The sequence below is a fragment of the Nuphar pumila genome, chromosome 6 (assembly GCF_984573655.1).
Source record: "Nuphar pumila chromosome 6, dmNupPumi1.hap1.1, whole genome shotgun sequence".
Lineage (NCBI taxonomy): Eukaryota > Viridiplantae > Streptophyta > Magnoliopsida > Nymphaeales > Nymphaeaceae > Nuphar > Nuphar pumila.
Window position 1 is genome coordinate 11,606,119 of NC_143254.1, and position 288,358 is coordinate 11,894,476.

At 39.7% G+C, this 288,358-nt stretch overlaps 3 protein-coding genes, 1 non-coding gene and 2 pseudogenes across 7 annotated transcripts; 3 read left to right on the top strand and 3 right to left on the bottom strand.

Annotated features, from left to right (window-relative positions):
- Window positions 1-7,161: 7,161 nt before the first annotated feature.
- On the bottom strand, window positions 7,162-11,997 carry LOC149833963 (protein BIIDXI-like). The gene is made up of 5 exons (XM_090009245.1): window positions 11,640-11,997; window positions 9,669-10,246; window positions 9,402-9,452; window positions 9,175-9,243; window positions 7,162-7,374 (listed from the first exon to the last, which is right to left on the bottom strand). Exons 1-5 carry the CDS (start codon window positions 11,995-11,997, stop codon window positions 7,162-7,164), a joined length of 1,269 nt encoding a protein of 422 aa, XP_089865371.1.
- Window positions 11,998-25,106: 13,109 nt separating this feature from the next.
- LOC149833964 (protein TEEBE pseudogene) lies at window positions 25,107-28,117 on the top strand (annotated as a pseudogene).
- A 13,933-nt stretch (window positions 28,118-42,050) lies between these two features.
- LOC149833965 (uncharacterized) lies at window positions 42,051-226,186 on the top strand. Of its 4 annotated transcripts, XM_090011142.1 has the most exons (19): window positions 42,051-42,664; window positions 45,011-45,092; window positions 91,158-91,252; window positions 91,349-91,420; window positions 91,640-91,711; window positions 91,810-91,889; window positions 91,973-92,060; window positions 92,668-92,715; window positions 92,822-92,890; window positions 92,975-93,109; window positions 93,625-93,715; window positions 93,969-94,072; window positions 101,272-101,365; window positions 102,811-102,908; window positions 214,100-214,196; window positions 215,237-215,368; window positions 220,265-220,375; window positions 225,723-225,770; window positions 225,958-226,186. In XM_090011142.1, exons 1-19 carry the CDS (start codon window positions 42,158-42,160, stop codon window positions 226,002-226,004), a joined length of 2,070 nt encoding a protein of 689 aa, XP_089867268.1. In that variant the 5' UTR covers window positions 42,051-42,157; the 3' UTR covers window positions 226,005-226,186. The 4 variants fall into 4 exon arrangements, with proteins under 4 accessions (XP_089867268.1, XP_089867269.1, XP_089867270.1 ...); XM_090011143.1 differs by lacking the exons at window positions 220,265-220,375; window positions 225,723-225,770; window positions 225,958-226,186 and adding an exon at window positions 216,442-217,496 and having other exon boundaries at window positions 42,053-42,664; XM_090011144.1 differs by lacking the exons at window positions 220,265-220,375; window positions 225,723-225,770; window positions 225,958-226,186 and adding an exon at window positions 216,454-217,496 and having other exon boundaries at window positions 42,054-42,664.
- Window positions 78,086-78,158, bottom strand: TRNAF-GAA (transfer RNA phenylalanine (anticodon GAA)). The gene has a single exon. It is a non-coding gene; the product is annotated as a tRNA-Phe (tRNA).
- A 15,643-nt stretch (window positions 226,187-241,829) lies between the features above and the next one.
- LOC149833967 (phospho-N-acetylmuramoyl-pentapeptide-transferase homolog) lies at window positions 241,830-252,506 on the top strand. The gene is made up of 8 exons (XM_090009912.1): window positions 241,830-241,989; window positions 242,191-242,289; window positions 243,465-243,697; window positions 243,953-244,403; window positions 244,544-244,608; window positions 247,373-247,566; window positions 249,694-249,902; window positions 252,122-252,506. The coding sequence occupies exons 1-8, from the start codon at window positions 241,864-241,866 to the stop codon at window positions 252,302-252,304; spliced, it is 1,560 nt and encodes a 519-aa protein (XP_089866038.1). The 5' UTR covers window positions 241,830-241,863; the 3' UTR covers window positions 252,305-252,506.
- An 8,661-nt stretch (window positions 252,507-261,167) lies between these two features.
- LOC149833968 (cytochrome P450 710A1 pseudogene) lies at window positions 261,168-262,853 on the bottom strand (annotated as a pseudogene).
- Between the last annotated feature and the right edge of the window lie 25,505 nt (window positions 262,854-288,358).

The window sequence follows — 288,358 nt, forward strand, 5'->3', positions numbered from 1 at the left end:
ATCATTGACATAATGATGTTCTTTGGAAAAGTTTTGATTTTTTTTTATTTTCCCTAGTTATAGTCAACCTGCTATCAGTAAACAACTAAACATAATGATGTTCTCAGGGAAAGTTTCATCTCACCATAATCCCACTGCTGCAGCGCTCCCATTATTTCTAAGTGGTGCTAAGCAGCAAACGCACAAAGAATACTGTTGACTTTCAAGTGCTTTTGCTGTGTCTCCATGGATCCTCTACTTGGTCATTTACAATTTGAAAAGCACCTAGTAGGAAAATCCCATCCAGCGTTATCAGAATCAGTTTCTTAACCGAATAGTTTTTCAAAAATATTCAGAAAATCAGTCTAAATGGGATTAAATCAAAACAGAATGAATCGGTTTATTTAAATCATTGGGGTCCTGTGTCAAGCTGAAGCGCCCAGGATCGAATCCCGCTGTCTCATGGGAGCTGCTGTTACTTTATCACAGTTGTGGCATGTAAGGCTAGGTGGTTGTGGCCTCAACCTGGAGTTTTACCTTGCAGGTATGTGGGCGCATTAAGTGACCCAGTTCTTAGTGAGGGTTTCCCTTCATCATAAAAAAAACTGAGTTTTGAAAAAACAAAAACTTAAAAACTAGAAAAAATTATCTAAAACAAAGGAAAATACAGAATGAAGTAAATGATGACTTTTAAGGTCCAATCAAATTCTAAAATGTGCAATTAATGCCTAAACAATGTAAGAGCAAACAAATATCATACTTGTCACAGAAAAAAAAGTTCAAGCCAATTTGCAATTAAATCGGCAAGGAACCGGAGCATGATTCTGATAACAATGATCCCATCATTGGTATCATATAATATATCCTGTATCTTGCACGCAATGGCTTCTATTAATATGAATCTGATGTTAAACTAATGTTGAGGTGGCTCCAGGTTACCAATCTAAAAGTGACAAAGCGCATTCATCCAAAGTGATAAGGAACACATCCACTCAATGACTTGAGACTATCAAACACTTGACGTTGGTGATTGAGAGGGTTCAATCTTGCCAAATAGGAAAGCTTGGGCTGCCACAACTTTTCAAGAAAGGCTAGATGAGAATCACCTTTCTGAAAAACTTTTGAGATCCATTCAGATCTTGAACTAAGAAAGGCCGAAAAGTAGTGCAGAGAACCTCTGCAAGGCTGCATATGGGTGTGACTTTTTTTTTCGACAGAGAAAGCTGGGGTTAGGCAGACCCCTACCAGTTATACGACCTTATCATTAGGGGTTCGAACTTGAAACGTTCCAACCCAAGGTGACGTGCACTAACTGCTCCTGCCAGACAAGCTGAGCCCCTGTTGGTAGATGTGACTTTTCTCTCTCAATAATTCAGCAAGTCAATATGACCCCCCTTTGGTAGGGTCCCATTAAAGTTCATAAAATGAGGGAGCATGGCTCCACAGCTTTCTAGTTTACTCAACGTTTTTTATTGTGGTCTTGATTGCGTTGAGGCTAGTAAACGAGATGAACGAACCAAACATAAGGTGTTCGGGCTCAGCTTGTTTACACTAGCTAGAAGGTGTTCGGGCTTGGGCTTTAGCTTGTGACTAGGTAAGCCAAGTTTGAGCTCGGCTTGGCCCTGAGCCGAATGAGCTCAACATGATCTGGCTCATGTAAAAAAAAAACATTTATTGCAAAAGTGAAACCAGTGAGATTTGAACCCTGAACTTCCATTTTAAAAGTCATCTAATCCAGCCATATCATCCACTACACAAGAACATTATGTTTCTTAGAAAAAACCAAGCTCGAGAGACCTGCTTAAGGCCATATAGTGCCTTTTTAAGCTTACAAACGTGTTTAGAGAATTTAGTATCTGGGGGCTGTTGCATGAAAACTGCCTCATTCAAGCTTTCATGTACGAAGGTGTCTTTAATGTCCAACTGCCTTATCTCTCATCTATTGGTAAGGATGGTTTGAATGTTTGCTGGTTGTATAACAGGTGAGAACAACAACAACAACAACTACTACTACAACTACAACTACGCCTTCATCCCAAAATAATTGGGGTCGGCGATATGAACCAAAAAAGAAAATCATTATGGGTCTTCCACATGAATCCTTCTCCTCCCATCATTTTTATCCAATGCCATGTTCTCGGTGAGGTTCAAAGCATTCATATCCTTTCCTATCACCTCCATCCATGTCTTCCTAGGCCTACCCCAACCTCTTTTAACTAATATATTTTTTCATTTCTCCATCCTTCTAACTGGAGCATCATTAGGCCTTCGCCGAATATGTCCAAACCACCGTAAACGATTCTCTCTCATCTTATTTTCAATGGGTGCAACGCCTACCTTCTTACGTATCTCCTCGTTCTGAATTTTATCTTTTATTGTATTTCCACACATCCATCTCAGCATACGCATCTCAGCTATACTCATTTTTTGAATATGATGTCTCTTGGCAGCCCAACATTCCTTACCATATAGTAAAGCAGGCCTAATAGTCGTCCTATAAAACTTTCCCTTCAACCGCAATGGCATTCTACAATCGCACAACACTCCAGTTGCACTTTTTCATTTCATCCACCCAACCTTTATCTTATGATTTACATCTCCATCAATTTCTCCATACTTTTGAATGATAGATCCCAAATATTTGAAACAATCATTCACTGGTATTTCTTGCTCACCAAGCTTCACTACACTCCCATCACTACTTTTTTGCTTACTAAACTGACATTCCATGTATTCTGTCTTACTCTTACTCAACTTAAAACCTCTTGCTTCAAATGTCTGTCTCCATAATTCTAACTTAGCATTAACGTCAGCTCTAGACTCATCAATCAAAACAATATCATCAGCAAACAACATACACCACGACATATTTTCTTGAATTGATCTCGTAAGCTCATCCATCACTATAGCAAATAGGAAAGGGCTTAAAGCAGATCTTTGATGTAACCCAACCGTTATAGGAAAATTGGTTGTCACCCCTCTACAAGTGCGGACATTGGTTACTACTCCTTCATACATATCTTTAATTATTCTAATGTACTTTAGAGAAACACCTTTCTTCATCATTGTCCACCAGAGAACGTCCCTAGGTACTCTATCGTATGCCTTCTCCAAATCAATAAAAACCATATGCAAATCTTTATTCTTCTCTCTATTTCTCTCAATAAGTTGTCTAAGAAGATATATAGCCTCCATAGTTGATCTTCCAGGCATAAAACCAAATTGATTCTCCGATATCATGACAACCTTCCTCAACCTAGACTCAATCACCCTCTCCCAAAGTTTCATAGTATGACTCATGAGTTTTATACCACGATAGTTTATGCAATCTTGTATATCACCCTTATTCTTATATAGAGGCACCAAAGTACTCTTCCTCCACTCATTAGGAATCTTATTTGTCTGCCAAATCTTGTTAAAAAGATTTGTCAACCATTCTAAACATTTTTCTCCCAAGCATTTCCAAGCCTCGATAGGTATACCAACTGCCCTTCTTGATTTCATTTTCTTCAAAGCCTCTGCAATTTCTTTCTTTTGAATCTTACGCATGAAGTCACGATTCATCTCATGAAAAGGAATGGAGAAGTCTACAAGATCCTGAGCATGACTTTCATTAAATAGCTTATCAAAATAATCTTTTCATCTCTCCTTAATCTTCTCATCTTTGACTAAAACCCTTTGCATTAATGTTTCATCTTTGATACATCTAACCATACCCAGATCCCTCGATTTCCGATCTCTTATCTTTGCAAGCTTATAAATATCCTTCTCGCCCTCTTTGGTATCCAACTTGTCATAAACCTCCTTATATACCTTATCTCTAGCGTTCTGAACTACTTTTTTAGCTTCCTTCTTTGCTATCATATACTTCTTCAAATTCTCATTATCACGACTCTTAGATTTCTATAACACTCTCTTTTAACCTTAATAGCTAATTTGACATCATCGTTCCACCACGATGTATCTTTACCTAACGATGCACCTCCTTTAGACTCACCCAATACCTCCTTAGCCACCTTTTTCATGTCACCCGCTATCTTATTCCACATTGATTCTGAATCCTCCTCGAGACACCAATCAACTTCCTTAACTACCTGCTCTATAAACATTCCTTGTTTAGCTCATTTCAGTGCCCACCACTTAATTCTAGGATCTATCATATGTCTATCCTTTTTGCGGCATTGTCTAATTCTAAGATCTAAAATTAAGACTCTATGTTGTGTAGCTACACTTTCTCCCAGTATAACCTTACAATCGATGCAACAACCCCTATCTCTCTTTCTAAGTAGGAAAAAATCTATCTGACTCGTATTAACCCCACTTTTAAATGTTACTAGGTGAGACTCCCTCTTTCTAAACCAAGTATTTGCTAAGATCATATCATAGTACAAACCAAAATCTAAAATCCTTTCTCCACTTTCATTTTTTTCTCCTATACCATAGCCTCTATGGATACTCTCAAATCCATCCCTATCAATGCCTACATGCCCATTAAGGTCACCGCCGATGAAAAGCCTTTCTCCATAAGATATCCCTTGTACTACTCCATCTAAATCTTCCCAAAATTGACGCTTAATTGAATCATCTAAACCTACTTGAGGTGCATAAACACTAATAATATAATAATATTCGTACCTAATACTAATTTAATAAGTAAAATCCTATCACCCTTCCTACGAACCTCAACTACATTATCTATAAACTCATGACTCATAACAATCCATACTCCATTCCTATTCCTATTTATTCCTGTATACTAAATCTTATATCCCCAAGGTTCTATTACTTTTGCTTTCTCACCTACCCATTTGGTCTCTTGTAGACATAAAATATCAATATTTCTCCTACACATAACATCTACTAACTCTACCAACTTACCAGTTAAAGACCCTATGTTCCAAGAGGCTAACCTAATTTTATGGTCTTGGACTAACTTCTTTACCTTCACCCATCCAACAAAGTGAGGGAACCCTTGCCTATTTGACACCACACCCGGGCGCCGGTGTGACACGTCGCTTCCGGGCGACGACCTAGCAACCCTTGCTCATTTATCACTGCCTATGAGCCTATAGAGTACAACGCATCGCTCAGTAGGGAACGCCCCAACGAAATTCTCATATTGGTTCATATTCATAGGGTATGACTAAGTTTTTATGTTGGCTGTCACAGGCCTACCGCAACCCTCCTCTTTTATCCGGGCTTGGGACCGGCAGTGTATAACTAAACAATTATAGACAGGAGGAGTTTATAACAGGTGAGAAGGAATTAGAAAAATTGATTCCCTTTATTTTATTAAAACCTTGGGCAACAATTCGAGCCGGTATAAGTTTTGTCTTAAAAAACCCATTTCGATCCTACAATATTCATTTCAAGCTTTCAAAAAATGAGATGCCAAGTTTTATTTTCAATGAGGCCGATCATTTCTTCATCCATAGCCATTTTCTAAAATGGATGGTTTAGAGTTTGCTTTATGGACTTGGGTTCCCTTGGAACGATCTAATATAACACATGCAGATTAGCATATTTTTGGTTAGGTTTGAATATACCTGCGATCCCTCGAGTGATCATGGAACACTGCAGTTGGATATTTTCAGTTTCAAGTCTGCCAACAGTCTCTTCAACAAGCTGATTTCGCATCTGGATCGTTGCCCTGCATAGACACCAAAAATCTCTAAAATTAGAGTACTTGGGATGTTCAAAAATCTTATGGCAGGAGAATTGGCATTAGGTGGTAAAAGCATCAAACCAAAAACCCTTTGGAAGTTCGGCGTGAAAAATCATAGTCGAACCTAACTTGGTAACGTTTTGATGCTTTCACTCTGCAACGCCATTCTGCTATGGCTAGTACACGAAAAATTGGATCTTCATAGCATTAGGAGAGTGTGAACCGGTGCTGAATTTAAATGTTTTAAGCTATATTTTGCAAATTAGATCTCACAGATATGACCAGCATGATCCATTGCCAAGACTGATTCCTAAATCGTATTATCTCAATAGAAAGTATGATTTTTTTAGACTAAATGATTTAAAGTTGTGTACCGTTTATTTTTGAAGTCCTTCAAATGCATACTTATGTGTCGTAATTAGATTATCCAAGAGCTGATTCTTACTAAACAAACTACATAAATCATATTTGTAGGGTCAGATTTCCCAAAAAATAACAAAAATGCAAAATTAATACCATTAGCATCTTGAGGAATCAATCACCTAAAATAGGATGTCATAAAATGTAAAAAAAAAAAAAGAGAAAGAATGAAAACTCAAAAGCCTGAAGGAGGGACAGTCATGGTTAGAAAAGTGATGCATTTTAGTCAAGGTGCCATTTCTTCAAAATTTATTATGAAAAACGTGTAGAAGTTTTAGATCATTGAATGGAAATAAACAATCAATCAATTTTTTTCCTTTTTTTTTTAATAGGAAAGCTGGGGTTCGGCAGACCCTTACCAGATATCCCATAAGCCCTATGTGGCAGAGGGATTCGAACCTAGGCCTCAGCATGGCACATGACACCGCTAAGTCGCTAACCACATGGGATACCACCTCGATGGTAAAATTCAATCAATTCTTAATAAGAGAAGAACGTGAAAGTGACCAACGGGGCCTCTGCGTGGATGGTAGGAGCTGTCATTGCATGTCTCCTTGTGGGACGTCGCAGGTTCAACCACTGAGGTGGTATTCCATGTGGTAAGCGGGGTCCTGTGTCAAGCTAAATGCCCAGCTTTGAATCCCTCTGCCACATGGGGCTTAAGAGATATCTGGTAGGGGTCTGCCACGGTGACAAACGTTTTTATCGGCAATTTCTCGTTTTCCAAAAACTCGCGAGAAATTAAAAAAATTTCATAAATCTCGCACTTTTTCGGCAAAATCTTGAAAATAAAAAATAAATTTAAAAAAATAAAAAATTCATAAATCTCGCATTTTAATGCTAATGTTGGCAGTGAGTGGTCACCCTCATCTTTTGGTCCTCTGACGCATGGCAGCTAGCATGCTGCCCTTCCAGCTACGCCTTCTTCGTTCTTTCCTTTCATTTACTTTTTCGAAAGTTGCCATTTTTGGTTCAGATTCATCGTGTCCCTCCTCCCTCGGACATGACCGTCGGCCTTCTCCACTGGGGCTTCCTCCTCTCTGGTGGTCAGCGAGAGCAATGACCGATCCTCTCTTTCGGTCGTTTGTTGAAGGTTGTTATCTTCTGCTCCAGCCTGCTCCAGCCTGCATCAGCTCTAGCGAGTCCAAGGTCATCTCTTCCACTGCGGCCTGCTCCTCCCCAATGTCCCCATGCACAGATGACCTCCCATGGCTAGACTGCTCTTCATCCTTCCTCGTGACTAAAGGTTGGTTGAACTTCGAAAGCGCCTGGAAGCGGTTCGCCAGTTTCTTCCTCTGCTGGTCTTGTCGCTGTTTTGGGGGTTTGTGGGTCACCGTGACCTTATCACCATCGCATTTGGGGTTTTCTTTGGGCACCACCAAGCGCAACCAGCATCGATCCGATGCATGAGAAATGGCTCTGCAGAGGCTGTTGTATCTATTACTCGTCTCGTATAGAACATCTGGGCACCACCAGGCGCAACCAGCGTTTAAATCACGATAAATTTCATAAATATCGTGTTGAAATTGCGGTATTTATGTTTTTTCATAAATCTCACGAGAAATTGCCGTTTTAAACTTTCAGGCAATTTTTTGCGATATTATCGCGAGATTTTCATAAATCTCGTGATATTTGTCACACTGGGGTCTGCCAAACCCCAGCTTGCCTTTCAAAAAAAAAAGAAAAGGAAAAGACGAGGACGTTACCATTATACATGGAGACAATAACTCAGTTTTTTATCTGCAAAAATATCAAGAAAACGGGCTCGCTTTCTACTAAAGAGTTGAGGCTTCGTTTGACTCACTGGACACACCAGGTGGCGTTTGTCCACGGATTGCCTCCTCTGTTTGTATTATAAAGCAGCGGGAAGCAACTGGTCCCCGCCCAGACCAGCGTATCAAACGTGTGACTGCACCCGTGCAGGGACCGGTCAGTCCGGGCTCCGGTGCGTCCCATGATTCAAACACCCTCTAAATGTACCATAGAAGGTAGCGAATGTTTTCTACTTGGAATATGTCAATATTGGCATGCAACAAGCTTCCAAGTCACTATAACTTGGATTGTAGAAATGACTAAAAGAACAGAGGAAACTTGCAAGGACTTTGCACAGCTGGCTAGGTAGCTCAGCTTAAAGCATTCAAATTGAAAGACATTGTGAGTTCAACCAAACGTTGAAGTTGATGTCAAAGGGGCAAGATCATAACCATATGCCCACAAGGGCTCCACACACTTAGCTGGGCGGGTTGGTTTTAGGCATTCATGCTGAAGGACATCATGGTGGGTTCAACACTAGGGGTATATGTCCCTGGACTTAATGCCAAAGCTATGAGGAGACTTTCTTGATGGGCAAGGCATAGGTTTCTTGGAGGTAGCCATCGGGTCGGGTCGGGCCAGGCCAACCCGACAAAGAGCCCACAAGAGCCCGATTGCCCAATTGGTTGTTTTAGTTTTCACTTTTCAGGTCGAGTGTTATTCAAACACCAAGGTAACGTGGTTTTTGATAAACCAGGTTTGCCAAAAATTAAGCTTATAGGAAACCTGGTCTTGCCTCTTTGTCATCCAAGCAGGGCCTAAGAATGTGTATAACCTTTTTGTACTTTTTCAAATTCTCTCAACTTTAGGGGCCTTGACTGGAAGCAATAGCAAGTATTTTATTGGTTGATGTGAAAGACTGTTCAGTCTTAGTCTTGACAAACGATAGAAAGCTAGTTCCCGAGGAAGGAAGAGAGTTGAACATCAGAAATATTTTCCTTTTCATCCTCTTGGTAAAAGGAGACGGCTTATTTTTTCAGCTTTGGCCAGTCGATATGAAGAATGCGGTGTGTAAAGCAACTTCCAATGTCCCTTCATTGGGATTCAAACTCGTGAACCTTTGTCTCAGTAATAGACCAAGGGAAAGAGAAAACCTAGGTTACTCAAAACGCAAATCCTAAGCTGGTGCATTGTCCAAATCATAGACCACATTCTAGATAAAAATTAAGGGTGTTTGACTGATCTGAACTCAAACTTGTATTTGAGAACAGAGTTTAAAAAAACATGTATTTATTGTCCTAACTCCACACACACCACACAGGACCCTCTCTCTCTCTCTCTCACACACACACACTCACTTTTCTCACGAGGCCGAAGCCACCAGAAAAATAACCCTGGAGAGCAGCAAGTACTCGTGGAGTTTTACACTGTAGACATCGAAACACAGCCAGAGAGCATGACACCTCTTGGCCTACAACAGGACATCCGAACAAAAACGATGGTTTCTCTCCGTTATGAAAAAACCAAAACCAAGAGTTTGATATTATATGGAAAGGCATCCATAATTTCATGTAGAACTCGTTACCAGATATACATATAGATGTCCATAAGAACCTTGCTCCTCACTTAACCTAACCTGGTTTCTTAAACCAAAAATGGAAAATACTACTACAAAACTTTTCACCATTCTAATCCACCACCCACAGTTGTTGGGCCAAACCTCCCCAGGCAAACACACACACACACATGCACGCCTGCCGGAAATACTCCAACCAACTGCATCTAGCTTACCAGTAATGCTGCAAATCACTCCAGAAATCCAAGTCTACATCCCAAAACACGAGTTCAAAACCATATACACCACCATGCCAACCAGCAACAATCCACCACCTAGCTGGCCAGGGGCAGCTCCTGTTGCTGCCCACACTCGGACATTGTCCACCACAGGACCGCAGAGTGAGCTATGATCATCTGTACGTGTGTTGTAATACACACTATAGAATGCAATCCGTGTTCTCTCAGCCCTGGCAGTGAACGACAGGTTGGCTGACTGGTAGGTCAGGTTCGCCGTAGGCGCATAATGTATGTTCATTGCTTGGTTGCCAGCAAATGCTGTGATTGCCAATGGCAGCTGGCATAAATCCCCAGCAGCTCCGACCAAGAATGTGAGGGTGTAATGCTTCTCCGGTGAGGTCTCAACCATCTGAGAGATGATGCCTTCCTTGCCGGAGAGTAACTCAACGGCACGTTTTCCTTCAGGCACGGAGTAATGGTATGAGTCGACATATCGGACAGCCCTGTTGGATTCCACAGTCCATCCTGGCAGGGCCGATGTTTCGGCATCAAGGTTGTTGGGGAGCAACACTCCTAATGAGACATTATGGAGCATCCATGGGCCTTCTTCAAAATCACCATTGATAACAGCATTGTCTGCAACAAGAAGCAAAGAGCAGAGGGTGATGAGAATCCCAAAAACCAGAGGAAAAAAGATCCAGGGCCAGTGCAAGAGCTTGAGTTAGGCAGATTCATGATTCCAGAGGATACTCTGTAATACATCTAGTGCAGGGCTCAAGTAGCAGAGACTCTAACTGGTTGAGCTGCCCATATGTACAATAAACTACAATAATGAGCCTCTAAAATTAGCATGGCCCAATAGCCGGAGAGCGGCAACCTCAATGTTAGGCACACATCTGTCCATGATCAGAACAACAATGCTTAGGGGACATTGATCCAGTTGATGGAAATAGACCTAGCTGCGGTTTATAGCTAAAAACCAATAACAAGCCCCAGCCGTTATACAGTAAACAGGCCAAAAGGGTTTTAGAGCCAAATGGGCCAAAAAGATCACTACAAGTAACTACTTAATCAGTTGCACTATAATACTAAGAACCTGGACCTAATGCTAGTGATTTGCAGAAAGCTGTCACATGGATATGCCTGAAGATACGGAGATACAGCCATTTTTATGAAATATCAAATATGACTTGTATACAAGGGGACATGGAACGTGAGTTGAAATGGAGTATCCATGTGACAGGCAGAAAGAATTCCATACTGTAACCTTAAGCCTATAGTCCAGATTATCGCCGAGTCCATGAGAATCTTGGACACAGTTAACTTGAATAAATCTTTCAAAAGTTGATTAGTCATACTTAACCCATCCAATCCAACCTGGCACTAACTGAATCTGATTTCTCTATCACCAGAATCTAAAGTAGCTTTGTTTCTATTCTGAAAATGCCAGTTAAGTATCTTAGTTCCACCAGGCAATGTCTCAGCAGTGTTAACTAGGACTGAATCTTCTTTCTTATCATGCTCACAAGGAGACAAGTCCAGTTCTTGATACATCTTTAACAAATCAAATATCCCTACACTGTTCTTCAGTCCAGACAGGTTCACAAGCTCTAATATTCCTACACATATTGGGAGGTCCAAGAAGTCCAACACTCCTATAAGGAGAATAATGTGGCTCTGTATTAAATGCAAACCAAGTTCATGCACTCCAACATTAGTAGATGATTGAACTCATCAAAACTCCAATATCGACCAAGGGTAAGATTGATTGTTTAATATGAAACATAACCAAGATAATGAATTCAATTCAATGCAAACCAAGTTCATGCATTCAGGAAGTATCACCAACTCAGCAGCAACATTTCTAACATTTGCAATGACATGTTCATGAACCCCGCCTTTGAAACTCAACATTTCTCTCAATGGAGTGTGTGAAACTTTGACACATCACCTAAAGACTCGAGTTCATGAACTTGGCATGTCTCACATTATGCCCAAACATACACCAAGAAAGTGAAAAAATCAATACCTTTGAGTTTCTCTGGAGTGGTGATCTGTTTTATGGCAATGTTGTCAAGAATAGGCCCACACGTGGGGTCATCCTCCATCCCGGGGTTGCGGAACGCTACATAAGTATTAGCTGAATTGGCAAGGAAACCCCAGGCATATGAATCCCAACCATGCACACTATAGAGAGTCTGAAGATCGATGGTCTGCGATGAGACTGGTGGGATGGATGCATTAAGGGACTCCAGCTGCGCACAAGTCCTAGCTGCACTAAATGTAACAGCATAAGCGGAACCCTTCTCAAGAGTTAATGGCTGCCCGATCTCGGCATCATTGCCGAGTCTAACAGCATGAGACCCTTCAGGCACAATCAAGATCATGCCACCCTGCCTCTGCCCTGACTGGATCAGCTCCACTGTTCCATTGGTCCGCCACCCGGGGATCAATACATCAGTTGCCTCCAGACCACCGTTGGAAAAGCCATTAGGAGGGGATGTCTCAAAATTTCCATTGGAGAGCAGGCCTGCAGTAACGGAGAAAGTTGATTAATTAGGTATATAATTGAAGCCCAGATCCAATTTGGGGTAAGCTGGGCTGCTCTATTTTTTTTCTCCACAATGCAGTAGAACAGCTGCGTCAACTTTTATCCCAGTTTCCTCAAGAGGGTCGGTTATTGGTTACATCTCTAAAAAGTCCATTCTTTATTCCACTTTTCCTGGATAATGGTATCTCCTGTTGGGGTCATATATGAAAACTCCTTATCCCATTTTTTCTGGATAATGGGTATCTCTTTTCGGGGTCATTTCTGAAAACCCATCATCTTCTTTTACCCTAACTGCCTTGTGTATGAGTGTGCGGTTGTTACATAACGTTAAAAGCGACTGTTTATTCATTTCCTTTTTATTTATCACCCAAAGAATCTGCATCAGACGTTGAAGACCTGACAGTGGATGCTCAGCCGGACATACCCACTACGGTCGTCGGCCCAGAGGTGTAAAACTCTGGGGCTAGGACACTCACCCCCAGGGCCTATGCTGGTTGGCTTGCGCAAGGGCTAGCTCTGGCTAGGTGGCTCGAGCTCGTTTGGAATGCATCTGCCTAAACAAGGCACCATGGCTCAGTCCTCGTCCACATATATAACCATACAGCTGAGATTTATATGGGCTCGGTTATAGTTACGATACGAGCCCATATTGGAATCTTTTTATGGGCCATCTCTGTGTCTGGTGCAGAGATATGGATCAGTTATTAGAAATTATGTTCATTTTGAAAATACATGGAATATGGACTACCGCACTAACATCCAGAAAAAGCGAACTTGAAAAGGAAAGAGAGAAGACATATGAAAACAGAATTAACATTGTTGTGCACTCAATAAAGAACAAAACATGAGTTATGGAAAATCAATAGATATGACATACGAGTTTAATTTTGTCTTAGTTTTATAAAATAAAGGAAAATTGCATATACGAGATATTTCATTCACGGCGAAGATTTAGTGGAATTGAATCCATCCTACAACCCTTATCAACATTCACTGTGAAGATCCATAAAGGGGTGGACATCCCGTCGGGTATCCGGAACCCAACCCAAGATGCGCCTTATTTGAGCTGCATGTGCAGTAGGGACTAGGGATGTCAATGAATCGGATCCCAATTGGGTGGGTCTCGGACTCAGATCTGACTAAAAGGTAAAACTACCGGGTCCAGTCGTGGGTCTGACAGGATCTTTCATGAAAAAACCATACCCTGCTCCGATAACGATTACATAAACTGGACCCTGTTCAAACCGACAATGACAGGTTTTCGGTGGTTCAGGGTCGGACTAAAAGACCCCGCCCCTAATGGGAAACTGTCGAGTAGGGGACATGTCAGCCCAATCTGCACAGCCTAATTTCCGATGCATCATTCCGTGCCTTTCAGAAAATGGACATGGTTCTTCCATCAGATGCTCGAATGGTCGTGGGTCCGAACTGTGTAGGTCAAAACCAGTCTCCAGATGGATGCAAACGCAAACAAACAAAAACGAGGAAGAAAAGGTCAAGAGAGCGTCGGTTAAAGAAAAGCGCGCGACGCTGGAAAGCACTACTGCTATTACCTCAAGGTAATAGTCAAACAGTAACAATAAAACAAAATAAGAATAGTAAGAAGTGACACAATTAGCAAAAAAACATAACCAACAAAAAAAAGGCAAAATATATATATATATATAGTGCGTGGTGGGTGAGCAAACTGTAAGCGCCGACCATCATCACGCCTGTAATGGATGGCTAAAAAAAGCAGAAAAATGCGCAAAAAACTAAGGCTTTTAGTGACAGATTTTTTACCATCGCTGAAGATCTCAGTTTTCATTGAAACCTTTAGCGGCAGTCAAAACAATGGCTAAAGCCAAAAAATGCGCAAAAACAGTATTTTTTGCATGTTTTTTAATTATTTTTGCAAAGGCCATTCGTCAAGGCCGCGATAATGGCCCATCTAGCTGTGCACCTGAAGGTTGCGGAGCTATATATATATATATATATATATATATATATATGAGAGACCATCTAACCTTCTCTAACGAACATGTTTTTCATGAATATAGAACTTTATGTATTGATCTTTTATCATTTAATTTTAACCAAAAGGTCTAAAACCCACAATTGATGTCCTTTTTCTAAAGATCTTATTTTTTATCAATTCATTTATCGAACTTTATATATTGAATTTTTACCATTCATTTCTAAACAAAGGAAGATCTAAAATCTACAAACAATATCCCTTCTCTAATGATCATATTTTCATCGATCAAAATTTACATATTGCATTTTTAGCATTCATTCAGTGAGCAATGTGTTTCATATTATGAATTTTTTATATTTAATGTACTTTTGAAAATGCTAAAATTTAATGGCCCACAATATTTTGTATTGTAAAGTGTAAAGTATTAAAGGAACTCTGAGCCGTCCATTTTTCACAGTTTATATATATATAGAGAGAGAGAAAGAGAGAGATCAACCTTACCACTCATGAATATCAACAAAATGTTGAACCCATGAACCGAACAATATAGATAACAAAACAAAAAACAGCTAAAGAAAAAGAAACTACAGACAGATAACAACCGATAACAAAGTCAAGCTCAACCTGGATCCGTTGGATTAGAAGAAACCACCGATGAGTGAACGTTGTTAAGAGGGAATGAGAGGTCTCTAAGATGCATATGTAGAATTGCATATACATCAACCAAGATTTCATGGACAAGATTATTAAGGACGACCAGAATTTGACGAAAAGTAGCATCATTGCGTGCCATCCAAACAAACCACCAACTGTCACAGGGATTCGGCAACAGGGTGCCACACCCGCGTCGACGCAACTCGACGCGGGTGCGGGTGCGGCACTGGGTGCAGTCAATCCGATCCTGGGTGCGTTGACCGCACTCAGGATCATTTAGGTCCATTTTTTTTTTAAAAAAAAAATTTTGCCCTATGAAATGGGCTGCAAAATTTAAAAAAAAAATTTATGCTGATGGGCTGCGAAATTTAAAAAAAAAATTCTGCTGTCAGCTACTGATGGGCTGCGAAATTTTTTTAAAAAAAAATCTGCTGACAGCTCCTGCCTTTTCAAATCCTTTTTTTCGTAAAGGATTTTCTCTCTCCCCTTTATATTTATATATATATATATATATATATTACATTTTTGCCCCTGCCGCACCCCCGCACCCGGGTTTTTTGGAAGTGCCGAATCCCCGCACCCGCACCCATGTGACATAGACCACCAAGTAGTAAGCAACCACGTCTTCCATATTAGTCTCCACCGCTTGCAACGTCTAATTCCAATAGGGCCCAGAAGCAGATCGAGCACAAAGACTTCTATTTGACAATTACGTCTGAAGATCTCCACGTCTTATTAAATAGGTCCACAAAGATTGGGCAGGACCAGAATAAATGAAAAGTAGTTTTTTCAGCAGCTTGACAAAGCACACACCAGCTAGAAAACTGAAAGCCCAACTTCTTTAAATAATTGTGAGTCTGCATCTTATCATGCAAAATTAACCAACCCAAGACCCGAGATATTAGGGAAGGGCCCTTAGCCCATAACACACACTCAGGGAACCAATCTGCCCCCGGGGGGAGCAACGATCTATACACTTTATGGGTGAGGAACGCACCATTTGGTGCAATTGCCCATTGCAACCACTGATCGTAATTTCTCGCATCTCTAATTTGATCTCTGAAGAACGATAAGGCTCTCAGCCACATGCTTCACAAGTGCGAGATCGCCAACTCTAGGGTTCTATGACGAAAAAGAGATAAATTAGGAGCACCATATTTAGTATGAAGCAAGCTAGCGCATGAAGAATCTGGATGATGGGTCATCCAACATTGCTTGGCCACAAGAGCAATACTCCTCTCTCTTGGAGCAAAAACACCTAAGCCAGCCATACACCTAGGTAACACCATCGTTCGCCAACCAACCAAATGGCGCTTACTTTGAAGTCGACACCAGACCAAAGAAAATTAGCCATTAAACGACAAATCTATTTCTCTAGACCCACAGGCATCACGAACATTGACATGAAGAATTCAGGAATAGAAGAAAGAACATGTCTGATTAAAGACAGACGACCAGCGATAGAGAGATAAGACGCCTGCCACGCAAAAAGCTTATTTTTTACTTTTTGAATAGTTGGATCCCAAGCAGCGGAAAAGAGGCGCTTCACTTGTAACGACATACCCAAATACATCATCGACAACTCAATAATGGCGCAATTAAAAATCCGTTGACCTGCAGCAAGCATAGAAGACTCAACATTGAACATAGTAAGAGAGCATTTACTATCATTTAGGGAAAGCCCGGAATGGAACAGAAAGAACTGAAGAATAAGTTTGAATCTAAGCATTTGCTGCATGTTTGCTTGTCCAAAAATAATTATATCATCAGCATAAATAAGAATATGGTCCGAAAAACCTGGAACATCTAAAGGATCTATCAGGCGTTTCTCCGCAGTACGCTTGAGCAACACCACGAGACCCTCAGCAATGGCATTAAACAGCAAAGGCGAGAGAGGGCAGCATTGTCGTAGTCCACGCCCCAACTTGATCTGGCCACCTCTAATGTTGTTAATCTTAATCATGGCTTGAGCATTAGAGATCGATTCCCTCACCCACCCAAAAAACAACGACCAATGCCAAAATTGGATAACATTTGAAATAAGAAGGGCCAATGCACAGAATCAAAGGCTTTATGAAAATCCAATTTAAGAGAAAAGTAGGGTTGACCACTAAGATGTAAGGAGTGAATTACTTTAGAGGCCAAGATCAATGAATGGTGAATCCTCTTATTGTGGATAAAAGCGAACTGAGAGTTCAAAAATATTTGGTTAGCCACGACCTTCAACCTATTAGCCAACACCTTGGCAATCATCCGATAAAGGACACTCATAACAAAAATTGGGCGAAATCTAGAGATATCAGTGGCAGCAGCATCTTTTGAAATTAAAGAAATAATTGTCAAGTGGGTTTGAATAGGCAATCTAAAGTTGCGATAGAACTCATCAAACATGTTAATAACATCAGGCTTCACACAAGACCAAAAACTTCTGAAGAAATCCACATGAAACCCATCAAAAATTGGAGCTTTTCACCCCGACAAGCCTTTGATGGACCTAAAAATCTCATTTTCAGAGAACTTCATTTGCATAATTCTGGCTTGATCTTGCTGAATCGAACCAACAGAAACAGGACCAATGACACCCTCCGCAGTAAGTGAAACAAAATATAAATCTTTAAAATACTGAGTGACAGTTGAAATAACATGTTGATTACAGTACGGACGATATTCCTCCTATGACGATGAAAAGCATATGAGTGAAAAAATTTAGTGTTAACATCTCCAGGCGCAAGCCATTTCACCCTTGCCTGCTGCTTTCATCTAATTTCCTCCTTGAGCCTCCAGTTCTTCAAAAGTGTTGATAACTCAATAGATCTGGCCTGCAAACTTTGTAGGTGCAAATCAGAGAGACTCCGGGGAAGACATAGTTTGATACAACGCTGAAATCTCTTGCTCCCAAGCAGTCATTTGCTGAAATTTAACCACATCTCGATTATGGAGCCAAGCTTTGGTATCTTTAGTGAGACAAGACAACTTCTCATGACACCAGATAGCTGCCCACTACTCATTTGAGGGCTTGTTCCAAGAGTCTGAAATAATCGTGTAAAAGTTTAGCTCCTGGAGCCACCACTGTTCAAACACAAAACTCCTGGTGGATTTAAAATCATCTCCCCAAAGAGTGATTAATTGACCATGTTCCGAGATAGAAGAAGCTAACAAAAAACACTTGATATCAAGAATGAAGTCTAGCAGATTTGGAGTGACAAAAACCCTGTCAAGAACTCTACAGCATGGGCGAATCCGCCTATTCGACCAAGAGAAACGCTCCCCGATAAAAGGAATAGGATAAAGGTGATATTGATGAACAAAGTCTTGAAAACCTCACATAGATGAATTGGGAAGAACGAGGTTACTAGAATCCTGAATAGACAAAAGTCAATTAAAGTCTCTCATAAGAAAATGATACTCCAAGTTTAAGACAATGATCCTATTTAAGTCATTCTATAAAGCAGACCTCATGACGGCGTAATTAGAGTCATACACAACAGTGACCACGACTCTCTTGCAACTGTCTTGCAAAGTGAAGGCAACATACAATGAAAAAAGACCCATGTCCAGCTGAGAAATATTTAAAGACTGCTTTCTCAAAATAAGGATACCACCGACATGGCTGACCGCAGGCTTAAAAAAATAGTCAGCACCCCTCCATATACCAGAGGCAACAGAACGAGAAACATCATCTATCTTAGTTTCACAAATAATAATTAGGTCGAGCTTCTCCTGTCTAACCCAATTAGCAAGAAACAAACGCTTAGCAAGACAATTCAAGCCCCTGATATTCTAACAAAGAGACTTCATGACACAATCAGGAAAAATCTGAGGAGTGTGTGGCCTAGACGACCTTCGTGAAGACCTGCCATCGAAAGCCATAACATTGAGTGGGTTGCTCATCCTACTTCTACTACAACTGCTAACGTGCCGGTGTCGAACAACCTCTGCACACTCAGTAGCCCTCGAAGAATCGGGAGAATCATCCCTCAGACCGGAGACAACACCAAGTGAAGAACCTAGGAAGCCACATAAGATAGTAGAGACTGCCGAAATGGTAGAAACCATATCGACAGTTATATGAGGCAGCTGCGATGATGAGAGAAAAATATCAAGCATCAGGGTTGCCTCTCTCTCTCTAAGGGAGAATCATCCCTCAGAGCGAGAAAGAAGCGAGAGAGAGAGATAGAAACATGCTTTGCACGTGTTTTTCAAAGCATGAAAAATTGATGGCTTAAAATGCATTTAAAACTTTACAATACAAAGCATTATTGGCGGTTGATAGCTCTGTGACAAATATCGTGAGATTTATAAAAAAATTGTCAATATATTAGGAGAAATTACCTGAAAGTTTAAAACGGCAATTTCTCGCAAGATTTTCAAACCTTAACACATATCGTGATATTTATATTTTTAAATATGTCTCATTTATTTTTTCTTATAAAAATTATTTTTTATTCCCAAGATTTTACCAAAAATGCTAGATTTACGAAAAATCTCCCAAGTTTTTTTCCTGCTTGTATTATAGCTGAAAAGAATAGGATGACAAAAAACCATGTAAAACCAAATACCTATTTGCTCATATTCAGCTTGTGAACATATTTTAATGAGTTTGAATAAGCTCCTTACGAGCCAAACATGAACCAAATCACTCGTTGCAATTGGCTTGGCTGTTGTTTTGCATTACTGATAGGGTTGCGCGGCTTGGCCCAGGCAGGTGGCCAAGGTTCAATTCCCATGAACGCCTTTGCATTAATGAGAACAAAAAGAAATAGTCCTTACTTAGTCAAAGCTTGGCGCCTCTCTTGGGGCAAGCAAGAGGTGCGTTATGGGTATATAAAAATTATTCAAAAAAGTAAAAATATTTTCACGAAAACCGTGTAGAAAAAGTTGGAGGGTACTCTGGTCATTTCTCAAAAAAATTTACCAGGAAAGAAAAGGAGAAAACGAGTCTCAGTTGCGTTCCTGTCTCCTCGAAAAAATACAAGACTGCATTTAAGTGGCGACAAAAAGCATAAATATTAAAAGAAATTGAAGACGAGAATGAGAAGTTTTTCTTCTCGAGAAGTTAATGGGAATGATATATAAGTAATAAAATACAATAAGTCTATGAAATGGGGATAAAGGTAGTGTTTTTTTTTTGTGACGAATAACCAGAATAATGAAAAGGGATAAAGATAAGTCGAACAATCTAAAGATAAGCTTGTCAAAAAAAACATGTAACATCGTCACCGTGTAATCCGTTTATCTCAATCGATCTCATTTCGCAGAAAAAATACATTAAAAAATCGAATAATCTGCTCCAAATTATCGATATTTTGTAGTTCTTTCAGAAAAAGCGAACGTTTTAGAAAAAGCTAAGCATTCAAAACTTGATGCTCTAAAGCAAACGTTTTAGAAAAAAACGATCGATTTGACGTAATTAGCAGCATTATATCATCTGAATAAAAAGGGAAACTTTCATTATATTATCAAGAAAATACCAGCATTATATCATCAAAACTGCTTAGAGATCGAAATTTGAAACACTAAACCAAAACGATTGCTCTAACGAAGGGGGAATCAACAAAATCCATCGTTTTAGAGTCTTAGGCACCCAAAAAAAAAAAAGCAAAACAGAGAAAATATCGCATTTCAAATCAACGAAAAAGAAAATCAACACACTTTTTTGAAAAAAAAAAACTCACCGTCGTCTGCCGATACTAGAATACACCGGACGACGAGCATAAACGCCACCAGAAACCGAGCCATTCCCGCAGACGACAGCGCCGAGACGGTTCCTCCGAACGTATTTCCGGCGCCTTTAAGGAAATCTCCGGCCGGTGCCTCGCCAGAAAACTTGCCTCTCTCCCTCTCTAGTGTGAGTGAGTGATTGAGAGGGAAGAGGGTTTCGCTTTTTTACTTTGTAGCTCACTGTCTTCTTTTTGCCTTTTCTGTGTTTTTTAATAATAGATTGAAATATTAAATTAAAAATGAATAAATTAAGATGTATTTTGCAGGAATTCGTCCGTGTCTACCGAATCATGGCGTGTCGTTGTCTGACGCCGACAGATACGACTTTCAGGAATTTACGGTGACGATTGTACCCCTATTCTTTTTAGTTAAACTCCTTTTTCACATAGAGATTCCATTCTAAGTCACCGGTCGAAACTCGTACCCGGCTGGGTCCGGCTCGCAAACTAAGCTTGAGCTCGTTGTGTTTTGGAAGTAAACCAATGAAGCTGGCCCGAAGTGGTTGAATCATCACATTATGAAGAATCAAAGGCAACTTGTGTTTTTTTTTTACCGGGTGAGTTCACAAATTTAGGGCTGTGTCATGGTTTACCCGCAGTCGACCCGAACCAAACTCTATAGAGTCAAGGTATGGCGATAAAATAAAAAGACCCGAGTTTGACGCGCCGGTCTGATTAATACATGGACTTGGGTATAGTTTGTGAAATTTTATACCAGACCCGGACCGGACAGAAGTTTCGATTAGGACTCAAAAAAAATTAATATAAAAATAATAAAAAATATGGTTTTACCAGGTATGATCCCGGTTTGGTTTATAGAGTTTTTATCTGGTCCGGGTATGACTTTTTGTAATGGATCTGATTAGACCCCGATCTACACCCGATACCATATCCGAAAATCTGATCTAAGTCTGGTTCCACCTGAGTCCGAACCAAACCCGACCCGTTAACATCCCTACACAAATTATTTTGGGTAATTTGCTGATATAGACCTATCTTTTACCTGAAATTTCACGTCTGCACCACTTTTTCTGAAATTCCTGACAAGGTCATCGACCTCACTTTTTCTGACAATGGTCAAAACAAAGAGCTATTGTAACCTACTTTTACCCTCATTTTCTTGTTTGGTTAACCTGAGTTAGATTTTCTAAAATGTCAAAAGTACCCTTTTACTCTTTTCTTTTCTCATCTCCATCACTCCCATTTAGCGTGTCAATGGGTCGGGCATGATCCGATCTCGACCCATACAGGATCCTTTACGGTCGAGGTTTGGTTATAAAAAAAGTCCGATCAGCTATTTGTGTCAGACCCATGTGGTCCAATTATTAAATGGATCGAGTATGGTTTATGAAATTTTATACCAAACCCAGGTCCAACCCAAGTTCCGATTAAAATCTGCAATTTTTTAATGTAAAAAGACTTTAAAAATATTATTTTACTGGTTATGGACTGAGTCTGGTTTATGTAATTCTTATTGTATCCATGTAAGATTTTTCTTATAAAAAATCCAGTTGAACACGCATCTGGATCTGATACCCGCATCACTTAATCGAATCTGGTTTTGAACTTACCCATTTTAGCAGGGGGCCGACCCATTGACACCCCTACTCCTTCCCAGGTCCTCTCTTTATTGTTGGTTAGTGTTTCATATCCAGATCCAACAATAAAGTTCCTAATCTTGTTCCATGAGACCTTATGATATTGGATCAGCTGAAAACGGGCTAAACCTATTGGTTTTCAAGGATAAAAAAAAATGGGTCAAGTTAGACCCAATTCTGACCCCTCACCCTAATACAGTGATTGCACCGTTCCAACCTTCATCCGAATAAACTCGTATACATATTTTATGTATCTTAGTTTTTAGATTTGGATCCAACTCAGATCTCACAATAAGGTTCTGAATCTGGTTAGCAAATGAGCCCATTGTAATATTAGGTGCATCGAAAATGAGTTAAACCAGATTCGGATATCCGTTGGGAAAAAGCTAACACTGAAACTGAAAAAATACGTGTAATCAGATTCCTATTCAGATTCAGTTTTCTTAACCGAATCCAACTAATGGGATTCAGCATCAGGTCAAATATCGGGTATATCCGACCCACCTAGAAATTTTGATTCCTGAGTTCAGATTTTATCTCCACCATGGTGTTTGGCTTTCTATGAGGGGTGTTTATGTAACTGTGATGGTTCTAGGCCAGAGTTATAGCTCACCGTAGATCATAAATATCTTAAAAAACAGACGGTGATCGATGGACGGTGTGATGTAATTTTAATGGCTATTTATAGAGAGTTATTGACTGGTTATTCTGTCATTCAATGCAAGCAATAAAGGATGGCAGTGGACCAGGGCCCCGTTTAGACAGGGGATGAACGATATGAAATGGAGATAGAGGCGGGGATGGACGACTTACGCTTCCCCTGCCCCGTCCCGATCCCCGCCTTGTGGACCGAGGAAGCGACAGAATCATTGCCTCCAACTCGACCAGAAACAATGTTAAATTACATAACTACACTCCAAAAACACGATGCCTATACTTAGGGATGTCAAGGGGTTGGGTACCCGACCCATTAGGGTATACCGGATCCCACACAAACAACAAATCGGGGTTTAGGTTTGTGTTTTGTAAGGTCGCGGAAATCGGGCTACCATAATTTTAAAATTTTATTTTTATTAAAAATACATATAAATTATTAGGGTCGAGTACACAACAAAAATCATGACCCAAATTCCACCTGCATATTGTTCGAGTTGGGTTGAGTCAACCCAAATATTACCCGGGTCCGTATTTTTTCATGCTCATGCTCACGAATTATGGTTCCGATTGGGTCAACTACCCAATATAAACCTGTCACTTTGACAGCCATACCCAAATTGTGCATCATATTTCATAAGAATTGGTTCCTTTTACCATTCACATGATGTGGACGGTATTCATTTTCAATGTTTGAAGTTTTGTTTTGCAGATTAAACCACATAGAAGCTTTCAACATGCTCTCATTGCTATCGATCGACTGTTAGATCGTAGTTTTTAATGAAAAAATAATGAGCATAAAAAGTTATAAAAATTTCAGCCACACCCTCGCATGGACGAGAGTACAAGGTCTCCACCGCTGCCCCCATCTTAAAATCCTGCCCTCGATTCCTGCCTCCATCCCCACCTCCATTCCCATTTCATGTTCTCTATCTCTGGTTCAAATGGGTCAAGGCGGTAAGGGCCTGGTTTCCTCCCGATCGACTGCTAATGGGAGGAACCAAACCAATGACTCTCATTTTTCATTCTATATATTTTTAAAATGCACTTAAAAGGAAGCACCTGATATGGCATTCCTGTGACTTGTCTACAGAGATTGGGCATCGAAATTCCTAGGTCACTTTTTTTTTAACATGTAACTAATATAATATGTGCGTTCTTGATTTTGTTAAATTGTGCCTTGTTGGATTAAAAATAGAAGAAACAGGCACACTTTGTACGGACCACCAGGGATTGCTTGCCCACATGGCCTCAAGCTTGGGGATAAGGAGTTTTTCCCTGGTCCCAAGTTCAATTCCCAATGTGAGCAAGCTGTTGGCTCGTCCTGGTTGTTGAAGGAACTACGTTGCAAACCCAACGCCATTGGGGTGGAGACCGTAAGTATGGCAAGCTAAGACCAACACGATCAGGTCTTCGTTTTCCGAGGCAGTTTTTTTCTGCCTCTATAAAATAAAATAAATTTATGCCCTAATTTTCATTGAATATATATGGAACTTGAACCAATAACTCTTTTTACCTAGTCGGGATCGAGTGCAATCACATGGCACAAATTTTGTGCATTAATCCCTTGATTGCCCACCATCCCCTTTGGCCCCGCAACTGACAAGCCCTGTCCTCAAGATGGAGGGTGATCAGGTTTTATTGCACAAATATTTGTGCAATCATATTGCAACTAATCTTTTCACCTTGTTACCAGGCTCGGTTTTTATTAAACTCATTTTTTATGTCAAGAGAAAACTTGCTGCATTTTGTGCATAGACGAGAGACCTTTTTTGTATTTACGCGAAGAAATCATCCCCTGGATCAAAGGCCTAACCGCGCTGGCTTAGGGTCACCATCCTAACTGCGTAAAACTCCGTATGTTCATCTTGTGTAAGAGGTGATGATCATGAGATTTGAACATAGACCCTGCCTGCCTAGCGGCCTAGGTCCCATACCACTTTGGGGCTCCTAGATACGAGACTTCAGACTTACCTGGTTCATTCTAGCCAAGGATGCATTTGAATGAACTTTAACGATGCAGGGGCAAGATGGTTATTTCCAAATCTGCTTTACCAAAGCAAGGGCCAAAACAGTCAACTTCAAATAATTCAAAGGAATTCGGAGGGAGACCTAGAGGTGGGCCCCCAAAGACTAAACTTGGGACTCTGATCCATCATATGGCAAAGAAACAAAGAAAGAGTAAATAAAAATGCAGCAAACCGACAACACCACACTCCATTACTGTCACAGAGGCCCGTATTTATCGACATCCCAACGTGATTTCTGCTACTTTTTCTCCCTCCATTTTTTGCTATAAATACTAAGCCTCTTCCTCTCTCTCCCTCTCCCTCTCCCTCTCCCTCTCTCTTAGTATTGCACGATGGGTCCTCTTCTCAGAGCAGCAGCTTTCCCCACTGCCATTTTCTTCTTCACTCATCTCATTGTGCTTGGTGCTGCATTGAATGATCTTGATGGTAATGCCCATTTTCACAATATGTTTTCTTCTCTCTTCTTGCTATTTTTTATCCCTTTCTTAACCCATCATTTTTTTCTTGCTTCTCCTTATTTTATTTGGGTGTGTATTTGAGGTGGTTTTGAGGGTTACTCATTATGCTTTTATGTGTTTTGAATCTTTTTTACAATGGTGCTATTCAATGGTACTCCTTTAAAATGTTAAGGTTCAAGGTTATGGTGGTTATGGAGTTTATAAGTTTTGGATCCTTTTGCAGTCAAAATATTTCTATGGTACTCCATTACAATGTTGAAGTCCTTGAAGATGAGGGGTACTATCGATAAGTTTTAGATCCTTTTTGCAGTCCTCTTATCTGGTCCTTTTCTTTGTTTCTCTCTCTTTAGAGTCGCTATTTTACTTGCTCTGTATGAAGATACTGCATCATTTTTATTCCTTCGAAAAATAGACATTTTGCTTTTATATTGCAGCATGGTTTCTCCTTTTCCGTTTTCTACGTTCTATTATTGATGGATTTCTTGTTGTCTTAGTGGGTCTTATTGGTGAAAGATAATGCAGTTATTCATCCTTCCATTTTTCTACATTCTGCTGTTGATAGATTTCTTGTTGTTTTCAGTGGGTTTTATTGGTACAAAGCAATGCAGTTATCCACCCTTGTTCTCTTTGATAAACAACAATGCATGTCTGCTAGTCATGTTTTTCTTCATCTGAAGAAAAAAAAGCCGTCTTTCTCTTTGCTAATAGGCTTTTCTTCCATTGAAGATAGGAAAATAACTACATTTCCAACTTCTAAATGGAAACTAGATATTATGTTCCCTTATAAGCTCTCTTCAACTCACTACATCTATCCATGATAAATGTGATCCTCACGAAACGCTGTATTCTCTGTTCTTAATGCTCTGTTTTTCTTTGGTTCTCTCTTTTTTCGCTTGTTCAGCATAGATGTTTGAAGCATATTCGATGTGGACTTTTCCTCTTTGTTCCGGCCGTTGTATTATCTGTTCTTAATGCTCTGTTTTTATTTGGTTCTCTCTTCCTTGTTCAACATGGATGTTTGAAGCATATTCGATGTGGACTTTTTCTCTTTGTGCAGGACTTCTTCCTAATGGTAACTTTGAGGAAGCACCAAGTCCTTCCAGTCTGAACAAGACTGTGATCATAGGAAAGCATTCACTGCCCAAATGGGTGATTCATGGCCTGGTCGAGTACATCTCGGCTGGGCCACAGCCTGGTGGCATGGTCTTTGCCGTGCCGCATGGATCACGGGCGGTCAGGCTCGGTAATGAGGCCTCAATCTCCCAGTTGATCCCACTGAAACCAGGGGCTCTGTATTCTCTGACATTCAGTTCCTCAAGAACATGTGCACAAGATGAGGTGTTGAGGGTCTCTGTCCCACCTCTAACTGGTGAACTTCCACTTCAGACACTCTACAGCAGCAATGGTGGTGATACTTATGCATGGGGATTCAGGCCGAACTCTACGATTGCTCGGCTGACTTTTCACAACCCAGGGATCCAAGAAGATCCTGCTTGTGGACCTCTTCTGGATGCTGTTGCAATTAAGGAGTTAGCCCCTCCACTTCCAACAAGAGGTAATGAAGTATTCAATATGAGAGATGGGATATATGTATCAAATATTTGCAGTTTTGATGTTTTATGGGTCTTGGCTCATTGGGATGCTTGTGCTTGTTGTTTGTGTCGTCTGGTTAGTTATGATGGTTTCACAGTGGTTCTGCACATTATCGTTCAACACTAGCTCCACTTGTTTTTATGCATTTGTTGGAGTGATTTTGAAGATGCAATATAGAGTCAGCCTGAGCATTAACCAGGCCAACTTGATCCATCTGAATCTCAAGTTGGAACTGCAAACCCAACTTGGGGAATTCCACAGGGTTATTTCTGTAGCCCATTTCATTCATGGACCTAAGTCCAATCCAATATAAAAAATTTGTTTTTTGACTTGTGAAATTAAGAAATGTCATTCTTTGATATTAGCTAAGAATGCCTTTCTTGTCTTCTGTGGAAGTAGGTGCCATGAATCAGAGATCCAAACCCAAAAGTCGGTCCTCAGAAAGACTATTGAAAATCTCATCGGATTTCTGATTAAGATGATTTTAGTTGAACTTCACTGCTGTTTTTCCTCTTCCATATTCATTCATTGTGATATTCATATCTCATTTGCTCAAAGTCTTTTACGTGAGAATCTAAGTGACTACCCTTTTAAATTACTATGGATGATTTTGTTTTACTCTATACAAGATTTCTGTTATCATATTGCAGTGTTGTCTTTCAATTTTAAAGTATTTGAGATTTTTTTTCTTTTTTTATCAATATTTTTCTTCTTGAAACTTTAAAGTTATTTAGATTCTGAATCCTCTGCCTTCCGCCTTTGTTTACTCAGATAATCTAGTGAAAAATGGTGGCTTTGAAGAAGGTCCTATTGTATTCAAGAACTCTTCCTCTGGTGTCCTTCTCCCTCCAAAACAACAAGACCTGATGTCTCCTCTCCCTGGTTGGATTGTGGAATCCCTGAAAGCAGTGAGATACATCGATTCCCGCCATTTCTCAGTCCCATCTGGACTCTTCGCAGTTGAGCTTGTTGCTGGAAGAGAAAGCGCGATCGCTCAGGTGATAAAAACAATCCCCAACAAGGTCTACAACCTAACTTTCACAGTTGGTGATGCAAATAACCATTGCCTTGGCTCCATGCTGGTTGAAGCATTTGCTGGGAACCAGACACTGAAGGTTCTTTTGGTATCCAAAGGAAAAGGTGGGTTTAAGACAGCAAGCCTCAAGTTCACTTCTATTGGCGAGAGGACAAGGATCACCTTCTTCAGCTCTTTCTACCACACAAAGGTTACTGATCTTGTTTCCCTTTGTGGCCCTGTCCTAGATGATGTTAGGGTTTTCCCTACCAATTAATGGATTTTGGATTACCATAGTCAGCAGTAGTTACTAGTTAGAAACAGTAGTTGCTCTGCAACTTTTGACTATAGACTATTTTCAAGTATTGCCTGTTATCATCAATGAAGGTGGAAATATATAATGAATTTCTGTTTCTCGTAACACTTGAGATAGGACTGAGTGTTGGTGTAAATGAAGCCTTTTGTTCCATGACCAAAGGCCGGCTGCTTTTGATGTTAAAAATGCCAAATTGCTACAGTTGGTCCATTATGATGAACTATTATGAGTCCCATTTGATGATTGTAGCCCAATGACCAAAGCTTAGGCAGCTCTGTTTTTTCTCGGTCCATTGTCATCCCTAAAGAAGGATTGGGGATGGGGTGGGGCAGGTCGGGGCAAGGTGGAGATCAGGGCGGGGAGGGGGAAAGCGTAAGTTCATCTTCGCCTCCATCTTGCACAGGTTTTGATTTTAACCTCCATCCCCGGTATAATTGAGGCCGGGGCCAGTTTCCCTCCCCCTCGATCCACTGCCATCCCATGAGATAACTGGATGGTTAGGTCACACTATTGTAACCAAAGGGCATGTACACGGGTCAGATCATGCTGGGTATCTCAAAATGACATGTAATGTAGATACCCATACCCTGTACCGCAATCAATAACAGCATACACTAACCCTTCAACCCGACATGGACAACGGTTCCAGGAATATATGTTCCTTCCTCATGTTAAGGCTGCCAATTTGGAAGAGGGCATTTGATTTGCATCCCATGCAGGGACGCTGCAGCCCTCCGTGAGAATTTTGTCCTGCGTTTGATACATATCCTGCGAGCATATGCATTGTGTCCCATTCAGTTAAAATTGAGGGGAGCGACTCATGCATTCAAAACTTTTGCCGCTCCGCATTCTTTCATTGTGAAAAATGGACTTCTCTCTTGTCATAAAAGAAAAGCTGCACACCAAAATTTTAACCTGGTTCAGTGAACTATCACTTACATCCACGATACTCTAAACTATTTATCGTGTGGAGTTTTCTATTATTTAAAGATATTACATGGTTATCAACTAATCTTAATCAATCTTCTAGATTCTTTTGATAACATCATTACATTAGATAATATTATCTTACTCTTCTTCACGTCTAACCGAATTAGCTATTCCTCTGATATTATCGAGATTATCAATAATCTCCAAATTATCGATAGTCTTGATCTCCACAATATTGGTCTCACACGTGTCTTCATCTTTTGTGTGATTGAGATTAATTATCGATAATCTTGGACTTCATCTTCACATTTTGCTTTATCATAATTGTCTCTTAGAGTTAGAGTTTCAATCTTATTGTGATCTTCATGGTAACTGCTTACTAGAGTCTGAGTTTCAATCTTATCATGATCTTCATGATAATTGCTTGGTAGAGTCTGAGTTCCATTAGCACGCTCAAGCTTATCGTGATCTTCATAATCTCTACTGTTAATAGTCCCCCTCAAACTGGTTGCGGATGGAGCGAAGAGACCCAGTTTGACTCAAAGATCAAGGAAATGAGTGTGGTAAGGGCTTAGTAAAATTGTCTGCAAGTTGTTTAGATGATGGCACATAACGAGTGATGAGAGTTCCCAGGGAAACTTTTTTTTGAATAAAATGATAGTCAATTTCAACATGTTTCATGCAGGAATGGAATGCAGGATTTATGGTAGTCTAAAGAGACAAAATATTATCACAAAAAAAGAAAGGGGGGTAATGAAGGAAGGCTCCCAAGTCACGTAGCAGAAACGTGAGCTACATAAGTTCAACAGTAGTGGATGCCATCGAGCGGTATTCGGCTTCTCAACTGGATCTGGCAATAGTAGGTTGATTTTTGGCTCTCCAGAAAATGCAATTGTTCCTAAGGAACGTGCAAAAGTTGGAGGTAGAGCGTCGGGTAATGGGATTTCCAGCCCAATCGACATCTGAAAAGGCATACAAGGACAAAGAGGTATCGAAAAGCAGTCGGATCCCGTGATCAATAGTGTTGTAAACAAAATGAAGAATGTGTTTCACCATCTAAAAATGAGTATTGGTTGGATTCTACATGAACTGACTATCAAAGTTAACACTGAAGGAGAGATCAAGTCAAGTCATAGTAAGGTATTGGAGACCACCAACCTGACTGTGATAAAATGTAGCATCCTGAAAAGGCAAATCACTATCTATAGTGCCAATAGCATAGGTCACCATGAGTATAGAGACAGGCTTGGCGCCAGCTATTTGAGCCTTATCAAGAATTTCATAGGCATAGACCTTCTGATTCGAGAATAAGCCCTAAAGAGGACCTGTGAACTTCAATGCCCAAAAAATAATGTAAGAATCTGAGATCTTTTATAGCAAACTCTTTACTGACAGTGTGGATAAACTGTCTAAGAAACTGAGGATCATTGCCAGTCAGAATAATATCATCAACATAGAGTAGAACAATAATTATCATATATCCATTTTTAAAGATAAATAAAGATGGATGATCATGCATATATTTTACATTTTATTGATACTATTTTATGCATGATCCGTTGAAAATTTGCATTAGAAACTGAGTCTTATCTTTATTTCTGAAAAACTACTTTGAAATTAAAAATATCAGAAAATCGCATATTTCAAAACTTCCCTGCGTTTTTCAGTGTTTAGATTAGTTTACAACTTTTTAATTGTAGTTTAATTAGAGTAAGTGTCAATTAACTAATTGTAATTAGTTTAGAAAAGCTTTTTTTGAAAAACACATTTTTGAGGATGACCTTTTTTAGAAATTATAAAAAAAAATGGACTTCCATAGAAAAATGTGCTTTGACCTAATGCTTAGTATAAATAATATTTTTCAGCAAGAACCTATGTTTTTGCCTTCAGAGAAAACGCAAGCCTCTGACTCCCTCTTCTCTTCTTCCTCTGTTTCAATCTTGGTTGGTTCCTCCCTCGATTCTTCCTTTCCCTCTTGTTTCAGCTTTCTTCTAATCCCTATTATCGTCGGCTTCTCCTTGTTCTCATCATCAGAGGTACATGCAGCTCAAAGGTAAGATCACTTTCTTTTTCTCAACTCCTCCATCGAAAATAGATTGGAAGGTACGCTTCTTCTCCCTCATTTCTCCATAGTTTCATAGTTTTAGTTTCGGCATAGCATACATCATATCACTGCATGTAGTTTTGTTTATTCATGACATATTCATTGCACATAGATTAGATTAGTTTTAGTTTTATCATTTGAAAAATAAAAATAAATAAATAAAATAGCTTCATTTGTTTTCTTGATTTACGCATAGAATAATAATATTTTATTCAAATCGGTAGATTTAGCATAGCATTTTCTGATATTTGAATGATTTTTAATTCAGTTTATGTTAGATCTAGGTTAGATTTAGTCCAGTTCATGTTTTTAATATTTGGTATTTTCTAGATTAATTATTTAGTTTTTTTTATTATTAGCTGATTTAGTTTTTTTATAATTTTTTTTAATCTTTTTAGATTGTGTCAAGTAGATCGTATTTTTTTAGTTATCTAAACTCAGTCCTAGGTTAGTTAGTTATTGTTCAATGCATGCCATTAAGCTTTCATTAATATTAAATTAGTTTTTAGTTAGATTATTTAGTAGATTAGGAAAAATCGATAAAAACATAGATTAGCATTTTTTTATTTTACTCAGCCACATAATATAGATTTAATGTTTGTCATCTTTTATCAGTTAGATAACTATTTTGTTTAGTTTCAGAAGTTTTAATTAATTGCTTAGATTAGTTTAAAATATATTTTTTTATGTTTAGCCAAGTTATGTGTTCTTTTAATTATCGTGTTTTATTTAATTAATGTAGTTGACGTTAATGTTCTGTTGTAGATAATCCTTTTATTCAGTTAGTTTAATTGATTTTATTAGTTAGTTTAGTTTTAAAATTGATCCATGTCATTGTAGTTTGTTTCACTTTTTCAATCTTAGAAATAGAAATAGATAATTTGATTACTTCTTAGCCGATTTTCTATTTTCTTTTATCAACTATCATTTAGCATGATTAATAATATTATTTTGTTTTTTTATCACATTGTGCTACAACATAATAATAGTTTATTTCAGTTAGTCACATCTAGTTTAGTCATGTCAATTGTATCTTAGTTAGATTTTAATTTTTATCTTGAGCATTGAATAGATGGATAGTTGGTTGATATACAGTAGCCAGTTTCTTATTGTCTTTGTAATTCATAGCTTTAACTTGATTTAATTAATTAAGTAGTTTAATTTTTATGTTAGTTCTAGATTTTGTTAGCGTATATTCATGATCCGTACAGCATATAGTTTATTAGATTCATTTAGTTGTTTTTTATTTTTTTGTCTTTTAGTTTGTTACATAAATTAGTTCTTGATTGTTAGTTATTTTGTCATTTAGTGCTTTAGTTTGTTCCAAGTTAGTTCATCGTTGCTACATGTAGTTAGTTTATTATTAGTAGTTAGATTCTTGTTTTTATTGTTTTTCTTTGAACTAACATTGGATTTTTGTTTAGCTTTTTTATGTTTTATTTGTTAATCATGCAATGAACCCTCAAACGAGCCCTTGAAGAACCCTCTGAGGTCCCTAAAAGGTTCCCTCAAAAGGCCCCTTTGAGCTCTTCAGGGTCCCCTTTCATTTTAGTATATAGCCCTTATCACCTGAGGGAAGCAGTGAAGAATATCAGAAGACTAGAAGCTCAAGCATTGAAGAACCCTTCTTCTTTTATTTTTAGCTTAGGGTTTATTTTATTTAATTCATTGGGTTTGTAATAAGACCACTTTATTATTTTTATTTGTTTAAGCCTTCTATGGAGGGTCACACTCTTAGTTAATTAATTCTTTTATTTTTCAAGGCAATAAGGAGTAGCTTAGTTTTCTGTAGAATACAAAGTGTTTCTCCTGTTCCCTGATATCGACCTGAACTCCACCACTCGTGCGAGCCATTTTTTAGCATTTGGTGTCTGTCTTTCACACTGTTTTTATTAAAAATATTATTTTAAAAATCTATTTCATAAAACTTACACCAATGAATCAACAATGCTGGAGAAGAAACTAAGAGAGAAAAAATGTTCCAAACTGATCAAACCATGCTCGAGTAGCCTGCTTGAGTCAATACAAGACTTTCTTTAGTTTGCAAACAAAATTTGGCCTTTGAGGGTCTTAAAACCCTAGAGGTTGTTCAAGGAACACAGTTTCATTCAAACGACCATGTAAGAATGCATTATTGACATCCAATTGGCGAATATCCCAATTGTAGGCCAAGGTAAGGGAGAGAACAATATGTATGGTGGTAGGCTTGATTATGGGAGAGAAGGTTTTCAGGAACTTAATACGAGTTTTTAGTCATTCGACAAAGCCGTCACTTTTGAGTTTGGTTTTGTAAAGTCATTTACACCGAATGATATGCATGCCAGGCTCCTTGGACATAAGTTCCCATGTGTCTTGATATGAAGAGCACACATCTCTTCGTGCATAGCATCATGCCACCCTTTGTGGGCAAGAGCAACCTTGAGACTCTTTGGTTCAAGCGACACAGAGAGAGCAATAAAATATTTTGGATTAAGCTTTACTATGTCATCACATATAAAAGTGACCATATGATGGATTCGAGAAGAAGAACTGGCAGTGGTGCTTTCAACATTAACCCTAATGACAGCAGGCTGGCTAACACTGGCAGGAAAAGGATCACGAGACTGTAAACCTTCAGAAGCAGCACTGACCAAGTCATTGTGATTGGGTTCACGTTGCATAGCCGTGTCATAAGATGACTCACATGTGACATTTCTTGGATCATGTGGGTCATTAGACTCAGTCAAGTTGAGTTAGTCTGAGTGGACCATTCTTTCATACTTATGAGCTCACTTCTGTATTGGTTGGTAGAGAAGAGGAGGCCAGGTTTATGGTAAGGGAAAATATTTTTATCAAAAACATGTCTTGATGTATAAACACGCCCAGTGGGGGGTAAAGACATCGGTAGCTTTTGTGATAATCACTATAGCCCAGAAAAACATATGGTAGCATTTTTTGATCAAATTTATTTGTAGCATAGTCCTGAAGATATGGAAAACAACGGCACTTAAAGACTTTCAAGCTGGCATAATCCGGTTTCTTCCTAAACACCTTCTCATAAGGGGTTTTCATAGATAAGTTGGGCATAGGTAACCGATTTATGATTCATACTGTTGTTAAGAAGGCTTCCACTCATAAATGAGTCAGAATCTAAGCATGAAAGAACATGGTTAACCCCAGTTCGGTGATGGCCCAATGCTTTCATTTAGCCATTCCATTTTGTTTTGGAGTTTTTGGACAACTTTTATAGTGAACAATCTCATTCATCTTTAAATAAGTCTCAAGTGCAACACTCCCAAACTCGACCCCTTCATCGGTTTGAAAAATCTTTATTTATTTTTCAAACTAAATTTGAACATAATATGAAATTCAATAAATTTGTTGCACAACTCATGAAGTTATTGAAATAGATTTATTTCTTTCAAGAAAGTCAACAATCTGAGCCTGCACATGCTTAAGTCGTTGATGCCAAATGTCCCAACTAGAGTTTTTGAAATGTGAAGAAAATAAAACTTACTTTTTGTCATCAACCTCATTCCTTGAGTTATTGAATCCATATAGGTCTCCTACTCTATTCCTTGTCGCGACTTGCCTGCCCGTTCTCTTGTCCTTAACCACAAAACCATCATATGAGAATTCAAATAGACAAGGCATATCGAAAGTTAATTGGCTTACAGGCACCAGACTCTTTTTAATATCCAGAACGACCAAGATGTTGTTCAAAGTGAAGCGAATGGTCACCATTTCTAATTTTCGTCGACCCAACATGAGTGATATTTAATTTGGCATCATTTCCTACCATAATTTTTTTTAACCATAATACTTGGAACAAGTTTAAAGGTTCCTGTGTCAGGGAACCAATCTTGATCTTAGCTATCAACAAGTTTCATTGCCACAAGAGCCTGCAAGATGTCTTTAGCTTGATAGGTATGATTAAAACGATGCCAATAGTTGATGGCACTGTGATTTATCTTGCCACATATTTGACACAAGACCCCTTTATCTTTTCCTTGTTTGCTTTTGACATTCAGTTGATTAACACCTGATTTAGTTTTATTTTGATTGAATCGACTGTCGCCTGTCCAGCTTGGATAAAGCCACGTCCTTTTGAGTTGAACAGTGGCTTTGTATTAGCATGATTTTTTTATTGGTAAATTTTTGCCCAAAGAAGACAAAGTGTTCGCTTACACCTTTTTCATGTACAATGCACATGGTTTCATGCACTTGGAGTAGGCCAATCACATCATCGTATGGTGGAATGAGCGGCTTTAGCATAGTTGTAATGAATGCATCATGCTCATGGCCAAGCACATTAAGAAGCCAAAATACCATAGTTTCATCTTCCACAGGCTTGCCAATGGTCGTGAGTTCATCACAATTTTTTTAACCCATTAACATATTCATTCACTGAGAGGTTTCTTTTTCGATATGACTGTAATTTTTGCGTCAATAGGAATTCATGTTCCTTGGAGACGTGAGCAAAGGCCTTGATAAAGGTATTCCATACCTCACTTGATGTTTGGCGGCCAATAACGAGACCCATCACTTCTTCGGATACAGTGCCCATGATCCATTCTCGCAGCAGCATGTCAGATTTTTTTAGGCAATAAACTCTAGATTTGAAACACCATCTATGGTTTGAGCCGGGATAGGAGTTTCGCCATCATCAAAGCCAATCATGTTTTGGCTTTCAATCAGACCAAGTAGTTGTGTTTTCCACAATAGAAAATTTGAATGGTTGAGTTTGATTGTGATGAAATTTGTCACATTCAGGTTGAAGGGGTATGAGAATTTGACGGAGCATTCGGTGGATGTTGATGCCATTGAGAAGAATACTATAATAGTAGCTCTAATACCATAAAAGAAAAGATGCACACCCAAATTTTAACGTGGTAATTCGGTAAACTATCACCTACATCCACGATACTCTACTTAACTATTCACGTGAGGAGTTCTCCACTATTTAAAGATATTAAATGGTTATAGACTAATCTTAGCTGATCCTCTAGATTCTTCTCTTTGTTACATTTGATAACATCATTACATTTGATAATATTATCTTGATCTTCTTCACGTCTAACAGAATTAGCCCTTCCTATGATATTATTGAGATTATCGATAATCTCTAGATTATCGATAGTCTTGGTCTCCATAATATTGGCCTCACACGCCTCTCTTTCTTTTGTGTGATTGAGATTATCGATAATCTTGGTATTATTGATAATCTTGGACTTCATATTATTGGGGTCACATTTGGCGCTCTATTATAACCGTCTGTTAGAGTTAGAGTTTCAATCTTATCGTGATTTTCATGGTAACCGCCTGGTAGAGTCTGAGTTCCAATCTTATCGTGATCTTTATGGTAACCGTCTGGTAGAGTCCAAGTTCCATTAGCACACTCAAACTTATCATGATCTTCGAGATCTCTACTGTTAACAGCCCAATAATTCAAAGCTTAAAAATGCTGGATCAGGTTAGAAGTTACATGGACCTAGATGGGCTTATCAGTTGGCAACTTCCTGTGAAATCTAGGTCCGACTTCACTCAATCTCAGGTAAGCTGACAAGCTCATACAAGTAACTCTAAGTTTCACTTGTTTGATTTGCTCAACAATTTGGAACTTGATTCATTCACTAAGTTGAATAGGGAGTGAGAACGTTGTTAAACACATACGACGTCTGGAAGTTGGAATAAATGTGAAAATTCTGCATAAAGCAGGAAAACAGAATCTTCACATGCATTTACAAATGAGAGAGTTTTTAGTAAGAAAATTTTGTACTGATTTTACCAGCTACACAAATGAAAAATCTCTCAATCTACGGTAGAGAAATATAATGATTTTTTCCCAGCCGCACCTCCCATGCTTTTCATATGATATGAACATTCAAATTTTCTCAAATGCATATTCACAAGGGTGTCAACCGGTCGGGTTTACCCAGACCCGGTCCAAATTAATACATGGACCTGGGTATAGTTTGTGAAAATTTATACCAGACCTGGACCCGACCCGAGTTCCGATTAAGACCCACAAATTTTCAATGTAAAAATGATAAAAAAATATGGTTTTAGCGGGCTGGTTCATGTAGTTCTTATCGGGTCTGGGTATGGTTTTTCTTATAGTGGACCCAATTAGACCTAGGTCCGGACCCAATACCATACCCAAAAATGGTTTCAAGTCTTGTTCCACCTGGGTCCGAACCAAACCCGACCCGTTGACACCCCTATGCTTTCGTTCAGTTGCTTTCAATGTTACAATTGAAAGCATAGAAACACCAAGTTGATTATCATACCTCCACGACTAGAATTTCTTTTCCTGAAGGGGAATAAATCAAGCTTTATAAGCCAATTTTTCATTCTTTCATATTCTAGGGAATGGATTCAAGACCATAACCATGGTTCCAATGCAGAAAATCTTGCACCGTTTACCAATGAGGTCCGATCAATTAGTAGAAAACAGTTCACGATAATACAATTAGATCAGCTCTTTTATAGACGAACTTGGGGTTTGTGATCCCAGTTAATATTTGACAATATTTTAATTGACAGGCTCCCAAATCCTAAAAGTTTAGAAGCAGGTGAATTCTTCAGTATTATTGAAAGGAAATTGACAGCTAGAAAAGATGGTGAAAATCACAGCACAGTAACATAAAAGATGAGTTCATCTTAAGAGAAAGGTCCAAAGACATAAATGATCAAAGAGCTGATTGTTTTGTTGAAAATTTATGGGAGAAGAATGTGATGCCATAAGCAGCCATGGTCCTCCAATATATTAAAAGGATATTTGCCTGTCATCACCTCTAATGGCACGATTGGAAGCGAGAAAAACTCTCACAGACAAAGAAAAGAAGGTTTTGCCTGTGAGAAGTTTTTATATGTGAGATTTTAGCTTGTTTGTATAGGATGATAAAAACAAAGTGGGAAAATGTGAAAAACAAAGGGGGGGGAGGGCGAAGGTGGTGAAAACTCTCCTCTTTCATCCACTTTTCCGTGTCCACATTCTTATCAAACCAACATATCTCTTGTTGTCATGATCATCACCTCCACTACACCTCTCTCCATCTCTTTGCTCCTCTTTCACCATCATCTTTAGCCATTTTTAGAACAGCATTATCATAGAAATCCTCTCTCTCGTGTTGTTTCTTCTCATCATCTTTACCAATTTTTAGAACACCACCATCATCTTGGGCTCACATAGAGGGATGTCCCACTCTATGGCTTCAAACCTCAAATCAAATCCGAATTTGATTCAAATTCAATCTTAATAAAATCATAAATTTAATCCATATTGAAATTCAATTTTCTATATCTAAATTCACATTTAATTAAATTCAAATTAAATTAATTTTAATTTTAATTTTATATTCAATTAAACTCAAACTCAAATTCACAATAAGACTCGAATTAACGTGAGATTCAAATTCAAATTGATGCTCAATTTAAATTCTATTTCAACCCAAATTAATACATAAAATTCATAATTTAATTATTTAAAAATTACAAAAAATTACAGCTACACTGTAGAAAGTTCGCAACCCTTCAATAAAAAAAGATTATATAAACATTCTTAAAAACAGTATGGCATTTTTTAATACAACACAACCTTCAGAAATATAACCTATGAAAGTCACTTAAGTAATTACTCTTCGTGGAGCTTTGCAAATATGTGTGGCATTCATAAATACATGTTGTATATGTCCTCGACTTTTGCACAATGATGAGACCTTCGCAAATACAATACAACATTCATAAATATAGTATGACATTTACAAATATAATATGTGAACCTCATTTAAATAAATACTACTCGAGGAAATTCATAAATGTCTTTCAACATTCGCAAATACCAGTTATAAATGTCTTTAACTTTCTCAAAGTTTGTAAATACAGTACGAACTTCGCAATTACATACGAACTTTGTAAATATAACCAATAAACTTTTGTTAAGTAAAAACTCTTTGAGGAGATCCGCAAATGTATGTTTACGTTCACAAATATCTGTATATGCAGATTTTGTGACTTATTTGTGAACTTTTTTAACATTACACATTGGACATGAGATTTGCAAATTTTTGAAGACTTAAATGTGAATCTCTTTATTTTTTTTTACGAACGTCATATTAGCATTAAATGTGACACTTTGATATTTAAAAAATGATAGTTTGTATTTTAGGGTTTTGTTTGTAGTCTCCAACCCCATTTGCCTTATCGTGTTTTCCCTACCAATTTTTTTTGGTGTTTTTTGGTGATTATTTTTTAACAGCACTTCATTAGTATTTTTTTAGCATTCGGGACATCATCGACTGAAACAAATATTTTTTATTTTTTTTGCATGAATTTGTTATTTTAATTGAATATTTGCATGAATAAGTTATTTTGGCATTCTTTTTTCCTAATAAATGAATAAATAAATGTACAACTCTAAAAATTACTTCATATTTTATTTGCTTATGTTATTTTGACATTCTCTTTTTCGCTAAACACATATTTTTTGTATTTTTTTCTAAATATTTTTTAACTTTTAGGCATGGTTTTATCATATGTATTGCATTTTATTTCCTTTCACTCTTGATTATAAATCTAATACATATTGTGGATCTTGATTTGGGCTTCATGATAAAAAAAAATCATGGTTTTATTTACTCTAACATTATGTTATTTTAGTCTATGTTAAAAATACAAGGAAAAACTAAAGTTTTTATTAGACAAAAGATCTTTCAATGAAGAAAAAGTTTTTTCAGTTCTCATATACCTCTTAATTTATATTATAATTTGATCATGTTGCACAAAGTTCTTTCTTATTTATATCTATTTGTATGTGACATTGATTCAAGTGAAGCATAGAAAAAAACTTGATCGACATATTGGTGCTATTAATTGTACACATGCAATATAAGATTGTTTAAGAATGAAACTTGATTCTATAGGTAGCGTAATGCCTCTATGAATAAGACGTAGTGGAGGAAGATGTGGTTGTCTAAGCCATACACCTCGTGAGAAATGCTATTTGGTTACAAAACATGAATAAAATAGAATCCCAAATGATCAATCGAGTTGTTCAATAATTTAGATATGCTTAACAACAACCTTGTCACCTTCTTTTCGTTAGTTGAAGCATGTCAACTTATTTAAAGGATATGTTAAATGATTATCTTACGTTCTTCTTTGGTCTGGAAAAACTGACATGACAAAAACAATGACATCAACTTGTATTCTATGAGACTCTATCACCATGAGAACATATCTACTCACACACAACAATTGAGATGTTATTTCATGATGACATAAAGAGATCCTTATATTTGAAAATAAAATTTTTGTAGTTGTTGGTATTTAACAGTGATAGTTATTCATTCTATTTACTTGCAAAGGATTGATTGATTGAACTACAAACAATAAACAACAAACAACAACAATAACAACTACACCTTCATCCTAAAACAATAAAAAAAGAAAATCATTATGGGTCTTCCACATGAATCTTCTCCTCTAATCATTTCTATCCAATGCCATGTCCTCGGTGAGGTTCAAAGCATTCATATCTTTTCCTATCATCTCCATCCAAGTCTTCTTAGGCCTACCCTGACCTCTTTTAACTAATATATTTTTCTATTTCTTCATCCTTCTAACCGGAGCATCATTAGGCCTTCGCCGAATATGTCCAAACCACCGTAAACGATTCTCTCTCAACTTATTTTCAATGGGTGCAACACTTACCTTCTTACGTATCTTCTCGTTTCGAATCTTATCTTTTATTGTATTTTCACACATCCATCTAAGCATACGCATCTCAGCTACACTCATTTTTTGAATATGATGTCTCTTGGCAACCCAACATTCCGTACCATATAGTAAAGCGAGCCTAATAGTCATCTTATAAAACTTTTTCTTCAACCGCAATGGTATTCTATGACCGCACAACACTTCAGTTGCACTTTTCTATTTCATCCACCCAACCTTTATCCTATGATTTACATCTCCATCAATTTCTCTATACTTTTGAATGATAGATCTCAAATATTTGAAACAATCATGCTTTTGAACTAGTTGTAATTAATTTAAATTTTAGTCCATCATTTTGTTAGATATATATTAAATAGCAATAATTTTCTTACAGCCAAAAAATTCATCAGCATCACCAAGGGAAGTTCTGCGTGTCTGGTAGGAGCAGCTAGTTCACTTCACCTTGTGTAGGGAGGTTGCAAGTTCAAATCCCAATGCTATCTATATATAATTGGTGGGAGTCGGACTAACCCCGGCTTGCCTTAAAAAAAACATCAGCATCAGGCATATAAGCAAAACTAACAACAGTATTGAAGCTAACCAAATAATCGAAAAGAAAATCAGTGACAAGCTCACGAGCTGAGTTCCACCGTTTGCATGTCACAGAAGAAGGTGCCGCGATACATTCTTCCGCAGAATACAAATCGGACCGCCCGCACAAGAATTGAATCCTTGAAAAGGGTCTGTGTCCAACGTGTAAAATGGGAGCTGCTTTCCCATGTTTGTGTTGCATTGTGGGGCCTGCAGAAATGGCACGGGCGCATATGCATTTCTGTGTCAGAAAAAATTTCCTTTTTCGTGTACATGCAAACGGGAGTAGCTCGATTCGGCTCGTTCCCTATCTTCTGCCAAATACAGGTGGCAGCAGATACCATGCTTGACTTATCTTTCAAACTCAATAATTTTCAAGAAACCTTCCACCCACAGAGGCTATTCAACAAAACATATTCTTAACGGGTTCTTATGACCTACTTTCGTTAAAAAACAAGCTGGTATTTAATTGCGTTAAACCGTCGTTCACGTTACGTTAAGTATGACGTTATTTTTGGTAAAAAAAAACGTGCTACGGCGTCAATTATCGCACAGCGAGGATGAACGCTGTCCGGGGAGTATAAATAGAGCGCGTTCTCCGCCAGGGCGAGCGCAGGCGAAGGCGAGAGAGCGGGGACTTCGCCTGGGCGGGCGCCAAATTCTCCTCATTTTAAAACATGGAAGGAAGCCCGCAGGCGTCTCCCCCGCACGTGCGAGACCCGATTTCGCACGATAGGGAGAGCTCGCCGGAGTCGCCCGACGATCTAGGGCATCTGACCGACGATGATCACCACGGAGACGCCGGTGATCATCCGCCGGAGCCTGCTCCGCCGTCGTCCAGCTCGCTGGAGTCTCCTGACGATCTAGGACATCAGATCGACGATGATCACCATGGAGACGCCGGTGATCATCCGCCGGAGCCCGCTCCGCCGTCGTCCAGCTCGCTGGAGTGTCCCGACGATCTAGGACGTCAGATCGACGATGATCACCACGGAGACGCCGGTGATCATCCGCCGGAGCCCGCTCCGCCGTCGTCCAGCTCGCTGGAGTCGCCCGACGATCTAGGGCATCAGATCGACGATGATCACCACGGAGACGCCGGTGATCATCCGCCGGAGCCCACTCCGCCGTCGTCCTCCGACCCTGTCCTCTCCGACGAGCTCAAAGCCAGGATCGTCAAGCAGGTCCGTCGATCTCTCCAGAAACCCTAGAACCGATCGGTCTCAGTTCCTCCTTCATTCGATCATTTGTTCTGTTGTTGTTGTTAAAAATCTTCTAGGTAACATCGATGCCGGAATTTGTGTTTTTCTCGTTTTTCAGTGAACCACTTTCCGTTATTGTGTTAATGTTGTTTTCAGAGAGGAACTTGGACTATAGTTTTGTTGATTATGTGACGGTCTTGTTCTTTTATAGCTTTTCCATTTTGGTTGCCGGTAATTGCATGCCAATTTTGAGGAATTATGCCGGTTAAGTAGTCTGGCCTAGCTTTTCTTGTGAAAGATACGACTTTTAGGGGCAGATTTTTTTCAGTATAAGTCTCAAAGAGTATGCTAGTTTAATTGCATAATGTGTTCTTTCCTTAGAACTCGAGTCTCTAGAAGTTATGGAGGAATTCGTGCTAGTTTAGCTGCTCGAAGTAATCCTGCTCACTATTTGACTTGAACTGATTTATCTGCTTGACACACTTTTTTCTTTTATATTTCTTTGGTTGTTAGGCTTTGGCTGGAACATGGTTCCGATGTCCAAGTATCTTACTGGAACTCATTTTGGGCTATGATTTTGAGGAACTTCTGCTAGTTTTCTTTGCTTGTCCTTTGCCCGACCCAAAACGGTCATCCGTGGACCATGAATATCTTAATGATCCTATTTTTATTAAATCCATACCCATGACTGTAGGACACATTGTGATTGTTTCATAATTAAACACACTATTCCTCTAGACGCTTAACATTTCTCGCCTTTTTTAATACACCTTGTTTTTAAGGTATTAAGCTCCATTTAGCTCCACCATTTGTTTATCTTTGAAGCGATGGCCCTTTTGCCACTTTCTAAGAATTCACCAATTGAAAGATCTTTCACATCTATGATCAAAAGGCCCTCTTGACAGTATGTGTTAGTGAGCGTTTGTCCTTGGGATGCCAATATGATAAGACTATTTAAAGAAATTTTGAAAAAAATTTGAGCAGAATGTTGTTTTGCTCCTGGAGTAGTTGGAACTGTATGTAGAGAAACCTCGGCATAAGCTGTGAGCAAAAATAAAAGGATTATGAAGTAAATGTTGTTATGAATGTTCAGATGCTTTTCAAGCCAGAAATAATCTGTGCAGATAACATTGTTTTGGAGCGCATGGAAAAGATATTTGACCAACTAAATTATATCAGACCCAGGGAATTTGGCATAGTGGGATGGGCCCTATGCCTCTTGAAGGGCAGTCTAGGTTCAAATCCCATGGGCATCACCCCCTGCGTAAGCTGAAGCTTGGCGACTCCCTGGGGTCGAGGTGTAAGCCCTCAGAGTTTTATGCTGGCAGGACAGCGAGAGTAAGTACGACAGGCTGAGCCTGAACGACGAAGTCTCTGCGCCTGGGGCGGTTTCTCCGAGTAAAATATCAAAAAATAAACTTATGTCGCATAGACATGGACATGGATTTTTTAATTATTCTATTAATTACAAATTAGTTTTTAATAATTCAATATATATATACTTAAAAATATTATTAGACTTAAAAATTACTAAAGAAATAATAAAATGTTGTCTGAATGTGTTGGGGGTGTGTTATGTGCTGTGCCCCTAGGCATGTAGCTAAAAGAGTCATGTCCTTGTGACAGAGTTAAACCTCAAACCATTCTTAGAATCCTCATTATTGATTCCACACTACTTTTTCTCGATAAGCGAATCTTTGTCCAGGCTTCAAGTCCATTGGTTATTCAAGGTTGAATCATCAGAGGTTACTACTAGCAGGCTTGCAGTTGATTAGCAAGATGACTGGAATCTGGATGTTTGGAAAGGGATACTCTGTAAATTCGACAGCTACTGCCTATTTGGCTATGTGCACAGGCAGATTAATGCAGTTTAAAGTGAAACTTGCAACTGGTTACTGTATGCTATTATCTTGAAGTCCAATTTTCAATTCTTGACAAATCGCTATTTGACTTTTGCTCCCGTCTTTGCCATTATAATGTTTTTGACATGCTCCACAATCACCATTATGCCCTTTTTCTTGATGATCCCTTTAAAAATTTAAAATAAGGCTTCACATGGTATTTGGAACCCTTGTTATTGTTTCCATGTAAATCTAATGAAGTGTATGCCAGTAGCAAAGTTCATTCAGATTAAATCTACTGATGCTAATGTTTTGGACTTTTGGTGTTAAGGGTAAAAAATTCTCCTGTTACATCTGGTTTCTCAATCAATTATGCTTGATATGATGATTTCCTATAAATCAAGCTCCCCAGATTCTTTCTCAAAAGTCATCTTTCACTAGAAACCCAAATTAGTTTCAGTTGATATGTTTTTTCAAATTTTTGCAGGTGGAATACTATTTCAGTGATGAAAATCTGTTTAATGATAAGTTTTTGACGAAGTTTATGAAGAAGGACAAAGAAGGGTTTGGTAAGCACTTAGAATTCTGTTACTCTTGTGAAATGTCTTATGTATTTTCTTTCTTTTATATAATATGAACACACCTGCTAGTTTTTTCCTTTTAAAACTTTTAAGGAAATTGTTTCTGTAGAAGTTCTAAACACTAACACTAGCACAGAAGCCGAGAGAGAGAGAGAGAGAGAGAGAGAGAGCAGTAAGAATAAGAGAACTGGTTAAGTTGGATTAGGGCTAATATCTATATTAAATAGAGAGAGGCCAAAAAAAGAAATTACACACAAGTCCCTCATTAAACATTAAATATCAAATAACCTCTCGTCTAGGAAAACTTAAACTAAAAACCTCTTAATCTCAACACTCCCCCTCAAGCTGGAACATAGATATCAATCATGCTCAGCTTGTCACAACATTTTGAGAAATTTGGTCTAGCAAGAGGTTTTGTAAACATATCTGCAACTTGGTCCTCCGACTTTAGATATTTGGTAGTGATATGACCAGCTTGAACCATATCTCTTACATAGTGGCAATCAACCTCAATGTGCTTTGTTCTCTCATGAAAAACATGATTGTTCTCTATATATGTGGCAGCCTTGTTATCACACATCATGGTCATAGGAGAGGAAACCTTCACCTGAAGATCATGAAGAACAGTACGAACCCACATCAATTCAGCAACTATGTCACATGGGTGCGGGTGCGGGTGCGACACGGGTGCAGCACAATTTTAAAATTTTTGGACATGGGGACTCGGCTATATATATATATTTTTAAATATATATATATATATTTAAATATATATATATATATATATAATAATATATCCTGTGTGCATATATATGGATATTGTCCTCTAAAGTTTGGCCCCAGCATGAGTGTTTTTATAAACTTTGCAAATTGTACTTTTGCCCTTGCAGAAAGGGGGGTTCGGGGGCTCCCCTCGGCGCGGGTCTCGGGGGTCCAGGGGGGCCAGCGCCCCCCGGATTTTTTTTTCTGGGGCTTATGTTTGAGACTCATGCTATATATATATATATATATTTTTAAATATATAAAAAGATTAATTTTTTTTGTTTTTTACCCTAACAATGGATAATTTTTGGACTCAGTCAATGTTGACCGAGTCCAAAAAAGGACGGACTCGGCCTGGACTCGTTGACCGAGTCCGACTCGACGTTGACCGAGTCCGGGCCGAGTCCGAAGTCGCACCCATGTCGGGGCGTGTCGACTCGGGTGCGATACCTCCTTAGCCGAGTCCGTGTGACATAGTTCAACAGTTGTTTGGGCCATAACCCTGTATTCTGATTCTGCACTTGATTTAGAAACCACATTTTGCTTCTTACTTCTCCATGAAATCAAGTTGTTTCCCAGAAACACACAGAATCCTGTGGTAGATTTTCTATCTACTACAAATCCTGCATAGTCAGCATCAGAATGGGCCACTATCTCCAGAGTTCCACCTTTCTTGAACAATAACCCTTTTTCAGGAGAAGATTTTAAATACCTGAGAATCATTATAGTTGCATTCCAGTGTACCTCAGTTGGTTTGTCCATAAACTGGCTAACTTTGCTTACTGCTAAAGCAATATCCGGCCTGGTCACAGTTACATACAGTAGCTTCCCTACTAGTGAGCGATAGCTTTTGCTATCAACCGATTTTGACCCTTCTTCAAACAACTGAACTTTATGGTCCATGGGAATATTTGCTGGTTTAGATCCCAACATTCCCGTTTTCTTTAATAAGTCAAGAACATACTTTCGTTGAGACAAAACCATCCTTTCACGGCTCCTGGCAACTTCTATACCCAGAAAATATCTAAGTGAACCAAGGTCTTTTGTAACAAAGTGTTTTTGAAGATGAGCCTTTGTGGCTTCAATATCTTTCACATAGTCTCCTGTAAGAATGATGCCATCCACATATACCACCATAACAACTATGCCTGAGTTAGTTTTCTTGATAAATAGTGTATGATCTGCCGCTAACCTGTTAAAGCCAAAGTGTGACATCACTTCAAACAACTTTTGAAACCATGCACGCGGACTTTGTTTCAAGCCATAAATCTCCTTTCTCAATCTACACACCTTCTGACACTCCCCCTCAACCTCGAATCCTGGAGGTTGTTGCATGTAAACTGTCTCAGATAGATCCCTATATAGAAATGCATTTTTCACATCTAATTGACATAAGCTCCAACCATGATCAACAACTACTGAGAGAACAAGACAAATGGTGCCCATCCGTGCAACAGGAGAAAAGGTTTCAAAGAAATCAATACCATATGTCTGAGTATACCCTTTTGCTATTAATCTGGCCTTGTACCTTTCAATAGAACCATCTGATTTGTACTTTATTGTATATACCCATTTGCATCCAACAATGTCAGTATCTACTGGGGAATCAACTAGATCCCATGTATGCTGAGACACTAAAGCATCCATTTCTTCTTGCATAGCCAGCTTTCAGCGGTTATTTAGCTCTGCCTGTTGATAGTTCAGAGGAATCGTTTTAGCTGATAAGGCTGAAATAAAAGTTTTCATCTGATTTCCAATTCTGACATCAGAGACAAAATGAGATATGAGTTATAAGGTACATTGTCGTGTCCCCTAGCGTAGAGCGATAGGCCTGTTATCATCACCATGAAGATCACTATTGTCAGTAGTACTTACCTCAGGAGAAGAAGATGATGGAGGCACTTGCGGAGGTGGAGCTCTACGCATATATACCAATGAAGGATTATTAAATCGTGAAGAGGATGAAGTTTGGTTCGGAAATGAGGGCACAGATTCCAAAGGAAAAGGAGGTATAGGTAATGAAAAGAAGTCAACTGGATCAACCTGCAGCGGGGAACCGATACTAGAGTAATATGGAGTGGATTCCAAGAAAGATACATCCGCACTGACATACTCTCGGCGAGAAATAGGATCATAACATCGATATCCCTTTTGATTTTTTGGATAACCTATAAATATGCATTTTGTAGCTTGAGCAGCTAATTAATCATGGTCAGGGCCAAGTTTGTGTACAAAACAAACACATGCAATTATTTTTGGTGAGAAAGAGAAGAGTGGGGCATTAGGTTTTAGGATATGTAATGGAATTTGATCACCCACAAAAGACGAAGGCATGCGGTTGATCAGATAACAAGCAGTGGTAATCACATCACCCCAATATAATGCAGGAACATTGGATTGAATCATAATGGACCGGGCAACATCAAGCAGGTGCCGGTGTTTTCGCTCTGCCACCCCATTTTGTTGAGATGAATAGGCACAGGTAGTTTGGTGTTGAATGCCATGATCTTGGTAAAATTGTAATAGAACTTTTGATTTAAACTCTAGAGCATTATCAGTGCGAACAATCTTGACAATAGATTCAAACTGAGTTTTTATTTCAAGAATTAAGAATTTGATAATACTTGAAACTTCAGATCGTTCTTTTATTAAAAACACCCATGACAACTTAGAGAAACCATCAACAATAACAAGATAATATCGACACTGAGTCCTACTAGGAATCTTACTAGGACCCCATACATCTGCACGAAGAAGTTCAAAAACTTTATGACTAGACTGACTCTGACTCGAAGGGAACGAACTTCGATGATGCTTGCCCAACTGACATGCTTCACACTGAAATGATGTAGTAGAAGGAATTTGAGGAAAGACAAAACGAAGCTTTGACAATGAAGGATGACCAAGACGACGATGCCACTGAACAAGACTGGATGAGTGTTCCACTGCAACATGAACATTACCCACTAGATGATGTAGGTAGTAAACTCCATTTTCTTCATAGCCTCCACCAATCTTCTTCCCGTCAGCAAATTCTGAAAATGACAACCAATCAGATCAAATATTACTCTACAGTGTAGTTCTTTTGTAAGGCAACTAACAGAGAGTAAACTTTGAGGAAAGTTGGGAGCATGAAGAATTTTTTTCAACTGTAAGGAGGAGGATATAGAAATATTTCCCTGACCAACAACCGGTGAGGAACTCCCATCGGCTAATGAGACTCCTCGATGAGCAATAATATCCTTTAGATCTGAAAAAACAAGCGAATTTCCACACAAGTGTCTGGATGCACCAGAGTCAATAATTCACTTACTGTCATTCGGATGAAGATGATTCCCTGTTGAGTAGGCAACACCGGCTACATGAGGGGTGAAACTCAAAGGGCAAAGAGCTATCAACTCATCATATTCAGCTCGACTGAGGGTGATACTGTCACTTGCAGAGATATTATCATGTACATTTGTTGCCTCTAGTGTAGTAACATTTGCTTTTGGAGCATATGACTTTGATGAAGAAGAGGTTGGCCGACCATGCTTATCCCAGCAATGATCTTCTAAATGTCCAGATTTTCCACAGAATGTACATTGAAGTTTTCCTTTGCCTCCCATACCTCACCCACGACCTCGTCCTCTGATATTCTGAATATTTTTACGCCCATAACCAGATGAGACAACTAGAGCAGATAATTGGGTCACATGCTGAGATTGTGGAAGAGAGATTGCAAGTCTACTCAGACGATTGTATGCATCAGCAAGAGTAGGTACATCTGATCCAGTCAACATTTGGACTTTTGCAACAGAGAATTCTGAAGATAAATCTGTAAGAAACCGAGCAACCATAGTCTGTTCTTGATGATCCTTTTGCTTCGAACAACAAAGAGGCCTGTGAGCATTGAGTCTTTCAAACACAACTTTGACGGAGGCATAGTACTGAGCCAAGGTCTGATCTCCCTGCTGTAAATTATATATCTCCTGTTCGACTTGCAGGATACGACTCACATTAGTCTCTTGTGAGTACGTATCTCGAAGATTGTCCCACATCTGTTTGGTTGAATTATAGTAAATTAAACGATCTGCGATATGGGGTTCGACACTATTTATGATCCATGACATAACTATGTCATTATCTTCATCCCAAATAACGTATTTTCTTACCTTTTCATTGGGTTCGTCTTCCAACAAAATATATTTTCTACAATGTCCAGATACCGACATCATAAAAGTTCTAGACCACCTGACATAGTTAGTTTCATTCAACCTTACAGAAGAGCCATACGAGAAGGGATTTGCAAAAGCCTTATACTCCCTAATATGTTCAATTTTGGAATCACATTTCGAAGTTTCACCCATACTGAATGTTTAATTCTATTTCAGTTGCCAAAAAAAATCAGGTTCACTCACTTGAACGTGTTTTATAATCACACGTCAGGCAAGTCCACGACTACACAGTTTGCCACACCAGAAATAAAATCTTGACAGGCTACAAGTGACACAAAAATAGCGTGTTTTACAATAACGCATCAGCCAATACTACGACCAGCAGCTGTACTCAATACAGAAATCCCACGACAGTAGGTAAAATCTTCCCACAAACAGAATATTTTTCCACACAGCTCTTCCAACAAACAGAATATTTTTCCACAGAGCAGGGAATCACGCCTGCTGCTTCCACGACAGAAAAACAATTGATACTAACATGCTGCTTTCACAGCACACATGCTACGAAAAAAAAATTCACAACACAGCAGAGAATCACGACTGCTGATATTCATATTCTGAAATCGAGCAACCAAATAAGATCTGAGAAGAACTCGGCACCCAGATTCACGACCAACGATAATATGCACACGCAGAAAATAAAAATCACGACAGCTGCTGTTCCCAGACATATAAATCAGGACAGCCAATTTTTTTTTCGTTTCTTCAGGGCACCATTAAAAAAACTGTCATATCCCGATCTTGATGACACACAAACATCGTGTCCTTTAGATCTGATGACAGATCTGTGTCGTGACCTTAGTCAGACACCAGATTTGTTATCAGATCTATATAAAAAAAATTGAGCACACCTGTTTTCTGGATCGATCACACTCCCGAGAGCTTTGATACCATGTAGAAGTGCTGAACACTAACACAGAAGCCGAGAGAGAGAGAGAGAGAGAGAGAGAGAGAGAGAGAGAGAGAGAGAGAGAGAGAGAACTCGTTAAGTTGGATTAGGGCTAATATCTATATTAAATAGAGAGAGGCCAAAAAAAGAAATTACACACAAGTCCCTCATTAAACATTAAATATCAAATAACCTCTCGTCTAGGAAAACTTAAACTAAAAACCTCTTAATCTCAACAGTTTCCTTTTTAAATCTCAAGGAATATTCAATTTTCTTTTATGATTGCAATGTCTGACCTGATGCATGAGACCAAGGATCTCTAGGAAACTTGTATTTGTCCATGCATCATGGAAGATAAAAGGATAACTGCACAAAAAATTGAGGTAAGGTAGATCTATATTTAAGGGAGTGCTTGAATGACACATAAACTTTGTTCTTGTAAACCTGGGAATGGGGATTTTTTGGAGTAAAATCCTAAAAACCCATAAATGGTTTTTTGAATGAGAAATTGTTATAACAAGCAACCCAATTTTTAACTATTCTTTGTTTAGATGATAGGTTAACTGTTTTTTTAATTAAAATGGTTTATAACAAACTAACAATTACTTTTTGAGTGAGGTCAGTCATGCTTTACACACGCACACACTCTCTCTTGATATATATATATATATATATATATATATATATATAACATTCATATTTGTTAGTTGTTTGTAGCAAGGTTGTAAGTATTGTATCATAACACGTATCGGTGGGGCCCAAAATAAGCTATGTCTAACAAATCATAAATTTCTAAAAAAAAATTAAAAATTCTAAAGAAAATCAGAAAAATAGCAAAATTTCAAAAAAATTATAATACACAAACCATTGTTGAAATGCACAAAATGCAACCATAAAATCATATATGAAGCATTTATGTCTCTGCAAGATGCATAAGATATCATCAAACATCAACTATCTTACAAGAACAATGCAAAATATTAAATATCTTGCAATCAAGAACATGCCACAAGACTCATAATTTCATATTACATAAACAAAAATATGATGGCAATAGTTACACTTGATTTTCAATCGGTTTTCACTTATTACTTGAGTACTCTATTGCCATGTCAAATCATCTGATGCCATATTTGTTGGAGTGTGGAGCCTGATTTCTACCTTGATATAAATATCTAATTTTTGCGAATCCAACTTCACAGTAAATTGACGAAGTGTTGCAACAAAAAAGAGCCCCTCGAGGCAGAATTTTTTGAATGGTAGTTTTATAATTTTACTCATAATAAAGATTTTTTACCTTAACCCACTTTCTTGAGTGAAAAAATGGTGAAAATGCACTTTTACTTTAGCAAACAACAAAAACCCTCTCTCTTGTGCACATATTGTAAACAATCAAAGCACCTTCAATCACGAACACTAAGTCCACAAAAAAGTGAACAAGTATACAAGTGTTCTCTAAGGAACACACTCACAAATCCCACAAAGGGAATACACACAAGAAGGCACAATATAAAAAATAATATTTCATTCAATGTCACAAGTGTGCTGAACCATATTTTTACAAAGGGGAGAATACTTATTTATATACACAAGGGGGAGAGAAAAAGAGGTAAAAAAAAAAGAGAGAGGGCAAAGAAAAAAGAGAGAGGACCCTCACAATAGCTAGAATTCTAGCCGTTGGGTCAAGTCAACAAAGGTTGACTTGGTCTAAAAAATATAAAATTATATTTATATATACAATATATATAATATGTATATATAAATTAGAGGTGGCAATCGGGTCGGGTCGGCTGGTTGGTGGGTTGGGTTAACGGATTGGCGGGTCAGAATACCTCAACACGAACACGACCTGTTTATTAAACGGGTCGGATGTGGCAAACACGAACACAACCCATTTATTAAACGGGTAAGCCGACACGACACGGTTAACCCGTTTAATAAATGGGTCGGGTCGACACGACATGATTACACGACACTGTGGCCCGTTTATTAAACGGGTCGACCCGATAACATAGACACAATAACTGACCCGAGTAACCCGAATAACCTGTCTAATCTGAATAACACAATTAGAAACACACAAAAAAAATACATATTATACTTTTTTTTTCTGGAAATCTCAATATGTTATTGTACTACCAACATTAACATAAAACATCAACATAAAACTTCAATATAAAGTCATAAACATAAAGACAACATCAACATAATTGTCTTACAAGTTACAACCATACTGCAAACATATCCACCAAGTTGTCTTACAATCATTAAAATAAACATAAATAATTAAACAGGTTGACGCGCCTGCCTAACCCGTTTATTAAACGGGTTGGCGTGTGGGCATACCCCTAACACGAACACGACCCGTTTGATAAACGGGTTAGGCGGGTCGACCCGTTTACGACACGAACTCGTTTAAGCCAAACCCTAACCCGACTAAGAAGCGGGTTGGCGGGTCGGGTCAGATTTTGCCACCCTTAATATAAATACATACATATATATATATATGTACAATTTAGCACTTCTCAAACTTACAGTATGATGACCAAAAGTTTGCCTAAGAGAAGTGAAACCTAGGAACAGAGAGAGGTTTGGTAAAAAAGTCTGCCAGCTGGTAATCAGATGTGACATAGGGCAAATCAATGATTCTTTGAAGATATTTCTCTCGAATATAGTGGCAGGTCATCTCAATGTGCTTTGTTCTTTCATGAAAAGTGTTGCTGGCAATGTAGATAACAGTTTTATTGTTGCAGTACATCCTTAAAGCTCCTAGAATCTTGATTCTCATATCAGCCAACAATCTTCTCAGCTACATCACCTCCATTGTGGCGGTAGCTATGGCTCGATACTCGGCTTTAGTTGATGAGAGACTTTTTCAAGTGCACATGATGGTTTTTGATATCTTTGTCTAGAATATTGTATACAAGTTTGATCATCATAAGGTTCTTCATCAAGAGGCTTACTATCCCTTGATTCAATAACATTTTCAAAATTATATTCACAATCACAATCATCAACATCTTGGTTGGAACTAAGATCAAATAAGAACGAGTACTCGGTTACTTCTTTAGCTTGCTTTTTATCAATTTTTTTTCTAAAAAGGTTACATTTCTAGAAATATACAATTTTCTATTCTTAGGATCATAACACCAATATCACCTTTGATTATTGACATAACAAAAAACGACACAAAGAATAGCTCTAGGAGAAATTTTTTCATTTTTGTTGGTTAATATCAAACATTTGCAACCAAAGACTCGTAAATAGTTAGGGGAGAGTCTAGAAAGTTTTTCAAGTGGTGAAATATTTTGTAAAGAATAGGATGACATTCTGCTTATAAGATAAACAAAGGTTAAGACAACTTCTGCCCAAAAAATCTTAGGCACATGACTAACAATAAGTAAGGTCCTTGAAGTTTTAATGATGTGCCTATGTTTTCTTTCAACTAAGTCATTTTGTTATGGTATGTCATGTGTGATGACAAGATCTTTGATGTGGTGCCATGTAAATTAAGATAGTTTTTATATCCATTTGAAACAAATTCTCCCTTTGAATAAGTTTGAAATATAGAGATTTCATTTTTACCCCTATTTTTAGCCAACTTATGAAAGTTTTGAAAATGAAAAGACTTCAAATTTATGCTTAAGGAATTATATCCAAGTATGTAAAATCATCCACAAATATGACATAATGCATATCCACCTTTAGATAAAACAAGTGTTGGCCTCCAAACATTCGAATGAACTAGCTCAAGTGATCTGGATGAAACAAAAGTTTTATTATTGAATGGTAATCTCTTCATTTTTTCAAGAACACAGTCTTCACAAGAGAAGTCATCAAGATTACAAAATTTTTCAAATTTAAAAAATATTGGATTTTAGATAGATTTGGATGTCCTCATATTGTATGCCATATATTTAAATTTAATTTTTTGTCATTACGACAAAAACATCTTTGGGTATTTCCAAAAAATCCATATAGTAGAGACCTCCTCTATGGCCTTGCCCAATTAGCTTCTCGCGATCCTGTACTAAACATTTATTTAAAGAGAAGAAAATGTTGCAACCATAATCGGATATTTGAGAGACAAATAAAAGATTTAAGTTTAATTTAAGGATGTGACGATCTTTGGAATAAAAAAACTTTTTGAGTTTGAAAGATCATTTTCAAAATTCCCTATTCCTTCAATTTGAAGAGATGTAGCATCGGTCGTAAAAACATTGACACACTTGAGTTATGATATTCATATACAATATCATTGTTTGAGATTATGTGAAAAGATGCAACAAAATCAAGAAGCCAAGAAAATTTACAAGGGTTGGAATAAGATGAAACAACGATTCTAATTGAAGAAGACGCTCCCTTACAAAGAGGTTGGAGAGCTTCAACTAGTTGAGCCAGGGACATGCTTCCCATGGTTGAATCTTGAGATGCGTGAGGAGAGTCGACAGAAGCAACCTTCTTCTTATATGTCTCTCTTAGTTTGGACGTTGGGGTTTGATGTGTCTCATTTCATGGCAATAATGGCAAATAGTTTTATTTTTATCGTAGTCATTGCTTTGTCTTCTATAATAAGGTGGTTTGTAGGCACATTTGTAATTTCTCGGTCTAGCGATGACCAAGACCGAGTTATCCTTACTTTTTGTCACACATTTTTTAATTTGTTTTCCTTAATACTCAACTCTTCTATAGTGTCTTCAATATTTGAACTTTTCCTCTATGGAGAAGAATTGATTTTGTAGATTCAAATTTCGGTCTTAAGCTGTTGACAAATTGATAAAGATGCTCTACATCCATTCGTTTTTTGGGGAGCTCTATATCTCGAGGGCAATGCCATTTTGGCTCTAAAAGAAACAATTCTTCACATAATTCAGATAAATCATTATAGCATTCTCTAATACTTTTATCCCCTTGGGTTATGGTTCAAACTCTATCTTGTACATTGCACACATGTGCAATATCCTTAGGAGAACACATTCTCTTGATATACTCCCAAGCCTTATTAGCATGTTCAAATTTCCTGGAGCATTTTTAACATCCACACTACTAATAATCCAATACATGATCTTGACATGTCCCATCCTCCGTTCATTCCACTTCTTCTCATAAGTGGTTATAGCTTTGGTCTTTTCATTTTTCGTTAGTGGTACCTCATTCTTACCTTCTACCTTGGTGAGAACTAGCTTAGGTTCCAGATTGAATCCATCTACTAGTCCTCACAACTCTTTTCCCCAAATAAGGCTTCTTCATAATAGAAGCCCATGTTACATAGTTGAAATCATTGAGTTTCACTGTGCTTAACGGTGATATTTTCATTTTCATCAATTTTACAAAAATTACAGAGGTAGAGAGAAAGATAGAGAGAAGAGGAGAAAAAATGAGGCAAAAAAGAAGACTAGCACTTGCACAATCACAATCTCACAAACACTCCACCAATGACTCACGCAAGAGCACTTTAATGAGAATCACAAAAGGTGCCAAGTTATGATACCATGTACACAATCAAAGCACCTTCAATCACGAACACTAAGTGATGCAATTTTTTCTTAAAAGTATTTTGCAAAAGGTATTTTCAATAAAAATGGTTAGTGTAAACCATGCATCAAATTATAAATAACTTAGTTTACATTAGTGGTGAAGTTCGGGTCGAACTCAGGGAACATGTTAAAACCTCATACTCCAAACAAAACAATCTTTATTGCCTTAAAAGTAAACAAAGCACAATTAAACCTATTCCAAGTGTCCGTGCGAAAATAAAATTATTACAACCCAGATTAATTAAATGGCCTAATGCCCTAAAAAACTAAAACTAAAAATAAAAATTGTAGATCTTTGTTTGCTCGCGATCTAACTCCTGTTATCCGCGCGGCCCTGGTATGCTTATCGCTATCGCCTCCCACTAGAAATCAAGAAAGTCATGCCCACCTACTAAACTCAAAACCACACAAGAACAAAAGCAACTAGACTATCTATTCTAGTTACGGTTAGCTGCAATAAACTAACACTGAATTGAATCTAAAAATAAAAACCTAGGAAAAGTCTAAACTAAAGAATTTATTTAGCACACGGTTTGCCCAATCATGATTTCCAAAACCAGATTTTTTATTTGGAACTCAATATGCAGTAAAACCGTGAGCTACTATACTAATCTAATACCGGAAAAGTAATAAACTACTAATCTGTCACTAACTAACAAAATGAATAATAAATTTTTTTTTGATGCACGCAATCCAATTCGGCCGTTGCCCTGCTAGAATCCGATCAGCAGATCGGTCGACAAATCATGATTGGCGATCGGGCTGCAGATCGGATTGACTGATCAGGCTGCAGATCGGGCAACTGATCTGATTAGCCTGATCTGGTCAACAGGTTTGGTCGATAAGACGTTCGGCTGGCCTGATCAGGTTGGCCTTGTCGGCTGACTTGATTGGGCTAGCAGATTGACTGGCATACCTGCTTACCGATCGGCTGGCCTGGTCTGGTATGTTGACCGATCTGATCAACAGATCTGGTCGGCAGATCTGATAAAAAAAGAACAAATTTTTTTCTATTTAAAAGGTAAAAAAAAATTAAACTATAATGTGGAAATAAACTAATAAAAAAAACTAATTTATGCAGCAAACTAAGAATACAAACTAATCTATATGCGTGCAGAAATTAGGAAAATCTATTCTATATGCAGCAGAATAAAGCAAGTAAAAATATAAAGAAAAGGGGGAGAAGAGGCTCACCTTGTAGTTTGCCTCCGACGGACTGGGGAGAGAAAGAGCGGCCTTTCCTCTTCGTTACGGCTTGTCACGCGCCTCCGGAGGTGAGTTTCGATCCAAGAGAAGAGAAGGAAGAAGAAAAAAAAGAAGAAAGAGGAGAGAGAGAGAGGAGGAAAAGACTTCCCCCTCTTCCCTAAAAATTCTTTTTATAATATGGGTTAGGGTTAAGACGGTTTTTTTTTTAGAAATTTTCTAAAAAAAAGATTCTAATTTCAAAGATTTTCAAAATGCCTCACTTTAAAATATTATTTTTGAAAACATGTTAAAAACTAGGATATTTCTAAAACACAAGTGGGTCAAATCTGGAGTTTTTAAAAATTTACCTGATCCATTTATCAGGCTCGATCCAAAGGCCTTCCATTTGCTCTAAATTGCTTCTTTTCACTCTTATTTCGATGAAAAGTGACACAAAGCTCTCCTGTACGACAACACATCAAAATTGACTAAACACGGGCTTTTAACATTGAATATGTGCAATATCATGCATAAAAATTATATAAAAATATGAATAAAATATGCATGATCACTAAGTCCAGCAAAAAGTGGATAAGTACATATTGCACCATACGACACGTATCGTACGATACAACAAGGTTGTATCGTATCATAAATTTTCAAAAAATTAAAAAAATTAGCAAAAATTCTAAAAAAGCATAACAAATGAAACAATGATGAATTGCACAATATACAACCATAAAATCACATACGAAGCATTTATGTCTCTACGAGCTACATAAGACTCTTGCAATTAATAACATGCCACAAGACTCATACATTCATATTACAAAAACAAAAGCAAAATATTATATAAAACCTCAATAATCATAATCATAATCATCATTATCATCATCTTCTTCTCTTGTTAAAATTAATAACAAACCATGCAATTGATAATTGACAATGTAAATAAAAGGCAACTACATAATTTAAATTTTAAACATAATTAAGGCCTTAACTAACAATACTAAATTCACGTCCAAGTCATACTAAAATATCATAAGTCATAACTAAACTACTAAGAATTTATGATAACTAAAAACATTACATTTAACCAACGTCTTGCATGCCAATCTTCATCTCTAAAGTTCTAAACTATAAATATCCTAAAACTAAACTATCTTCTAGAGCCTGTTTGCCAAACATTAGGACAATAATTTCTCAGTGTTGCATCCAACTGTTGTGCGATGATCTCTTTATCTTCGACCATTTTTTTGGCAAGTGGGTCATCATCATCATCTTTAGAATCTGGAACAATAGTTGAAAGTCTTTATTCTTTGCATTTTTGCAAAATTCTTCTTCTTTGAATTTCTTTTAGTTTAACAATAACATCAACACGAAAAGTGGCAGGACCAGGAATAGATGGATAATCACATGACGTACATTTTGACGAAAACTTGTAATATGTTGCTTAAATCTATGCAGTCTTCCTCTAATAATAACACCACATAATAAACATCTCAATGATAACCCTGGTCGTGGTACATCATCAATGCTTTTGCAATATTGCCATGCAAGATCATCTCTATAAGATGAACGCGAAGACGACATCGAAAGATCTAAAATAAAGCATAACCAATTAACCACTAAATAAAAATATAAACATACTGTAACGAGCCCAACTCGTACCCATTAGGGGTGGCAATTGGGTCGGGTTGGCGGGTTGGCGTGTCAGCATACCTCAACCCGAACCCGACCCGTTTATTAAACAGGTCGGCTGTGGCAAACACGAACCCGACCCGTTTAATAAACGGGTAACCCGACACGACCCGCCAACCCATTTAATAAATGGATTGGGTCGGGTAAACGAGTTTTCAGGTTCGCGGGTTGACGGATCGGGTTGGCAGGTAGGCAGGTTGGCGGGTTGACCCACCCGCCTAACCCGTTTATTAAACGGGTCAGCCGGGTTGGCAGGTTGGCATACCCCCAACCCGAACCCGACCTGTTTAATAAACGGGTTACGCGGGTCGACCCGTTTATTAAACGGGTTGGCTTAAGCCCAACCCGAACCCGCCTAAGAGGCGGGTCGGGTTGGCGGGTCGTGTCAGAAATTGCCACCCCTAGTACCCATGAAAAAGTGATATTTTTTTTAAACAAGTGCGAAAACAATCCCAAAGACCTGGGGCCTTTACAGTTAAACACAACCACCACCACAAGAGATCTTATACTCATCTTTCGTACCAAACCAATCCAAACTTTATTTATTCAAATGCATATAGTTTGAGACATAAGTAAATAAAAGTAAAGAAAACAAAAGGAAAGAGCCACACTATCCCAAGAATCTGCCATGCAGTCGGGTAGTCTCCTCGTGACTCTTCTGAAATGCAAGTCCTCCCCACTAGGCATCTGAGGCAGCGAAAAACACAAAAAGTAGGGTGTCAGAATCTAAAGAATTGTGCGTATGAATCTCTCTAGTGAAATAAACAAGTAAAAAAACATAAATAAGATTCATACAATATTTTAGAGGGATGCAGTTATGACAACTTCATAATTTAAATAATCATTTAAGCAGTAGAGATTAATTGTTAAACAAGAAGGAACAATTATCATCAATAGAGAACATCAATTATGCAATAAAGACAAGTATCATGCAATAAGAAACAATTATTAAGCATGAGAGAACATTTAATAAATAACATAGATTACAATTTAAGCATTAAAGACATTTAACATGCATTAAGGAGCAACATTATGCATTCACTAATATATCATCATTTAGGGAACGAGTAAATATGCATGATCTAATGCATACCAGGAATATACATGATTTTAGTGTAATGCATGAATAAATTATTATTATTTTTTATCATAGTTTTCTTTTCATATGCATGTTCCTATTAAATGCACACAATTTAAGTTCCTCTTTTTAATTACCGTTGCTTGCGGATACTCCAAACATATAAAAGTTTTCGAGGTTAAGTAGGGTTTCCATAGTAACTTAGCACACAAGTTATATTTTATTACGGGGTTCCAAAATTAGCCCTCGACTGATATCAGGAATAAACACCATCTATCAGAACATTGAAAATCTGTTAGAATTCGTCCACCAGTGTTCGGTTGATGCAGAAGAATGAGAGGATTGTGAGAGAGAGAGGCGGCTACAACAGATGGTACGATTCTTCATGCTAGGATCGTGCCCTATATATATATTGTGAACTGGATTGGGTCTGGATATTACACTATATTACATCAGTTCCAAGCCCAATATAAATAATACAAAGGATCAGGTCCAGATCCAAATCGATCGGGTCCAGATCCAAACTCGTAAACAAACAAAATAAAAGACATGGGTAAAACAACCTAGTCTCAATACCCTCCCTCAAGTTGTGCATGGTCGTGCACCATGGACAACTTGCTCTTAAAGAACCAAAATCATATGCTGGTAAGACCTTTAGTGAACAAATCCGCCACCTGATCAACCATCCGAATATAGGCTTGTTCAACTTCTATGTCTTCTACCTTTTGCCGAATAAAATGCTGATCAATCTCTATGTGTTTTGTATGACTGTGATGAATGGGGTTGAAAGTAATCTGAATGGCACTCTGATTATCACATAAAAGAGTACTGGGTAGAATATTTTCTCCTAATTCTATCAAAAGATGCCTCAGTCATGTAACCTCTGCCGTAGCTGCTGGCATAGACCGATACTCGGCCTCAGTACTAGATCGTGCAACTACACGTTGTTTCTTGCTACTCCATGCTATTAAGTTCCCATCAATAAAAACACAATACCCAAAAACCGACCTTATGTCATCTGGATCTCCAGCCCAATCAACATCTGCATATACAACTAGTCAATGTTGTTCCCCTTTAGTCTTAGATTGATGATAGACTAAGCCATCCCCAAGAGTTCCCTTTAAGTATCGAAGGATTCACTTGACAGCATTCATATGCTTTGTGCACAGATCATGCATGAATTGCGAGACTTGATTCACTGCATACACAATGTATGGTCTAGTGAAAGTGAGATATTGAAGCATACCCATAAGGCTGTGATATTGTCTGGGATCTCCATATGCCTCTCCATCCTGAGCACTGAGAGTGGATAGAGGTTTACAATCCTTCATACCTGCCTTATCTAATAAATCCAAGGTATATTTGTGTTGAGTTAATGAAAGATATTTATTCCGCCGGTCTACCTCAACCCCCAAGAAATAACGTAGAACCCCCAAATCTTTCATCTTAAACATTCAACTCCTGAGAGCTTTTGTAGCTTCTATATGTTCATCAGAATTCTCAGTAATGATAATATCATCCACATATATGAGAAGTAAAATACTGACCCGACGATCTCGAATGATAAATAGAGAATGGTCGAGGTGAGATCGAATGAACCCATGTCGTTGAACTTCGACAAAGAAGCTATCAAACCAAGAACGAGAGGCTTGCTTTAGCCCATAGATGACTCTTCGTAATTTACAGACATGGGTGTTGGGACTGTGTATTGCATAACCAGGGGGCTGCTCCATATACACTTTTTCTTTCAGAATGCCATGCAAAAATGCATTTTTGACATTAAGCTGACTGAGAGTCCATTCATACTGAACAGACAAAGATAAAATTAATCGAATGGTTTCTATTTTGACCATAGGGCTAAATGTCTCATCATAGTCTTGCCCATATTCTTGAGTAAAGTCTTTGGCTACAAGTCTCGCCTTGTAGCGTGCAATGGATCCATCAGGTTTATACTTGATCTCATAGACCTATTTATATCCTACAACATTTTTGTCTGAGGGTCTAGGAACAATCTCTCAAATTCCACATTCATGCAAAGCTTCCATCTCCTCATTCATAGCCTCAACCCACTTGACTGACATGTATGCCTGCACGAAACTGATGGGTTCATCTTGTTTTTCAATCTGAGAAACGAATAATTGTAGGACTGTAGAGAAGTTGTTATAACTGACCTATCTCTCAATAGGGTGGCGAATTCTTCCGATCCGCCTGAGCTGCACATCGATTTGCCGAGCATTATTCTTGTTTTGTCGTACATAGATGACTCATTGAAATTTTGCAGCATCCGAAGTAAGCATGATAGGAGCCTGCGTATTTCTCAACCCTTCCATCTGAGGCTCTACATCGGTCTCACTCCGTTCAACGGGTGGTGTATGGCATGGGGAAACATCATGCGTCTCTATCTGGTTAAGTAACTCAGTAGCAAGCCATGGCTGATACCACTCAACATCCCTATTGTGCTTATCTATACTCTCTGACTCCTCAACAATGGTTTCATCAAACACAACATTTCGTGAGACTCTGATGCGATGAGTGGTGGGGTCATATCCTCAATACCCTTTGTATTGATTAACATATCCAATAAACTTGCACCTGCATGCTTTGTCCTGAAACTTGTCACGTTGAGAGCTATCAATATGAACATAACATATGCAACCAAACGCTCGTAATTCATTATAATCAGGTTGAATTATGAAAAGTGCGAATTAAGGGGATTGGTTCTCTAGCAATCTCATAGGTAGGCGATTTATGATATACACAGCAGAGTGGAAGGCTTCCGTCCACAAACTCGCGGGAATGCGAGTGTCATGCAACATACTCAAGGCACTTTCCACAATGTGTCGATGTTTTCCTTCCGCCACACCATTTTGTTGTGGTGTATGTGGGCAAGATATACGACGACTTATTCCATTATCTTGGAGAAATTCAGTAAATTCCTTTGATAAATACTTGCCCCCCCATCACATTGGAAATGTTGAATTTTAGACGAGAATTGATTACAGACTAAAGCGTAAAATGAGTGAAAGAGTCTGAACACCTCAGATTTATGTTTCATAAAATAAATCCAAGTATATCTGGAATAACTATCAATAAAAGTAACGTAATAGCGACTACCGGATAAAGAAGATTGTGGGGCAGGTCCCAGACATCAGAATAGGCAATTTCAAATGGCACAAAAACTCTTTGATTTATCGAATTAAAAGGAAGAACATGACTCTTACATATTTGACAACTGGAACAAAGTGAAGTATCAAACTCAACACTCAGACTAGACTCTGGAACAAGTCCACTCAACACAAGTTTCTTAATGAATGAACCATTACAATGACCCAAACGACGATGCCAAATCTCTGGCTTATTACACTAAGATAAACTAAAACAATCTTTGGACGACACTAGCTGGACTGGCTGAATGACCGACGAATTTGATGAAGCACCACGAACAAAAGAAAATTCCTTGAGGACATACATGTTTCTCTGTCGTTCTTCTTCAACTAGCGTCTTCTTCGTAAGAAGATCCTTTACATATACAGGAGTAAATTCGACGGAAGAATTAGTATCATCAACAAGTTTAAAGACAAACAATATTCTTGACGATACTAGGAGAATGATAGACATTGGACAAATTTAAGGAAGAATTAGGAAGTGAAAGATTAATATTTCTAGTATGCAACATAGAGTGAAGGGTACCATCTCCAGTTTTAATACGACATCACCTGTCACATGTGCTGCAGCCCCAGAATCAATGTACCAGGTTCCTTGCTCATTCTGCTTGAAGCTTAAACCTGAAAGAGCAGATATCAAAAGATTCTTCACATTATCCTTTTTATCATCCTTCGAGTCTTCTCTTATTCTTCCTTTGTGAGAGGATCCTGCACCATTAAAATTTTGTTTGTTCTGTGAGTTGTACCAACAATTAGCTTTGATGTGCTCTCTTTTATTGCATTGAAAACATGTCGGTATATTTCTAGAGCTCTGGTTCTTTGGGAAGGAGTTGGGTGACATGTTGGGTGTGGGCAACAATCCTAATCCTCCTTGACCGTTCCTTCCCTATCCACGTCCACCTCGAAAGCCTCCATATCCTCTTCCTGACATCATCCCTGTAACCAATACATCATGGTTGTTGGAGTTCGAGCCATCTTCTCTCCTCTAATGGTAACTTCATACTGCAATAATTTTGTGCGAAGATCTTCAAAACTTGGCAATGATGGGAGACATAGGAGGGAGGTGACCAACATGTGATAATTGGATCCAAGACCATTCATTGCCTGTTGAACCTTTTCTTTGTCAGGAATTTCACAACCCACCATGGCCAGTTGATCAGTGATGGTCTTGACTTTGTTCATGTACTCTGTAACTGACAAGTTTTCTTTCTTCAAGAGTTGAAATTCTCTTTTTAAATATAGGATTCTGGCCTCTGAAATCTGTGAATAAGCCTGCGCCAACCTCTGCCATAACTTCATAGCCGAACATTCGTCGGGAATGCCCACTAAGACCTCTTGAGAAATAGTATAGGTGATGTAAGCAACGTCTGCTTGATTTTTTCTCTTCAATGTCCCAAATTCTGGATTGCGAATCAATTTGTTGGAAACCTCCCCTTTATCATCTCGCTCCTCCTGCATCACAAACTCTGGCGGTGCATGAACTGTCCCATTGAGGTGTCCAGAGAGATCCAAGCTCCTGATAAAAGGCAAAATCTGCCTCTTCCAGGTCAAGTAATTCGAATGGTTTAGTTTTTGATAGATGAGTTGACTAAGAAAACTTGATAGTAGAGAAGGAGAATCCATGACGAAAAGAAAACGAAGGAAGATTAATATAAAACGACAAGTGCGGTAAGTGTAGCAATACTAGCAAACAATCAGTGCATCAGTATTAGAAATTTCAGCAAGCTCGTCTCCTTTTTTTTTAAATGAGGACAAGCTAGCTACAGACAATCAAATATTCCCAACTATGTTGATGCTGCCTAGTATTCTGGAAAGGCCAAACAGGACAACAATCTGATTTAATTAAAACCAAACCAGGTGTGCTGCTGACGTCAAAATTGGTCAGGCATCCAGGAATAGAAGTAATGTCAAGAATAGGGTAAAAAAAAATTCAGATCAAGCAAAGTGCAGAACAGAAGACTCAGATCTGATAATCAAAACAGATCTGTCGTTAATACAGGGGCTGATGCAGCGTGAATAGGTTTCAATCTGTTTCATGTGTGTTCATTCGATAATGAAAACATGCAGCGTGGACAGATTTCAATATGTTTCACGAGTGCACAGGTGTTGTAAAGAGTTGACGTTCAGATATGGAGAAGAACGACTTCAAGAAATAAAAGTCTGGTATGATAACACTAGATCTGATGCAGCGTGGACAAATTTCAATCTGGTATGATAGAACGACTTCAAGAAATAAAATCTGCTCTTTTTTTTGAGTTTGGGTCTGAAGAGAAAAGAACGTCAACAGAGAAGAATCGACGTTGAGAGAGGAAAGAATCACAGTGACCTGTTAAAGCGTTGGATCTCGCAGGACACACCTTCTGGAACTAGTTTTATGCAACATCGAGCGGTGATCAAAATTGAGCCTAATCAAAATCGAGCTTGCTCTGATACCATGTTAGAATTTGTCCACCAGTGTTTGGTTGATATAGGAGAGGATTGCGAGAGAGAGAGAGAGGCGGCTACAACAGATGGTACGATCCTTCATGCTAGGATCGTGCCCTATATGTCATATATATATTGACTTGATTGGGTCTGGATATTATACTATATTACATCAGTTTCAGACCTAATATAAAAAGTACAAAGGATATGGTCCAGATCCAAACCGGCCGGGTCCAGATCCAAACCCGTAAACAACAACAACAACTACGCCTTCATCCCAAAACAACAACTGTGTCTACACACCACTCACAGACAAAGTGACAAACTCTCTCTAAAACCGTGGATATGAGAAGAACCTCAATATCGGGTTTAGGGGCAACAACAACGTATATAAAGTTTTAGTATCCTCACGGTTTTCTCAAAACCGCAATGTCCAAGATTCTCACACTAAAGAAGGGACATCAAGGAAACATAAATTACACTGTTCTTTAATTTTTTTTATCTTGTTATTAATTCAGCTTTTTTTACATTTTGCAATTCAACATGTAGAATTAATAACATAAGCTTTCAAATCAATATGCGAAGCTTTTCACGAGACCACAACCCGCGGCAATATAGAACAATGCAATAAAACAATAATATCACATTTGATTTTTGCAATGTATAGAACAACTAAAACAAAGAGCAACACATGCTCAAAGCTCGCACAACCCATGATGATCCATTTTGATCATCTATGCATTCATATGCAAAAATCATAAATATCATGCCACTATGTATTCTTTTAAATGCTTTTCAATACACATTCATTATGTCAATTTAAAGATGTGTATGAAATAATCATATTCGTATGTATGTGCATGGGTTCATGCCTTCATATTAAATGCATGCTTTTATTCAAACCATATATTTATGACATATGCATGCTTTCATTCATGAACACCCAATGCATTTATTACATGTAAGAATGTATTATTTCAAGTGTACACATGTACATGAGACAACTATGCAATAACACTTTAATTATGCATACATAACGAACTTTAAACATGTGCAAACTATTACTTATGTGCATGCGAAGTCTAATTCCAATAGAGAAAGATTCTGGAATTTATTCATGCCAATTTAACAATGTGCATGAAACAACAATATTCATATGCATGTGTTCACATGATCATATCAAATACATAATCCTTTTCATGAGTCATGCTCACATGCAAACTACCATGCAAAGGTACCTTGTGCAAATTAATCAAAAATTTAGGATTTGCGCATGCCCATATGATGCACATATAAGTAACATTGCATTAGAAACCTTGAGCATGTATAATTAATCAACCATAAACATGCAAAGCTAAATTTTAGCATGAGTATAGCCTAATCATTCATAATGGGCAAAATCTGGAAAATTAATGCACTAGACTGAATTTTTATCATCATAAGACAACACATCCAATATGCACAAATCTGAATACCAAGTCCACATAATCCGTATCGGCATTTTAAATACATAACAATCATGAATTTACATGCAATACTTGTGAGAAAATTTCCAGATTGTCTAATTCAGCAAACACCAAGTTTTTCTTTACTTTGCCAATATTGTTTTTTTTTTTTCAATCACTTAGCCTCTGTGTTTTGTGTCAACACATCATGACATTGACATGAATAGCAGACATGCTGCAATACTTGGTGGGTATAATTAAACAAGTTAAATGTTAGACATGACTGTGAGCTTCCATGTTATGATTTTTTTCTAATAATCATGAGGTTTGAGCTGGTGGCTGTTTTGTGCATTGAGAAATTTGAAGTTAAACACTATGTATAAACTTTAGTCATGAAACCATGTCCTTATTTTCAGATTTTTGTGCTGTTGTTATACATCTATACCATATCCACGGTCCCTTGCAGTTATCTTGTTATCTTTTCTGGATGAATTCTCATGCTGTTGCAGTTATTATTATTATTATTATTTTATAAGCTCAACTTCTATTTAAAGCATGGTAACATCAAAAGCTTGCTGTCTGAAACATAGCTTCCGAAATCATCAGGAACTCGCTTCCTGATGCTGTTTTGCAACCTAACCATGCTATGTTAAGCATCCACCATGTTGCCTAAAGGACATGTATTCCCAAATGGAGGCAATAGTTACATGAATTTAAGATGCCTGCAAATCCAGTCTACTCCAATCCTTAAGGTCGTTATTGAAAATTCTCATGTTCTTTGTGGAATTTCTCAACCACATAGTAACATGCCATTTTTCCATACAATATGCTTCCAAAAGACAAACAGCAGCATGCCTAGGGTCAGGTTAATTGAGAATTAAAAGCCATATGGAGATCCAATCACAGGTACACTGAGACAAAGAAGGACGGAAGAGGGGCTTTTCAATTTTTCAAAACATTAACAGGGTCTCAGATGGCCATAGGATTGAACCATAGAGTGGTAGGAACAACTTGCTAATTTTATCTGAAAGCACGTTAACATTTTAGGCTATTGGAGACAACTATTAAGAGTTTATCAGTCCTTGATCAACGAGATATGGTGTGTTTCTGGGGAGTCTAGAAGGAAGAAACACAGCAATTATGAAAGATTTTGTGGAATAGGAAGTGGGAACAACATTTTTTTTTGAATACCCTGCCCAGCCAGACAAGTGTCTGGGCCTGTGCAGGGTCACTGGGGCCTGGCAGGCCAGCCAAAACTGAGTTTGGCTGGGCTGCCAGCCGGCCGAAACACGTATGCCCAGCCGACTGACAGTCGACTGGGTTTAAAAACCTTTTTAATAAATTATTTATCTCTTTTTTTTTCTGTTGAAGGTACCCGGCCCAGCCAACCCAGTCGGCTGGGTCTGGGCCTGCTGAATCCACTCAGCCATCTCAGTTGGCTGGGTCAGTCTCCCTGCCCAGCCCACTCAGTGGACTGGGCCTGTTAGGGCCAGTTGCCCAACCAACAGTAGGTTGGCTGGGGCTTTAGCAAACCCAAGATTTTATAAATTTTTTTTTTTTACATGTATATACGTTTTTTTTTTCTTTCGTTATGAGAGTGTGCCAGCCCCAGCCGACCAGTCCGCTTCCTGGGTCGCTTCCGAGACGCTTCCTAGGTCGCTTCCGAGACGCTTCCTGGGTCGCTTCCGAGACGCTTCCTAGGTCGCTTCCGAGACGCTTCCCGAATCGCTCCTAAGTGGTCCCACGCTTCCCCGCTTCCTAAAATTTTGAAAGTGCCTCGCTTCCCGCTCCCGCTTCCCGTATCGCTTCCCGCTCCCGCTTCCTCAACTGGCAACCATGGTTTTAACTGAGTATGCACATAATTTATTTCCATAGATCTGGTTCAGTTTTAAGAACTATAGCCCCATGTCCAGCTGTCAATAAATATACACCTGACAGATCTGTACAGAACGGACAAAACAGATAGAATGGACATGAGCTCTGGTCTGTCCAGATCTGCCCATCATCACTGTGGCCAGATCTGGTCTGTCCAGATCTGCCTGCTAAAAGCATGAAACAAAACTGTTCAGACCTGTCCAAAGTGTCCATACAAGGCAAAAACATATATATGCATATATATATACATGCTTCTATATATATATATATATATATATATATATATATATATATATATATATATATATATATATATATTGGGAAAAACATAAAAACATGCAGAAAAATCATAAGAGAACAAATACTACATGCCTTAAGCCTTCCTACATCGATTCTCATGGATTAAACCATGAAAAATCATGATAGAATCCATGGTTCCCTATAAAAACATTGCCTAAAGCTTTTTAGGCTCTTTTTCTCATCCGAGAGAAAAGAAAGATCCGTACCTTACGCAAAGATCGAAAGGAAATGTGGATTTGATGGTGGGAACGATGCATGATTGAAGAAGGAAGCCTTCTTCTTCTTCCTCTTCCTCTCTTTTCTTCTCCTTTTCTCTCTTCCTCTCTTTTTCCTTTTTTTTCTCTTTCTTTCTTTCAGTGTTATTAAAAGCGCGCCTCGCCTCAAGGCGAGGACCTTTGTGCCTTGAGGCGCAGGCATAAAGCGCAAATGCCCCAAGGCGTGTGCCTCATACGCCTTGAGGCGCACACCTCGGGGCGAGGCTGGCCTCAAGGTGAGGCGTATACGCCTCGGATTTTTGGTCAAATGAGGGTCAAAATCCTCATTTGACCAAAAATTAAGTTTTAATAGCAGGGCCCCCGACCCTAATGTTATATTTTCTGAGAAACACGCAGTTGGGGGCCCTGTTATTTTTTGAAAAACGGAGAGCCAAGGAGACGAGCTAGGAGGAGACGAGTTCGAGGGCCAAAAATTCATTTGGGTGTATTAGGGTTTGTTGCCGGAGAGAAAGGAGGAGACGAGTTCGTTCATTTGAAACATGTAGTTAGTACATTTTGGGTAAGTTTCACTTTTTCCCCATTCTTGTTCTCTTTGACTATAAATCACTGGCTGGTCATCATCCTAAATGAATTCCTAATGGTTTTTCTCTTTTAGTAGTCAGTTGAGCACGTTATTGTGATGACAATTTTTTTTTTAAAAGTTGCCCGTCATTGAATTGATTTGGCAAGCCGTGCACAACTTCTACATTCGGTTGAGAAAGAAAAAAAAATCAGAAGATATGTTGAATCCATTAATGGCGCTCTACGTCAAACACCAAACATCACAGGATTAAACACATGTACAATTTGGCAAGCATTCCAAAGCCTGATTTAAGTAGCACCAAAAACGAATACATGTCATCCAATCAACCAAAATAATTAATCATAACTGGATTAATGTTACTTTTGTATGTTAATCTCATATTTTTTCAGTATTTATTTGAGATTTTTTTATTTCTTGTTGGTTGCTTTATCAATAAAGCAAATTTTATTTATTTATAATTTTAGATATTTTTTATAGTCTTTTTTAATTAAATATTTTTTTTGAGGCTTACGCCTCGCCTCATATTTTGGTGGAGCGCCTCGCTATGCCTCAACGCTTTTCACAACATTGCTTTCTTTCTTTTTTTTGGATCTATTACAGAGCTCTAGATGGGCTGGAGATGAGAGTGCAGCCCCAGTTGGAACTCTTTTCTCTCTTGAGTTTTTCAAAAATTTCGGAACTAAGTTTGACTTTTTCAAACTTTTGTTTTATTTGAAACTCCATGCTTCTCAAACCTTCTTAGATGTTTCTAGGTGTGTTTAAGGGCTCTATTAAGAGTCCTAAACAAACCTTAAAATAAATTTTCGGAATTACATTAAATTAATTAATTAATTAATTAATATTAAATATTAAATATTAAATGTTAAATATTAAATATTAAATATTAAATATTAAATATTAAATATTAAATATTAAATATTAAATATTAAATATTAAATATTAAATATTAAATATTAAATAGATTTTCAGAAGCTTTCAAAAATTACCAAATTTACTTAGGAGGCTTCATATCATTAATAAACCCCAATTTAAAGGTTTTTGATGAATTTAAAGTTGAAAAAATTATTGGGCATGGATTTGGATATGGATCCAGATCCAAGATTCCAATCCATCTCAAAAATCCAAATGGGTCTTGGGCTGTAATATCGCGTATTTTCGTACTTAATCATTTTATGAGATTTTTGAAAATTTGGATAAGTTTGAGAGAAAAATCATTTGAGTTAGATTGATGCTTTTAAGTCTGGGCTTGGCCCGGGTGTCATCGATAAGGTCGAGACGAGCCAATCGAAACGTGAGAAAAAGTTTTATTTTTGACCTTTAAATTCAAGCGAAATTTGGGTTATTTTTGGGTGAAATTCGAAATTTGATATTTGTGTAATATGTCGTTGGATGCGTCTCGGAATTCTGAGCGCAACGATATTTTCTTTTTCTCGATTTGGGCTACGGTTCGGTCGAAAATCACATTTTTTAAAAAAATGAGCACTTTGTCGGTTCAGATCCAGACTTGGATTGGACTGGATCTGAGGGATTTGATCCAAATTAATATGGATTTGAACCCTATCCTAGACCCATATTAATATAGATTTGATCCAGTTTAAAATCCTCCATTTTGGATTTGGATTTTGGATCTGGACCTGGATCCAGATCCAAATCCATGCTCAACGATTTTTCTAACTTTAAATTCATCAAAAACCTTTTAATTGGGGTTTATTTATGTTAAGATGCCTCCCACATTAATTTGGTAATTTTTGAAAATTTTTGGAAATTTATTTGTAATTTAATATTAAATAAATAAATAAATAAATAATTTATTTAATGCAATTCCGAAAATTTATTTTAAGGTTTGTTTAGGACTCTTGAAAGAGTCCTTAAACATCTATGGAAGAGTTCAAGACGATTTGAGAGACAGTTTTTTTTTTTTACAAATTTTGAAAAAAGTTAAGATTTGGAAGAGTTTCAAAAAAATTAGGAAACAAAGGGAGAGAGAGGGTTCCTTCTTTTGGAAACTCTCTTATAGAGGGCTGGAGAAATAATGAGGGCCGACCTCTTTTATGGGGCCTATGAAAAGACCCCCAAAAAGAGAGAGAAAAGAGAAAGAGAAGGAAAAAAAGAAGAGGAGAGATAAAGTGAGGAAAAGAGAGGAAAAAGGAGGAAGAAGATGAGGAGTTTGAGCCATCTTCAACCATTTACCCACGTTTTTCAACATCCACCATCATTTTTCTTCAAGTTTTTATTCATGGTATGGGTTTTCTCTTTTGAATCAAGTGAGAAATTGATATAGATTGGATGTCAATTAAATATTTTGATGAAAATCCATGGAAAAAGTGTTTATATGGATGTTTTCTCAAAAACACATGGAGGATGATTCATGAATCTTCCTCCATGGTTGTATTGTTGATTCTTTTCATCTGATCGGAAATAAATTTTCTGTACATGCTTGTTATTTGTTAAAACAAAAATATATTTCATGATAACTATAGATTTTGGTTTTTTTTTGGAAGAAAGAAACTTAGAGACACATAGACTAGAGGGAGAATATCTTAACCTAGATATCAAGACTAGAATGAGATAGCTGGATGATTAGGTCGTACTATCATTACCCCAAGGGTCTTGGGTTGAATCCCACAGGGATACCATTGGTGAGCCAAAAAAAAATATTTGAAGGTGCTTATAATGTTTCAGGAGCTATAAGGAGAATTGAATATCACAAGATGTCAGTAGGTACTGCACAGTTTCATGTGTGCAAGCTCTAACTGTGAGAAGTAAGAAATTAACTACTTTAAAATAACCTTGGCAGGATAGGAGTCCGTGGTGTTATGTATGAGGTAAGTGCCATCATACAGAACTGTCAATGAGCACATAGTGGATTTGTTAAACTTTTTATTGTATACACCTTATTTTGAGAATAATCTGCAATATAGGAATGTGCTGTACAACCATTCCAACAAAGTGGTCAACTTGTGTGTGTATAACAAAAGAGCAATAAATGGTCTGAAACTGCATGGACGGCAACAAAATATTATCAGGAATTAGTCAAAATGCCACCATTAACGATCTTGTTTTACCTTTAGCACTCATTTGAATGACTTCATCCATCAAACCAAGCTTATGATCTACAGCTCCAGTCCTTTGCATATCATTCTATCAGGAAGTAGTCAAAATGCCACCATTAACGATCTTGTTTTACCTTTAACACTCATTTGAATGACTTCATCCATCAAACCAAGCTTATGATCTACAGCTCGAGTCCTTTGCATATCATTCCAGAACGAGTGTATCATTGATCTTACACCTCTGTCTTAACTACTAGAATTTTTTTTCACTCCTAATGACTAGTGTCCGTGGGGCCCAGCCGAGTGGGGCTTGGCTGGGGCTCCACGCTGTCATCAAAAAAGGAAAAAAAGGGTTTTAAACAAAGAAGTATTATTTTGAAAAGTAAAGCTTTGTGCTGCCATACCTTGGCAGCATGGCAAGGGGGTGCACATGCCTAGCAAGGCCGTGTGGCACCCATGTCAGGCCTAGCCGACTGGTGGGTTGGGCATTGGCTTTTGCATATATTCAAAAGAAAAGAGAGGGGTGAATGTATGTTCTGCTGGCCTGTTTTTACAAAAGAACGAAATTTTATATTTAAAGATGGAACACTTGTGTTTTCGTAAATCTAGAATTCGAGGTTTTTATAAGCATATAAATTTTCAGATTTATGTTATGATACATGCTATGAATGAGGAACAAACTTGTGTTTGAATTTATCTGATATGCTTAAGTATTATGTGATTTGAATGTTGTTTCAAATACATACATATATATATATATATATATATATATATATATATATATATATATATATACACGTGAATCATGTGATAGAGAGGTTTTGCATGTACATAATTGCATGCATACTTACATATTCAACGAGAGTGATTCATGGAGGAAAGAATGCATGTGACATAAATACGTGTATTGAATAGAAGCGTACACTTGACATGAATGTATAAAGTCATGCACATGCACATGACTAATATTGTTTCATGCATATTATTAGATTGACATATACGTATGTGCATTGGAAAACATGATGACATCATTGCATATTTGGCATGTTGTTACGATTTTTGCATATGCTGTATCAACGATCAATGAATCATCGTGGTCCTGGTGAGCCCCGAGCTGTATTGCTCCTTTACTTGTTTTTATGCATCACAAAAATCACGGTTTGACATTTTTTTCTCTATATTACATTGTTCTGTATTTTTTCACGGTCTGGAGTACCGTGATGAGCCTCGCATTTGGAAATGCGAATTTGTGGTATTAATTTGGCATACATGGTTATGGATAGAAAAGCATGTGATATGTAATAAATGCATTGACATGTTTCTAATGATTTTTGCATATGAATGCATGGGTGATCAAAGTGGATCATTATGGGCTGTGGGATGCCTTGAGCCAGTGTGCTCCTTGCTTTACTTGTTTATTCATTGCAAAAACCATATTTGATATTGTGGTTTTAATTGCACTGTTTTATTGTTGCCACGGGTGGTAGACCGTGAAGAGCGGTGCATGTTGACTTGCGAGCTTAGGATTGCATATTGATTTGCAAATTTATGGAATTGATTTTAATAACAAGATAAGAAAGAGAACAGTGTAATTAACGATCCTTTGATGTTCCTTCTAAAGAAAGATAATCTTGGGCTTAGCGGTTTGGGGACCGTGAGGATAAGAAAACTCCGTGTGCGTTGTTGTTGTCCCTGAACCAGATATTGAGCTTTTTTCTTTTGGCTACGGTTTTAGGGAGAATCCACCATTTTGCCTGGGGGTGGTGTGTAGACACTGTTGTTGTTTTTGGTATACCATGAAAAGTGACACTTGTGGGTGGGTGGTCCTTGGTGTCCCTGACATTAGATGGGTGGTCTAATGTTCCGAAGGTTGTTTCGGTCGAGGGCTAAGTTTGAAACCCAGTAATCAAATACAACTTGTGTGTTAAACTACCCTGTGAACCTAACTTGACCTTGGAGATTTTACCCGTTTGGTGTATCCGCGGGCAACGATAATTAAAAAGAGAAACTTAAATTGTGTGCATTTAATAGGAACATGCATATGGAAAAGAAAACTTGACTAAAGATAATGCGTTCATACATGGGCATTGAAATCATGCGTATTCTTGTTATGCATTAGACCATGCATATTTACTTGTTCTCTTAATTGTGATATATTGATGAATGCGTAATGTTTCTTTCTTACTCCATGCTAAATGTATATATTACTTAACTTGTGGTCCCTATTGATTATTAAATTGTCCCTCATGCTGAACAATTGTTCTCTATTGTATAAATGATTAATTGAATTACGAATTTGTCATAAATGCATCATTCTAAATTATTGCATGAATGTTATCTGTGTTATTTATGCTTATTTGTTTCATTAGAGAGATTTATACGTAGAATTCTTTGGATTCTGACACCCTACTTTTTGTGTTTTTCGCAACCTCAGATGCCTAGTAGGGAGGACTTGCTTTTGAGAAGAGTCGTGAGGGGACTACACGACTGCAGGGCAGATTCTTGGAATGACGTGACTTTTTCATTTTGCTTTATTTACTTATGTCTCAAACTATATGCATTTTAACAAATAAAGTTTTGGTTGGTTTGGTATGAAAGATGAGTATAAGATCCCTTGTGGTGGTGGTTGTATGTTAATTGTAAGGCCCCGGGTCTCTGGGATTGTTTCTGCATTTGTAAAAAAAAAAATTCTGCATTTTTAACGGGTATGAGTTGGGGTCGTTATTTGGGCTGGATCAAACCAGATTAATATAGGTCTTAGATAGAGTCCAAATCCATATCAGTTTGGATCAAATCCATCAGACCCAATCCGATCTAAATCTTGATCCGAATTTACAAACTGCTCAATTTTTGAAAAAATGCGATTTTCGGGCCAACCGTAGCCCGAATCAAGGAAAATAAAATATTGGTACACTCTGATTTTTGAGACACATCCATCGATATATAACTTGAATTGCACTTTCGAATTTCTCTCGAAAATAATCTGAATTTTGCTTGAATTTAAAGGTCGAAAACAAAACTCTTTCTCAAGCTTCGATTGGTTCGTCTCGACCTTGTCGATGAGACCTGGGCCAAGCCCAGATTCAAAAACATCAGCCTAAAATCGAGTTTCAAACGATTTTTCTCCCAGACTTAGCTAAGTTTTCGAAAATCTCAAATTTAACTGTGTGAAAATACACGATATTAACATACAAATATTCGACAACAATTTTACACACACACAACAAATTTAAGTCTTAACAATACGAATGTCGTCAATTGCTACAGCCGCGACATTCGCCTGCTTGATAAAATGTACCCTTGAGAAAATTCCAAAAGCCCTCTTTCTTGTGCATGAATCGTCCCCCAAATTGCTCTCACGACAACTAGGGTGTGTGGATTCTCCTCTAATAGCTTCTACACAAATGAGGGAGTCAACCCTCAAGAGGTATTTAAAACCCAAAAAGTAAAGAAGTAACTTTTGGTTTTTTTAAAGTGCACCGAAGGTGTATCGTATGATACGTCCGGTATCGTATGATACGGGTCGATAAAGGTGTATATTGTATGATACACTCGATACATATGCAATATGCACTCGTATCACGATACAAGTGTGTATCATATTAGTTTGCTATGTCACATGGGTGCGGGCGCGGGTGTGGGGATTTGGCACTTCCAAAAAAACCGGGTGCGGCAGAGGCAAAAATGTAAATATATATATATATATATATCATGTATAGTGTATATGTATGAATGTATGGTAGTTGTTAAGGTCCATAACATTTATGCCCAACTTACTTTTTACCATTTTTTTATCTTATATGGTTGTCCCCAAAGATGAAAGTGATGAGTTGTGGAGCCTGGTTCATTGTTTTTGCCCTTGCAGGAAGGGGGTCTGGGGGCTCCCCCCGGCACTTGGCGGGGGGTTATAGGGGGGCAGCGCCCCCCCCCCCCCCCCGAAAGATTTTTTTTTTAAAATTCCGCAGCCCATTTCATAGGGCAAAAAAATTTAAAAAAAAATCCAAAAAAATGGACAAAAATGACCCTGGGTGTGGTCAACGCACCCAGGGTCGGGTTGACTGCACCCGGTGCCGCACCCGCGTCGAGTCGCGTCGACGTGGGTGCGGCACCCTGCTAGTCAGTTTGTCTCAAAGTTACGATATCTATCATACAATATTGTACGATACAATACTTACAACACTGCGATATGGTACAATACTTACAACATTGGTTTGTGGGTACAAATGGCTCTTTTTTTTGTTTTTCATGAAACTAACCTTACTGTTTGATGTGATCTACATGTTTTTCTTAGTGGGGATCAGTTCTTAGACCATATGGTTACGATAGGTAGACAAGTTTTTATAAGACTTCAAAAATCAACAGCCTACAATGTCCAATACTTTCTTGGGTCACAAAATCACATTTTTTTTGTATAAAAAAACACAATTCAAAAGTCAATCCTTACTATTTTGAACATGCTGAATCCATCTATGAGGTTTGATTGGATCAAAAGAACTGAACCATGGTGATCCAGAGGCACTTATACCCCAAGTTTACTGCATCATGTAACCATATGCCAGGAACCAGATTCGAACTGGTGACCCAAGGATTTTCAGTCCTCTGCTCTACCAGCTGAGCTATCCCGACCGTCCACTATACATTATCATACTGGAGGGCATGGATCTGTGTCAATTCATTTAAACTAAAGAAACATTACAAGTCCTGAGATTTCTTTTTCTTTGGATTTTCAAAAGAGCCTTTCTTTGTAAGGGATATGAACCATGAATGGTTCAATCATGAGATTCCTTGTATATCCTTGTATATAAATAATATATATATGTTATGTTCGTTTGGACATATACTGCATTTAGTTGTTGGAGTAAGAGCGAAACTGCTAGGGTCCATTTGTCAAAGAGTTGAGCGAATGATAAACATATCATATCTAATTTGTAACCGCTCGCGAAAAAAAAGTAGATAAATGCTTAGGTCGTAAACTAGGCATTTATTGGGGATAGGACTCAAACCCGCACGATTTATAAAGTCGATGGATTTTCCTCCTGCTAAAAACAAATTGCATATTGATTGATATTTTATGTCTTCTAGAGACCAAATGGGTAGGTGAGAAAGCTAAAATGATAGAACCTTGGGGATATAAGATTTGGTATACAGGAATAAATAGGAATAGGAATGGAGTAGGGATTGTTATGAGTCGTCAGTTTATAGATAATGTAGCTGAGGTCCGTAGGAAGGGTGATAGAATTTTACTTATTAAATTAGTATTAGGTACGGATATTATTAATATTATTAGTGTTTATGCACCTCAAGTAGGTTTAGATGATTCCATTAAGCATCAATTTTGGGAAGATTTAGATGGAGTAGTACAAGAGACATCTTATGGAGAAAAGCTTTTCATCGGCGGTGACCTTAATGGACATGTAGGCATTAGTAGGGAGGGATTTGAGAATATCCATGGAGGCTATGGTATAGGAGAAAGAAATGAAAGTGGAGAAAGGATTTTAGATTTTTGTTTGTCCTATGATATGATCTTAGCAAACACTTGGTTTAGGAAGAGGGAGTCTCACCTAGTAACATTTAAAAGTGGGGTTAATACGAGTCAAATAGATTTTTTCCTACTTAGAAAGAGAGATAGGGGTTGTTGCATCGATTGTAAGGTTATACCAGGAGAAAGTGTAGCTACACAACATAGAGTCTTAATTTTAGATCTTAGAATTAGACAATGCCGCAAAAGGGATAGACATAGGATAGATCCTAGAATTAAGTGGTGGGCACTGAAAGGAGCTAAACAAGGAATGTTTGTAGAGCAGGTAGTTAAGGAAGTTGATTGGTGTCTCGAGGAGGATTCAGAATCAATGTGGAATAAAATAGCGGGTGGTATGAGAAAAGTAGCTAAGGAGGTATTGGGTGAGTCTAAAGGCGGTGCACCACTAGGTAAGGATACATCATGGTGGAACGAGGATGTCAAATTAGCTATTAAGGTTAAAAGAGAGTGTTATAGAAATCTAAGTAAGAGTCGTGATAATGAGAATTTGGAGAAGTATATGATAGCAAAGAAGGAAGCTAAAAAAGTTGTTCGAAACGCGAGGGCTAAGGTATATAAGGAGGTTTATGACAAGTTGGATACCAAAGAAGGCGAGAAGGATATTTATAGGCTTGCAAAGATGAGAGATAGGAAATCGAAGGATTTGGGTATGGTTAGATGTATCAAAGATGAAACGCAAAGGGTTTTAGTCAAAGATGAGGAGATTAAGGAGAGATGGAAAGATTATTTTGATAAGCTATTTAATGATAGTCATGCTCAAGATCTTGGAGACTTCTCCATTCCTTTTCATGAGATAAATCGTGACTTCATGCGCAAGATTCAAAAGAAAGAAATTGCAGAGGCTTTGAAGAAAATGAAATCAAGAAGGGCAGTTGGCCCAGATGGTATACCTATCGAGGCTTGGAAATGCTTGGGAGAGAAAGGTTTAGAATGGTTGACAAATCTTTTTAACTTGATTTGACGAACAAATAAGATGCCTAATGAGTGGAGGAAGAGTACTTTGGTGCCTTTATATAAGAATAAGGGTGATATACAAGATTGCACAAACTATCGTGGTATAAAACTCATGAGTCATACTATGAAACTTTGGGAGAGGGTGATTGAGTCTAGGTTGAGGAAGGTTGTCATGATATCGGAGAATCAATTTGGTTTTATGCCTGGAAGATCAACTATGTAAGCTATACATCTTCTTAGACAACTTATTGAAAGATATAGAGAGAGGAACAAAGATTTGCATATGGTTTTTATTGATTTAGAGAAGGCATATGATAGAGTACCTAGGGACGTTCTCTGGTGGACAATGATGAAGAAAGGTGTTTCTCTCAAGTACATTAGTATAATTAAAGATATGTATGAAGGAGTAGTAACCAATGTCCGCACTTGTGGAGGGGTGACAACCAATTTTTCGATAACGGTTGGGTTACATCAAGGATCTGCTTTAAGCCCTTTTCTATTTGCGATAGTGATGGATGAGCTTACGAGATCAATTCAAGAAAATGTACCGTGGTGTATGTTGTTTGCTGATGATATTGTTTTGATTGATGAGTCTAGAGCTGGGGTTAATGCTAAGTTAGAATTATGGAGACAGACATTGGAAGCTAGAGGTTTTAAGTTGAGTAAGAGTAAGACTGAATATATGGAATGCCGGTTTAGTAAGCAACGAAGTAGTGATGGGAGTGTAGTGAAGCTTGGTGAGCAAGATATACCGGTGAATGATTATTTCAAATATTTGGGATCCATCATTCAAAAGTATGGAGAAATTGATGGAGATGTAAATCATAGGATAAAGGTTGGGTGGATGAAATGGAAAAGTGCTACTGGAGTGCTGTGCGATCGTAGAATGCCATTGCGGTTGAAGGGAAAGTTTTATAGGACGACTATTAGACCCGCTTTACTATATGGTACGGAATGTTGGGCTGCCAAGAGACATCATATTCAAAAAATGAGTGTAGCTGAGATGCGGATGCTTAGATGGATGTGTGGAAATACAATAAAAGATAAGATTCGGAACGAAGAGATACGTAAGAAGGTAGGTGTTGCACCCATTGAAAATAAGATGCGAGAGAATCGTTTACGGTGGTTTGGACATATTCGGCGAAGGCCTAATGATGCTCCAGTTAGAAGGTTGGAGAAATGGGAAAATATATTAGTTAAAAGAGGTCGGGGTAGGCCTAGGAAGACTTGGATGGAGATGATAGGAAAGGATATGAATGCTTTGAACCTCACCGAGGACATGGCGTTGGATAGAAATGATTGGAGGAAAAGGATTCATGTGGAAGACCCAAAATGAATTTCTGTTTTGGTTCATATCGCTGACCCCAATTGTTTTGGGATGAAGGCGTAGTTGTTGTTGTTGTTTGTTGTTGTAAAAACAAATTGCATTGTTGTCGGCATTGACTGGTAGAATGGGACTCTATCTTTATTCTCATTCGATCAATCATTTCTCTCCTAGCCTCATACTCTGGAATGAATGATTTCATCACTGCATATTTAATTCTTTAACTTGGGATCGATTCACAACACGAGTTATGAACATTATTATAATATAATTTATTATAGTATTGTAATAATTTATTATAAAATAAAAGCTGGTGCAAATCTATGAATAGGAGATGTGCGATTATCTATAGGACCTAAATTATCAAGGTTCTCCAAGAACATTGAAAATTCATCCTAGAGTGGCTCCACCGACTAGAACACCTAGAGGAGCTCTCGCGTCAATCACTTCCATTCCTCTTATCAGCCCATCTGTAGCACTCATTGCTACAACTCTAACTCGATTATTTCCTAATAATTGTTGTACCTCACAAGTCACATTAATTTCATGACTTGCGGTATCTCTACCCTTAACTACCAAGGAGTTGTAAATATTAAGCATCTTCCCCGGGGGATAAGCTACATCTAGTACCGGACCAATGATTTGAGAGATACATCCCAGATTTTTTGTTGAAACACTGAGACCACAAGTTGTAGGATTGACTATCATAAAAAACTGAACTATGTCTAAAGTTTTTGCGAATATTACCGAACCGAAAATGTCCGATATCAAATGTTTTTGGAACGTCATAAATTTTCGGTCTGGTAGCTTTAGTAAATGATTCACATATTTGGATACCAGACAAATCGGTGATTAGACCATAAATTTTTGTGATCAATCTATTTTATTTCTGATTTGTTCATGAGATAGGCCCAAGATACTTTGATCTCTTATGTTTCATCAAAATCAGTCAATACACTTTTTGCTAATCTATAAATGAATTATAATTATATATAATAAAGAAAGAAAAGAAGTAAAAGTGTAAATAAAATTGTATTGCACTCCTGTTCCTAATCCATGCTTATGATCCATTGATCCATAACATAAGCGGGTGTCTATCTACTTTTACATAGTGACATAACATATATGTCTTTATATATCTGGGTAAAGGTTACAACTATTTATTCAACAAATTTGATTGATTGATACAAGTTGATTTTCTGTTACAATAGATTGAAGAAATAATTGCTGGCCCAATAGCTGCTTCGGCGGCTGCAATAGCGATAACGAAGATCGAGAAAATGTCTCCCTTTAATTGGCGACTATCTAATAAATCAGAAAATGCTAGGAGATTCATATTAACAACATTCAATATAAGTTCAAGACACATAAGTGCTCTAACCATGTTTTGACTTGTGATCAATCCATAGATACCAATAGAAAATAAATGGGCACTCAAAACAAGTACATGATCAAGCATCATTGACCAACTCCTCGTCAATCTCGATTCATTTCAATATAAACAATAATTCAACCTATTTGATTAATTAGAAGATTCTACTGAATAGAATTCAATTATCAATCTATATATAATATAAGAAATAAAGTACCAAAAAAGACACTGGAATGGGTCGTCGAACTAAAAAGTTGGTACAAGAAGTTGTAGATACACTTCTTGATAATGGGATCCGTGAATAACCAATGAGGGATGGATACAATAAAGTTTACAAGTCGTTTTCAAATGTAACTGAAGGCAAAGAGGGAAGAATTTGCGAGACTCTACTTGGTAAACGGGTCAATTATTCAGGTCATTTCGTCATTGTGGTAGGCCTTCGCTTTCATTGTATTGATGTGGATTACCTCGAGAAATAACAATAGAGCTTTTTTAGACATTTGTAATTCGTGGTCTAATCAGACAAAATCTTGCTTCCAACATAGGGCTTGCTAAAAGTAAAATTTGGGAAAAAGAACCCATTGTATGGGAAATACTTCAAGAAGTTATGCAGGGGCTTCCTTCATTGCTAAATAGAGCACCTATTTTGCATAGATTAAACATACAAGCGTTCCAACCTATTTTAGTGGAGGGGCGAGCTATTTGTTTACATCCATTAATTTGTAAGGGATTCAATGTAGACTTCGATGGAGATCAAATGACTGTTCATGTACCTTTATCTTTGGAAGCTCAAGCAGAAGCTCATTTACTTATGTTTTCTTATACGAATCTCTTGTCTTCCGCCATTGGGGATCCCATTTCTGTACCAACTCAAGATATGCTTATGGGGCTCTATGTATTAACGGTGACATCTGAGATCACAAAATGCTCGGGAGTTCCTCTATTCAATCCTTTTCCTTCTTGTTGCTGGGTATCTTGTTCGTACGCATTTCTCTTTATTTCCTAAGTCTCTAGTGAGTTACAAACAAAGTTAGAAAAGATCAAATCTTTGATGATTCAATCATGCATGATTGAGTTGCGAAAACTTCTGGATAGGTATCCTCCACCTGAACTGAATTCTTTCTGGTTAAAGAATCTCTTTCTAGTTCTAGTTGCTCTGGAACAATTAGGAGATTCTCTGGAAGAAATACGAAGTTATGCTTCTGATGGCAACATGCTATTGGGTGGTGGTCCCACTTATGGGGGTACGTTCTAAGAAGAAAGATTTGAATATCAATCCATCGATATCATCTATCTCATAAGTATCATACCAAATCCCATCAAACCAATCACTAAGGTGACACTGTCTCTCTCTCTCTCTCTATATATATATATATTGAAATAAAGTGTTTTATATTAGCATAAAATATTTTGTATTGAATATTAATTTTTTAAAAACTTTTTTTTTATTTGTAATAAGTAAATACTTATGAAAACATTTTATATTAATAAACTGCATTTAATATAAATTATATAATATATTTAATATAAAATATTTTACATTACCCATGTACAAGGGTATTTTTTCAATATTTATTAAGTGAGATGAGATGGCCCTTTCTCTCTCCAGTTGACCTCTCTCTAATGATGTGATTCATTAAGAAAAAAAAGGATGTCAAGGCATGTGGTTTTGACAATATGTAATCTCTCTCTTTAATCCCATAAAGACCCTTCAAGGGCAGGAAAGGGTTCTTTTTTTCTTTTGTAAAGGGTTTTTTTTGTTAAAATTGACATGAGACACAGCTAAAATGAGTCTGACATGTTTTAGACCATGTTATGCATGTGTCACTTGCTAAAATGTGTCGGACTTCGTGTTTGCACGTGTCATCAGTGACACGAGCATTTGGGCATGTCAATGTGACATAGATTTACAAAGCAGGACTATATTATTATTTTTTCATGTGCACTTTCTGTGGTTTGTGTTAAAATGTAAAACTGTACATATATGTATATATAATAATATTATATTATTATATATATATATATATAAATACATTTTTAATTTCTTTCTTTTCTGTATTTTTTTTCCTTTATTTTTATTTTTTGTCTTTATGTCATCTAGTTCAGTTTGAACTAGAATGACTGTTGCTAGTCAAGTCCTGTCCAGACTTGACTAGCAATAGAGCTGTTGGACACAGTCCAACAACTCTTAATAGAGCTGTTGGACTGACACATTCCAACAGCTCTAAATAGAGCTGTTGGACTGTGCCCAACAGCTCTATTGAGTCCTCTTTCAGCTGTGTATATAAAGGGGTGCAGCCCCTCCTGTATTTCACTCCAATGCTTCTTAAGCAATTGGTTTTTCATATCAATAAAGAATACATTTTTATTTTTATTTTGTTTCCAGTTATACCCTTTTTAAGGGTTATGCTTTAGTGTCATTCTTGACACTTGCTCTTGTTAATCAAAGCTCGTGTTTCGAAGATCCCCATTTCATTTCATGGTATCAAAGCCGCGGAAGTACTAAATCTTGAGGAAAAGCTGCCTCGGTTTCCGTGCCCGTTTGCAAAAGTGTTCGCCACTTGAAGAGAAGTGTTTTATCACTTCATTGGAGAAGATTTCACATCTTGTTGTATTGTTTTTTTTTTTCTTTCTTTCTCATTTTCCTTCTTGTTTCTCTTCTATCCCTATTCTTTCTCTCCTTGTAATCGATGGATGACAATGATAAAGTCACCATCATGCCTATGAAACTAAGCGATACGAACTATGTAACATGGGCTTCAATCATGAAGCACCATATATGGGGAAAAGGCTTATGGGGGATTGTGGATGGTTCCGATTCGGAACCTAAGCTATCTCTTACTAAAAAGGAGGGAGATAAAGACGTCACTCTATCGGAAGAAGAGAAAATCAAGGCTATTGCCTCATACGAGAAGAAATGGAAAGAATGGAGAATATCTCATGCGAAGATAATGTCATGGCTTATCAATAGCGTTGACATTAAAAAATGCTCAAGTCTTGCCAAATTTGATCATGCCGATAAGGCATGGGAATACCTTAAGAATATGTATTCCCTTAAAGATATTGCACACGTGTGCAACCTCCAAGAAAAAGTTCGAATGATGACACAAGGAGACAAAACTATTCGTGAATATTACAATGGGTTGTCCGAACTTTGGGAAGAACTTTCCCTTTTAGAACCAAAGTGGCATTGTGCCGAAGACATCGAGCTTCGTCAGAAACAACTCGATGTTGAACATTTTTACCAGTTTATCACTGGATTAAGGCCGGAATTTGAAACCACTAAATCGGCCCTACTTCACCGGGGAAAAATTCCTTCTATTGTTGAAACTATTGAAGAGTTAACAATGGAAGAAAATCGTCTCCGGAAAGGTTCTTTAAAAATTGAAGATGATTCCGTTTTAGCCGTGTCTAGACCAGGGAATCATGTTCGATCATATAGGCCTCCTCACTTTAACCGACAAAATGGTGACTATGATAAGAAGAAAGTTATTTGTCATCACTGTCATGAACCGGGACACTACAGGCCACAATGTCCTAAACTTAAGGAGCTGAGAGAAAAAAGAGCTGCAATTGCTGGATCGGAGCCTAAAGATCAGGATGCACCAGTTTCCCTGGCCCAACTAATGGAGATCCTTCAGCCTCTCATCAAAGGTGCCTCTTCCTCATCTGAAGCTTCAACCGGCGCAGCAGCCTCATCTTTTTCTAATTTAGGTAAAATTTCTTTGCTTCTTGACTCTGGTGCATCTTTTCATATGACCCCAAATAATCAAAGTCTATCCAAATGTGTTAAAAATAAAACAAGTGTGTCAAAGGTCTTTACTGCTGATGGGACTTCTCTTGAAATAGAAGGAATATGAGATTTTGAAAAAATTTATAAAACAAAAAATTTTTTTATTCCAGAAATTAGACATGTTCCCAAATTAAATTTAAATCTTTTATCTGTATCTCAAATTTCTGATTATGGGTGTAATATTTCTTTTTCTTCTCATGGTTGTTGGGTACAGGATCGCCAGTCAGGCAAGCTGATTGGGGAAGGCCATAGAGAAGGAGGACTCTATTACATGGATTTTTTGGAAATGCCGAAGAAAGCTTTTTGTTATAATATTCAAAAAATAGAGTTGGAATTGTGGCATAAGAGACTTGGTCACCCACATATAGCCAAAATCCAACATTTTCCAAATCTAGGGAAATTTTGTAACTCTGAATCATTTGATTGTAAAGATTGTATTCTCGGCAAAATGAAAAGATTACCATTTCAGAACAGAACCTTTTTCTCTTCAAGACCACTTGAATTAATACACTCGGATGTTTGGGGTCCTGCACCAGTAATTTCTAAAGGAGGATTTGTTTACTATGTTATTTTTGTCGATGATTTCTCCCGACATACGTGGATTTACTTTCTCAAACATAAGTCTGAAGTATTTTCATACTTTCAAACTTTTCATAATATGGTTAAAAACAAATTTCAATATGATATTACTATTTTTCGCACAGATTCAGGGGGAGAGTTTTTATCCACAGATTTTCAAAATTATCTTAAATTGCATGGCATCACACATCAAAGATCTTGTCCTTATACACCTCAACAAAATGGACTGGCAGAACGAAAACATCGCCATATTATAGAAACCACTAGAACTTTATTAATAGCAAATCAAGTCCCTAAAGACTTTTGGGCAGAAGCTGCCTTAACTGCCACCTATCTCATTAATAGGATGCCATCTTCTTCGTTACAAAATATCACTCCCATTGAAAAACTTATGAACATTTATCCAGACTACTCTAGATTAAGAATATTTGGGTGCAAATGTTTCATATTTACTGACAAAAATGATAAACTTTCCCCTCGTGCGATTCCCTGTGCCTTTTTAGGATATGCTGAAAACCAGAAAGGTTATAGATGTTTTGACTTCAAAAATAATAAACTATATGTGTCTAGAAATGTTTCCTTTCTTGAAAAGGAGAGCTTCTTTGATTTTAGAAAATTAAAAGACGTCACTGAGTACTCCTTTTTGCTAGATCTAACATCAACATCTGATGAATATGACCTTGATTGTAACTTTGATGATGATCCAAGAATTATTGATCTTAATGTTGAAAATGAAGAAGTTCATAGAGATACTAGTATTCAATATTCCAGGCGACAAGAGTCTAATACTCCATGTGCACTTGAGAAATATTCTAACATTCCAACTAGACAATCATCCCGAATCTCGAGGCCTCCAGAAAAGTTTGTATCATACGAGTCTTTCTCACCCACATATAGGGCAGTTATTGCATTAATTCACTCATATGAAGAACCATCCACATATTTTCAAGCAAAAAATGATATCAAATGGATAGAAGCCATGAAAGTTGAATTAGATGCACTTGAAAAGGCTTCTACATGGAATATTCAAGATCTTCCTCCAGGGAAGAAAACTATAGGATGTCGATGGGTTTCTAAAATTAAAACCAAGAGTGATGGTACTCTTGAAAGATATAAAGCCCGTTTAGTAGTCAAAGGTTATGCCCAAGAATATGGGATTGATTATGAAGAAACCTTTGCTCCGGTGGCTCGTATGACTACTGTCCGAACCTTAATTGCCTTAGCTTCTATCAAAAAATGGTCTATTTTTCAAATGGATGTCAAAAATGCTTTTTTAAATGGAAAGCTAGTTGAAGAAGTATATATGGAACCCCCTCCTGGTCTAAGTATTCCTAAGGGTAAAGTCCTTCGCTTAGAAAAAGCTCTTTATGGACTTAAACAAGCACCAAAAGCTTGGTATGATAGGTTTAGTCGTGTTATGATTGATATTGGTTTTCAATTCTGTTTAACTGACACTGCTTTGTTTATTAAGAATTCTGATGCAGGGATCATTGTGCTTCTTCTTTATGTGGATGATATGATCATCACCGGAAGCGATAAACAGGGAGTTGAAACAATCAAAACACTTCTTAAATCTCATTTTGAAATGACTGATTTGGGCTTGTTGAGATATTTTTTAGGCATTGAAGTTGCTTATTCTCCTAGAGGATATTTATTATCTTAGACTAAATTTGCTTTTGATATTGTTTTCAGGTCTGGTATTACTGATGATAAGAAAGTTGACACTCCAGAAGTTGTTAATGTTAAAATGAAGATTGGTGATGGAGAACTTCTTGCAGACCCTACTCCTTACAGACAGCTTGTCGGGGCACTTTCCTATCTATCCATTACCAGACCAGATATAGCACATGCTGTTCATACAGCAAGTCAATTTCAACATGCTCCTACTTCTGTTCATATGGGAGCAGTCATGCGTATTATCAGATACATCAAGTCCTCTCTTTCACGAGGACTTTTCTTATCTTCCTCTTCTTCTCTTGATTTAATTGCATATACTGATGCTGATTGGGGAGGTGATCCCAATAACAGACACTCAACCACTGGCTTTTGTGTCTTTTTAGGGGAATCATTAATCTCGTGGAGGTGTAAAAAACAGCAGAAGGTATCTCTCTCATCCACCGAAGCTGAATACAGAGCCATGGCAACCACGACCATGGAAGTAGTTTGGCTCCGACGACTGCTTGCTGACATGGGAGTTGAAGCAACAAAGGCTTCACAAATGTGTTGTGACAACAAAAGTGCGATCTACATTGCCAGTAACAGAACATTCCACGAACGCACCAAACACATCGAAATGGATTGTCACTACGTCAGAGAGGAATATCTACACGGGATAATTGATCTGCCATATGTCACTTCAGAATATCAGTTAGCAAACCTCTTTACAAAGCCTCTCGCTGCTCCCCGATTTCACTTTCTCTTAGACAAACTTTCGCTCATTGTACCGTAAGTTTGAGGGGGAGTGTTAAAATGTAAAACTGTACATATATGTATATATAATAATATTATATTATTATATATATATAAATACATTTTTAATTTCTTTCTTTTCTGTATTTTTTGTCCTTTATTTTTATTTTTTGTCTTTATGTCATCTAGTTCAGTTTGAACTAGAATGACTGTTGCTAGTCAAGTCCTGTCCAGACTTGACTAGCAATAGAGCTGTTGGACACAGTCCAACAGCTCTATTCCAACAGCTCTAAATAGAGCTGTTGGACTGTGCCCAACAGCTCTATTGAGTCCTCTTTCAGCTGTGTATATAAAGGGGTGCAGCCCCTCCTGTATTTCACTCCAATGCTTCTTAAGCAATTGGTTTTTCATATCAATAAAGAATACATTTTTATTTTTATTTTGTTTCCAGTTATACCCTTTTTAAGGGTTATGCTTTAGTGTCATTCTTGACACTTGCTCTTGTTAATCAAAGCTCATGTTTCGAAGATCCCCATTTCATTTCAGTTTGGAGTTAGAAACACTTATTCGGACTTATTTGATATCATATGTTTGATTGGATGGCTGAAATACAGCCGTTTATGCAACCTAACATGGAGCCTTGTGGAATTATATCCATCCCTTTGGTGTGATGCGAGCGGAAGAAATGATTTCAAGGTGTGGGTCTGGTGTATCAGTGAAATGCTCTTTGGGTACATTTGTCTTGGGCATACTAGATATCTCAAGGATGAAATGAACGCATTGCTTCTTATCCATTCTTTGGTTTTAATCAATGTGTGCTCTTGTGCTTCCATGTGTTTACCTCAAGAGAACATTTTGTAGATTGGATACCATGGATGGTAGCTCTTGAAGGTTTTAATCAATCGATCGTTGTCATCATCGATTGATTTGGCTTCATCATTGAGGGTCCTTTTCTCATATATTTGCCTATATGTAATGATGTTTCTCTTGTCTTTTTGATAACAAGAAAAAAGAGGAAAAATGTAAAAGAAAGCGTTAGAAGAGAAAATGTGGGAGTGATGGTTACATGAATTGCGAAAAGGTGAATCTGGGTTATGAGATTATCGAAGAAAAGTTGTACTTTGGAAGAAGTATAGAATAAACATTTAATGTAATGTTGTAATATGCTTCTTAGCTAGAGATTAACACTCATTTCATGGACAGAATGCAGAGGAAAAAAGAAGAGAAAGATAGTGATGTGGTGCCGAATGCACGACTTCAGATTGTATGCATGGTTGTCAAAGGTCAAATGCTTCTCAGTTGTACCCTCTGAAAATAGTAATGTCATGTCATCATAAATAGCAAAAAGCTATGCATCATTTTATAGTACAAAAGTGATTTGACCAGGATATTGCACATAGGTTAATCATTGCTATATTTTATAGCTAATCAGTTAATTACTAAGTGGCCTCTTGCCCCCACAAGTCATATCCTTACATTCTTTGTCATTATGTGAACCATGTGCTTCTTCTTTTCCTCTCTTATTCACCATCATATCATGATGCTTGAGTTTTACTGTGAATTCGTGTTAGATTTCATGGATGAGCACTGAGTTGGGTTTTTATGAGAAAGTGGCCATCTTTGTTCTTGATTGTTAAATTTTCTTCTTTCTGTAGTTCCTATTACAGTTATTGCTTCATTTAGGAGAATGAAGAAGCTTGTTCAAGATGTTGCATTCATCGCAACTGCACTTAGTACATCATCTCAGCTTGTAAGTATGTCATGCTTCTGTTGAAAAGGGAAAAGTAGGCTTATGAGTTCTTTCCTTTCTACTATCATTTAATGAACTTCTTTCATTCTTCGGCAGGTTATAAGTTCAGACGGTAAGAAAGTGAAAAGGATGAACCCATATCACAGCACTAATACTGATGATGCATTGGTAACTATCTGATGGCCTCTTGAACTTGTTCTGTGCCTTTTCCATCTTTTCTGGTCTGTTTTGGGCAAATTCTGTACTAAATGCATTCATTGCAACTGCACTTAGTACATCATCTCAGCTTGCAAGTATGTCATGCTTCTGTTGAAAAGGGAAAAGTAGGTTTACGAGTTCTTTTTTTTTTCTAATATCATTTAATGAACTTCTTTCATTCTTTGGCAGGTTGTAAGTTCAGACGGTAAGAAAGTGAAAAGGATGAACCCATATCACAGCACTAATACTGATGATGCATTGGTAACTATCTGATGGCCTCTTGAACTTGTTATATGCATTTTTCATCTTTTCTGATCTATTTTGGGCAAATTTTGCTTATCTAATTGGTGAAACCTTAGTTGTGCACTGTTCTAGTGGATAATTTGCCAGAGGACCATTCAGTAGAAAATATTCAGAGGATTTTTGGCAGTGTCGGAAAGTATGTCTCTTCATATATTTACTTTATATGAGCATCAGGTATGTGACAATAGAAAAGGTAATTCATGCATTCTGAAATTACAGTGTGAAGAATATATCTATTCGCCAGCCTAATTCTATTTCACGGGCACCTGCAAAGAATACTAGGCAGATGTTTGCTGTTCGCGGCAAGGTACTTCAATCTTCCATTGCTTAAAAACTAAATTGATGTATTATCTCCTGTTTTATGAATTGATCACTTTTCGAGTAACACATATATGGAGGTTCTCCTTTTTATTCTCTTTCTTTCTTCCTTTTCTCTTGAGAAATTTTAAAAGCCAGTTCTGCTTGCTTCCAATCAATCAATAAGAAAGATCATTTATGGATGGCACTAGACCGTTATTGGGCATCTTCTTGCATTAACAAAAAGGTTGGACTGTTTGGTTAGTAAGAATGGATACTGTAAGTTCTGCCATGAAATCCATGGACTTAAACAGAGAACATGGTCTCTTTCCAGGTTTTACTGGAATTATTTTTTGTATTCTACTCGAATTGTCTAAGTTTTAAATGCTTTGTAACTGATGCATACATTGCAAAATGTGGTATGGTATAGTTCAATATTTACCGACTGACCAAAAGGAAATATATTAGTGTGGGCTGTGTAGCATAGAGGTGTCAGCTGTCTGCGCATGTGGTTGTTGAGTTTGCATACTTTTGCTAGCATGCAAGTCTCCAGTTTCTCATTTATGGATGCTTGCCCCTACTCATGCTAACGGGAGGTGGTGGGTTTTATCATCCAGTGGCATGCATTTGTTGAGTATGAAACAGTTGAGGCGGCAAAGAAAGCTGTGAGTACCAATTTAGTATTAGGTATCAGTTTATTTTTGAGGAAATTTTGTAATTACCCTGGTTAAATAGCAGTAGTTATTTGATAGTTCTGCTGGTGATTATCAGGTATTGACTTTAAATGATGGAGGAAATTGGAGAACTGGAATGCATGTTCAACTGCTTGTCCAGCGGACAGTAATGCTTTTTCTCCTTTTCCACATCCTTTGCTTCATCTTTTTCTTGAGGATTTTGCATCATCACACAGTTCCTTTCTTTTAGGAGAAACATGGGCTTGCTTCAGGAGGCTCTCAAGCAACTTCCGTGGATAATGATAGCACTGTGACCATATTTAATGCTGGAGATGATCATAACTTGGGGGTTGATGACCACCATGATAACAAGCGTGAGGTGGAGGCAAGTTTCCATGCTCTTTCCCAACAATTGTTCTTTTTCCTGTTCAGGGAACTTGTTATTAAAGTTCAGGGTCAGAAAAGTGCAATTTCACTGATCTGGTAGGAGTGTGTAGTGCTTGTGTCGGATTCCTTCATAGTTCCAAATTCAAAATCCAAGATCTTTTAGACTAATGAATGATAATCTAGGATCCTATCTTTCATTGCTTTTTTGTTTCCCAAATAAATATGTTAAAATGTCAAAATCCAATGATTATGGTGTGTTACCAATCACGATTGGGCATAAATAAAATAAACTTATTTTTTTTCATGAAATTATGTGCAATAAAATATAGGACTCAGGATCTCCAGTATCATCATTCTTAAGAAAAATAAGTGTGCTCCATACCCACTTTCTAAGAGAATAAGGTACTCTGTTCTAATTGTGATCCTCTGTCACCTGTTCTTATTTTGTTATCTGGAAAGTATATAAATCTGCACTTGGAATAAGAAACTTGTTAACGTTTGCCTGGAAATTAGAGTCCGGAACATTCAGCCAGTGAAAAAGATGGAGGAAGAGGCCATCAGGGAGGCCGAGGAAGAGGTCGGGGTCAACATTATGTCCATCATGGTATTGCCTAGTTTTTGTTATTATTGTTATTATTTTTTAGTCTTTGTGAAATTTGATCTTTTTCTTTAGGAGTTCTTATCTGTTATCTACTGCATGTATTATCAAGTAGTTGATACTTTTATCATTTCAAGTTTCATTGTTTCAACAATATCTGGAATTTCTTCAAACACTGGGCCTCTAATCTGTCATTTTCTTTGTTTTTTCACTTTCAGACTTCTTTTTGAGATTACTAAATTTCTGGTTTTTCCTTTAGCTAGTGGCTCAAAAGGAGTTTATGTCAAGAAACATGACGTTTCAGTATCTGTTGTGGAAGTTCAGAACTCTCTTGACACCCATGATGAGAAGCTTGAAGTGGTGGTACTCTCCTCTTAGCCCATCTCTCACTTTTTCTTTCTTTATTGTCCTTTTATTTTTAATACTTTTTCCATTTTAGAACAAACAAATATGTGGTCTTTCTGGCAATGTGAACATTTGCATTCTCTCTCTCTCTCTCTCACACACACACACACACAAATACTCGTGCACATGCATGTTCACATTTACGTGCTGTGTGCATTTGAAGTTGGTGAAGCAACCCAAATGCTAGGACTTCATGGTCAAGCACTTGGGAGAATGCATTTGACATGTTCACATGTACATGCCATGTGCATTTAAAGTTGGTGAAGCGACCCAAATGCTAGGACTTCATGGTCAAGCACTTAGGAGAATGCATTTGATGCCAAAGAAGTCAAAAATTGTTTAATCTGGTTTAAATTATTTTTTTGTTGAGTACTAAAAATCAAAGCTTGTTAGCAGGCAACAGATTTAGATGGCTATTGTTTAATTATCATTTTAGAAGAAATGAACGATAATCTTTGACACAAAATTTAAACATTTGAATTCGCAGTTGCCAAAGAGTATATATATAGTGCTGCTACCGCGGTATTGTATATGGTGGTGTTTTCGTCGCAAAATTTTTCCCTTCCCTGTGGGAGAGAAGGGAAACCTTCCTGCGAGTCAAACTTGACCAGAATTTGAAAATTGTTTTGAAATACTCGCCTCCGTTTTTGAAAATTGCGGAAAAATTCTGAAGAATGGGACTCGACCTGTCGGTACGAGGTTTGACCGTTCCTGCCGCCTTTAACAGGGGTAATCGAACCAATGACCAAATGTGTGCTTGACTTAGCTAAATCATCAAAATCGTGTTCTATCCTTAATGCACAGAGAATTCAGGCATGTGTTATGTAATTTTGTAAAATGCAAGTTGAAAAATATGATGTATGCTTGGAAAATGCTTTGAAGTTGGGAAATGCTTCTAAGGCAAAAGATGAAAATCAATTTCTCAGGAAAACTCCGATAAAAGGATTTGAAATCTCAAGAAAGTGTGTAAAGATTTGGGAAAATCATGAAGGAATGCGAATCTTGAGAAAATAGAGATAATTCTTGAGAAAAGGGCAAACACTTGAAGGGAAAATGCTTGTCAGGGAAAATTTCAACTTTGAAAACTTTCTTTGGAAAATGATTGAAAATTTATAGAAAAACTCTTTGGAAAAGGAAAATCAAAACTCAGGAAATTGAAATTCTGAAAATCTTAGCCTTGAAATATTTGAAAATCGATTTTGATTCTTGAGAATGATGAAAACTCCTTTTGAAAATGAATCTTAAGAAAAGAACATTTTCCAGGGAAAATCGTGGAAAAACGTGACTTGGGAAATCCAACTTTGAAAATTTTTAGAATTTCTTGAGGAATCGATTTCTAGGGAATGAAATTTTTCTTGAGAAAAAGTTTGAGAAATGCAGGTGATTGCATGATGCAAGTGATTCGAATGGATGAATGTCTTTTTGTGAAAACATTTTCTCAGGAAAATGTGCAATTTTAGAATTAAACTAAGGTAATATTACCACATATTCCGACTATGGCCGAAATATGCTTGTAATCTACTTAGTTAATTCTAAAATATTTGTAAAATTTGAAGACATGCAGTGAATTTTGGAAGATAGCCTAAGAGTGTAGGCTCGGTGTGACTAGTAGAAAGATGCTGAATATGGGTTTCATCCATATTCTGACTAGGGCCGTAAATATGGATTCCACCGAGTTCATCAACTTTCTAAGAGTTGGTGCACGTGCCATTCGTGTACATCCACAGTGATTTTGAAATAAAATGCATGAATCACATAATCAGGATATTGTAGAAACTCAAACTATATGATATGCATCCTAATCTAAGCAGAAAAATAAATATTATTCCAAATTTTACAATTGAGTGTTACATTGTTGACAAAATAAATAAATAAATAAATGATAGTGCCAAAAGAAGCCACATCTTCTAGATTTTCCTGCAAAATGAATTAATACAAGCAATACGGCATACGAAAAGAGAGATGAAAAATTTCATGTTGATGACAATGCACAAATGACTATACATGAACTACGATGGAAATGTACCATTTAATGAAAATATGATGTCATAGGTACTACTAGGATGCTTATAGAAATGCCTAGATGCAATACTTGAATTAAATGAAAATTTGCATTATCTCTAAATGCATGAGAATATGACTATTTAAATGTATATACATTTATCTAAGGCAATATAGATATTCCATAAGGAAGTGCTCTATCTATTTTTAATGAGAAGATGCATGTGGATATGCATATGCAAAACTAAAAAAAAAGGAAAATGGGTATGAAATTAGCTAAATATACATGAGTAAATGCTTAAACTTTATGAGTGAATGCCTAATAGGTTATACATGAGTTCATCTAAATATATGTATATCCTATTGAAGTGGAGAATGCATATGTAGCTTGAACACATGTATTGCTACAGTTAGTATATACATGATTACAACCCGGTATATATGCAAAGATAACCTAAATGAATCTGAGGAATCATATGAACGATAATGAATGATGCTCAGATATGAATTACTTGACTGATTTACAGTTACCAGTCATAATAAATCAAACGATCAGAAAATGACCTCTATGTCCGCAAGTTAGAACCTCACATCTAACACCATTTCAATTGGATTCCAAATGACAGACATTCAAATACTGTTAGCATTGGGTAGGTAAGTTACAGGAAAGATGTACAAAGGAAAGGAGATGCTGTGGTTAATCATCAGTATAAATGACATTATGAATACAAAGGGACGATGGGAAGCCTTAAGGTAGACTACCAATGTACAAAGGTGCAGAAACAAAGATGTAGCTGTTACGGGGTCACAATGATATGTGGGGATTACTTATAATGAATAAAATCGATACCTGTGATAAGATATAACAAACTTATGCTGAAAAGGATTTACATACAAACCAGCTAAAAGCTGATACACAGTAGAAATCAGCAACCATGAAATCTGAATACCAAAAGTCGATATTACTGCTCATATGCGGCAACAATATGACTATATCATTTTACCATTCACTCACCAAACAGAACTTTTCACACAGACGATGATTGTCATCATCAGCCGTATGGTTTCATCAGCTGCAAGTATAATATCATCCTAAATAACGAAACTTACCAAGGAGATTATGCTATGTAAATTTGCAGATCAAAAGATACCGAAGTAGAAAAGATACAACAAACTCATTAAGAAATGCCTCCGAAAAGCATAAACTACAGATACAGACATTTAAGTATCGTGAATTTGACAGCAATACACATTTTTTTTTGTTGTAACTTAGTGAAATCACTGTAATAAAACACCCTGTATCCGGCCAGGTATTAGATGGGCATCCCTGATTCAACAACTGGAATGAGTTATTCAGAAAGCACACAGGAGGTTAGCTTACGATGGAATATGCGTCATAAAAGAAATGGGGAATTTCATGACTAGGCATTGATTTTGCAGGATTATCAGATGTACCATCACCTACCAGTTCAAGATCAACTACTTTCAGCACTAATGAACTCTAAGAAAACAATATCAGGGGAATCTATAACTGAAAATGGTCTTCAGAGGGTACATGAATGCAAAGAGAAGAAAATTTAGGGAAATTCTGCAAAACAGAGATGGATTCTACACCCGTAACATGCAATCCTAATCACTAGAGAGAGCAACCAAAGTATGGAATAACGCCCTATATGTGTGAATGTGGCCAATATATAAGTGAAACAAACTGTGTGTGATATGAACTGCTAAAACCAAATAAGATATGTATATACGCAGAATGACATATGCTACAGAGCATTCAACATAAGAATGATGCAGAACGAAATATGGAAACCCATCTACAACTAATATATGATGGAATGAAAACATATAGAGTGCAGAAAATAAAAAAATTTAGGTAAAGTGATTTCTCAATGTAACCCTTCAAAAGGGGTCAAATCGTTGTTGCAAGATGCTAATCAGTGCTGCTATATGCAGACTGATGCTGCATATGGTGCGTTAATGGATAGGGATCGACAATCCAAGGAAAAGGAAGAAAGGAGATATGAATCGGGGGAAAAACCATGATCCTTACCTTGGCTTGACAGAGGCTGAGAGAAGGGAAGTGTTCCTTCTGGAATGCTACCGTAGCCGTGGTTGTCTTTAGCCGATCAATGAGGGGGGGAAATCAGGGGAAAGACGAGAGGGAAGAAGAAGGTGATAGAGGAGGGGAGAAGAGAGATTGAGAGGGAACAGGCGTCCGATTGGGGGTTTTGTCAAGAGAGTCTCCAAAGAACTAGAGGAAACCATGGGTGTTCAAGAGATCGCCCGAAAAGAAATCGGAGATTCGCCTTTTAAAGATCTTCAGGAGGTTTTACAGAAAAATTGGTTGTTTTTGAAATTTTCCAAACTGAATTTTGAAAGCATTTGAAAAATTTTGAAACTCGCCAATCTTTGTAAAGGGGACGGTTGGCTTGTTCTGAAATTTTGGTTCATTTACCTCCAGATTAGGTAAAATAAACCCTTTCTTGTGGCTTCACGATGGCTCCATTTGGGGGAAAAGTAAAAAAATGAGTAAAAACAGGTCTTTTTTTTTAAGGTGGTGCCACCTCAGCCGGGTTAAGAAAGCTTTTCGAAATAAACATAATTTTTTTTTCTTTATAGGAAATTCTAGTGTGGCGCCACCTATACGTGGGCCCACTTTCTTATTTTATTAAAATAAGGAAACAAGTTTTGTAAATTTGTGCCACCCCAGGGTGGGCTCTGCTTGAAAATGAGAGAAATACCTGAGACCTTGAGCGTGATGCCAGTTCGAGGCGGGTCCCACACCATTTATTTGAAAATAAAAAGAAAAAATAACTTCTTTTTGGGATTTTTATAATACGAAATAGAATTTGGTCTGATTTTAAGAATTTGGAAGGAAAATGGTCCTAACAGGGTAAAATATATATAAAGAAAATGCAGAGATTTTGTAAAGAAACTCAGTGTCTTTTTGCAAAAGTTTTGAAATAAAATCTTCTAAATTTAAAATTGTGTCCCCTTCTTTCCAACTGACGAAATTTAAAATCAATATAAAAAACCATCCAGATTGTTTTCCTGAGAAAACTTTTTATAATTCGGAGTCCTGGGGGTTAAGACGAGGGAAACTGACTATTTTAAAAAACCCAGGGGTTTGAAATCAATTTTGAAACATTTAAAACTCGAATCTGGATGGATAATTTTGAAAATCAGGAATTCTGGATCTCAAAATGACATGCTGTGCAGTAAAGTGATATGAAATGCTCATGCGATGATATGCAACGACATGTCTCATGAAATGCCACTCTGAATCAGGAATTGAAAATTCTAGCTTCTTGTCAAGAATATGATTTTGAAAATTTGCAGTTTGAAGATATTTCTGAGCCTAAATAGCGAAATTTTGAGACTCGGGAATGAATTTTTGGACTTTTCTGCCAGGTCCAATATTAGAAAATGACCATTTTGCCCTCTAGTGATCTCAGAGAACTGAAATGTGATGATTGGTGGAAATGTCAGGAAGGTGAGTGAAAATTTGAGGTGTTTACAGGTGGTACACTTGATTTTCATATATCTAAGCTCCAAACACAAAATCTAACCTTTGGATCATGCTTAGCATGTCCTTTTTACTATATTCATGTATTAAAGTCGACAAAAATATGATGTTTTATGCCATTTTTCAATCACCCTTATTTTGATGACTTGTGAGCCGTTGATTTTTCACCATCTTGAAAATATGATTTTATGGTGTGTCAATCATGATAAAACCTTCTAACATTGTAAACAAACCATGCTAAACTCATGTGTAAGGTTAGATCTACCATTTGATGGCTAGATATGCACAAACAAAAGTGTATACCACTGTATGGTGTCATGGTACATAAACACCGTGTGTGTATATACATATATGTATATATATATAATCACTGTCACCAATATCGGCGATATTTTGAAAATATCATGAGAAATACCGATATTTTAATGTATCCTATATTAAAGGTAATATCTCGTGATATTTTCAAAATATCGCCGGAAGACAAATTATCGCGATATTATTTGGAAAAACTCTTTATTTTTTAAAGTTTGCATTTCCTATTTTTTTGTTTCTTTTTTATATTTTAAAACATGATTCTTTATATTTTTGGAAGAAAAATAATGAAAAACTTATTATTTTCTTAGCTTTTTTGTTGTTGTTTATATTTTTTCAATTTTTTAAACACCTGATATTTTTCCGAGATTTTTCAACTTTTGAAAATCTCTCCAAGAAATATCCTCGCCGAGATAATACCTTGAACAATATAGGTGACTATGATATATATATATATATAAGTTGCTCCTAAGCAGTTTCATCTCCCTACAATCCTAAGTTCCTAACCACTTCAGGAAAAAATGTTGCAGGCATTTTTGTTGGAGCTAAACTATATGTTTATTATTTCTTATCTTTGTAAAAATCATAGTTTGGATCAAATTATTTTTACTGAAAATTTTACCTCAGCAAATGCATGCTTTCTGCTAAGCTATAAAAATATATCTATAATTTGAGATTAAGCAAACACCTACATAATTTTTTTTCATGCCATTTAGGAGAGTCAGGAGATAAGAATGTTTAAGACCTGCCTGTTACTACACATACACACTCAGTTTTGAAGGTTGTTATTATGTTGAAATTGCGTTGGAAGCAATCAGCTTCCAAATGTTGGCGTTGTCCAGCTATTACATAGTGATTTGGATTTATTGATTAAGAATAAGGGTGCCTTCTTTTGGGAGCTTGGACATGGCATCATGGTCTTCATGCTGATCATCATCAAGCCTTACCCCAACTACATGGGGTCGGCTTTGCGAGTCCTATTTTTCCATTATTGTCTATCTAGAGGTACAACTTCGGTCACTTTACAATCCTTCATGGCATCTCTGACTGCCACCACCTAAGTTTTTTGTGGTCTTCTTTACCTAGTTCCTTCTACTTGTATCATGTCAACCTGTCTCACAGGAGCCGTCATAGGTCTTTGTGCAACATGCCTAATTATGGTCTTCTTGTTGATCTGATGCCAAAATTTTACTTAAGTTGGGTGTGAGAAATCCATATAAGCTTTTGTTTGATGGAGTGCAGAGTATATCTGCCCATGAAAATGAATGGAGGGATAACTTTTATGATTTGTTTTGCTTTTACTTAAAAACAGGGAGGGGAACACTTGGTGAATGAGAAAGAAGAACATAAAGGTCCAAGACGAGGACGAGGAAGAAATCATGGGCAGCATTATCATAGTGGTTATGGTCTCTCTCTCTCTCTCAATATATATAGATGGTTTTAATTTTTAATGTCATAGGTTGTTTCTAGTTTATCTGAATCTGCAGATGCGTTTGCAATTGCCTGTTTACTGGAAAACCTGCTTTGGATTGAACTATTTCAATTAGGAAACCTGGATTGAACTATCACTTAGGAAACACAAAGAAGTGGAAGGCCATTGGGGGCTCCCACATGGAGTCGTTGGGAGCCCCCAATGACTCTATGTTGGGACCCCCAATGCATATTAAAAAGAAAAATAAATAAATAAATAAAATGAAAAATAAATAAAAAGAGTCTACCTAAATTAAAATAGTTGTTTCTAGAAACAACTATGTAAAAAGACTAAAACACCCCTACCAGGTATATTGACTAAACTACCCCCATCAGGTATATATATATATATATATATATATATATATATATATATATATATATATATATATATATATATATATATTTTAACACCAACTTCTACCATGAGATTTCTTTAGAACCAGATCATGGAGGAATCCAACTTGGAATTAGCCTTAGATTGAGAAGGTGATAACAGAAAGGGAAAAACGTGGAGTGGGTTGAGTAAAAAATGAAGGGGTAAGGTCTTAAGGGAGATTGGGTTTAGGTTAGAATTTTCATAAAGGATGACTTTCAGTTTTTCTGAAAGATAGGTTACTGATTTGCCAAGAGGGTCTTGGGTTCAGAATGCAGCAGCGAATGTTGGTGCAAATATTGGAAAAGGAGAACAAGGGAATGGAACAGATGAGGAATTAGTGTCTAGGACTTATTTAGAGTTCCATGCCTTTCTGATAGATGTTACTTTGACAAATTATGAACTTCAGGTACGTTTTGGTGAACAGTTGAAATATATAGTTATATGCCTTCCCATAATTTCATAGACCAGAAAAGCTATCATGACAATTGCCATGTTCTGAAAGTATGTGTCATACAATTGCCATTTCACTATAATAAAGAAAATTATGGAATGCAACTAATGTGGGAAATTTTAATATCATATGCTTATCATTTTTACTTGTTTTCCCTTTTCTGCCTTCAACCTTGTGCAAGTACAAGTATGCTTGAGTGTGTCAGTCGATATCACACTTTTTCTTTGTTATGTTTGTCATTCTCAAAATGATCATAGTTTTTAAACATGTAAATTAGATGTTATAAATTATTTTGCTTGAAAACCATCAATGAGCATTTGTCTTTTGCATCGAAAACATAAGAATCTCATCCTTGAAGGTGTAAAACTTATATTGAACTTTTTAGGCAAGGACCAAAACCTAAAATCTGGCTGGATGATGTTTAGTTGATGCCCAAGATCTTGCCTAGCTGGCTTTGCACTTGCTTAGTTCTAGGTCTTGTCTGGTTTTAGGCTTGGTGAAAGTTCATCAGCATTGCCTGGGTTCTTGACGGAGACTATTTTTGTTTGCAGCTCGTGGTTTCAGAGGATCATCCTATGGGAATGATCACCATAATGCTGGAGATGAACCTAACTTGGAATCCCTCAAGGCCCCGACAGAGACAACTGAGGTATTGATCGTTTCACAGATATTTCTTTAGTCTTCTTTTGATCTTGTTGTAGCTTAATTATTTGTTTATGCTTCCTGGAAACATCAGCAAACTTGCCCTAAACATAATTAAGAACACTCACCCTCAACTTTTTCTTTGAGTCTCTATCTCTCCACTACCTTGGGTTGGTTATTGACAAGTTGGAAATGAGTGACCCGAAACAACCTAGCTTTTATATTCTCCCTTGCAAATGACAATAAATGTTTATGTGCTTGGTTCTTTTATGATATACAAGGTTAGATGCTATTTGAAGTATCGCCTAGTTGTCTCAAAACAAATCAATGTGTATTTTTACTTCTATTCCCAACTTACTATGCATCGATTCAAGGTGTATATCTTCACATATTTTGTGTGACATGACTATATTCAGCTTCACACTTGACACCGTTGTTTGCTTTTTGCTTTTCCATGACACTAAGTTTTCCCCTACTGGAGTGCAAATCTTCCGTATAGATATCCTATCCTCCAAATGAGCTGAGCCAATCATCATTTGTATATAGTTCAACATCAAAACGATCAAGGTTAGCATATGAAATCCCTTTCAAGACATTTTGCTTCAAGTATCTTAAAATACAAAGTACTACTGTCATGTGTGCTAAAGGTCGGAATAAAATCCCCTTCCAGACATTTTGCTTCAAGTACCTCAAAATTCGAAGTACTGCTGTCGTGTGTGCTAAGACCGGAAAATGCATAAGTAGCTCACAACCTATGTCACATGGATACTCCATTTTGGCCCCCATATTATGTCCCCTTATATAGCAGTCATATTGAAAACTTTATAGAAATGACCTTGTCAACTTATCCACAGCTGTAGCTGTTAAAATATATATATATATATATATATATATATATATATATATATATATATATATTCTTTTTGTAATACCCAACAAGGGTAATTTTGTATTTTCACTCTCTTTTACGCATATTCATATTTTTTAATATGTTTGTAATTTATTTATTTTCTTTTCTTTTCTTTTTTCTTTTTCTTTTTTATTTCTTTTCTTTTCATTTTTGAGGGGCCCCACAAATAGACGTTGGGAGCCCTCCAATGGTTAGATTTCTGACCGTTGGAGGGGCTCTAACGTCTACTTTGGAGCCCCTCCTTTGCTCGTTGTGGATTATAAATGAGGGTGGATTATAAATAGGGGTGAACCCCCTTTGTATTGTTAAGATTTCTAACAAAGCTCCTATTCACTTCAATAAAGATTCTTCTTATTTTTTATGCCTTTGTGTTAAAATGTATCTCCGAAAATCTTTGTTGTAAATATAAATATATATATTTATATACTTAGAGATACATATACATATAATGTATTATATGTATATGTATCTCTATATATATAAATATATATTTATATACTTTTTTTAATTTCTTACCCAAAAAGGGTATTATTGTAATCTTGCGCATATTTCATTTGGAATATGTTGTATTTTTCTTTTTATTTTTCCTTTTGTAATTCTTTTTATTTTTTCATTTTTTATTTTTACTTTTTATTAAAGGTGCATTGGGGGGCCCCCAACGACTCCTTTGGAACCCCCTTTTGCACCTCTTGGCTCTTGTATAAATAGGGGTGTTCCCCCCTTGTAACTCTTAAGCTTGAGAGTCTCAAGCATTTCCTCCTTCTTTATGAAACACATGCATTATTGTATGTTTATTATTTTTACGCTTTTTGCGTATTTTGTTCAAGTGTTGTGAGAGTGTCTTCGTACACTTCTTTTATAAAGTTTTTATGCTTGTATGCATATTGTCTCTTCATAGACAATTTCACATGGTATCAGGGCTTGGTTGGTGATAGAGGATTGTGGGATTCTCTTCTTTTCAAGTGCCTCAAAAAGCGTGCCTTCAGATCTTTGGAGGTTGGAGTGGTGGATCTTGCTTCTTAAATATTTTAGAAGGATCTTGCTCAAACTAGCATTTGATATTTCGTGTTGGTACGCCATTTCTCCCTTTCTCTTTACTTCATAATGGGCGAAAAGGAGTCTCATTTTATTCTTGGCTTCAAATTAAATGGATCCAACTATCATATTTGGGCCGGAAACATGGAGGCTCACATAAAAGGAAAGGGGCTATGGGGTTATGTGCAAGGTACAATTTCGGAACCGGAACCCAAGATAACACTGGTAAACAGAAGTGAAATCAAGATTCTTGAAGGAGAAGAAAGGGCTAAAGCTCTTGAAGAGTATTCTAAGAAGCACGATGAATGTGAAATGAAGAATTTCAAAATTCTTTCTTGGTTCTTTTTATCCGTTGAGACTAAGATTAATGCCAACATTATTAAGTTCAAAAAGGCATCGGAAGCTTGACATTATCTTGAGAAAATGTATACATCGAGGGAGTATTATCTTCAAAAGAAGGCTCTCTCTTTCACTCAAGGTGAAATAACTATTGGGGAATATTTTGCCGATCTTTCCTCAATTTTGGATGAGTTTGCCATGCTTGAACCAAAATGGAGTGGAGAGGCAATTGAACTCTGCCACAAGCAACTTGAAGAAGATCGATTCTTCAATTTTTTGAATGGGCTAAGGCCCAAATTTGAGCAAATAAGGTCTTCTCTCCTATCCTCATTTACTCCTCCCTCTCTTGAAGATGTACTCACCAAATTAACTGGTGAGGAGACTCGTATGAGCTTATGTAAACAAGGATCAAGTGTTTTTGTGGTTCCTTGTAATCATGAAGAAAACAATGAGGTCAATGCCGTATCAAGACCCAGGAACAATGTTAAAACCTATCGTCCCCCTCATTTTAAACCACAAAATCAAGGTGAAAATGGTGGCCAAAGAGGAAAAAGGGACTATAGCAAAGTTATTTGTCATTTTTGTAAAGAACCCGGACATATCAAACCCATATGTCCCAAATGGAAAAAGCTTCTCGCTATGGCTACCACCGGTGTACCACAAAAGGAGGAGGCATCATCAAGTGGGTGGCTCTCTTTAAATCAAATAGTGGAAGCCCTTCAACCTCTCCCTAAAGGAGCTACCTCCGGTGCCGCCGTGTCTACTTCATCTTTTCCAGGTAAAGTCTCTTGGCTTTTGGACTCCGGTGCATCTTTTCATATGTCCCCAGACATGTTTTCACTTTCCGATTACTCAAAAAATGTTTCTCCCTCTTGTTTCTACTGCGGATGGAACCTCTCTTGAAATTAAAGGAATAGGTAATTTTGAAACTCAATATTTTTTTATTCCAAAAATTAGATTTATACCTAAACTAAACTTAAACCTTCTCTCTGTTTCTCAACTCTCGGACCATGGTTGCAATATTAAATTCTCTTGTGATAAATGTTTAATACAGGATCGCCGGTCCGGGAAATTGATTGGGGAAGACTTTAGAAAAGGAGACTTATACTCTATGGAATCTCTTCAAGTTCCAAAATCTTTTTGTAATGTCATCCTAATATCACCAAGTTGTCTTATTTACATTTTGCAAAAGACCTATGTAAAAGTTCTTTTTCTTGTAATGATTGTATTCTCGGAAAGATGCAAAGTTTACCTTTTGATCAAAGAACTATGTTCTCTTCTAAAACTTTCGAAACTGTTAATTCGGATGTTTGGGGCCCGCACCTGTTGCTTCAAAAGGAGGCTTTTCTTATTATGTCATTTTTGTGGATGATTTCTCCAGATATTCGTGGATTTATTTCCTTAAGTTCAAACATGAAGTTTTTTCGTGTTTTAAAACCTTCCATTCGATGATCAAAAATCAATTCAACTGTAATATTAAGATATTTAGAATTGATTCTGGAGGGGAATATCTCTCCAATCAATTTAAAGTATATCTTGAGGATCATGGAATTGTCCACCAAAGGTCTTGTCCTAAAACTCCTCAACAGAATGGGTTGGCCGAAAGAAAACATAGGCACATCATTGAGACCACTAGGACCCTTCTTATTTCCTAAAACATTCCTAAAAACTTTTGGGCAGAAGCAGCTCTTACTTCTGTTTATCTGATAAATCGGTTACCATCTAGAATATTAGGAAAAATATCCCCTTTTGAGATTTTATATAAGCTTGAACCTGATTATAGTAGGTTACGTGTTTTTGGGTGTAAGTGTTTTATACTTACGGATAAGAATGACAAACTCTCTCCCAAAGCTATCCCTTGCGCCTTTCTTGGATATTCTGAAACTCAGAAAGGGTTTCGTTGTTATGATCTTCGAGATGATAAGTTATATGTCTCTAGAAATGTAACTTTTTTAGAAAATGAAAGTGGCTTTGAAAAAAATGTTTCTTAACAAGAAAATTTTGATTACTCCTTCCTATTTGACTTATTGTCTAGCAATGATGTATCATCAAATCATGATGAGGAAAATGATGGTGATGTTGGTGAACATAACTCACTCAATGAACAAGAAAGTAGAATTTCAAGTGATCCCATAACCTACTCCCATAGAAATTAAGACACCTTTAGAAGTGCTATGGACCAATATAGTGAGCTTGTTCCTACCCTCGATCACCGAAGATCTGAAAGGAATAGGAGACCTCCAACTCGTTTTGTTTCTTTTGATTCTTTCTCACCCCGGTATAGGGCTTGTCTTAGTGCCATTTACTCTTATTTTGAGCCAAGGAATTTTGAAGAAGCTAAAAAATGTATAGAATGGCAAGAAGCTATGCAAAATGAACTTAATGCCCTTAAAAGGGCTGAAACTTGGGATTTCCAAACTCTACCAATAGGAAAGAAAACTATAGGTTGTCGATGGGTTTTTAAGGTTAAAACTAAGAGCGACGGATCCCTGAAAATGTATAAAGTTCGCTTAGTTGCAAAAGGGTATGGGCAAGAGTATAGAATTGATTATGAAGAAACTTTTGCTCCTGTAGCCCGAATGGTTACGGTCAGATGTCTTATTACTATTGCATCTATTAAAAATTGGAATATTTTTCAAATGGATGTGAAAAATGCTTTTTTAAATGGTGATCTTAACGAAGAAGTGTATATGGACGCTCCACCTGGCATGAAGATACCTAAAGATAAAGTTCTTCGTTTTCGAAAGGCCTTCTATGGTTTGAAACAGGCCCCCAAAGCTTGGTATGACAGATTTACTAGTGTAATGCTGGAAAATGGTTTCTCCTCTTGTTATACTGACACTGCTCTATTTACTAGAAAATCTAATGCAGGGATTGTGATATTATTACTCTATGTTGATGACATGTTAATTACAGGTGATGATGTTCAAGGAGTCAAGGGTATTAAGTCCGTCTTCACTTCAAAGTTTAAGATGTCAGACTTGGGTTTTCTGACATATTTTCTTGGAATTGAGGTTGCCTATTCGCAACGTGGTTACTTTCTATCACAGTCTAAACTTGCTTGCGAGATTATTGACAGGTCAGGAATTTCTGATGACAAAGTATGCGAAACTCTTGAAGTTGTGGGAGCAAAAATGAAGATTGATGGCGGTGTTCCTCTAACCGATCCTACTCCTTACAGGCAGTTGGTAGGTTCTTTAATGTATCTTAGCATTACTCGACCTGATTTGTCACATGCTATACACATCGCCAGTCAGTTTCAGCACGCTCCTACAACCGTTCATATGAGTGTTGTGCTTCGCATCATCAGATATTTGAAGGGAACTGTCAATAAGGGAGTATTTTTATCTTCTTCTTCTGAGTTGAAATTACTTGCTTATACTCACTCAGATTGGGGAGGTGACCCTAGTAACCGTCACTCCACCACTTGCTTTTGTGTTTTCTTAGGTGAGTCTTTGATCTCATGGCGATGTAAGAAGCAATAAAAGGTCTCTCTGTCATCCACTGAAGCCGAATACAGAGCCATGACATCTACCACCATAGAAATTGTATGGATTCGACGCCTTTTGGAAGATATGGGAGTGTTTATCAGAGAACCAACAAAGCTATGCTGTGACAATAAAAGTACAATTTATATTGCCAAGAACCACACCTTTCACGAGCGAACAAAGCATATAGAGATGAACTGCCATTATGTCAGAGAAGAATACTTGAAGAAGGTCATTGATCTACTATACGTGACATCTGAGTATCAACTTGCAGACTTCTTCACAAAAGCTCTATGTTCGCCCAGATTATTTTCTTCTTCACAAACTTGCGGTTATCGCACCGTAAATTTGAGGGGGGGGGTGTTAAAATGTATCTCCGAAAATCCTTGTTGTAAATATAAATATATATATTTATATACTTAGAGATACATATACATATAATGTATTATATGTATATGTATCTCTATATATATAAATATATATATTTATATACTTTTTTTAATTTCTTACCCAAAAAAGGTATTATTGTAATCTTGCGCATATTCCATTTGGAATATGTTGTATTTTTCTTTTTATTTTTCCTTTTGTAATTCTTTTTATTTTTTTATTTTTTATTTTTACTTTTTATTAAAGGTGCATTGGGGGTCCCCAATAGAGTCGTTGGGGGGCCCCCAACGGCCACTAATGTGACTGTTGGGGGCTCCCCAACGACTCCTTTGGAGCCCCCCTTTGCACCTCTTGGCTCTTGTATAAATAGGGGTGTTCCCCCCTTGTAATTCTTAAGCTTGAGAGTCTCAAGCATTTCCTCCTTCTTTATGAAACACATGCATTATTGCATGTTTATTATTTTTACGCTTTTTGTGTATTTTGTTCAAGTGTTGTGAGAGTGTCTTCGTAAACTTCTTTTATAAAGTTTTTATGCTTGTATGCATATTGTCTCTTCATAGACAATTTCACACTTTGAGCATTTGTGTTCTCATTTATGTGTTGTGCCTTTGTGCACACTTGTTTCAAGTTCTCTTTTTTGTGCTTTTGTGCACGCATTATATATTGAAGATTTGGTGCCTTTGTGCACATTGTCTCTTTGAAGACATTTTCACATTGTATCAGAGCAAGGTCGATGAAAGCATAGCTCGTGTTTCGCCATACTCTGGTGGTTGCCTTGAAAAGCGCGCACTTTCTCAATCTCTTTTTTTTGGCATGGAGAGCTCTTGCAATCCACTTCTAAGTACAATTCATCTCTTCTAGTGAGCTTAAAAGACCTCTTGTGGTAAGAGCCTCTATTCTTGAAGTTTTCGTTCTCTCATATACTTCTCTATAGCGGAAAAAGATTCTCGCTTTTCTCTTAGCTTTAAGCTCAATGGGTCAAACTATCATGTTTGGGCCGGAAATATGGAAGCACACATCAAAGGAAAGGGACTTTGGGGGTGTATCTAAGGTTCAATATTGGAACCAGAGCCAAAGATTACGATGGTTGGAAAAGGGGAAATAAAAATTCTTGATGGAGAAGAAAGAACAAAAACACTTGAGGAATATAGCAAAAAGCATACATGAAGAGTGTGAGGTGAAAAACTACAAAATTCTATCATGGATTTTCTCTTCGGTTGAGACAATGATCAATGCAAATATTTTAAAATTCAAAAAATATTCTCAAGTTTGGGAATATCTTGAGAGGATGTATACCTCAAGAGACTTATCCCACAAGTATTATCTTCAAAAGAGAGCTTTGACTCTCCAACAAGGCGAAATGACCAGTAGCGAATATTTCGCCAAATTATTTTCCATTTGGGATGAGCTTGCTATGCTCGAACCTAAGTGGAGTGGAAAAGCCATTGAGCTTTGCCATAAACAATTTGAGGAAGATCAGTTCTTTAATTTATTGAATGGGCTTAAGCTTGAATTTGAACAAATAAGGTATTACTTCTCTTCCTCTTGAAGATGTTCTTACCAAATTAAGTGGAGAGGAGACTTGTTTGGGAATGAGTAAATCAAACCCAAGTGTTCTTGCCATACCTTCAAACAAAGATGAAAATGAAGGTGTTTATGATGTTTCTAGACCCGAAAGCAATTTAAAGTCATATAAGCCTCCTCACTTCAAAGAGCAAAATCAAAGAGGAGGTCAAAGTAAAAGATAGAATCAAGGGAGGGAGTATGAAAAAATCATTTGTTACTTTTGTAAAGAATCGGGACACAGTAAGCCGGTTTGTGTCCTAAGTGAAAGAAGAAAGTGGCTATGTCTACTACATTTCAACCACAATGAGAAGATAATCCATCTACTTCCAATAATGGGACATTGTCCTTAAGTCAAATCATGGAGGCTCTTCAACCCTTACTCAAAGGATCCATCTCCGGTGCCGTTATGTCTTCTCCCGGTAAGATCTCTTGGCTCTTAGATTTAAGTGTCTCTTTTCATATGACTCTAAATTTTTGTGCACTTTCCGAATATTCAAAAAATGTTTTTCCATCATTTGTTTCAACCGCTAATGGTGCTTCTCTCGAAATCAAAGGAATTGGAAGTTTTGAAAAACAAGATTTTTTTATTCTAAAAGTTAGATTTATACCAAAATTAAATTTAAATTTGTTTTCGGTTTCTCAACTCTCAAACCATGGATGTGATGTTAAGTTCTCATCAAATAAATGTTGGGTACAGGATCGTCGGTTCGGAAAGTTGATTGGGGAAAGCTTTAGAAAAAGAGATCTCTACTATATGGAGTTTCTACAAATTCCAAAACATTCTTTTTGTAATATTGCTCAACATAAAGATATAAATGTTTGGCATAAAAGACTTAGACATTCCAATGCCGTCAAGCTTTCTTATTTGCATTTTGTTAAGGATCTCTGTAAAAGCAATTTCACTTGTAATGATTGCATTCTTGGAAAAAGGAGAAGCTTGCATTTTGAACAAATATCTATGTTTACAAACAAACCCTTTGAAGTTGTGGACTCAGATGTATGAGGACCGACACCCGTGATATCTAAGGGAAGATTTGCTTACTATGTTATTTTTGTTAATGATTATTCAAGATTTTGTTGGATATACTTCCTTAAATATAATCTCGAAGTCTTTGCAGCATTTAAGACATATCATATGATGATTAAAAATCAATTTAATGGTAATTTAAACATCTTTAGAACCGATTTTGGAGGAGTGTATCTTTCAAATGATTTTAAAAATTATCTTGACAACCATGGAATAGTTCATTAAAGATCTTGTCCAAAAACACCGCAACAAAATGGTTTAGCCGAAAGAAAGCATAGGCATATTATTGAAACAACTAGAACATTACTCATTTCTCAAAATATTTCTAAAAGATTTTGGGCCGGCGGCTCTTACTTCCGTTTATCTTATAAATCGGCTTCCTTCAAAAAATCTAAACAAAACCTCACCTTTTGAAATTCTATACCAAAAGGAATCTGATTACAATATGTTAAGAATTATTGAATGTAAATGTTTTATCCTTATTGACAAAAATGACAAACTCTCACCAAAAGCCATTCATTGTGCATTTCTTAGATATTTCGGAACTAAAAAAGGATTTATATGCTATGATGTTAAGATCGACAAACTATATGTCTCTAGGAATGTGACTTTCTTTGAAAATGTTAGTGGTTTTGAGAAAGATGAATCCCATAAAGAGAATATGGATTTTTTTTTTTGAGTTACTATCTAGAGATGATATCTCTAGCGATGATGAACTCAATGACTTTAGTGAAAAAGAAAATATAGTTGAAGACAACCATCCTTCTTATCAACCTATTGATCCACCTATAGAGGAAAGAACATCTAATCATCCCGTTACTTATACACATAGAGACAAAACTAATTTTAAAAGTGCAATTGGAAAGTATAGTGAATCTTCTTCATTAAATAACTCTTCGTAGAGCCGAAAGAATTAGGAAAAATCCTTCTAGATTTGTTTCCTATGAATCGTTCTCGCCTAAATATCGAGCATGCCTTAGTGCTATTCATTCTTATGTATAACCTAAATTTTTTGAAGAAGCTAATAAAATGATAGAGTGGAGGGAAGCAATGAATAATGAACTTAGAGCCCTTAGGAAAGCCAAAACTTGGGAATTCCAAGATTTACCTAAAGGAAAGAAAATTATAGGATGTAGGTGGGTTTTTAAAATTAAAACTAAGAGTGACGGGTCTCTTGAAAGATATAAAGTCCGTCTTGTTGCCAAGCGGTATAGTTAAGAATATGGTATTGACTACGATGAAACCTTTGCCCCGGTTGCACGTATGGTTACTGTAAGGTGCCTACTTACAATTGCATCTATTAAAAAATAGAACATATATCAAATGGACGTCAAAAATATTTCTTAAATAGAGATTTACATAAAAAAGTTTATATGGATGCTCCTCCGGGTATGAATCTACCTAAAGGTAAGGTTCTTCGTTTGCAAAAAGCTTTCTATGGTTTGATGCAAGCTCTCAAGGCTTGGTATGATCGATTTATCAGTGTAATGATAGAAAATAGTTTTGTTTTATGCTACACTGACACTGCTTTATTTGTCGAGAATTCTGATAGAGGTATTGTAATTCTGTGGGGATGATGCAATAGGGATCAAAAGTATCAAATTTACTCTAACTGAAAATTTGAAATGTCAGATTTGGGTTTTCTGACATATTTCTTGGGCATTGAAGTTGCCTATTCTCATAGGGGGTATTTTTTGTCTCAAACTAAACTTGCTTGTGAGATCGTTGACAAGTCAGGCATTTTAGATGACAAAACTTGTGATACCCCTGAAGTAGTACGAACAAAAATGAAGATTGATGATGAGATTCTCCTAGCAAATCCTACTCCTTACAGGCAACTTGTTGGTTCATTAATGTATCTTAGTATTACTAGGCCAAATATCTTCCATGTAGTGCATGTTGCAAGTCAATTTCAACATGCACCAACAACAGTTCATATGAGTGTTGCGCTTCGGATCATCAGAAATATGAAGGGATCCATAAATAAGAGAGTATTTCTATCTTCGTCTTCTGAGTTAAATTTAATTGCTTATACTGACTCAGATTGGGGAGGTGACTTGAATAACCGTCACTCCACCACTGGTTTTTGTGTCCTTTTAGAAGAATCTTTGGTTTCATAGAGATGTAAGAAACAACAAAAAGTGTCATTATCTTCTACAGGGGCAAAGTATCGAGTCATGACAACCACCACTATGAAAATTGTTTGGATTCGGCAGCTACTAAAAGATATGGGCGTTAGTCTTCAAAGGCATACAAAGTGCTATATATATATATTATAAAGAATCACACTTTTCATGAGCGCACGAAGCATATCGAGATGGATTGTCACTATGTTAGAGAACATCTAAAGAATGTCATTGATTTGTCGTACGTGACATCAGAATATCAACTAGCTGATTTTTTCACTAAGGCGTAGTGTACACCGCATTTTCATTTTCTTGGCAAACTTTTGGCCATCGCACCGTAAGCTTGAGAGGGGGGGTGGGGGTATGTATGTATGTATGTATGTATGTATGTATGTATGTATGTATGTATGTATGTATGTATGTATGTTGTAATACCCGATAAGGGTAATTTTGTCTTTTCACACTCTTTTACGCATATTCATATTTTTGAATATGTTTGTAATTTATTTATTTTTTCTCCTTTTCTTTTTTATTTCTTTTCTTTTCATTTTTGAGGGGCCCCACAAATAGATGTTGGAACCCCTCCAACGGTTAGATTTCTAACCGTTGGACGGGCTCCACCCCTCCTTTGCTCCTTGTGGATTATAAATAGGGGTCAACCTCATTTGTATTGTTAAGCTTTCTAGCAAAGCTCCTATTCACTTTAATAAAGATTCTTCTTATTTTTTATGCTTTTGAGCATTTGTGTTCTTGTAACGCCCGAAATTTAACCCAAAATTTTGAGGATTTTTTTTTGTAAAATAGCGGAAATATTCAATTTAACCCAGCTAAGCATTTCAAGCACGTCACTGAAATCATTAAAGTAATTATCATTCATTCCATTTTTAACAAAGGTTAAACGTGAGTTAAGAGTTCTGAATAACATAATTGACGATAACCAAACTAAATCTAAACATCTCGGGAACACAATAAATCATTTGATCTTTTACTACTACAACAACAACTACGCCTTCATCCCAAAACAATTGGGGTCAGCGATATGAACCAACAAAGAAAATCATTCTGGGTCTTCTACATGAATCCTTCTCCTCCAATCATTTCTATCCAATGCCATGTCCTCGGTGAGGTTCAAAGCATTCATATCCTTTCCTATCATCTCCATCCAAGTCTTCCTAGGCCTACCCCAACCTCTTTTAACTAATATATTTTCCCATTTCTCCATCCTTCTAACTGGAGCACCATTAGGCCTTCGCCGAATATGTCCAAACCACCGTAAACGATTCTCTCTCATCTTATTTTCAATAGGTGCAACACCTACCTTCTTACGTATCTCCTCATTCCGAATCTTATCTTTTATTGTATTTCCACACATCCATCTAAGCATACACATCTCAGCTACACTCAGTTTTTGAATATGATGTCTCTTGGAAGCCCAACATTCCGTACCATATAGTAAAGCGAGCCTAATAGTCGTCCTATAAAATTTTCTCTTCAACCGCAATGGCATTCTACGATCGCACAACACTCCAGTTGCACTTTTCCATTTCATCCACCCAACCTTTATCCTATGATTACATCTCCATCAATTTCTCCATACTTTTGAATGATACAACAACAACAACAACAACTACGCCTTCATCCCAAAACAATTGGGGTCAGCGATATGAACCAAAAAAGAAATTCATTTTGGGTCTTCCACATGAATCCTTTTCCTCCAATCATTTCTATCCAACGCCATGTCCTCGGTGAGGTTCAAAGCATTCATATCCTTTCCTATCATCTCCATCCAAGTCTTCCTAGGCCTACCCCGACCTCTTTTAACTAATATATTTTCCCATTTCTCCAACCTTCTAACTGGAGCATCATTAGGCCTTCGCCGAATATGTCCAAACCACCGTAAACGATTCTCTCGCATCTTATTTTCAATGGGTGCAACACCTACCTTCTTACGTATCTCTTCGTTCCGAATCTTATCTTTTATTGTATTTCCACACATCCATCTAAGCATCCGCATCTCAGCTACACTCATTTTTTGAATATGATGTCTCTTGGCAGCCCAACATTCCGTACCATATAGTAAAGCGGGTCTAATAGTCGTCCTATAAAACTTTCCCTTCAACCGCAATGGCATTCTACGATCGCACAGCACTCCAGTAGCACTTTTCCATTTCATCCACCCAACCTTTATCCTATGATTTACATCTCCATCAATTTCTCCATACTTTTGAATGATGGATCCCAAATATTTGAAATAATCATTCACCGGTATATCTTGCTCACCAAGCTTCACTACACTCCCATCACTACTTCGTTGCTTACTAAACCGACATTCCATATATTCAGTCTTACTCTTACTCAACTTAAAACCTCTAGCTTCCAATGTCTGTCTCCATAATTCTAACTTAGCATTAACCCCAGCTCTAGACTCATCAATCAAAACAATATCATCAGCAAACAACATACACCACGGTACATTTTCTTGAATTGATCTCGTAAGCTCATCCATCACTATCGCAAATAGGAAAGGGCTTAAAGCAGATCCTTGATGTAACCCAACCGTTATCGGAAAATTGGTTGTCACCCCTCCACAAGTGCGGACATTGGTTACTACTCCTTCATACATATCTTTAATTATACTAATGTACTTGAGAGAAACACCTTTCTTCATCATTGTCCACCAGAGAACGTCCCTAGGTACTCTATCGTATGCCTTCTCTAAATCAATAAAAACCATATGCAAATCTTTGTTCCTCTCTCTATATCTTTCAATAAGTTGTCTAAGAAGATGTATAGCTTCCATAGTTGATCTTCCAGGCATAAAACCAAATTGATTCTCCGATATCATGACAACCTTCCTCAACCTAGACTCAATCACCCTCTCCCAAAGTTTCATAGTATGACTCATGAGTTTTATACCACGATAGTTTGTGCAATCTTGTATATCACCCTTATTCTTATATAAAGGCACCAAAGTACTCTTCCTCCACTCATTAGGCATCTTATTTGTTCGCCAAATCAAGTTAAAAAGATTTGTCAACCATTCTAAACCTTTCTCTCCCAAGCATTTCCAAGCCTCGATAGGTATACCATCTGGGCCAACTGCCCTTCTTGATTTCATTTTCTTCAAAGCCTCTGCAATTTCTTTCTTTTGAATCTTGCGCATGAAGTCACGATTTATCTCATGAAAAGGAATGGAGAAGTCTCCAAGATCTTGAGCATGACTATCATTAAATAGCTTATCAAAATAATCTTTCCATCTCTCCTTAATCTCCTCATCTTTGACTAAAACCCTTTGCGTTTCATCTTTGATACATCTAACCATACCCAAATCCTTCGATTTCCTATCTCTCATCTTTGCAAGCCTATAAATATCCTTCTCGCCTTCTTTGGTATCCAACTTGTCATAAACCTCCTTATATACCTTAGCCCTCGCGTTTCGAACAACTTTTTTAGCTTCCTTCTTTGCTATCATATACTTCTCCAAATTCTCATTATCACGACTCTTACTTAGATTTCTATAACACTCTCTTTTAACCTTAATAGCTAATTTGACATCCTCGTTCCACCATGATGTATCCTTACCTAGTGGTGCACCGCCTTTAGACTCACCCAATACCTCCTTAGCTACTTTTCTCATACCACCCGCTATCTTATTCCACATTGATTCTGAATCCTCCTCGAGACACCAATCAACTTCCTTAACTACCTGCGCTACAAACATTCCTTGTTTAGCTCCTTTCAGTGCCCACCACTTAATTCTAGGATCTATCCTATGTCTATCCCTTTTGCGGCATTGTCTAATTCTAAGATCTAAAATTAAGACTCTATGTTGTGTAGCTACACTTTCTCCTGGTATAACCTTACAATCGATGCAACAACCCCTATCACTCTTTCTAAGTAGGAAAAAATCTATCTGACTCGTATTAACCCCACTTTTAAATGTTACTAGGTGAGACTCCCTCTTCCTAAACCAAGTGTTTGCTAAGATCATATCATAGGACAAACAAAAATCTAAAATCCTTTCTCCACTTTCATTTCTTTCTCCTATACCATAGCCTCCATGGATATTCTCAAATCCATCCCTACTAATGCCTACATGTCCATTAAGGTCACCGCCGATGAAAAGCTTTTCTCCATAAGATGTCTCTTGTACTACTCCATCTAAATCTTCCCAAAATTGATGCTTAATGGAATCATCTAAACCTACTTGAGGTGCATAAACACTAATAATATTAATAATATCCGTACCTAATACTAATTTAATAAGTAAAATTCTATCACCCTTCCTACGGACCTCAACTACATTATCTATAAACTGACGACTCATAGCAATCCCTACTCCATTCCTATTCCTATTTATTCCTGTATACCAAATCTTATATCCCCAAGGTTCTATCACTTTAGCTTTCTCACCTACCCATTTGGTCTCTTGAAGACATAAAATATCAATCTTTCTCCTACACATAACATCTACTAACTCTACCAACTTACCAGTTAAAGACCCTATGTTCCAAGTGGCTAACCTAATTTTATGGTCTTGGACTAACTTCTTTACCCCCACCCGTCCATACTTTTGAATGATAGATCCCAAATATTTGAAACAATCATCCACCGGTATTTCTTGCTCACCAAGCTTCACTACACTCCCATCACTACTTCGTTGCTTACTAAACCGACATTCCATATATTTTGTCTTACTCATTACTCAACTTAAAATCTCTTGCTTCTAATGTATGTCTCCATAATTCTAACTTAGCATTAACCCCAGCTCTAGACTCATCAATCAAAAGAATATCATCAGCAAACAACATACACCACGACACATTTTCTTGAATTGATCTCGTAAGCTCATCCATCACTATAGCAAATAGGAAAGGGCTTAAAGCAGATCCTTGATGTAACCCAACCGTTATAGGAAAATTGGTTGTCACCCCTCTACAAGTGCGGACATTGGTTACTACTCCTTCATACATATCCTTAATTATACTAATGTACTTGAGAGAAACACCTTTCTTCATCATTGTCCACCAGAGAACGTCCCTAGGTACTCTTTCGTATGCCTTCTCCAAATCAATAAAAACCATATGCAAATCTTTGTTCTTCTCTCTATTTCTCTCAATAAGTTGTCTAAGAAGATGTATAATTTCCATAGTTGATCTTCCAGGCATAAAACCAAATTAATTCTCCGATATCATGACAACCTTCCTCAACCTAGACTCAATCACCCTCTCCCAAAGTTTCATAGTATGACTCATGAGTTTTATACCACGATAGTTTGTGCAATCTTGTATATCACCCTTATTCTTATATAGAGGGACCAACATACTCTTTCTCCACGCATTAGGCATCTTATTTGTCCGCCAAATCTTGTTAAAAAGATTTGTCAACCATTCTAAACCTTTCTCTCCCAAGCATTTCCACGCCTCGATAGGTATACCATCTGGGTCAACTCCCCTTCTTGATTTCATTTTCTTCAAAGCCTCTGTAATTTCTTGCTTTTGAATCTTGCGCATGAAGTCACGATTCATCTCATGAAAAGGAATGGACAAGTCTCCAAGATCCTGAGCATGACTTCCATTAAATAGCTTGTCAAAATAATATTTCCATCTCTCCTTAATCTCCTCATCTTTGACTAAAACCCTTTGTGTTTCATCTTTGATACATCTAGATCCTTCGATTTCCTATCTCTCATCTTTGCAAGCCTATAAATATCCTTCTCGCGTTTCGAACTACTTTTTTTAGCTTCCTTCTTTGCTATCATATACTTCTTCAAATTCTCATTATCACGACTCTTAGATTTCTATAACACTCTATTTTAACATTAATAACTAATTTGACATCCTCGTTCCACCATGATGTATCCTTACCTAGCGGTGCACCGCCTTTAGACTCACCCAATACCTCCTTAGCCACCTTTCTCATGCCACCCGCTATCTTATTCTACATTGATTTTGAATCCTCCTCGAGACACCAATCAACTTTCTTAACTACCTGCTCTACAAACATTCTTTGTTTAGCTCCTTTCAGTGCCCACCACTTAATTCTAGGATCTATCCTATGTCTATCCTCTTTGCGGCATTGTCTAATTCTAAGATCTAAAATTAAGACTCTATATTGTGTAGCTACACTTTCTCCCTGTATAACCTTACAATCGATGCAACAACCCCTATCTCTCGTTCTAAGTAGGAAAAAATCTATCTGACTCGTATTAATCCCACTTTTAAATGTTACTAGGTGAGACTCTCTCTTCCTAAACCAAGTGTTTGCTAAGATCATATCATAGGACAAACCAAAATTTAAAATTCTTTCTCCACTTTCGTTTCTTTCTCTTATACCATAGCCTCCATGGATACTCTCAAGTCCTTCCCTACTAATGCCTACATGTCCATTGAGGTCACCGCCGATGAAAAGCTTTTCTCCATAAGATATCCCTTGTACTACTCCATCCAAATCTTCCCAAAATTGACACTTAATGGAATCATCTAAACCTACTTGAGGTGCATAAACACTAATAATATTAATAATATCCGTACATAATACTAATTTAATAAGTAAAATCCTATCACCCTTGCTACGGACCTCAACTACATTATCTATAAACTCACGACTCATAACAATCCCTACTCCATTCCTATTTCTATTTATTCTTGTATACCAAATCTTATATCCTCAATGTTCTATCACTTTTGCTTTCTCACCTACCCATTTGGTCTCTTGTAGACATAAAATATCAATCTTTCTCCTACCCATAACATCTACTAACTATACCAACTTACCGGTTAAAGACCCTATGTTCCAAGTGGCTAACCTAATTTTATGGTCTTTGACTAACTTCTTTACCCCCACCCGTCCAACAAAGTGAGGGAATCCTTGCCTATTTGACACCACACCCGAGAGCCGGTGTGACGCGTTGCTTCCGGGCGATGACCTAGCAACCCTTGCCCATTTATCACTGCCTTCGGGCCTATAGAGTACAACGCGTCGTTTAGTAGGGAACTGTAAAATTGTCTATGAAAAGACAATACGCATACGAGCACAAAAAATATAGAAAAGATGTGCACGAAGGCACTCTCACAACACTTGAACAAATACGCAAAAGCGTAAAAATAATAAACATGCACAATGACATGTATTTTATAGAAGGAACCGAATGCTTGAGACTCTCAAGCTTAGGAAAAACAAGAGGGGATCACCCCTATTTATACAAGAAGAAGAGGGTGCGAAGGGGCTCCCAAAGGAGTCGTTGGGGAGCCCCCAACGACTCTATTGGGGGATCCCCAATGCACCTTTTGTGAAAAGGTGAAAAGAAATAAAAATAAAAAAGAATAAAAAGATAAAAAATAAAAAGAAAAGATACAACATATTCCTATTGGAATATGCGCAAAAAGGAAATTTACAACAATACCCTTATCGGGTGAACAAAAAGAAAATAATATATAAATATATATACTTATATATATAGAGATACGTATACATATAAATATTATATGTATATGTATCTCTAAGTATATAAGTATATATATTTATATTTACATCAACGATTTTAGGAGGAGATACATTTTAACACCCCCCCTCAAACTTACGGTGTGATAACCGCAAGTTTGCCAAGGAGGAAATGAAATCTGGGCGAACATAGAGCTTTGGTGAAGAAGTCAGCAAGCTGATACGCAGACGTTACGTATGGTAGATCAATGACCTTCTTCAAGTATTCTTCTCTGACATAATGACAGTCCATCTCTATATGCTTTGTTCGCTCGTGAAATATGTGATTCTTGGCAATATAAATTGCACTTTTATTGTCACAGCACAGCTTTGTTGGTTCTCTGATAAACACTCCCACATCTTCCAAAAGACTTCAAATCCATACAATTTCCATGGTGGTAGATGCCATGGCTCTATATTCGGCTTCAGTGGATGACAGGGAGACCTTTTGTTGTTTTTTGCATCGCCATGAGATCAAGGACTCACCTAAGAAAACACAGAAACCAGTGGTGGAGTGACGGTTACTAGGGTCACCTCCCAAATCTGAGTCAGTATAAGCAAGTAATTTCAATTCAGAGGATGAGGATAGAAATACTCCCTTATTTACCGTTCTCTTCAAATATCCGATGATGCGGAGCACAACACTCATATGAGTGGTTGTAGGAGCATGCTGAAACTGACTGGCGATGTGTATAGCATGAGACAAGTCGGGTCGAGTAATGCTAAGATACATTAAAAACCCTACCAACTGCCTGTAAGGAGTAGGATCGGTTAGAGGAACACCGTCGTCAATCTTCATTTTTGCTCCCACAACTTCAGGAGTTTCGCATACTTTGTCATCAGAAATACCTGACCTGTTAATAATCTCGCAGGCAAGTTTAGATTGAGATAGAAAATAACCATGTTGCGAATAGGCAACCTCAATTCCAAGAAAATATGTCAGAAAACCTAAGTCTGACATCTCAAATTTTGAAGTCAAGACGGACTTAATACTCTTGACTCCTTGAACATCATCACCTGTTATTAACATGTCATCAACGTAAAGTAATAAAATTACAATCTCTGCATTAGATTTTCTAGTAAACAAAGCAATGTCAGTATAACATGATGAAAAACCATTTTCCAACATTACACTGGTAAATCTATCATACCAGGCTTTGGGGGCCTGCTTTAAGCCATAGAGAGCCTTACGAAGACGAAGAACTTTATCCTTAGGAATTATCATGCCTGGGGGGCATCCATATATACTTCTTCGTTAAGATCACCATTTAAAAAAGTATTTTTAACATCCATTTGAAAAATGTTCCAATTTTTAATAGATGCAATAGTAATAAGACACCTAACGGTAACCATCCGAGCTACAGGGGCAAAGGTTTCTTCGTAATCAATTCCATACTCTTGCCCATACCCTTTAGCAACTAAGCGAGCTTTATACCTTTCTAGAGAGCCATCACTCTTAGTTTTAACTTTAAAGACCCATCGACAACCTATAGTTTTCTTTCCTATAGGTAGAGTTTGAAAATCCCAAGTTCCTGCCTTTTTAAGAGCATTAAGTTCACTTTGCATGGCTTCTTGCCATTCTATACATTTTTTAGCTTCTTCAAAATTTCTTGGTTCGAAATAAGAGTGAATGGCACTATGACAAGCCCTATATCGGGGTGAAAAAGAATCAAACGATACAAAGCGAGTTGGAGGTCTTCTATTTCTTTCAGATCTTCTATGGTCAAGAGGAGTGGAAAGCTCACTATATTGATCAAGAGCACTTCTAAAGGTGTCTTGGTTTCTACGAGAGTAGATAATATGCTCACTTGGAACTCTACTTTCTGGATCATCATGTTCACCAATATCTTCATCATTTTCCTCATCATGGTTTAATGATACATCATCATCACTGGATATGTCATCATTACTAGATAATAAGTCGAATAAGAAGGAGTAATCAAAATTTTCTTGTTGAGAAACATTTTTTTCAAAACCACTCTCATTTTCTAAAAAGGTTACATTTCTAGAGACATATAACTTATCCTCTCGAAGATCGTAGCAACAAAACCCTTTTTGAGTTTCGGAATAACCAAGAAAAGCACAAGGGATAGCCTTGGGTGAAAGCTTGTCATTCTTATCCGTAAGTATGAAACACTTACATCCGAAGACTCTTAACCTATTATAATCAGGTTCAAGCTTATGTAGTATCTCAAAAGGAGATATTTTACCTAATAACCTAGATGGCAGACAATTTATTAAATAAACAGAAGCAAGGGCTGCTTCGGCCCAAAAGTTTTTAGGAATATTTTGAGATATAAGAAGAGTCCTAGTGGTCTCAATAATGTGCCTATGTTTTCTTTCAGCCAACCCATTCTGTTGAGGTGTTTTAGGACAAGACCTTTGGTGAATAATACAGTGATCCTCAAGATATACCTTAAATTGATTGGAGAGATATTCTCCCCCAGAGTCACTTCTAAAAATTTTTATGTTGCTATTGAATTGATTCTTAATCATTGAGTGAAAATTTTTAAAACATGAAAACACTTCATGTTTAAACTTAAGAAAATATATCCACGAGTATCGGGAAAAATCATCCACAAATATTACATAATATGAAAAACCTCCTTTTGAAACAAGAGGTGCGGGTCCCCAAACATCTGAGTGAACAATTTTGAAAGTTTTGGAAGAGAACATAGTTCTTTGCTCAAAAGGTAAGCTTCGCATTTTTCCGAGAATGCAGTCATTACAAGAAAAAGAGCTTTTACATAGGTCTTTTGCAAAATGTAAATATGATAACTTGGTGATATTAGGATGACCAAGTCTTTTGTGCCATACATTTATATCCTTATGTCGGGCAACATTACACAAAACTTTTGGAACTTGAAGAGATTCCATATAGTATAGATCTCCTCTTCTAAAGCCTTCCCCAATCAATTTCCCGGACTGACGATCCAGTATTAAGCATTTATCACAAGAGAATTTAATATCACAGCCATGGTCCGTGAGTTGAGAAACAGAGATGAGGTTTAAGTTAAGTTTAGGTATAAATCTGATTTTTGGAATAGAAAACTCTTGAGTTTCAAAATTACCTATTCCTTTAATTTCAAGAGAGGTTCCATCAGCAGTGGAGACATAAGATGGGGAACTGTTTTTCAAATAATCGGAAAGTGACAAAAAATTTGGGGACATATGAAAAGATGCACCAGAGTCCAAAAGCCAAGAGATCTTACCTGGAGGGGAAGAAGTGGATACGGCCGCACCGGAGGTAGATCCCTTGAGGAGAGGTTGAAGGGCTTCCACTATTTGATTTATAGAAAGGGTCCCACTCGAAGATGTCTCATCCTTCTGTGGTACACCAGTGGTAGCCATAGCTAGAAGTCTCTTCCATTTAGGACATACGGGTTTGATGTGTCCCGGTTCTTTACAAAAGTGACAAATAGTTTTGCTATAGTCCCTTCTTCCTCTTTGACCGCCATTTTCACCTTGATTTTGGAATTTAAAATGAGGGGGACGATAGGTTCTTACATTGTTTCCGGGTCTTGATACGGCATTGACCTCACTATGTTCTTCAATATTACAAGGGACCGCAAGGACATTTGGTCCTTGTTTACATAAATTCATACGAGTATCTTCACCACTTAACTTGGTGAGAACATCTTCAAGAGAAGGGGGAGAGAAAGAGGAGAGAAGAGATGACCTTATTTGCTCAAATTCGGGCCTTAGCCCATTCAAAAAATTGAAGAACCGATCTTCTTCAAGTTGCTTATGACGAAGCTCAATTGCCTCTCCACTCCATTTTGGTTCAAGCATTGCAAGCTCATCCCAAATAGAGGAAAGATCGACAAAGTATTACCCAATCGTCATTTCACCTTGGGAGAGAGAGATAGCCTTCTTTTGAAGGTAATACTTATGAGAGAGATCCCTTGAGGTGTACATTTTTTCAAGATAATGCCAAGCTTCCGATGCCTTTTTGAATTTAATAATGTTGGCATTAATCTTGGTTTCTACGGATGAGAAAAAACATGAGAGAATCTTGAAATTCTTCATTTCCCATTCATCGTGTTTCTTGGAGTATTCTTCAAGAGCTTTGGTTCTTTCTTCTCCCTCAAGAATCTTGATTTCACCTTCTTTTACTATGGTAATCTTGGGTTCCGGTTCCGGAATTGTGCCAAGAACATATCCCCATAGGCCTTTCCCTTTTATATGAGCCTCCATATTTTCGGCCCAAACATGATAGTTGGACCCATTTAATTTGAAACCAAGAGCAAAATGAGACTCTTTTTCGCCCATTAGAGAGAAAAGATATAGAGAAAAAAGGGTACCAACACAATATTTCCAATACCAACTTTGCACAAGATTCTTCTAAAATATTTGAGAAGAAAGATCCACCACTTCAAACTTCAAAGATCGGAAGGCACGTTTTTCGAGGCACTCGAAAAAAAGAGAATCCCACGATCTTCAATAATCAACCTTGCTCTGATATCATGTAAAATTGTCTATGAAAAGACAATACGCATACGAGCACAAAAAATATAGAAAAGATGTGCACGAAGGCACTCTCACAACACTTGAACAAATACGCAAAAGCGTAAAAATAATAAACATGCACAATGACATGTATTTTATAGAAGGAACCGAATGCTTGAGACTCTCAAGCTTAGGAAAAACAAGAGGGGATCACCCCTATTTATACAAGAAGAAGAGGGTGCAAAGGGGCTCCCAAGGGAGTCGTTGGGGACCCCCCAACGGTCACTTTTGTGACCGTTGGGGACCCCCCAACGACTCTATTGGGGGATCCCCAATGCACCTTTTGTGAAAAGGTGAAAAGAAATAAAAATAAAAAGAAAAGATACAACATATTCCTATTGGAATATGCGCAAAAAGGAAATTTACAACAATACCCTTATCGGGTGAACAAAAAGAAAATAATATATAAATATATATACTTATATATATAGAGATACGTATACATATAAATATTATATGTATATGTATCTCTAAGTATATAAGTATATAAGTATATATATTTATATTTACATCAACGATTTTAGGAGGAGATACATTTTAACATGAACACCCCAACAAAATTCTCATATTGGTTCATATTCATAGGGTATGACTAAGTTTTTATGCTGGCTGTCACTGGCCTACCGCAACCCTCCTCCTTTATCCGGGCTTGGGAATGGCGGTGTATAACTAAACAGTTATACAGAGGCGGAGTTGCTTTTGATCTTTTACTCTTTTCTTAAAAAAATAATAAAATAATTTGAAGGAGTCTACAACCAGTCTGCGTAGGAGAATACTATGATTTTGCAAATATACTATGTAACAAGTATGCAATGTAATTGAATAACTATGAACAGTGAAGCATGAGACTAAGCATGACATAATTACACAGTTAACACGAAACTAATCAATTACATATCACCGTTCTAACTCATGAATTAACATAAAATGAATAATCACATGTTCAAGTAAATAATCACATATTCAAGTATATAATCACCTGTTTAAGTAATTAATCACATGTGGAAGTAACTAATTATATATTGAAGTAAATAATCACATATTTAAGTATATAATCACGTGTTTAAGTAACTAATGTAATACACACAAAAAAAGTTTAATTTAAGTTTCTCTTGAATTATCCCGCGTGTACTCGCAAGCCAAGGTAATCGTAATATAAGAGAACATTCAGGGGTTTATCATGCTTGGTGTTTTATTAACCCAAATGTCTAATTGAAATTGAAATTGAAATCGAAATCCTAATAGAGCGGTTAAATAACTGAGAGAACCTCTCAAAGGCCCAAACAACATGATGCATTCCTAACTTCTGCAGAAGAATTTGGAGCTATCACCTAAGACAATTTGATAGTCCGGGTCCCCTAACTTCGAGAACTGGGGACTAACGAGCCATTGTAGTTAGAAGCAAAAAATACATGTCCTCGGATTTGTGTACCACTTACCCTCTCTAAGGTAAGCCTGAGTCTGAGTGGGTTGTTATCTTATTAATTTTTATTACCGCACTTATCAGGATTTCTCCTTATCTTAACCCAGTAGTTCAAAAATGATGGAATTCACCAAAATTTTGAGTCATACCCCAGTAGCAGTAGATTCCCAACCATTCATACCTTCACTAGGTATGTTACCAATTTTACCAAGGCAGTCCCACCCAGAGTGCTTCGATACCTTTAAACCGTCAAGCATGAATGCCCCTATACCTTTAAACTAGTCATGCAAAAGTTATTATATATTCCAATTTACTTGTGTATTCAACTTAAAATTTTGAGGGCCAATGCGTGACACCCCCTTGTTAAAATGTAGTCACACACACACACACACACACACACATATATATATCTATATATATATATATCACAAATCCGATAAGGGTATTTATGTAATTTCATGTATTTCACGCATATTCTCACTTGAGAATATGTTTGTACCTTTTCTATTTTTATATTTCTTTTTGTATTTCTCTTTTTTGTTTTTTGCTTTTTATTTGATGTGACATGCGGGGGCCACCCAATACACATGATGGAGCCCCTTCCAACGGTTACATTTCTAACCGTTGGAGGGGCTCTAACGTATGTATTGGAGCCCCCATGCCTCCAATTCTTATAAATAGGGGTGATCCCCTTTAGGTTTTGCTATGCTTTTGTAAAGCCCCTTTTGGGACCCTTGTGCATGTGTATCCGTGCACTTGTGAGAGTTCTCCTTTGTGCACACTTCGTGTTTCTAGCATTGTGTTTATACACAAAATCTCTTTTCATAGAGATTTTCACATGGTATCAGAGCAAGGTCACTTGGAGAAAGAAATTTGTGCGGTTTTTCACAAATATTGAGTGCCTCTAAAAGCGTGCCTTCAACATTTTGAAAATTGGCGTGAAGACTCTTCTTCATCCAATGTTTTACAAGATTACTACAAGTAAGATTTAAAATCTTATTGTGGTACATATTATTTTCTCTTAGCTTATCTCTCTAATGGGTGAAAAAGACTCCCATTTTTCTCTTGGTTTCAAGCTAAATGACTTCAATTATCACGTGTGAGCCGGAAATATGGAAGCTCATATTAAAGGAAAAGGGCTTTGGGATTACGTTCAAGGCTTGATTCCCGAACCAGAGCCGAAAATCACTTTGGTTGAAAGAGGGGAAATAAAAATTCTTGAGGGAGATGAACAAACCAAGGTTCTTGAAGAATATAGCAAAAAACATGAGGAGTGAGAAATGAAGAACTTCAAAATCTTCTCATGGATCTTCTCCTCCGTTGAGACAATAATCAGTGCCAATATTATAGAGTTCAAAAAGGCATCCTAAGCATGGGAGTATCTTGAAAAGATGTACACTTCTAGGGACTTGTCCCATAAGTATTATCTCCAAAAAAGGGTGTTAACTCTTCTCCAAGGGAAAATGACTATAAGGGAGTATTTTGCCGAACTCTCTTCCATTTAGGATAAGTTTGCTATGCTCGAACCAAAGTGGAGTGGAGAGGCCATAGCGCTTCATCATAAGCAATTAGAAGAAGATCAATTTTTTAATTTTTTGAATGGGCTAAGACTCGTGTTTGAGCAAATTAGATTTTCTCTTCTATCCTCCTTCACCTTTCCCTCTCTAGAAGACGTCATTACAAAATTAAGTGGAGAGGAAACTCGTATGGGCATTAGCAAGCAAAGTTCAAGTGTTCTTGCAATGCCCACAAATCAAGAAGAGTGTGATGGGGTGAATGTCGTTTCTAGGCCCGGGAACAACTTGAGGACATATAAGTCTCCTCATTTTAAAAATCAAAATCAAGGATCCAATGGAGGACAAGGCAGAAGAAGGGACTGTAGCAAAATTGTGTCACTTTTGCAAGGAACCGAGACACATCAAATCGGTTTGTCGCAAATAGGAGAAATTATTGGCTATGGCAACCACATCCCGACCTCAAAAGGAAGAAGGTACATCTACTTCCACAAATGGAGCTCTCTCTTTAAATCAAATTATGGAAGCTCTTCAACCTCTTCTTAAGGGAGCCATTTCCGGTGCCACCGTATCTACTCCTTCCCCTCCAGGTAAAACTTCTTGGCTTTTAAACTCGGGTGCTTAATTTCATATGTCTCCAAACATTTCTTCTCTTTTCGAATATTCTAAAAGTTTGTCACAATCTTTTGTTTCAACCGCGGATGACACTTCTCTTGAAATTAAGGGGATTGAAAACTTTGAAACCAAAATTTTTTTTATTCTCAAAATTAGATTTATACCTAAATTGAATTTGAACTTACTTTCCATCTCTCAACTCTCAGACCTTGGATGTGACATTCAATTCTCATCTAATAAGTGTTTAATACAGGATCACCGGTCAGGGAAGTTGATTAGGGAAGGCTCTAGGAAGGGAGACTTGTACTATGTGGATTCTCTTCAAATCCCTAAAACCCCTTTTTGTAAGGTGGCCCAACATAAAGACATAAATGTTTGGCATAAAAGACTTGGTTATCCCAACATTACCAAGTTATCCTATTTACTTTTTATTAAAAATCTTTGTAAAAGTACTTTCTCTTGTAATTATTGTATTCTTGGAAAAATGAAAAGTATGCATTACAATAAAGATCTATGTTTACCACAAAACCTTTTAAAATTGTTCATTCGGATGTTTGGGGACCGACACCCGTCATATCCAAGGGAGGCTTTGCCTATTATGTGATTTTTGTGGATAATTTTTCTCGATATTGTTGGATATATTTCCTTAAACATAAGCATGATGTGTTTTCATGTTTTAAATAATATAATATGATAATTAAGAATCAATTTAATAGTAATTTAAAGATATTTAGGACTGATTCCGGAGGCGAATACCTTTCCAATGAATTTAAGAAATATCTTGAAGACTATGGTATTGTCCATCAAAGATCGTGTCCTAAGACCCATAACAAAATGGGTTACCCGAAAGGAAGCATAGGCATATCATTGAAATCACTAGAACTCTTCCTTATTTTCCAAAGTATTCCAAAAAAAAATTTGGGTCGAAGCAGCTCTTGCTTTAGTTTATCTTATTAATCGTCTTTCATCCAAAAATTTAGATAAAATCTCTCCTTTCGAAACTGTATATGAAAAAGAACTCGATTATAGTAGATTGAAAGTTTTTTGTTGTAAGTGCTTTGTCCTTATAGATAAAAATGATAAACTCTCACCAAAAGCTATTCCTTGTGCTTTTCTTGGCTACTCCGAAACCCAAAAAGGGTTTCAATGTTATGATACTAAGAATGATAAGTTATATGTCTCAAGGAATGTAACATTTTTGGAAAATGATAGTGGTTTTGAAAAGAATGAATCTCATTTAGAAAATGCTGACTATTTCTTTCTTTTTGATCTATTATCTAAAGATGATGATATCTCTAGTGATGATAAATCAACATATAACAGTGACAATGAAGTGGTTGAAATCAACAATAACTCTAACCCCACTTCATCTCAAGAAGAAAATTTAACTAGAGACCCTATCACCTATACTCATAGAGATAGACACACCTTTAGAAGTGCTATTGAGTAATATAGTGAACCTAGCGAATCTATCTCCCCACATGATTCAAACCCTAGAAGAACCGAAAGAATTGGATGAGCTCCTTCTAGATTCGTATCTTTTGATTCTTTTTCTCTTAAATATCGGGCTTGCTTAAGTGTCATTCACTCATATTTTGAACCAAATTTTTTTGAAGATGCCGAACGATATATTGAATGGAGAGAATCCATGGAGAGTGAACTCAAAGCGCTTGGGAAAGCCAACACTTGGGAATTTCAAATGCTTCCCAATGGAAAGAAAACTATAGGATGCCGATAGGTGTTCAAAGTCAAAACCAAGAGTGATGGATCTTTTGAGAGGTTTAAAGCTCGTCTAGTAGCTAAAGGGTATAGTCAAGAATACGAGATTGACTATGAAGAGGCATTTACTCCAGTAGCTCGTATGGTTACTGTCAGATGTCTCATCACCATTGCTTTTATTAGAAAATGGAATTTTTATCAAATGGATGTCAAAAATGTCTTTCTAAATGGTGATCTTAATGAACAAGTCTACATGAATGCTCCACCTGGTATGAAAATTCCTAAAAATAAAGTTCTTTGTATTCATAAAGCTCTTTATGACTTGAAACAAGCTCCCAAAGCTTGGCACAATAGGTTTAACAATGTAATGACTGAAAATGGTTTTACTTCATGTTATATTGACACTGCATTGTTTGTTAAGAAATTTGATGTAGGGATTGTCATATTACTGTTATATGTTGATGATATGTTAATAACATGTGATGATGCCAAAGGAATTAAAAGTATTAAATCTATCTTGACATCTAAATTTGAAATGTCAGATTTATGATTTTTGACATATTTTTTGGGAATTGAGGTTGCCTATTCTCATAGAGGCTATTTTTTGTCTCAAATTAAACTTGCTTGTGAGATTTTTGACAGACCAGGAATCACAGATGACAAGGTCTGTGAAACTCCTGAAATAGTAGGTTCGAACATGAAAATTGATGATGGGATTCTCTTAAAAGATCTCACACCTTACCAGCAACTGGTTGGATCTTTAACGTATTTCAACATTACGATGTCTGATATTTCTCATGTAGTACATGTTGCTAGTCAGTTTCAACATGCACCTACTACAGTTCATATGAACATCATTCTCCGCATCATAAAGGGTACATTAAACAATGGAGTATTTCTATATTCTTCTTCTGAATTGAATTTAATTGCTTATACTGACTCTGATTGAGGAGGTGACCCAAATAATCGTCACTCCACCACTGGTTTTTGTATTTTTTTAGGGAAATCGTTAATTTCTTGGAAATGCAAGAAGCAACAGAAAGTATCGCTTTCATTCACCTAAGCTGAATATAGAGTCATGGCATCTACCACCATGGAGATTGTTTGGATTTGCAGCTTGTTGTAAGATATGAATATTCAAGTTCTAGGGCCCACAAAATTATATTGTAATAATAAAAGTGCAATCTACATTGCCAAAAATCACACATTTCATGAGCGCACGAAGCATATCGAGATGGACTGCCACTATGTTCGTGAAGAATATTTAAGAAGAACCATTGACCTTCCGTATGTTACATCAGAATATCAACTGGCAGACTTCTTCACCAAGGCGTTGTGCTCTCCAAGATTTAACTTCCTTCTTGGCAAACTTTCAGTTGTGACACCCTAAGTTTGAGGAGGGGTGTTAAAATGTAATATATATATATATATATATATATATATATATATATATATATATATATATATATATATATATATATATATATATATATATATATATATCACAAACCCGATAAGGGTATTTATGTAATTTCATGTATTTTACGCATATTCTCACTTGAGAATATGTTTGTACCTTTTTTATTTTTATATTTCTTTTTGTATTTCTCTTTTTTATTTTTTGTTTTTTTGCTTTTTATTTGATGTGACATGAGGGGGCCACCCACTACACATGTTGGAGCCCCTTCCAACGGTTACATTTCTAACCGTTGGAGGGGCTCCAACGTATGTATTGGAGCCCCCCCCATGCCTCCAATTCTTATAAATAGGGGTGATCCTCTTTAGGTTTTTCTATGCTTTTGTAAAGCCCCTTTTGGGACCCAATATATTGAAGTTGATATTTTTTATGCTCTTGCGCATGTGTATCGGTGCCCTTGTGCACTTGTGAGAGTTCTCCTTTGTGCCTTTGTGCACACTTCGTGTTTCTATCATTGTGTTTATACACAAAATCTCTTTTCATAGAGATTTTCACACACACACACACCAACACTCTGGCTTGACACTCATGTGTCCACAGTAAACCGACCCTCATGCTCGGTTATGAGATCCTCATCATCATATATATATTTTTTCTTTTTAAGGCACATACTGTCATTCATTTGTATTTAAGGTGTTTATAAGCGTTTGCATAACTCCAACTAACACTCAGTGTATGGTTCAAGCATGCCGATTCAGGGCTTTCCATGTGAAACCCATATTTAGAATAGTGTTCTAAAACAAGGCACATAATAGCAGTTGATTCACTTCGGGAGCAAGCAATGCATAGTCTAGATAGTATACAAAACATTTCTTCAAACACATCAGCAGTTGAACATTTCAGAAAATATGCTATTTCATTTGTATATAACTCTATATACTGCTGTCTACATACCCTAATATATGCAAGAAGAGTGTGTCACAACTGAGTGTGCGAGTGCCAGGCATTTTCACATGAAAGTGCATGATTCATTTGTCTCTGTGTGCAGGAAGATATATTAAAGGCTGAGTGTAATCATAACCAGGGTGACACTATAAAACCAGTATAACTACTGCGTGTGTACAGTAAGGGGTGCAGTGATAGGTGCAGGAAACTATGTAACCAACTGAGTGTGTGTGTGTGTGTGTGTGTGTGCTGCCGAAAGACAAACCTGGACATATGTTAAGTCTGGACCCCAAATAAAATGAATCTGTCTTTCATATAAGGGATATCTATCATGCCCTTCACAATTAAGACAGAGGTATCTCTACGTACAAGGATTAATATAACAGGCTGTTTATTAACTGGAAGTGTGGAATATAATGCACAGGTCTGATCGAATGCTCTAAAGCCGCATATGAGAGTGTCTTAAACCTCAAAACCCAACAGCAGATCAGAGTATTTTAATAGAAGTGAAACCTAACAGAATAAAAGGTTACCATTTTTTTTTAGCAATTATAACTCATAACGATTCTCACTTTTCTCTTCACCGACTGCAACTACAGTAAAACACGGGTTTGCAGCCTACTTTCATACAATCACTCGAAATACAGAATATGCAAACTGGTCATAAAAATATGAAGTAATCGACATTCTGAAATAAAAGATCAGGTGACTTCCTTTCCATATATATATTAACGCATGATAAAAAGAAAACCACACCCAGTCTGTATAGGCAACATTGAACTACCAATCCCACAGATTATTTCATATCTAAATGGACAGACCTATTGAAAAAGAAATGTAAACAAAACCATTAACGAATGAAGTAATTTTGATTTCGGCAAACACACGTCTGATCATATACCCTAATACTAATCTAAGTCTTTTTTCACAGCATATTATTCACATTTTCCCAAGGGTCTGAGTACCGATTTCCCAACTCTGTGCATGCGAAATCACACATTTGTGTGTGACATACACGCAGGATAAAAATATTGTGTTTTGCACAACTGAAACCCACGTAAATGGGTTGTGCAGCACTGTAGTTCATGCTTGAAACAAGTGTACTACGAAAACATAGCCACCCCTACCTTTTTTGAAGATTTCCCCCCTTTTTTCCGAGTTCTCCTCCAGCCGTGCGCCCCCTTCTCCAAATCGAGAGAGAGAGAGAGAGAGAGGGTACTAACGAGAGTGAGTGTAATATCAAAAAAAAAAAAAAAAAAAATTGGTTTGGGCCGGATCCGGATCCGACCCGGGCCACCGCCCCTCGCTGTCATTAAAAGACAGCGAGGCAGGCGGGAGGAGGGTTACGAAACCCCCCTCACCGCCACTCGCTCTCTGTCTCTCCGTTTCCCTCTCTCGCTCGTCCACGGTCACCGACGCCGGCGACCCCCGACAGCCGCCGCCACCGACATCGGCGACCCCCCCCCCCCCCCCCTTTTCCTTCCGGCGAGCTCCTCTTCGGCGAGTTCCTCCGAAAACCCCCTGGTACGCCATCGCTTCTTCTTTCTCCCTCTTTTCCCTCTCCGTCTCTTCTCTCTCTCTCCCTCATTTCTCTGTGTGGCCACGGGAGGGGTCAAACCCCCTCCCTTTGCCCCCTTTTAGCAGGGGAGGGGCACGACACCCCTCCCTGCTCTCCGTTTCGGTAGGGGAGGGGCCGAGCCCCTCCTCCCTGTTTTTTTTTGCTACGGCAGGGGAGGGGCCGAGCCCCTCCTCCTTGCCCCTTTTTATTGTACCAGCAGGGGCCATCGGCCCCTGCCTTTTTATTATGCCAGCAGGGGCCGATGGCCCTTGCCTTTTGTTATGCCAGCAGGGGCCATCGGCCCCTGCCTTTTGTTTGTGCCAGCAGGGGCCCATGGCCCCTGCCTTTTTAGTTTGTCAGCAGGGGCCATCGGCCCCTGCCTTTTTATTATGCCAGCAGGGGCCGATGGCCCTTGCCTTTTGTTATGCCAGCAGGGGCCATCGGCCCCTGCCTTTTGTTTGTGCCAGCAGGGGCCCATGGCCCCTGCCTTTTTAGTTTGTCAGCAGGGGCCATCGGCCCCTGCCTTTTTATTATGCCAGCAGGGGCCGATGGCCCTTGCCTTTTGTTATGCCAGCAGGGGCCATCGGCCCCTGCCTTTTGTTTGTGCCAGCAGGGGCCCATGGCCCCTGCCTTTTTAGTTTGTCAGCAGGGGCCATCGGCCCCTGCCTTTTTATTATGCCAGCAGGGGCCGATGGCCCTTGCCTTTTGTTATGCCAGCAGGGGCCGATGGCCCCTGCCTTTTTGTTGCCAGCAGGGGCCGATGGCCCCCTGCCCTTTGTGCGCAAGCCGATACCCTTGGCCGACAAGCCCGGGGAATCTTTGGAAGCTATATCGTGATGGGGACAGATCATTACAATTGTTGGTCTCCAACGAGGAATTCCTAGTAGCGTGAGTCATCTGTTCGCTTTTGACTACACCCCTCTTTTGGCAGCTAGAGTCTTTTGATCCTGCCCCATCTTCTTTTCGAGTCAATTGGGACGGTTGGCCCCAACCCTATGTATCGGAAAAGTCGAGTCTTTGCCTTGCTTTTGCTTTTGTCAGAGTTTGCTTGTTAATATCGCATATTTGCAGCTACGACGGATCCCACTCGCGCTCCGCGACCCGAGCCGTCAATCGTGTACGTCCGCAGACGTCAGCAAGCTCGTAACCCTCCAAGGTAGGGGAAAATTGCACGGAAGACTTGGATATTTGAATTAAGTTCAATTGAACTAAAAGCGACCATTGAATATATATATATATATATATATATATGTATATATTTATACGAGTATCCACTTCACTCAAGGATGCGGTTTCGCAAATCCTTGCCCTTTACCTTGCCGTCGCGCTCTGCGCCTAGCCTCTTGCTTTTGCATACGTGTTGGTATTGCCTGGCTGTTGCAGATGACGTGCAGGTTCTTGCTCTTTGCGGATGCCTTAAGGGCATCCTCGTGGAGGATGCAAGGAGCATTTACCACTCTCCCTCTTGCGACAAGAGTTTAGTCGGGAGCGAGCGAACTTCTTAGCGGGTGTTCTGTTGAGAAACCCGTATCTCGTCTATCGAGGCCGGTATCGAGTCATGCGAGACATGTAGATACCCCGATAGCGGATGTGATTCGAGATAATCACATGCATCATGTTGGCACAAGGTACTGCTGTTTCAAAAGATAGAGTAAAGTTGATAAACTTTACATCTTTGTGAAACACTCCTGTTGAGGCTTCTATTGAGGAGCTATACCCCCTTTATCGTAGAGTACTTATAGTCGTGCACGACACGTCTAGTACTGCGATGATCGGATGAGACGGTCGTGCGACCTCGAACAACGCTAAATGCAAACGGTTGTAATCACATAAATGGCCTCACATTCGCCTTCACAGGCAAGATGCTCGAGTGGTTTAAAGACCACAGCATAGAATGGGTCGTTAGTTAAGCAATCCCTAACGCACCCGTTCGCTTCTGGTTGTCTGTCAAGGGAGAGGACAGATCGGTACAAAAACTCCAATGGACAGGTTGTTAACAACCACCCCACGGGCAAAGATCCGGCCTCCCCAGTCATTGGAGTTAGGGGAAAGGGGCTACAATAGTTAGCTTAACACTTCTGCAGAAGTTGGATGCATCCGTGGCACTGCTTTTCAGCCTCTGGGGAATCCTCTCTCGGCTAAAGCCGTCCCCTTTGGAGCGGACTCAACTAGCTATTCGGGTTATTGAAAATACATAGAATAATAGACGCCCGAACTAGTCTCAGTTGTTTCTATGTTTTGCCTGCGCGTACCCGCAGGCCAGTAATATCGGAACATAAAGTCTGTTCACTTTGGTTGCTGGGCCGTGAGATTCGTTGCACTACTGATTCGCTGCACTACTGATTCGTTGCACTACTGATTCGCTGCACTACTGATTCGCTGCACTACTGACTCGCTTGCACTACTGATTCGCTGCACTACTGATTCGTTGCACTACTGATTCGTTGCACTACTTATTCACTTGCACTACGTATTCGCTTGCACTACTTACGCGTTTGCACTGGTTATCTGCATGCATTGCTTACATGTTTAATTGCATATTTGCTTTAAACTGTGTAACTTACTGAATTAAATTACATAATTCAGATCCTTGTAGTCTCTCTTGTGCGCCTACTAGTTTTTCGTGAAACTAACCCATTCTATGGGTACAGGTGATGATTAGGTACACCACAGGCGATGGCTAGATGGCTCCAAGACGTTCTTCTTCCTGCTCTTAGCTCGCGTCCTGTTGTTTGGGGTTTTGTAACGGATTTTCCTTGGGAGATCCTAATTTTGTACTATTTGGAGAACTTCTTAAATGAAAGTGGCTTTTCCAAGTGTCCGCAAGTAGCATGTGTTGTGCGTTTTGGTTCTTTTAGCTAACGCGCTCAAAGTTGTCAGCTTGCCTTTCTGAAATTAATAAAAGTATAGTCTTCCGCTGATTTCGTAAATCATCTCTGAGATGAAGAGATTTCCTTTTTAGTCTCTTGTCTTTTTTTTCTTTTCTTCTTTTTTTTTTGAAAGGTTTGCAAGCTTGAAATTTTGGGGTGTTACAACTTGGTATCAGAGCTAAGGGAAGCAAGGATTCTTGACCATTGGGCATCCGCATCGCACTGTGAGTATACTTTTCCTCTTGCTTAGTAGGTGCTCAAGGCATTGTTAAAGTTAAGTGGCTTGACGTGTTTTGTGTGTATACCAGCATTGTTGGGGTTTCATAAACTACTCATGTTAAACATGATTAGTACTTATGTTTTTGCTTGTTTTGAGTTTCCTAAAATTTCTAATTATGGGTATTCCTTGTTTACTCCAAGGATGGCAAGGAACTCGAACGAAGGGTCTGCTGACGAATGGTCAGATCAGCGGGGATTCGTGATGGATTCCCTGGGTTCCCTGGCAGCGGCTATGCGAGACCAAATTCGTTCCCAAAGGGAACCAGCGCCCGTTCCTGAGCCGATCCCGCATACCGCAGTGACGTATGAGAAATTTCTGAAGCTTGACCCCCCGACCTTCGACGGCAAGCCCGACCCAGATATGGCTGATAACTGGGTGAAGGAGGTAGAACGAGTGTACGAGGTCTTGTCAGTACCCGATGACAAGAAGACGCTTTTCGGGACCTTCAGGCTGAAGGGGAATGCCCGCAGTTGGTGGGACATGGCGCGGGGTGTGCAGTTTTCGGGAATTTCGCCCATTCCTTGGGAAGCTTTCAGGAAGGCTTTCTTGGAGAACTACTTCCCACCTCACGCAAGGGAGAAGAAGAAGGTGGAGTTCTTGGAGCTCTGCCAGGGCAATTCGAGTTTGACGGATTACATCGCCAAATTCCAGAGTTTGGAACCCTACTGCCCTAACCTGTTCGCGGATGATCGCGAGCGAGCAGGAAAGTTTGTTCGGGGGCTGAAGGAGGGACTCATGCATTGGGTCCTAACGAGCATGCCCTCGACCTTCTCTGCGGCAGTTGCTGCCGCTACCGTTCTGAGTGAAGCATGGGAGCGCACTAAGAGTGCTCACCACCCGCTACGGGTGGTGAGCCGAAGACACCTTCCGGCGACTCAGGCAAACGACCGTTCCTTCCTGTAAAGAGCGAAGGAGGAAGGAAACGATATCCTCCTTCGAAGCGTCAACGGCCACAGGGCAATCCTCCAGGCAGCAGGCTGGCAGCGTATGCCCCAGATGCCAGCGATCTCACTTTGGGCAGGCGTGCCCGCTCGACACAGGCGGATGCCTGTATTGTGGCAAGATGGGCCACTACGTCCGTGATTGCCGCAAAAAGGCGGCTGATGATTCCAGGCAGACCAGCGGAGCACCTTTGCTCCCTCGGCCGCCACTGCCGCAACAGCAGTATCAGTCGCCACCACCACAGACGAGCGGTCAAAAGAGGGCGCCGGGACGTGACTACTCAGCCAAGGCTGAGCAGTTGACCAAGGGCGACCTAGTGCAAGGTACCCTTTTTGTCGCTAACCAAGCGGCCTTTGTGCTTTTTGATTGTGGTGCCACACACTCTTTTATTTCGGTAAATTTTGCCGAGTGTTTGCACATACCTGTAAAACCCTTGCATAATACTCTTGAAGTGTATAACCCGATTGGGAAAAATACCATTTGTGCGGCCTACGTACCAGAGTTGGACGTAGTCTTAGCAGATCGGCATTTACCGGCTTGTGCTATCCTGCTAGTGATGACAGAATTTGACGTCATCCTAGGCATGGATTGGCTGCACAAGTACCATGCCAAGATTTTCTGCCGAGATAGTAGGATTGTTTTATCTCCACCAGGAATGCCCAAGATGGAATTCAAGATCCTGAAACCCGTTCGAGCGAGCAAGTTGATTTCGTCGTTGAAGGCGCAGAGCTACCTGAGGAAGGGATGCACTGCCTTTTTGGTCAGTGTCATCCAGTCCGGGCCGACGCAAGTCCCGATGGGAGACTTGGAGATTGTTCGAGATTTCCCAGACGTCTTCCCGGAGGAACTGCCAGGCCTTCCTCCACCTCGCGAGGTGCAGTTCAGCATCGAGTTGCTGCCGGGTACTGCGCCAATTTCTAAGGCTCCATATCGGATGGCGCCAGCCGAGCTCGCAGAGCTCAAGAAGCAGTTGCAGGAGTTGATGGATCAGGGATTCATTCGCCCCAGTGTCTCGCCCTGGGGAGCTCCCGTCTTGTTCGTGAAAAAGAAGGACGGATCATTGCGGTTGTGCATCGATTATCGGATGCTTAACCAGGCGACAATAAAGAATAAGTACCCGTTGCCGCGCATCGAGGATCTGTTCGATCAGTTGCAGAGGGCCAGGATCTTCTCAAAGATCGACCTTAGATCTGGGTACCATCAACTCAGAATTAAGGGAGATGATATCTCCAAGACTGCCTTCCGGACCAGGTATGGGCATTACGAATTTACGGTTATGCCCTTTGGACTCACTAACGCTCCTGCAGCGTTCATGGATCTCATGAATAGGGTGTTCAAACCCTTTTTGGACACCTTCGTGATCGTGTTCATCGACGACATCTTGGTGTATTCAGATAGCTGAGAGCAACATCGTGAGCACTTGAGAGTTATTCTCGAAACCTTGCGAAAGGAGCGGTTGTTCGCTAAGTACTCTAAGTGCGAGTTTTGGCTCGAGGAGATCATGTTTTTGGGACATGTCATCTCCAAGGAAGGTGTGTCCGTGGATCCAGCGAAAGTTGAGGCTGTACTCAGTTGGCAGCAACCGAGGAATGTTCGTGACATTCGGAGTTTTCTTGGATTAGCTGGGTATTACCGAAGATTTATCCAGGACTTTTCTAAGATCTCTCTACCCTTGACGCAGCTCCTGAAGAAAGAAGCTAGGTTCGTGTGGGACGACATGTGTGAGAGCAGTTTTCAGAGGTTAAAGGAACGTCTTACGACTGCTCCCATTTTGGCCTTACCTTCGGGTCAAGGCGGCTTCGTGATTTACACAGACGCTTCCGGGACAGGTTTGGGTTGCGTCTTAATGCAGAACGATAGAGTGATCGCCTATGCATCGCGCCAACTTAAAATACATGAGAAGAATTACCCGACTCATGATTTGGAGTTAGCAGCGGTAGTCTTCGCATTGAAGATATGGCGGCACTATTTGTATGGGGAGCGGTTCGAGGCTTTTACAGATCATAAGAGCCTAAAATTTTTGTTCTCGCAGAAGGAGCTGAATATGAGGCAGCGACGTTGGCTGGAATTCCTCAAGGATTACGACTTTACCTTGTCCTACCACCCAGGAAAAGCGAACGTTGTGGCCGACGCTCTGAGCCGCAAGTCTCCCAGCGTTTCCGTAAATTTGTTGTTTGCGGGGTGGAAGCTGGTCGAGGATCTGATATCGTGGGAACCGTTTGTGGTCACTCCAGTTTCGATCAGTCTTTCCAGCATGGTAGCTCAGCCTGAGCTATTGTCAAAGATCTTTGTCAGTCAGAAGATCGATGCGCAGTATGATAAGCTGAAGGCTCTAGCGCAGCGGGCCGATACCCCCTTCCGACTGAGTGAGGAAGGAGGTGTATGGCGTAAGGATCGTCTCTGGGTGCCAGAAGATCCTTTTTTGAGAGATAAGATTCTCACTGAGGCCCACAAGTCCAAGTACACGATCCACCCGGGCGGCACAAAGATGTTCAAAGATTTGCAGCGCAGATATTGGTGGAACGGAATGAAGCGGGACGTAGCCGAGTACGTTTCGAAGTGCTTGACTTGCCAACAGGTTAAGATCGAGCACCAACGACCAGGCGGAGTGGTGCATCCAAAAACTCATCCCTAAACAATTCCCAGGGAATCCCGTCCTGGCCGGCGAACTTTACCCTTTGCAGGGTATCCCACCATTTCTTGGCATCTCCCTGCAGTCGGTACGTGCCAAATGGAGTCTTTCTGTCCTCGGGAACAGGTAGGACGTCGAACGCTCGTTCCATTTCTTCGACCCAGCTCTCGGCGGCTTCTGGGTCCGACTTTCCTGAAAAAGTTGGCGGGTCCAACTTCAGGAACCTCTCGAACGAGACACCACCCACGTGTGTACCAATGTCGACCGGATGGTCACGCGCCGCCGCCTGAGCAGCCTGCGCTGCCTGAGCAGCTTGCGCTGCCTGAGCAGCTTGCGCAGCCTGCAAAGCCTGAGCAGTCTGATTTGCCTGAGCCGTCATAGTCTCGGTCAGGGTGTGAATGACTTCCATCATAAAGTCTCTCTGCTCCTGCCAGTTTGCAGGAGCAGCTGTAGATGACGAAGCACCTCTGCGGGTATAATGTGACATCTACAACACCCACATTATTAACATGATTAACCTCATAGTGGTCCTACCCTCTCGGGTTTAATCACGAACAAGAACGTTCGTAAAAACATATTAAACTTTTAATTCCATACTAATCAAACACATCAAACTATGAATGCAATCAATCATGTATAGTTCATATACTTTTAATCAACATTAAATAACTTTACCAGTGAGGATGACTGCTCTGGAGGACGGGTCACAACCAGTGGATGTTCCGGGCAGGGCTTTCTTACAAAAATAAAGATCTCTTACTACTTAGGGATGATAAAAATTTCAGTCCTTTATGGTGGCTCTGATACCAAACCTGTAACGACCCCAACTCCTTCCTTTTCAAAAATGCAAGAATCTTTTTTTTTTTTTCTCAGAAACCTTCCCAAGGATCTTGGGTCCTCACAGTTCCACTTTCCATTGGATATCCCATCACCACAAAGTACTGACAATCATCGTCAATGAGTAACAACACCAACCATCTATTTATGAACCGAAGTAAACTGTTATTTCCATTCTTTATTCAACCAAAGAGTACAAGAACTAAGAGAACAATGGAGTCAAAAACAAAAATAAAATCCCTCTGCCACTGCCGAATTATCCACTCCAAAATGTGAACCTCGTCCATCCATAGTGAACAACTCATCTCTCACTGCTCTCCATTTCCTGTAAAACCATCGAAGTAGAAGGGTCAGAATAAAATTCTGAGCACTACTAATTCAAGGAAATTAGGTGAGACAAAGATCATGAGTAAGATTTCATATGTTGGTTTGAGTGAGTGCAGATACAACCAACATGCAACATCCGATCCTGGGATAAGTGTAACAGATTATTCATACTCACGGCTAAAGGACAGTAAGACAGTAACACATAGCAATAATAAAACATTTCAACATGCTTTTAAGAAATGAATTGCATACATTTACCATATCATGAACTAGAGATCATTTCAATTGATGCATGACTTAGTGCAAAGAAGAAAATGCATGGCTTCCTTATTATCTTATATTTAAGTTTGAGTTTTCTTTCCATATGCATGACCTTATTTAATGCATACAACTTTAGGTTTCTCCTTTTAAATTTCCATCGCCCGCGGATACACCATACGGGTAAAAACCCCGAGGTCAAGTAGGTTCCTTGGGTAGATTAGCACACAAATTGGTATTTTATTACTGGGTCCCAACCTAGCCCTCGACCGAGTCACCCTCGGAACATTAGACCTCCCCATCTAATGTCGGGGACACGAGGGACACCCCACGCCCACAAGTGCCACTTCCTTTGGTACCAAACAAATTCACAGCTGTGACCAACACCACCACTCTCGGGTAAAGTGGCGGTTTCTCCCTAAAACCGTGGCCAGGAGAAAGAACCTCCATATCGGGTTCTGGGGACCAAAATTCACGCACACGGAGTTTTTTTTGTATCCTCACAGCCTCCCCAGGACTGGAAACTCTAAGATCTCCATTCTCCAGATGGAAGACCTCATATCAAAAGTTACACTGTTCTTTATTATGTTTTTATTTAATTCAGTTCTAAATTGTGCAACACCCTATGCAAAAGTGAAGTGTAAAGCTCGCATACGCCCCTGCGAGAACTCATATGGGACTCCCGCCCACGGATACCATGTGAACAGTGTAGTTGTATGCCACCATCTTACGTTGTGTAAGTGATGCAACCAATGTGGAAACAAAACCAACTTTCTTAATAAAGTGCACAAATTACCACACCATATGCCTGTACTATCCATGTACAAGTGTCTCTATGACACCCCCTACCTCTTATGCATTCATCCATCGATCACAAATTCATGACAACAATCCATGCATGATATCACATTTTAAAACCCACATTTATCCATATATGCATATGAGACTTTAAACAATACATACTTCCATGTAACATGCCACACATTTCAACCAGCATTCATGATTAAGACAACCAGCAGTATACTAACCAAACTCCCATTTAAACATCATGAAATGAAATACTATCATTCATCCCTCCATCAGAAATTGTGTAAATTCCAGCACCTACTATGAGGAGTAGTTAGGCTTGTCATTCCCAGGCCTTTCATCCTACTATCTAAGTAGTCCACACTACTTAGACTGCTGGCTGTACTAGCTAGATGAGAGCATCCAGCACATCCCCTGCTCATATTACTGCATATACACCATAACAAAAAAAAACAGAGAAGAACACAAACATGCTAGTCCCCTACGGCTGGTAGTCTTTATACAAAGAAACCACCCTTAGCAGCCGACCATGGAGAGTCAGTAATGGCATAACAAAAAAAATACTATTATTGGCAGCCATCGGTACCCATTGAAGGTATCCAACGGGGCGGCTGCTGTCATGCCTGTTACCACATCTGTGCAACCCTTGTACCCAATCTTTTCTATTATAGGATAACAGATTTGACACAGCAACCATAATCTTTCATTACTTCCTCCACATTTCAAGAGTACAAATGTGTAAATTCAGACATAGCAAAATCCTCATACATGCAGCAATAACATATTTAACTTCATCGAGTTAATGGTAAGAATCATGATCTAAACACACCCTCAACTTCATCTAATTTTTCAGCTTCTAACTTACCATTTCCCTGTTGTATTCAAGGCAAATAATTTCAGAATATCAAAGAAAATAACAGGTTATATATAACGTGATCTACTACAAATTTGAGCACACGAGATATAGCAAAAACCCCTAGCTTAACGCACTCACACACACCCAGCCTGTGCTCATCGATTTCCAGGCTAAAGAACCCCCAAATCCGGGTATCCCCAGCAAGAACTGGGCTGCCGTAACCGGCTGTCTTTGCCCTCCACCGATCCCATGTCGGCCAAATTAAAACCCTTAGGATTTAGGGTTGGACCAGCATCATTCCCCAACCCAGATCGTTACCCCTAAACCCCTCTTTTTATTTCTTGAAAGAAAAAAAAAACCCAGTACCAGTCCGAAATCCTATCCCCATAACCCCTCACATTGAAGATCCGAAACCCCAATCTCACCGATTTGGGGTTTTAGGTTTAGGGCTAATGTAAACCCCCAAACCCTACCCTCAAACCCTCATACAAGATCGAACCCACGTTCGATCCCTCACCCATTTCCGAGAATAGCCGTACCTTTTTACGGTGATTTCCCCGATGGCTGGAGGCTTCCGGCGTGAAGAGGTGCAGGCCGATGGTGTTTCCCCCCTACTGCCGTGAGGGAAGATCTTCGCAAGCCTTGACAGGTGCAGAATGTCGAAGCTCCTGCCGTGAAGGGCTCCTTCCTCCACTGTGTGCGCACCGGTCGTGAGAGGGAGGGAGGCCGAGTGGGGGAAACAAAACCTGGATGTGGGGGCTTCCCCCTCCTTTTTAACGCCGAGCTCCTCCCCCTTCCCACCTCCTTCCGAGAAAAGAGGGGTTGGTTACGTTCGGCGTAACCTCCCCCTTTCACCTTTCTCGCCTTCTTGAAATGCAAGAATCGTGCTTGAGGCACGATTCTTGATTTTTATTTCATAAGGCTCGCACTCGGGTCCGGGTCCAAACCCTGCGACCCGCAACACTCGATCCAACATGTGCATGGGTCCGGGTCTTTCTGGGCTAATGGATCCTCAGTTGGATCCTTGCGGGTCCAACTGTGGGTCCGACCCTAATACCTAAGCATTTTCCTAATTAGATTTATTATAAAAATCTGAATTTTACACCTATTTATTTATTCCTTTATGGGTCCAGATATCGGGTCCTAGACCCAAATCGACTAAATATACCCTAATTCTTCCGGATATTACATCCTACCCCCCTTAAAAGAACTTCGTCCACGAAATTAGAACGTACCGAATAAGTGTGGATAATGTTGGCGCATGTCCGCCTCAGGTTCCCACGTGCATTCATCCAACCCATGATGTTGCCAGAGCACCTTTACAAAAGGGATTGTCCTACTGCGTAACACTTTTTCCTGGCGTTCCACAATCGCTATCGGTTTTTCATCTGTAGTTAAGTCGGGTTGTACCTCGATTGCCTCATAACGAATCACGTGCGAGGGGTCTGGTACATACTTCCTCAACATAGAGACATGGAACACATCGTGAATCTGCGAAAACTGAGGAGGAAGTGCTATACGGTATGCAGTTTCTCCGACCCGACCAAGAACTTCGAAAGGTCCTACGTATCGGGGACTCAACTTTCCTTTCTTACCAAACCGAAAAACACTTTTTGTAGGTGAAATCCGAACAAAAACGTGGTCGCCAACCTCAAAATTGAGCTTGCGACGCCGCCGATCGGCGTAGCTCTTTTGCCTACTCTGAGCCGCGACCAACTTTTGCCGTATTAAGCGCACCTGATTTGTATAATACTGAATAATTTCGGGAGACTCCCCCGCTCTAATCCCAACTTCATCCCAACACACTGGAGACCTACATGGTCGACCATATAAAGCTTCATACGGCGCCATCCCAATACTAGCATGGTAGCTATTGTTGTATGAGAACTCTGCAAGTTTCACGTGCTTATCCCAATCTCCTGCCCAGTCCAGGGCACACGCTCTCAACATATCCTCGAGAGTTTGGATTGTACGTTCTGATTGCCCGTCCGTCTGTGGATGGACGGCTGTACTGAACTTCAAGGTAGTACCAAGAGCCTTCTGCAATTGCCGCCAAAATCGAGATGTGAACCTTGGATCTCGATCTGACACTATAGAACTAGGCACACCATGGAGCCTAACAATCTCTTCTACGTAGAGGTCGGCCAAGCTCTCCAGACTCTGGCTGATCCTAATCGGAAGAAAATGCGCACTCTTAGTCAAACGATCCACAATTACCCAAATGGCGTCATGCTGATGTCGTGTCTTAGGAAATCCTACGATAAAGTCCATTGAAATATCATCCCGCTTCCATTCTGGAATCTCTAGTGGCTGCAGAAGTCCACCAGGTCTCTGGTGCTCGATCTTCACCTGCTGACAAGTGAGGCATCGTGACACAAATTCCGCTACATCCCCCTTCATTCCATTCCACCAGTACGCCCTCTGAAGATCCTTGAACATCTTGGTGGAGCCAGGGTGAACAGAGAACCTAGACCTATGAGCTTCACTTAATAACTCTTCTCGCAAAGCCTTCGGGACCCACCATCTATTCCCAAACATGATGGTTCCATCCTCTGATCTGCGAAGTTGTGCTTCTGGTTTCTTAGCACTCTCACATAACTTCTCAAAGTTTGGATCTTCCGACTGAAGTTCTTCGATCCGTTCCAATATTTCCGGTCGTACCTGCATCCCCGAGCAAAGGATGCGCCCAGAGTTATCCACAAAAGGTTGCCATCTGACAAACTCCTCGACCATATCCCAACTACGTTCTATCAAGATTGCCGCTGTGACTGATCCCTTTCTGCTGAGCGCGTCCGCCACCACATTCGCTTTACCCGGATGGTAAGCGATGGAAAAGTCATAATCCTTCAAGAACCTCAACCACCTCCGCTGCCTCAAATTCAAATCCCTTTGAGTGAAAATATATTTGAGGCTCTTGTGATCGGACATAACCTCAAACTGTTCCCCATAGAGGTAGTGGCGCCAAATCTTCAACGCGAAGACCACTGCCGCCAACTCCAAGTCATGCGTGGGATAATTCTTCTCATGCACCTTCAACTGTCGGGAAGCATATGCTATAACCCTTCCGTGCTGCATAAGAACACATCCTAACCCTGTCCCTGACGCATCGCTGTATACCACCAAACCACCTGTACCGGAAGGCAATGACATCACTGGGGCCGTGGTCAACCGTTTCTTTAATTCTCGAAAACTATCCTCGCATCGAGGGGACCATTCAAACTTTACCCCTTTCTGCAACAACCTAGTCATTGGTGCTGCAATACGAGAAAAGTCTTGGATAAATTGACGGTAATACCCAGCCAGCCCCAAGAAACTTCTTATATCAGTCACAGTCTTTGGTTGTTCCCAAGACAACACAGCTTCTACTTTGGCTGGATCAACCTCAACACCCTTTTCTGATATTACGTGACCGAGAAACATTACTTTATCGATCCAAAACTCGCACTTTGAGAATTTAGCGTAAAACTTATGTTCCCTCAGCGTCTGCAGTACAATACGCAGATGCTCCCTATGATCATCCACGCTTTTCGAGTAGATTAAGATGTCGTCAATGAACACGATGACAAAAGAATCCAGCCATAGTCTAAAAACACGATTCATTAGATCCATAAACGCCGCAGGAGCATTAGTGAGTCCAAAAGACATCACCAAGAACTCATAATGCCCATATCTGGACCGGAAAGCTGTTTTTGGAATATCCTCAGTCTTAATCCTCAGTTGATGATATCCCGACCGAAGGTCAATTTTTTAGAATACCTTGGCCTTTCTCAATTGATCAAACAAATCGTCAATTCTCGGCAGGGGATACTTATTCTTTATGGTCACTTGATTTAACATGCGGTAGTCAACACAAAGCCGCATAGAGCCATCCTTCTTCTTAACGAAAAGGATCGGTGCTCCCCAGGGAGACACACTGGGTCTAATAAATCCCTTGTCCAGAAGCTCCTGCAATTGTTTCTTTAATTCTCCCAATTCCGCGGGTGCCATACGATACGGAGCGCGAGAGACTGGTGTCGTGCCAGGCACTAGCTCAATTGAGAACTCAACTTCCCGCTGCGGGGGAAGCCTCGGTAAGTCCTCAGGAAAAACGTCTGAAAACTCACAGACAACATCTAGTTGATCTAAAGGTATCGCCTGATTATCTTGAGCGGATATACTGGCCAAGAACACCATGCAACCTTGCTTGTAATACTTGGATACCTTCAAGGCGGAGACAATCTTTACTCCACTGGTCGGTCTCTGCGGAAGGAAAAACAACATAGACAATTCGGGGCGCTCCAAGATCACTTTCTTGCCCCGACACTGGAGAGTCGCGTTATGTTTTGATAACCAATCCATACCCAGGATAACGTCATAAAAGGTCATATCCAAAATAACCAAATCAGCGGACAATTCATGACCCTCGATCACGACGCATAGCGCGGGAAAATACTTCCGGCAGGAAGAAGACACACCCATTGGTGACATCACATCTAAAACTTTTTCGAGGCTAGAAGGAACTAAATTGAGTGATTTTGCAAATGCAGAAGAAATAAAACTGTGGGTTGCACCCGAATCAAACATCACACGTGCAAGATGATCAGCAACTAGGAATATACCTTCGATCAGGTCAGGCTGATCGTCCTGAGGGGCTGTTGTAGCAGCGTAGACTCGCCCATTGGTTCTGCGTGGTCCTTGTTGTTGTTGCTGTTGGGGCCTCTGTTGTTGTTGGCCTGCGGCTGCTGGCTTGTTTGGGCAGAAAGGAGCGATGTGCCTCGGTTGCTGGCACTGAAAACAAACCCCTTTGAACAATGGGCAGAAGCCTGGTTGATGGCTCTTGCCGCACTTACGACATACGGGCGAGGCCCTCCCCTGCTGCCTCTGGTGCTGGGGTCGTCCCTGTTGTCCCCCACCATGGGTCCGCTGTTTCTTGCCACCATGCACTTTACCCCCAGTTGGTGGATTCTTCCTCGTTCCACCAGAAAAACCTTCTCCGTTGCCGCCTCCTTTCTTAAACGTAACTCGTGACTTCTCCCAATCTTTGGTTAGGACAGTGGCTGACTCGATAGCATCGGCCAACGTAGGAGGCCGGCTAGTCAGAACACGAGTCCTCAACCCATCTTTCAGTCCGTGCACATATTTGGCCGCTCTTGCCTTCTCACTCTTAAAGAGGTTCGGACAATACTTCTCGAGATTCCGGAACCGGGTAGTGTACTCCACCAAACTCATGGTTCCCTGAGTCAGATCAAGGAACTCTCGTTGCATCTGTTCCTCAGCATAAGGAGGAAAGTATGCATCCAAAAACTCATCCCTAAACAATTCCCAGGGAATCCCGTCCTGGCCGGCGAACTTTACCCTTTGCAGGGTATCCCACCATTTCTTGGCATCTCCCTGCAGTCGGTACGTGCCAAATGGAGTCTTTCTGTCCTCGGGAACAGGTAGGACGTCGAACGCTCGTTCCATTTCTTCGACCCAGCTCTCGGCGGCTTCTGGGTCCGACTTTCCTGAAAAAGTTGGCGGGTCCAACTTCAGGAACCTCTCGAACGAGACACCACCCACGTGTGTACCAATGTCGACCGGATGGTCACGCGCCGCCGCCTGAGCAGCCTGCGCTGCCTGAGCAGCTTGCGCTGCCTGAGCAGCTTGCGCTGCCTGAGCAGCTTGCGCTGCCTGAGCAGCTTGCGCAGCCTGCAAAGCCTGAGCAGTCTGATTTGCCTGAGCCGTCATAGTCTCGGTCAGGGTGTGAATGACTTCCATCATAAAGTCTCTCTGCTCCTGCTAGTTTGCAGGAGCAGCTGTAGATGACGAAGCACCTCTGCGGGTATAATGTGACATCTACAACACCCACATTATTAACATGATTAACCTCATAGTGGTCCTACCCTCTCGGGTTTAATCACGAACAAGAACGTTCGTAAAAACATATTAAACTTTTAATTCCATACTAATCAAACACATCAAACTATGAATGCAATCAATCATGTATAGTTCATATACTTTTAATCAACATTAAATAACTTTACCAGTGAGGATGACTGCTCTGGAGGACGGGTCACAACCAGTGGATGTTCCGGGCAGGGCTTTCTTACAAAAATAAAGATCTCTTACTACTTAGGGATGATAAAAATTTCAGTCCTTTATGGTGGCTCTGATACCAAACCTGTAACGACCCCAACTCCTTCCTTTTCAAAAATGCAAGAATCTTTTTTTTTTTTTCTCAGAAACCTTCCCAAGGATCTTGGGTCCTCACAGTTCCACTTTCCATTGGATATCCCATCACCACAAAGTACTGACAATCATCGTCAATGAGTAACAACACCAACCATCTATTTATGAACCGAAGTAAACTGTTATTTCCATTCTTTATTCAACCAAAGAGTACAAGAACTAAGAGAACAATGGAGTCAAAAACAAAAATAAAATCCCTCTGCCACTGCCGAATTATCCACTCCAAAATGTGAACCTCGTCCATCCATAGTGAACAACTCATCTCTCACTGCTCTCCATTTCCTGTAAAACCATCGAAGTAGAAGGGTCAGAATAAAATTCTGAGCACTACTAATTCAAGGAAATTAGGTGAGACAAAGATCATGAGTAAGATTTCATATGTTGGTTTGAGTGAGTGCAGATACAACCAACATGCAACATCCGATCCTGGGATAAGTGTAACAGATTATTCATACTCACGGCTAAAGGACAGTAAGACAGTAACACATAGCAATAATAAAACATTTCAACATGCTTTTAAGAAATGAATTGCATACATTTACCATATCATGAACTAGAGATCATTTCAATTGATGCATGACTTAGTGCAAAGAAGAAAATGCATGGCTTCCTTATTATCTTATATTTAAGTTTGAGTTTTCTTTCCATATGCATGACCTTATTTAATGCATACAACTTTAGGTTTCTCCTTTTAAATTTCCATCGCCCGCGGATACACCATACGGGTAAAAACCCCGAGGTCAAGTAGGTTCCTTGGGTAGATTAGCACACAAATTGGTATTTTATTACTGGGTCCCAACCTAGCCCTCGACCGAGTCACCCTCGGAACATTAGACCTCCCCATCTAATGTCGGGGACACGAGGGACACCCCACGCCCACAAGTGCCACTTCCTTTGGTACCAAACAAATTCACAGCTGTGACCAACACCACCACTCTCGGGTAAAGTGGCGGTTTCTCCCTAAAACCGTGGCCAGGAGAAAGAACCTCCATATCGGGTTCTGGGGACCAAAATTCACGCACACGGAGTTTTTTTTGTATCCTCACAGCCTCCCCAGGACTGGAAACTCTAAGATCTCCATTCTCCAGATGGAAGACCTCATATCAAAAGTTACACTGTTCTTTATTATGTTTTTATTTAATTCAGTTCTAAATTGTGCAACACCCTATGCAAAAGTGAAGTGTAAAGCTCGCATACGCCCCTGCGAGAACTCATATGGGACTCCCGCCCACGGATACCATGTGAACAGTGTAGTTGTATGCCACCATCTTACGTTGTGTAAGTGATGCAGCCAATGTGGAAACAAAACCAACTTTCTTAATAAAGTGCACAAATTACCACACCATATGCCTGTACTATCCATGTACAAGTGTCTCTATGACACCCCCTACCTCTTATGCATTCATCCATCGATCACAAATTCATGACAACAATCCATGCATGATATCACATTTTAAAACCCACATTTATCCATATATGCATATGAGACTTTAAACAATACATACTTCCATGTAACATGCCACACATTTCAACCAGCATTCATGATTAAGACAACCAGCAGTATACTAACCAAACTCCCATTTAAACATCATGAAATGAAATACTATCATTCATCCCTCCATCAGAAATTGTGTAAATTCCAGCACCTACTATGAGGAGTAGTTAGGCTTGTCATTCCCAGGCCTTTCATCCTACTGTCTAAGTAGTCCACACTACTTAGACTGCTGGCTGTACTAGCTAGATGAGAGCATCCAGCACATCCCCTGCTCATATTACTGCATATACACCATAACAAAAAAAAACAGAGAAGAACACAAACATGCTAGTCCCCTACGGCTGGTAGTCTTTATACAAAGAAACCACCCTTAGCAGCCGACCATGGAGAGACAGTAATGGCATAATAAAAAAAATACTATTATTGGCAGCCATCGGTACCCATTGAAGGTATCCAACGGGGCGGCTGCTGTCATGCCTGTTACCACATCTGTGCAACCCTTGTACCCAATCTTTTCTATTATAGGATAACAGATTTGACACAGCAACCATAATCTTTCATTACTTCCTCCACATTTCAAGAGTACAAATGTGTAAATTCAGACATAGCAAAATCCTCATACATGCAGCAATAACATATTTAACTTCATCGAGTTAATGGTAAGAATCATGATCTAAACACACCCTCAACTTCATCTAATTTTTCAGCTTCTAACTTACCATTTCCCTGTTGTATTCAAGGCAAATAATTTCAGAATATCAAAGAAAATAACAGGTTATATATAACGTGATCTACTACAAATTTGAGCACACGAGATATAGCAAAAACCCCTAGCTTAACGCACTCACACACACCCAGCCTGTGCTCATCGATTTCCAGGCTAAAGAACCCCCAAATCCGGGTATCCCCAGCAAGAACTGGGCTGCCGTAACCGGCTGTCTTTGCCCTCCACCGATCCCATGTCGGCCAAATTAAAACCCTTAGGATTTAGGGTTGGACCAGCATCATTCCCCAACCCAGATCGTTACCCCTAAACCCCTCTTTTTATTTCTTGAAAGAAAAAAAAAAACCCAGTACCAGTCCGAAATCCTATCCCCATAACCCCTCACATTGAAGATCCGAAACCCCAATCTCACCGATTTGGGGTTTTAGGTTTAGGGCTAATGTAAACCCCCAAACCCTACCCTCAAACCCTCATACAAGATCGAACCCACGTTCGATCCCTCACCCATTTCCGAGAATAGCCGTACCTTTTTACGGTGATTTCCCCGATGGCTGGAGGCTTCCGGCGTGAAGAGGTGCAGGCCGATGGTGTTTCCCCCCTACTGCCGTGAGGGAAGATCTTCGCAAGCCTTGACAGGTGCAGAATGTCGAAGCTCCTGCCGTGAAGGGCTCCTTCCTCCACTGTGTGCGCACCGGTCGTGAGAGGGAGGGAGGCCGAGTGGGGGAAACAAAACCTGGATGTGGGGGCTTCCCCCTCCTTTTTAACGCCGAGCTCCTCCCCCTTCCCACCTCCTTCCGAGAAAAGAGGGGTTGGTTACGTTCGGCGTAACCTCCCCCTTTCACCTTTCTCGCCTTCTTGAAATGCAAGAATCGTGCTTGAGGCACGATTCTTGATTTTTATTTCATAAGGCTCGCACTCGGGTCCGGGTCCAAACCCTGCGACCCGCAACACTCGATCCAACATGTGCATGGGTCCGGGTCTTTCTGGGCTAATGGATCCTCAGTTGGATCCTTGCGGGTCCAACTGTGGGTCCGACCCTAATACCTAAGCATTTTCCTAATTAGATTTATTATAAAAATCTGAATTTTACACCTATTTATTTATTCCTTTATGGGTCCAGATATCGGGTCCTAGACCCAAATCGACTAAATATACCCTAATTCTTCCGGATATTACATCCTACCCCCCTTAAAAGAACTTCGTCCACGAAATTAGAACGTACCGAATAAGTGTGGATAATGTTGGCGCATGTCCGCCTCAGGTTCCCACGTGCATTCATCCAACCCATGATGTTGCCAGAGCACCTTTACAAAAGGGATTGTCCTACTGCGTAACACTTTTTCCTGGCGTTCCACAATCGCTATCGGTTTTTCATCTGTAGTTAAGTCGGGTTGTACCTCGATTGCCTCATAACGAATCACGTGCGAGGGGTCTGGTACATACTTCCTCAACATAGAGACATGGAACACATCGTGAATCTGCGAAAACTGAGGAGGAAGTGCTATACGGTATGCAGTTTCTCCGACCCGACCAAGAACTTCGAAAGGTCCTACGTATCGGGGACTCAACTTTCCTTTCTTACCAAACCGAAAAACACTTTTTGTAGGTGAAATCCGAACAAAAACGTGGTCGCCAACCTCAAAATTGAGCTTGCGACGCCGCCGATCGGCGTAGCTCTTTTGCCTACTCTGAGCCGCGACCAACTTTTGCCGTATTAAGCGCACCTGATTTGTATAATACTGAATAATTTCGGGAGACTCCCCCGCTCTAATCCCAACTTCATCCCAACACACTGGAGACCTACATGGTCGACCATATAAAGCTTCATACGGCGCCATCCCAATACTAGCATGGTAGCTATTGTTGTATGAGAACTCTGCAAGTTTCACGTGCTTATCCCAATCTCCTGCCCAGTCCAGGGCACACGCTCTCAACATATCCTCGAGAGTTTGGATTGTACGTTCTGATTGCCCGTCCGTCTGTGGATGGACGGCTGTACTGAACTTCAAGGTAGTACCAAGAGCCTTCTGCAATTGCCGCCAAAATCGAGATGTGAACCTTGGATCTCGATCTGACACTATAGAACTAGGCACACCATGGAGCCTAACAATCTCTTCTACGTAGAGGTCGGCCAAGCTCTCCAGACTCTGGCTGATCCTAATCGGAAGAAAATGCGCACTCTTAGTCAAACGATCCACAATTACCCAAATGGCGTCATGCTGATGTCGTGTCTTAGGAAATCCTACGATAAAGTCCATTGAAATATCATCCCGCTTCCATTCTGGAATCTCTAGTGGCTGCAGAAGTCCACCAGGTCTCTGGTGCTCGATCTTCACCTGCTGACAAGTGAGGCATCGTGACACAAATTCCGCTACATCCCCCTTCATTCCATTCCACCAGTACGCCCTCTGAAGATCCTTGAACATCTTGGTGGAGCCAGGGTGAACAGAGAACCTAGACCTATGAGCTTCACTTAATAACTCTTCTCGCAAAGCCTTCGGGACCCACCATCTATTCCCAAACATGATGGTTCCATCCTCTGATCTGCGAAGTTGTGCTTCTGGTTTCTTAGCACTCTCACATAACTTCTCAAAGTTTGGATCTTCCGACTGAAGTTCTTCGATCCGTTCCAATATTTCCGGTCGTACCTGCATCCCCGAGCAAAGGATGCGCCCAGAGTTATCCACAAAAGGTTGCCATCTGACAAACTCCTCGACCATATCCCAACTACGTTCTATCAAGATTGCCGCTGTGACTGATCCCTTTCTGCTGAGCGCGTCCGCCACCACATTCGCTTTACCCGGATGGTAAGCGATGGAAAAGTCATAATCCTTCAAGAACCTCAACCACCTCCGCTGCCTCAAATTCAAATCCCTTTGAGTGAAAATATATTTGAGGCTCTTGTGATCGGACATAACCTCAAACTGTTCCCCATAGAGGTAGTGGCGCCAAATCTTCAACGCGAAGACCACTGCCGCCAACTCCAAGTCATGCGTGGGATAATTCTTCTCATGCACCTTCAACTGTCGGGAAGCATATGCTATAACCCTTCCGTGCTGCATAAGAACACATCCTAACCCTGTCCCTGACGCATCGCTGTATACCACCAAACCACCTGTACCGGAAGGCAATGACATCACTGGGGCCGTGGTCAACCGTTTCTTTAATTCTCGAAAACTATCCTCGCATCGAGGGGACCATTCAAACTTTACCCCTTTCTGCAACAACCTAGTCATTGGTGCTGCAATACGAGAAAAGTCTTGGATAAATTGACGGTAATACCCAGCCAGCCCCAAGAAACTTCTTATATCAGTCACAGTCTTTGGTTGTTCCCAAGACAACACAGCTTCTACTTTGGCTGGATCAACCTCAACACCCTTTTCTGATATTACGTGACCGAGAAACATTACTTTATCGATCCAAAACTCGCACTTTGAGAATTTAGCGTAAAACTTATGTTCCCTCAGCGTCTGCAGTACAATACGCAGATGCTCCCTATGATCATCCACGCTTTTCGAGTAGATTAAGATGTCGTCAATGAACACGATGACAAAAGAATCCAGCCATAGTCTAAAAACACGATTCATTAGATCCATAAACGCCGCAGGAGCATTAGTGAGTCCAAAAGACGTGGTCGCCAAGAACTCATAATGCCCATATCTGGACCGGAAAGCTGTTTTTGGAATATCCTCAGTCTTAATCCTCAGTTGATGATATCCCGACCGAAGGTCAATTTTTTAGAATACCTTGGCCTTTCTCAATTGATCAAACAAATCGTCAATTCTCGGCAGGGGATACTTATTCTTTATGGTCACTTGATTTAACATGCGGTAGTCAACACAAAGCCGCATAGAGCCATCCTTCTTCTTAACGAAAAGGATCGGTGCTCCCCAGGGAGACACACTGGGTCTAATAAATCCCTTGTCCAGAAGCTCCTGCAATTGTTTCTTTAATTCTCCCAATTCCGCGGGTGCCATACGATACGGAGCGCGAGAGACTGGTGTCGTGCCAGGCACTAGCTCAATTGAGAACTCAACTTCCCGCTGCGGGGGAAGCCTCGGTAAGTCCTCAGGAAAAACGTCTGAAAACTCACAGACAACATCTAGTTGATCTAAAGGTATCGCCTGATTATCTTGAGCGGATATACTGGCCAAGAACACCATGCAACCTTGCTTGTAATACTTGGATACCTTCAAGGCGGAGACAATCTTTACTCCACTGGTCGGTCTCTGCGGAAGGAAAAACAACATAGACAATTCGGGGCGCTCCAAGATCACTTTCTTGCCCCGACACTGGAGAGTCGCGTTATGTTTTGATAACCAATCCATACCCAGGATAACGTCATAAAAGGTCATATCCAAAATAACCAAATCAGCGGACAATTCATGACCCTCGATCACGACGCATAGCGCGGGAAAATACTTCCGGCAGGAAGAAGACACACCCATTGGTGACATCACATCTAAAACTTTTTCGAGGCTAGAAGGAACTAAATTGAGTGATTTTGCAAATGCAGAAGAAATAAAACTGTGGGTTGCACCCGAATCAAACATCACACGTGCAAGATGATCAGCAACTAGGAATATACCTTCGATCAGGTCAGGCTGATCGTCCTGAGGGGCTGTTGTAGCAGCGTAGACTCGCCCATTGGTTCTGCGTGGTCCTTGTTGTTGTTGCTGTTGGGGCCTCTGTTGTTGTTGGCCTGCGGCTGCTGGCTTGTTTGGGCAGAAAGGAGCGATGTGCCTCGGTTGCTGGCACTGAAAACAAACCCCTTTGAACAATGGGCAGAAGCCTGGTTGATGACTCTTGCCGCAGTTACGACATACGGGCGAGGCCCTCCCCTGCTGCCTCTGGTGCTGGGGTCGTCCCTGTTGTCCCCCACCATGGGTCCGCTGTTTCTTGCCACCATGCACTTTACCCCCAGTTGGTGGATTCTTCCTCGTTCCACCAGAAAAACCTTCTCCGTTGCCGCCTCCTTTCTTAAACGTAACTCGTGACTTCTCCCAATCTTTGGTTAGGACAGTGGCTGACTCGATAGCATCGGCCAACGTAGGAGGCCGGCTAGTCAGAACACGAGTCCTCAACCCATCTTTCAGTCCGTGCACATATTTGGCCGCACTTGCCTTCTCACTCTTAAAGAGGTTCGGACAATACTTCTCGAGATTCCGGAACCGGGTAGTGTACTCCACCAAACTCATGGTTCCCTGAGTCAGATCAAGGAACTCTCGTTGCATCTGTTCCTCAGCATAAGGAGGAAAGTATGCATCCAAAAACTCATCCCTAAACAATTCCCAGGGAATCCCGTCCTGGCCGGCGAACTTTACCCTTTGCAGGGTATCCCACCATTTCTTGGCATCTCCCTGCAGTCGGTACGTGCCAAATGGAGTCTTTCTGTCCTCGGGAACAGGTAGGACGTCGAACGCTCGTTCCATTTCTTCGACCCAGCTCTCGGCGGCTTCTGGGTCCGACTTTCCTGAAAAAGTTGGCGGGTCCAACTTCAGGAACCTCTCGAACGAGACACCACCCACGTGTGTACCAATGTCGACCGGATGGTCACGCGCCGCCGCCTGAGCAGCCTGCGCTGCCTGAGCAGCTTGCGCTGCCTGAGCAGCTTGCGCAGCCTGCAAAGCCTGAGCAGTCTGATTTGCCTGAGCCGTCATAGTCTCGGTCAGGGTGTGAATGACTTCCATCATAAAGTCTCTCTGCTCCTGCCAGTTTGCAGGAGCAGCTGTAGATGACGAAGCACCTCTGCGGGTATAATGTGACATCTACAACACCCACATTATTAACATGATTAACCTCATAGTGGTCCTACCCTCTCGGGTTTAATCACGAACAAGAACGTTCGTAAAAACATATTAAACTTTTAATTCCATACTAATCAAACACATCAAACTATGAATGCAATCAATCATGTATAGTTCATATACTTTTAATCAACATTAAATAACTTTACCAGTGAGGATGACTGCTCTGGAGGACGGGTCACAACCAGTGGATGTTCCGGGCAGGGCTTTCTTACAAAAATAAAGATCTCTTACTACTTAGGGATGATAAAAATTTCAGTCCTTTATGGTGGCTCTGATACCAAACCTGTAACGACCCCAACTCCTTCCTTTTCAAAAATGCAAGAATCTTTTTTTTTTTTCTCAGAAACCTTCCCAAGGATCTTGGGTCCTCACAGTTCCACTTTCCATTGGATATCCCATCACCACAAAGTACTGACAATCATCGTCAATGAGTAACAACACCAACCATCTATTTATGAACCGAAGTAAACTGTTATTTCCATTCTTTATTCAACCAAAGAGTACAAGAACTAAGAGAACAATGGAGTCAAAAACAAAAATAAAATCCCTCTGCCACTGCCGAATTATCCACTCCAAAATGTGAACCTCGTCCATCCATAGTGAACAACTCATCTCTCACTGCTCTCCATTTCCTGTAAAACCATCGAAGTAGAAGGGTCAGAATAAAATTCTGAGCACTACTAATTCAAGGAAATTAGGTGAGACAAAGATCATGAGTAAGATTTCATATGTTGGTTTGAGTGAGTGCAGATACAACCAACATGCAACATCCGATCCTGGGATAAGTGTAACAGATTATTCATACTCACGGCTAAAGGACAGTAAGACAGTAACACATAGCAATAATAAAACATTTCAACATGCTTTTAAGAAATGAATTGCATACATTTACCATATCATGAACTAGAGATCATTTCAATTGATGCATGACTTAGTGCAAAGAAGAAAATGCATGGCTTCCTTATTATCTTATATTTAAGTTTGAGTTTTCTTTCCATATGCATGACCTTATTTAATGCATACAACTTTAGGTTTCTCCTTTTAAATTTCCATCGCCCGCGGATACACCATACGGGTAAAAACCCCGAGGTCAAGTAGGTTCCTTGGGTAGATTAGCACACAAATTGGTATTTTATTACTGGGTCCCAACCTAGCCCTCGACCGAGTCACCCTCGGAACATTAGACCTCCCCATCTAATGTCGGGGACACGAGGGACACCCCACGCCCACAAGTGCCACTTCCTTTGGTACCAAACAAATTCACAGCTGTGACCAACACCACCACTCTCGGGTAAAGTGGCGGTTTCTCCCTAAAACCGTGGCCAGGAGAAAGAACCTCCATATCGGGTTCTGGGGACCAAAATTCACGCACACGGAGTTTTTTTTGTATCCTCACAGCCTCCCCAGGACTGGAAACTCTAAGATCTCCATTCTCCAGATGGAAGACCTCATATCAAAAGTTACACTGTTCTTTATTATGTTTTTATTTAATTCAGTTCTAAATTGTGCAACACCCTATGCAAAAGTGAAGTGTAAAGCTCGCATACGCCCCTGCGAGAACTCATATGGGACTCCCGCCCACGGATACCATGTGAACAGTGTAGTTGTATGCCACCATCTTACGTTGTGTAAGTGATGCAGCCAATGTGGAAACAAAACCAACTTTCTTAATAAAGTGCACAAATTACCACACCATATGCCTGTACTATCCATGTACAAGTGTCTCTATGACACCCCCTACCTCTTATGCATTCATCCATCGATCACAAATTCATGACAACAATCCATGCATGATATCACATTTTAAAACCCACATTTATCCATATATGCATATGAGACTTTAAACAATACATACTTCCATGTAACATGCCACACATTTCAACCAGCATTCATGATTAAGACAACCAGCAGTATACTAACCAAACTCCCATTTAAACATCATGAAATGAAATACTATCATTCATCCCTCCATCAGAAATTGTGTAAATTCCAGCACCTACTATGAGGAGTAGTTAGGCTTGTCATTCCCAGGCCTTTCATCCTACTGTCTAAGTAGTCCACACTACTTAGACTGCTGGCTGTACTAGCTAGATGAGAGCATCCAGCACATCCCCTGCTCATATTACTGCATATACACCATAACAAAAAAAAACAGAGAAGAACACAAACATGCTAGTCCCCTACGGCTGGTAGTCTTTATACAAAGAAACCACCCTTAGCAGCCGACCATGGAGAGACAGTAATGGCATAATAAAAAAAATACTATTATTGGCAGCCATCGGTACCCATTGAAGGTATCCAACGGGGCGGCTGCTGTCATGCCTGTTACCACATCTGTGCAACCCTTGTACCCAATCTTTTCTATTATAGGATAACAGATTTGACACAGCAACCATAATCTTTCATTACTTCCTCCACATTTCAAGAGTACAAATGTGTAAATTCAGACATAGCAAAATCCTCATACATGCAGCAATAACATATTTAACTTCATCGAGTTAATGGTAAGAATCATGATCTAAACACACCCTCAACTTCATCTAATTTTTCAGCTTCTAACTTACCATTTCCCTGTTGTATTCAAGGCAAATAATTTCAGAATATCAAAGAAAATAACAGGTTATATATAACGTGATCTACTACAAATTTGAGCACACGAGATATAGCAAAAACCCCTAGCTTAACGCACTCACACACACCCAGCCTGTGCTCATCGATTTCCAGGCTAAAGAACCCCCAAATCCGGGTATCCCCAGCAAGAACTGGGCTGCCGTAACCGGCTGTCTTTGCCCTCCACCGATCCCATGTCGGCCAAATTAAAACCCTTAGGATTTAGGGTTGGACCAGCATCATTCCCCAACCCAGATCGTTACCCCTAAACCCCTCTTTTTATTTCTTGAAAGAAAAAAAAAAACCCAGTACCAGTCCGAAATCCTATCCCCATAACCCCTCACATTGAAGATCCGAAACCCCAATCTCACCGATTTGGGGTTTTAGGTTTAGGGCTAATGTAAACCCCCAAACCCTACCCTCAAACCCTCATACAAGATCGAACCCACGTTCGATCCCTCACCCATTTCCGAGAATAGCCGTACCTTTTTACGGTGATTTCCCCGATGGCTGGAGGCTTCCGGCGTGAAGAGGTGCAGGCCGATGGTGTTTCCCCCCTACTGCCGTGAGGGAAGATCTTCGCAAGCCTTGACAGGTGCAGAATGTCGAAGCTCCTGCCGTGAAGGGCTCCTTCCTCCACTGTGTGCGCACCGGTCGTGAGAGGGAGGGAGGCCGAGTGGGGGAAACAAAACCTGGATGTGGGGGCTTCCCCCTCCTTTTTAACGCCGAGCTCCTCCCCCTTCCCACCTCCTTCCGAGAAAAGAGGGGTTGGTTACGTTCGGCGTAACCTCCCCCTTTCACCTTTCTCGCCTTCTTGAAATGCAAGAATCGTGCTTGAGGCACGATTCTTGATTTTTATTTCATAAGGCTCGCACTCGGGTCCGGGTCCAAACCCTGCGACCCGCAACACTCGATCCAACATGTGCATGGGTCCGGGTCTTTCTGGGCTAATGGATCCTCAGTTGGATCCTTGCGGGTCCAACTGTGGGTCCGACCCTAATACCTAAGCATTTTCCTAATTAGATTTATTATAAAAATCTGAATTTTACACCTATTTATTTATTCCTTTATGGGTCCAGATATCGGGTCCTAGACCCAAATCGACTAAATATACCCTAATTCTTCCGGATATTACATCCTACCCCCCTTAAAAGAACTTCGTCCACGAAATTAGAACGTACCGAATAAGTGTGGATAATGTTGGCGCATGTCCGCCTCAGGTTCCCACGTGCATTCATCCAACCCATGATGTTGCCAGAGCACCTTTACAAAAGGGATTGTCCTACTGCGTAACACTTTTTCCTGGCGTTCCACAATCGCTATCGGTTTTTCATCTGTAGTTAAGTCGGGTTGTACCTCGATTGCCTCATAACGAATCACGTGCGAGGGGTCTGGTACATACTTCCTCAACATAGAGACATGGAACACATCGTGAATCTGCGAAAACTGAGGAGGAAGTGCTATACGGTATGCAGTTTCTCCGACCCGACCAAGAACTTCGAAAGGTCCTACGTATCGGGGACTCAACTTTCCTTTCTTACCAAACCGAAAAACACTTTTTGTAGGTGAAATCCGAACAAAAACGTGGTCGCCAACCTCAAAATTGAGCTTGCGACGCCGCCGATCGGCGTAGCTCTTTTGCCTACTCTGAGCCGCGACCAACTTTTGCCGTATTAAGCGCACCTGATTTGTATAATACTGAATAATTTCGGGAGACTCCCCCGCTCTAATCCCAACTTCATCCCAACACACTGGAGACCTACATGGTCGACCATATAAAGCTTCATACGGCGCCATCCCAATACTAGCATGGTAGCTATTGTTGTATGAGAACTCTGCAAGTTTCACGTGCTTATCCCAATCTCCTGCCCAGTCCAGGGCACACGCTCTCAACATATCCTCGAGAGTTTGGATTGTACGTTCTGATTGCCCGTCCGTCTGTGGATGGACGGCTGTACTGAACTTCAAGGTAGTACCAAGAGCCTTCTGCAATTGCCGCCAAAATCGAGATGTGAACCTTGGATCTCGATCTGACACTATAGAACTAGGCACACCATGGAGCCTAACAATCTCTTCTACGTAGAGGTCGGCCAAGCTCTCCAGACTCTGGCTGATCCTAATCGGAAGAAAATGCGCACTCTTAGTCAAACGATCCACAATTACCCAAATGGCGTCATGCTGATGTCGTGTCTTAGGAAATCCTACGATAAAGTCCATTGAAATATCATCCCGCTTCCATTCTGGAATCTCTAGTGGCTGCAGAAGTCCACCAGGTCTCTGGTGCTCGATCTTCACCTGCTGACAAGTGAGGCATCGTGACACAAATTCCGCTACATCCCCCTTCATTCCATTCCACCAGTACGCCCTCTGAAGATCCTTGAACATCTTGGTGGAGCCAGGGTGAACAGAGAACCTAGACCTATGAGCTTCACTTAATAACTCTTCTCGCAAAGCCTTCGGGACCCACCATCTATTCCCAAACATGATGGTTCCATCCTCTGATCTGCGAAGTTGTGCTTCTGGTTTCTTAGCACTCTCACATAACTTCTCAAAGTTTGGATCTTCCGACTGAAGTTCTTCGATCCGTTCCAATATTTCCGGTCGTACCTGCATCCCCGAGCAAAGGATGCGCCCAGAGTTATCCACAAAAGGTTGCCATCTGACAAACTCCTCGACCATATCCCAACTACGTTCTATCAAGATTGCCGCTGTGACTGATCCCTTTCTGCTGAGCGCGTCCGCCACCACATTCGCTTTACCCGGATGGTAAGCGATGGAAAAGTCATAATCCTTCAAGAACCTCAACCACCTCCGCTGCCTCAAATTCAAATCCCTTTGAGTGAAAATATATTTGAGGCTCTTGTGATCGGACATAACCTCAAACTGTTCCCCATAGAGGTAGTGGCGCCAAATCTTCAACGCGAAGACCACTGCCGCCAACTCCAAGTCATGCGTGGGATAATTCTTCTCATGCACCTTCAACTGTCGGGAAGCATATGCTATAACCCTTCCGTGCTGCATAAGAACACATCCTAACCCTGTCCCTGACGCATCGCTGTATACCACCAAACCACCTGTACCGGAAGGCAATGACATCACTGGGGCCGTGGTCAACCGTTTCTTTAATTCTCGAAAACTATCCTCGCATCGAGGGGACCATTCAAACTTTACCCCTTTCTGCAACAACCTAGTCATTGGTGCTGCAATACGAGAAAAGTCTTGGATAAATTGACGGTAATACCCAGCCAGCCCCAAGAAACTTCTTATATCAGTCACAGTCTTTGGTTGTTCCCAAGACAACACAGCTTCTACTTTGGCTGGATCAACCTCAACACCCTTTTCTGATATTACGTGACCGAGAAACATTACTTTATCGATCCAAAACTCGCACTTTGAGAATTTAGCGTAAAACTTATGTTCCCTCAGCGTCTGCAGTACAATACGCAGATGCTCCCTATGATCATCCACGCTTTTCGAGTAGATTAAGATGTCGTCAATGAACACGATGACAAAAGAATCCAGCCATAGTCTAAAAACACGATTCATTAGATCCATAAACGCCGCAGGAGCATTAGTGAGTCCAAAAGACATCACCAAGAACTCATAATGCCCATATCTGGACCGGAAAGCTGTTTTTGGAATATCCTCAGTCTTAATCCTCAGTTGATGATATCCCGACCGAAGGTCAATTTTTTAGAATACCTTGGCCTTTCTCAATTGATCAAACAAATCGTCAATTCTCGGCAGGGGATACTTATTCTTTATGGTCACTTGATTTAACATGCGGTAGTCAACACAAAGCCGCATAGAGCCATCCTTCTTCTTAACGAAAAGGATCGGTGCTCCCCAGGGAGACACACTGGGTCTAATAAATCCCTTGTCCAGAAGCTCCTGCAATTGTTTCTTTAATTCTCCCAATTCCGCGGGTGCCATACGATACGGAGCGCGAGAGACTGGTGTCGTGCCAGGCACTAGCTCAATTGAGAACTCAACTTCCCGCTGCGGGGGAAGCCTCGGTAAGTCCTCAGGAAAAACGTCTGAAAACTCACAGACAACATCTAGTTGATCTAAAGGTATCGCCTGATTATCTTGAGCGGATATACTGGCCAAGAACACCATGCAACCTTGCTTGTAATACTTGGATACCTTCAAGGCGGAGACAATCTTTACTCCACTGGTCGGTCTCTGCGGAAGGAAAAACAACATAGACAATTCGGGGCGCTCCAAGATCACTTTCTTGCCCCGACACTGGAGAGTCGCGTTATGTTTTGATAACCAATCCATACCCAGGATAACGTCATAAAAGGTCATATCCAAAATAACCAAATCAGCGGACAATTCATGACCCTCGATCACGACGCATAGCGCGGGAAAATACTTCCGGCAGGAAGAAGACACACCCATTGGTGACATCACATCTAAAACTTTTTCGAGGCTAGAAGGAACTAAATTGAGTGATTTTGCAAATGCAGAAGAAATAAAACTGTGGGTTGCACCCGAATCAAACATCACACGTGCAAGATGATCAGCAACTAGGAATATACCTTCGATCAGGTCAGGCTGATCGTCCTGAGGGGCTGTTGTAGCAGCGTAGACTCGCCCATTGGTTCTGCGTGGTCCTTGTTGTTGTTGCTGTTGGGGCCTCTGTTGTTGTTGGCCTGCGGCTGCTGGCTTGTTTGGGCAGAAAGGAGCGATGTGCCTCGGTTGCTGGCACTGAAAACAAACCCCTTTGAACAATGGGCAGAAGCCTGGTTGATGGCTCTTGCCGCACTTACGACATACGGGCGAGGCCCTCCCCTGCTGCCTCTGGTGCTGGGGTCGTCCCTGTTGTCCCCCACCATGGGTCCGCTGTTTCTTGCCACCATGCACTTTACCCCCAGTTGGTGGATTCTTCCTCGTTCCACCAGAAAAACCTTCTCCGTTGCCGCCTCCTTTCTTAAACGTAACTCGTGACTTCTCCCAATCTTTGGTTAGGACAGTGGCTGACTCGATAGCATCGGCCAACGTAGGAGGCCGGCTAGTCAGAACACGAGTCCTCAACCCATCTTTCAGTCCGTGCACATATTTGGCCGCACTTGCCTTCTCACTCTTAAAGAGGTTCGGACAATACTTCTCGAGATTCCGGAACCGGGTAGTGTACTCCACCAAACTCATGGTTCCCTGAGTCAGATCAAGGAACTCTCGTTGCATCTGTTCCTCAGCATAAGGAGGAAAGTATGCATCCAAAAACTCATCCCTAAACAATTCCCAGGGAATCCCGTCCTGGCCGGCGAACTTTACCCTTTGCAGGGTATCCCACCATTTCTTGGCATCTCCCTGCAGTCGGTACGTGCCAAATGGAGTCTTTCTGTCCTCGGGAACAGGTAGGACGTCGAACGCTCGTTCCATTTCTTCGACCCAGCTCTCGGCGGCTTCTGGGTCCGACTTTCCTGAAAAAGTTGGCGGGTCCAACTTCAGGAACCTCTCGAACGAGACACCACCCACGTGTGTACCAATGTCGACCGGATGGTCACGCGCCGCCGCCTGAGCAGCCTGCGCTGCCTGAGCAGCTTGCGCTGCCTGAGCATCTTGCGCAGCCTGCAAAGCCTGAGCAGTCTGATTTGCCTGAGCCGTCATAGTCTCGGTCAGGGTGTGAATGACTTCCATCATAAAGTCTCTCTGCTCCTGCCAGTTTGCAGGAGCAGCTGTAGATGACGAAGCACCTCTGCGGGTATAATGTGACATCTACAACACCCACATTATTAACATGATTAACCTCATAGTGGTCCTACCCTCTCGGGTTTAATCACGAACAAGAACGTTCGTAAAAACATATTAAACTTTTAATTCCATACTAATCAAACACATCAAACTATGAATGCAATCAATCATGTATAGTTCATATACTTTTAATCAACATTAAATAACTTTACCAGTGAGGATGACTGCTCTGGAGGACGGGTCACAACCAGTGGATGTTCCGGGCAGGGCTTTCTTACAAAAATAAAGATCTCTTACTACTTAGGGATGATAAAAATTTCAGTCCTTTATGGTGGCTCTGATACCAAACCTGTAACGACCCCAACTCCTTCCTTTTCAAAAATGCAAGAATCTTTTTTTTTTTTCTCAGAAACCTTCCCAAGGATCTTGGGTCCTCACAGTTCCACTTTCCATTGGATATCCCATCACCACAAAGTACTGACAATCATCGTCAATGAGTAACAACACCAACCATCTATTTATGAACCGAAGTAAACTGTTATTTCCATTCTTTATTCAACCAAAGAGTACAAGAACTAAGAGAACAATGGAGTCAAAAACAAAAATAAAATCCCTCTGCCACTGCCGAATTATCCACTCCAAAATGTGAACCTCGTCCATCCATAGTGAACAACTCATCTCTCACTGCTCTCCATTTCCTGTAAAACCATCGAAGTAGAAGGGTCAGAATAAAATTCTGAGCACTACTAATTCAAGGAAATTAGGTGAGACAAAGATCATGAGTAAGATTTCATATGTTGGTTTGAGTGAGTGCAGATACAACCAACATGCAACATCCGATCCTGGGATAAGTGTAACAGATTATTCATACTCACGGCTAAAGGACAGTAAGACAGTAACACATAGCAATAATAAAACATTTCAACATGCTTTTAAGAAATGAATTGCATACATTTACCATATCATGAACTAGAGATCATTTCAATTGATGCATGACTTAGTGCAAAGAAGAAAATGCATGGCTTCCTTATTATCTTATATTTAAGTTTGAGTTTTCTTTCCATATGCATGACCTTATTTAATGCATACAACTTTAGGTTTCTCCTTTTAAATTTCCATCGCCCGCGGATACACCATACGGGTAAAAACCCCGAGGTCAAGTAGGTTCCTTGGGTAGATTAGCACACAAATTGGTATTTTATTACTGGGTCCCAACCTAGCCCTCGACCGAGTCACCCTCGGAACATTAGACCTCCCCATCTAATGTCGGGGACACGAGGGACACCCCACGCCCACAAGTGCCACTTCCTTTGGTACCAAACAAATTCACAGCTGTGACCAACACCACCACTCTCGGGTAAAGTGGCGGTTTCTCCCTAAAACCGTGGCCAGGAGAAAGAACCTCCATATCGGGTTCTGGGGACCAAAATTCACGCACACGGAGTTTTTTTTTGTATCCTCACAGCCTCCCCAGGACTGGAAACTCTAAGATCTCCATTCTCCAGATGGAAGACCTCATATCAAAAGTTACACTGTTCTTTATTATGTTTTTATTTAATTCAGTTCTAAATTGTGCAACACCCTATGCAAAAGTGAAGTGTAAAGCTCGCATACGCCCCTGCGAGAACTCATATGGGACTCCCGCCCACGGATACCATGTGAACAGTGTAGTTGTATGCCACCATCTTACGTTGTGTAAGTGATGCAGCCAATGTGGAAACAAAACCAACTTTCTTAATAAAGTGCACAAATTACCACACCATATGCCTGTACTATCCATGTACAAGTGTCTCTATGACACCCCCTACCTCTTATGCATTCATCCATCGATCACAAATTCATGACAACAATCCATGCATGATATCACATTTTAAAACCCACATTTATCCATATATGCATATGAGACTTTAAACAATACATACTTCCATGTAACATGCCACACATTTCAACCAGCATTCATGATTAAGACAACCAGCAGTATACTAACCAAACTCCCATTTAAACATCATGAAATGAAATACTATCATTCATCCCTCCATCAGAAATTGTGTAAATTCCAGCACCTACTATGAGGAGTAGTTAGGCTTGTCATTCCCAGGCCTTTCATCCTACTGTCTAAGTAGTCCACACTACTTAGACTGCTGGCTGTACTAGCTAGATGAGAGCATCCAGCACATCCCCTGCTCATATTACTGCATATACACCATAACAAAAAAAAACAGAGAAGAACACAAACATGCTAGTCCCCTACGGCTGGTAGTCTTTATACAAAGAAACCACCCTTAGCAGCCGACCATGGAGAGACAGTAATGGCATAATAAAAAAAATACTATTATTGGCAGCCATCGGTACCCATTGAAGGTATCCAACGGGGCGGCTGCTGTCATGCCTGTTACCACATCTGTGCAACCCTTGTACCCAATCTTTTCTATTATAGGATAACAGATTTGACACAGCAACCATAATCTTTCATTACTTCCTCCACATTTCAAGAGTACAAATGTGTAAATTCAGACATAGCAAAATCCTCATACATGCAGCAATAACATATTTAACTTCATCGAGTTAATGGTAAGAATCATGATCTAAACACACCCTCAACTTCATCTAATTTTTCAGCTTCTAACTTACCATTTCCCTGTTGTATTCAAGGCAAATAATTTCAGAATATCAAAGAAAATAACAGGTTATATATAACGTGATCTACTACAAATTTGAGCACACGAGATATAGCAAAAACCCCTAGCTTAACGCACTCACACACACCCAGCCTGTGCTCATCGATTTCCAGGCTAAAGAACCCCCAAATCCGGGTATCCCCAGCAAGAACTGGGCTGCCGTAACCGGCTGTCTTTGCCCTCCACCGATCCCATGTCGGCCAAATTAAAACCCTTAGGATTTAGGGTTGGACCAGCATCATTCCCCAACCCAGATCGTTACCCCTAAACCCCTCTTTTTATTTCTTGAAAGAAAAAAAAAAACCCAGTACCAGTCCGAAATCCTATCCCCATAACCCCTCACATTGAAGATCCGAAACCCCAATCTCACCGATTTGGGGTTTTAGGTTTAGGGCTAATGTAAACCCCCAAACCCTACCCTCAAACCCTCATACAAGATCGAACCCACGTTCGATCCCTCACCCATTTCCGAGAATAGCCGTACCTTTTTACGGTGATTTCCCCGATGGCTGGAGGCTTCCGGCGTGAAGAGGTGCAGGCCGATGGTGTTTCCCCCCTACTGCCGTGAGGGAAGATCTTCGCAAGCCTTGACAGGTGCAGAATGTCGAAGCTCCTGCCGTGAAGGGCTCCTTCCTCCACTGTGTGCGCACCGGTCGTGAGAGGGAGGGAGGCCGAGTGGGGGAAACAAAACCTGGATGTGGGGGCTTCCCCCTCCTTTTTAACGCCGAGCTCCTCCCCCTTCCCACCTCCTTCCGAGAAAAGAGGGGTTGGTTACGTTCGGCGTAACCTCCCCCTTTCACCTTTCTCGCCTTCTTGAAATGCAAGAATCGTGCTTGAGGCACGATTCTTGATTTTTATTTCATAAGGCTCGCACTCGGGTCCGGGTCCAAACCCTGCGACCCGCAACACTCGATCCAACATGTGCATGGGTCCGGGTCTTTCTGGGCTAATGGATCCTCAGTTGGATCCTTGCGGGTCCAACTGTGGGTCCGACCCTAATACCTAAGCATTTTCCTAATTAGATTTATTATAAAAATCTGAATTTTACACCTATTTATTTATTCCTTTATGGGTCCAGATATCGGGTCCTAGACCCAAATCGACTAAATATACCCTAATTCTTCCGGATATTACATCCTACCCCCCTTAAAAGAACTTCGTCCACGAAATTAGAACGTACCGAATAAGTGTGGATAATGTTGGCGCATGTCCGCCTCAGGTTCCCACGTGCATTCATCCAACCCATGATGTTGCCAGAGCACCTTTACAAAAGGGATTGTCCTACTGCGTAACATTTTTTCCTGGCGTTCCACAATCGCTATCGGTTTTTCATCTGTAGTTAAGTCGGGTTGTACCTCGATTGCCTCATAACGAATCACGTGCGAGGGGTCTGGTACATACTTCCTCAACATAGAGACATGGAACACATCGTGAATCTGCGAAAACTGAGGAGGAAGTGCTATACGGTATGCAGTTTCTCCGACCCGACCAAGAACTTCGAAAGGTCCTACGTATCGGGGACTCAACTTTCCTTTCTTACCAAACCGAAAAACACTTTTTGTAGGTGAAATCCGAACAAAAACGTGGTCGCCAACCTCAAAATTGAGCTTGCGACGCCGCCGATCGGCGTAGCTCTTTTGCCTACTCTGAGCCGCGACCAACTTTTGCCGTATTAAGCGCACCTGATTTGTATAATACTGAATAATTTCGGGAGACTCCCCCGCTCTAATCCCAACTTCATCCCAACACACTGGAGACCTACATGGTCGACCATATAAAGCTTCATACGGCGCCATCCCAATACTAGCATGGTAGCTATTGTTGTATGAGAACTCTGCAAGTTTCACGTGCTTATCCCAATCTCCTGCCCAGTCCAGGGCACACGCTCTCAACATATCCTCGAGAGTTTGGATTGTACGTTCTGATTGCCCGTCCGTCTGTGGATGGACGGCTGTACTGAACTTCAAGGTAGTACCAAGAGCCTTCTGCAATTGCCGCCAAAATCGAGATGTGAACCTTGGATCTCGATCTGACACTATAGAACTAGGCACACCATGGAGCCTAACAATCTCTTCTACGTAGAGGTCGGCCAAGCTCTCCAGACTCTGGCTGATCCTAATCGGAAGAAAATGCGCACTCTTAGTCAAACGATCCACAATTACCCAAATGGCGTCATGCTGATGTCGTGTCTTAGGAAATCCTACGATAAAGTCCATTGAAATATCATCCCGCTTCCATTCTGGAATCTCTAGTGGCTGCAGAAGTCCACCAGGTCTCTGGTGCTCGATCTTCACCTGCTGACAAGTGAGGCATCGTGACACAAATTCCGCTACATCCCCCTTCATTCCATTCCACCAGTACGCCCTCTGAAGATCCTTGAACATCTTGGTGGAGCCAGGGTGAACAGAGAACCTAGACCTATGAGCTTCACTTAATAACTCTTCTCGCAAAGCCTTCGGGACCCACCATCTATTCCCAAACATGATGGTTCCATCCTCTGATCTGCGAAGTTGTGCTTCTGGTTTCTTAGCACTCTCACATAACTTCTCAAAGTTTGGATCTTCCGACTGAAGTTCTTCGATCCGTTCCAATATTTCCGGTCGTACCTGCATCCCCGAGCAAAGGATGCGCCCAGAGTTATCCACAAAAGGTTGCCATCTGACAAACTCCTCGACCATATCCCAACTACGTTCTATCAAGATTGCCGCTGTGACTGATCCCTTTCTGCTGAGCGCGTCCGCCACCACATTCGCTTTACCCGGATGGTAAGCGATGGAAAAGTCATAATCCTTCAAGAACCTCAACCACCTCCGCTGCCTCAAATTCAAATCCCTTTGAGTGAAAATATATTTGAGGCTCTTGTGATCGGACATAACCTCAAACTGTTCCCCATAGAGGTAGTGGCGCCAAATCTTCAACGCGAAGACCACTGCCGCCAACTCCAAGTCATGCGTGGGATAATTCTTCTCATGCACCTTCAACTGTCGGGAAGCATATGCTATAACCCTTCCGTGCTGCATAAGAACACATCCTAACCCTGTCCCTGACGCATCGCTGTATACCACCAAACCACCTGTACCGGAAGGCAATGACATCACTGGGGCCGTGGTCAACCGTTTCTTTAATTCTCGAAAACTATCCTCGCATCGAGGGGACCATTCAAACTTTACCCCTTTCTGCAACAACCTAGTCATTGGTGCTGCAATACGAGAAAAGTCTTGGATAAATTGACGGTAATACCCAGCCAGCCCCAAGAAACTTCTTATATCAGTCACAGTCTTTGGTTGTTCCCAAGACAACACAGCTTCTACTTTGGCTGGATCAACCTCAACACCCTTTTCTGATATTACGTGACCGAGAAACATTACTTTATCGATCCAAAACTCGCACTTTGAGAATTTAGCGTAAAACTTATGTTCCCTCAGCGTCTGCAGTACAATACGCAGATGCTCCCTATGATCATCCACGCTTTTCGAGTAGATTAAGATGTCGTCAATGAACACGATGACAAAAGAATCCAGCCATAGTCTAAAAACACGATTCATTAGATCCATAAACGCCGCAGGAGCATTAGTGAGTCCAAAAGACATCACCAAGAACTCATAATGCCCATATCTGGACCGGAAAGCTGTTTTTGGAATATCCTCAGTCTTAATCCTCAGTTGATGATATCCCGACCGAAGGTCAATTTTTTAGAATACCTTGGCCTTTCTCAATTGATCAAACAAATCGTCAATTCTCGGCAGGGGATACTTATTCTTTATGGTCACTTGATTTAACATGCGGTAGTCAACACAAAGCCGCATAGAGCCATCCTTCTTCTTAACGAAAAGGATCGGTGCTCCCCAGGGAGACACACTGGGTCTAATAAATCCCTTGTCCAGAAGCTCCTGCAATTGTTTCTTTAATTCTCCCAATTCCGCGGGTGCCATACGATACGGAGCGCGAGAGACTGGTGTCGTGCCAGGCACTAGCTCAATTGAGAACTCAACTTCCCGCTGCGGGGGAAGCCTCGGTAAGTCCTCAGGAAAAACGTCTGAAAACTCACAGACAACATCTAGTTGATCTAAAGGTATCGCCTGATTATCTTGAGCGGATATACTGGCCAAGAACACCATGCAACCTTGCTTGTAATACTTGGATACCTTCAAGGCGGAGACAATCTTTACTCCACTGGTCGGTCTCTGCGGAAGGAAAAACAACATAGACAATTCGGGGCGCTCCAAGATCACTTTCTTGCCCCGACACTGGAGAGTCGCGTTATGTTTTGATAACCAATCCATACCCAGGATAACGTCATAAAAGGTCATATCCAAAATAACCAAATCAGCGGACAATTCATGACCCTCGATCACGACGCATAGCGCGGGAAAATACTTCCGGCAGGAAGAAGACACACCCATTGGTGACATCACATCTAAAACTTTTTCGAGGCTAGAAGGAACTAAATTGAGTGATTTTGCAAATGCAGAAGAAATAAAACTGTGGGTTGCACCCGAATCAAACATCACACGTGCAAGATGATCAGCAACTAGGAATATACCTTCGATCAGGTCAGGCTGATCGTCCTGAGGGGCTGTTGTAGCAGCGTAGACTCGCCCATTGGTTCTGCGTGGTCCTTGTTGTTGTTGCTGTTGGGGCCTCTGTTGTTGTTGGCCTGCGGCTGCTGGCTTGTTTGGGCAGAAAGGAGCGATGTGCCTCGGTTGCTGGCACTGAAAACAAACCCCTTTGAACAATGGGCAGAAGCCTGGTTGATGACTCTTGCCGCAGTTACGACATACGGGCGAGGCCCTCCCCTGCTGCCTCTGGTGCTGGGGTCGTCCCTGTTGTCCCCCACCATGGGTCCGCTGTTTCTTGCCACCATGCACTTTACCCCCAGTTGGTGGATTCTTCCTCGTTCCACCAGAAAAACCTTCTCCGTTGCCGCCTCCTTTCTTAAACGTAACTCGTGACTTCTCCCAATCTTTGGTTAGGACAGTGGCTGACTCGATAGCATCGGCCAACGTAGGAGGCCGGCTAGTCAGAACACGAGTCCTCAACCCATCTTTCAGTCCGTGCACATATTTGGCCGCACTTGCCTTCTCACTCTTAAAGAGGTTCGGACAATACTTCTCGAGATTCCGGAACCGGGTAGTGTACTCCACCAAACTCATGGTTCCCTGAGTCAGATCAAGGAACTCTCGTTGCATCTGTTCCTCAGCATAAGGAGGAAAGTATGCATCCAAAAACTCATCCCTAAACAATTCCCAGGGAATCCCGTCCTGGCCGGCGAACTTTACCCTTTGCAGGGTATCCCACCATTTCTTGGCATCTCCCTGCAGTCGGTACGTGCCAAATGGAGTCTTTCTGTCCTCGGGAACAGGTAGGACGTCGAACGCTCGTTCCATTTCTTCGACCCAGCTCTCGGCGGCTTCTGGGTCCGACTTTCCTGAAAAAGTTGGCGGGTCCAACTTCAGGAACCTCTCGAACGAGACACCACCCACGTGTGTACCAATGTCGACCGGATGGTCACGCGCCGCCGCCTGAGCAGCCTGCGCTGCCTGAGCAGCTTGCGCTGCCTGAGCAGCTTGCGCAGCCTGCAAAGCCTGAGCAGTCTGATTTGCCTGAGCCGTCATAGTCTCGGTCAGGGTGTGAATGACTTCCATCATAAAGTCTCTCTGCTCCTGCCAGTTTGCAGGAGCAGCTGTAGATGACGAAGCACCTCTGCGGGTATAATGTGACATCTACAACACCCACATTATTAACATGATTAACCTCATAGTGGTCCTACCCTCTCGGGTTTAATCACGAACAAGAACGTTCGTAAAAACATATTAAACTTTTAATTCCATACTAATCAAACACATCAAACTATGAATGCAATCAATCATGTATAGTTCATATACTTTTAATCAACATTAAATAACTTTACCAGTGAGGATGACTGCTCTGGAGGACGGGTCACAACCAGTGGATGTTCCGGGCAGGGCTTTCTTACAAAAATAAAGATCTCTTACTACTTAGGGATGATAAAAATTTCAGTCCTTTATGGTGGCTCTGATACCAAACCTGTAACGACCCCAACTCCTTCCTTTTCAAAAATGCAAGAATCTTTTTTTTTTTTCTCAGAAACCTTCCCAAGGATCTTGGGTCCTCACAGTTCCACTTTCCATTGGATATCCCATCACCACAAAGTACTGACAATCATCGTCAATGAGTAACAACACCAACCATCTATTTATGAACCGAAGTAAACTGTTATTTCCATTCTTTATTCAACCAAAGAGTACAAGAACTAAGAGAACAATGGAGTCAAAAACAAAAATAAAATCCCTCTGCCACTGCCGAATTATCCACTCCAAAATGTGAACCTCGTCCATCCATAGTGAACAACTCATCTCTCACTGCTCTCCATTTCCTGTAAAACCATCGAAGTAGAAGGGTCAGAATAAAATTCTGAGCACTACTAATTCAAGGAAATTAGGTGAGACAAAGATCATGAGTAAGATTTCATATGTTGGTTTGAGTGAGTGCAGATACAACCAACATGCAACATCCGATCCTGGGATAAGTGTAACAGATTATTCATACTCACGGCTAAAGGACAGTAAGACAGTAACACATAGCAATAATAAAACATTTCAACATGCTTTTAAGAAATGAATTGCATACATTTACCATATCATGAACTAGAGATCATTTCAATTGATGCATGACTTAGTGCAAAGAAGAAAATGCATGGCTTCCTTATTATCTTATATTTAAGTTTGAGTTTTCTTTCCATATGCATGACCTTATTTAATGCATACAACTTTAGGTTTCTCCTTTTAAATTTCCATCGCCCGCGGATACACCATACGGGTAAAAACCCCGAGGTCAAGTAGGTTCCTTGGGTAGATTAGCACACAAATTGGTATTTTATTACTGGGTCCCAACCTAGCCCTCGACCGAGTCACCCTCGGAACATTAGACCTCCCCATCTAATGTCGGGGACACGAGGGACACCCCACGCCCACAAGTGCCACTTCCTTTGGTACCAAACAAATTCACAGCTGTGACCAACACCACCACTCTCGGGTAAAGTGGCGGTTTCTCCCTAAAACCGTGGCCAGGAGAAAGAACCTCCATATCGGGTTCTGGGAACCAAAATTCACGCACACGGAGTTTTTTTTTGTATCCTCACAGCCTCCCCAGGACTGGAAACTCTAAGATCTCCATTCTCCAGATGGAAGACCTCATATCAAAAGTTACACTGTTCTTTATTATGTTTTTATTTAATTCAGTTCTAAATTGTGCAACACCCTATGCAAAAGTGAAGTGTAAAGCTCGCATACGCCCCTGCGAGAACTCATATGGGACTCCCGCCCACGGATACCATGTGAACAGTGTAGTTGTATGCCACCATCTTACGTTGTGTAAGTGATGCAGCCAATGTGGAAACAAAACCAACTTTCTTAATAAAGTGCACAAATTACCACACCATATGCCTGTACTATCCATGTACAAGTGTCTCTATGACACCCCCTACCTCTTATGCATTCATCCATCGATCACAAATTCATGACAACAATCCATGCATGATATCACATTTTAAAACCCACATTTATCCATATATGCATATGAGACTTTAAACAATACATACTTCCATGTAACATGCCACACATTTCAACCAGCATTCATGATTAAGACAACCAGCAGTATACTAACCAAACTCCCATTTAAACATCATGAAATGAAATACTATCATTCATCCCTCCATCAGAAATTGTGTAAATTCCAGCACCTACTATGAGGAGTAGTTAGGCTTGTCATTCCCAGGCCTTTCATCCTACTGTCTAAGTAGTCCACACTACTTAGACTGCTGGCTGTACTAGCTAGATGAGAGCATCCAGCACATCCCCTGCTCATATTACTGCATATACACCATAACAAAAAAAAACAGAGAAGAACACAAACATGCTAGTCCCCTACGGCTGGTAGTCTTTATACAAAGAAACCACCCTTAGCAGCCGACCATGGAGAGACAGTAATGGCATAATAAAAAAAATACTATTATTGGCAGCCATCGGTACCCATTGAAGGTATCCAACGGGGCGGCTGCTGTCATGCCTGTTACCACATCTGTGCAACCCTTGTACCCAATCTTTTCTATTATAGGATAACAGATTTGACACAGCAACCATAATCTTTCATTACTTCCTCCACATTTCAAGAGTACAAATGTGTAAATTCAGACATAGCAAAATCCTCATACATGCAGCAATAACATATTTAACTTCATCGAGTTAATGGTAAGAATCATGATCTAAACACACCCTCAACTTCATCTAATTTTTCAGCTTCTAACTTACCATTTCCCTGTTGTATTCAAGGCAAATAATTTCAGAATATCAAAGAAAATAACAGGTTATATATAACGTGATCTACTACAAATTTGAGCACACGAGATATAGCAAAAACCCCTAGCTTAACGCACTCACACACACCCAGCCTGTGCTCATCGATTTCCAGGCTAAAGAACCCCCAAATCCGGGTATCCCCAGCAAGAACTGGGCTGCCGTAACCGGCTGTCTTTGCCCTCCACCGATCCCATGTCGGCCAAATTAAAACCCTTAGGATTTAGGGTTGGACCAGCATCATTCCCCAACCCAGATCGTTACCCCTAAACCCCTCTTTTTATTTCTTGAAAGAAAAAAAAAAACCCAGTACCAGTCCGAAATCCTATCCCCATAACCCCTCACATTGAAGATCCGAAACCCCAATCTCACCGATTTGGGGTTTTAGGTTTAGGGCTAATGTAAACCCCCAAACCCTACCCTCAAACCCTCATACAAGATCGAACCCACGTTCGATCCCTCACCCATTTCCGAGAATAGCCGTACCTTTTTACGGTGATTTCCCCGATGGCTGGAGGCTTCCGGCGTGAAGAGGTGCAGGCCGATGGTGTTTCCCCCCTACTGCCGTGAGGGAAGATCTTCGCAAGCCTTGACAGGTGCAGAATGTCGAAGCTCCTGCCGTGAAGGGCTCCTTCCTCCACTGTGTGCGCACCGGTCGTGAGAGGGAGGGAGGCCGAGTGGGGGAAACAAAACCTGGATGTGGGGGCTTCCCCCTCCTTTTTAACGCCGAGCTCCTCCCCCTTCCCACCTCCTTCCGAGAAAAGAGGGGTTGGTTACGTTCGGCGTAACCTCCCCCTTTCACCTTTCTCGCCTTCTTGAAATGCAAGAATCGTGCTTGAGGCACGATTCTTGATTTTTATTTCATAAGGCTCGCACTCGGGTCCGGGTCCAAACCCTGCGACCCGCAACACTCGATCCAACATGTGCATGGGTCCGGGTCTTTCTGGGCTAATGGATCCTCAGTTGGATCCTTGCGGGTCCAACTGTGGGTCCGACCCTAATACCTAAGCATTTTCCTAATTAGATTTATTATAAAAATCTGAATTTTACACCTATTTATTTATTCCTTTATGGGTCCAGATATCGGGTCCTAGACCCAAATCGACTAAATATACCCTAATTCTTCCGGATATTACATCCTACCCCCCTTAAAAGAACTTCGTCCACGAAATTAGAACGTACCGAATAAGTGTGGATAATGTTGGCGCATGTCCGCCTCAGGTTCCCACGTGCATTCATCCAACCCATGATGTTGCCAGAGCACCTTTACAAAAGGGATTGTCCTACTGCGTAACACTTTTTCCTGGCGTTCCACAATCGCTATCGGTTTTTCATCTGTAGTTAAGTCGGGTTGTACCTCGATTGCCTCATAACGAATCACGTGCGAGGGGTCTGGTACATACTTCCTCAACATAGAGACATGGAACACATCGTGAATCTGCGAAAACTGAGGAGGAAGTGCTATACGGTATGCAGTTTCTCCGACCCGACCAAGAACTTCGAAAGGTCCTACGTATCGGGGACTCAACTTTCCTTTCTTACCAAACCGAAAAACACTTTTTGTAGGTGAAATCCGAACAAAAACGTGGTCGCCAACCTCAAAATTGAGCTTGCGACGCCGCCGATCGGCGTAGCTCTTTTGCCTACTTTGAGCCGCGACCAACTTTTGCCGTATTAAGCGCACCTGATTTGTATAATACTGAATAATTTCGGGAGACTCCCCCGCTCTAATCCCAACTTCATCCCAACACACTGGAGACCTACATGGTCGACCATATAAAGCTTCATACGGCGCCATCCCAATACTAGCATGGTAGCTATTGTTGTATGAGAACTCTGCAAGTTTCACGTGCTTATCCCAATCTCCTGCCCAGTCCAGGGCACACGCTCTCAACATATCCTCGAGAGTTTGGATTGTACGTTCTGATTGCCCGTCCGTCTGTGGATGGACGGCTGTACTGAACTTCAAGGTAGTACCAAGAGCCTTCTGCAATTGCCGCCAAAATCGAGATGTGAACCTTGGATCTCGATCTGACACTATAGAACTAGGCACACCATGGAGCCTAACAATCTCTTCTACGTAGAGGTCGGCCAAGCTCTCCAGACTCTGGCTGATCCTAATCGGAAGAAAATGCGCACTCTTAGTCAAACGATCCACAATTACCCAAATGGCGTCATGCTGATGTCGTGTCTTAGGAAATCCTACGATAAAGTCCATTGAAATATCATCCCGCTTCCATTCTGGAATCTCTAGTGGCTGCAGAAGTCCACCAGGTCTCTGGTGCTCGATCTTCACCTGCTGACAAGTGAGGCATCGTGACACAAATTCCGCTACATCCCCCTTCATTCCATTCCACCAGTACGCCCTCTGAAGATCCTTGAACATCTTGGTGGAGCCAGGGTGAACAGAGAACCTAGACCTATGAGCTTCACTTAATAACTCTTCTCGCAAAGCCTTCGGGACCCACCATCTATTCCCAAACATGATGGTTCCATCCTCTGATCTGCGAAGTTGTGCTTCTGGTTTCTTAGCACTCTCACATAACTTCTCAAAGTTTGGATCTTCCGACTGAAGTTCTTCGATCCGTTCCAATATTTCCGGTCGTACCTGCATCCCCGAGCAAAGGATGCGCCCAGAGTTATCCACAAAAGGTTGCCATCTGACAAACTCCTCGACCATATCCCAACTACGTTCTATCAAGATTGCCGCTGTGACTGATCCCTTTCTGCTGAGCGCGTCCGCCACCACATTCGCTTTACCCGGATGGTAAGCGATGGAAAAGTCATAATCCTTCAAGAACCTCAACCACCTCCGCTGCCTCAAATTCAAATCCCTTTGAGTGAAAATATATTTGAGGCTCTTGTGATCGGACATAACCTCAAACTGTTCCCCATAGAGGTAGTGGCGCCAAATCTTCAACGCGAAGACCACTGCCGCCAACTCCAAGTCATGCGTGGGATAATTCTTCTCATGCACCTTCAACTGTCGGGAAGCATATGCTATAACCCTTCCGTGCTGCATAAGAACACATCCTAACCCTGTCCCTGACGCATCGCTGTATACCACCAAACCACCTGTACCGGAAGGCAATGACATCACTGGGGCCGTGGTCAACCGTTTCTTTAATTCTCGAAAACTATCCTCGCATCGAGGGGACCATTCAAACTTTACCCCTTTCTGCAACAACCTAGTCATTGGTGCTGCAATACGAGAAAAGTCTTGGATAAATTGACGGTAATACCCAGCCAGCCCCAAGAAACTTCTTATATCAGTCACAGTCTTTGGTTGTTCCCAAGACAACACAGCTTCTACTTTGGCTGGATCAACCTCAACACCCTTTTCTGATATTACGTGACCGAGAAACATTACTTTATCGATCCAAAACTCGCACTTTGAGAATTTAGCGTAAAACTTATGTTCCCTCAGCGTCTGCAGTACAATACGCAGATGCTCCCTATGATCATCCACGCTTTTCGAGTAGATTAAGATGTCGTCAATGAACACGATGACAAAAGAATCCAGCCATAGTCTAAAAACACGATTCATTAGATCCATAAACGCCGCAGGAGCATTAGTGAGTCCAAAAGACATCACCAAGAACTCATAATGCCCATATCTGGACCGGAAAGCTGTTTTTGGAATATCCTCAGTCTTAATCCTCAGTTGATGATATCCCGACCGAAGGTCAATTTTTTAGAATACCTTGGCCTTTCTCAATTGATCAAACAAATCGTCAATTCTCGGCAGGGGATACTTATTCTTTATGGTCACTTGATTTAACATGCGGTAGTCAACACAAAGCCGCATAGAGCCATCCTTCTTCTTAACGAAAAGGATCGGTGCTCCCCAGGGAGACACACTGGGTCTAATAAATCCCTTGTCCAGAAGCTCCTGCAATTGTTTCTTTAATTCTCCCAATTCCGCGGGTGCCATACGATACGGAGCGCGAGAGACTGGTGTCGTGCCAGGCACTAGCTCAATTGAGAACTCAACTTCCCGCTGCGGGGGAAGCCTCGGTAAGTCCTCAGGAAAAACGTCTGAAAACTCACAGACAACATCTAGTTGATCTAAAGGTATCGCCTGATTATCTTGAGCGGATATACTGGCCAAGAACACCATGCAACCTTGCTTGTAATACTTGGATACCTTCAAGGCGGAGACAATCTTTACTCCACTGGTCGGTCTCTGCGGAAGGAAAAACAACATAGACAATTCGGGGCGCTCCAAGATCACTTTCTTGCCCCGACACTGGAGAGTCGCGTTATGTTTTGATAACCAATCCATACCCAGGATAACGTCATAAAAGGTCATATCCAAAATAACCAAATCAGCGGACAATTCATGACCCTCGATCACGACGCATAGCGCGGGAAAATACTTCCGGCAGGAAGAAGACACACCCATTGGTGACATCACATCTAAAACTTTTTCGAGGCTAGAAGGAACTAAATTGAGTGATTTTGCAAATGCAGAAGAAATAAAACTGTGGGTTGCACCCGAATCAAACATCACACGTGCAAGATGATCAGCAACTAGGAATATACCTTCGATCAGGTCAGGCTGATCGTCCTGAGGGGCTGTTGTAGCAGCGTAGACTCGCCCATTGGTTCTGCGTGGTCCTTGTTGTTGTTGCTGTTGGGGCCTCTGTTGTTGTTGGCCTGCGGCTGCTGGCTTGTTTGGGCAGAAAGGAGCGATGTGCCTCGGTTGCTGGCACTGAAAACAAACCCCTTTGAACAATGGGCAGAAGCCTGGTTGATGGCTCTTGCCGCACTTACGACATACGGGCGAGGCCCTCCCCTGCTGCCTCTGGTGCTGGGGTCGTCCCTGTTGTCCCCCACCATGGGTCCGCTGTTTCTTGCCACCATGCACTTTACCCCCAGTTGGTGGATTCTTCCTCGTTCCACCAGAAAAACCTTCTCCGTTGCCGCCTCCTTTCTTAAACGTAACTCGTGACTTCTCCCAATCTTTGGTTAGGACAGTGGCTGACTCGATAGCATCGGCCAACGTAGGAGGCCGGCTAGTCAGAACACGAGTCCTCAACCCATCTTTCAGTCCGTGCACATATTTGGCCGCTCTTGCCTTCTCACTCTTAAAGAGGTTCGGACAATACTTCTCGAGATTCCGGAACCGGGTAGTGTACTCCACCAAACTCATGGTTCCCTGAGTCAGATCAAGGAACTCTCGTTGCATCTGTTCCTCAGCATAAGGAGGAAAGTATGCATCCAAAAACTCATCCCTAAACAATTCCCAGGGAATCCCGTCCTGGCCGGCGAACTTTACCCTTTGCAGGGTATCCCACCATTTCTTGGCATCTCCCTGCAGTCGGTACGTGCCAAATGGAGTCTTTCTGTCCTCGGGAACAGGTAGGACGTCGAACGCTCGTTCCATTTCTTCGACCCAGCTCTCGGCGGCTTCTGGGTCCGACTTTCCTGAAAAAGTTGGCGGGTCCAACTTCAGGAACCTCTCGAACGAGACACCACCCACGTGTGTACCAATGTCGACCGGATGGTCACGCGCCGCCGCCTGAGCAGCCTGCGCTGCCTGAGCAGCTTGCGCTGCCTGAGCAGCTTGCGCTGCCTGAGCAGCTTGCGCAGCCTGCAAAGCCTGAGCAGTCTGATTTGCCTGAGCCGTCATAGTCTCGGTCAGGGTGTGAATGACTTCCATCATAAAGTCTCTCTGCTCCTGCCAGTTTGCAGGAGCAGCTGTAGATGACGAAGCACCTCTGCGGGTATAATGTGACATCTACAACACCCACATTATTAACATGATTAACCTCATAGTGGTCCTACCCTCTCGGGTTTAATCACGAACAAGAACGTTCGTAAAAACATATTAAACTTTTAATTCCATACTAATCAAACACATCAAACTATGAATGCAATCAATCATGTATAGTTCATATACTTTTAATCAACATTAAATAACTTTACCAGTGAGGATGACTGCTCTGGAGGACGGGTCACAACCAGTGGATGTTCCGGGCAGGGCTTTCTTACAAAAATAAAGATCTCTTACTACTTAGGGATGATAAAAATTTCAGTCCTTTATGGTGGCTCTGATACCAAACCTGTAACGACCCCAACTCCTTCCTTTTCAAAAATGCAAGAATCTTTTTTTTTTTTTCTCAGAAACCTTCCCAAGGATCTTGGGTCCTCACAGTTCCACTTTCCATTGGATATCCCATCACCACAAAGTACTGACAATCATCGTCAATGAGTAACAACACCAACCATCTATTTATGAACCGAAGTAAACTGTTATTTCCATTCTTTATTCAACCAAAGAGTACAAGAACTAAGAGAACAATGGAGTCAAAAACAAAAATAAAATCCCTCTGCCACTGCCGAATTATCCACTCCAAAATGTGAACCTCGTCCATCCATAGTGAACAACTCATCTCTCACTGCTCTCCATTTCCTGTAAAACCATCGAAGTAGAAGGGTCAGAATAAAATTCTGAGCACTACTAATTCAAGGAAATTAGGTGAGACAAAGATCATGAGTAAGATTTCATATGTTGGTTTGAGTGAGTGCAGATACAACCAACATGCAACATCCGATCCTGGGATAAGTGTAACAGATTATTCATACTCACGGCTAAAGGACAGTAAGACAGTAACACATAGCAATAATAAAACATTTCAACATGCTTTTAAGAAATGAATTGCATACATTTACCATATCATGAACTAGAGATCATTTCAATTGATGCATGACTTAGTGCAAAGAAGAAAATGCATGGCTTCCTTATTATCTTATATTTAAGTTTGAGTTTTCTTTCCATATGCATGACCTTATTTAATGCATACAACTTTAGGTTTCTCCTTTTAAATTTCCATCGCCCGCGGATACACCATACGGGTAAAAACCCCGAGGTCAAGTAGGTTCCTTGGGTAGATTAGCACACAAATTGGTATTTTATTACTGGGTCCCAACCTAGCCCTCGACCGAGTCACCCTCGGAACATTAGACCTCCCCATCTAATGTCGGGGACACGAGGGACACCCCACGCCCACAAGTGCCACTTCCTTTGGTACCAAACAAATTCACAGCTGTGACCAACACCACCACTCTCGGGTAAAGTGGCGGTTTCTCCCTAAAACCGTGGCCAGGAGAAAGAACCTCCATATCGGGTTCTGGGGACCAAAATTCACGCACACGGAGTTTTTTTTGTATCCTCACAGCCTCCCCAGGACTGGAAACTCTAAGATCTCCATTCTCCAGATGGAAGACCTCATATCAAAAGTTACACTGTTCTTTATTATGTTTTTATTTAATTCAGTTCTAAATTGTGCAACACCCTATGCAAAAGTGAAGTGTAAAGCTCGCATACGCCCCTGCGAGAACTCATATGGGACTCCCGCCCACGGATACCATGTGAACAGTGTAGTTGTATGCCACCATCTTACGTTGTGTAAGTGATGCAGCCAATGTGGAAACAAAACCAACTTTCTTAATAAAGTGCACAAATTACCACACCATATGCCTGTACTATCCATGTACAAGTGTCTCTATGACACCCCCTACCTCTTATGCATTCATCCATCGATCACAAATTCATGACAACAATCCATGCATGATATCACATTTTAAAACCCACATTTATCCATATATGCATATGAGACTTTAAACAATACATACTTCCATGTAACATGCCACACATTTCAACCAGCATTCATGATTAAGACAACCAGCAGTATACTAACCAAACTCCCATTTAAACATCATGAAATGAAATACTATCATTCATCCCTCCATCAGAAATTGTGTAAATTCCAGCACCTACTATGAGGAGTAGTTAGGCTTGTCATTCCCAGGCCTTTCATCCTACTGTCTAAGTAGTCCACACTACTTAGACTGCTGGCTGTACTAGCTAGATGAGAGCATCCAGCACATCCCCTGCTCATATTACTGCATATACACCATAACAAAAAAAAACAGAGAAGAACACAAACATGCTAGTCCCCTACGGCTGGTAGTCTTTATACAAAGAAACCACCCTTAGCAGCCGACCATGGAGAGACAGTAATGGCATAATAAAAAAAATACTATTATTGGCAGCCATCGGTACCCATTGAAGGTATCCAACGGGGCGGCTGCTGTCATGCCTGTTACCACATCTGTGCAACCCTTGTACCCAATCTTTTCTATTATAGGATAACAGATTTGACACAGCAACCATAATCTTTCATTACTTCCTCCACATTTCAAGAGTACAAATGTGTAAATTCAGACATAGCAAAATCCTCATACATGCAGCAATAACATATTTAACTTCATCGAGTTAATGGTAAGAATCATGATCTAAACACACCCTCAACTTCATCTAATTTTTCAGCTTCTAACTTACCATTTCCCTGTTGTATTCAAGGCAAATAATTTCAGAATATCAAAGAAAATAACAGGTTATATATAACGTGATCTACTACAAATTTGAGCACACGAGATATAGCAAAAACCCCTAGCTTAACGCACTCACACACACCCAGCCTGTGCTCATCGATTTCCAGGCTAAAGAACCCCCAAATCCGGGTATCCCCAGCAAGAACTGGGCTGCCGTAACCGGCTGTCTTTGCCCTCCACCGATCCCATGTCGGCCAAATTAAAACCCTTAGGATTTAGGGTTGGACCAGCATCATTCCCCAACCCAGATCGTTACCCCTAAACCCCTCTTTTTATTTCTTGAAAGAAAAAAAAAAACCCAGTACCAGTCCGAAATCCTATCCCCATAACCCCTCACATTGAAGATCCGAAACCCCAATCTCACCGATTTGGGGTTTTAGGTTTAGGGCTAATGTAAACCCCCAAACCCTACCCTCAAACCCTCATACAAGATCGAACCCACGTTCGATCCCTCACCCATTTCCGAGAATAGCCGTACCTTTTTACGGTGATTTCCCCGATGGCTGGAGGCTTCCGGCGTGAAGAGGTGCAGGCCGATGGTGTTTCCCCCCTACTGCCGTGAGGGAAGATCTTCGCAAGCCTTGACAGGTGCAGAATGTCGAAGCTCCTGCCGTGAAGGGCTCCTTCCTCCACTGTGTGCGCACCGGTCGTGAGAGGGAGGGAGGCCGAGTGGGGGAAACAAAACCTGGATGTGGGGGCTTCCCCCTCCTTTTTAACGCCGAGCTCCTCCCCCTTCCCACCTCCTTCCGAGAAAAGAGGGGTTGGTTACGTTCGGCGTAACCTCCCCCTTTCACCTTTCTCGCCTTCTTGAAATGCAAGAATCGTGCTTGAGGCACGATTCTTGATTTTTATTTCATAAGGCTCGCACTCGGGTCCGGGTCCAAACCCTGCGACCCGCAACACTCGATCCAACATGTGCATGGGTCCGGGTCTTTCTGGGCTAATGGATCCTCAGTTGGATCCTTGCGGGTCCAACTGTGGGTCCGACCCTAATACCTAAGCATTTTCCTAATTAGATTTATTATAAAAATCTGAATTTTACACCTATTTATTTATTCCTTTATGGGTCCAGATATCGGGTCCTAGACCCAAATCGACTAAATATACCCTAATTCTTCCGGATATTACATCCTACCCCCCTTAAAAGAACTTCGTCCACGAAATTAGAACGTACCGAATAAGTGTGGATAATGTTGGCGCATGTCCGCCTCAGGTTCCCACGTGCATTCATCCAACCCATGATGTTGCCAGAGCACCTTTACAAAAGGGATTGTCCTACTGCGTAACACTTTTTCCTGGCGTTCCACAATCGCTATCGGTTTTTCATCTGTAGTTAAGTCGGGTTGTACCTCGATTGCCTCATAACGAATCACGTGCGAGGGGTCTGGTACATACTTCCTCAACATAGAGACATGGAACACATCGTGAATCTGCGAAAACTGAGGAGGAAGTGCTATACGGTATGCAGTTTCTCCGACCCGACCAAGAACTTCGAAAGGTCCTACGTATCGGGGACTCAACTTTCCTTTCTTACCAAACCGAAAAACACTTTTTGTAGGTGAAATCCGAACAAAAACGTGGTCGCCAACCTCAAAATTGAGCTTGCGACGCCGCCGATCGGCGTAGCTCTTTTGCCTACTTTGAGCCGCGACCAACTTTTGCCGTATTAAGCGCACCTGATTTGTATAATACTGAATAATTTCGGGAGACTCCCCCGCTCTAATCCCAACTTCATCCCAACACACTGGAGACCTACATGGTCGACCATATAAAGCTTCATACGGCGCCATCCCAATACTAGCATGGTAGCTATTGTTGTATGAGAACTCTGCAAGTTTCACGTGCTTATCCCAATCTCCTGCCCAGTCCAGGGCACACGCTCTCAACATATCCTCGAGAGTTTGGATTGTACGTTCTGATTGCCCGTCCGTCTGTGGATGGACGGCTGTACTGAACTTCAAGGTAGTACCAAGAGCCTTCTGCAATTGCCGCCAAAATCGAGATGTGAACCTTGGATCTCGATCTGACACTATAGAACTAGGCACACCATGGAGCCTAACAATCTCTTCTACGTAGAGGTCGGCCAAGCTCTCCAGACTCTGGCTGATCCTAATCGGAAGAAAATGCGCACTCTTAGTCAAACGATCCACAATTACCCAAATGGCGTCATGCTGATGTCGTGTCTTAGGAAATCCTACGATAAAGTCCATTGAAATATCATCCCGCTTCCATTCTGGAATCTCTAGTGGCTGCAGAAGTCCACCAGGTCTCTGGTGCTCGATCTTCACCTGCTGACAAGTGAGGCATCGTGACACAAATTCCGCTACATCCCCCTTCATTCCATTCCACCAGTACGCCCTCTGAAGATCCTTGAACATCTTGGTGGAGCCAGGGTGAACAGAGAACCTAGACCTATGAGCTTCACTTAATAACTCTTCTCGCAAAGCCTTCGGGACCCACCATCTATTCCCAAACATGATGGTTTCATCCTCTGATCTGCGAAGTTGTGCTTCTGGTTTCTTAGCACTCTCACATAACTTCTCAAAGTTTGGATCTTCCGACTGAAGTTCTTCGATCCGTTCCAATATTTCCGGTCGTACCTGCATCCCCGAGCAAAGGATGCGCCCAGAGTTATCCACAAAAGGTTGCCATCTGACAAACTCCTCGACCATATCCCAACTACGTTCTATCAAGATTGCCGCTGTGACTGATCCCTTTCTGCTGAGCGCGTCCGCCACCACATTCGCTTTACCCGGATGGTAAGCGATGGAAAAGTCATAATCCTTCAAGAACCTCAACCACCTCCGCTGCCTCAAATTCAAATCCCTTTGAGTGAAAATATATTTGAGGCTCTTGTGATCGGACATAACCTCAAACTGTTCCCCATAGAGGTAGTGGCACCAAATCTTCAACGCGAAGACCACTGCCGCCAACTCCAAGTCATGCGTGGGATAATTCTTCTCATGCACCTTCAACTGTCGGGAAGCATATGCTATAACCCTTCCGTGCTGCATAAGAACACATCCTAACCCTGTCCCTGACGCATCGCTGTATACCACCAAACCACCTGTACCGGAAGGCAATGACATCACTGGGGCCGTGGTCAACCGTTTCTTTAATTCTCGAAAACTATCCTCGCATCGAGGGGACCATTCAAACTTTACCCCTTTCTGCAACAACCTAGTCATTGGTGCTGCAATACGAGAAAAGTCTTGGATAAATTGACGGTAATACCCAGCCAGCCCCAAGAAACTTCTTATATCAGTCACAGTCTTTGGTTGTTCCCAAGACAACACAGCTTCTACTTTGGCTGGATCAACCTCAACACCCTTTTCTGATATTACGTGACCGAGAAACATTACTTTATCGATCCAAAACTCGCACTTTGAGAATTTAGCGTAAAACTTATGTTCCCTCAGCGTCTGCAGTACAATACGCAGATGCTCCCTATGATCATCCACGCTTTTCGAGTAGATTAAGATGTCGTCAATGAACACGATGACAAAAGAATCCAGCCATAGTCTAAAAACACGATTCATTAGATCCATAAACGCCGCAGGAGCATTAGTGAGTCCAAAAGACATCACCAAGAACTCATAATGCCCATATCTGGACCGGAAAGCTGTTTTTGGAATATCCTCAGTCTTAATCCTCAGTTGATGATATCCCGACCGAAGGTCAATTTTTTAGAATACCTTGGCCTTTCTCAATTGATCAAACAAATCGTCAATTCTCGGCAGGGGATACTTATTCTTTATGGTCACTTGATTTAACATGCGGTAGTCAACACAAAGCCGCATAGAGCCATCCTTCTTCTTAACGAAAAGGATCGGTGCTCCCCAGGGAGACACACTGGGTCTAATAAATCCCTTGTCCAGAAGCTCCTGCAATTGTTTCTTTAATTCTCCCAATTCCGCGGGTGCCATACGATACGGAGCGCGAGAGACTGGTGTCGTGCCAGGCACTAGCTCAATTGAGAACTCAACTTCCCGCTGCGGGGGAAGCCTCGGTAAGTCCTCAGGAAAAACGTCTGAAAACTCACAGACAACATCTAGTTGATCTAAAGGTATCGCCTGATTATCTTGAGCGGATATACTGGCCAAGAACACCATGCAACCTTGCTTGTAATACTTGGATACCTTCAAGGCGGAGACAATCTTTACTCCACTGGTCGGTCTCTGCGGAAGGAAAAACAACATAGACAATTCGGGGCGCTCCAAGATCACTTTCTTGCCCCGACACTGGAGAGTCGCGTTATGTTTTGATAACCAATCCATACCCAGGATAACGTCATAAAAGGTCATATCCAAAATAACCAAATCAGCGGACAATTCATGACCCTCGATCACGACGCATAGCGCGGGAAAATACTTCCGGCAGGAAGAAGACACACCCATTGGTGACATCACATCTAAAACTTTTTCGAGGCTAGAAGGAACTAAATTGAGTGATTTTGCAAATGCAGAAGAAATAAAATTGTGGGTTGCACCCGAATCAAACATCACACATGCAAGATGATCAGCAACTAGGAATATACCTTCGATCAGGTCAGGCTGATCGTCCTGAGGGGCTGTTGTAGCAGCGTAGACTCGCCCATTGGTTCTGCGTGGTCCTTGTTGTTGTTGCTGTTGGGGCCTCTGTTGTTGTTGGCCTGCGGCTGCTGGCTTGTTTGGGCAGAAAGGAGCGATGTGCCTCGGTTGCTGGCACTGAAAACAAACCCCTTTGAACAATGGGCAGAAGCCTGGTTGATGACTCTTGCCGCACTTACGACATACGGGCGAGGCCCTCCCCTGCTGCCTCTGGTGCTGGGGTCGTCCCTGTTGTCCCCCACCATGGGTCCGCTGTTTCTTGCCACCATGCACTTTACCCCCAGTTGGTGGATTCTTCCTCGTTCCACCAGAAAAACCTTCTCCGTTGCCGCCTCCTTTCTTAAACGTAACTCGTGACTTCTCCCAATCTTTGGTTAGGACAGTGGCTGACTCGATAGCATCGGCCAACGTAGGAGGCCGGCTAGTCAGAACACGAGTCCTCAACCCATCTTTCAGTCCGTGCACATATTTGGCCGCACTTGCCTTCTCACTCTTAAAGAGGTTCGGACAATACTTCTCGAGATTCCGGAACCGGGTAGTGTACTCCACCAAACTCATGGTTCCCTGAGTCAGATCAAGGAACTCTCGTTGCATCTGTTCCTCAGCATAAGGAGGAAAGTATGCATCCAAAAACTCATCCCTAAACAATTCCCAGGGAATCCCGTCCTGGCCGGCGAACTTTACCCTTTGCAGGGTATCCCACCATTTCTTGGCATCTCCCTGCAGTCGGTACGTGCCAAATGGAGTCTTTCTGTCCTCGGGAACAGGTAGGACGTCGAACGCTCGTTCCATTTCTTCGACCCAGCTCTCGGCGGCTTCTGGGTCCGACTTTCCTGAAAAAGTTGGCGGGTCCAACTTCAGGAACCTCTCGAACGAGACACCACCCACGTGTGTACCAATGTCGACCGGATGGTCACGCGCCGCCGCCTGAGCAGCCTGCGCTGCCTGAGCAGCCTGCGCTGCCTGAGCAGCTTGCGCTGCCTGAGCAGCTTGCGCAGCCTGCAAAGCCTGAGCAGTCTGATTTGCCTGAGCCGTCATAGTCTCGGTCAGGGTGTGAATGACTTCCATCATAAAGTCTCTCTGCTCCTGCCAGTTTGCAGGAGCAGCTGTAGATGACGAAGCACCTCTGCGGGTATAATGTGACATCTACAACACCCACATTATTAACATGATTAACCTCATAGTGGTCCTACCCTCTCGGGTTTAATCACGAACAAGAACGTTCGTAAAAACATATTAAACTTTTAATTCCATACTAATCAAACACATCAAACTATGAATGCAATCAATCATGTATAGTTCATATACTTTTAATCAACATTAAATAACTTTACCAGTGAGGATGACTGCTCTGGAGGACGGGTCACAACCAGTGGATGTTCCGGGCAGGGCTTTCTTACAAAAATAAAGATCTCTTACTACTTAGGGATGATAAAAATTTCAGTCCTTTATGGTGGCTCTGATACCAAACCTGTAACGACCCCAACTCCTTCCTTTTCAAAAATGCAAGAATCTTTTTTTTTTTTCTCAGAAACCTTCCCAAGGATCTTGGGTCCTCACAGTTCCACTTTCCATTGGATATCCCATCACCACAAAGTACTGACAATCATCGTCAATGAGTAACAACACCAACCATCTATTTATGAACCGAAGTAAACTGTTATTTCCATTCTTTATTCAACCAAAGAGTACAAGAACTAAGAGAACAATGGAGTCAAAAACAAAAATAAAATCCCTCTGCCACTGCCGAATTATCCACTCCAAAATGTGAACCTCGTCCATCCATAGTGAACAACTCATCTCTCACTGCTCTCCATTTCCTGTAAAACCATCGAAGTAGAAGGGTCAGAATAAAATTCTGAGCACTACTAATTCAAGGAAATTAGGTGAGACAAAGATCATGAGTAAGATTTCATATGTTGGTTTGAGTGAGTGCAGATACAACCAACATGCAACATCCGATCCTGGGATAAGTGTAACAGATTATTCATACTCACGGCTAAAGGACAGTAAGACAGTAACACATAGCAATAATAAAACATTTCAACATGCTTTTAAGAAATGAATTGCATACATTTACCATATCATGAACTAGAGATCATTTCAATTGATGCATGACTTAGTGCAAAGAAGAAAATGCATGGCTTCCTTATTATCTTATATTTAAGTTTGAGTTTTCTTTCCATATGCATGACCTTATTTAATGCATACAACTTTAGGTTTCTCCTTTTAAATTTCCATCGCCCGCGGATACACCATACGGGTAAAAACCCCGAGGTCAAGTAGGTTCCTTGGGTAGATTAGCACACAAATTGGTATTTTATTACTGGGTCCCAACCTAGCCCTCGACCGAGTCACCCTCGGAACATTAGACCTCCCCATCTAATGTCGGGGACACGAGGGACACCCCACGCCCACAAGTGCCACTTCCTTTGGTACCAAACAAATTCACAGCTGTGACCAACACCACCACTCTCGGGTAAAGTGGCGGTTTCTCCCTAAAACCGTGGCCAGGAGAAAGAACCTCCATATCGGGTTCTGGGGACCAAAATTCACGCACACGGAGTTTTTTTTGTATCCTCACAGCCTCCCCAGGACTGGAAACTCTAAGATCTCCATTCTCCAGATGGAAGACCTCATATCAAAAGTTACACTGTTCTTTATTATGTTTTTATTTAATTCAGTTCTAAATTGTGCAACACCCTATGCAAAAGTGAAGTGTAAAGCTCGCATACGCCCCTGCGAGAACTCATATGGGACTCCCGCCCACGGATACCATGTGAACAGTGTAGTTGTATGCCACCATCTTACGTTGTGTAAGTGATGCAGCCAATGTGGAAACAAAACCAACTTTCTTAATAAAGTGCACAAATTACCACACCATATGCCTGTACTATCCATGTACAAGTGTCTCTATGACACCCCCTACCTCTTATGCATTCATCCATCGATCACAAATTCATGACAACAATCCATGCATGATATCACATTTTAAAACCCACATTTATCCATATATGCATATGAGACTTTAAACAATACATACTTCCATGTAACATGCCACACATTTCAACCAGCATTCATGATTAAGACAACCAGCAGTATACTAACCAAACTCCCATTTAAACATCATGAAATGAAATACTATCATTCATCCCTCCATCAGAAATTGTGTAAATTCCAGCACCTACTATGAGGAGTAGTTAGGCTTGTCATTCCCTGGCCTTTCATCCTACTGTCTAAGTAGTCCACACTACTTAGACTGCTGGCTGTACTAGCTAGATGAGAGCATCCAGCACATCCCCTGCTCATATTACTGCATATACACCATAACAAAAAAAAACAGAGAAGAACACAAACATGCTAGTCCCCTACGGCTGGTAGTCTTTATACAAAGAAACCACCCTTAGCAGCCGACCATGGAGAGACAGTAATGGCATAATAAAAAAAATACTATTATTGGCAGCCATCGGTACCCATTGAAGGTATCCAACGGGGCGGCTGCTGTCATGCCTGTTACCACATCTGTGCAACCCTTGTACCCAATCTTTTCTATTATAGGATAACAGATTTGACACAGCAACCATAATCTTTCATTACTTCCTCCACATTTCAAGAGTACAAATGTGTAAATTCAGACATAGCAAAATCCTCATACATGCAGCAATAACATATTTAACTTCATCGAGTTAATGGTAAGAATCATGATCTAAACACACCCTCAACTTCATCTAATTTTTCAGCTTCTAACTTACCATTTCCCTGTTGTATTCAAGGCAAATAATTTCAGAATATCAAAGAAAATAACAGGTTATATATAACGTGATCTACTACAAATTTGAGCACACGAGATATAGCAAAAACCCCTAGCTTAACGCACTCACACACACCCAGCCTGTGCTCATCGATTTCCAGGCTAAAGAACCCCCAAATCCGGGTATCCCCAGCAAGAACTGGGCTGCCGTAACCGGCTGTCTTTGCCCTCCACCGATCCCATGTCGGCCAAATTAAAACCCTTAGGATTTAGGGTTGGACCAGCATCATTCCCCAACCCAGATCGTTACCCCTAAACCCCTCTTTTTATTTCTTGAAAGAAAAAAAAAAACCCAGTACCAGTCCGAAATCCTATCCCCATAACCCCTCACATTGAAGATCCGAAACCCCAATCTCACCGATTTGGGGTTTTAGGTTTAGGGCTAATGTAAACCCCCAAACCCTACCCTCAAACCCTCATACAAGATCGAACCCACGTTCGATCCCTCACCCATTTCCGAGAATAGCCGTACCTTTTTACGGTGATTTCCCCGATGGCTGGAGGCTTCCGGCGTGAAGAGGTGCAGGCCGATGGTGTTTCCCCCCTACTGCCGTGAGGGAAGATCTTCGCAAGCCTTGACAGGTGCAGAATGTCGAAGCTCCTGCCGTGAAGGGCTCCTTCCTCCACTGTGTGCGCACCGGTCGTGAGAGGGAGGGAGGCCGAGTGGGGGAAACAAAACCTGGATGTGGGGGCTTCCCCCTCCTTTTTAACGCCGAGCTCCTCCCCCTTCCCACCTCCTTCCGAGAAAAGAGGGGTTGGTTACGTTCGGCGTAACCTCCCCCTTTCACCTTTCTCGCCTTCTTGAAATGCAAGAATCGTGCTTGAGGCACGATTCTTGATTTTTATTTCATAAGGCTCGCACTCGGGTCCGGGTCCAAACCCTGCGACCCGCAACACTCGATCCAACATGTGCATGGGTCCGGGTCTTTCTGGGCTAATGGATCCTCAGTTGGATCCTTGCGGGTCCAACTGTGGGTCCGACCCTAATACCTAAGCATTTTCCTAATTAGATTTATTATAAAAATCTGAATTTTACACCTATTTATTTATTCCTTTATGGGTCCAGATATCGGGTCCTAGACCCAAATCGACTAAATATACCCTAATTCTTCCGGATATTACATCCTACCCCCCTTAAAAGAACTTCGTCCACGAAATTAGAACGTACCGAATAAGTGTGGATAATGTTGGCGCATGTCCGCCTCAGGTTCCCACGTGCATTCATCCAACCCATGATGTTGCCAGAGCACCTTTACAAAAGGGATTGTCCTACTGCGTAACACTTTTTCCTGGCGTTCCACAATCGCTATCGGTTTTTCATCTGTAGTTAAGTCGGGTTGTACCTCGATTGCCTCATAACGAATCACGTGCGAGGGGTCTGGTACATACTTCCTCAACATAGAGACATGGAACACATCGTGAATCTGCGAAAACTGAGGAGGAAGTGCTATACGGTATGCAGTTTCTCCGACCCGACCAAGAACTTCGAAAGGTCCTACGTATCGGGGACTCAACTTTCCTTTCTTACCAAACCGAAAAACACTTTTTGTAGGTGAAATCCGAACAAAAACGTGGTCGCCAACCTCAAAATTGAGCTTGCGACGCCGCCGATCGGCGTAGCTCTTTTGCCTACTCTGAGCCGCGACCAACTTTTGCCGTATTAAGCGCACCTGATTTGTATAATACTGAATAATTTCGGGAGACTCCCCCGCTCTAATCCCAACTTCATCCCAACACACTGGAGACCTACATGGTCGACCATATAAAGCTTCATACGGCGCCATCCCAATACTAGCATGGTAGCTATTGTTGTATGAGAACTCTGCAAGTTTCACGTGCTTATCCCAATCTCCTGCCCAGTCCAGGGCACACGCTCTCAACATATCCTCGAGAGTTTGGATTGTACGTTCTGATTGCCCGTCCGTCTGTGGATGGACGGCTGTACTGAACTTCAAGGTAGTACCAAGAGCCTTCTGCAATTGCCGCCAAAATCGAGATGTGAACCTTGGATCTCGATCTGACACTATAGAACTAGGCACACCATGGAGCCTAACAATCTCTTCTACGTAGAGGTCGGCCAAGCTCTCCAGACTCTGGCTGATCCTAATCGGAAGAAAATGCGCACTCTTAGTCAAACGATCCACAATTACCCAAATGGCGTCATGCTGATGTCGTGTCTTAGGAAATCCTACGATAAAGTCCATTGAAATATCATCCCGCTTCCATTCTGGAATCTCTAGTGGCTGCAGAAGTCCACCAGGTCTCTGGTGCTCGATCTTCACCTGCTGACAAGTGAGGCATCGTGACACAAATTCCGCTACATCCCCCTTCATTCCATTCCACCAGTACGCCCTCTGAAGATCCTTGAACATCTTGGTGGAGCCAGGGTGAACAGAGAACCTAGACCTATGAGCTTCACTTAATAACTCTTCTCGCAAAGCCTTCGGGACCCACCATCTATTCCCAAACATGATGGTTCCATCCTCTGATCTGCGAAGTTGTGCTTCTGGTTTCTTAGCACTCTCACATAACTTCTCAAAGTTTGGATCTTCCGACTGAAGTTCTTCGATCCGTTCCAATATTTCCGGTCGTACCTGCATCCCCGAGCAAAGGATGCGCCCAGAGTTATCCACAAAAGGTTGCCATCTGACAAACTCCTCGACCATATCCCAACTACGTTCTATCAAGATTGCCGCTGTGACTGATCCCTTTCTGCTGAGCGCGTCCGCCACCACATTCGCTTTACCCGGATGGTAAGCGATGGAAAAGTCATAATCCTTCAAGAACCTCAACCACCTCCGCTGCCTCAAATTCAAATCCCTTTGAGTGAAAATATATTTGAGGCTCTTGTGATCGGACATAACCTCAAACTGTTCCCCATAGAGGTAGTGGCGCCAAATCTTCAACGCGAAGACCACTGCCGCCAACTCCAAGTCATGCGTGGGATAATTCTTCTCATGCACCTTCAACTGTCGGGAAGCATATGCTATAACCCTTCCGTGCTGCATAAGAACACATCCTAACCCTGTCCCTGACGCATCGCTGTATACCACCAAACCACCTGTACCGGAAGGCAATGACATCACTGGGGCCGTGGTCAACCGTTTCTTTAATTCTCGAAAACTATCCTCGCATCGAGGGGACCATTCAAACTTTACCCCTTTCTGCAACAACCTAGTCATTGGTGCTGCAATACGAGAAAAGTCTTGGATAAATTGACGGTAATACCCAGTCAGCCCCAAGAAACTTCTTATATCAGTCACAGTCTTTGGTTGTTCCCAAGACAACACAGCTTCTACTTTGGCTGGATCAACCTCAACACCCTTTTCTGATATTACGTGACCGAGAAACATTACTTTATCGATCCAAAACTCGCACTTTGAGAATTTAGCGTAAAACTTATGTTCCCTCAGCGTCTGCAGTACAATACGCAGATGCTCCCTATGATCATCCACGCTTTTCGAGTAGATTAAGATGTCGTCAATGAACACGATGACAAAAGAATCCAGCCATAGTCTAAAAACACGATTCATTAGATCCATAAACGCCGCAGGAGCATTAGTGAGTCCAAAAGACATCACCAAGAACTCATAATGCCCATATCTGGACCGGAAAGCTGTTTTTGGAATATCCTCAGTCTTAATCCTCAGTTGATGATATCCCGACCGAAGGTCAATTTTTTAGAATACCTTGGCCTTTCTCAATTGATCAAACAAATCGTCAATTCTCGGCAGGGGATACTTATTCTTTATGGTCACTTGATTTAACATGCGGTAGTCAACACAAAGCCGCATAGAGCCATCCTTCTTCTTAACGAAAAGGATCGGTGCTCCCCAGGGAGACACACTGGGTCTAATAAATCCCTTGTCCAGAAGCTCCTGCAATTGTTTCTTTAATTCTCCCAATTCCGCGGGTGCCATACGATACGGAGCGCGAGAGACTGGTGTCGTGCCAGGCACTAGCTCAATTGAGAACTCAACTTCCCGCTGCGGGGGAAGCCTCGGTAAGTCCTCAGGAAAAACGTCTGAAAACTCACAGACAACATCTAGTTGATCTAAAGGTATCGCCTGATTATCTTGAGCGGATATACTGGCCAAGAACACCATGCAACCTTGCTTGTAATACTTGGATACCTTCAAGGCGGAGACAATCTTTACTCCACTGGTCGGTCTCTGCGGAAGGAAAAACAACATAGACAATTCGGGGCGCTCCAAGATCACTTTCTTGCCCCGACACTGGAGAGTCGCGTTATGTTTTGATAACCAATCCATACCCAGGATAACGTCATAAAAGGTCATATCCAAAATAACCAAATCAGCGGACAATTCATGACCCTCGATCACGACGCATAACGCGGGAAAATACTTCCGGCAGGAAGAAGACACACCCATTGGTGACATCACATCTAAAACTTTTTCGAGGCTAGAAGGAACTAAATTGAGTGATTTTGCAAATGCAGAAGAAATAAAACTGTGGGTTGCACCCGAATCAAACATCACACGTGCAAGATGATCAGCAACTAGGAATATACCTTCGATCAGGTCAGGCTGATCGTCCTGAGGGGCTGTTGTAGCAGCGTAGACTCGCCCATTGGTTCTGCGTGGTCCTTGTTGTTGTTGCTGTTGGGGCCTCTGTTGTTGTTGGCCTGCGGCTGCTGGCTTGTTTGGGCAGAAAGGAGCGATGTGCCTCGGTTGCTGGCACTGAAAACAAACCCCTTTGAACAATGGGCAGAAGCCTGGTTGATGACTCTTGCCGCAGTTACGACATACGGGCGAGGCCCTCCCCTGCTGCCTCTGGTGCTGGGGTCGTCCCTGTTGTCCCCCACCATGGGTCCGCTGTTTCTTGCCACCATGCACTTTACCCCCAGTTGGTGGATTCTTCCTCGTTCCACCAGAAAAACCTTCTCCGTTGCCGCCTCCTTTCTTAAACGTAACTCGTGACTTCTCCCAATCTTTGGTTAGGACAGTGGCTGACTCGATAGCATCGGCCAACGTAGGAGGCCGGCTAGTCAGAACACGAGTCCTCAACCCATCTTTCAGTCCGTGCACATATTTGGCCGCACTTGCCTTCTCACTCTTAAAGAGGTTCGGACAATACTTCTCGAGATTCCGGAACCGGGTAGTGTACTCCACCAAACTCATGGTTCCCTGAGTCAGATCAAGGAACTCTCGTTGCATCTGTTCCTCAGCATAAGGAGGAAAGTATGCATCCAAAAACTCATCCCTAAACAATTCCCAGGGAATCCCGTCCTGGCCGGCGAACTTTACCCTTTGCAGGGTATCCCACCATTTCTTGGCATCTCCCTGCAGTCGGTACGTGCCAAATGGAGTCTTTCTGTCCTCGGGAACAGGTAGGACGTCGAACGCTCGTTCCATTTCTTCGACCCAGCTCTCGGCGGCTTCTGGGTCCGACTTTCCTGAAAAAGTTGGCGGGTCCAACTTCAGGAACCTCTCGAACGAGACACCACCCACGTGTGTACCAATGTCGACCGGATGGTCACGCGCCGCCGCCTGAGCAGCCTGCGCTGCCTGAGCAGCTTGCGCTGCCTGAGCAGCTTGCGCAGCCTGCAAAGCCTGAGCAGTCTGATTTGCCTGAGCCGTCATAGTCTCGGTCAGGGTGTGAATGACTTCCATCATAAAGTCTCTCTGCTCCTGCCAGTTTGCAGGAGCAGCTGTAGATGACGAAGCACCTCTGCGGGTATAATGTGACATCTACAACACCCACATTATTAACATGATTAACCTCATAGTGGTCCTACCCTCTCGGGTTTAATCACGAACAAGAACGTTCGTAAAAACATATTAAACTTTTAATTCCATACTAATCAAACACATCAAACTATGAATGCAATCAATCATGTATAGTTCATATACTTTTAATCAACATTAAATAACTTTACCAGTGAGGATGACTGCTCTGGAGGACGGGTCACAACCAGTGGATGTTCCGGGCAGGGCTTTCTTACAAAAATAAAGATCTCTTACTACTTAGGGATGATAAAAATTTCAGTCCTTTATGGTGGCTCTGATACCAAACCTGTAACGACCCCAACTCCTTCCTTTTCAAAAATGCAAGAATCTTTTTTTTTTTCTCAGAAACCTTCCCAAGGATCTTGGGTCCTCACAGTTCCACTTTCCATTGGATATCCCATCACCACAAAGTACTGACAATCATCGTCAATGAGTAACAACACCAACCATCTATTTATGAACCGAAGTAAACTGTTATTTCCATTCTTTATTCAACCAAAGAGTACAAGAACTAAGAGAACAATGGAGTCAAAAACAAAAATAAAATCCCTCTGCCACTGCCGAATTATCCACTCCAAAATGTGAACCTCGTCCATCCATAGTGAACAACTCATCTCTCACTGCTCTCCATTTCCTGTAAAACCATCGAAGTAGAAGGGTCAGAATAAAATTCTGAGCACTACTAATTCAAGGAAATTAGGTGAGACAAAGATCATGAGTAAGATTTCATATGTTGGTTTGAGTGAGTGCAGATACAACCAACATGCAACATCCGATCCTGGGATAAGTGTAACAGATTATTCATACTCACGGCTAAAGGACAGTAAGACAGTAACACATAGCAATAATAAAACATTTCAACATGCTTTTAAGAAATGAATTGCATACATTTACCATATCATGAACTAGAGATCATTTCAATTGATGCATGACTTAGTGCAAAGAAGAAAATGCATGGCTTCCTTATTATCTTATATTTAAGTTTGAGTTTTCTTTCCATATGCATGACCTTATTTAATGCATACAACTTTAGGTTTCTCCTTTTAAATTTCCATCGCCCGCGGATACACCATACGGGTAAAAACCCCGAGGTCAAGTAGGTTCCTTGGGTAGATTAGCACACAAATTGGTATTTTATTACTGGGTCCCAACCTAGCCCTCGACCGAGTCACCCTCGGAACATTAGACCTCCCCATCTAATGTCGGGGACACGAGGGACACCCCACGCCCACAAGTGCCACTTCCTTTGGTACCAAACAAATTCACAGCTGTGACCAACACCACCACTCTCGGGTAAAGTGGCGGTTTCTCCCTAAAACCGTGGCCAGGAGAAAGAACCTCCATATCGGGTTCTGGGGACCAAAATTCACGCACACGGAGTTTTTTTTGTATCCTCACAGCCTCCCCAGGACTGGAAACTCTAAGATCTCCATTCTCCAGATGGAAGACCTCATATCAAAAGTTACACTGTTCTTTATTATGTTTTTATTTAATTCAGTTCTAAATTGTGCAACACCCTATGCAAAAGTGAAGTGTAAAGCTCGCATACGCCCCTGCGAGAACTCATATGGGACTCCCGCCCACGGATACCATGTGAACAGTGTAGTTGTATGCCACCATCTTACGTTGTGTAAGTGATGCAGCCAATGTGGAAACAAAACCAACTTTCTTAATAAAGTGCACAAATTACCACACCATATGCCTGTACTATCCATGTACAAGTGTCTCTATGACACCCCCTACCTCTTATGCATTCATCCATCGATCACAAATTCATGACAACAATCCATGCATGATATCACATTTTAAAACCCACATTTATCCATATATGCATATGAGACTTTAAACAATACATACTTCCATGTAACATGCCACACATTTCAACCAGCATTCATGATTAAGACAACCAGCAGTATACTAACCAAACTCCCATTTAAACATCATGAAATGAAATACTATCATTCATCCCTCCATCAGAAATTGTGTAAATTCCAGCACCTACTATGAGGAGTAGTTAGGCTTGTCATTCCCAGGCCTTTCATCCTACTGTCTAAGTAGTCCACACTACTTAGACTGCTGGCTGTACTAGCTAGATGAGAGCATCCAGCACATCCCCTGCTCATATTACTGCATATACACCATAACAAAAAAAAACAGAGAAGAACACAAACATGCTAGTCCCCTACGGCTGGTAGTCTTTATACAAAGAAACCACCCTTAGCAGCCGACCATGGAGAGACAGTAATGGCATAATAAAAAAAATACTATTATTGGCAGCCATCGGTACCCATTGAAGGTATCCAACGGGGCGGCTGCTGTCATGCCTGTTACCACATCTGTGCAACCCTTGTACCCAATCTTTTCTATTATAGGATAACAGATTTGACACAGCAACCATAATCTTTCATTACTTCCTCCACATTTCAAGAGTACAAATGTGTAAATTCAGACATAGCAAAATCCTCATACATGCAGCAATAACATATTTAACTTCATCGAGTTAATGGTAAGAATCATGATCTAAACACACCCTCAACTTCATCTAATTTTTCAGCTTCTAACTTACCATTTCCCTGTTGTATTCAAGGCAAATAATTTCAGAATATCAAAGAAAATAACAGGTTATATATAACGTGATCTACTACAAATTTGAGCACACGAGATATAGCAAAAACCCCTAGCTTAACGCACTCACACACACCCAGCCTGTGCTCATCGATTTCCAGGCTAAAGAACCCCCAAATCCGGGTATCCCCAGCAAGAACTGGGCTGCCGTAACCGGCTGTCTTTGCCCTCCACCGATCCCATGTCGGCCAAATTAAAACCCTTAGGATTTAGGGTTGGACCAGCATCATTCCCCAACCCAGATCGTTACCCCTAAACCCCTCTTTTTATTTCTTGAAAGAAAAAAAAAAACCCAGTACCAGTCCGAAATCCTATCCCCATAACCCCTCACATTGAAGATCCGAAACCCCAATCTCACCGATTTGGGGTTTTAGGTTTAGGGCTAATGTAAACCCCCAAACCCTACCCTCAAACCCTCATACAAGATCGAACCCACGTTCGATCCCTCACCCATTTCCGAGAATAGCCGTACCTTTTTACGGTGATTTCCCCGATGGCTGGAGGCTTCCGGCGTGAAGAGGTGCAGGCCGATGGTGTTTCCCCCCTACTGCCGTGAGGGAAGATCTTCGCAAGCCTTGACAGGTGCAGAATGTCGAAGCTCCTGCCGTGAAGGGCTCCTTCCTCCACTGTGTGCGCACCGGTCGTGAGAGGGAGGGAGGCCGAGTGGGGGAAACAAAACCTGGATGTGGGGGCTTCCCCCTCCTTTTTAACGCCGAGCTCCTCCCCCTTCCCACCTCCTTCCGAGAAAAGAGGGGTTGGTTACGTTCGGCGTAACCTCCCCCTTTCACCTTTCTCGCCTTCTTGAAATGCAAGAATCGTGCTTGAGGCACGATTCTTGATTTTTATTTCATAAGGCTCGCACTCGGGTCCGGGTCCAAACCCTGCGACCCGCAACACTCGATCCAACATGTGCATGGGTCCGGGTCTTTCTGGGCTAATGGATCCTCAGTTGGATCCTTGCGGGTCCAACTGTGGGTCCGACCCTAATACCTAAGCATTTTCCTAATTAGATTTATTATAAAAATCTGAATTTTACACCTATTTATTTATTCCTTTATGGGTCCAGATATCGGGTCCTAGACCCAAATCGACTAAATATACCCTAATTCTTCCGGATATTACATCCTACCCCCCTTAAAAGAACTTCGTCCACGAAATTAGAACGTACCGAATAAGTGTGGATAATGTTGGCGCATGTCCGCCTCAGGTTCCCACGTGCATTCATCCAACCCATGATGTTGCCAGAGCACCTTTACAAAAGGGATTGTCCTACTGCGTAACACTTTTTCCTGGCGTTCCACAATCGCTATCGGTTTTTCATCTGTAGTTAAGTCGGGTTGTACCTCGATTGCCTCATAACGAATCACGTGCGAGGGGTCTGGTACATACTTCCTCAACATAGAGACATGGAACACATCGTGAATCTGCGAAAACTGAGGAGGAAGTGCTATACGGTATGCAGTTTCTCCGACCCGACCAAGAACTTCGAAAGGTCCTACGTATCGGGGACTCAACTTTCCTTTCTTACCAAACCGAAAAACACTTTTTGTAGGTGAAATCCGAACAAAAACGTGGTCGCCAACCTCAAAATTGAGCTTGCGACGCCGCCGATCGGCGTAGCTCTTTTGCCTACTTTGAGCCGCGACCAACTTTTGCCGTATTAAGCGCACCTGATTTGTATAATACTGAATAATTTCGGGAGACTCCCCCGCTCTAATCCCAACTTCATCCCAACACACTGGAGACCTACATGGTCGACCATATAAAGCTTCATACGGCGCCATCCCAATACTAGCATGGTAGCTATTGTTGTATGAGAACTCTGCAAGTTTCACGTGCTTATCCCAATCTCCTGCCCAGTCCAGGGCACACGCTCTCAACATATCCTCGAGAGTTTGGATTGTACGTTCTGATTGCCCGTCCGTCTGTGGATGGACGGCTGTACTGAACTTCAAGGTAGTACCAAGAGCCTTCTGCAATTGCCGCCAAAATCGAGATGTGAACCTTGGATCTCGATCTGACACTATAGAACTAGGCACACCATGGAGCCTAACAATCTCTTCTACGTAGAGGTCGGCCAAGCTCTCCAGACTCTGGCTGATCCTAATCGGAAGAAAATGCGCACTCTTAGTCAAACGATCCACAATTACCCAAATGGCGTCATGCTGATGTCGTGTCTTAGGAAATCCTACGATAAAGTCCATTGAAATATCATCCCGCTTCCATTCTGGAATCTCTAGTGGCTGCAGAAGTCCACCAGGTCTCTGGTGCTCGATCTTCACCTGCTGACAAGTGAGGCATCGTGACACAAATTCCGCTACATCCCCCTTCATTCCATTCCACCAGTACGCCCTCTGAAGATCCTTGAACATCTTGGTGGAGCCAGGGTGAACAGAGAACCTAGACCTATGAGCTTCACTTAATAACTCTTCTCGCAAAGCCTTCGGGACCCACCATCTATTCCCAAACATGATGGTTCCATCCTCTGATCTGCGAAGTTGTGCTTCTGGTTTCTTAGCACTCTCACATAACTTCTCAAAGTTTGGATCTTCCGACTGAAGTTCTTCGATCCGTTCCAATATTTCCGGTCGTACCTGCATCCCCGAGCAAAGGATGCGCCCAGAGTTATCCACAAAAGGTTGCCATCTGACAAACTCCTCGACCATATCCCAACTACGTTCTATCAAGATTGCCGCTGTGACTGATCCCTTTCTGCTGAGCGCGTCCGCCACCACATTCGCTTTACCCGGATGGTAAGCGATGGAAAAGTCATAATCCTTCAAGAACCTCAACCACCTCCGCTGCCTCAAATTCAAATCCCTTTGAGTGAAAATATATTTGAGGCTCTTGTGATCGGACATAACCTCAAACTGTTCCCCATAGAGGTAGTGGCGCCAAATCTTCAACGCGAAGACCACTGCCGCCAACTCCAAGTCATGCGTGGGATAATTCTTCTCATGCACCTTCAACTGTCGGGAAGCATATGCTATAACCCTTCCGTGCTGCATAAGAACACATCCTAACCCTGTCCCTGACGCATCGCTGTATACCACCAAACCACCTGTACCGGAAGGCAATGACATCACTGGGGCCGTGGTCAACCGTTTCTTTAATTCTCGAAAACTATCCTCGCATCGAGGGGACCATTCAAACTTTACCCCTTTCTGCAACAACCTAGTCATTGGTGCTGCAATACGAGAAAAGTCTTGGATAAATTGACGGTAATACCCAGCCAGCCCCAAGAAACTTCTTATATCAGTCACAGTCTTTGGTTGTTCCCAAGACAACACAGCTTCTACTTTGGCTGGATCAACCTCAACACCCTTTTCTGATATTACGTGACCGAGAAACATTACTTTATCGATCCAAAACTCGCACTTTGAGAATTTAGCGTAAAACTTATGTTCCCTCAGCGTCTGCAGTACAATACGCAGATGCTCCCTATGATCATCCACGCTTTTCGAGTAGATTAAGATGTCGTCAATGAACACGATGACAAAAGAATCCAGCCATAGTCTAAAAACACGATTCATTAGATCCATAAACGCCGCAGGAGCATTAGTGAGTCCAAAAGACATCACCAAGAACTCATAATGCCCATATCTGGACCGGAAAGCTGTTTTTGGAATATCCTCAGTCTTAATCCTCAGTTGATGATATCCCGACCGAAGGTCAATTTTTTAGAATACCTTGGCCTTTCTCAATTGATCAAACAAATCGTCAATTCTCGGCAGGGGATACTTATTCTTTATGGTCACTTGATTTAACATGCGGTAGTCAACACAAAGCCGCATAGAGCCATCCTTCTTCTTAACGAAAAGGATCGGTGCTCCCCAGGGAGACACACTGGGTCTAATAAATCCCTTGTCCAGAAGCTCCTGCAATTGTTTCTTTAATTCTCCCAATTCCGCGGGTGCCATACGATACGGAGCGCGAGAGACTGGTGTCGTGCCAGGCACTAGCTCAATTGAGAACTCAACTTCCCGCTGCGGGGGAAGCCTCGGTAAGTCCTCAGGAAAAACGTCTGAAAACTCACAGACAACATCTAGTTGATCTAAAGGTATCGCCTGATTATCTTGAGCGGATATACTGGCCAAGAACACCATGCAACCTTGCTTGTAATACTTGGATACCTTCAAGGCGGAGACAATCTTTACTCCACTGGTCGGTCTCTGCGGAAGGAAAAACAACATAGACAATTCGGGGCGCTCCAAGATCACTTTCTTGCCCCGACACTGGAGAGTCGCGTTATGTTTTGATAACCAATCCATACCCAGGATAACGTCATAAAAGGTCATATCCAAAATAACCAAATCAGCGGACAATTCATGACCCTCGATCACGACGCATAGCGCGGGAAAATACTTCCGGCAGGAAGAAGACACACCCATTGGTGACATCACATCTAAAACTTTTTCGAGGCTAGAAGGAACTAAATTGAGTGATTTTGCAAATGCAGAAGAAATAAAACTGTGGGTTGCACCCGAATCAAACATCACACGTGCAAGATGATCAGCAACTAGGAATATACCTTCGATCAGGTCAGGCTGATCGTCCTGAGGGGCTGTTGTAGCAGCGTAGACTCGCCCATTGGTTCTGCGTGGTCCTTGTTGTTGTTGCTGTTGGGGCCTCTGTTGTTGTTGGCCTGCGGCTGCTGGCTTGTTTGGGCAGAAAGGAGCGATGTGCCTCGGTTGCTGGCACTGAAAACAAACCCCTTTGAACAATGGGCAGAAGCCTGGTTGATGGCTCTTGCCGCACTTACGACATACGGGCGAGGCCCTCCCCTGCTGCCTCTGGTGCTGGGGTCGTCCCTGTTGTCCCCCACCATGGGTCCGCTGTTTCTTGCCACCATGCACTTTACCCCCAGTTGGTGGATTCTTCCTCGTTCCACCAGAAAAACCTTCTCCGTTGCCGCCTCCTTTCTTAAACGTAACTCGTGACTTCTCCCAATCTTTGGTTAGGACAGTGGCTGACTCGATAGCATCGGCCAACGTAGGAGGCCGGCTAGTCAGAACACGAGTCCTCAACCCATCTTTCAGTCCGTGCACATATTTGGCCGCTCTTGCCTTCTCACTCTTAAAGAGGTTCGGACAATACTTCTCGAGATTCCGGAACCGGGTAGTGTACTCCACCAAACTCATGGTTCCCTGAGTCAGATCAAGGAACTCTCGTTGCATCTGTTCCTCAGCATAAGGAGGAAAGTATGCATCCAAAAACTCATCCCTAAACAATTCCCAGGGAATCCCGTCCTGGCCGGCGAACTTTACCCTTTGCAGGGTATCCCACCATTTCTTGGCATCTCCCTGCAGTCGGTACGTGCCAAATGGAGTCTTTCTGTCCTCGGGAACAGGTAGGACGTCGAACGCTCGTTCCATTTCTTCGACCCAGCTCTCGGCGGCTTCTGGGTCCGACTTTCCTGAAAAAGTTGGCGGGTCCAACTTCAGGAACCTCTCGAACGAGACACCACCCACGTGTGTACCAATGTCGACCGGATGGTCACGCGCCGCCGCCTGAGCAGCCTGCGCTGCCTGAGCAGCTTGCGCTGCCTGAGCAGCTTGCGCAGCCTGCAAAGCCTGAGCAGTCTGATTTGCCTGAGCCGTCATAGTCTCGGTCAGGGTGTGAATGACTTCCATCATAAAGTCTCTCTGCTCCTGCCAGTTTGCAGGAGCAGCTGTAGATGACGAAGCACCTCTGCGGGTATAATGTGACATCTACAACACCCACATTATTAACATGATTAACCTCATAGTGGTCCTACCCTCTCGGGTTTAATCACGAACAAGAACGTTCGTAAAAACATATTAAACTTTTAATTCCATACTAATCAAACACATCAAACTATGAATGCAATCAATCATGTATAGTTCATATACTTTTAATCAACATTAAATAACTTTACCAGTGAGGATGACTGCTCTGGAGGACGGGTCACAACCAGTGGATGTTCCGGGCAGGGCTTTCTTACAAAAATAAAGATCTCTTACTACTTAGGGATGATAAAAATTTCAGTCCTTTATGGTGGCTCTGATACCAAACCTGTAACGACCCCAACTCCTTCCTTTTCAAAAATGCAAGAATCTTTTTTTTTTTTCTCAGAAACCTTCCCAAGGATCTTGGGTCCTCACAGTTCCACTTTCCATTGGATATCCCATCACCACAAAGTACTGACAATCATCGTCAATGAGTAACAACACCAACCATCTATTTATGAACCGAAGTAAACTGTTATTTCCATTCTTTATTCAACCAAAGAGTACAAGAACTAAGAGAACAATGGAGTCAAAAACAAAAATAAAATCCCTCTGCCACTGCCGAATTATCCACTCCAAAATGTGAACCTCGTCCATCCATAGTGAACAACTCATCTCTCACTGCTCTCCATTTCCTGTAAAACCATCGAAGTAGAAGGGTCAGAATAAAATTCTGAGCACTACTAATTCAAGGAAATTAGGTGAGACAAAGATCATGAGTAAGATTTCATATGTTGGTTTGAGTGAGTGCAGATACAACCAACATGCAACATCCGATCCTGGGATAAGTGTAACAGATTATTCATACTCACGGCTAAAGGACAGTAAGACAGTAACACATAGCAATAATAAAACATTTCAACATGCTTTTAAGAAATGAATTGCATACATTTACCATATCATGAACTAGAGATCATTTCAATTGATGCATGACTTAGTGCAAAGAAGAAAATGCATGGCTTCCTTATTATCTTATATTTAAGTTTGAGTTTTCTTTCCATATGCATGACCTTATTTAATGCATACAACTTTAGGTTTCTCCTTTTAAATTTCCATCGCCCGCGGATACACCATACGGGTAAAAACCCCGAGGTCAAGTAGGTTCCTTGGGTAGATTAGCACACAAATTGGTATTTTATTACTGGGTCCCAACCTAGCCCTCGACCGAGTCACCCTCGGAACATTAGACCTCCCCATCTAATGTCGGGGACACGAGGGACACCCCACGCCCACAAGTGCCACTTCCTTTGGTACCAAACAAATTCACAGCTGTGACCAACACCACCACTCTCGGGTAAAGTGGCGGTTTCTCCCTAAAACCGTGGCCAGGAGAAAGAACCTCCATATCGGGTTCTGGGGACCAAAATTCACGCACACGGAGTTTTTTTTGTATCCTCACAGCCTCCCCAGGACTGGAAACTCTAAGATCTCCATTCTCCAGATGGAAGACCTCATATCAAAAGTTACACTGTTCTTTATTATGTTTTTATTTAATTCAGTTCTAAATTGTGCAACACCCTATGCAAAAGTGAAGTGTAAAGCTCGCATACGCCCCTGCGAGAACTCATATGGGACTCCCGCCCACGGATACCATGTGAACAGTGTAGTTGTATGCCACCATCTTACGTTGTGTAAGTGATGCAACCAATGTGGAAACAAAACCAACTTTCTTAATAAAGTGCACAAATTACCACACCATATGCCTGTACTATCCATGTACAAGTGTCTCTATGACACCCCCTACCTCTTATGCATTCATCCATCGATCACAAATTCATGACAACAATCCATGCATGATATCACATTTTAAAACCCACATTTATCCATATATGCATATGAGACTTTAAACAATACATACTTCCATGTAACATGCCACACATTTCAACCAGCATTCATGATTAAGACAACCAGCAGTATACTAACCAAACTCCCATTTAAACATCATGAAATGAAATACTATCATTCATCCCTCCATCAGAAATTGTGTAAATTCCAGCACCTACTATGAGGAGTAGTTAGGCTTGTCATTCCCAGGCCTTTCATCCTACTGTCTAAGTAGTCCACACTACTTAGACTGCTGGCTGTACTAGCTAGATGAGAGCATCCAGCACATCCCCTGCTCATATTACTGCATATACACCATAACAAAAAAAAACAGAGAAGAACACAAACATGCTAGTCCCCTACGGCTGGTAGTCTTTATACAAAGAAACCACCCTTAGCAGCCGACCATGGAGAGACAGTAATGGCATAACAAAAAAAATACTATTATTGGCAGCCATCGGTACCCATTGAAGGTATCCAACGGGGCGGCTGCTGTCATGCCTGTTACCACATCTGTGCAACCCTTGTACCCAATCTTTTCTATTATAGGATAACAGATTTGACACAGCAACCATAATCTTCCATTACTTCCTCCACATTTCAAGAGTACAAATGTGTAAATTCAGACATAGCAAAATCCTCATACATGCAGCAATAACATATTTAACTTCATCGAGTTAATGGTAAGAATCATGATCTAAACACACCCTCAACTTCATCTAATTTTTCAGCTTCTAACTTACCATTTCCCTGTTGTATTCAAGGCAAATAATTTCAGAATATCAAAGAAAATAACAGGTTATATATAACGTGATCTACTACAAATTTGAGCACACGAGATATAGCAAAAACCCCTAGCTTAACGCACTCACACACACCCAGCCTGTGCTCATCGATTTCCAGGCTAAAGAACCCCCAAATCCGGGTATCCCCAGCAAGAACTGGGCTGCCGTAACCGGCTGTCTTTGCCCTCCACCGATCCCATGTCGGCCAAATTAAAACCCTTAGGATTTAGGGTTGGACCAGCATCATTCCCCAACCCAGATCGTTACCCCTAAACCCCTCTTTTTATTTCTTGAAAGAAAAAAAAAAACCCAGTACCAGTCCGAAATCCTATCCCCATAACCCCTCACATTGAAGATCCGAAACCCCAATCTCACCGATTTGGGGTTTTAGGTTTAGGGCTAATGTAAACCCCCAAACCCTACCCTCAAACCCTCATACAAGATCGAACGCACGTTCGATCCCTCACCCATTTCCGAGAATAGCCGTACCTTTTTACGGTGATTTCCCCGATGGCTGGAGGCTTCCGGCGTGAAGAGGTGCAGGCCGATGGTGTTTCCCCCCTACTGCCGTGAGGGAAGATCTTCGCAAGCCTTGACAGGTGCAGAGGGTCGAAGCTCCTGCCGTGAAGGGCTCCTTCCTCCACTGTGTGCGCACCGGTCGTGAGAGGGAGGGAGGCCGAGTGGGGGAAACAAAACCTGGATGTGGGGGCTTCCCCCTCCTTTTTAACGCCGAGCTCCTCCCCCTTCCCACCTCCTTCCGAGAAAAGAGGGGTTGGTTACGTTCGGCGTAACCTCCCCCTTTCACCTTTCTCGCCTTCTTGAAATGCAAGAATCGTGCTTGAGGCACGATTCTTGATTTTTATTTCATAAGGCTCGCACTCGGGTCCGGGTCCAAACCCTGCGACCCGCAACACCCGATCCAACATGTGCATGGGTCCGGGTCTTTCTGGGCTAATGGATCCTCAGTTGGATCCTTGCGGGTCCAACTGTGGCTCCGACCCTAATACCTAAGCATTTTCCTAATTAGATTTATTATAAAAATCTGAATTTTACACCTATTTATTTATTCCTTTATGGGTCCGGATATCGGGTCCTAGACCCAAATCGACTAAATATGCCCTAATTCTTCCGGATATTACAATTAGGGATCCGACATCGAAGATCCAAACAGGATATTCGAGATCCAAATACAAATAAAACAATGAGAACATCCCTGTACCAGCTTATGAACATGAAGTTCAAATTTATTTAATCGATAAAAGTCACAGGTATTACAGTTCTCATTTATGTGTTGTGCCTTTGTGCACACTTGTTTCAAGTTCTCTTTTTTGTGCTTTTGTGCACACATTATATATTTAAGATTTAGTGCCTTTTTGCGCATTGTCTCTTTGAAGACATTTTCACAGTAGCCATGTGGCGTAGCTCACAACTTATGGTATGTGCAATGTTTTGTCTTGTTATGGGTAAATAGATAGATTTTGTTTACATTGGGAGAGTTGTGAAGTATGTGGTCTCTTTCAGCAAACAGAACACATACCTTCTTTAAAACAATAGAATTCCTTGTTTTGGTCTAAGGACCTATATCCCAAGTAGTAAAATGGTCCTAAATTCTTGATGGCAAAAACTTCACATAAATTGCTCTTTAATCTTGCTATTTCTTCCACATCATCACCTGTAGTCACAATATCCTCTACAAAAATTATTAGCACTCTTTCTGTACCCAAATTGGGTCATTACCATACAAACTTCTCGAACCAAGTCCTTGTGATTGCTTCAACCTGGGAATAACTTTTTTTAGTGTATGCTTTCCTTTTTTCACTAGAAAAAACAATCCTGGTGGAAAAGACATAAAACATCCTGGCTTTCATGAAGAAAAATATTCTTAAAATCTAACTGACCACATATAAGAGGTTAGATGAGTCAAAATGACTTGCATTGTTAGATCCCAAGTAGATTGTAGGTACAATTAATTATAGCAAATATATGTCATATATATATAAATATATATATATATATATGTGTGTGTGTGTGTGTGTGTGTGTGTGTGTGTGTGTGTGTATGATGTATGTATGTATCTATGTGTGTGTGTGCATGTGTGATGTAGATATTATAGATAACATGAAACATGAAATATTTTGCTTCTTGGATGCTACAAATGTTCTTGATCCTTTTCTGTTTGACACTTGAAACTAGGCTGAGGAGCACGTTTCAAGTGACAGAGGTGGATGGGGTGCTCGATGGCGAGGTCGAGGAAGAGGGCATGGGCATAATCACTTTGATGCTGGGCCAGGTAATGTTAATATTTCTTGTAGTTTCTCTCCCAGTTTGTCTACGTTGGACACTTATGTTCATGTGCACACACGCATGATTGCACAATCAAGCATACCCTTTGAGGTGTATTTCATCATTCTGACCATTGTGCGTTAGCCTGTTGAAATGTTGGGAAGGCTTCATAACATAAGTTGTACCACATTGAAGTTGACCTCTTTGTTTCACTTTTTTCAACTACTAGTTTTGTCTTCTGTTCAGAATTTTTATTATGTTTCTCAGCTTGTTTAAAGTCTCTTCAGATATAAGAGCATCTTATGTTCATATCCAAACGGTGTGTTCTCATTCATCATTATTAGATGGCTTAGATAAGAACTAGTACTTTCAGAAACTGTGTACATACACTTTTTGCTATATTGGAAATTTATGTAGCAACCTGCTGTTTCTTTTTTGGTTCGTAGAAAATGGACAGTTCTGTGTGTACGATCTTCATGTTCTGTGTATGCTTGCCTTTGGTAGAGCTTTGTCGGATGATGCTGGATCTATCTTGAAAGATAAAAATTGCTAGTCCAGTACATGCAATTTAGGTCTTGGAATGATAAATGGACCATTTGCATCCTATATTTTGAATTTCTTTTGTCCAATAAGATAGCTGGATTGGTAAAGTTGTCGCATCTTAGGCACGTGTGCTTGAATCCCAGTTGGTGTGATTCCTCTATTTTAGAAAGTGGTCTGATTGTGTCTGGATAGCATATTAATTGTGCTTGCACGCACATGTACTGCCTTTTAAGTACTAGCCATGGCTTCCGTGGTATCGTCTAGCTGGAACTAAAATGCTAGAGAGAGACAGCTTAATCACTGGCCTAAGTCACCAGTTTTGGTGACTGAAGCATCTACGTAGTTGCCAGCATGTGCTTCCTATTGGTAGTCGTGGCTTAATCACCCTTTTTACTAGAGTGCTAGAATTAAATCTGTTTGGAAGCTTCAAATTCTGAATCACTAGCATGGGTATTACCTCACATCGACCTATCTTTATTTCGTTTTCTGGCCTCGTGCTTCTAGGATCAGGTTCTATTGCAAGCAGCACTACCTGTGAAACCATGACCAAGCATCCTCCGGTGCCAAAAATGCCTGACGGAACACGAGGATTCACGATGGGACGTGGTCGACCTCCTTCCAGCAACAATGTTCTTGGTTAGTGAATTTTTTCTTTCAACTGAAAACTGTGCCTCGTGTGCCTGTTCATGGCTTGTTAGTGTGCTTTGTTTAATGTCTCAGCCTTGAGGTCTTGACGGTTCTTTGGTGTAAAATGGGAAAACTGAGAGCAGGTTAGATCAGTCCTAGTTTTCCTTGAAAATATGTGCTTGTTTCATATCATCACTGACGTTGTTTTGTCAATACCAATGAGTTATACTTTCTTCATTTTGATTGTTCAAAGATAGTAGTTTTTATTTTATTGCAATTTGTCATATGCGTCTACATTTTGATGGTTCGAAGTTAATATGTTTTATTCTTCGGAAAATGATCGTATTGTACAACAAAAATGACACGCTTTCCAAAAACTCTCCACAATTTACCAAAATCTGCCCGATGACCAAAATCGTAATTGTTGGGCGTTAAAGTGACCATTTAAACCTTTGCATGTGCGGACTTTCTATGACAGGATTTACTTCTGATTTTCGATTTAGAAAATGAAGGATTTCATAGAAACACAAAAAAGAACAAAGAAATTACATATAAATACCTTTCCAACGATAACGAGCAGTGAGATACAACCCCGACAGCGTTTCAAAAAAAAAATCGAACATATGCAGTTGCACTTACCTCGGTTATTCAATGCTGTTTTCTGGGCACTTGCATCGAAAATGCCATGAAACATCCTTTGGAAGATAGAATTTTAAATTGTATTTCACTATCTGATTAAAAGGTAAATTCACATTATTTTTCTTGCGGACTTCATAAGGTCTTCTTTATAAAATATATTTTGACTTTTTCATCCTCGCATAAAATATATATGGACTTTCTCACAAATATTGGTCATTTTTCGTTTATATTTTATACGAATTGTCACACAGGGAGGTAGAAAATTATCTTGAGAAGGTTTGCCGATGAGAATGTTAAAATAAAATGATCATTTTAACACCCATCATTTGTGGTTTTGGTCATCAGACGAATTTTGAATTTTTGTTTAAAAACACATCATTTTTTTGTATAGTATAATCATTTTTGTTTATTATTTATTTATTTTGATGGCTGAGTTTTGGTAGTGTTGCACACAGGGCGAGTTGAGTCCGAGCTTGATGCGTGATCCCATATGGGAAGGAGATTGGATCTGAACTTGTTGGTGGTTTCTACACCAACACCTTTAGCCAAATCGTTTATCCAAGATTCTACATGTTTCCTTAATTTGTTCAGGAGCTTCAACGAACCCATGATGGGCTTAGGCTCAGCGTGTATTAAGCAAGCCTTTTGCTTAAACTCAAGCATGACTTGTTTATTGAACGAATTAAGCTCAGGTCAAGGTTTTAGCGATCTGTGCCTGAACTTTTTAATCAAACTCAATTTTTTGGGCTCGCCCTACTTGAGGACTGTAAGCACTCAGTATGCTTGTCTAGTAATATTTAGGCCTTGGGTGACTTTGGCCTAGTTCATGGCTGGTTTAATTTGTGAAGGTAAAGGTTTTAAACATGCCCACCAAGGATGTTAAAAATTCAATATCTGGCGTGTGGGTCTTTTGCTGCAAGGCCGAAGCCAAGGGGAAATTATCCTTACTGGGTAGAGTGGTGAAGTATTTGTGGAGTTTTACATTGCGGACAGTGACAGGACCATGGTCAACATGGCACCTATCAGCCCGTAATGAGATGTCCAAAGTGGTTTCTTCTCATTATATTAAAAAAAATGGTACACTCGTTATAGATTTGAGAATTTTGCTATTTTTCTTCAAAATTTGAACTCTCACTTTTATAAGGTGAACTTGTGGCCGGGACTATGATAATCCAAATATTCGTACATTTTAAAGATAAATAAAAAACATTAAAAATCAAAAGTTAATTGAAGAAGATAGCATGGGGGCAAGGGGTAAGCCCACAGAGTTTTACGTTGCCAGGACAGTGACCGTAATTAATTACGGCAGGCAGAGGTCTCTGTTTTAGAGGCGGTTTCTCCACGTAAATATATAAAAAAAGGTGAAGAAGATAGCAAATAAAAACCCACTTCATAAGCTTTGCATGCAGGGAAACAGATTGATTATGGGCAGATCATACCATGCTTGATTCCATAAAGCAAACAGCAGATCCCAGACCGAGTCTAGGTTAGATCCAGATCCAAGATATTTGTGGTAGTACTGGATTTCGTACAACAATAGTGGAAATAAAAATGTATTCAGCTTTGATTTGATCCATATTCAGGTCAAATACAATTTAAAATGCTAATGGGAAACTGAACTAAGGAATCTGAATCTGACTCATCTACACATTTATACACATTTGGATCTTACCTCAAGGACTGTATGCGGAGATAACATGTATTTGACTTGAATATCTGATCAATTTGATTAGTTCACACCTCTACTTGCAATACATACAAAACCAGGATTTTTTTTTTTTATAGTCCAAGCCCCCCCCCCACCCCACCCTTGACCGCTCATTGATACGGTTGCTAAAACCCTTGAGGTCCCTCTCTGCACAAGGGAGTATCACTACAAGGATAAATGTCAATAATGGCGACTCTTTTTTAACAAGAAAAAAAACTCGCTGTTATTGATAAAGCAATAACAGCAAGATTTTTGTCTCCACTATTATTCTATTATTGTCATAAATCTTATTGCTGTTAGTTTTATCAATAATAACGAGTTGGATATTTTCTAAAATGCTTTGCTCTTGCACACATCTCGTTATTATTATAGAGTGACCACTACAAGAATAAGAATAAGGGTGGTGACTCTTTTTCAACGAAAAAAGATCTCATTGTTATTAATAAAGAAATAGCAACAAGTTTTTTGTTAGCTTCATCAATAACGATGATTTTTTTTTTTTTTGCCACCATTAACTTCATTTGTAACAGATAATTGTCGTCGTTATAGAATTGATAATTAATAACTGCGAGATTTTTGTCTTATCAGCTTCATCAATAACAAAGAGATTTTTGTTGCAGTTATTAACTTTATTTATAACGGCGACGTAACTGATGCTGTTACATAGTGACCACTACCAGGATTAGGGCCAATAGCGGTGACAAATTTTAAAAGAAAATCCAACCTTTAGATTTTTGTTCCGCTATTAGCTTCATCAATTGCTGTTACAGAGTGACGTCCATAGCTCGACGTGCCTTTTTTTCTCTCCCTTTTCCCGCCTCCTCTGCTGTTTTGTGGAAGCGGTGGACTTCAAGCGGAGGACGACCTCATGGACGAGGACGGCGCGATGAACACGGAGCCGACGCCGGAGCAGTAGCAGCCAAAGCTCCGCTCCGCCATCTATGCATCGTCGGGGGAGTTCGGGCCCAAGATGACGAAGGGTTCTTAGCTCCCTCTCTCATAGCGGATCTCTCTGCTAGGCATTTCTAGGGTTTGCTTTCCCCTACTTTTCATTGAGATTTTTTTTCGTGACTTTTGGATGTTGGTGAGGTGAATCTGAGTCGTGATTTTGAACTCGGAAAGCTCTTCCCATGTCTGAAATCGCAACCTTTTCTGGATTTTTTGAAATTTACGAAGTTCCCGTCCTTTTTGTATTGCGATTAGGGCTTGAGAGGAATCGCGTTTGGATGCGAACTGGAGTTCTGGAATGGAGTGCGGTTCTTTTCCTGGAAAATGGTGGAATTTGGGCTGGAATCGATCTAGGGTTAGGGTTTGGAGCTGCCCGCCATTGAAGGTTCTTGCTTTTCATCTGTGAAATGCTAGTTGTTTCCGACGGCCGGCGATCATGAGATTCGCGAGAATGTCCGCTTTTGCTCACTTGTTTGGTTTGGATTTGATGCTTTATTGAATTGGGTGTGTCTGGATATGGTCGTGGATTGCACCTTCTTTCTTTTTTCTGGGTGTCAAATATATTTTGGTCTATTAAATGCTTGCATTTCTGATATTGAATTTGATAGTGTATTGAATTGGGTGTGGCTAGATCTTGAATTTGATAGTTTATTGAATTGCATTTCTAAACTAGTTGTGATATAACCTTGTTAGTTCTAAAATTGACTGGAGCTTAATGATGCAAATTGAAATATTGCCAGTGTCAAATATATTTCGGTCTATGACACATATATACAACTGTGCCGGACTTCTATATTTAATATTTTTTGTTTGATGCTGGTGGTTGAATATTCTGGTGCATCATATTTTGAACTAATAGGTGGCTTTGGGAGGGTGTTGTGTCTTCTGCCTTCAAGATGCACTGTTTGCTACAGTGTGTGGGCTTCGAATGAGCGCCACATATATAAGCACGTGGATCTCGTATCCTCGTGTATGTCGGCATCACTTTGCATCAGAGTCCGGAGCGGTTATAAAGATTTAAGTACCTTTTTTTGGAAAGACTTAAGTACCCTTTCTTGCTATTCTAGCCATAAAACGATGGTTCAAGAAAAAGATAAAAATACCCTTCATTCAAAAAAGGGAAATGATGGTTCGAAAAAAGGACAAAAATATTTTTCATCCAAAAAGTTGAGGATGATGTTAACTCTTCAAAGTTCAAACGTTCTCTTTTTGCCCTAAGCAGTAAACTTTTTCACCATCTGTTGTAACAAGAGCTCCCTTTGATGATGCACTATTTACCATCGTCTGTCATCGTCGAAGCAGCCTTTGCTGTCGTCTCGAGTTGAGGTTCCCGCCTCGGTTTTTAGGTTGTGTTACAACACATTGTCACCTTCTCGTTTCTGTCTTGTGTTACAAAACATTCTCGGTTTCGTGGGCATTTGTCGGACATCTCTTTTTATAGTCTTCTTTTCTTTTTCATTGTCGTTAGGCAGTATGGAAGAAAACAATGACGCATAAACATTCCAACAAGTGCCATTAAGGCGTCGTAAGTAGTTTTTCATGTCATCATGCTATTGTTGAAGAACGTATGTTGTCGTGAGTGTCATTAAAGCATTGTTTTGTTATTGCAGGTGGATCTTGTCATTTCGATGGTTGGAAACTTAACAATATTTGTAAGATGCTGAGACCTGTTGACAAGAATGCTTGTTTACAGATGCGAGGAAGGCCCTCTACCCTATCCGGTATCGTTCATTCACTCAGTATATGCAATGTATCGCAAATCGCGATTTTAGTAACATATTACCGATTTGTGAGATATTATTTTGTTTGTTAATATCGATTTGTAAGCTATTATGCTGAATTTTTGTATCAATTTGTAATATATTTTGTGATATGTATATCGATTTGTAAGATATTATATGTTTTGTAATATCGATTTATAAGCTATTATGCTGAATTTTCGTATAGATTTATAATATATTTTGCGATATGTATATCGATTTGTAAGATATTATGTGTTTTGTAGTATCGATTTGTAAGCTATTATGCTGAATTGCTGTATCGATTTGTAATATATTATGCGATATGTATATCGATTTATAAGATATTATGTATTTTCTAGTATTGATTTGTAAGATGTTTGTAGAAATACTTTTAAAAGGTGTGCGTGCAGAAATACATTGTTGCACGCTTACGGTGGCAATTTCTGTATTCAAATCGTTGCATATTTAGCGATTTCTATTGAAATCGCTTCACAACATCGTAGATATAATTAAATCGATGTCACATGAATCGCTATTGTCAACACATATATATACGACAAGTCATTTCTTTTATTAACATGGTAAGTAACAACTTGATGCATAGTATAAGCAAATAACAAATCGTTGTTGCTTTTATACTGTGATTCATTCAATCATTTTTTTGACTTGCTTAACCTTATCAGTATCCATTGTTATATGTATCTTGAATAAATCGTAGTAAATGTATGTGCTGGCTAATGCAAAATGATATCTTGCTTATGACAGTGGTGAGCTTATCACCTGGTTGCAATGAAGATGGTATATCTTTGAAAAGTTATGGAGGAGTGAACATGTGCACTAATGATCCACATGATAAAAAGGGTGCAAGCATTGGATTCACTCTTGACTTGAATGTTCTAGTAGAAAAAATGTATTTTGATAATGAGGTAGACGATCATGACAGTGCACTTGATAAAGGTGTAGACACTGGGAATGAACATGATAGTACACTTGACTGTTTTCTCGTAGAATGAATGCAGTTTAATAATGCTGCATATAAATTTTACAATGATTATGTCTTAAAACTTGGCTTTAGTGTTAGAAGGTATTCGTGGTTAAAAAATACACAGGGTATCGTGGTGAGAAAGACATATGTTTGTTCTAAGGAAAGTTGGAAAAAGTCAAGTGGAAATCCAACAAGGAGCAAGCTAGATTCAAGATATGGATGTCTAGCGAGAATTGTGTTAAGAAGACTTTCGAATAGGAAATATGTAGTTCATACTTTAATCAGTGATCATAACCATGATTTAGCAGCTTTATTTATGACTCCTATGTTAAGGTCACATTGTAAAGTAACTGAAGCGCATGCTGCAATTGTTGAAATTACTGATAGCATCTGCATTGCACCAAGAAAGATATACAATTTATGTGCGCACATAGATGGTGGTCGCAAGAATGTGTCATTCACACCTATGGATCTAAGAAACCACTTGAGAAGGAAGAAGATAAATAACTTGAAGAATGGAGAAATATGTTCTTTGGTTGATTATTTATAGAAGAAATCAAGAATTGACCCTGGTTTCTTTACTGCAATGCAACTGGATGAAGATAGGAATATGCTATGAATATGTTTTGGGTAGATTCAAAATTATGAGTAGATTATGAATGTTTCAATGATGTGTTTGTTTTTTATTCGACAGTGAAGATTAATACTAAATAGTGATCATTTACACAGTTTGTTGGAGTGAACCATCACTTACAGAGTTATATATTAGGCGACACTTTTTTGTATGATCAGACCAAGGAAAGCTTTGAGTGGTTGTTCAGAGTATTTACACAGACAATGAATGGGAAGCAACCTGAAGTTGTACTTACAGATGGTGATCACGCAATTGCGGCTGCAGTGTCTCATGTATGGCCAGATGCACATCATCATCTATGTTTGTGACATATCTTTCAAAATGCAGCAAAGAACATAGGACACATATTTAATCAGAAGACAGGGTTTAACAAAAAGTTTACAAGGTGTGTACTTGAGAGCGTAGACGACACCTTTATGTTTGATTGGGAGAAAATGATTCAGATGTACAATCTTGGAGACTATATGTGGTTACAAAATTTATATGAAAAAAAAGAGAAGTGGACATTGGCATATGGAAGACAATACTTTTGTGCAGGTATGATAAGCACATAAATGGTTGAATCTATGCATGTCACACTTAAGAAAACCTTGTATTCATGTTTAACAATGTTTTGCTTTATGGAACAATATGAATTATTTGTAGACGGTCTTAGACAGAATGAGTTTGAACAAGATGTGAAATACTTCAATACACGCCCCGTAACTTTGGACTTGAAAATATTGATACGACCTGCAAATCTGTATACACTAACTGTATTTGAATGAATTAAGAAGGAAGTTATACAGGTCATGAATTGCAACATAGAAGGACGCGTGCAAACCGAGAACAAACTTAAATACCATATTGTATGGGAGGGCGAAGAGCATTAGAAAAGACAAGAAGCACATGTCACGTACAATGTTAATAACGAAACAATTGAATGTACGTGCAAAAAGTATGAATTCAAAGGTATTTTATATCGTCATGCATTAAAGTCACTTAATCAAGATAAAATACAAGAAATACTTGAGTCATATTTAATGCGAAGACGGACGAGACAAGCAAAGATTGAACTGCTGGATACAGATAATGTTAGTCAATCTGGTGTTGATGAGAAGTGCCACATAGCATCTCGTTACCAACAACTATGAGGTCACTTATGCATGTTGCAGATTTGGCATCGAAAAGTGAAGAAGCCTATATATGCATGCAAAAAGTGTTAAGAGAGTTACTTAAAAATATGCAGTTAATTCACCATATGGCCGGTGCAGCTCATGAAGACTTGTCCAAGAAAATGGGAGCAAACAACGGAGGTGAAAATCATGTTTCCCTTGACATTCATGAGAAGTTGCGCCGAAGCGTAAACATCATCTTTAACAAGTCAGAAGTCAACGTTGTAGATTATGAAAGAAAAATTCACCTAACGAGGGGTATCAAAAGGAAACCTGCCTCTGATCGCAGTCGTCGGAGGACAAAGGGTGCACTAGAATTGGTTGGCAAGAAAAGGTCTAACAACCAAACTCTTCGCATGAACATGTATGTAATACATTATATTGCTTTCCATATAAATTGCATTACGTGTAGCTTATCAATATCTAACTTGTGTAATTTCCAACATGCAGCAATACCCTACAGACATGCACTACAACGTTGGAATCTTCAATCCTTCCGACCAATTTTTTCGGAATGATAGTTTCAGTTTTACAAGTCTTTTGGTATGTAATCAATGTTGGCAGGATGTTTGCATTACTTGTGAAACTTAATGCAGTGTCTTATATTGTTCTGTTTCATGACATACTCAAATCGATTCAAAAATGAGCTATGGAACACAGGAATCGCATGTGAATTTTGTTTAAGTCTTACCATAAAGTTAATTGTTATGCCTCTTTTCATGACCCAATTTTCATATTGTCAAATTTGTTATGAGTTTAACAAAACAGGAGGTGAATATGCTTATACACTGGATGGTCTTATTAAGAAAAAGTTTTTGGATGAAGTCATTTTCATAAATCGTTAATAAAATTGTTAATATTTTTGTGGATCACCGTTCATGAAAAACAGGAATCGCGTGTAAATTCTATTTAATAATATATCTTTCACATATATAAATCATTATAATATGTATCATTCACATGTATAAATCGCAATGTGTCTATTTGTAAGCTATTATGCTGAATTACCATATCGATTTGTAATATATTATGCAATATGTATATCGATTTGTAAGATATGATGTATTTTCTAGTATCGGTTTGTAAGATGTCATACCATGTACTGTCCTATCACGATCTACACACTGACGTCTATGTCAGCCACAACTGAATGAAAATTGTGATAAAAGTGCGCAGACAAATCGTTCTCTTCTAGCCTTCAAATATACACATCGTTGTGTAAGCCAATCCAGTCACTGCCCCACCTAAACCCATAATACAAATCGACGTGAAATTCAATGAAAAAAATCAATGTAAATTTGAAGTGATTTACAACATGAAACCGATTTACGTTTTATACAAAATAATATTTTAGTAACATTTGCAAATCGATGAGTAAATTATGATATTATATATCAATATCGTTCACAAAGACAAACAAAGATATATCATTGTCGTTGTAGCTTCTTAAATACAAATCGACGTTATTTACAACCACATCCATTTACCAAAAATAGTAGTATCTATTTTCAATATATCATGACCCGTGGTTTGGCCATGAAACGATTTACACAATGACTTATTAATAAATGGCCGAAAAGAAAAATAATTAACAACGTCACATGATGTATAAACTTAGTAAAGTACAAATCGAGAATAATTCAACGATACAAATTGATATCGATTTTGTGTATACTTGTGTAAAACCCTGCAAAATGTAAAACCCTAATATAGATCTATATAAAGCCCTACCTGACCCGACCCGAAGGGTGTCCAAGTCTAAAACCCTAATGTATTTAACTTGTCTTCCTCTTTTCTGCGGCAACGCAACTTCTTCTTTTTTCTTCTCCGCCTTCATCTTCTTTTTCTTCTTCTTGTCCTTATTCTTTCTTGTATTTTTCTTTCTTCTTTGTTCTGTGTTTCTTCTACCTGTGTTTGATAAATGGGGTTTGATGCTAATAACATAGTTGTTTCATGTCGTGAGAAAAGATTTGTATAATCTTCGATGATGATTATGGTGGTTATCTGCATGATAGACAGGAGGGTGATGCTCATGTTCATCTATTTGATATATTTCTATTGTCGGACCCTCCATTGTTCGCACAATTGAAAAAATATTTGCTTAATCTTCGATATGCTTTATGACAAATACGTAAAAGTGATTTATCATGTAGCTCCTCGGCTCTTTCGAGGGAGAAACCCAATTTCTACATTGTCGGATTTGTTATGAGTTTAACAAAACAGGAGGTGAATCTGCTTATACACTGAATGGTCTTATTAAGAAAAAGTTTTTGGATGAAGCCATTTTCATGAATCGTTAATAGAATTGTTAATATTTTTGTGGATCCCAAAGGGTCGTGTGTTCGGGTTTGGGAGTAACATGAACACCACACCAGTCATTGCCTCCTGCAGCCCGGGCTCACAGAGTTCTCCCTCCAACATCAACTCCCAACGTCCTATTGACCTTGCTATGTCTTGGGATGGTGTTTGTCAGCGTCTTGAGGACAAAATGCAACACTTTTAAATGAAGTCATTCCCAACCTTGTCTGTAATGAGTTGTGCAACCTTTTTCAGGACAAAAGAACTTCATCTGCATTCAACATGAGCTCAGGTGCCCGTCAGGTATGCATGATTGAATTGCTATAAAATTTTCCTTATAATTTTGTTAATGTCCTTCAGTTTATTACTAGTCTATTTGTCATTCAGCCATTTACTTTGTTGCATTAAATTAGGTGGATTGCATATAATTTATTTTATTATGTTTTGTTTATAAATACTAACATCTTGGTTCTCTTTTGTATGATGATAGAGATGATCAACGTAGAGGAACTGATGGAGGCATGGAGGAAGGGGTAGATCGAGAAAATGAAGAGGATGATGTCCAAAATCTTGGCGATGATTAGATATTTTTGTTTAATTTGTTTGACAAACTTGTAACTAATTATAACTTCGCAAGGACTCTACTTGATAGTTAAAGTTTACTTAACTTAGCATTTCTATTTAATTTGTATGCATTTTTTATTTATATTGTTTTTTTTATAAGCAGGATATATGAATTGTACGAGAATTTTTTTCTCGATTTTCAAAATATTTCAAAAAATAAATAAATTTTTATTACAAATTAGCGACAAAGTAGCGACGGATAATCTGTCGCCAATTTAAAGTAGTCATCGGTTTACGGTGAAATTTAAGTCATCGCTAATGTTTGTCGCCAATTAGCGATGGATATTCATCCGTCAATAAGTGGTAGCGATAAAAATAACGGCGGATTAACTTCTACCCCTCAACCAAATCGGTCATTGTTTAACGATGAATTCACGACGTACGTGATCTGTCGCTAAGCCGTCACAACATAGCGACGGATTGACGAAAGATAAATTTCGTCGCAATTTAGCGACTAGGGTTATGCGATAGATGATGTTCGTCGCAAAATCCATCATAAACATGTACAGCGACGGATAGCATCCGTCGTCATTATGCATTTTCCTACTGTCATCCCTAGCAACCGAGCCTCACAATCGCAGAGAGAGAGAGAGAGAGAGAGAGAGAGAGAGAGAGAGAGTTTTGTTCATCTAAGGCAAAATCACGGAAGGGAGGGGGATTCAGGGGTGAGAAGTTACAAAGTAGAGAGGGAGGGGGAGATTGTATCGGGCACCAATGCCCATAGCATACACAGGTCAGGGTGGGCACCTGTATCCCTCTCTTTAGGGTTTTCTCCAGGTCAAGGTAGGCTGATACCCATCCACTCGTGAACGTGGCTCCACCCGTGCTAAACACATCACATGACAACTATGATACCCATCCATTCCTTACCTTCATTAGTTGCAAATATGTAGTCACCAAAACATAAACTAATTTTTCACCCTTCTTAATAATATGCATGTGCATTAAAAATGTCAAACGTAACGCACATTATATATTGAGTAAGCTATGATAAACACTGACTATCCACAAAAAAAGCTATGATAAACACATATCAGTTTGAATTAAATATATATATATATATAGTAGCAGTTTTAGGATTTTGCTCAAAGGGGGGCAACAAATTTTTATAATAAAATAAAATATAAAGGGGGCAATATAATTTTTTATAATAAAATAATAAAAAATTTCAAAACTTTAGGAGGTCCTCGAGCGCCTCCTCGCCCTTTTTGTATATATATATATATATATATATATATATATATATATATATATATATATATATATACAGACGAAAGGGGGTATCATTGGACTCCCTTTCATTAGATGAAAGTTGGCCACGCGGCCTTACGCTTCACTACCTTTTTTTTTGTTGAAAAATGCACTTTTAGAGGTGGTTTTGAAAAACCACTAAAAGTGCGTTTTTGTGCAAATATTTTTGTGCCACGCGCGATAAAAATGGTTTGTGTGCCTCGTTATACAACCTTCTCTCTCTCTCTCTCTCTCTCTCTCTCTCTCTATATATATATATATATATATATATATATATATATATATATATATATATATATATATATAAAAGAAACATTTGTTTATGGCATGTGGTACAAATACATTTCTTTTTCATTTTTTGGTTGCTTTCGATAAAACTAAACTTACATATTTGATCTACATGTGTTTCTTAGTGGGAATTGATTTTTGAATTTCCTGGTTACATACAACACGTGTGTACTCTAATAAGGCTTTAAAAATCTACTTTCTCGGATATAAAATTCGTGTTCTTTTACCCAAGAAAAAATTTAAAGAGCTGGTTCTTTTATTTGAAACATGTTGATCCCATCTATGGGGTTTGATTGGATCAAAAGAACCTCTACCTATGACTTTCTGACGACATTACCAAATGCTTTTCCTATCAAGAATGAGATCTTATTAAAACTGTCCTTATCCAGATCATCATCCGGAACCATGTCACATCTTGGATCTGATGAACTATGTTTTGAAAATATGTATTATCTTAACTATGTGAATCGTTTCTTTCTTTTCTGGTCACCAAGGGACATGCAAAAAAACATTATTGTTTTCCAAACAATTTCTGATCTCTAATGAACCCAGGGGCGTAGCTAGGGGGGGGGGCAAACAGGGGTGTAGAAAAAAAAATGGTGTGATAATGTGGGCGATTTTTTTTTTAGATAAAATAAAAAATGGCTACAATTGTTAATAAAATCTATTTCATATGGACAAATCAAACTATTTGCTACAGTCAGGGCTGGGCTACAAAAATGGATAAAAATCTATTTCATATGGAATCAGGACTGGGCTTTTAAAAATAAATAAATAAATAACTGGGCCGGGAGGCAGGACTGGGCTACAGACCAGTTCTGCTCCCCCCCCCCCAGCTCCGCCTATGAATGAACCTCTTTGTATTTTTCGAAGCCAGATGAAGTTCTGATCATCTGCCGGAGAAAAAAAATTTGATACTGTAAGGGAAAGAGTTTTCGACATAAAAATACGACTCTTTAAGTCATGAGGTTGTGAGGCATTCTATGTTGAATTTTAAGATAGAACATGCGTATGTGTTACCGTCACATGATTCAAAACATTCTTAGGGCTTAATCAACATTGTAGATTAGAGAAACTAGATCTGATCATGTCATCTACCAACAGTGAACTTAGTGTAAGCTGGTCATTTCTTGCTTGCTAATTTGACCATGCAAATGTGCTCGGTATGGTCCATTTGCTTGAAATTAACACTTAAATTGTGTTATTATATTTTTAAAGTCTCAAGAGACTGTTTATGTGTAATAATCAAATGATTCATGAGCCTATTCTTATAGAATCAAGCATGTGATGGCATATATTATAAAATTGAAACCGGAATGCAAAATCAACACATACCGGTAGATGGCATGATCGATGAAACATGCGGGTGCTTAGCATTTTCCTCAACCTATCGACACCTACGATGAGCCCAGGCCTTCAAGTCGATGGTGAGCAGGACCCTGAACCCAAATGAGTCAATTGCTTTCATCATACAGTCAAGCTCCATATTTATAATGGAGGATAAGACAGGAGTGTTACAGTGAACCCCTTCACATTCTCGTAACCCCTACCCTACTAAATCCTACTAATTGCCTCATTAGTGTCAAACCGGGTCACACTATGGGTTGAACCCAAACCCAAATGTTCAATATTTTATCACTTACCATTAGCACTAAAAGAGTACTAAATCGAGATTTATACCGTGATCTCGACTTAATTTTTTGTGCGGGTTCACATATTATTTTGTATTACAAGAATGAATCATATGAGTCGTGGAGATGATCGCCTCTTTTTGAAATGTCATATTTTCATGTACTACAATATAATTCATTTTCAGTGCTTTAGCATGTTAAGATTACATTTATGAATAGATTGATCTTTAATCATTCTATTGGTCCTTTAATATTGTTATTTTTTTATTCTCTTTAAACAAATGAGAGATCCTTTATGCAAAATCAATGATACACGAAACCATAGAAAATTAATTCATTTTCACAAATGTGATTACATATAACCATAATATATTGTATACATCAGAAGGAATCAAACAGACCCATCCCCTTTACATGTTGTGAATACAATTCTGGTGCTAGCCCTTTAGTAAGGGGATTCACAGTCATTTTCTTTCTACCAATTGTATCAATACATACCAAATGATTCTCAGTCATTTCTTTAACAATAAAGTATTTTAGCTCCATATGTCAACATGATGATGAGCTTTTGTTATTTAAGAATGACACAACTGTTTCATTATCACAAAAGATCTTTAGTGGTCTCTCAATTGAGTCCATAATCCCAAGACCCATAATAAAGTTTTTTATTCAAGTGGCCTGAGACGAAGTCTCATATAGAGCAATAAATTCTGCCTATATAAGCAACAGTTGTAGACCACTTTTCACTTCTCTATGAGAGGGCACCACCTACTAGTAGGAAGATGTATCCAGTATTAGACTTTCTACTATTAAGACATTCTTCTAAGTACGCATCAGAGTATTTAATGACTTCTAGGTAGTCAACTTTTTTGTAAATCAACATATAGTCCTTCGTTCCTTGTAAATATCGCATAACCTTCATCATTGTCTTTCAGTGCACAATGCCTGAATTTGATTGATATCTACAAAGCATCCCCAGAATAAATGCTATATTAGGTCGTGTGCATGTCTACACATACGGTAAGCTCCCAACCACTGAGGCATATGAGACAATTACCATCAAAGCTTTTTCATTATCAATCTTAGAACAATCATTTAGGTTCAATTTATCCCCTTTTACGATGGGTGTTGAATCAAGAAGACAATTCTCCTTTTTGTATCTTTTAAGAACCTTAATGATATATGATTTTTAAGAGAGGCCAATGACACCCTTAGTTCTATCACTACATATCTCGATTCCAAGGATATATGTGGCATCACTCATGTCTTTCATATCAAAATAAGAGGAAAGAAAATCTTTTGTCTCATGTAATAGGCTCAAATCATTAGTTGTGAGAAGAATATCATTAACATATAAAACCAAAATTATAAACTTACTCTCACTAGTCTTAAGGTATATGCATTGATCAATAATGTTTTCAGTGAATTTAAAGTTCATAATTACCTGATTGAACTTTTTATACCATTAGCGGAAGACTTGTTTAAGTCCATAAATTGACTTCTTCAATTTGCAGACTAAATGATTTGAGTCATCTATACTGAAACCAAAAGGTTGTTGCATGTATACCTCCTCTTCCAGATCTTCATTCAGAAAGGTAATTTTCACATCCATTTAATGTAGCTTTAAATCAAAATGAGCTATGAGGGACATAATTATCCTCAACGATTCCTTAATTAAGACAGAAAAAAAAAGTCTTATTATAATCAATGCCCTCTATCTGTGTAAAACATTTTGCAATAAGCCTAGCCTTATACCTCTCTACTTGACCTTTCGAGTCTGTCTTGGTCTTAAAGACTCACTTACAACTAACAGGTCTAACTTCATCAGGTCGATGTACATGATCTTACACTTGGTTCTTTGTCATAGAGTCAAGCTCTTCTTTCATGGCATTGACCCAATGTGTTGATCTTTCACTTTCAATGACTTCTATAAAAGTGAAGAGATCATCATCAATGTTTATGAAATTATTGAACTCTTACAAATACACCACATAGTTTGGATGAATAGCAGATTTTTTGGTCATCGTAGACCTCCATACATGTGCTATAGGTGGTTTAAAATGAACATTTGTATCCTATTGTTGTTGTTGTATATCCTCATCAATAACTTATTCTATTTGAGATTGATATTCATTGACCGGATTTTGCTTGACATTATCCAAAGGGATAATGATAAGAAAAACTAGGTCTTTATCCTTCGTAGGTATGAAACATGAATCCTGCATTTTCTCAAATTCAATACTTTGAGATATATCTATTTCAATAGAGTTATTTTCAAGAAATCTTGTTTTATTTGTTTTCACTATATGTGGTGTATAAGATGGACAATAAAACTTAAAGCTCTTTGATCTTTCTAGATAACCAATGAAAAATCCACTAGTCGGCTTAGGATCAACGACTTGTATATGTAGGTTATACAATTTAGCTATTGGTGAACATCCTTATATGTGCATATATGATAAAAAAGGTTTCTTATCAGTCCATAACTCGTAAAGAGTCTTTTGAACAACTTTTGTAGAAACTTTATTAAAAATATGCATTGTTGTCCTAAGAGCTTCACCCCACAAGGTCAATAGAAGGTTGGAGTGATTCAATATTGCTTGAACCATTTCTTCAAGCGTACAGTTTCTTCTTTCAGCTACACCATTCTGGTAAACACTACTAGACATAGGATACTGATGTATAATTTTTTTCTTTTTTAGAAACCGCGCTAATGGCCATTCCTTTTGTCCTATCTTTGTGAAACAATCATAATATTCACCACCTCTATTAGACCTAATCACCTTAATAACTTCACTGGTTTGTTTATCTACTTCTTTCTTGAAGTCCTTAAAAACCTAAAAGACCTCTGATTTTTTAAATAATAAGTAAAAATACATATACCGTGATTAATCATATAAAGGTGACAAAATACTTTTCACTTGTATAATACGGTGAAAAAGGGATATAAACATTTGTATGCACTATTTTCAACTTTTCATTGATGTGTTTGGTATCTTTTTTATATGTGTTAGTCTACTTAGCCTTTATGTAGTCAACACATGGTTCTATATCCGTGAAATAAAGAGATCTAAGAATTCCTTCTTTCACAAGTCTTTGGACTCTCTCTCTTTCGAGATATGTCCTAACCTTCGATGTCAAAGCAAATATAATTGGTCTTTCTTTAAACCATATTTATTGTCAATCATTGTGTTCTCAATAGAGTGAGATTCTTGAATTTGGAATTTGATTTTTAACCAATACAAACCATCACACATATATGCAGGACCTACATTAATAGAATTTTTAATAATAATAAGCTTGGAGTTTTTAAATTTAAAAATAAAACCAAACATATCAAGTTTTGAAATTGAAATCAGGTTCCATCTATAGGATGAAACATATATTGTATCAACCAAATCCAAAATAAATCTCGATTCCAACATAACTTTGTAGGTCCCAACGTTCTTAACATGCGAACACATCTTATTTTCTAAAAAGATGCTTCTTTTATGCTCGGTTGATTCTTTTTTGTTCAAAAATGCCTGCAAAGAGTTGACAATGTATATTATGGTACTAGAATCAATCAATCAACTATGCAATGGAACATGAATCAAATTATACTCATGAGAAATGAATGTCTTATTACCTTTATTTTTTAGTCATTTCTTATATTTCAAGCAGTCCACCTTTTTATGTCCCTTCTTTTTCAGAAGAAACACTTTATAGAAGAGGCTTTTACCTGGGATTTGGCTTTCGCCTGAGAGTTTGAACTCTTTTAAGAGGTTTTCTTATTATTTTTTCTTTTGAAAGATTTTTTTTTTTGCTTCGACCTATATTTTTCTTTATGAGAGATCATATGTGCACTCGACACCCTCTTACTCTTCAATCTTTCTTTCTCTTCAATACACTTGTTCAAGAGGTCATTAAAAGATCACTCATCATTATGTGTATTATACAAGATTTTGAAGGGTCCATATTTAGTAGGCAATAAGGTCAAAATCAGATGGATCAAGAAAGAGTAAAAAATGGTAAACTTCATGTCATTCAGCTAAGATGCAATCTTTCTCATTTTTAAAATGTGATGTCGGATGTGACTTTCACTTGTATATTTCATAGATACCAGTTTTGACATCTGTGTACTGGCCCTTGCTTTATTAGAACTGACAAATTGAGCCTCAATGACTCCTAGAAATTCTTTCATTGTTCTGCAGTAAGGAATAGCACATCGAATGTTCTTACCCACTTGATATTATAAAAGCAATAGGCTAAGTTTGTTTGAGCGCTCCCACTTCTCAAAGATAGTCTTTTGTTCAACTGTATTCTGCTCTGTAAAAGCAAAAGATTCGTTAGTCCTAAGGAACAAATCTAGGTTCATGTAACTGAGAGTGAACAATACTATTTCTTTTTAATCTGAGAAATTTGATCCACCTAACAAGAGAATGTTAGTAGAACTGTTAATAAAGAAAGAACATAATATAACAAGGAACAAAAGAAAAAAACATTATTATTGCTCGAACAAGACTCGTGATGAAAAGATAAAAACTGAGACCTTTTATTATTCACCTTTTCTAAGATAAACATAATTGAGTCATTATCGTTCTGCTTTGGGAGAAATGACAATACTCATAGTTGATGCATTTTCTCAATTCATAAGAAATTAACTTCAGTTGGTGAAACTAACAGATAACGTAAACAAAGGCAATTCAGCACTGTACCTTTGGGTACGAACATGCTTTGTAGGCTAAAATACACATCTACTATTACACTGTATGTGAATTTGGAACACAATAACCTACATTTGGATATAATCGTTGTTTCATAACGTCATACACAATCATAATATCGAATCTTAACACGGTCCAAACAATCCTCAATCAATGCAACTCAGATCATTTTAGTGATTGCATGAGTTAGTCAATCAAGATCTTTTACCAAAATCATATTAATTTTATAGAACATGCCCATGCACACATGTTAATTCATGTATATTCATGACGAAATATGCATTATATTGTCAAAATACAAGTTAATGTTTCAACTTATATGCATAAACTAATTTTGATGATAACACATTAAAAATGTCATAAATTTAGTCATAATTCATACTTAAAAATATTATGCATAACTTAAACAACATAAAACACATGTATAAGTCATACTTCCTTAACAATAAATACATATAAATCATAAAAAATAATAAAAACATGCTCTTAAAGGTAAACTCAGGGTTCTCAAGATGAAATCGGTCTTAAAGCACCCCAAACCGGTCTGAAATGGCCTCGAACCTGTCATTTAAGGGTCTGAACTGGTTCTAGAACTAATTAATCGGTGCAAAACATGAACAAAAGCTCATAAAACCCTATAATTGAATGAAAAAATCTTTGTTTTTTCATGAATTCATGAAAATAGGGTCTCTATATCTTAGAACCGGTAAAAACCGATAGGAATCGATCAAAAAGGACTCCAAAGCGGTCCCATAAAGTGTTGTATCAGTCACAGAACTTATTCGGGTGTAAATAATAAACAGACCCTATTTCAAATCTAATCTGATCCAATCCAAATCCAATTAGAATGGATCTCGGGTTGAATACTCTTGGTTTGAATCCAAACCCATAATGTTCGGGTCTTGGATTGGATCTAGTGATCCAAAAACCAATCCAGGCCTAGATTTGGTCCATGACAAGACCTGTGTTGGGTCCAAAAACCTTACCCAGGTCCAATTGAATCTAGATTGTGACCCGGTCCATTTAGATCGGATCAGACCTAAACCTTACCTGGTATGCTTGAATCTGAATCACAACTTGGTTCGTCGAGATCAGACCAGACCTGAAACCCAAATGGGTCTGATTATGATCCAACTGGGTCAGATCTGGTCACTGACCCCATTGTTCAGATTAGACCCAGACCTTGAACCATAACGGGTCTGAATCTGGTTTGAACCTGCACATTGGGTTCGGGCCGTCTGGCGGATTGGGTCTTAATGCCGATCTGGATTCTTCTGATCAGACCCAACCCTGGAACCCAAATAGGTCCAGGTCTGAGCCTTGGCTAGGACTGACCCAATGAGATCCGGGCATACCCGATCCACCCAAAACAGGTCTGGATCAAACCTACCACTAGGTTAGAATACCCGATCTGACCTAGGTCAATAGATCGACAAAAAAAAAGCATTGCTTTAGTTTCTGAGAAAACCAAAAGCCTTTCGATTTTCTCAGAAACTGAAAGGCATCCACTGAAGTTGAAATGTTGAAACAAAAATGTTAGGCGAACGCCATGCTGCGGACGACATCGGTGAGGCTGTCAGTGAGTCGGCGACCGCCGACAAATGTCTCCCCTTCCGGTGACTACCCACGAGCAGAAATTCCTGTGAAAAACCCAACCGACGCATGGGTTTGGGGTTTCAGCCAGCACAACGGTCCGACGACGGCAAAAATTCAGTGACCCTTCTCTACTTTCAGCAGCGTCGACAAGGCTGCTAGCGGTCCACGACCACTTTTTCACCTCCTCGGTAAATGCCACGAAAGGTAAAGGGTTTCAAACAAAAAAGAGTTGTTTTTTTTTACCATTCCACTGGCAACCGATTATGGCTACCGGTCACCGACCCAGGCAGCCAACTGCGAAGATAGGTCGATGGTGATGGCGACCGCCGTCAGCCATCACCGATCTGTCGGTGGAAGATAGAGGCCCGTTTTGGTTTTTGAATTCTCAAAAACCAAAAACCTGAAAAAAAATTGAGCTGCTGCTCTGCGATTATAGAGGATGGATCCGGCGAAGGCCAACGATGATGTGCCTCTACCGACTCCCCCCTCCTTCCCGGTGAAAGCAGTCTATGCGAAGGAGGGCCGGATCCTCCTCTGCTTTTCCAGAAAATAATAGGGGTAGCATCATGCATACCGTCGATGACCAGCATGGCTGCCAGTCACTGGTAGCAAACGTGCAGTCCTACATGCCAGACTTGTTCCTGCTTTTCGTTGTTTCTGACACCGATGACAACTACCGATCAACTACGATCAGTGGCACATGAATGCGACAACAGGCCCGAGTCTGCATTAGCAACGTAAATAAAATATTCTGACATCGACGAGCATAGACTGAACGCTCCCGATGCACCCACACGTGCAATAAAATGTGTGGTAGTGGGCTCATAACTGAATGATGGCGTATATTTAAAAATTGGAACCAAAATGCAAAATCAACATATACTGATAGACGCCATGGTCGATGCTATGCGCGAGTGCTCAGCATTCTCCTCAGCCTATCGATGCCTACAATGAGCTCATGCCTTTAAGTCGATGGTGCGCAGGACCCGAACCCAAATATGAATTACGAGGACATAAGTTATAGGCTTCAGTTGCCTTCATCATTTAGCCAAGCCCCGTATTTATAGTGGAAGATAACGGGGGTAGGTATTACAGAATATGAACCCCTTCACATTCTAGTAAATCCTACCCTACTAATTGTCTCATTAGTGTCAAATCGGGTCACACTATGGGAAATGTTCAACAACATGTAGTTCACATAAGATGAAAAAGAAAAAAAGTGAAAAAAATCTCTCTCTCTCCCCCTCTTCTTCTTTCTTCCCCTTATTCTTCTTCTTCGCTCTTCTTTGTTTTTCATCTTCATTCTTCCTTTTCGTTTTTCTCTTCTTTTTCATTTTTTTCTTCTTCTCTTTCTATCTCCCCCCTTCGTTCTTCGTTCTTTTCTTCTTCTTCTTTGTCTTCGTCTTGATTTTCATTATTTAAGGTTTTCATTGATTAGGTTAGTTCCAATTAAAATCCGAGTAGGGTCTCTCTTCCTTTTTTTATTAGGTTAGATTCGATTAGGGTCTTTCTCCTTTTTTATTTTCTTTGATCTTTTTCTTTTCTTGTTTAAAATCTTTATTAGGGTATTCTTCTTCTTCTTTTCTTTTTTATTTTTGATTTTTGATTTTTTTATTTTCTTTGATATTTTTTTACTTTTTTCTTCTTCTTGATTAAAATCTTGATTAGGGTATTCTTCTTCTTCACCTTTTTTATTTTTTATATTTTCTTTGATTTTCTTTAAACATTTTTTTTAGTGTGATGGCTTGTCCATGATGTCTGTAACAAATGTTGGACTTTGGAACACATACGACGAACTGTCTAAACAAACATTGGACTTGGAATAGTTATGGAAAGAACAAAACCAATATTCTGTTTCATTTTTTTGTTCATTTTGTCCAACCTTAGAACTAGGTCTCATTTGGATGCCACCGAAACCAGGTTTGGTTTTTGGTGGAAACCAGGTTTAGAGGAAAAAACTAGGTCCTGTGCCTAATTAAATGACACGGAACTTTGTTTTCATTAACCAGGTTTTTGTCAAAAACATGGTTTATGGAAAAAAAATCAAAGGAACCTGTTTTTTCAATCATAAAAACCTGGTTTATTGCTCCCCTCCGCCCCACCATCCTCAAAATCCATACTATGCAGCATAAGGTTCTGGCCATTTTTGCCGGGTTGGTGCTGCCCAATGAGGACGGTACCAACCCGGTTATTTTCTGGCAGGTGGTCGGCCAGAAAATGGCCGAAATCATTTTTTTTCTTCAAAAAATGACTTTGCCCGGCCATTTTTCGCCCAGCCACCGACCGGAAAATGTCGAGTTGGTACTCATGCCTCATGCCAGGGGATCTTAGCTCGGTTATTTCCGTCCGGTGGCTTGCCGGAAAATGGCCAGATATTAAACCCCCCTTTTTGTTGTGTTTTTGGAATATCCACCATTTTTGGCCAGCCACTGGCCGAAAAATGGCCGGGCTCATACTATCTGGCGTGGTCTATGCTGGGAGGTACTGTCCTGGCCATTTTTCGGCCGGTGACTGGCTGAAAAAACGGTTGACTTCTTTTTACATTTATTTTTAATTTTTTTATATTTTCAACAAGAAAATTTGTTTTAAGTTATCCAAACACCTAAAACCTGGGTTTTTAACAAACTTGGTTTGCCTAAAATCAAGTTTTGAGGCAAAATCTGAGTTTCTTAAAACCAGGTTTTCTCCTATGTCATCCAAACGGGGCTTTATTTTTATTTTTTATGGTTTTCTTTGGGAGCCTTGCATTGGGATGAAAACGCCATTTTCATGCATTGCTAAAAATATGGTTTTGCCAAAATGTAGTGCCGGGATGGACTTCACCAAAAGCATCCTCTTTTGACCAATTTGGGGCTTTGGTAGAAGCAACTAGTGGACGTCACCTTGTGTTGGGACTTTGCAGGTTTAAAATCCAATGGTATAGTGTAACTGGTAGGGGTCTGCCTAACCCCAGCTTAGCCTTTCAATAAAAAACATCCTCTTTTGAATAGTGTTGAAATATGGTGTTAGGGTTACCAACTTGGTTCTCAATGCAGTGTTTTGGCAACACTGCTGATCCCAAAAAATTGCAAATTGCAGCACACCTCCAATTTAAAGCTCCCAAACAAAGCCTTATGTCTCGCATCTTCAGATCCTAACCGATAAGTAACCTTGGGTCTGGATCTTAAACCATGAAACGATTGGTAGGGTTTTGAATATGTAAAGAAAAAGGGTTCACTTTTTTCAGAAATTGCTCCTACAACACTTGTGTTACTTTTACATTTTGAACTTACTTAATTGTGCTTAATTATAGCTGCAAAAATAAAGAATTAAGAAATTATACTTAAATTAAAAAAAAGAGAGAAAGGTTGAAAGTGCCATATTAGAGAGTTAACTGTGTGAACTGTGAACAAAGGCAATTCTTTCAAAAAGTTAGGACATTAACTTAAATATATGGAACTTGGGATTAGGGGTGGCAATCGGGTCGGGTTGGCGGGTCGTGTCGACGGGTTGGCGGGTCAGCATACCTCAACACGAACCCGACCCGTTTATTAAATAGGTCGGTTGTGGCAAACACGAACCCGACACGACACGGTTAACACGTTTAATAAATGGGTCGAGTCGGGTAAACGGGTTGGCAGGTTAGCGGGCGGGTTGGGGGGTCAGTTTTGGTTAAACGGGTTGGCGGGCGGGTCAGGGTCGGGTAAACGGGTTGGTGGCACTACAAGAAAATTGTGGATTAACGATGGCTTATATCCATCGTTAATTCGTCGCTAAACTGTTTAGCGACAAATTAGCGATGGATAGAGGCCATCGTGAATTTTTGCTCGCTAATTAGCAGCAAACTTATCTGTCGTTAATTTCGTCACTAATTTGCGACAGATTAGCGACGAACATTATCCGTCGCTAATCCTTCGCTACATTTTAAAATAAAAAATACAAAAAAAATGATCCTTGTCGGGCGGTATTCCGACAGCAATAAGTCAGACTTATACCGCACCCAACAGGCATTGCACAGAATGATCGCTCTGCCTCGTCGTCGGACTTGTATCATCCTCCGTGAACCGGTGCTCTCCGGCATCGCCGTCCTCCGTGAACCGGCGTCGTCGTACTCCGTGAACCGGCGTCATCGTCATCCTCCGTGAACCGGCGCCGACGTCCTTCAGCGATCGTCGACTGTCCTTCGGCGTCGCCGTCCTCCACTCTCATGTACATGCTCTCCAACGCGCTCTCCGACGTCGCCGTCCTCCGAAGAAGTCGGTTTAAATCGAGTGCGATCGATTTAAATTTCGAACGGAGAGAGTGAAAAATTTTCGCGCTCGGTTTAAATCGAAAACTAGCGAGGGAATTTTTCCGTCGCTAATTAGCGACAGAAAAATTCTCTCGCTAAATCCCTCGCTAAAATGTTTTCCTTATATTGAGAATTAGCGATGAAATAATTGTTATTGTTAATCTGTCGCTAATTAGCGACAGATTAGCTAGAGAAAACTTTCATCGCTAATCTGTTGCTACTTAGCGACGGATTCATGAAGAAAGTTGTCTCTAGCTAATCTGTCAAAAATTTGCGACGAAAAAAATCTGTCATAAATTTCCGTCGCAAATTAACATTTTTCTTGTAGTGTGGGCGGGTTGGCGGATCGGGTTCGGGTAAATGGGTTGACCCGCCCACCTAACCTGTTTATTAAACAGGTTAGCCGGGTTGGCATACCCCTAACACGAACCCGACCTGTTTAATAAACGGGTTAGGCTGGTCGACCCGTTTACGACACGAACCTGTTTAAGCCAAACCCGAACCCGCCTAAGAAGCGGGTTGGCGGGTTGTGTCAGATTTTGTCACCGCTACTTGGGATAGCCAATTCTAAATTGGCCATATGTTAGTGCCCCTATACACTGCCCATTAAGATTATTTTTTGAAGTTTTTTTTTGGAAAATATCAGCTTACATAAAATTTTAGAATTTAGAAGATATGTAAAAATGTAAATAACTTATAGATCTAAAAATAAAAAATGTCCTTATTGAAATAGCATCCCAATTTCGTTGCAATATTTTAAATGTAATATCCTGAAAAACAATTATTTTGTCCTTTTTTTTAATATGTCGCAACAACACCATGATATTTTGAAATATTCTCTCACGTATGACTATGTTGCAGGAGAGAGTGAGGGGCATCCCTAACAGTAAATGAATGCGTATCAATGGTTCTTTGTGTGCCATCTATTTTAAACCAGTTTGATGCCGTTCATCCGAACCATGAACGACATCCTAGACGATGGTGCAGTCCATACAGAGATGGGACATGGTGGTTTGAATGCCGTTCATCTTGAGATTAACGGTATCTAAAGACCCTTGAGGGGGGTGCTCCTAACCTGATCCGCTCTCTTGTTCTACTTTACCCGGCTAGTTTCTCTTAGAGGTGTCAATTGGTCCGGTATGACCTAATCCTCTGACCCGTACTAGGTCCAATAGGATCCGGAATTGGTTTGATTAAGAATTTAGGTCTGACATATAAAGTCCGATTGATATATGGACCAGACACGATTTTATTTCATACCACACCTTGATCCAACCTGAGTTGCTAGATCAATAAATGTTCAATGTAAAAAGTATAAGAAGTATTACTTTATAGGGGGTACGGTCTGGGTCTGGTTTGCGTAATCTTGATTGGATCCAAATATCGATTTACTTATAGTAGGTCTGCTTAGATCCACCACCGTGGTAGTTACCCTTGTGATCAGCAGGGTCTTGTGTCAAGCTGAAGGCCCAGGAACAAATCCCACTGGTGCGTGGGGGTTGTCGTTGCTTTATCACAGTTGGGGCACACAAGGTTGGGTGGTCGTGTCCTCAACCTAGAGTTTTATCTGGCAGGGAGGCAGGCCATCAAGTAACCCGGTTCTAGGTGAGGGTTCCTTCATCATCCAAAAAAAAATGCCTGATTGGATCCGGGTGTCAGACCCGTTGACAATTTTCTATCCAAATGGATCCAGACCCAGACCGTGTGATACGGGTCCATCTTCCCATCTCCACCTACACCAAACCGAGTCGTGTCCACATTCGAGTGTTCCAGCGGTTCGAAGTTAGAACGTTTGCGACTCGAACATGTACACGTGGCACGTGATAGCGGGCTTCCCTGGGCACGGTTTCCTCGCTGTCTGCAAACGCCCCTGCGGGCCCCACAGACATTCTCTATAAAAGGCCAAACCCTCGCCGTCTCAAACTACGGCATTTTCTTCTTTTCCCTCCATTCCGTCGTTTTCTCTCCACTTCTTTTGTTTTCTCTCTCTCTCTCTCTCTCTCTCTCTCTCTCTCTCACGTGCGATACCGATGCATTCTACGAACCGCTCGCCGTTTCACACGTGCCTGCGGCCACCAGAGGGATCCTCGCCGGGGAGGCGATCGCTTCTCGGTTCCGCCGCGATTCGGCTTCATCGATTCCCCGTCGACTCTCAGGTTTGTGATTTCGATCGGTATCGGCCGGATGCCCTCCCTTTCCTACCGTTTTTCTCTCCCCCCAATGCGTTATTTCATAAGAAATTCCTTGATCTTGTTGTGTTGGTTCGGTTTTGTGCATTTTTTTTACGGTCGATTTCATAGTGTAAACGGTGCTGTGCCTCTCGTTCTGACGGAAGTTTGACTCTTGTGGATGCATAGATATCTAGAGCGGCCGGTCGTTTTTTTAGAACTCCGAGGAGAGGATATGGAGGCGTTTTGCATCGTGATTCAGTGTCGCCGATTGCCGCCTCGGACGAGGTATTTATTTCGGACTTTGGAGAACCGATTCTTCGTAGTGGAGATGGTCATTTTCTTTTCGTATGGGGAACAATGTGTTCTGGGTTTTATTTTTGACATATTACACAGATTTAGGGTGAAAATAACACTTTGTTAAGACCGTGTCAACTTTAGATCGGTATAAAATCCTGAGTAACGTTACTCATCTTCTGGATGTTTGCAGAAGGTTTCTCTGAGGGTGTGATGCAATTTATCAATTATCATGCCGTATGAGGAAAAGTTTGAGCGTTTTCTTTGTCTTTGGTGACGTTCATGATAATTTGAGTGCCACCTATATTCCTTTCCCAAATTTGGACACACACACACACACACACACACACATATATATATATATATATATATATATATATATATATATATATATATATATATATATATATATATATATATATATATACATACATACATATATAAAACGACTGGAAATGTGGTGAAGTGGCCAGAGCTGATGAGGCATTATGCTTTTCTGAAACGTCGTACCAATTGGATCAACTTGACAGCGTGGTTGGTGGTAAGGGCGGACCTATAAATAATCGCCTTGAGCTTTTTCCCCGAAGGTTTTTCACACGTTTGCCTTTTAGGAGCTATTCTGTTATAGTTAAAAACGCTGGAAAAACATATAGAATCTAAGATATTTCGAAATACCAGTTGTGATTTCTGGGGATTGATATGATATGGCACTTTCATTACAAAAAATATAAGCAGAATGGCATTCCCCGCCCTTGTCTGGGGATACATTTCTATGATTTGGTTAGAGCTGCACTTTTTTTTTTGAATAATTGTTGACTTCTTTGGACATTTCCAGTGCTAATTTACCCGAGATGTTGTAAAGTTGAATATGATGAGGTGCCTCCTAAACTTTTAGGCAGACTATTGGAAGTCTTCTTTGTATTTTGGGAGTTATTTTTTGAGGATATGTTATCATTTTATTGGTATATGCTAGGGCAGTTATTTTTGCAGGAAAACTTTTCAACTTGTTTTTGGATTTCAAAATTTTCTACGAGGGTTATGGTGAAACATCACTAAGTTTCCTCATTTGCGATCCTTGCACCATTTTTTTTACTAAAATTTCTTCGAAAGTTGAAAGTGCCATGCACAATAATAAATTATGATTTTTTGCCCCTTTCTTGCTTCAGGATGGATTCTCGTTCTCACCATTTGATGACGAATTTGAGGATCATGATAGTGGAATGTCTATGGAGAATCTGTATTTGATATCATCAAGTGAGGGAGAAGAAAGTGATATGGAAATCCTGATCAATCCTTCTGGAGATGTGGAGTATCAAAAAACCATTCATTCTGACATGTCTGATTTGGCATCAGCCACCAATCGTCTTGCAAATATTAGAATGAAGTCTAATAATGAAAGGTAAGAAAATTGCAACAACTTGATTTGAACTGTGATTTAACTTTTTTTATTGTATTTTTTTCTCTTGTCCATTTACTGAGGAAGTACTTATGCATCTTATTTATTTATTTATTTATTTTTGGATTTCTGATGTTTTGTCAGTTGCTGCAATTTTTAGAGAAAGAAATTTTTGTTAGTCTTATTGCAAGATCTAAATAAGGGCAGTTAAATCCTTTTTATTGGAAAATGATTTCATTTTACTTATTTCTATGGCAGAACTCATCTCGGAGTTTTGAATAATTTGGGATTGACTGTATTCTTGGTTGGGATTCTGCTTCTCTTTGACTTGTGTGCATGGCGGATTGTGAAGCTACCATTGGCACCTTTTTTCCTGACACGCCCTTTCTTAGTTGCTGCTGTTTTAGCATCATTTGCTGGATTTTTGTGTGTGCCATTGTTTCGTGTTTTGAAGATTCATCAAGTACTGAGAATAGAAGGACCTGACATTCACTTATATAAAAAGGGCACTCCTACAATGGGTGGCTTATTTTTCATTCCGGTTGGAATTATAGTTGCTGGAGCTGCATCTGGTTTTTCTTCAGTTGAAGTTTTTGGAGCATCTGTAATAACCATTACTTTTGCAGCAATTGGGTTACTTGATGATCTCCTGAGTCTTATGAAGAAACATAATTATGGGTTGCCTGCATGGATTAAGATAATATTAGAGGTAGAAGACTTTTTTGGGGGGGCATTTGAATAAATGTCTCTATTCTATGTTTTCAATTTTTTCTTGAATCTTGTCTTATTGGGGGACGTTCGTTCCTCCCAAATTTTTGTTTATCTAATTTCAATAGTGGGGTTTGACAGGTTGCTGCTGGCACATGGTTTTCTTTGTGGCTGAATTCGGCAAATATAACATCACCATATGGCATGTATAGCTTCTCATTACCAATCTGTTGATATAAAACCAGACAAATGCTTGAGCTACATTTTGTAAGTGGTTATCTGAAGATGGAATCATTCTGTAAAGGATCAGTGTGGCCAAAGTTGTTTTGAGATCATCTAGAACAATAGTGTTTTGCTCAAGGATTAGGAAGCTGAAGTGGTTTTAGTGTTTCTTTAATTTTTTTCCTTTTCTGGTTTTTGGGTTATGGATTGGAGTTATACTTGGCACTGGTAGGTTGTATCTTTATCTATTTTAATTCTGATCTCTTTGTAGATACTGCTTATTATATTTTGAGCATGTCTGTAGGAGTCCCATATGATAATTGGCCATGGACAATTGACAAGCCTGAGTTTGTCAATGAGCCCAGCTCAAGCTGCAAGCTTTCTTTTTAAATGAGCAAAGGGAAAATTCCCATTTCCTCCTTTTTATTTTGGTTATAGTGATATTTCTAAGAGATGTGCCATATTATATTGGTTTTATGGTCTTGATAAGACAGTTTTATTTTAATGGTGCTGTGTCATGCTTGCATATTTCTGTTCTGAAAAAGGGATATTAATGTTCAACTTACTCAATTTCATGCTGATTTCTATTATTAGTAATGGAATGGATAGAGGATGATCTACCTTGCGGCCTAGTTCTTCATGCTTATGCTTTTTTTCCCTGCTTCTTTTGCAAGAACATCAAAATGAAAGATGGGTGCACAGAAAAAAGGGAAGCATGCTTAAGATGAATATGATCTTTAAAGGACACCGTTTTCTTGATAGTTACTATGTATATCTGTCCTCTCAACCCAGGGATTGCCTGGATAAATGTAGACTGTTAATTTTTTCCAAAGCAAACACTGGCTTTCATAATAAACTGATAACCAAAATGCAGCTAGCTGACTGTTGGTGAGCTAAATATTGAATAATAAGAGTTTGTGTGTTTGTTATTTATGTGTTTCTTATTATTGTATTGTACCATGTAGTGGTTTCTCTTGTGAGGGGTGGTGATAACAAGGGGAATACACTATAAATGCAGTTTAGTATACAGCACTTCTAGTGAAAGAAATAACAACAAAAATGCACTGTTGATGAAATTTGTAATCTTTGAAAATTTTATGGACTAATTCACTCATGTTCTTAGTTGTCAAAAGCGCTAGTCAGAGCCTAGGCGAAAGACCCCTAAAAGGACTAGTCGGGGCCTAGATGGGACCAAAAAAACAAAACATCAAGAAAAAAAATATTACCATTGCCATTGCTTTAAATTCATGTTTTTTTTATCGAAAAAACATGATCCTAGTGTTGTTTCTTAGTGAATCGACCATACCAAACACATCTGTAGGGTCAGATTTGCAAAAAAAAAAAACTAAAAACACCTGTTTGCTCATCGTAGGCTGGCAGTAGGCAGCTACCACTTTTCCTATATATATATATATATATATATAGATATATATATATATATATACAGTATTTCGTGTTCCTATTTTTTATTTTAATTTTTCAGTATATCTGATCCTGTAGATGTGATTTACATGCTGTTTAGTGGGATCGATCTCGATCTTTGGATTTGACATCTAAGCAGGTCTCTCAGCGGTTGAAAAACCAATGGTGATAAACACTTCAAAATTTTCTTGAGTTAAAGAAACATATTTTTTGCTGACAAAAAGAAAACATGATTCAAGGGTCGATTTGATCCTCTCTCTCTGTCTCATTTAAAGGCTAGTGGCTTTGTGGTTGGGGCTTGTATGCCTGCCAAGCTCTATAGCAAATCTAGCATAGCAGTGGTACTCTTTTGCGATTGGGGTTCCTTTCTTGTAGTTTTGCTTTGATTGATGGATGTAAATAAATTTTTTCTGGTAGGAATAGTTGTATTTTGGGACAATGCATCAAAGAAGATAGTGAGCGGCTAGTAGCTTGCTTCACTATTTCTTAGCATAATCTACCACTGGATAAGAGTGAAGATAGGAAAGATTTGCCGACAACAGAGATATGTGTAGTAATAGAACATGGGTGAAAATACACTAAAAAGGTGACAAAATGATTCCAGTTATGTGACTTTGTCAATTTGTATTAACCCAGTTATTGCCTGATCTACAGGCTTAAAGCTGCCCAATTTGTTTGTGTGAGGTATCTATGAGTAAAGTGTCATTACTCATTTATTTTTTAAGTAAATTTGACTGCATAGATGGATTTGTCATCGTTTATTCACTCAGAACATACGTTGAACCAATAAATTTACATGTTTAAATTATTTTAGGTTAAAAATGAGTGATCCATATTGCACCAAAAATTTAACTATAAAAAAACTTATGACATCCAAATTGTTAAATGAAAAACATGATTTGTACTGAATGGACCATACTAAACCAATTTGTATGGTCTGAGAATCTGATATACTTGAAGACACATTACGTAGGTGAGATTTCACTCATTGATATGAATGCACATATGTACTAAAGACTTATATATAATGACAGTTTCACTAGAAAACAAGTATATAGTGCACAAACATGTGCACACATGAACATCGTTTCTGCGTATTCATTTATCTAACATGCAGTTTGAAATACATATATTATGGGCCTGTATTGCATAGATTTGAAGGTGGTGCTCAAGTTGTTTCCTTATGGGTGTAGGAAAAATGATTGATGACTAAACCTTATTTTTTGGTTTCTAATTATGTGGGTACCTGTCAGCTGATGTATTCTTGTGCTGCTATATTCTCTTCTATGTATCCTGATTGAATGTATTTTCAACTGTTTGCTGCAGGAAATTTGTGGTTCCTTTGCCGGCACCATTGGGCCTTTTGTGTATTAGTAGGCTCTACTTGTTTCTTACAACATTCTGTTTTGTTTCTATGGCGAATGGGATGAACCTAACAGATGGTCTTGACGGTCTTGCTGGAGGAGTAGCTGCATTGACTTTTATAGGGATGTCTATTGCTGTCCTTCCAATATGTCCTGGTCAGTTAGATTTCCGGCCTTTCAGTATTTGATTGTTTATTTGACATGAATCCAGAAGTACATACATTTTCTCAGAAACCATCTTGTGAGGTTTTATTTCATAACAATCAAACCTTGTTCTGTCTGCATATGTTCTGCTCTGTCATATTGACCATGAACATGGGTACGGGACAGGATATGGACACACTTGGCACAACATGATTTTTGTAAAACTATGACACGGGGATACAACTGTACACACACATAGCAATAAAGCATGAATATCATCTTCAGTACAAATTCTTCAGCAACATTCTACTTCATTATAAAAATAAATTTAAGTTAAAAAGTTGAAATGCAATATAATCAATGTCAAATTTTAAAAGAAAATGCACACAAGTAAATATAAAAATAAACAATTAAGATCATAAAAAGAACACACACACACACACAAGGAAATATTGGTGACTGAATCCATGAAGTTTCATGCTGTGTATCTACGTCATGTCCAGTGTTGTGCCAACATGGGACACACATGTGACATAAGTTCTTCTTTAAGAGCCTTGTTTTCCTTTTCATTCTTATCCAGAGTCAAAACATGCTTCTATGCACAATTTTGCATCCCATTCACTCTCTCTTATTGAGTCCTCATTGGTCTATCAAGGAAAGTCGAACAAAGTTAAAGGTCTCCATGTTCATAATGGTGACTTTGTGAATTGCTGTTCAATGCTTTCTTATTTTTCTGAGACTCCATCCTACATCCTCTTTTGACTGATGCTTTAACATCAATAAGTGTTAACAATACATAGGGTGTCTAGGGCTGGGAAACGAGACTAGTAGCTCGCTGTTCGGCTTGGCTCGGAAATTGAGCTCGGCTTGTTTTACATATTATATATATTTATATATTATATATTATATATTTTATACCACTGTCACCAATATCGGTGATATTTTAAAAATATCGTGAGAAATACTGATATTTTAAGGTAGCCAATATTAAAGGTAATATCTTGCTATATTTTCAAATTATCGTGATATTATCATGATAACATCGCGATATTTTTTGGGAAAAAATCTTCTTTTTTTAAATTTGCATTTCCTTTTTTTGTTTCTTTTATATTTTAAAACCTTTAAAACATGTTTCTTTATATTTTTGAAAGAAAAATAATGCAAAACTTGTTATTTTCTTAGCTTTTTGTTGTTATTTATATTTTTTTCAAATTTTTAAACTCCCGAGCTATGTCACGGGGACTCTTCAACTAGGTGCCGCACCCGCACCCGATGTGGTCAACCTGACCCTGGGTGCAGTCAACGCACCCAGGGTCATTTATGTCCAACTTTTGGACTTTATATATATATATATATATATAGATAATTTTTTATATTTTTGCCGCACCCCCGCACCCATGTGACATAGCTCCAGAGATATTCTCGAGATTTATCAACTTTTGAAAATCTCTCCAAGAAATACCCTCACCGAGAAATTACCTTTAATGATACAGGTGGCTATGTTTTATACATATTATATATTTTTTATATGTTATCAAGCTTTAAAAAAATGGTTAAAAAACAAATTTTTTAAAAAATGTTCCAGCTCGTGATTGGCTCATAATGAGCTCGGGTTTGGCTTAGCTCATGACGATCTCTCGAGTAGGGGTATACCTTTAAAGGCCGAGCTCGAACAGCCCAAGCTCCGCTCAATCGGCTTGTTTACCACCCCTAAGGGTATCAACCCATAACTTTTTTCAACATTTTCAACTCTCTTTTACAATGTTACTGTGCTAATCATATGAAAGCAGCATGTTCTCTGGGCTTCTATTTTCTCATTTTTCTTAAACTAAGCAACCTTGTGATTGTTAGTCTGTACATCTCCTATTTGGTTGAAGTTCTGCCTTGATTAGTTGAAATATGTTATTTTTATCTTTGTTGAGAAAATCTCTTGGTGCGATGTAACTTATTGATTTATTCTCCATTTCTATCCTTTTCTTGGTGTCCAATAGCAACCTACATAAATGAAAGTCTATGACAGAGGTGTATTTCAGTTTAATTCTGTGCCTCTTTGGTTTGCTTGTAGGTTTTTAACTTTTGTTGAGCAGATGTCTCTAAGCATTGTTACATCAATTCTACTTGTTCTTCATGTTGTGACAGATTTATCTATATTTGGAGCATCAATGGCAGGGGCATGTGTTGGTTTTCTCATGCATAACAGATACAAGGCATCTATATTTATGGGTGACACTGGATCTTTAGCACTTGGTGGAGCATTAGCTGCAATGGCATCTTGCACTGGAATGTTTTTTCCCCTTTTCATCTCATCTGCTGTCTTTATCATTGAAGTACTGTCAGTCATCATTCAGGTAAAGTATCAAGTAAGCATGTCCTGTAATCTATGTTTAGTTTCTCTCAAGTTCATTAAGATGCCAGATTGTTAAGTTTTAGAATATCTCATGCCTAATTTTCCCTGTAAGTTATATGAGCAAAACGATCCAGTTCGTGATATTAACAAAAATCTATGTCACATGGGTGCGGGTGCGACACGGGTGCGGCGCAATTTCAAAATTTTTGGACACGGGGACTCGGCTATATATATATATATATTAAAAAATAAATAAATAAATATATATATATATAAGACTCGGTCAAAGTTGTGCCCATTAGGGGGACAGGTGATGAGTTGTGAAGGCATTCTGTACACTTTTTTCATACAGGAATAATTCACTTTTGGGCACTTTCTTCATGCACTGTAATAATTCACTTTCTTCATACAGGAAAAAACCACAAAAACTTGAGTTGTGCCCATTCTGTACTTAAAACTTGAAAGTGTACAGGTTTTTTAGTTGTGATGGGTTTTTTTCCTTACAGCTGTATCCCAGAAAATTTTAAAAAAAAAAATTACAAAAAAAAAAGTCCAAAAAATGGACCAAAATGACCCTGGGTGCGTTGACCACACCCAGGGTCGGGTTGACCGAGTCCGAGCCGCACCCGTGTCCGCACCTGTGTCGGTGCGTGTCGACGCGGGTGCGGCGACCTTGGAGCCGAGTCCGTGTGACATAGACAAAAATGTAATCTCAATGAATGAACGTTTCTTTTCTAAAACTTGGTTCATGTTTTTAGAGACTGTAACTCAAGTATCTTGAGAGGCTTGCTGTGGCACATGCCTTGATGGACTACATGTGCATTATTCTCACAATTGAGTTAATCCTTTTTTATTTTTGAAATTGTAAGAACGTGCCTCCATTCTTTTTCATGAAATGTTTTATGGGTGGAGGTGGTGATAAAATTGTTGAAGAAAAGTTAAAAATCTGAGATCATTGAATTATAAGCCACTTATGTTGGTTGGGGCTTCTTACAAGTACTGAATCATAGTTTGGACTGTAATCTCCCTCTCTTTAGATCTCGTTGCAACATTATGCTGTGGTATCAAGCTTCTTTGGTGGTATAAATACCTGCATCCTGTTGTGGTTTTTAAGCAGAGTCAATAATCATCAACTACTACACTGGATTCAGATGGGTCTTAGATTGTGTTTGGTTCTGTGTCACCTAATGGGGTGAGTCACAGAAATATCAGAAAGCTTAACAATAATATTGACACAATGCTGAGTATAGGGAAATGGAGCAGTTTTGAGAAGGATTGGATGTGGAATTGAGTTTGGAAAAAAATACTTGGGTGTAGGAACATGGAGTTTTGAGGATTGTAAATGGAAATTTTAAGTTAGAAACATATAAGCACTGTATCAAGATTAGGAACAGTGTATTAGAGGAAGAGTTGGTCTGTTCTTGACCAGGCTTGGTTTCTAGGTCAGGCATGATCTTATGTAGGACTTCAGCATGGTTGATCTTGATTGAGTCAAGCTACCAGCTTTGGGCGTTTGGGGCAAAGAGGGATTTATGCATCAAATTTTAGCTGTTCCGCTTGGTTGGTATGCACTATTGTATTTTTTTAGATGATCTGTGGTGTTGCTAATGGACTTGCACTTGGGGCATCTTCCAAGTCTGTTGTGAAGAATGTATCATCTCTACGCTCAACCTGTTGGCTATGGTAATATTTACAAATCTTCAAGTGGCATAATTAGAAGGTCGTGTATGTTTTCTCTCTCCAATAAATCACTTTTCATGAGTTATTGGGTCATAAACTTAAAATCCTTCTTTTTCCCTTTTATGAAGGGAAATGTGGACGAATGTCTTTGCATGCATAGACTTTATACCGTTTTGTAGATTTAGATTATCTGCTGTTGGTCTTTTATATTTTTAAATTTTTTTATCCTTTTATTTTGGTTTTTGCCTTTTAAGTTCCCCTAGGTACAGTAACTGTATGGCTGAACTATGGTCAATGATCTTCATCTGGTTATTCCTACTGAGCTTGTGAAAATATTTTTTGCAACAATAGTGAAAGCTTCCTGAAGAAATAGATAAAAATTCTGTTACAATTTTTCTTGTAAATGAATGCTGACCAGTGTCCCCTTGACACTTTTTGGAGCTAATGGTTTCCATGTTACAAGATTTTCTAGAGGCAGGTTTTACTTTGACTTTGTTTTGATGTGCTCCTTGTCTGTGACTTTGGCACAATTGGATGCAGCTTTCTTTCTTCAAGCTTACCAAAAGCTTCGGTGGAGCTGGAAGGAAGTTGTTTCGGATGGCACCCGTGCATCACCATTTTGAATTGTCTGGTATTCAAGAGCCATCGATTGTTGCAACTGCGTACATTTTTTCAGGCATCTTTGCGTTGCTTGCAGGGTATATTGGCCTCATTTCTGCATAAGCTTTTTGCGAGAGAGAGCGAGAGCGAGAGTAAATACATCTTCATCAGTTAGGTAAGTGCATTCTACAAAATATGATGGCCAGTTGGTGGTTGAAAGTCGAGTTTTTGAGGTGTGACAGCTGGTTGAATTAAGCGTTGGGATGAATTTCACCTCTCCAAGTATTGCGCCCATTGCAGCAGCAGGCAACGTGAATGGCCAAAAGATGGAAGTTGAAATGTCCGATTCTGGATTGATTCCCACCAGAAAGGAAAAAAAGTCCGATTGTGCATTGGTAATATTATATAAGGTTGAGATAGAATTTGGTCCCTAAACACATATGCTAGGCTGTTGACTGTTTTCTGGACTTTGTCCGGCATCGTGCAAAATATGGCCCATTGTTTTGTCTTTTATCTCGATTATTTTTCCATGGTTAGTTTTTGACATCGCAACCGAATAAGATGGCACTCTATCAGCCATTAATTTTGGGGAGGTTCGATTTTTTTTTTCGAAAGGCAAACTGGGGTTAGTCTGACCCCTACCAGTAATACTACTAAAATCATTGGGTACACAAGGTGTCGTGCGCTAGCTGCTCCTACCAGACGAGATCAATTCAAAATTTTATTTTCTTAGAATTGCCAAAGAAAGAAAGATCATAAAAAATAATTACTTAAATTAAATAAAAATGTAAAAAATGAATAAAGACAATAAGCTACCATTTTTTTTTTCTTTTTGCCCTCTTGAAATAGTGATGCAAAAGTTAAATGAGCTGGGAAATTCAGAGCAGGCTAGAAGTGCTATTAGGACTTCAGCTCTCTTATTCTGGGACTTTCTGATCTGCCTTCAGGCTGTAAATGGAGACTGATTTGGAAGTGCTGGCTGTTTTTCTCCTGGTGGTACTTTTGGTTGGAGTGGAAAAACAGAGTTTTCATTGATAATTACTCAATTTAGATCCTATTCATGTTATAATTCAGTCGCCTTTTGCTGCTATAAACAGGCGACGTTGGCTGGGTAGGTGCCACGGTACTGGATTTCTAATTCTAATATATTATGCTCTCTACCTTCCTGTTCTGTATGTTTGTTGATCTGTTGATCTCATTTTTTGGTGATTGCTTATCACCTTTAATAATGTACTTCCAAAAAAAAAACGAGTTGTGCTGCTGAAGCTTGATCCGACCTACTTTATATGGATTCATGTGTAAATTTGAGTTCAAAATTTAGACTTTAAAGGTTAGTTGAATCTTGGCTATGTAATTTTAAAACTCGTATGAGTTTATATTTTATTCTTTTTCTCTGTCTGATTTATTTTTTTTTAATAATCTATACTTGAATGTACTTCCAAAAAAAAAACGAGTTGTGCTGCTGAAGCTTGATCCGACCTACTTTATATGGATTCATGTGTAAATTTGAGTTCAAAATTTAGACTTTAAAGGTTAGTTGAATCTTGGCTATGTAATTTTAAAACTCGTATGAGTTTATATTTTATTCTTTTTCTCTGTCTGATTTATTTTTTTTAATAATCTATACTTGAATGTACTGCCTGAAACCATCTTGTATTTGCCCCATGTTCTTACTTCAACCAATTGGTTATTTAAGGCATGTAAATGAACCGTCTACTCATGAACAAGGGTTCAAAGTGACTTCACCAATCTCACAGTTCAGTTTTGTCTTTATTATAGCGCGGTTGATTCGTCTGGCTTCCACATTACAGTTCTCAAACACATGGTACGATTTTTCCACAATCGTGCGTTTGAAAGGAAACGTTTATGTAGCGTGAAATAATTTTTTTGAAAGAAGGGCAATGTTGAGAGACACAAAATATGTTACTAACTATGCAAATATCTGGTACCTAAAGAATCCCATGTTCTTTCATGTTTACTGTTTTTAGTGGTATAAAAAGTGATTATTCGTTGTTGCTACCTGATTCCTAGGAGACACCCTAAGATCCATAGTCTAAATCTTAGTATAAAAAGTGATTATTCGTTGTTACCACCTGATTCCTAGGAGTCACCCTAAGATCCATAGTCTAAATCTTAGGCACCACCTCATGCTCAAGAAGGGTGATTTTAGCTTTATATAAGGTCCATTATATTGATTAGAAAATTTATGTGGTTGAATATTGTGTGAAAAAGTTAATGAACACATGTCTATACCAAAAGGGAGGAGAATTTGATATATGTCTACGTCAAAACCAAGAAGAGTCAACTGGCAAGGCCTACATAAAGGATGTCTAATTAGAGAAATAAGGTGGGGTGTCTTTTCTCTTTAGATGTTTTTCAAGATAATTAGATAGAGTTTAATTAGGGGTTTTTCTTAATTAATTAAGACTTTTAATTAGAGTACGAGTCATGACAAAGGTAGGAGTCTAAAATTCTCTCTCTAGTCTAGTTTTGTTTCATAATATAACTCTTTTGTAGCTTATAGATTAGTTTAATTTTATTGTTGTCATGCTATATATATATAGAGGTATGGAGAACTTTTTTTTATTATAAAATAAAATTGACTTGGTTTTTTAAATCTCTATCACTCATTAGACGTTCATCTCTCTAAATGTTTCTCTCTTCCCTCTCTCATCTCTATCTCTTTTCTCACGTTTTTCTCTCTCCTTTCTGTAATCTACGTGAATCCAAGCCTCCTTAGGCTGGTTCTTCATCCCTTTCAAGGGACCAAGCCCTTCTCGTACTTGTACTTTTGCAGTGGTGTGATCTCTGCCTTTAAAATTGATTTAAGAGCCCTATAAGTCATAGTTCTTCTGATCATCCTTTCTTACGAACATGTCTCAGGTATTTGTACCACTTTATAGAGTTCTATCATACCTTATGATCAGTTCCTAACCTTTCTTAAAACTGTCTAAGCCATTTAAGCCAAGACCGCATTTGAAGGAACACTGAAGTCTTGTTCTATTGATTATTTTGTTTTTTTCAATCTCTTGCTGACTACACCTAAACATGTAGACATCTTTAAGAGCTGCTATACAATCCTTGAAACTTATTTTAACTTTAGTTAAGACCCTACCCATGTTCGGGATCCGAAACACTAAAATCGTACCTTACTGATTCGAGAAAATGTGTAGTTTGGCCCTTTTGATCTCACCACCCCCTTCCACGACCCAACATAATATCCCTAATCCCTAGAACCTATATAAAACCTTAATACACATTCTTAGGTAACAAAATAACCCCTAAACCAAGTTCTTTTAGATCTGAACTGTAATCCTTACTGGAATTACTTACTGAACCTAAACCATACCTAGCCGATTGACCCAGTATGTCCCTATATCTCATAACTCGAAACCATGAGAAACCTTAGGACACTTTCTCATCGTGTCAATTAGGCATCAAAACTCCAGACACGTCAACCACATGCTCTAAGGCCAAAAAAACTCATGTACGATCTGCATGCTTCCATTAGGCCCCAATGGCAATATCTATTTGTTGCAGGCTCAAGACTTTGTATCGGTCCAAATTCAAAACCTTCTATATTGGTTGATCCAGAGGGTGTAACATTCACACCCTGGGGCTATTTTTGTATTTTTTAAGGATTCTTTTGTGGTCTCTGACCTTCTTGATCTAAACAATTATTTTCAGCCACTATTTTTTGGTGATTCATCAACCACACTTCATCGCTTATACGTATTTGTGTGTGGTTGGACAATATGTGATTGGCCTATCCATTGGACAATATTGTATATATGGAAAACATAAATTTAGAGTGCTCAAAGCAACCTTAAACTAGATTTATATTACAGGTCTTATTTTTTGTCAATTGAGGCCACAAACATTGAGTTCTTTGATAAATGGATATGAAGGTGAATGTGTTTAAGTTGTACAATTCATAGTACAATTTGCACACATAACAACGTTTGCAACATAAAAAGTTAAAATTATTGATTTAAACATAATTTTATTGCTCTCTCATACTCGGTAGGTTTAATGTTTTGTTGCAGGTTGAATTTTTTACACTATGGATGAGCTACGACTGTTACTCTGAATGAATTGTCTCACTTGTGGATGATATTTCTCAATAAAAATATGAGTAATTACTTAGCTTGCATGTTTGTTAATTTAATTAATATTCTGTATAAGTTATTCAATTGAAATATGATTGTTATAGGTATGATTATAATATATTTGTTCTTACTTATAGATGTATGCAGCAAAGGCAGGCTGTAGAGATGGAGGTTGTGAAGATCGATGCTGCAAAGGCGGAGGCTGCAGAGATGGAGATAGTGGCTGCATAGAAAAATGTAAATTATGAGTTTAAATTTATTTTTTAAATATTTTACGTTAATAAGTTGTCAAAACTTATAGTTGATTAATTTTTTATATTTAATGAGTTTAAATTTGTCAAACTTTATAAACTAAATCTGCCATTAGGAAAGGATAATCAAGGCCATGTGAAAGTTTCTCATGTACAGGACAAAGTATGAATGGGCTTATAAAAAGTTGTTGATGGTGAAAAAAAAACTGGGGCATACTTGTGACACTTTTTCTGATTTGATATTGGTTTCATTCATTGATGGGAAAGGATTACGTCAAGTTGCAAGTCAGCATTCTGCATGAAACAAACGAGTGGGATTTTTTGTTTATGATTGGACAGGGAAAACTCAATCTGAGTTGGAGACTAAATCTGAACCCAGTTTAGTATATGCAAAAACTCGTCATAGATAGCTCCCTTTATCCCTAAGGTACATCCGCTTGATTTGACGGAAGTAAAAGACGCTTCCTTCACCAGTGGGTTTTGATCCTTGGCCATCCCATCATAGGCGATGACTTTAAAAAACCATTAACCATCGTAACAACTGCTGAGGGATTCGCAGAAAATTCCATATACCTTAAACTGGGATAACATCATGTTGTCTTTAAAACTCACAGGCGCCGGCTGTTTTGATCCAATTGGACCTCATAGTTGTCTTCCGCATGTTACAAATGCAAGTGAATGGATGATTTATGATGAGATAAATTACCCCGTTGTAGGTTTACATCACATTTATAGTGTTAGTTTCACGAAAATACTAAAAACAAATTAAGCATTTTTTTTTCAAGAATAAGATGAATACAATGTATAAACAACTTAAAGAATATAATTAATGCAATGTATGAGAATCTCTATAAACGTGAAAGAATTACATTTTGTTTCTCAACGTTCGTTATGCATAAGGATGCCCTATTTTTTGCAAACCCTGAATTACAGTCTACCTTTAATGATTTTTTGGCAAATTTCTTAAAAAGGGTAGAGCCGAATAAGAAATTTTGCAAGAAAAAAAAATTTACAATATCGGTGCAAGGCCAATAAGAAATTTCACAATATCAGACTTTTGCAAATTTTTGCACGTACCTTACAAAATTCATTTCTAATTTTAAAAAAATGAACAAAAATTCTCACAACTTGTGAATTTTTTTTCTGATTTAAAAAGAATAAACAAAAATTTGCACACACCTTGCAAAAAAATTTTTCCTTACTCAAAAAAAAATAAAAAGTCACCATTTACAAACACATGTTCACTTATGTACAATTGATTCTCATAAACAAATCAATCACATGTTACATCAACAACACATATCAAACAACTTCATTCTCTTTTATATACACAATTCATTCTAATAATCAAATCAAACAATCAATCTTCTTTTATATAAACAATTCATGCTACTAAAAAACAAGAATCAAACAATTTTATTTCATATTATATACACAATTCATTCTCTTCAAAAAATAATAATCAAATAACTTCAAACTTTTATTGTTGCAAGTGCAATGTGGCCTCCATAAGCTTTCATCCACAACCACAAAGTGCATCCTTCAACTTAGATTCTTCATCAACTTTTATTGTTGCAAGTTTAGTACAAAAGTGACCGATCATTCTACGTAACCAACACAAGGTGAAAGAGTGACAGGTACTAACAGTTCTCAATTTCTTTTTATGCTTTTACTTCTCACAAGTGCAAAGTTTTGATTTTTGCACGAGGGCTTCGCTTGTCTGGCAAGAGTAGTTAGTGCACGTCACCATGTGTTGGGACGTTGCAAGCTCAAATCCCAATGGTATAGTTGTATAACTGGTAGGGATATGCCTAACCCCAGCTTTCTCTGTTGATAAAGAAAAAAAAAAGGTTGGATCAAGGCATAAGCCCCATGCTTAGTTCCGGTTCTCCTCGGGACCCTAATAGTGAAATTGAACGTAGACTTTTATGTCAACCAGAGACCTCTTGACTACTACTTTCTGTATTAAAAGGGATGAAGTGCCGTAACAAAATTGGTGAAATTGAAAGTGTCTGTGACCTCTTAGTTTTCATCTTTTCACCTATGTACGTTTCATCTGTCGTCCATGGATGGAACATTTGCAACTTGATTTCATTCATATGAAAGCGATTTATGTGATAATTCTAACCATCAAAAGAGGGATGAAAAAACCAAAATTTTATTTTTAAACATTTCTTCTGGTTTTAACCATTACATTCACTATAGGAAAAGCTGATGAAAAAAGTTCTATAAAATGTTTTTAGCATCGAATGTTGGTTAAATGGGTTTTCTTCTTTTTCATTATAAAATAAAAACTTTCCAAACCGGTCTACTACACAAATGCTTTTTCAAAATTGAAAAAAACAATCACACATGCGCACACGCACGCGCGCACACACACACACAAACATATATATCCAATTCAGAACATATCGGGTCTATTCAGCTTGATACAGCTAAATTGACTCTGAATTGGCGGAATTGAATAAAAACTGTGTCAATTCAATTAGATTTTGATAACACTACATTTGAAGAATCCAAATAGTGGGTGATCCGACTTCTCTTTTTCCTTAATTTATGTACAATTTGTGTATAAGTTTGGATTCTAGGTTGGGTATTTGACTTGGGACAAGGGATCCAAACCAGCCGGATACGAGTCAGTTTCATGCTTGACCCAATACTGTATCCAATTTCCGTAAAGCAGGCCCGAATCTGAACCTAGATTTCGATCGGATCTTATAATGGAGCACTCATCTGATATGGACCCTTATGTTATTAGATCTGGTGAAAATGGTTTAAATTTATTGAGTTTCAATAAAGCCGGTAGGGTTAAGCTCAATCTCAACATGGATCCAACCGGCTTTTTTTCATCCGATTAACGTTTAAATCCGATCATATTTCTCTTGAATCTGGCTTTCATTAGATATATCACATATTCTGCAGAGTTTTGAAGCTACCTACCTAGGCCTTATCATGTAGTTCTAGTTACCTTACCAAAGGCTCTTCAGCCTGAGCCTCCCCTCAAGAAGCTCTCACAACCAACTTAAGATAAATCTTAGCTCATTCAAACAAAGACTCTTTGAGATACCTATCCCCGCTTCGAGATACCTTGAGCCCTGACTCACGATAACATAATTTCTTCGGAAGTATCCTTGAGTTATACCTCTCTTTAGTTGTATCCTTTTCAGTTTTGGCAGTATGGGTCCTCATTCTTGCCGAAATTAATACAATTGTTTTCGGTTGATGTTGCAATTTGTAGTGCTTCAGAGTTACTTGTAATTACAAAATGATAAAGAGGAATCTTTTCAAATGTAATCATCTGATTTTCAAAGTTGGTTCTTTGTTCTTACTAGGTAAAGGTTGGGCTATAATTTTCAGAAACTCATCTTAATTTTGCTTAGCAACTCACGAATGTTCACAAAACTAGGTCTAGTACCTTATTTTATGTCTATTAGAAACTCTTACCATAATTTTTAAAGATGCATTTAATTGAAATGTGCCTGAAACTTTTGAACTATGGATATATGCAGTTCTTTTTTTGTTTTTTTGGTCTGAAGTGGCATAAAAGATTGACGATGACCACTACAAGATTACCAATAGGTTAGTATGCCATAACTAGGGTTGCTAAATGAGCTGAACAAGCTGAGCTTGGACTGTTCGAGCTCAGCTCATTTGTAATCAAACTTTGATTCTGGCTTCAGTTTATTCAAGTTTGAATGATGCACAGACAGCATATGTGCTTGCTCGCAAGGGTTCTCATCATCTGGTAGGGGTGAGTTTTAAATGTGACCAAGTTGACAGGACATCAAGAGCTCGAAACCCACGTGAGGCATCCCTTCCCGCAAGGTTGAAGCTGGGTGTCCTCCCAAGGGAACATGGGGGACCTCAAGGATTTTACTGACTAATAAGCTCATCTAAACGTGCCTAAACCAACCAAGTTCAACACAACACCCAGTATTCCCTCTAGTTGTAGAGAGTATGAAAACCTACCCAATAGAAAACCTCCCAAACTTACCCAATAGAAAACCTCCCAAACTTACCCAATAAAAAAAATATCGGATTTTGGCATTATTTTTTAAATTCTGACCTTACAGATGTGTTGAGAATGGTTGATTTAATAGAAATCAACCCTTGAATCATGCATTTTGGATAGAAAAAGTGGTATTTGGGGCCTCAAAATTTTATGAAATTATAGGCCCTTGATTTTTTAAACTTTATAAAAACATATCCATGAATCTGAATCAAATGCACCAAGAACCGATTCCTATAAAAACCAGCGCATAGATCACATCTCCAGCTAAGGTCAGAATTTCGAAAAAACACTGAAAATCCGATAAATGTTTTTTATTGGGTAGGTTTGGGAGGTTTTCTATTGGGAATGTTTTCATTTTCCTTCCAACAGCTTATAGCTTGGCTCACCAAAATATGCAGTAGAACCATAGGGTGTGTTTTGCAGATTATCAGGCGCCTATAATCCCGGTGGATTAGGATTAGGGCAGGATAATGCGTACCATTGTCACAAAAATAGATCTCTTTTTGTTTTTTTTTGTTTAAATCTAAAATAAACTACACAACAAAAGAATATTACCAATCTATACAACCAACCACCCTCCTCAACGACAACAAAAAAGAAAAAAGAAAAACTAATGAACATTAAGAAACAAAAGAAACAAAAGAAAATGAATCCCTAACCAAGCAGTGACTACTAAAAACAAGCCTGACAATCTTCCCGACACCGCTTTAAAAGCCACTTGGAAGAAGACTATTCAATTTAACACTTCCCCATTAATTCTAGACATGCCCTTTTTTCTCCTTACAACTGGCAGCAAGATCATCCACGACCTTGACGCTTCGGTGTGTCGTACAAAATGTTGTTGACTTAACGAGCTTTTTGCGTGGGGAGAGATAGACCGTACAGTCGTCCCTTGGTGCGATGGTGGGCTTGTAGGCGATGTCGTCGCACCCGTCGGTCCGAGCCCTCTTGAAGTCGCACTGGGTCACGAACAGAGAGATGAACAGCACCAGGTGGTTCAAGGCGTACCGCTGGCCCACGCATTGGTGGGGCCCGGACCCGAACATCAGCCAATTGCACTTGAACACCTCATCCTCCCTTCGCTCCTCCGAAAACCGGTCTGGGTCGAACCGATCCGGATCCAAGAACCCCTGGAAGGCAGCCTCGTAGAGCGATGGGAATAGGATCGTGCCCCGCGGCACCGTGTAGCTGTCAGATATCGGGAAGTCGCAGGCGGCGATGTGCGGCACGAGCGTCGCCGGAGGCCGGAACCGGACCACCTCCTTGGCCACCATCCGGGTATAGGTCATGGCCGCGATCTGGTCGGGGGAGACGAACGCGTCTGGGTCGGATAAGATCCGGGCCTGTTCGGCGCGGACACGGGTGAGGACGTCAGGGTGCGACTCGAGCATGGACACGGCCCAGAGGAGGGAGGAGGTGGAGGCGTCCTGGGCGGCGAATAGGAAGTCGAAGACGTGTCCGCCGACCTCGCGATCGGTCGGGCCCTGGGCGATGATGTCCTGCATCCAGAAGTCAATGAGGCACTCGGGTTGGATCCCAGAGGACATCCTGGCCCGGCTGAGGGCGGCGCAGCCGGCGAGGGTGTCGACGATGCGGGAGACGGCGAGGCGGGCGCGGCGGAAGGCGAAGCCGGGGAGGTCGACGGGGAGGGCCATGAGGCCGGAGTTGAAGAGGGCGTAGTCGGAGTTGAACCGGGTTCGAGCCTCGAGGGAGAGGTAGGGACCGACGAAGACGGTCTGGGAGGTCTCGAGGTTCATGTCGCGGCAGAGGAGCCGGAGAGGGGTGGGCTCGGTCTGGGGGTCATGGGCGAGCCAGGAGCGGAGGTGGGCGCGGACGACGGACTGCTGGGCGGCGAGGTAGGAGGAGAGGGCGGGAGGGGTGAAGTTTGGGGCGATGCTGCGGCGGAGGTCCTTGTGCTCCTGGTCGGTGAGGTAGATGAGGTTGTGGTCGCCGAAGAGCTTCTTGCCAAAGGGGTGGCCGATGAGGTGGAGGACGCCCTGGCTGACGTTGGCGAAGACGCGGTGGGAGAGGTCGGCGTCGTGGATGAAGACCATGAAGCGGCCGAGGATGAAGTTGGCGGAGAGGCCGAGAGGGGAGGACCGGGCGAGGCGGGCCTGCTCGTCCCAGAAGCGGGTCGGGTTGAGGACTAGGTGGAGGGCGTTGCCAATGAATGGGAGGGTGAAGGCAGGCCCGGTGATGGAGGACTTCTTCCGGGTGTAGGCCAGGTGGTGGACGGCGAAGTGGAGGAAGAGGAAGAGGAGGAGGACGTCCGTCGGGGTCAGGCCCAGGAGGGTCTCCATATAGAGGGTATGGAGGAAGGGTGCTGGATCCGTGGAGAGAAGGGTGCTTTGGATAGAGGGGATGGGGTTTTCTGGGGATTATGGGGAGGTGGGTATGGAGGAAGGGGGTGGGGTTTCGTTGGGATGGGGTGGTGGAGTGAGTGGGGTTATAGTGTTGAGAGACGGTGGAGTTAAACGGTCACTCTGTATACAAAGTGTTTTTTATTTTTTTTATTAAAAAAAGGTCACAGTTGAAGGAAACAACGACGTATAGCATTCATTCACGATGTTCGGATGAGCAGAATGCTCATTTTCAAAATGAGCTGATTTGCTTCCCTGTGCGGAAGAAGACAAACGCCAAGTAGAGAGGAGTTTGCAGAATCGGGGAATACTGTGGCCTTGGTTGCTTCTCTGTACACACGAGAGAGAGAGAGAGAGAGAGAGAGAGAGAGTTTAATTTTAGAAAAATAATGTAATAGACAAAAAAGGAAGGTGCAGCATTTTTATGTTCGTTAGTAATTGCTTCTTCTTTTTTCAAAAGTTCGCGTCTGTATGATTCAGCATTGCTTCAGTGTTATTCTAAAATGACTAACATGTCCTGGAGGGTGCCTGGGTTAGAAATTTGGTTGAGCCATGAGGCCTAGAAAGGGTTTATTTGGCGTAGAAACCAACTTGCTTAGCTAAATTGATACGAACCCAAATAGTTGCGAAGACTTGCTTGGTTAAACCCTCAATCTTAACCCAACTGGGTGATGTTGGTTCCATTTTGTTTCCATATAATATGCTTCCAACCAACAAGAGTAGGCGTTTTTGTAGGACATGAGCCGTGAGGAGTTCTTCATGTCACCATTTTTGTTACCAAATTTGACAGGCTACTCTGTCATTCTTTCATGAAGGTGAGGGTTGTGTTGGTACAATCTAAGTATAGAAATAGAAATCCACTCATAAACACTTATCTCAGAAGCCAAAAGAGAGAAGAAAAAACAAATCAAACGAGACAGTGTTCAAATTATGCAAAGAATAGAAATTTGTCATAAGAATTCAGCCATCTGGCAGTGCATTCAGTACATTAGAATAAAAATGAAACAGAGAAAGAGAGAGAAGAGAATTGTCACAAGAACAAACGAAGACGAAGAAGGCAGCAAGGGGGACCTTTCCATCACAATGTTCGGCTGGATTTTAGAGGGTCATGTGCCGTTTCTTTTATCCCCCATCATCTCTGACCAACATGCAGTTGGACCCTTAACCATGGGAGTATATAGGAATAGAACCCACTTTTTTAGTTGGACCCTTGACCATGGGACTATAGTTATAGGACCCACATTCTTAGAGACGGCCAAGTAAATCACAACCGTCGATCACAGCGTGATCTCACAAACTCGCTGACCTAATCACAACCATTCAAAGGTCCGCATGGGGCCCACAGCTTTAGCATCTTGTGCTCACTCAGCCCAATAAAAGCCTACAAACAACAACAACTACGCCTTCATCACAAAACAATTGGGGTCGGCGATATGTACCAACAAAGAAAATCATTCTGGGTCTTCCACATGAATCCTTCTCCTCCAATCATTTCTATCCAATGCCATGTCCTCGGTGAGGTTCAAAGCATTCATATCATTTCCTATCATCTTCATCCAAGTCTTCCTAGGCCTACTCTGACTTCTTTTAACTAATATATTTTCCCATTTCCTCATCCTTTTAACTGGAGCATCATTAGGCCTTCGCCGAATATGTCCAAACCACCTTAAAAGATTCTCTCTCATCTTATTTTCAATGGGTGCAACGTCTATCTTCTTACGTATCTCCTTGTTCCGAATCTTATCTTTTATTGTATTTTCACACATTCATCTAAGCATACGCATCTCATTTACACTCCTTTTTTGAATATGATGTCTCTTGGCAGCCCAACATTCTTAAAGCGGGCCTAATAGTCGTCCTATAAAACTTTTCTCTCAACCGCAATGGCATTCTACGATCGCACAACACTCCAGTTGCACTTTTCTATTTCATCCACCCAAACTTTATCCTATGATTTACATCTCCCTCAATTTCTCCATACTTTTGAATGATAGATCCCAAATATTTGAAACAGTCATCCACCGGTATTTCTTGCTCACCAAGCTTCACTACACTCACATCACTACTTCGTTGCTTACTAAACCGACATAACATATATTTTGTCTTACTCTTACTCAACTTAAAACCTCTTGCTTTCAACATCTGTCTCCATAATTCTAACTTAGCATTAACCTCAGTTCTAGACTCATCAATCAAAACAATATCATCAGCAAACAACATACACCACGGCACATTTTCTTGAATTAATCTTGTAAGCTCATCCATCACTATAGCAAATATGAAAGGGCTTAAAGTGGATCCTTGATGTAACCCAACCATTATAGGAAAATTGGTTGTCACCCCTCCACAAGTGTGGACATTGGTTACTACTCCTTCATACATATCTTTAATAATACTAATGCACTTGAGAGAAACACCTTTCTTCATCATTGTCCACCAGAGAACGTCCCTAGGTACTCTACTGTATGCCTTATCCAAATCAATAAAAGCCATATGCAAATCTTTGTTCCTCTCTCTATGTCTCTCAATAAGTTGTCTAAGAAGATGTATAGCTTCCATAGTTGATCTTCCAGGCATAAAACCATATTGATTCTCCGATATCATGACAATCTTCCTCAACCTAGACTCAATCACCCTCTCCTAAAGTTTCATAGTATGACTCATGAGTTTTATACCACGATAGTTTGTGCAATTTTGTATATCACCCTTATTCTTATATAGAGGCACCAAAGTACTCTTCCTCCACTCATTAGGCATCTTATTTGTCCGCCAAATCTTGTTAAAAAGATTTGTCAACCATTCTAAACCTTTCTCTCCCAAGCATTTTCAAGCCTCGATAGGTATACCATCTGCGCCAATTGCCCTTCTTGATTTCATTTTCTTCAAAGTCTCTGCAATTTCTTTCTTTTGAATCTTGCGCATGAAGTCACGATTTATCTCATGAAAATGAATGGAGAAGTATCCAAGATCCTGAGCATGACTTTCATTAAATAGCTTATCAAAATAATATTTTCATCTCTCCTTAATCTTCTCATCTTTGACTAAAACCCTTTGTGTTTCATCTTTGATACATCTAACCATACCCAGATCCCTCGATTTCCTATCTCTCATCTTTACAAACCTATAAATATCCTTCTCGCCCTCTTTGGTATTCAACTTGTCATAAACCTCCTTATATACCTTATCCCTTATGTTTCAAACTACTTTTTTAGCTTCCTTCTTTGCTATCATATACTTCTCCAAATTCTCATTATCACGACTCTTAGATTTTTATAACACTCTCTTTTAACCTTAATAGCTAATTTGACATCATCGTTCCACCATGATGTATCCTTACCTAGCGGTGCACCGCCTTTAGACTCACCCAATACCTCCTTAGCCATCTTTCTCATGCCACTCGCTATCTTATTCTACATTGATTCTGAATCCTCCTCGAGACACCAATCGGCTTTCTTAACTACCTGCTCTACAAACATTCCTTGTTTAGCTCCTTTCAGTGCCCACCACTTAATTCTAGGATCTATCCTATGTCTATCACTTTTGCGGCATTGTGTAATTCTAAGATCTAAAATTAAGACTCTATGTTGTGTAGCTACACTTTCTCTTGGTATAACCTTATAATCAATGCAAAAACCCCTATCTCTCTTTCTAAGTAGGAAAAAATCTATCTGACTCGTATTAACCCCACTTTTAAATGTTACTAGGTGAGACTCCTTCTTCCTAAATCAAGTGTTTGCTAAGATCATATCATAGGACAAACCAAAATCTAAAATCCTTTCTCCACTTTTGTTTCTTTCTCCTATACCATAGCCTCCATGGATACTCTCAAATCCATCCCTACTAATGCCTACATGTCCATTAAGGTCACCGACGATGAAAAACTTTTCTTCATAAGATATCCCTTGTACTACTCCGTCTAAATTTTCCCAAAAATTGATGCTTAATGGAATCATATAAACATACTTGTGGTGTATAAACACTAATAATATTAATAATATCCGTACCTAATACTAATTTAATAAGTAAAATTTTATCACCTTTCCTACGGACCTCAACTACATTATCTATAAACTCATGACTCATAACAATCCTTACTTCATTCTTATTCCTATTTATTTTTGTATACCAAATCTTATATCCCCAAGGTTTTATCACTTTTGCCTTCTCACATACCCATTTGGTCTCTTGTAGACATAAAATATCAATCTTTCTCCTACACATAACATCTACTAACTCTACCAACTTACCAGTTAAAGACCCTATGTTCCAAGTAGCTAACCTAATTTTATGGTCTTGGACTAACTTCTTTACCCCCACCCGCCCAATAAAGTGAGGGAACCCTTGCCTATTTGACACCACACCCGGGCGCCGGTGTGACGCATCGCTTCTGAGCGACGACCTAGCAACCCTTGTCCATTTATCACTGCCTACAGCACGTCGCTCAGTAGGGAACGCCCCAACAAAATTCTCATATTGGTTCATATTCATAAGGTATGATTAAGTTTTTATGTTGACTGTCATTGGCCTACCACAACCCTCCTCCTTTATTCGGGCTTGGGACCGGCAGTGTATAACTAAACAGTTATACACAGGCGGAGTTAGCCCAATAAAAGCCTAATGTAGAAAAACCTCAATGACCAAGAATGTCATGCTGAAGGCCCAGGTCCAAATCCCCTCCTTCACAAGGGGGCTTAAGAGATATCTGGTAGCGGTCTTGTCTTTAAAAAAAATGCTCTGAAAAATACCAACGGGGGGCTCCGCTTGTCTGTAGCAGACAGTTTACGTCACCTTGTGTTGGGACGTTGCAGGTTCAAAACCTAATGGTATAATTGTATAACTGCCTAACCCCAACTTGACTTCCCTTCATTTTAAATCATTCCGATGCCATGCATCCCAAATACAAACAACATAGGAGAAAAAAAAGAGTGGAGCCCATCCAAGTGATGGGTATCCCATTCGTATAGGTTTTCGATGCCGTTCATCATGAGATCAACGGCATCCAGAGGTGCTATGGCAGAATACCGTCAGTGTGATCCTCATCTCAAAGAAAACGGTCCCCATTTGGTGTCACGAGGTGCCAAAGAAAACCAGGCACGGATGACTTCGGGTTTCGGACCCTGACAAGCTTTTGGTAGTGTTATACAGTTATATGGCAGTAAAGAAGGGAACAAGATAACACCAATTTTGGTTCAAGACCACCTGTTTTGTTTGGTGGAGGGAGAGTGTCAACGGTCGGATTTCAGCCAAATTGGGTGGATTAAGACCCGGATCCGAGTAAGTGGAGTCGGTATTGAATCTGGATCCGAATCTTTTATCAGAAAAATCATACCTGGATTTAATAAAGATTACATAAATCAGACCGGTTACCCGGTAAAATAATGTTTTTAAGCATTTTACCCAACCCATTGACAACCCTAGTCATGATATGCAGAGACAAGTTTGGTTCTAAAACAATTTGGAACTGGTGATCCATCAATTTCCAGGTCCGAGTGGGTCTCATGCAGACGGATTTGGATTCAGGCTCTAGGGGGAATGCATAGGGTGAAAAACGGTCGGATATCATCTGTATTATGGTTGATCGAAAACCAATTTGCATATGAATAAGATCCAATGGAGTTGGATCCAGATATGAGTTTTTTATTTTCATTATACTAGACTTTAGAAAAGGGCTGAAAACAAGCTGCTGACGTGCAACGCCTAGAAAGAGAAACGGTTCTGCCGGTTGTAATCTGGATCTGACACGAACAGGAATAAGATCCCATGAAGTAGAGATGAATCCAGATCCGAGTCTTATTTGGCAATACTGGATCAGAGAAAAATGCTTGAAACAAATTTACTTTTACGTTTAAAAAGTAATAAGAAAATAGAGCCTGTTGGATCATCACCTGAAATAAGAATCAGTAAAAAAAAACTGTTTGAATAAATTCAAATATGAATCTGAACCAATTGAATATTCAGATCTTATTTGTGAATCCATATCCAAGAATAGGGTGTGAGACCTGTATCCAATTAGGGCTTGTAAACGAACCGTGCAACTCGTGACTTGGCTCCATTCTGCTTCTCACAAACTCGTTCACGTTTATATAGCTGGCAAGCCGAGCCATGAGCTCACTTAGCTTAAATGAGTCGAGCCCAAACACAGGGTGATTGGCTCAGCTTGTTTAGGTATATATATATATATATATATATATATATATATATATATATATATATATATATATATATATATATATATATATATATATATATATATATATATATATATATATATATATATATATATATATATATATATATATACATAAGTTATTCCATGTTTAAATTTCATAGAAATTTTTACATGAACCAACTTGAGAGAGAAACATATGCATAACTGTAGGTGAAACCTGATTCTAGGGTTGCTAAGGAAATGGAAACGGGAAAACAAAGCAAGAAACGAATTGGGAAACAAAATGGGAAATATGTGAGAAGCATAAATTTTTTGTGCAAAATTAATTTAAAATTTTTTATTGTGCAATGTCACTCTTTAACTTGTTTAACGACCCCAAACTCCACATTAATATACAATTGCAGAAATAGGTTTTTATATGTAGTTATAAATTTACATAAACTTTACTTCTTTACTAGCATCATGATGACCAGTAAGAACTAATAAAGCAGCTTAAATATTTAAACACGTTTATTACAACTATAAAACAATCATACGATATATACAAGTGCATAAAATAAAGTGTTTAAATACATAATAGGAATTTAGGCTTTAATTCGAAGGGACATATTCAATAAACAAGTAAAAATAGCGTAGTTACATTAAATTATGAAGTTACTCTCAATTAATCCAGCAAAATTACATTCTTTTAAACAATAAAACAATAAAAAAATATCAAAGCTTTTATGAAAAATGAGTAATTAAAACTTCTCAATAACAAAAGTTTTTTTACATAGGGAAAAAATTCCTATTCAAAAGAAACATGAAAAACATGTTTCTATCTGAGATAAACGTGTCTCATGTGATAGATGATGGAAAACATGTTCCACATATCTCAAACACATTGGATTTCATGACTCAAAAACGGTTTCCTAGAAAATGTGTTTCCCACGTGTAGATGCACTTTCTCCTAATTGCTTGGGGAAACAATTAGACTGGACACTTTGCGACCATTATTGACAAAGAACAACCTGCCATATTCCAAGTAGGGATGGCAGTGGACTGGGGCGAGGGAGGAGGACAAGGTCTCCACCCTTGCCCCGTCTCAAAATCCTGCCCTCCATCTCACGGGTTTTGATTTTAACCTCCATCCCCGGTTCAAATGGGGCGAGGCGAGGCAGGGCCAGTTTCCCCTCCGTCCACTGCCATCACTAAAGAAGGATCAAGGACAGTGCGGGGCAGGGCAAGGAGGGGATCGGGGTGGGGATGGGGCGAGGTGGAGTAAAGCGGAAGTCCATGATCGTCTTCATCCCCGCATGGGTTTTAATTTTAACCTCCATCCGCGTTTCATGTCCTCCATACCCGGTCCAAATAGGGCGAGGCAGGGCGGAGCACCGTTTCCTCCCTGTCCACAGCCATCCCTAATCCCAAGGGCTTATTTGGTGTTAGACTAGATGCCTGTGTGTGTGTGCACCTGGGTGTGGTGCATGTTAGTGTGCAAGCATATGTATGTGTGTGTCATAGTAGTTATAGGATGCACCCAAAAACATGTACTCTCTCTTATCTGCAGTTGGATGAATGCAGATCTTGAGATATGATTTCAGGTTGATTAAATGAAAAGAGGTGGCGTTAGTGTAAGTTTTGTTTTTTCACTTGTGAAAAATGAATAAAACATAAAGTTAGATCAATGGTAACTTATTGGCAAATTTAACGCTGAAATATAGTATCTTCGTAAATCTATTAAATTATAGGACGCATTTAAAAGCTAAGTTTCTTATAATCTAGGAAGTAGCACAGACGGTTTCATTCTTCACTCCAACAACCATTAGATCTGATGTAAGAACAAGATTTTCTTGCGTCATCAAGCTTGACTTTAAAGCCTTCAATCTTGTTCACATCTCACACTCACATCATTCAAAACTTGATTCAGGAATCTCCCAATCGCAGCCTGCAAGATCAGCAAAGAGGAAAAAACATAGCGGAAGAAGAAAAAATGGAAGGCTTTTCTGAGGTTTGCTTCAAGAGAGCTTCTATTTTAAGTCTATATTTTTTTTGTATGTCGAGCATGCCTCTTTATAGGTTGCTTTCTCTCCGGCTCGGCGAGCAGTTGTGGCAATTGGAAGAGGATCTCGGTGGACCAAGGATTTTGATAAGGATGTTTTTTGAAAAACGATTTTAGATAAAGGTCTAGGTTCATTTACGAACGGACCCTTGTTCGTGGATAAAAATGATCTATGTGGTTTATGGCCACATAGACTATCAGCTCTCACTTGGCCATAAATCTGCTAGGCTTGCCCCCACTTTTATAAGTTTTGTCTCGAAGATTACAGTTTTTCCTTTTAAAGGATTTTCATCGTAATCATAAATAACTTAAACTCATATGAGCAACATGTTTTGAAAATAGATCTTCAGGAATTCCTTTTGTAAGAGGATCAGCTATCATGTCTGATGTTGGTAAATAATCAACAATTATCTCATTTCGCTCAATCATGTCATGTATGTAATGGTATTTTACCATTATATGCCTTCTCTTTGAGCTATCAGCTCCACTTTTCATTAAGGAAATGACAGCCTGATTATCATAAAATAATTGTACAGGTTCAACTTCTAGATTTAACTTTAAATCACTTATGAACCTACTGATCCATACTGCAAACATCGCGGTTGCATTACACGCGATATACTCAGTCGCTTGAGTATGTTGAGCCACACAAGCATGTTTCTTGCACGACCATGCAACAGCTCCTTCTCCAAAAAGGAAGATGTAGCCAGGGGTAGATTAGATGTCATTTTTGCATCCTGCAAAGTCAGCATCAGAATATCCAATTAAATCAAGGTTGTCAGCTTGAAAACTTAGTTGTAAGTCTTTGGAACCTTTTAAGTATCAGAATATTCTTTTTACTGATTTCAGTGAGGTCAACCAGGATTACTTTGGTATCTACTTACAAGACAAACAACAAAGCTTATATCTGGTCTTGTACACAACATAAGATACATTAAGCTTCCAACAGCTTGAGCATATAGCACGTCCAGTTTTTGTTGGCCTTCTGATGGGCAGTCACTTTTACTCAGATTTACTCCTTTAGCAACAGGAGTATTAATGGGTTTTGAGTCATGCATTCTATATTTCTTTAAGATATAGTCAATGTATCTTTCTTAATTTAAGCTGAGAATTCTTGATTTTCTGCCTCGGGTAATTTTAATGCCTAGAATATATGAGGCTTCACCCATATCTTTCATTTCAAAGTTAGTATACAACCAGCTTTTCGAATTAGCTATCATTTCATTATTATTCCCAATTAATAATATATCATCTACGTATAATGACAGAATGCAAAAGTGACTCACACTTTTCCAAACATATAAACACAGTGATCTAACTGATTGGCTACATACCCAATCTTGGTTATTGCATTATGAAAAGCCAAATACCACTTTCTTGGTGACTATTTAAGTTTGTACAAGGATTTTTTCAACTTGTATACTTTGTCACTAACTTTGACATGACCCTCTGGCTGAACCATATAAATGATTTCTTTTAAGTCAGCATTCAAGAAGGCAATTTTTACATCCATCTGCCATACATCAAGATTGAAGAAAGCCGCTATGGACAAAATTATCCTTATGGATACAAACTTGGCCACTGGTGAATAAGTTTTAGTGTAATCAATTCCCTCTTTTTGGGAAAAACCTTTAGCCACCAGTCTAGCTTTAAATTTTTTCATGGTTCCATCATATTTGTATTTTTTCTTCAGAACCCACTTGCATCCAACAAGTTTTCTCTCTTCAGGAAGATTTGTCAATTCCCAGACCTTATTCTTTTCAATAGATTATATTTCTTCATCCATAGCTTTCTTCCATTCTGATGCTTCATGTGATTTTATTGCATCAAAATATGTCAAGTTATCGGTCATTTCATCCAGGTCCACTGAATAACATAGCTCCTTAGACAAAAATACATAATAATCATCCAAATAGGATGGAGGAGTTCTAGACCTTTTATGACCACTCAATCTTTGAGAAGTAGAGGGATCAAAATCAGTAGGTTCATTGTCTGACTGTTTCACAGTTGGTTCATTACCAAACTGTTCTGCAATTGGTTCATTGCCTAACAGCTCATCATCATCTAGTAAATCAAATAAGTCATCACCTTGATCACTGGATTCATTATTTTGTTCTTCAAGGAACTCTACATCTCTACTCTCGATCAGTCCCAACCTTTGATGACATAACCTATAGTCTTTTGATTCTTTAGGATAACCAATAAAAATGCATCTACCAGATCTATTATCCAGATTATCCATAGTAGGATCTAGAATCTTAGCATGTGCTACAGATCTCCATCTTTTGAGATGGGCTAAGTCTGGTTTCATACCAGTTCATCTTTCGTAAGGTGTGGTTGGGACAGCTTTGCAGGGCACATGGTTCATTGTATACATAGTTGTACTCACAGCTTCTCCCCAAAATACTTTGGGTAACTGTGCACCTGCCAACATGGATCTGACCATGTTCGAGAGTGTTCTGTTAGATCTTTCTGCAACACCATTTTGTTGAGGTGTTCTTGGCATGGTTGAGGAATTCATTAGAGGTGTCTTCACCACCTCTATCTGACCTTATTTTCTTTATGTTTCTTCCAAGTTGTTTTTCAACTTCACTTTTATATATTTTGAATTTCTCAAGTGTTTCCGATTTTTGTCTGATAAATGCAGCTGTCTTGCCTAGGATCCAAATTCTAGTATTCCTTCTACTTGGAAGCTCAAAAAATTCATAATTCTGAGATTTTCTTAAGCATAAAAAAGAATACTCTTGTTGATAGAACATCAGTGAGTGACTATATGGTGCATAACAAAAAATCAAGCCACCAATGCAGTGCTGCCATGTGTAAAACGTCAGAATATAGGGATTTGGCCAAAGAATCCAACAATAATCTGAAAGGTGAACTGTTCTGCCCTTAAACATGGATATGTAACATTGGGTGGCGTGATTTATATATAGATGCGTAAGGTAGTCACTAAATCATTTAACTACTAATTAAATCCTACAGTTATTGTGGGCCCGAACCAAACCCGACCCGTTGACACCCCTACCTGCACCTACAGATGCAAATGGATCAGATGTGGGATTGATAATGGTTGGATCACAATGCAAGCCCAATATTTAAGCAGTAGGTCTAATATGAATCAAGGCCAAAATTAGCAAGATCCAATGAGGTAGAGCTGGATGCACATCAAATATTTATATGGTGATATTGTTATCCAGTAAAATGAAAGGAAACAACAACTTTACATGTGAAAGTTGAATATGATTGGATTGAATATGGATCAATGTAAACCCCACTGAAAATATCTATCTGGATCCTAATCTGAATCCAAAAAAGTCTGACTATATAAGTCCTAGTCTGATCTGATTAGGCACTTGGATCTTAATTCAGCATCAGTATCTGATGGATTGAAGGTCTGTTTGAATCGATCCAATCCGTTTGAACCTGGCCTGGTCCTGAGTCAGATTTCAGAAGCACATACAAAGATCAAACTTAAACTGTCAAGAAGGGATGTGAGATCCGAGAGACATGGCCCAGTTTAGATACCCGAGGAATTCAGGGCTGAGTGGGTTGAGAAATAGAGAGTCATGCAATTAAAACATATGAACCACCACCCTAGCTAGCAGTAGAAAGCCTTCGCCAGCAGTTATATATATATATATATATATATATATATATATATATATATATATATATATATATATATATATATATATATATATATATATATATGCTGATTAAGCCAACGAGCCATTTTCAAGCAAGTTAGCTGGTTTATATAGCAGGTCATCCCAGTTTGTAAAGTGCTTGCATCCAGCTCATTTTGTCGCGAGCTTGCAAGCATATATCTCTGTGTTTTGAAACTTAAACATTATAATTAAAGACATCATAAACCACCCTCATGGAAAACCTAACCTCTGGCTCTAGTCTAAAGCATAGTTTTAAAACTCTGATTCGTCATTCGGCTCGCCCATGATTGACTCATGACTTGACCGGGTCAACCCGGTGACTTGGCTGGGTCATGTAAGTATATGTATATATTATGTATGTTTTATAGCATATTACTAATATATTATATATAATATACATTATATGATATTTATATAATATTAATGTATAATTTTATTAATATATGTATAACCATCTATTATATTATATACATAATATTTATATTATATATATATAGACTCGGTCGAGTCATGACAAAACTTGGTTGAGTCATGCTAAAACTCTAGTCACTGAGTTGACTGGGCCAGATTTTAAACAATGGTTTAAAGCTCATTAACATTTTCGTTCAAGCTCCTAAAATACTTTTTTTTTCAATCAAGCTGAAAATTAGTGAGTTTTGACAGGATCCAGAGCTCATTAGCCTAGTAGAACTCTTACAAAGCAAAGCCTAATGAGATGGAGCATTTCTATTTCGCTTATTACAAGGAGAAGCCACATCCGACCAGAGACCTGGCGGGGTTAGTCTTAGCCTGTTGTATCTATGGTCACCATGAGATGGAGCTTGCGTTACGACCATTCAATGTAATGGACTCAAATGTTTACAAATCTTATGAGCTGAATTCGAGCTTGGACGAGCCCTTAGGGTGAGTTTTAGTCACACCTTTATTCTTAGATTCAAAGTGATTTCAGTTTCTATGATCTTAAAAAGGATATGAAATCTAGTCTTTGGTTTTGTGTCTGTGTGAATCATGCATTTTGTGCCTGACCTTTTGCCCTTGGGCTAGAGATCAATGAATTTCTATGAAGATTCGAAACCCTATGTTTGAAAATATTATGAATTTGGCATTGGTCTTGTTGAAAAAATCTTCACAATAAGTGGGGGCGAAAAAACTTGGGGTCGCACAATATTGGTGTTTTCTTAAAAATGACAGTTGCCCCCATCAAGTCCGAACCGGGTTGCAATAGGGTTTTACACAAATTTGCTTATAGGATACAACCAAGTCTGCACCCTCACCTATAATTGTGAGCCACTCCTAGCATTGAGAAGGCTGGTCTCCACAGCACAGCACAGATATCAGAGAGATAACACACACACTAAGAGAGAGAAGAGGAATATGACTGAAATTTGCTAATGAGAGACCCAAGGCAGACAGAGTTAATATAGACCTTGGCCGAACGGACAATAGGACCATTTGACATGCGCACTTATAGTCCAGGTAGCAAGTACCCTTTAATGTCAAGTGGAATAGCATGCACCCAATAAAGCGTCAAACGGCCACCCAAACAGGCTTATGCACTCACTACCATCCTAACGTGAATAAGCTGTTAGGCTTGGTTGGACACCCCAAAAAAGGTCATATATTACCCTTGACTACGTTGGTCAAAGACCAAAATGTTTTGGTTAAATAAAATCTGTCATAAGGTTCAAAATGGTTCAAAAATGGATGATAAAAAGAATAGTCAAAGTCAGCTGAATCAAAATTCAAAATCTAAGTTCAAAGTCAAATCTAAATTTAAGTCCAACTTCAATTTCAATTTCAAAGTCCAAAGTTTAAAGTTCAATTGACATACCCTAAATGAGCCTTGACCACAAAGCCAACTCTACACGTTTTAATCCGTGAGTTTCTAAAAAATAATCAATGTGAACTTTCCCTTCAAAAATCATTTTGCAAAAACTTAAACCAAGAGATGGGTTTTTGCTTCGTTCAAAAACAAATAATTTTGAACCAAATAACAACAGGTCTTGTGCCAAATCCTAGAAATCTAGGGCCTCACATCCGTGAATCTCTCCAACCAATCCCTCCCTCCTATCGAATATGAGGTCCCGACGTGGAGATCCATGGCAATCAAATGCACCCTAAGGGCATGTTTGACTCGCAGGACAAACACCGTACTTTGGCGTTTGTCCTAGATGGGTGGGTAGGTCACCCCTTGGGAGTGTGACCAGTGCATCCCGGTCGCACCCCAGGAACAAATTGGTTCCCACCAGGACCGCTTTGTCCTGCATGTCAAATGCGGGACAATATTCGAGCAGGGACCAGTCTGTCCCCACCCAAGCGTGTCCGGCAAGTCAAACACTCCCTATGGGGCGTTTGATTGTCAAGACTAACACCACTAGAATGTGTGTGTTTGTTCAGGACTCAGAGTGCCTCTTTAAAAATCATAACACCGCTTATCTCAGCATTTCAAACATTGAACAAGTCCCACTTGGTCTGGGCTGCTTTGTCCCTGCATGGGACCTGTCCCACTAATCAAACGTGGCCTAAGGGTGTATTTGATTACCAAGGATCTCAGGTCCCAAGCAAACAATGATTCTGCAGGGTTTTAGGGATTTCAAATCATCAATCTGAGATCCATCATTTGCTTGAGAATTGGATACAATGCGAGCTCCATGTTATAGATCGGACCTTTCGTGTTTAGGTCCTGGGCAGTCAGACACATCCTTAAAGTTTGAGACCGATACAGGCCGATTCAAGCTGGTCACAATCAGAAGCCAGTGATCTTGACCTATTTATACATGGGTTAATGTTTGTTACAGTCTAGTGACTTATCAAACAGTGTTTTTTCTTCTCACATCTAACACCATATTTACATATTTTTACTAATGGGAACCAGCTTTTGTATCACCAGAAACCGACCTGTATACAGGTTTTCCGGCGATCCAAAAATCAAATGCATCGATTATTTCTAACTCATAAAAACATATTTTTGTGTTAAAAAATATGATCCTACTAAATTGAGCATGTTGAACACATCTATGAGGTTAGATTGAGTCAAAACAACTTCCATCATGAGACCACCAGCTTTATTGTAGCAACTTTATTGTATCAAAGCTCACTTTGTTCAACTTACTTCACAACCCTAGCAACTCGTTCATCTTGCTCCAAAGCATGAGCAGAACCGTCCATATCAACTTTGAACGGCTTCTGAATGCACCGGACCAGCCTATCTCACCAAACTGGCTAGATCAGTCGAAACCGAAAAATAAGGTCACATCAGCACCATGTTTCTACGGGTTCGATAGCTCATAGTACCATGTCATGTGGGTCCGGACCCACTCCCACATGATATGGGAGGGAGGTCTTGGTTTAGAAGTTGATCTTTATCACTATCAAGCCTTGTCCCATCCATGGCAGGTTGGGCTCAAGTTAGGTCTAGACTGGGCAGGAATTTTGAGTAACAGGTAAATGTCACCACAAGTTATCTAACCTGACTCGCCAAACTTACTTGACCTATTACGCAGATCTCGGACCAGGCTTTTATAGGGTTGGACTTGGATCCAGGTGAGCAAAAAAGTATCATATATATATGGATCCAGGTTCTAGAAAGATCTGAGCCCATTCTTGTAGCCTGAAACCAATAGGTTCAATGCATAATCCTAATGGATATGTATATGGTCTTACATTGGGCCTATATATCCTTGCAAGTATACTGGACCTGCCAGACCCATGCTGAAAATACATGCGAGGCATCTTTAGAGCACAAACTCGATAAAAACTTGTTATAGGCCATAGTGACAAGTATTGCCGATAATTTGAATTTCATGCAATTTAACTACAAGAAACCCATGTCCCAGGGAAAATCTGGATAAACTTGTAAAAACTTTTAAATACATCAATTTTAAACATATCATGATATTATCACAATATTATCAGGAATTTTCTTTCTTTATGTTTTTTTATTATTGTTCTTATATTTTTTAGGATAAGGATGTGAATATTTTCTTGAGAATTTTCTGAAAGATTTTAAAAAAATCATTATAGTGAAAGTTTTTTCCTTTTCCAAAAATGATCCAGAGGGCGAGATTGAGACTATATGGTCTAGACCCAGACCATTAATTAGCACAATTAGGCCAAGACGACCGGATTCTGCCCTATGCCCAGTGGACCAGAATGAGTCGAATGTAGGCCTGGGATCCAGATCCAAACCAAATGAATTAGATAGGCTCATGCGGGGAACACCAACATGGTGCATGCAGTATCTGTAGCAACCAATGTTGTCAGTGTCTGAATCGGACCTGTATCGTTTGGCCAGCATGCAGCCGATTCTCAAATGAATCGTTTTTTAATCGGCCAAAAAATAATTTTAAAAAATATTACGTGTCAATCAGAACTTGACAAGTGTTAAAGCCATTAAAATAATATTAACAAATAATTTTAAGCTATTTTTTATATTTATTAAAAAATAACCTATTCAGGTCAGTATCGTATGGATTTTTTGGCGATACTTTATACGCACCCATACTGACAACACTGGCAACAACTTTATATTCAGGTCAGTATCGTATGGATCTACATGTTTTATTTAGTGAGGATGATGGATCGAATCTTTGATCACCTGATTAGGTTGTGTGAATAGGTTTATCTGGCAAAACAAAAAATCAATGGCTGATAAATGGTTTGACTAAAAAAATTTGTTTCTGATCGAAAAACAAATTATTCCATTTACGATGTCAAATTGAGTTGAATCAACTTGCACCTATGAGTTTTGACTCATTGACACTGTGTAAACATGCACTTGTCCATATTATTATTAGAGAAATTTCAAATTATCACCACGGTTCTGTTCTTTATTATTACATCTACCACAGTTTTCTCAGTTTAGAAATGTTCCCCAATCTTTTAATTAACCTGGGTTATGCAAACAACCCAAGTTAACTAGGTTAGATTTATCTGCCAAAATGTCCCACTTATCTTTATAAAAGTACCTAACAACTATCATACTTCCAACCTTTAGCTCAACCTTTTTTTTTTATGTAGTCAATCTAGGGTTAGGCAGACCCCTACTGGTTGATCTGTCCCTCCAAGCATCTTCCCACTCAATCAACATACCTGGGCAGCGCCCTTTCCCATACATCACGCAAAGTCACCCTCCATCCAACCAAAGGCCCGTGCTCCTGTAGATAGACCCCTATACAGGCCTATCCCCCGGGTGGTTATTAGTGGTCCATACTAGTAGAACCATTAATGTGTGGCGTCCAACCAAAATCCCTCGCTCTACTCAGGCCTGCTCGAATAGACTTTCTAAAACTAGCCACAATTCTGTCTTTGTTCCTTATCAACTGGATACTCGGACTAAATGGAGTTAGAGCAAGTGCACACTCGAAGTGAGGACTGAAAATCTTCATGTCACCAGTTTGAATCCGGTTCCAGACATATATCTAGCTAGGATTCATGTGAGGGGGGGGGGGGGCGCAAACAGGGGTGTAGCAAAAAAAAATGGTGTGATAGTCGAGGGGCAGCGCCCCCAAAAAAAATTTTTTTTAGATAAAATAAAAAATGGCTACAAATATTAATAAAAATCTATTTCATATGGACAAATCAAACTATTTGCTGCAGTCAGGGCTGGGCTGGGCTAAAAAATTGGATAAAAAGCTATTTCATATGGAATCAGGGTTGGGCTAGGACTGGGCTTTTAAAAAAGAAAAATTAACCAGTCCTGCCCCTCCTCTGTAACAATATATATATATATACAAAGAAAAAATAAATATGGATCAGGATACAAAACATATTCGTTACCTTAATAACCGCTCTGGCATGGATGACTCACTCACTCACTCATTTTCTTGCTTTATGTATGATAAAAGAGGAAGAATCTTTCCTGCCTCCTCACGGTGTACGAGTGTCAAGTATAGACTACTATGCAATTCTACATGTTGAAACTTGTAGTAAAGAGAACGAAACACCCATTATCAGGGTCGTGTACAACAACCTTAACCGCACAAGCCCGTTTTGGCTTGCTCCTTGTTTGAAAGCGTCATTTGTAGTGGTGCGCTAGTGCGTACTTACGAAAGACTTTTCAGCGAGGCCTACCGCCATCTTGATAGGATTTCATAGAATCTTTGCCACCTTTCAATCACAAAGAGGTGATATTTGTGGTTGTGGATAGACTTACAAGCCAACAAGCTCAAACATGAACGGTTGGTTTGTGTGCTAACTGCATCTCTTTTGATTCGAACTATGCACAATGCTGACTTCGGGAAGAATGAATCGCTCCCCCAAAAAAAATTATTGATTCTCTCCCAATTCGTTGGATTATAATTGCGATGATTTCACGGGAGAGGTCTCTGACTCTACTTGGTAAATGGGTTGATTATTCTAGTCGTTCTATCATTATGGTGGGCTCTTCACTTTCATTGCATTGATGTGGATTACCTTGACAAATAGCAATAGTGATTTTGATGATGTAATTTGTTGTTTAATCAAACAACATCTTGCTTCCAACATAAGGCTCGCAGGCCCGAACTCCCATGGGGGCAGCAATGGAGAATCTTGGACAATGGGGGAAAGTCCAATCCATTAATATCGTGTGAGTGAAAAAGGGCAATGCCGCTTGTAAATCTCTTTCATCGAGTGCACGATCGTGACAGGACTCAAGTAAGAATCACCAACTAATTCTATGCCAGTAGCCGTGGTAAGTAAGACGAAGGGCAAGTGTTCTTCAGATACTGTATTTCGAAAATTATTTTTGTTTCAAAAAAAACCCATAACACGACTTACATAAAATTATTTGTTTTTATTTCAAGTAAAACTTTCTCTTTGAGGGTTGAACCAATTTTTCTTTGGAAAAATCAGATCAAACCCCTTTCCCCGAACCTAATTTAAAATTTACGAAGGCTATTTTTTTAACAAACGTAATACTTTGAATCTAGGCTAATCGGGTAAGCCTGATTTGCATGTATTCGAACCCAATAACCATTTGCATATATATATTTTGTAGGTTTAAATCATTGTTTTCATCACATGTATATGCATGTGTACACCTCTGATTCGGAGTATATGCACGCATATTATTATTGAAATCCAATTTTTAAATAGGTTCCATAAAACATTGATCGATTGAAGAAGAAATTCACTTATATAGGGAATTTGCCTTTCTTTTCACCTCAATACGGGTAACATTAGATTCGACGACAAGTCACAAGGCCCTTGAAGAAAAATTGGGTCTCCCACGCCTGTATTCTGCCTTTTTATAGGGAATCTCTATAGGGATGTGTGCGAGAATTCGGTCTTGAGATCGCTTAGGAAGTAGCCCCTTGGGCTCACCAAAAAACATTTCAAACTGCCCAAGTAAAACGGCCATATCCCGGTGCACAACCGGTTCTACCGATTCTTCCAAACCGCATAGAATAAGCATGTAAACCAATTTTGTAGTCCGAAAAATCCTCACAACACCAGACGTGTCCACCTCATCTACCTCCTTAGGAGGTTGAGCAATCGCTTCACAGTGTACAGTCAAATCCTTGCCTGCCAAAATCCACTCAGTCAGAGTGTTTTCAAAGCCAAAGGCGTAGCTAGGGGGGAGCCCAGTCCTGCCTCCCGAAACAGTTAAAAAAAATAGTTTTTTTAAAAGCCCAGTCCTAGCCCAACCCTGATTCCATATGAAATAGATTTTTATCCATTTTTGTAGCCCAGCCCAGTCCTAGCTCAGCCCTGACTGCAGCAAATAGTTTGATTCGTCCATATGAAATAGTTTTTTATTAATAATTGTAGCCATTTTTTATTTTATCTCAAAAAAAAATTTTGGGGGCGCTGCTCCCGAACCCCTGACTATCACACAAAAAAAAAAAATTTGCTACACCCTTGTTTGCCCCCCCCCCCCCCCCCCCCCCCCACACATGAATCCTAGCTACGCCACTGCTCAAAGCCAATCACCCTTTAGTCAAAGGCCTCCATCGAGCAATAGTAAACTTCGCGTTCCAGCAATCTTCTATTAGTGCACGACAACCCTGGTGTGTGTACCACATCTTGTAACTGTTCTTTCATTTTTGTCCATGCTGTCTCAAACTCAATACACCTGCTATACCTCCAGGGAAGCAAGAGTTGAGGTACAGCCAAGTAGGTGGGGGTCATAGGGGGAGGAGGACCCCTCTGACTCAGTCAACAAAAAAGCCCAAGCCCAAATGCCTGGTCAATCAAGCTGAAGTTTGGCCCCCGACCTTAAGCTAAAAATAAATAAAACAATTTTTCGATAGTGCAATCCTTTATTCGGATTCGGGAATTCCTCAAAAGGGAAATGCCCAACAAAGAGTCAGCAAATAGAAAACCTTATTTTGCTCTAGAAACCTTTGGTGCTTTTACAAGAAGGAAAATTTGATATGTTTTAAGCTAGAAAAATAAATATATGTTGAGCAATAGGGAAAATATTGGTACATTTTTTAAGGAATGACATGATAACTCTAACTTCATAATCAACATTGACCCGAGATTAAAACCAAGGGTGGCAAGTTCTTGGGGTTATTTGTAAAATGGGAAACTATGGATGGTATATTGATTAAGGCAAAATGTTTGGCGGGTATTTGAAAAATATTATTATTATTGTACGAAGTTGGTAGTTAGTGAATTACTCAACCTTTCTTCGATGCCAATAGTAAGGAAACCAGGTGCCTAAGAGTTTGGGTTGGATATGATATCTAACCGGTAAGAGTCCGATTACCTGGATTTAGTGAGTGCATAAAGACAAAGTAGATGTCCTCTTTCTTTCTTTTTTTAAGGCAAGCTGGGGTTAGGCAGATCCCTACCAGATATCTCTTAAGCCCCATGTGGCAGAGGGATTCGAACTTGGGCCTTCAGCTTGGCACAGGACCCCACTTACCACATGGGCTACCACCTCGGTGGTGTGGTAATAAGGTAAAGTAGATGTTCATCTTTAGATTTAGATGTTTTTTTTATAGTCCAAGGAAAAAAAGGAGCACATGGGCCGGCCTAAGTTTTGTAAAACCCTTGAGGTCCGCCCTGCCACAGTGGAGTACATCCAGCTTCAACCATGTGGCGAGAAATGTCACCCTTGGGTTTCAAACTTGTGATGTTTTGTCAACTTGGTGACATTTACAAGGCGCTCCTACCAGATGAGGGGAGCCCTTGTGGGCTGACCTCCATTTAGATAAAATTTCAAAAATGACGCAAATCCCATAATGCATTTTTTGTGAAATTTACAAATTGGCACTTAATATATGGTGAATTTAGATTTAGCAGCCTCAAGCTTCAAATAAAAAATCACTTGTTCACAAATTATTCAATTAGACACATGCATTACATTTATCCTCTAAAATTTCCTTTTACCCTTAATTCTAGCTGCAAATGAAAATCTATGATAGTTACCCTCACCAACAGGGGCTCCAGTTGTTTGGTCGGAGCAGTGAGTGCACACCACCTTGTGTTCCTACGTTGCAAGTTCAAATCCCATAGGTATGGTTGTATAACTGGTAGGGGTCTGCCTAACCCCAGCTTGCCTCTCAAAAAAAAAGGTTAAAAGTTACTTTCAATGGTTAACTACAGTTGGGTGAACAAAAAATAACCTAAGTAGTAATTTGAGAAATTTCTTGAAAAGTTACACATTTATCTTAAATCTTTAAAATTTGAGGTGGGTAAATGTAAATAATGCCATGCATTAGACGCCTGTATGTAAATTTCTCGACATCCATATGATCCATGAAGGTTGGGCACATGCAAGGCAGGTTGAGAGCCCCCCAACCTGATTCGGTTGGACCTGAATGCAAACCCAAATCCGCACTGTTTACTTTCATTTTTGGTATGGCCACCCCCAATCAGCTTGGATGGAACCAATCCTAATCAATACCATTTAAAAAGAGATGATTGCGTGAAATTCCAGCCTAAGACATGTAAAGATGGGATCCTTTTGGCTCCATCCAAATTCAAATCAGAAACTAAAGTAAAAAGCAAACTTTTTATCATTATCATTTTTTCATTACCAGCCCCAAAGGAGTTTGGCTTAGTGGGATGGGACCCGCTAGGCATGTGGTCTAGGTTCAAATCTCATGGGTGTCACCCCTTGTGCAAGATGAAGTGTGGCGACTCCTTGGGGTCAACAAGTAAGCCCATGGAGTTTTACGTTGCTAGGACAGCGATCGTAAGTACGACAGGTAAAGCTAGCACGACTTGGTCTCTAATCTTGGGGGTGGTTTCTCTCGGTAAATATAAAAAAAAAATGTCACCATTATCATCATTGGAACAAGCTTCGAGGTGGTAAATTTCTCAAGAGATTTTTTTTTTTTGGAACGACATTAGTAAATCTAGAAGAAGCAAGAAGTAGCTTAGGAGAAGAAGAGATATTGAAGTATTAATTATTAATCCCATAATGATACACAAACATACAAAAAAGGACTTCAAAAAACATTAAAAAATCAAACAAATTATTTCATCTGAATTGAAATCCATAATAACTTCAAAATGTGATCAAAATTATTAATATTTTTTTTAATCTTGTAATAAAGCTGCAATTATTGTAAATAATTAGAAATATTTAAATAATTGACAAATTATAATTTGTATTAGTTATTATTGGTAGAAAGCCTTGGTTACCCCAAAATTATACTTGATAATATGACCTTCATCGTTCATTATCAATAACATGCAGCACCACATCCTCGATGATCATCATTATAACACCCCAAATTTTGTATCCCGAAAATTATGAATTTTTTTTTAAATACTTTTATAAAACTGCAGCAAAAATCTAAATGAAACAAAAACTTTGTGTGTTACTTCTCGATCACACTCATTTTCATACATGCATTTAATTTAGAAAATAAAACATTCATAAATCAAATAAATGTTTATTACATCTCTAAATTTAATAATAATAATCTATTTAAAAATTTAAATATGAATTAGAGTCTTGAGCATGACAGAATGCTCACAGACCAAAAACACTCGAAGGTTGAAAAAGGCTTGGCTCGGTCTTCATCGCAACCTCTCGCCATTGCATGTGATTTCACTCGTTACCTGAAAACATTTAAAATCAATGGGGTCAGACAAACAATATCTCAGTAGGATAGAGTTATTCAAACACACAAATTTGAACAAGTAATCATGAATCATTTCGATCTTTCATACATTCAAATAAAACTCATTATATTAAAAGTTACATGTATACATATCTAACAAGTCATTCAAGCAAGCATTCACGAAACTATTTTCATTTAATCATTCACTTAAATATGAATAATTAAAAATGCATAAACAGTTAAAAGTGCATGCACTTACCATTGCAAAAGTCGACTTCATGCATGAGCCAATTATTATCTTTAATTAAATTTTCTTTCTTATATGATGCATACCATGCTTGTTTAATATGCAATCAAATTAAGTTACAATTCTTATCCTTATGGGTACAAACACAAACAATAGTCCTGGGTCAGAGCTACGATACAGGTGGTGTTTTCAATCAAAGGTGGCTTTAACCTTGCTGGACACCATTTGCTAGTGTCGAGTAAGAGATGTCAAGAGCGAGAGAATCTTCTATACTACTATCCCGATGCATCAGACTTTATTCATGAGATTCTATACATTCACACTTCAGTCTAATGTGGAGGGTTCTTCTATCTTCGTGATTGGGAGGAGCAACCTTTCATACTTAATTTGATACCCACGAAATCAGACTAGTACTACTTACCTTCTCTTTGTAAGTATCAATATTTTAAATGTTACATGCTTAAACTTTTAAATTATTTATTTTTACGTGCAACATTTAAATATCAATTTCACTAAAGGGGTTTGGTCACTTCAAGGCCTATGAATGCATATTTGAAATATTTAATTTGGTCTCATTGCATGTATCGCAAATACCTACTCTCTCTCTCTCTCTCTCTCTCTCTCTCTCTCTCTCTCTATATATATATATATATATATATATATATATAGATGAAAATTTCTACAAATGTGACCCCGTAGATGTATTCTACATGGTTAATTTGTGAGGAAACCACACTCAGATTATTTTTTTTATAAAAATATTATTTTTTAACTTTAAATATTTATAAAAATAAATAGGAAAAACTATATATAGGTCAGGTTTCAATGATCCAAAAGCCAATTCTCATAAAACAAAACATGTTGACCACATCTATGGTGTTGGATGTGAAAAAAAAGGGGTTCCGCCCCATTTAATAGGTCGATTGCACCCACAGTCGACTATACCAAATTTTAACCCTTATATATACATATATATATATAGAGAGAGAGAGAGAATAACCCACAACAGTGGACGAACATTCCGTCCAATGTTATCGGATATACATCTCTCATTAGTTTTATGTTTTAAACATCTTAGACACTTCTAAAAACATAGTTCAACTTACTTTTAGCTTAATATAAACTTGTAATATGCATTTATTGTTGCTTGTTTTCTAAAACCATGCTTTGAATTAAGTTAGTTAAATGAAAAAATATTACTTTTTATCCTTTTTTTTACTTGAAAAAACTGCCTCAGGCACATAGACCTATCCACGCTAGCTCGCTTACCGTACTACGGTCTTTATCCATGTTGTCGTAAAACTCTGAGGGCTTACCCCTCAACCCCAGGGAGTCGCCAAGCTTCAGCTTACATGGGGGTGATGCCCATGCGATTTGAACCTAGATTGTCTGTCTAACGGTTTATGCCCCCATCTTACTACGCCAAACCTCCTGGGTCTACTTTTTATCAAATTTCTCAAGGCAATACAATATGGAATGTTGGTTTTTTATCACTTTAAAAACACATATAAACATGAAATATGTTTAATTTAATGCATATTTTTTACAAAGAAGACTACAGTTTATACGTCTATAAATCTCTCTTAAAGTTGTTTAGGACAGTTTTTGTGTATATATATATATATATATATATATATATAGTGAAACACATAGCTGCTCGATGAATAGGTGCTTGAGCACCTACTTAATCGCGTTGACCATCCATCACACATGTTGATGGATGGTCAGTATGCAAAAAATAAAAAAATTTGTATTTTTGCATAAAAATGAGTAAAAATACCCTTTAGCGGCACTTTTGATGCACTGAAAGAATTCTTAAGGGTCTTTTTGCTCATTTTTGTGTCAAATAATGTTTTTTTAGCATTTTTTTTTTATTGTCCATCAGGCGGACGATGAACGATTAAGCAATGGTTCAACACTTATGCATTAAGCACATACCTATCACTTTATATATATATAGAGAGAGAGATTCCATGTAAGACAAATCCTCGAGTGGTAAAAGCACCAATATCTTTTTTGACAGTTGTGCAAAGAATACCAAACCTTCCTACTTTTATTTAGTTTAGAGGAAAGCAAAGGCGCATCTTTCTTTCTTTTGAAGCTCCAATCAAAATTCACCAAAGGACCCCTTTGGCCATTTTTGAAGTAAGGTTTGTGGTCAATTGGGTAAGTTTTTTCTTTTAGACGCCAAATGAAAAAGGTCCATTTGAGTCTAGGTGGCATGTGGCAAGGTTGGCCCATCAGGGCACATCACGTGATGACCAAGATGGTGCGCACCCACCACCCAGTTGAGATCAAGGAGCGGCTAAGTGCC

Bases quoted from the DNA above. Each gene is read 5' to 3' on its own strand.
- LOC149833965 (XM_090011142.1), top strand. From the start codon at position 42,158: ATGGAAGGAAGCCCGCAGGCGTCTCCCCCGCACGTGCGAGACCCGATT. The intron at 91,421-91,639 runs GTAACTATCTGA...ATTCTTTGGCAG, and splicing joins CTAATACTGATGATGCATTG to GTTGTAAGTTCAGACGGTAA. The intron at 215,369-220,264 runs GTTAGTGAATTT...TTGTTATTGCAG, and splicing joins TTCCAGCAACAATGTTCTTG to GTGGATCTTGTCATTTCGAT.
- LOC149833967 (XM_090009912.1), top strand. From the start codon at position 241,864: ATGCATTCTACGAACCGCTCGCCGTTTCACACGTGCCTGCGGCCACCA. The intron at 241,990-242,190 runs GTTTGTGATTTC...GTGGATGCATAG, and splicing joins GATTCCCCGTCGACTCTCAG to ATATCTAGAGCGGCCGGTCG. The intron at 247,567-249,693 runs GTCAGTTAGATT...ATGTTGTGACAG, and splicing joins TGTCCTTCCAATATGTCCTG to ATTTATCTATATTTGGAGCA.
- LOC149833963 (XM_090009245.1), bottom strand. From the start codon at position 11,997: ATGATCTTGATTGTGCCTGAAGGGTCTCATGCTGTTAGACTCGGCAAT. The intron at 10,247-11,639 runs GTATTGATTTTT...TTCTTGTTGCAG, and splicing joins CACTCCAGAGAAACTCAAAG to ACAATGCTGTTATCAATGGT. The intron at 9,453-9,668 runs GTTTTGAACTCG...TTAAGAAACCAG, and splicing joins TTGGCATGGTGGTGTATATG to GTTAGGTTAAGTGAGGAGCA.